At 44.6% G+C, this 264,640-nt stretch overlaps 5 protein-coding genes and 1 long non-coding RNA gene across 15 annotated transcripts in view; 4 read left to right on the top strand and 2 right to left on the bottom strand.

The window, feature by feature from the left end:
- The window catches only part of cerkl (CERK like autophagy regulator), a 37,279-nt gene extending 19,123 nt beyond the window's left edge, over positions 1-18,156 (top strand). The window contains exons 3-13 of one of the 4 annotated variants that reach the window (XM_023801696.2): positions 269-400; positions 3,238-3,301; positions 6,965-7,107; positions 9,912-9,986; positions 13,256-13,433; positions 13,646-13,714; positions 14,076-14,113; positions 14,222-14,330; positions 15,185-15,281; positions 16,449-16,648; positions 17,468-18,156. In XM_023801696.2, the coding sequence (XP_023657464.2) occupies positions 269-400; positions 3,238-3,301; positions 6,965-7,107; positions 9,912-9,986; positions 13,256-13,433; positions 13,646-13,714; positions 14,076-14,113; positions 14,222-14,330; positions 15,185-15,281; positions 16,449-16,648; positions 17,468-17,549 (1,187 nt within the window). In that variant the 3' untranslated portion in view covers positions 17,550-18,156. Of the gene's footprint in view, positions 1-268; positions 401-3,237; positions 3,302-6,964; positions 7,108-9,911; positions 9,987-13,255; positions 13,434-13,645; positions 13,715-14,054; positions 14,114-14,221; positions 14,331-15,184; positions 15,282-16,448; positions 16,649-17,467 lie in introns of all 4 variants that reach the window. The other 3 variants (XM_023801695.2, XM_023801697.2, XM_023801698.2) reach the window with 3 other exon arrangements.
- On the bottom strand, positions 17,632-39,190 carry itga4 (integrin alpha 4). Its single transcript, XM_023801693.2, has 28 exons — positions 38,783-39,190; positions 38,335-38,447; positions 37,519-37,613; positions 36,881-37,010; positions 36,315-36,382; positions 35,410-35,539; positions 34,721-34,806; positions 33,531-33,593; positions 33,293-33,430; positions 31,538-31,646; positions 31,133-31,227; positions 30,568-30,658; positions 29,858-29,903; positions 29,295-29,449; positions 27,759-27,913; positions 24,943-25,095; positions 24,652-24,728; positions 23,321-23,471; positions 22,904-22,996; positions 22,536-22,612; positions 21,788-21,877; positions 21,227-21,308; positions 20,913-21,020; positions 20,687-20,812; positions 20,467-20,592; positions 20,287-20,379; positions 19,891-20,010; positions 17,632-19,421 (listed from the first exon to the last, which is right to left on the bottom strand). The coding sequence occupies exons 1-28, from the start codon at positions 38,974-38,976 to the stop codon at positions 19,329-19,331; spliced, it is 3,057 nt and encodes a 1,018-aa protein (XP_023657461.1). The 5' UTR covers positions 38,977-39,190; the 3' UTR covers positions 17,632-19,328.
- Positions 38,673-40,330, top strand: LOC140578687 (uncharacterized). Its single transcript, XR_011982954.1, has 3 exons — positions 38,673-38,749; positions 39,802-39,913; positions 40,106-40,330. It is a non-coding gene; the product is annotated as an uncharacterized lncRNA (long non-coding RNA).
- A 50,999-nt stretch (positions 40,331-91,329) lies between these two features.
- On the bottom strand, positions 91,330-114,721 carry ube2e3 (ubiquitin-conjugating enzyme E2E 3 (UBC4/5 homolog, yeast)). Its single transcript, XM_023801762.2, has 5 exons — positions 114,522-114,721; positions 113,255-113,305; positions 94,785-94,917; positions 93,023-93,170; positions 91,330-92,011 (listed from the first exon to the last, which is right to left on the bottom strand). Exons 1-5 carry the CDS (start codon positions 114,719-114,721, stop codon positions 91,914-91,916), a joined length of 630 nt encoding a protein of 209 aa, XP_023657530.1. The 3' UTR covers positions 91,330-91,913.
- A 42,796-nt stretch (positions 114,722-157,517) lies between these two features.
- On the top strand, positions 157,518-186,291 carry cwc22 (CWC22 spliceosome associated protein homolog). Its single transcript, XM_023801737.1, has 21 exons — positions 157,518-157,621; positions 159,681-159,783; positions 168,285-168,448; positions 168,683-168,738; positions 168,887-169,039; positions 169,578-169,877; positions 171,152-171,280; positions 171,370-171,538; positions 171,641-171,694; positions 171,852-171,987; positions 172,075-172,281; positions 172,930-172,992; positions 173,372-173,476; positions 174,345-174,429; positions 177,045-177,105; positions 181,279-181,356; positions 181,652-181,804; positions 182,028-182,155; positions 182,273-182,374; positions 182,470-182,660; positions 184,571-186,291. The coding sequence occupies exons 1-21, from the start codon at positions 157,559-157,561 to the stop codon at positions 185,071-185,073; spliced, it is 3,003 nt and encodes a 1,000-aa protein (XP_023657505.1). The 5' UTR covers positions 157,518-157,558; the 3' UTR covers positions 185,074-186,291.
- A 2,945-nt stretch (positions 186,292-189,236) lies between these two features.
- znf385b (zinc finger protein 385B) lies at positions 189,237-261,633 on the top strand. 7 transcript variants are annotated; one of them, XM_023801743.2, is made up of 9 exons: positions 189,237-189,615; positions 210,071-210,373; positions 241,975-242,117; positions 246,593-246,703; positions 254,860-255,016; positions 257,155-257,415; positions 258,424-258,605; positions 258,750-258,837; positions 259,268-259,408. In XM_023801743.2, the coding sequence occupies exons 1-8, from the start codon at positions 189,408-189,410 to the stop codon at positions 258,804-258,806; spliced, it is 1,422 nt and encodes a 473-aa protein (XP_023657511.1). In that variant the 5' UTR covers positions 189,237-189,407; the 3' UTR covers positions 258,807-258,837; positions 259,268-259,408. The 7 variants fall into 7 exon arrangements, with proteins under 7 accessions (XP_023657511.1, XP_023657506.1, XP_023657508.1 ...); XM_023801738.2 differs by having other exon boundaries at positions 189,260-189,615; positions 258,736-258,837; positions 259,268-261,633; XM_023801740.2 differs by having other exon boundaries at positions 189,261-189,564; positions 258,736-258,837; positions 259,268-261,633.
- Positions 261,634-264,640: the final 3,007 nt, after the last annotated feature.

Genomic DNA, 264,640 nt, shown 5'->3' with positions numbered 1-264,640 from the left:
AGCGGTTCAGCTCCTGTGAATGGGGGTGCAGACTCCTGGCCCCTTGCACAGGGGAAATAGAGCCCTTCACTCTCACATCTGCAGCTATTTTACTGCTCATGAGACATTAACTTAATTACAAGCAGGATGAGGCGTCACGGCAGCGGCTCAGGGGACCGCTCTACTCCATGTCCCAGCCGGGGGGGGGGGGGGGGGGGGGGGCACAGCGGGGTCCTAAACGTGACATTAATATCACATTTTAAATCTTTGTTTTTATTTCGACTCCCAGGTTTCCAAGACAGGCCCAAGTCATTGATGGTGTTTGTGAATCCCACCAGCCATCGAAAAGAGGCCTACCAGACCTACCGAGACGAGGTGGCCCCCCTGTTCAAGCTAGCAGACATCAAGGCTGATGTCACAGGTACGTGGTGTGGGGTGTATTTTCCAGTGTTGGGCATTTTAGGTCCAGAAACTACAAATCCAGACCAAGATTTTGTTTCTACCAACCAATAAAGTATCACAGTCACAGAGTACTCAACTGGTTGATAGGAATGAAATCTTGGTTTGGATTTGCAGCTTCTGGACCTGAAATGCCCAGCAGTGGTATTTTCTGATCTATATGGTACCTTGTCCACCTCACTCCTTTTTCAACTGGTGCGTCACCAACGGTAACCCAGCACCAAGGAGCCCGGCCTTCCGGCAGTTCGGCCTGATGAAAATCTGCCTCGGGTCCCTACGGCTGACCACAGATAATGCATGCAATGATTTGCGGAAGCCTTGGTTTGGGGAGAAGGCAACCTGTGAAAGCCGGGAAGATTGAAATGCCCCCCCCCCCCCAAAGGGCGATATTATGGGTAGGAGGGTGTTGGGACGGAGCAGCAGGGGTGGTTCTTTTAGAGTTCTCCTCGCTGTGAAACCCAACCTGCGGGGAGGGGCAACACCCATCTGTCCCAACAGGGTGTGGAACCGCGCCCCCCCTCCCCAGCAGACAGACCCTAAGTCTGGGAAGGAGATCCCACAATCTGGGCGCTAATGAACTCCGCTACCTGATTCCAGAAGGCATCTGAACAGTAATCGAATCTGCCTTCTGATGATGTGCTCCAGGCCCCGCCGGATAAGTGGCTGAGGTGGATCCATTAAGAGGCACTTCGCCTAATAGAAATTAAAGATCTCATTTGGAGACCTGGCTTCAGCAAATGGCATTAGGACCACTGAGATGTTTTCCATTTGTTCTTCATTTAGCTCCTTTGAACTATGGGCTGATAGCAGCATAACATCACTGGATTATTATAACTAATCAATCACCTGAGATATAATTATAGCTCACAACAATTAACTACTTTAATTCATGGCTATTTGGCTGTTTCGGAAATTTTCCGCGGAGGAATTATGAGGATAATTTGGGCAAAATAAGCAGGTAAAGGTGCAGGTGCTTGTTATGCTAAGATTTTACTGCTGGTTGAGAATACAATTCCATAGGATATTGATGATCAGACACACTTTTATCAGTGCTATTAATAATGGGCTGAAGTCACCATCCCAAAACCTTAACTGAAAAATAATCACAGTCAACAGTACGAACATTATTTACAGTATCTTAACTGTTTCCACACCTGAAGCAACCACTTCAAAAGTGAAGTTAGTGTTTGGATTGTTATTTCAGGTACCTTTCTGGTCATTGTGAAGGTCATTATCTACTAAACACTCCCCCTCCTGGTCGCTGTATTGTAGTGCATGCCATGAGGTCATCGGTTGTCGTCATTAACTTCCTGGTTTAGGTTTGGCGGTGGATGCGGTGGCTTGGTCATCTGCTGCTGTGTTTCTGTTGAGTGTTTGTAGAGTCTCTCCCCTGTGTTTCTGTGGAGTGTTTGTAGAGTCTCTCCCCTGTGTTTCTGTAGAGTGTTTGTAGAGTCTCTCCCCTGTGTTTCTGTGGCTTTCCTCTGGCTTCCCCGCTTTCTCCTCACAGCCCAAAGCCATGCTCCTGAGGTGACTCTGAAATACTCCTGGCCTGTTAGTTGCACCCTGCCCTGCAACCTTTGCTTGCAGTGATGGGCTTTGCAATATCGCATCCATAGCTGCATGCATGATTATTGAAAATAGATGTGTTTTGATTAAATGTATGCTCATAGTGTGTAGAATACTGAACAGGCATGATAACAGGAGTAAAGAGACCTGTTCCAGGAAGGAAAGGAGAAATTAAGGAGAACGCCAATAAACTTTTAATTAATAGATGAAGCTGCCTTTATTATGTTGACTGTCCCAAAAATAAACAAGATTAGAGCACCTTGGTGCAACCCTATTGGCTGAAAAACGAATGTGCAATAAGGCAATTCAGTTAGATATGAAACCATTTAAAAACCAGCTGATCATTCGTTTGTTTTGCTATATATGACAGATTAACCCTAAGAATTCAAATAATTGAGAGAAAAGCATGAAGAAATTATTATTTCAGACTTAAAGCGCCGTGTCATAATTGGATTTTTTGGTGCAGTTCCTCTCAAAGTTTCAGCAATGCATCATCGCCATCGGCGATGGCTGTTAGAATGAATGATGCGGGGAATGGGAACGACAGACAGGCAGGCGCATAAAATCCTGCGGGCCACAGGAAATGCTGCACATACTTCCACCGCAGACGTCAGTCATGGCGAATCTTTGATGGGCGTAGACAGCTGAAAGCGCCCCCCAAACCCCCGCTCCGGCAGAGGTGCCTGAAAAAAATATGTGCCACAGTGTGCCCTGCCATCTGCGGTGTGCCAGCCCCCCCATCCCATGCCCCTCTCCTACCCCCACGCCCACTCTCCCCCATCCGTCCTCACTGGCATTTCCTCCACCACGAAAGGCTGCCGTCATGGAGATGCAGAGTGACAGATCCCAGGCCTCTGGAGGCTCTCCTGCTCCCCTTTTACACACCTCCCTCCACGTACTACCCTTCCCCCCCTTCTTCCTCCACCTCCCTTCCTTCAGTCACGTTGGGTCCCTTGTCTCAATGCGAGACCTTGTTGACATTGTTTTGCATAAGTAGAGTCCAGCTTGAGGCCCAGGCTGTGAGTCTCCCCCCCCCCCCCCATCCCCACTTAAAAATGCGAGCCACACATGGGAGCGTGAGCCCAGCATTATGGCTATGCGCGCCGGTGGGGCCATATGCCGTTATAGCTATTTGCTAAGCGCTAGTTAAAGGCGCTAAAGGCTCTTATTTCCAGCCTTTGCCTTATTGTGCTTTGACAGGCTTCTTTTTTCGCTTTCTCCCCGCCCCCCCAGTCACCAAGAGGAGAGGCCACGCCCTCGCCATCCTGCGGGAAGGCCAGCTGGATGCCTACGACGGGTACGTCCCAGGCGCGGCACGTGCGGGTACCGCCATGTCTCAGCATCAGGTCACTGCGTTGCCGGGCTTCCCTCTTTGCCCTTCGTTGACCAGAGGGGTAGCACTCTGCTTCTGGGGAGGAGGCGGGCCACGGCAATCCTGCCCCAGCACGGCCGCCTTCTCGTCCTAAGGTGGCATTTAGCGGTAATAAATAAAGCAGCGGCGTAGATTTGAGAGTGAGCGATAATGCTTTGATTAGGATACGATGCCCCGTGGCCCCGCCCGGCCCCCGCTGACGGGTGCCTAGCCGGCGTGCTCGCGGCAGGTGGTCCTTTAATTACCTATTTTGGAAGCGGTGATGAAGTGCCTGCATGCGGCAGGCTGCTGGCACGGGGCCGTCACGCCACCCTGCCGCATTAAAGTCACAGTCAGCTGCCCTTAAATATTTCCGGGCCCCGCATAGTGCCACGTCGTGCCGCGATGCAAAGACCGCGTCTAACTGCGAGCCCAACCCCCTCTGCCCCCCGGACACACACACCTACTGAAGGAGGGGTCGGGGTGTCAGTCCAGGGCCAGGGAACGCTGCTGTGGTCTTTGATTAAAAAGGTGAAGTGGTAGATTCAGGACAGGGCCGCATGAAGGGCACCGAGGCAGCCGGGGTGAACACGTGGGGATGGGTGCTGTGGGGGAGCCATTCAGGAAAAAATGTTCCGGAACTCAAATGGCAAGACGAGTGGAGCCGTGCCGCTGGACATACTCCAGCACTCGGATTGGCGGTGACATCATTCACCGGGTCACATGGTTCATGTTGACCATACCAGCCACGTTGGGGCGCTCAGGTAGCCGTCGCCTGACGCCTTCCACATCCACATCACAGTCAGCATGAGCTCAAACACAATCACCTGCTATGAGTGGAAAGTGGAATTTTCACATAAAAAGTGTCTGTGGGAGAATTCATGGAAAATGACCGGAACCTGAGAAAACACTATTTCCAGTTAAGAATAATCCTTTTTTTTCAAATCTAATAAATGAATAAGTGGCATTTTCCCTAACTTCAGAATAATTAATATTATTAAAAGCCTAAGATGCCAGTATGAAATATTTTAAAATATTTTCTGTAAGACTTTTTCTTATCTTTTATATTATAATTTTATTATAATTTTATGTAAAATCCAAATAATTTTAGAAATATGTGTGAGACATAATACATTATTTAGTGAAATGGAATTACTGTAATTATAGTGTCTAGCTTTTAATATTCTAATTTAAACATTAATGAAATATCTGTAAAATGTCCAATTTGGAAAAAAACATACAAGCCAACCAAATACCTAGATTTGTGTCATGTGATAATTTAAAAGAACAGCATTACGATCAAACCAGTACTAAAAACACAACATTGAAGTTACACCTTATTAGCCTGGCTTTAAGACCAAAGGCTCTGTATTTTGCAAAATTAAACAAGCAGAATTTTGTTTTAAAATTAATCCTCTGGTATCTCTTTTGCGTATTTGATTTTTTTTTTGACATGTTAAAAACGCATATGTGTATGCATATGTGTAAATCCTCTGTTGTCAGACCGCACTGAAACACAGTCCCTGGCAGTCCCTGTCCCAAGCAGAGTGACATGCCACACACACACACACCCGAAGCCTCTGTAGGCGGTGCTGGTGTTGCGAAGGGCATTAGCCACCCTGCATGAATCCAGGGATCTGTAACATGTTCATTTTACTGTAAAATAAACTCATGGATCTGCTGAGGTCATTTCATTGATTACAAATCAGCCAAATGCAGAAAATGCAGCAGAGATCGGTAAGTGCTATGCTGGAAAAGGAGAATCGCTGTCACAATGAGAACATCATTATTTTTTATGTAATCTGTTATAATATTACCTTTCAGTGCTCCCCTTAATCTGTCCCATAATTAAACATGCAACCTGTAAGACCAAATAAAAATTATTTTGCACCATATAAGAAAACCACTTAAAGTCCCTTATATACGCAGAGTTTTTCCTTTAAGTTTTCAACTTCACTTTATCAGAGGAGGAGCAGAGTGAGAACATTAGCAGAAATATCAAAGTCTTTTACAGAATCCTGGCTCACAGGTTTAGCCGACACCAACTTTGTGAATTTGAGGCCCAAAGTGCCAATGTCACGTTTTCATTAATAAATCGTAATTCTCAATAATTATCAATTGTCTCCTATAATGTCACTTTTCATGTAGACATCCACTTTCTCAATCGCGGGGTGTTTGACACGGTCCGCCTCGTAAGCAAGGGCCCCGTCGCTATGCTAGCAATTATCCCACTCGCACATTAATGTTAATTATTCGCACCTCGAATTAAGGGCTCTTATTTATTCATGATTTTTACAGCCTTTCCGCTTCCTGGTGATAGATGGGAAGTAGCGGGTGTTTTATGGCGCCAGCTCTGGTTAGTGGAACGTATTGCGTGTGTGTGAGGATGAAGGTTGGGCTCAGGGGGATGAGGGAGGCAGAGGGGGAGGGGTCACCATATCAGCTGATACCGGAACCCGGAGCAGAGCCCACTGCGGTTATGGCCTAATCCCCCTTGCCCACCCCATCCTACACCCATGCCACACTGAGCTGTGATTGGACCCGACCAGCTCGACATGTCGGACGCATGCGGTGAATTCAATCTCCGTCATGTTTAAATTTGCCGCAGGTTTGAAAGCGGAAACCCGACTGCCCCATATCACACCAAACATTACGATAAATGTGTCCATTCAGCTGCTGCTAATGGACCCAAATTACGCCACAATTAATACACGTGCATCTTGTCTATTGATGCCATAGACTAATTGGTCCGAAATATTAATGAAATGTAAGAAGTGGCCTCCGCAGAATTACATTAACTGTCATCTGAAATGCATTAACCACATATTTTCATCTCAACAAATTTCAAAATCCCATAACAAATAGAAGCTGGGGAAGCAAAACTAATCTAATGGTGAAATAGGTTAGTTATTGTTAAACACATTTTTAAAATGGAATAATCAGCTTTTCTGCACAGTGGTAATTTACCCTTAATAAGCTTAAACCAGATTAGTAGCAACCGGTTTTTCTGCAGAGATCTGGCATTATTTTTCCTATTAATGATGTAAGTCTTTTAATGAAACTTTTCACACAATAATTTCTTGTTCATAAATGGTGACTGGGGTTTATTATTTCGGCAAGAATTTTAACAGTTTTCTTTTTTTACTCGAGCGATCCCGGTTACCTGCTCGAAGGTACAACAGACGGGCCCCCGCTGGGATTTGACCTAGCAGACTTTGGGATTGTGAGACTGTGTCCTCAACTGCTGCTAACTCTGCCTTAAATTTTCTTTTCATCAGCATTTTTCTTAAACTGGTGTAAACATGCCACCCGAATGGTTGAAATGTTAATACAGCTTCTGATTATATTTATTTCAGTCTTTGTGTGTTATCCCTATTATCTGTGTGTGACCGGCAGGATTGTGACTGCAAGGTGCATGTGAAGCTGAGCTAACCTGAGTACTCATGTATGTGGTAGATAGCAACCTCCTGTGTGCCTCAGGGCCCTTTGGCCTGTCCGTGTGCCCGTGTGTGTGAACGTTAGCGTGAACTAGCCACCGGGTGCGTGTGGCATTGCGGGCGAGCTCCCAGCGGCAGCCCTGCCTTACGCGTGCCCCGGCCTTTCCCGCAGCGTGGTGTGTGTCGGGGGGGACGGCTCAGTCGCCGAGGTGGCCCACGCGCTGCTGCTCCGGGCCCAGATGGACGCTGGGAGGGACACAGACTCCATCTTCACGCCTGTCCGAGCAGCACTTCCTCTGGGCGTAATACCAGCAGGTGAGGAGGGATCGCTGCTGACTCACTCGCTCCTCTGCAGCTGTCCCTCAGCCTCCCTCCAGGCCGGCGGGGCACTTTAGGGCCCCTCACCCTGAGCACGAGCACGGCGGCGGGGGCGGCGGGCTCACTCGTCCGGGTGAGAGGGGAAATCGGAGCGTTGGCGCAAAAGATCCCGTATTATCGCGCCGCAGCATTACCAGCAGCCGGATCTCCTATCCGCGCGCGGGATGAGCACAAGCCACATTGCGGCGCATGACTTCATACCTACCGAAAGCGACCACGTGGTTCCCCCACAACACTGATGGAGTGTATTATTATCAAATTCACTTAATTGCAGCCAGGCAGGAGTCAATTGTCAGTTTGTAAAAGGAACTAATTACTGACAAGCCGACCTCAAAGAAAGACCCCATTCTACTTAATCTCTCCCATTCACGCAAATGCGGTTAACGTTACGTTCACGGCGTGAGCCAGGGAAGGCATCTTTGGTGTGGTTACGCGGCTCCACTCGCCAGGGCAGATAGCGGCCAGGCGCCCGTAAGCGCCGTGAGTTACCACCCTGGCGGCGAGCGGCAGAAGCGGGGCAAGGAGAAGGGGGTCAGGACACAGGAGCGACGCTGCTTTTTTGGGCCTCAGGCCTGACCTTCACTTGTCATTCCAGGGAACGAAAAATGGAGTGTGGCTGTTAGGGGCGGTGGACGCCTTCCAACTTCACACTCGCCGCAAATTGGCCGCTCCGAGGTCACCGTTTCTCTTCATTATCATGTGCTCCCCAGGGAGTGTTTGTAAACAGTTTCCTGTCACAAACAGGAAGGATAGGCGTGCACCCCGCCCGCTCCTCTAAGGGATAGATTTGGGATAGTGCGTTTGGGTCAGCCAATAGCTGGGTACACTGCACTGTTCAGGGAATTTTAGAGTTTTTTTTTGGGGGGGGTGGGGGGGGTGGACCATGGTGTTTCCTGCATTTTACCTGCATAGGCTTAAAGATTAAAATTTACACAAAATTCTAATTGGTGTCTGAAAAGCTGGCTATAATATATAGACACAATTAAAAAATTATCTGTTAGATGACATATTTCAAATGCTATGTATAATGTTTTTGTTTTCCTATTTCTTTCATATTTCTTCCATAGCTTGATCACAGATTTGTTATTTTAGTTATTTCTTAAAACAGTTTTTAATGCATACAAAATTAAACCAATTTAGAAATATAAAATTACATAAAAATAAATGTGATGAAAGCCACTTGGGATAAACTCGCCAGATGAATTTGGCAGCCCCGTGGAGGAAATTATAAAGGGCTTTTTCTGGGCGCAAACTGCTGTTAGGTATATAGAGCCACTAAATTCTTAATTAATTTGCCAGGTCTAACGCATTGCACAGGGACTGTTAATTTCTTTGATATTTCAGGCAAAGAACCAAAATGTTGGTGCAGCTTTCACGTAACTCAGATATGCTTGACTACCAAGTCATTGCCTCACATTTATCTGCCTAGATGTGGGAGACATTAACAGCCTCATGCATATTCATGCCGTCTGCTTAATTAAGTTAATTGTTCTGCAGAAGTGCTTGCACTTCCAAGGACGTTTTTCCCCCCTCTCATTTTCTGTTTTTTTTTTTTTTTTTTTTTTTTTTAAATCTGCCCCCCCCCCGCCCCCAACACACACACAAACACACACACACACAAATTTCTGTATGTTAGCTAATCGTCATCAGTCATGCTTTACAGGGGCTGGTCCCTGGTTTCGGCACTTCTGGCATGGTCGGGGTGGGGGGGGGGGGGGGATGCCAAACTGGGAGCAATGGCGGCAAACAATGGGTCCACACATCCTCAGACGCAAGCGTGGCGAAACCCTTCCTTAAGGATCTGTTGCATGCTGTAACACACACACACGCCTGTTAACACACACACACACACACAAATACACATGCACAAATTCACATGCACAAACATGCAAAAAAAAAAAGACTTTGTTTGATGCCATTCTTCACCCTTACTGGGCTAAAGGTGTAGTTCCATATTTTGGTATTAGGTTTAGGTTTTACCACAATGGTGGCCTTCTAAGTATATGCAATACATTGTGAGAAAACATAATTTAATGATTAATTAAACAAAATCGATAAAAGCCTGCTTATCGTAGTCGTGTTTATGACAACCTGAGTATATACGGGAAAAGGCCGCATTTGTATCCCATCGGGTAGAAAACTGTGCCCTTAAGATGGGTCGCCCGCCTCCCCGCCCCCTAGCACCCGAGCCAACCGCACCCCCTCCCTGGGGCGTCTGCCACTCGCTGACCCCTCGCCTTGGCCCACTGGCCCCCTTTTACTCATTTACAGACATTTACTTTTTTAGACGCTGTTAATCTGAGTAAACAAATGGAGGAGATAGCAGTGGGAGAGGGGAGGTTTCCTCGGCCGGCGTGAGCAGGCCGCTCTCCGCTGTTTGTCTCCATTAGTGCTCAGGACAAACACGCACACCTGTTCCCACCTCGCCCAGCCAGGCTCCTGCAAGCCCCGTAATTGGCGCCAGACGATATTAAGTTAAACGGATGCCTTTTGAAACAAAGCCTACCTCCATCCTGTGTTTACTCTCCCACTCTGCTTATTGCGTTTGCGCGTTTTTGCATTTTTTTGTGCATCTGAAGATTTTGGATTTTCCACGGTTTTCCGGCACGCGACCTGGCGTGAGGAAGCGGTGTTGTAGGCCTCGGACGAATGGAGATGCTGATATTCCGGTGCATTATGAGGGTTCGCGGCACACCCTGCGGGGCTCGCACCGTGTGATCGCTCTGCCGCTGTCTTCCCAGGCTCCACCGACATCGTTGCCTGCTCCGTCCACGGAATAAGCCATCCAGTCACTGCTGCGATGCACATCATCATGGGTAAATCCCCCATCTCTCCTTTGCCGATTCCCAGTATGGCTGACTCTCCCCTACTAGATCACCCACATTACATATAGGAGCCTAAAGGAACTAAATGTTTAATGAAGCAAAAAACACATAAACTGTATTAATATGTAAATTTAGTTCCATTTACATTTGAATCCACTGAGTTCAAGGGCAGTGACTGGCGCCGGTGATTCCCACACTGAGCATTCAGCTTGTGGTAGGTGCGGCCCAGTGCTAATTAGGACCCTGTTTGTATCATTGTAAAGTGCTTAGTGCTTAGGCCGTCTCACAACTGCTGGATGTGGTAACTAGTCCCTAGGAGCCAAAGGCGCTCCCTGGGGAGTATGGTTTAGAGGTCGAGAATGGATTTCATCCCTCATAAAGATATAGGCAGTTTTTGTGGCTTTGCTTGTTTCCTAGTGTATTCCCTTTCTCGACGGTAGGCTATATTTACAGTGTTGTATTTACAGTGTTACATTTGCAGTGTTATATTTACAGTTTATGCACAGTTATGCATATGGTCTGTGCCCTGGGTTTGGGTGCTCAGATGATGTGAATGGTAGGTGGTGACTGACCTGATTTACACATTGTTTTGACTTTATGGTGTCTCCTGGGTTTAGAGTGACAGACAGGCAAATGTGTCTGGTGCCAGGGGATAAACTGAAGTGATGAGACAGATATTGCTTTAAAACAAGGTGCCAGAATATCACTTGCACCATGCAAGTGTCCAATCGAAGTTTATTTTTTGAACATTCGCTTCTTGTTTTATTTTGGCTTCGCCTTCCTTGACATCACTGGATTCCAGTCATTAGCCTCATATTGACATTCTTGCTCAGGAGAGAGGTGCTCTTTATTAAATACTCTGTCTTAAGATTTTTTGCCATATGGTCTTATAATTTATAGCCTTTAAATAGGAATGAGTTTTATGGCTGGTGTTTGGCTAGACCAATCAACCAGACTAATGACGAGTGGCTATATGGTCTTGCTTTTGGAAATGGCTGTGTAGTTAGGATTGAAATCAGAGATTCTAGACATTATGAGGAGATCTATAGACCATTGGATTATGGGGAGATCTATGGATCGTTCGGCTATGAGAAATTCTGTGAGACCAGTCAGTTATGAGGAGATCTGTGACACCATTTGGTAATGAGATGATCCGTGAGGCTATTTGGTTATGAGGAGATCTGTGAGACCATTCGGCTATGAGGAGATCTGTGAGTCCTTTCCGCTGTGGGGAGATCTGTGAGACCATTTAGCTATGAGGAGATCTGTGAGATCATTCCACTATGAGGTGATCTGTGAGACCATTTAGCTATGAGGAGACCTGTGAGACCATTTTGCTTTGAAGAGATTTGTCAGATATTTCAGCTATGAGGTGATCTGTGAGACCATTCAGTTATGAGGATATCTGAGAGACCATTTGGTAATGAGGATATCTGTGAGTGTTACAGTGGAGCATGGCGCAGGTATAAAACGAGTGATGATCCATAGAGGGGTGTATTAACAAGGGGTGTATTAACAAGAACTGAATACAAAGAGATAACTCACAAAATAAAGGGACCAAAACTAAACGGGAGAAATAAGAACTAAAAAGAAACAAAAGAAACAAAACATACGAGGGAACGGAGCAAAAACTGAGAGCAGGACTAAGGAACAACCAAAGCTACAAACACAAAGTAGCATCAACACAGCACAAACATCTACACATGTCAAAGCACACACATCTAACAACGTGACTAACTGAAGAAAAGGATAAGGGCGGGCACTTAGATACATATAGACAACAAGACTAACAAGGGGCAGGTGTGAACGATAACCAAACCAACCAGTCAAGGCAGGCATGGGACAACACTGAGAGGTAACACTAGGAAAGACTAGGAACATAACTATAAGCAGAACAGAATTAAACCAGGCATGGGCAGGGTTATGCGAAAACAAGGACACAAAGCAAAGACAGACATAAACAATACCAAACACTAAGGATAAAATAAAACCCAATAAATTAAACAAAAGATGCGGCAGGCCTCAAACCCATGACTGGAGGGTGTCAGCTTCTAAGCCACACACTCAACCCATAGAGATATGCACTGGTTCAAGGAGCAGAGAAACACATTAGGGACTTAGGGCTACAAGACAGAGGAGGGAACAGGATGGCCAGTAATGTCTGGCCAAACGAGGACAAAACAAATGGGACAGGGCCAGCCAAGGACAGACCCTGACAGTGAGACTATTTGGTTTCAGTTATGAGGAGATCTGTGAGACCATTTGGTTATCAGGATATCTGTGAGACCATTCCGCTATGAGGAGGTCGGTGAGACCATTCATCTATGAGATCTGTGAGACTATTTGGCTATGAGGTGATCTGTGAGACCATTCAGTTATGAGGAGATCTGTGAGACCATTTGGTTATCAGGAGATCTGTGAGACAATTCAGTTATCAGGAGATCTGTGAGGCAATTGGGCTATGAAGTGATCTGTGAGACCTTTTGACTGTAAGATCTGTGAGACCATTCGGCTATAAGGAGATCTGTGTGACCAGATGGAAACCTGGCTGTGAGCTCAGTGTGGTGCTCTATAGATTCTTTCTTTCCTCACAAAGGCATGTCCTAGGAACTACAATGAAACTCTTAACATCCATCTAATGTTACAAACTCACTGTGTGTGAAACAGAACAGCCAGTTTTCTTACAGATATGAATAATGTATCCAAAACCAGTGTCCTTTATCTAAACTAGCTCTCACATTCCTCAAAAAAAAACAACACTTGTACACAAATCACCTAACAAAAAAGGGATTGCGCATCAATTCACGAGGGCCAATCTAGGAGTTGTTAATTAGTAATTGGAAAACTTAAGGCATGTGAAAAAGGCCAACTGGCGGGAGATTGAGGCCCCGATGAATAATTCATGAGTTGCAATAACCCAAATATGGGAGAGACAGAAGGAGGTTAGCAGTGCACTGGGATAACAGACCTGTCTCAGCACAATGAGTGCCAATAGTGCCACAATACTGTGTCACTTGCTGTGGACTGCTTCCCCGGTCTATTGAAAATAGTTCAGTAGATGTTTAATTAATGTCCAATAGCCCCAAACGGATCATATGGCGCGGTCCTCCCCTCTTCTTGGCGAGGCAGAGCCTTTGGCAGATCATTACATGCTAAATCAATTGTCTACGTGGTGTTGATTGCGACAGCGTTGTTTTCTGAAGGCCGTGGTCGCTGCCGTTCGCTCCGAGGGCGTACCTCACGTTGATGCTCCATGGCAGGTCATCGGCAAGCCGTGGACGTGAGCAGCTTCAGCTCGCAGGGACGGCTCATCCGCTTCGGCTTCTCCTGCATGTTCGGCTTTGGAGGACGGACGCTGGCCCTGGCCGAGAAGCACCGCTGGATGCCGCCCAGCCAGCGCCTGGAATTTGCTGTAATCAGAACACTGGCCAACCTTAAGTAAGCTTGGATGCATAAAACCCTCATAAGAACAGACAGAACAGCTCTGCTTTGTCTGATACCTCAGGCTTCAGGCCTGTGAAAGCTACTCTCAAGGCTGGGCTGAGTTTCCATTCAGATATCCACAGGGAAAGGCCTCACCTCCATTCGTCCTCTCTGATGTGCCCATCTCCCGTTCCCTCCATCATCTCATGCCTGGACTCCGTTTGCAGGCCCGAGGACTGCGAGTTGTCCTTCCTGTCTGTGAAGCAGGACCAAGAGACCACAAAGGAACCGAAGGGGTAGGTGACAAAGAGACGCCTTCCAGTTGGCACAATTCGGGGACTCGTCTCGGTCCAGGTTCAATGGTGATGGTCTGCACAGAAATACAAACATCTCTGCCTGTTTAATTGGCCATTGGAAAGACACCAAATGGAGTGAAATGAAACGGGTGGCTCAAGGGTGGCTCAATACAACTATACAAATTCAATTTCTTTTATATATTTGCAATATGTTTATATATTTCTTTTAGTGAGGTCTAGCATAAACACAAAAAAAATTCAAATGTCTTTTGTGTGAGACGAATGTAGGAATCCTGGAATGGAGTATGTGCCTCTCACAGAGTTTTGATCGCCATAACAGACAAAAGATTCTTCTTAGCAGACGTGACTCTTCAAGGAACATAGGCGAGCAAGATGTTGGTGAGCACAGCCAGCTTTATATAGATACTTATAAAAATACTTGTGGTCTAGTGTTTGCTGCTTGCTGATGGTCCGTGTTACTGAACCCCCCACCGGTCCTTGCCACAGAGGACGATGAACCATGGGTGACCATACAGGGCCTCTTACTCAACATCAGCATCATGGCCATTCCTTGTTTGTGCTCCATGGCCCCCCGAGGGCTGGCCCCCAACACCAGGTCAGTGGATTCTTAAACAGGAAGGCAGGATGTGGAGTCCAAAGCCTTCGGCACCAGGTCAATGGGTTTCAAGTACACTAGGTCAATGGGTGTCTGGTCAGATGGGTTGATGCTTAATCTCCAGCACCAGGTCAGTATGGCCTACACCCGTGACACCAGATTAGATCTCGTATGAGGCTGGCACTCTACCCTTGACACACTGACCTGGCTGTTCTGGGTGATCAGAATGAGGCCTCAGGAGTGGCCAGGGGCGAATCCAGGGGATGGAATCAGCGGCTGGACCAGATCACCAAGGTCGTGGCATGCGACTGGACTAATCAGCACATAATTACTCCAATTAAATTGAGCGGCAAGGCAGATTTAAGATTAGGGCATCTGCCCGTAGTTTCTCTGGGGTGACACCAGGAGCCGACCATTTCCTTTAAATGTGCAGAGTGGACGGGCCATTAGGACTTTGCCAGGGCATAAATCAGTCAGCAGAGCAGTTCAGGGAAAAAACAGCATTCAGGTGAAGAGCATTGAGGTCTTACAGCAGCCACTGAATAGCTTGGGCAGCAGTGTGACGTACTGCATGGTCTTAAAGAAACACTCCATTTGTGCAGCTGAACATTAGCTACCATAATGCTATTTTAGTTTCCTGCCCTAGTTTCATCTGCAATCTGGTCTAATTTCAGAGGTTCCTGTATAATGAATGTCCTTCCTGTCATTTCCAGAAGACAATCTTAATTATCAGTCAGCAAGGTTTACGTCTGTTTCGGAATTCTGGTGTCCTCGATGTTTGCGCCCTCGTAATGCTAATGACCCATTAAACACCACGGGAGTCTGATACTGTACCTGTCTACCACCTGTCTCAGGCTGGACAACGGCAGCATGTCCGTGATCGCAGTGCGAAATGCTTCCAGGTCAGAGTTCATCAAGCATCTTAAGAGATATGGCAACTTAAATAATCAGGTGAGCCCCCCCCCCCCCCCCCCCCCCCCCCCCCACCATTCAGGTGGAGCAGCTCCTGCCGGCCGGGGGCTATTTCCCAGCAAAGGAAATCCTGCCAGCACAAATGGAGTCAGCAACCTTCCCCGCTTAAACGGAATTAGCATACTGTCAAGTCAAATTAGTCACCGATTGTCAGATTTCAGTAAAACACTTTTCAGACTAATAGAGATTAGCCTGATTCAGGGGCAGTATGTCTCCTATGTCTCAGAATACATGTCAGCTCTGTTTGTTAACCTACATTGTACATGCACACACATATATGTGTGTGTTTATAATAATGTGTGCATATACATACTCTCTGTGAGTGGCATTCCCATTCACAAATGCTTTAAGTTTGGCTATAAAGTTCACTTAAATACTCTTTTCATCATTTTTAAATGCTCATTTCATCTGAGTATGTCATGTCAGTTAAAATAGTCTTGAAAACTTAAAATACATAAAAAAATCTTTAAATAAAACAATGGATCAAGGTAAACGTGGTAACCAGTGATGCTTGGTTTTTAATGACTCATCTGCGCTAGCAGTTAATTGTATTTGGGTGGGCAGTCTGTGTGAAAGGTTATTAAGACGAGTGGTTTGTTGTCAGGAGTTGGCAGAGCCCCTGTGGCGTGGGTCCACTCTCAGTCATTTTGTGAAGGGTAAACCCTTACTTAAGCTGGCTGCTTGTCAGCGCCCCCTTGTGGACCAAGAGTAACTAACAGATGAGCACCAGGTGTTGCTACAGTGAATTACGAAGGGAGAAAGACCTGTGTCCATCTTGGGTAATATGGATGGCTTCTGGAATGTAGACAGGAAGTGAAGAACACGTGAGATTACAAAAAAAAAATTGTCTGAAAACTGAATTGCAGATCCTTTCACTGTAAGGTCTCATTATTCAGGCACCTCATCGTCAATCATTAGCCTAATTAAACTTCACACCTCCGTCTTCAAAGCAGTTCTAATTTTATGATTTTTTTTTCATGATGATCAATTATATGGGGCTTATCAGCGTCTGTATGTGTCATCTCTGAGCCTGCGAGATGCCCTTCAGAGCTAAGCGGGCATCGTCGCACCAGCTGACTGACTGCCTTTTATGGATTTGACTTTGAGAATCTCTCCCCACCCCTCACCTCCCCCACCCCGCAACAGTTCGGCTTCCCCTTCGTGGAAACCCACACGGCCCGTGCTGTGAGGCTGCGTCCTCGCTCGCGGGGCGACTGGGCCGAGGATGTCTCAGAGAAAGCGGCTGATTTTGACTCTAAGAACATACCCATCATCTCCTCCGAAGTGTCCTACCCCTGGAACATCGATGGAGACCTGCTGGAGGTTCCTGGCGAGCTCCTCATCAGGTGCTATTTTCCCCTCCGAAGGGCCCACTCAAGGACCCTTCTGATAGGTCCGTTTGAACTGCCTGAGAAGCACCATGTGCTGCGATATGACAGGTTCTCATGATCTGCTGCTGTGTCCTTTGCTACATAAATGTTATATAGCGTTACATACAAGGAATTTCTGCATTGACGACCTCATTGCTGCAAACTTCTGTTTATTTAATTATTAATTATTATTAATATTATTAATATTAATATAAATTAATTTTAATTAATTAATTTTATTTAGCAGCTGCTTTTATCCAAAGAAACATACAAGTTTGGGAAAGCCGGGACAGTCAGATACTGGAGTGTGTGTGTGTGTGGGGGGGGGGGGGGGAGTTTAAAAACCTAAAAACAACAGTGAACTTGACCTTAGGACTTGAACCAGCAACCTTCCACTCACTAGCACAGCGTCCTAACCTATCGACCCACACACCACCTACTTAGTGCTTGTTTCTTCTTAAACACTTAGCTTACTCTTTTTTTTGGTACACAACATAGAGCAGGAGTAGGCAACCCTGATCCTGGAGTGCTGGTACCCAGCAGGTTTTCCATCCTACCAGGTCTCAGATGAATCACACCTGATCTCAGGCAGATAGTAATTCATCAGGTAGGATAGAAAACCTGCTGGATAGAATCACGATTGCCTGTGTTGAACTAGAGTTTTACCCATTTGCATAGCTTTTGCTAATTAACTTTTGCTAATGTGTTCGCGGACCCCTCTTCGCCCCGGACCCTCATACAGCGCAGTGGTCGCCACCGATCCGCTCAGCTGACGGGACCTGTGCCTTTCCACAGGGTGCATCCCCAGCTCATCCTGCTCTTCGGGGTGAACACGGAGGAGGTCGACGACGGCCCAGCTAAGTGCGGCTGCATCTAAACGTGACCCAGGTCCTCTTCAGGGTTTCACACCTAACATACTGTACTTTGAGGTAAAAAAAAATTCACAGGAAATGACACAATTCAGTGTAAATCACAAAACACTTTCTTTATATAGATGATTTTTTTCTGTATGGAATCCAAATTACAGTCTGTTTTGTACATTCCAGTGTAGAATATTTAAATTAAACCAAAGCAATTATGATAACAAGAAAATGCTAGTTGTTTTTTTTACATATAGGTCAGACTTTAAATATATATTTAATGCCTTTTTTAGGAAAAACATTTTGGAATGTATTTTTCCTTGTAAGCGTATTCTAAATTATTACTTTTATATGTATACCTTTTCACTCCCTGAGTGGCGTTATATGGATTTATTTTTTACTTTAATTTTGTTTTGTATTGTGTGTATTCTTAATTATCCCCAACTGTCGTAAAGAGGACAGACGTTGATGAGTTATTTCAATAAGCTTTTCTAATGTTAAAAGTGTCATTAGAACAAAGCTTTAAACATATCAGTTGTAGAAATGTATGACAGGGCAGCAGAGTGTCTTGCATTCATCCATCTGTTCTAATCAACTTTTGCAGTAAACATTAATTTTGTGATATCCTAAGTGGAGGTTTTCAGTTTGGGGCTCAGAAAATACCAAAAAAAAAAAAATCACAAAATTTCAGCTTCATAACAGTCCTAACAGAAACAGTCAGACCTTTGCGGGCTGCCGGCAGGACGAGGGTATCTGCAGAGTGGTGTGATACTGTTGAGTGTGACAAATTAAAGGAGCAACAGTGTAGGCGCTGCCCCCTGGTGGACTGGATGGCAGGCAGCCACACGTAAGGCTACAAAGTCACCTTGTTCAGCGGAAAAAAAAAAACAACATACAGTAGTGGCACACTTCGAATTTGAATGCACTGCTTCAAGCAAAAATATTGCAGTCTAATCTGTCACTGTTTCTGTGTACATGAAAAAAATGTAGGTATCCTGAGTCAAATTGTCAGTAAACACTTCATTGACTGTGCAAATTGTTTTCCTGGAAGTATATAAAAACACTTTTGCATCAATAAATGAATACAAGGGAGATGAATGACCTGACCCTTACAGCACCATATTAACTGGGTTTTAGGGCATTTGAAATACTACATGATAAGACAATAAGCTACAAGTCAGAACAAAATTATTGAACTGGTCCTTAAAAAGTATTGCACCTTTATATACATAACTCCATCTATTCATCACTCATAAGCACTTCTCCAGTACAGGGTCACGGTAGGCCTGCAGTCTGCATAACAGTATATATGTATACGGTATTTCACAAATATTTACATGTGAATATATAAAAACAGGAATGTACTCGCTTTCGCATTCAGGATCAGATGCATTGACGATGCATTTTTCTGTGACGAAAACAGCATGCCATCATTGGTCAGCGCGCCCCCCCTCACCAGCAAGCGTGTCATCATCTTGCAAGGTGATGTCTGACCACTCCGGGGGGGGGGGGTAGGCCGAATGGCAAGGTAAAGTGCACTCCACGCATCCTCCCAGTATAGAAAACTTGACTTTCGACGGGGTGCGGTCCATTCCACAAGACGGGGGGAGGAGGGTGGTAGATCTGTAGTCTGTGTCTTTGCACAGCAGGTGCAGTGCAGGGCAAAGTTTGCACGAGGCTTTCGATGGCCTTCGTCTGCTATCCAGACACATGCAGCTGTACCTGGTTACCCCTTGACTTTATTCTTTGACCACTTCCGTTTCCGTTTGCTGCCTTTGAGCCTGACATCTGCCCATTTAATAAACTTCTGAGCTCTTCTGTACAAAGTCCCAGCTCTCCCTTCGAAATGCCTCTTGCTTCTCTTTGTACTCTCTCCTGAAGAATCCAGCCTGTAAATGAGAGATTATCAGTCTACCGTCTCCATCTATCCATTCATTCTTTCACCATACCCGCTTGTCCGATGCAGGGTCACTGCGGTCTGAACCCTACCCTGCAAACTAAGGGTACATTTCACGAAATCATCCAGGATGAGATGCCAACCCATTGCAGAGTTAACTGTTTGCTTAATTAAAAAAAAATCATTACAAATACCCAAAATCAATCTTTTCATTTTAATCATGTACAGTTAAACTTAATCCCTTGAGAAGATTACTGACTGCATTCTTGCTCTGTTTGATCCACAAACTACTTTGTCAGTAGACCATGACAACTTCTTCAATAGTATTTTCAAGTGAGTTATTTCCAAATGGCAATCGTATATATTTCACCAGTATCCTCTTGTGTTGGTTTGACAAGAAAACCACTGGAGGTGACTTTAAGTAGAGCTGCTATTATATTAGGCAGGTTACGGTAACCCACCTTCCACATGACATATATGAGCACAGCCAAAATGAGGAGCCCAGCTGTCAGGCTTGAGGCAATGATGAAAATGGACAGGTCCTCACGTGGTCTCTGGCTGTAATGGGCTTCCAACACAACCTAGATAGAGAGAGATTGTGCTTAGAAGATGCCTCTCTGGATCTTTTCAAATGAAATGTGTTTGCAGTTACCGCTAATAGCAAGGCTGATTCTTTTTAGAGTCCCAGGTCCTCCTGGATACAGGCAGAAGCACCAGAGACCCACCCCCAACCTTTGGGCAATGGACAGGTGTGTAGGATGACCCCATGTTGCACTAAGCCAGGCCACCTGGACATAATCCCGCCCCCTTGTTTGCTGTGTAACGGGTCCCTGTTAAACCGGAGTATGCTGACTTGCCTTTGTGAAGGCAGTCTGAGTCAGGAACACTGCGTAGGGGCCCTCTGGCCAGGCAACGGCAGTGCTCTCCAGCTGCATTATTCCGTGTCTGCCCTGTTTATAAAAAGAGAAGACATTTAAGCCATGCTCCTTGGCCCAGTTATATGCTCAAGCAGCCTTAGAATGGGGCAGCCGCCTCACCGGGGACACCTGGAGCACATCGGGATTGAGCTCCACCTCCATCTGAATGGTCACGTCTTTCCCCACGTCGAGGTCTCCAAGCTCACACACAACTTGGAGACACAGGTAGTCGGGCTTCATGCAGTACTGTGGCAGGAGAGAAATGATGCTGTTCAGATCTCCCCAGTCCCAGGGAACCCAGCTAGGTAGCTTATCACGGCCGATCGCTCTCTGCTGGTACCATTTGTCGTTTCGTTATTTTCGAGAAGAAGAACACCAACTCCTCGAGCACATTCGGCTGGGGTACATCACAGCTGAGGGCACTTCCGTTATCTGCGTCTCCAATGTAACACCGTCCAACAGACGTCTAGGGTAGACAAGGTGACCCCATCATCATTATGAAAAGAATAAAAGTATTAGACTCACATATATGCCAAGTTTAGGGTGATGAATGTCAATGTTGATACCTGTAAATCCACGATATTGAGCAATCGGTAGGAATATGGTGCTAAATTTTTGGGAATATCGATCTGAACTCTGGCCCCTACAGCTTTGCTTGGACCAACGCTGATAACCTACAAACAGAGATGTGCACATCAAATCAGTGTTCCACTTTCGAAATGACAAAAACATGAGAATTCAGTACATCCATGACAAATGGCAATGCATTCACAATCAGACTGTTTTGCATCACTTTGATTAGACAAGCAGAGGGAAAGGACATCACACAATGGGCTACAACGTCACATACCCCTTAGAAAACAAGTTATAGAATTGTTACCTTGTATGTATAGTTGAACTTCTTGGTAGAACAGCCGGTTCTCTCTGGACCACCAAACACAAAACTTGGCTGGGAGACGATGCTACAAGCATTGGAAAAGGGAAAGTGAAACTGTTGACTAGTAACTACACCACCACTACACTGCATCACCCTTACATACACAATTTCTATTATTTTTTTACTGTTTTGCCATATCCAACAAATCATTTTTGGTTCTAACACTTCTTATGGGCTTAACTATGGCAAACCACAAGGAGTTGGTCTTTGTAGTTAAGACAATCAGAAGTTTGGTGAAGTTAGTGGTTATACTATATTTCCAGGTATTGGGCATCTCTGAAGGAACTGTGCGATATGGTCTTTCACCATAGTTTCATAGGGATGTCAACTGCCCAAGCGATTATGGTTTTTGCCATTTGGCCCAAGACAAGCCTGAAATTTTCTTATACATAAACATTTTGCAGCATTGACTGTAGAGTTTATAATATCAAAAAACCAAATTGTATGTTATGCAGAAGAACACCAACAAAGGGGAAGAACAGAAAAACTGAAGAGGAAACTTACCCGTGGATGTTCAGGTCAACACCATATCTGAGCGGTAACGTCACCGTGGCAGTGTTATCATATAGAAGGTCTTCATTTTCAACATTATCCCTGGCAATGACGAACATCGGGTCAAATAAAACAAGCAACTCTGAACATTGACTCGAGAACTTCAGCAGAATTGACTCAAAGTGTACTAAAAAGGACAGAGATGTACATCAGTATGACAGAATGAGCCAAGCTTTCCATTCATTCGCTGCTGTCCTTCACTGAAAATGACCTATAAAAAACATTCCCTACAAACCTCAAACAAATGGCCCATCATCAGATCTTTAAGAGAAATCATTTCCTCTATATTTCAGGGGAAAGGAAAGCTTTCAATCTACTTTGATTGCTATTTATCCATGCACTTAATTACAAACTTGAAAAAAAGGCATTTATCTTAAAAAAATATGTGTTTATGGTCCTGGAGCAGCGTCCTACCAGAGGACACCTGGAGATCTTGTCTCTAATTACTTGGCTTGCTGTTCTGTTTACTAGCTCCTCTAACTGCAAACAGAACACAGGGCACTTATCTCCCTGGTCCTCACTAACACGTCCCCATTTGCTTGCCGGTTTGTTTAAAAGGCAATTTAGGGGCCTGAGCGGTAGCAAAAGGCCTCCCATTAACGCCGTCGCCTGTAGATTCTCTGCCTTATTACTGGGACAGCCTCACACCTGACCGATTTGCCAGTAAAGGCTTTCATCTCTCACTGGGGAGCTTACTCACCGAGTCGCATTTACAGTGATGTTGAGGTCACCGGCATTGCTACTCTGGTTGACGTCCAGCAGAAAGCTGATGTTGAGCTAAAGGGAAAAAAGGTGTACAGCAGCTGTTGATTTTGTGCATTTTCCGCCATTTTCCGTGATGTGTCACTATTTCCTCCTTTCATCGCTAATATTAGACATTGCACCAACACAGAGCCATTGAGATATGCAAGCCCAGGGTAGCCTTTCCGGTGTGAAATTTCAGAGGCCGGAAACAATGTTGAGAAACACGTCAATTGAAAACAGGAAGACTAACAAGCGGCGCAATAGACGTGAGGCACAATGTTCTTCGGGGGGCCTCCTGGTCGCCATTGTTTAAGTGCCGCATACCTTAGCCAAAGAGTTCAAGAACGAGTTTCCCACGCTGCAGTCCACAGTGGCCTTGTCGTCCTCCACGCTTTCACAGCTTACATGTTTCTCCTCCTAAAGATCACATGGGCATAACTGTTACCGAAGCCAACCTACCCAGTGACAGGTTTTGGACTTCAGGGTGATTCTAGGATTTTTTATTGTGAGGACATAATAGGGCCCATAATTCATACAGAAGGGCCAACCTTATCATTATCGAAAGATATGTTATGAATCTGTGAGTGACAGGGGAGTGGGCACTCCCGGGCCAATCAGCTTTCGGCTGAGGCTAGTTCTCCATGTGGCCCCGCCCCCATTTCCAGACAGTTCCACTTATATCAAGGAGCTGGCCACACATGAACCACATGTGAATTCAGTTGGGATGGTGCTGGGCCTTACCGCTTCCAGAACTTTAATGAAGTAAAGGTTGCTGGGTAACCTTAGGTGAAGCATTGGCAGAAAGGCATCGTCTCCCAGGTTGGCCAGTGTCACATTTAGCATGATGGTCTTTCCGGTCCCCAGCGCGAAGTACGGCATATTTTGGTGGGAGCTGCACAAGAATAATGGCGTGAAGCTTTCATTCAGACAACCACCTGACCAAAAAGATGAGAAACTCTCCCCAAGCTATAAAGGTTGTCCATTGATGTCAAATTATTCTGGTTAAAACAGCTCTTAGGTCTGCAAAGACCTGTGTGGAAATAGCAGAGATTACCCCGGTGAGAACAAGTCACGTCTGTGGCTCTCTGGCACGACATTAATCACCCTGCACCTTCGGGAGGGCGGCTGGCAAAGAGATAAGCGGCAGAGCTGCACCGTCAGCCTTTCGGCTGCCTCCGTGCTCCCCGGCATGAGATAAGGCAGCGCAGAAATCAAGAAGCAACCGTGGACAAAGGAAACATTCCTGGCAACCGGAGGCCCAGAGAATGCTCTTGTTGGACCCCCACGTGCTGTAATTCCTTAGTTCCTGAGGAATAAAGCTTCCCTACATCTGTGTTCCTGACCCTGGGGCACCAGGTGCACATCTGGGCCCATAACCAGAGAACTACACTGCTGCTTTTCTCACGCTTGCAAAGCACACACACGCACACACACACATTTTTTCCTGGTGAGGAATTAGCTGAGCTGCTGAAAAAAAACATTAAAAACGGCATGTAAACTATAAATTAAGTATCAACACTATAAGTGGCCTTACCATAAGCTAGAATGCCAGAAAACCAGAATAACAAAAGTATTAAGGCCTAAAAAACAAAACTGCAATGCTACATATCATAGCATATTTACAGACCATGAGTTTGTCCAAGAGCAGGGGTTCAGAACCAGAGCAGGTGGTCTGCAGAAACCTATAATCATCCGGCAGAAATACTCAAGGCCCACCCCTCCATTCCTAAGCCATTCCACTGATATGATCATGCATTAGAGTTATGGGGGGTCCCAAACTCTGGTCTGTTTTAATGCGGGGGGTCCCTGGTTTTAAGATGGGTTGAAATTCTAATTTTAAGTATTAGCAGGCACAACAAACTTCACAACTGGTATATAACCCAAGTTAAGGTGGTTACGTCATTTTGAAATGAAGACGGGAATGCGTGGAAAAGGCCAAGCTCACAAAAGGTCCAGAGGCTTAACAGCTTTTGACTGTGTTACGATTCAAACAATGCTCAGGATGTCCCAAAGAAGACGACATCCCACCTATGCAGACAGAACCTGAGCGTGAACGGACAGCCGACACTCACTGAGGCAGCACCAGCTGGGCCGAAACGTGCAGGTTGGTCGAACAGTTGACCCAAGCGCAGTAACGGGCAAATTCAGTCTGTGGGCAGAAACAACACTGAACACCGGTACCCAACCTATTACGCATTATATTGTTCAATTTAACAATGAACCTTAACTATCAATGGTCAGTGAAATTCTTTACTTTCAATGTGTAAACATGCTTATAGCAGCAATAATATAAGTTGTAATGGAGATCCACCTTGTTGCTTACTATCAGAGCGGCAATATGAGAAGGTCCAACAGAAACGCACCTTGTTCCTGACTTGGTTGTGCTCCTTCCCCCGCTGCTGCAGTACCGGCTTCAGGTATGGAAGAGTCGTGACTCTTTCCCTAGGAACACTGTGCTTTCCCAGCTCGTACTTCAGCTCAAAATAGATCGGCGAGAAGATATCCCTGATGTCTCTCTACACAAAGAGGAATAAAGAAAAGGTGAGCGTGGAAGGGGATTTGCCCCACGTATAAACTGAGATCCACAAACATGTCCCCCACCCCGCCCCCCCAGCCATACTGGATGTCCGTTTTGGTACCAACGGCAGGCCCAGTTTGGAGGTGCTCTTACAATTAATGGCACCGCGGTTTTACAGACGGCTAAAAGGAGCCCGTTTCGCGGCGTCAGCTGGCTGCCGGGGCTGGGCCGACTCTCCCGGGCCTGACTTGGACAGCAGACCGCGGCGTGACCCGTGCTCCGGAACAATGTTACAGTGTCCCACTAAGAAAGCTGGACCCCAGCCACTACCCCAGCATCCTGGGGACCACGCGACCCCCCCTCACCCCCCGGTGGCTGCTGCCCATGCCTGGCCTCGGGTCGCGGTTTTAGCTGCTCAAAGTCAAAGCCAGGCAGCCTGCCCTTCACGTTGCTCGCGGAGGGAAAGGACGGTGGCGGAGTGACCCTGGGTCCAGCCCCACGACGGCTCGGAGCGGCGGATCACGTGATGGCCACAGATGGCGTAGATAAACAATCGAGTCTGATGAGCCGCAGAGATTCCCAAGGAGGGTGACTGGGAATAACTTTTTGCTTTTTATTTACATTTCACGCAACAACAAAAGAAAAACACAGCTGTAACAACATATACGGTACTATAAGCTTCCACTGAATATAAGAAGTGACCCAAGAACCAGCTTTAAGGTGAAGACTTTTATTTTCCATTAACTTTTAATTAATTTCAATATTATCTGCTCTTTTTAATTGATGTAGGACACTGCATTTCTATTCTATTCATTAATTTTACATGCTTATACTTGAATTTTAAATTGTTTTACTTTTAACTTCTGTTTATAAAGCACTGTGAGTATGTGGAAATCTACATATATAACCTTGCCTTTTCTGTCGTTACAAAGGCTGGTACACTACACTGCTTAATGTTCAGGGAGCCAGACCACATTGTACGCTGGGACGCTAAGAGCGGCGATCCTGTTCATCTCCTGACCTATTTAGTAACTTGATCTACTCTAAAAACATAAATACAGGAACTAGCTAAGACACCTAAGGGTTACACTCCCAGGACCCCTAAGTATTTCAGCTTGAGAGTATGCAGCAGTGCTTCCCAAATCGGTCCTCGGGGTCCCAGTTTTTGTTCCCTGCCAGCTCCCTACCAGACAGTCCACATTTTTGCTCCCTCTCAGCTCCCGAAGTCCGGATTGGGAAACTCTGGTATGCGGGCTACGTATGGATCTTCTTATACATGCTGTGAGCCCCAATGCAAGAGCTCCCCAGCTGCAACAAATCATAGGCGAAGCTCACCCAGTTCCACAGCCAAGGTTCTCACTCATGCTCAGCGAAATCCCACTACATTCAGCCTGCACTGCAATACCCTCACTTCCTTCAATCTTGAAAGTGCTACTGTATCTTGTGTGACTATTGTGACACTATTGTATTTGTATTTAGCCACTTTCTAGCATATCATATACATATGTTTTATGTGTACATTAAATGAAGCCATTACTCAATTTTGTGGTGACCATAATGGTGCTTAATGACATTAATTCCTTGACCAGGCTTGGAAAGAGGGAAAATAGATTTTTTTAAAAAACATAGAGAAACCTGTCACATGTTTCACATGTGATCTGAAGCGGTAGCAGTTCAAATGTTACATGACATGCTTATCTGCTTGAGTCTCCATTGGCTATAGAGAAAACCATGTAAAGAAATATATTAAAAGACCATACAGAAGACACACTATAGTACTCCATAAATCACCCTGTCTAGGAGACCACAGAGATGAACCAACCTGTCACACCTGGGCCTTGCTTGCATCACCCAGCAAGGGACACAGCAGGCTGCCACTCGCTCATGACACTCAGCATGGAAAGCATCTCCACTATGATGACAACCTGTCCTCATTGAGAAGTACTACATGGCATGTCCAGCAGGGGGCCCAGTGGTCGAGGACGAACCTAACACCCGCTAGCTAATGAGCGGCTTGCCACAGGTGTGTACAAGTAAGAGGTAAAAGCTAATGAAAGTGAGAAAGAAGGATAGAAGGGGATGTAAAAGTGGAAGTGAAGAAGAAAAAGTGAAAGAACGAAAAGGAAGTAGTTTCAAAGTAGTGTGGTTCCCCATTCAATTTTCTGCTGTCCCATCAAACGTTTGTCCCCTAATTCACTCCCCTTCTCTGCAAGCTCCCCCCCACATCTGCTGCACATTACATTCATTACTCTAATTACACATTAATTATTCAAGTTCTAAAAATACATGAAATGCACAGGCCCCTGGTAGGAATTGCCTTTGACATATAATCATACTTGTTTATAGCTGTCGTCTCCATCACCGACTATTAATAACCGTGATACGCAGACGCCATCCATTAATTACCCTCTACAATGGGAGAGACAGATCAGATGGCCCTGATTATTACGAGCGGCTGGGGACAGTCCAGGGAGGTTGCCACGGAACACCTGGAACAGTGACTCAGAAACACAAACCATCCATTACGATCTGGTCCAGATGATTCGCGCTTAGATGGGCGAGCTCCCACCCAGAATTTCGTGTAGACTGTTTGTCTCCCGGCTGACTTGTGAACAGGAGACAGACCAGCTCTCTGGGTAGCTCTGGAACTGGTATACTCACCCTCATGTAGGCCGTGTGGGTGACGCAGGACACATGGTTGGGCCGAGCAAAGACCTTCCCTGTGGTGGTGTTGGAGGTTCCATTTTCCAGGAAGTAGAAGCGGTTGGGAAATGCTTCCCTGTGTTCGACATCCGCAGTCAAGTTATACAGCATTCCTGCCCAGGGAGCAACAGACCACATGACAGATTTAAGCAGAGGTACATTAACATGGTCTGAGGCTCCGGGGCTATTTGAGCTGTTGATTGGCTGTCGATTAAAATTTTATTGAACAAGGAAGCCCCTGGTATTCAGCCCGGGTAAGCCTGTGCATTAAAACACCCCTGTCTTTCAGGTAACTTCCCACTGAATGCAGCCATGGTCTGCTGACAGGATAATGCTGACAGCATTCATGTGACAGTGAGCGTGTTTATATAATCAAACAGGATTACAGACACCCTCCGTGCTAAATGAACACTGCCAATGTTTCTGCGTAAGCTCTACATCTTCATCTGTCAGTCTGTATCATAAAAGCAATTAGATCCAAATAATTATTTGTCAATGCAACCCTGCACAGTAATAAAGATGGATGGATGGATGGATGGATAGATGGATGGATAATTTTTTTGCTAGCTGGAAGATCATGCAGGAAAAATTGACGGAACGAACACTGCAGATCATCAGTTATCCACCTCTCACAGGGTGATGCAATTGAAAGGCTCAAAAACTAAACAATAGCAATTTTTTCCACTGCCAGGGGGGTGCATATCTATATTTTAAATGTATCTGATGCATTCAGAATATAAATCCTGAATGACAGAACCGCAAAAAGCTTAAAATGAGCAAGAACATGCACATCAAACTTTTGCTACAGTAACAGCACACAAAAAAGCTAGTCAGTAAAAATTCCTTTTTAGATATTGCAGAAGTAACCCAGAGATGGCCATGCTGTTTAAAACGGCAGTTTTTCTACTTCTGAATTATACATTTTTTTCTCAGTTATGCTTTTTAACCTGAGAGTTTTGCTGCTGGCAGGTTATACTATACTGTAATAGGAAGCTTACGGCCTGGGTCCTACTTGCTTGTATGTCACACGAGTACCTGCTAAACTGAATTTGAGAAAACACTTCTTTACACAGCGTGTAGTTAGAGTATGGAATAGTCTTCCTTTTCATGTAGCGCAAGCTAAAACCCTGGGTTTCTTTAAATCAGAGCTAGATAAGATTCTAACAACTCTGAGCTATTAGTTAAGTTCTCCCCAAACGAGCTTGATGGGCCGAACGGCCTCCTCTCGTTTGTAAATTTCTTATGTTCTTATGTTCTTATGTTCTAAATAAAGTAAATATGGAAATAAAATGTAAATATAAATAAGTTCACACAGACATACTATGGGAAACAGTAACCACAATCGACCGCGCCCCAGGCCCTGTAACGAGTGTCTTTCTCAAGTGGGGATCTTGTGAAGAGATGGAGGGTTTCAAACCTGACATGTTCAAGCATTTAGCAGAAACGCAGCGGCCGGACGCCAGCAGCTACCGAGTGTGTGAGGGCGGGACCCACCTATGCTGCCGGGAATTTGTTTGCCCTGCACCCTGAAGCAGACTGTGATGTTGGAGCATACTGCTAGCTGGCCATGGTCGGGGCACAGCGGCACGCTGCGGTTGATGCTTGGGGAAAGCAACACCAAGGCCTCCACGATCACCACAGGTCGCGTCCTGCAGGGCAGGGTAGGTGTGGGGTTCGAGACAAGGGTGGAGTTCCGACCGTACAGTACAAGTGCACTGAAAAACTAGCTGTAGCAACCTAATACATCTCTAATTGTTTTTAAGCTGGGAGCCACAATTCATACAGAGGGGCCAGCTCCATCGTTAGCCAATGACACGTTTCGAATCGGTGAATGACGGGAGAGGGGGCACTCTGGAGGCCAATCAGCTTTCAGCTGGGACCAAAGGCCCTGCAGCCCCGCCCCTGTTGCTCATTCTGGCCAACATCTGAACCTGGTTGGGAATCCTGAGAGGACAGGTGCTACGAATAAATGAGCTGCGACGAACAGTGAATTAATGAGCGGGATAGTGGCGTAACCCGGGGTAACTCACACCTGCCGGCCCACTGCGAACGCTTACCTCAGCACCACAGCTGAGTCAGACAGGAAGGACCCCACGGCAACATCTGTAGTCAGGGGAAAGACGAGTATGTCACTCAGGGGTCTGCGCAGACCCCGAACCCTGGCCCCATTTACAGCTGCCTTTTTGTGAATATCAGGACTGGTGACTAATTGTCTCGCTGACATCGGTTTCTGCTCAACCCCCCAGCGAACCTAATTCCCACACGCTGCTCTTTCAAAAATTCCTGATGGTGCCGAAACCATCATTTTAATCTGCTGTGATATTAACATTAAAATCTAATTAGGGGGCTTTATTTTATCTTATTTGGCCACTTAGAGTATACATATCCCACAGCCAGAAAGCCATCATTACAGCGGCCTCTCCCTTGAAATCATTTTAAACTCCACTCAGCAACATTCTTGACACTTCAGGCAAAAGTGATTTCAATGGCTGTGTTTTCTTTGCAAATGCCTACTCAAACAGTTTAAGCAAAATCATTACAATTAAATAGTGACTGTGTTACTCATGTAGATTACACAGATCTATCATGCTAGAAAGCACTGCCACAATTTAATCTTGTAGATTGAAAAAAAAAAATCAACCTACCCGAATAAGACCCCCCCCCCCCCCAGTCCCTGCTCCATCAAGGATCAACTGCTCCCCACCCCACCACTACCACCATGAACCAATTAAAACTATCCGGACAGCCCCAGTGATGTTAAAAATACCTGGGTAGCCATTGTTGTCGATGTCAACGCCCCCGGAAACAGACTGGCCAAACATGCTAAAGTGTGCCCCCAGGACAGCTCCAGTAATTTTCTAGAAACGTGAGCAAAAACAGCAAAAAACATAAAGCAAAAGTCTTGCAACCAATAATACACCAAAGTTTTCACTTCTGCTTTCCAGCCTCCCAGTAACAAACAAGTACTGCTTGTGAAAAATGTGACTCGGGTCATTCTGCACTTATAACGCATCTCGGGACTCTGGATATGCGGAGGATATCTCGGGATATGCAGAATCGATTCTGTGACTGCAGATACTGTGGAGATAATCGACTCATTTCGCTGACACATTAAGAGCCCAGATAAAGGGGAACTGCAGACAGACAAAGGGATCAGTAGCTCATCGGGGTCACTGACGTATTTTCTTCCATCAGGATGTTTCGCCGGTGGTCAAGACAACTGGACAATTGTCAGAGGATGGAGAGGAAGATGGTTGTGACTTCAGATGCCCGCCCCCACCCCCCTCAGGAGGACCCAGCATGCCGAGCACAAATACCAGCCGTGAACGCACTTGGGAGTACGCCGCGGAGATCCCGCTCTTCCTGCCATTGTAGATATAAATAGCCCCGCGCAGCTCATCCTCCTGCGGCGCTCCGATGGCCACATCTGCAAAGTATTTACATTAAAAAAAATGTCCTCAGACTCCCCCGGCCCAGCGCTAAACGCCTGAGCTCTGGTCCGAACCGCTGACAGTCACACGAGGCTGCCCCGTAGGCGTGAACTGCAGAGCCACGTCGAAAGCCACCAAAGCGGCCCGTGTGACTGACGCAGATCTCGCCGCTGGCTAGAGACGATGGGGCTCTTAGTTCCATGATATTTCATGCAGCAAGAATGTGGGAACGTGATGAAGCCCAATTAAAATAAACAGCAGGAGAACTCCATCATAAGCGAATGAGTAGCTGCCCGACGCGTTTACCTGGGAAACCATCGTCATCGATGTCTCCCAAGTTGGTGATGGTTTCCCCAAAGCGAGAGGCATATGAGTCACTTCCTGTAAGCAGAAACTCTGCCTCCTTCATCTCGGCCTGGAAAAAATCCAAAGACAAAATTAAGGGAGACTTGGGACAGACTCCCCATATACGGCAGATATAAATGACGTGTTTCTATAACTGTACTTGTTTAGTCATCCGGGAGGTAATACTTCAGCTGCAGTCGTCATTTCACTAAGGACAGCAGACTATGCGAATGAACATGCTGTGATTCAGACAAACTCACTGTAACCAAACCCCCCAAGATGTCAGATCCATGATTACAGTATAGAATCCTTTTACATTATTCTGAATTGGACGTAATAAAACTGGTACATAAGCAGACTTTTTGACCAGAAGCCAAAAAACAGTAACAGAAAAAGTAAATGTTACCTAGCACCTTAAAAAATACATTCGAAAGTGATATATTTCACACATTGAACAGAACATGGTGCCCCAAAGGTGTGGTACACATTCGACCTGCAGGACATGCGACATTAATATCAACGTTGTATATTATGCATATGCAATTGGCACATTACAAGGACCACAATAGTCAGCTGGGTAGAGACGATCCATAAGTTGCGCTAAAACATTTTCACTCAGTCACAGGAAACAAAACTAAGCGAGTTTAAAAAAATTGTAATGATGGTTCCTTTTCATGCACTCTCCAAGCCAGTCGTAATCATTTTCGTCCTTGCTCACTCATAGACAGTGTGCCATGTTTATGAGAAATTTAACAAAATGAGTGAGGAGGAAAGTGAACAAGAACTGGTCATCAAAAGACATTAATCTTCCACTGTATGGTAATTTGAACATTTTGGATTCCATAGAGGTGATATTGAACCTAAGCAAATGACCTGTAAGTACCGCTTTGTGTCTCGTGGCCATTCGGGGCAACATCACCAACTTATTTGACAGACTCATTTGGTAGATGATAAGTTCAATTTGGCTATAGTTTATTTATTTATTTATTATTAGAAATATCAATATTTATCGCAAGGTTGCAAATATTGCCATCTGAAGTTTTTGCAATATCATGCATTCCAACTACATACCACTAAAATTTATCTTGAAAAACAAAAAACAAATAAGAAAAAAAGAACCAAAATTATGTCAGTTATTGAAGCTCTTATCAGACCATTCCAAACCTGCCACTGAGCACTGCAGCATGGAGATAACTAGCAATCAACAATAGTTTTTGCGGAGTAACGGCAATTCTCTGACTCAGGGGTTGAGGAGAAGGGTTTAGGGCAGGGGTGGGTAATCTTATCCAGAAAGTGCTGTTGGGTATGTGGGTTTTCACTGCAACTAATTAAATTAATAATTAGAGGACTGACTGGCTGAAGAGCCCTCACACCTGGACTTGAACAGCTGACCTAAAGGTTATCCCAAAAACCTGCATGCACAACAGCCCTTTGCGGATAAGATTGCCTATCCCTGGTTTAGAGGCATCGTTGCTTTACCAGCAAGCATCTAACTGGGGTTTTATAGCAATGGGCCTGCCTGAACCTACTCACGCCAACTACATTGCTGACTCAGTAGATGTGCTACAACAAGCCGTCCGGAAAATCAGTCAAATGTCGAAGGTCATGACCATAAGAGGAAACAGGCGTCCGGCCAGCTCACTTCCTGAAATCAGGAATTTTGCCATATAAGGTGCAATGCTGGAAAACCAGCGGTCGGGATAGATGTTTACTTACGGCGCCCTGGTTTATGTAGACGTACACCCTCCCTTCCTCCCTGATGGTGCTGAACATCGGTGCCCCCACCAGCAGGTCCGAGAGTCCGTCCGAATTCAGGTCAACGGCACACACGCTGGCGCCAAAATAGGAGCCCAGCTGGGAAACAGGGGACACGGTGTCCTCTCACGGTTAACGAGGAAAAGAGAAGGGCCATCACCCAGGGAGAAGAGGACTTTGCAGTAACCGTGGCCCTCACCTTATGGCCCGTCATCTCAAAGAGAATCTTCAGCAGGTTGGACTCCACCTGGAATATGTAAGCCTGAAACAGAGAGGTTCACGCGAGCATCATATTTTGGAGCAGGTCGGCCAGTACACCCAAAATACCAATGGCATTGCCAGTTGCACACTATAGATATTTTTGATTATGGTTTAATGTTTACTGTTTAATGTCTGCTGTCTCTTTACATTCTGTTTCACAGAATTGGAGCCAGACAACTATGCATTTTTGCTTTGAGGAATCATCCAAAACATAAACATCTGACCATTACTTCAAATAATGAATAGATGTTGAATTGATTTCAGATCAACTAATCTGTCAATGCCATTTCCTTAATGGTAAAAATTATTAAACTAAAGGTTACTGGCATCCCGTTTGGGATTTACCCCTGTTGTGTGTCCTGTTAACCCTGTGATGGGTGACTCTGTCCAGGGTAAGTGGTTTGAAGATGGATGGATGGATGGATGGATGGATGGATGGAAAACCAAATGCACAAATACTGAACAAACTCACACCTTTCCATTCACAGAAAAAGCACCAGGATAGAACTGGAGCACTTCCAGACTGTGGCACTGCACCACCAAGGACCAGATTGATGACTTATTGCAACTAATCTTTCAATTAGCATTTTTAATGAGGTGGAATTAAGTGGCAAAACAGCGGATCACACGGATCCTGAAATTAGAAGACAAGATGCCAAGATAAAGAGTCAAATATAAGGAGCCAAAAGACCTGAAAAGGAAATGCCTTTGGCAAGCATTCTCCTTCATAGGTGTTGCTAGGAAACATCTACTCTAAGCCTGGATTTATCTCATGACACAAGGATTCATTTTCTACATGACTTTACATTGAAACTCATCCATCCACCTTACATGGTGCCCAGTGATGTTTCAATACAAGAGCCACAAGCCATACTGCGAGACACATTTTTGTTATTGAGACACATCATCTGGAGAAGGTTTATCTCAAAAGACACTTTACTATTTCTTAAAGACATACTTGTGAGGCACAAATGCCATACTCACCTATTAAAGTTTGTACTCCTGTCTCTGATTACAGACAACACATAAAACCAGCTAACCCAGAAAACTCAGCATGGCCTCTGCCTTCCCTTCCCTTGGATGTCTAAGCAAGAATGATGGTAAGCTGGATGCGGAGTTAACGCTTACTTTACCGGTCTGCTCGTGCTGTGGAGCCCCGGCTGCGATCTCGATGGTACTGGGGTTAGTGAAGTGACCAGCACCCACAGAGTAACCTGTTGGGGGGGGGGGGGGCACGGGGGGGACGATATGAGTGCCTCATCTGAGTCAGGAAAAAAAAAAAGAGTCCTCACATGCTCGCATATCGGCCTGCGGTCTGCTTTGCACTTCCTGCTGAAAGTGCCAGAGTGCTACACTTGTGGCAGCGTAGCGTTCTCCAAATGCAGTTTTGAACTGCAAGAAGGGGGCAGCCATTGAATGGGATGAAAATGATCTGTGAGGGATCCCCTCACAAAAAGATTTTTAAAAAATACTAATAAAAAGCACAGCGTGCATGCAGGCCTTTAACTGCAGATAAAGGAGTGATGTGCAAGCGCATTCACCTGATGCGTGGCTTCCTGTATATACAGGCTGACAGCAGCATGCGGAACATCCCCCAACACAACAACACAAAATCAGCAAGGCTGAGCAGTGTTTCGGAACGGCCCTCTTTGCAATATGTGTTCAGTCAAGCTTTTTCTATATTCAACATTACACCCGCTATTTTTAACCCAGCCAGCAAAAATAAAAAGGCACACTAACACCAAGCTAAGTGTCTAGGATATTAAGTCAAAACAAAGGCAACTTCTTCTACAGCGGGGGATCACAATGTACTTTACCCAAGTAGCTTCCATGGAGAACGACGCCATCATCATCCAAGTACGCTGACATGATCTGGCTTGACATGTTATAGACTAAAACGGAGCCAGTCCAGTAAAATGATCCCGGTGCTCCCATTACGATTAAGTCCTGTTGGGAACAAAGAACATGTTAGCACTGCTCTTGCCAAGCAGTAAAAGAGGTAAGGAGCGCACACTGATACAGCGCGTCCCCACACCCACCACACGGCGACCCACCTCAGAGATGAGAACCCAAGTGCAACCCTGCGTCCCCACACCCACCACACGGCGAACCACCTCAGGCATGAGAACCCAAGTGCAGCCCTGCGTCCCCACACCCACCACACGGTGACCCACCTCAGGGATGAGAACCCAAGTACAGCCCTGCGTCCCCACACCCACCACACGGCGAACCACCTCAGGGATGAGAACCCAAGTGCAGTCCTGCGTCCCCACACCCACCACACGGCGAACCACCTCAGGGATGAGAACCCAAGTGCAGTCCTGCGTCCCCACACCCACCACACGGCGACCCACCTCAGGGATGAGAACCCAAGTGCAGCCCTGCGTCCCCACACCCACCACACTAGTTTGAATGGAATGGAACAGGTTTTTTCCAGGGGCTGGAGTGCCAATCCTGCCACCAACCCCCAAATTTTCCCTGTAAGTTGGAGGACCTGCTCGCAGGGCTGGATGTAGGTTAACGTCATACAAAGGATGAAGCAATTACAGGTTAAGGGCCTTGCTCAATGGCCAAGTGGAGTAGAATCACTCCTGTCTTTCATGGGATTTGAACCTGCAACCGATTGCCGGCACAGATCCCCAGCCTCAGTCATCATGCCGCCCCCATAAAAGGAAACCAAAGGAGTAAGAACAAGCATAAAAGAGGGCAACTGGTTAGATACCTCAGTCATAAAATTAGATATTCCAACTTGACAGGATCCGTAATTTTTGCCGAATTCCCGTTGGTGGTCTAAAAAAACAAAAAACAAAAAATTTCATAAATAAACACAGTGGGTGACAAATGTCACAAAACAGAAGAGAGGTCTTATTAACTCCATAGTGGGACCTTTGTCCTCGCTCACACCAACATTATCAGCATATCGCCGATTTTGGCCTTGCTGATTTAATCATTAAAGTTCTGACCTTCACCTGACTTTCGTGAAAACTTTTTTATCTACGGAGGTTCAAAAGATCCTTCCAAAACATGCACAACAATTAAGCATATACCGTAACTTTTTATAGAAATAAATAGCATAGTTTCATGTCATCCAAAGAATTTAGCGATTTGTCCCTAACAATAAAAGAATTAAAAGTGTTGAAGGCATTCATAATATGAGTATAAACTTTTCAGTATATGTAATAAGAACATACAATACATATTTGTGTTTATATATCATAGTCAAGTAACCAAGTTATGTGTGGAGTTATTAGCCTCTGAAAATACAATAAGAAATGTAATGCATCATACCGTTGTAGCAGGGAATTAACTGTAGATATTTCCCCAAATCAGCATCTAGTTTGTAGCAAACACCATGTGGCAGCTTGTTGTGATTCTCTTTTTTGGTGTAGAAGACATTTTTCCAACGATGTCCACATGCCTTTATATATATATATAAAAAAAAGAATGGGACAAAATCTGAATGAGGGAATGACACATTATTGTAATCTTATTGACATTCAGGTGCTTAGCTGATGACACCTGAGTTGTCACCCTTCTACAAGACAAGAAATATACAAAAATATCGCAGACATATCTCCTCCTAGCACTTTATCATTTACACAACTGCATATTTTACTGATATGATTCAGGGTTCGTATCTTGTGTGCAACTATTGGAGTCTCTACTTAGATCTGACCTCACTGCCTTTGATGGGTTATGAATACATTTCCTTAAGCACGACAAATCCATTACTTATATAGCTCAAATAGATCAGGTGACACATAGTACATGAGCTTAAGAAAAATTAAAAATCCTACAATACAAGATTGCAGAAGAAATCCAACCTTGCACTACAGGCAGTTTTCATAATAAATGGTATTTACAAAAATGCTAATCATGAAAAGCTCTTCTTGCTGACCGTGTGAGAATCACCCAGCTGAACATACCAAAATGTTTCCACTGCTCTGCTGTCTCGACAAACTCACGCCAAGCCACTGGTTGTCATTTTCTGGAGAGCAAGTCTTCCCACAGTTACTGACATCTGCAACATTGTCCAAAATCCGACCATGTCATGCACGGGACCAGCACACGCACAATAAAGAGAATAAGCCCCAGACCTGGCGAAGCCCTCATCTGCTTCAATAACCCCAGTGAAGTCGCCAGTGCTTGGTGGTTGGGAAGTGAGGGGGAAATCATTCACACATTCCTTCACAAATTTCCCAGCTGCCTCTTGCCACTAGCTGCTGTATATTGTACTTTATTTCATTGTTTAAATGTGGCACCAAAGACGGTCCAGGATGACATTACCCAAAACATACAATATGAAAGGTGGGAATGCCTTTGAACCATTTATATATCTTAGCTGCTTATACTGAACGTTAATGCTGCAAAACCGATGTATTTCCACCAATTAATACACACTTGTGCGGTTTCACAAGTCAGCAAGCTAATTCATGCATATTTCCAAAAATAATAATCTGAACGCAACTTTCAAATATAAATGCGACACAGTTCGGCAAAACACATAAGGTGAAGTCAAGACACGTGGGGCTTTTTCATCAGTTTCAATCTTTTTAAAAAGTCAGAATTGTTTTCGCTGACATATAGGCTAATTACGACTGCAAAGCTGATGAATCCATTATTCCATCATAAACCCGATCAGCTTATCTCAGTGGGAAATGAAGTCCCGCTGTACATGTGAGAGTACAGTCACACTTCCAAAATATAATATTCGATATGACAGAAAAGTCAGTGACACCAACCTAGGTATATCTGTTCACAGGTCTTGTCTGGGATTTTGCACTTGTAAATAGCACCAGGATTGCTGGTTTGCTGGTGAAACTTTGAGGCGCCAACAGGAGCTCCCGCTATCACCCTAGAACAAGCAAAATTAAAATGATGATCATCTGAGAAGGCACTATTGCATATGACACAAAAGAGTTCATTAATCGTCCCTCTCGTGGTTTTACATCCATGGCCAGGCAATTGAATACTAAATGTTACTGATGTAAATGTGCTTTTCTGAAGCTGTCTCTAAATAAGCGCTTTGTGCTCCGGCAGATGGCAAATTAGTATGCCCAACATTTCAAGGCAATCTAAAGACTAACCGATGTGGTTCAGTCCTCTGCCACAAACCAACGTTAAAAACAACTGCAGCGCTATTATGGAGACGTGTAGGTAAGTTTTGTACAAAGTAATTCTGATACTTACCACTTTCCATTGGCATTCTCGTGAAGCAGCACGGAATATCCAAAAAACGATCCGTTTGGACCAGAGATGGATAAGTAATTTTCTACATCCAGATTGTATGCGTCGCTGTAGTTCTGCACACACCATAGGTATATGAAGGTTGCATTCAGCACATTGATGCGTCGCAAAAGTTTCCCTGCCGTGTTTCGCTTCATTTCTATGAAATTGCAATAAAAAATAAGGAAGTCTTGAAAAACAATGAAGTAGATGAATGTGAGGTGTCCAACCACACCGGAAAGGATTGAAATCACAAACTTTCTCCGCTTTCCGTGTAACTTCTGGCAAGTTTAACTGCAGAGCGGCGTGACTCCTGTTGCGCCTGAGGTTGCGGCCAAGTCCTCAAATGACTAACTTGGGAGACCCATTAGGGGGAGCCTGTCTTCAGCGCGGTGCCACCCATGCGCGCTGATCATTCTTATTGAGAAATACGCCATTTATTCAGGGTTACCAACTTTGGTCAGCTGGCTGGAGTGACATTTTCAATTCAAGTAACCAGACAAAATACAAGTCGTTTTAGTTTTTTGATTGCAGTTACAGATTTTTTTATAAAATCCTCTATTGATTGAAATGACTACCAGTTTGTAGTTAACACCATGTAAATTCACAGTGCTCTACTAAACAAACATAACATAACTTGACTATGATATATAAACACAAATATGTATTCTCTGTTAGTTCTTCTGTATTATAATGATAGTAGCTTGAGGATAGTATGTTCTAAGGATATTATGCTCACTGCGCTTGGTTCATGAACACCATTAATCTTCACAAACAGCAACTTTGGGGTCATGAAGGGCGGCACACGTGTAATAAACAGAAAGTTACCGGCGTCGGATTACCTGCCGAGTGAGCTGCGACTTATTTAATGCTTGTTATGTTTGTGCTAATCATTTCCTTCAGTGTGTGGTATTTTCATAGAGTAAATAACAGGGGTCCAGCAGGAGAAATATGTGATTCTCACGCTCTGTTTTTCTTTTCAGAAAAAGCGAACATTTCCTGGACTGAGTACTACTAGTAGACATCTGATACCTGACATAAGAGGAAGGCAGTCCAGTCTTTGGCCAGATCATTGGCTCATTGAGGCTGCTTAAGGTAATAACAATAACCAAACAAATATATAGTAACAGTCATTCGTTTATGCTGCCATCAGATATGTATAGAATTCATGCTAAACAGAACCAAATGCCCTTTGTTGTTACCATTATAGTTTTCAAGTGCAGTGCTGATATTTGTAATTTCCACTCTGGGATTATTCATATGCTGCACATGTGTTTCCTTTTTAAGGTGCTGCTCCTCGGGTGTGTGGAGGGCATTCTGCGAGGCTAGAGTCATGGGCCAGATGTCACGTTGTGACTGTGAGACTCCGAAGCGTATATGTGCTGATACAGTATCCTGGACAATGTGAGGAAGTGACCAAAAATGGCTTGTTGAAGTACTGGGTTTCTTCTTCAGTGAGCATGAAAGAGAGGACAGTTCTAAGAACTGGTGCTATTGTCTGTAACCGGCAGTGGTGGCTTAATGGTTAGGGAAGTGTGTTTGTAATTGAAAGATTGCTGATTTGAATCCCCGACCAGCAAGGCATCACTGAGGTACCCTGAGCAAGGCACTGGGTGCTGAATTAGCTGCCCCCTGCTATGTCATGTATGGGTTAAGTGCAGACACATTTTGTTGTGGTGTGTCAACACTGATCACCTGATTCTAACAGAGTGGTACCCAGGGCTCACGCTGGGACCTGGGATGTGCTTGAGGTAGCCGGCAGGTAATATTGTTCTGCCGGAAGATTCTCAGATATAACCCGGGACCGCAGATAGTTCCTGTAAAACAAGCACAAAATGAAATCCTGGTTTTTCATCTCAGCTCTGCATGACCCCCCCCTGCATTTATTGCATAAGTGCATTCTTTCTTTCTTCACAAATGCGTGGGTGGAGGTGTCAGCATTAGGTACTGGTAAGCATTTACAGGACACATGCAGATACAGGTATTTGCAGGAAATATGTATATACTAGGAAATGGGCTGCAAAGGTCACATGATTCACCATGACGATTCAGACTGATGACTACAGATAGACATAGACTGACATGGTGAAACAGATAAGAATATATATATAATGGACTGCAAGAGACAAAACACACTTTGAGAGCACTACATGTAATTTTAGTTACAGCTACACTTCAGTGATGCTTAAAAATAATATGCGCATGACGTTGCAATTTATTATTCTATGTTCACGATTTCTGCCACTAAAAACCACACAAGTAAATGAGTGACACCTCTGACACCCTCGTTTCCGTGAATGCAGATGGCCAGACAAACCAGGCCTATTCAACAACTGCCTGCCCCTCCTCTTCCCTCCATCTGTGGCCTCAATATGCAGCCCCTACAGTGATGTTGGACATAATTAATGGTTAATGGAGAGAGTTAAAAAAAAGAAGAGAAACCCCTTTAAGTCCTGGAATAGGCTGCTGATTCATGGCTTTTTAATAGGATGACACTGGTTCCCATGAGTCTCCTCCCAAAGACCTTCCCTGTCATGATATCCCAAACACAGCACTTTCTCCGTGCCTTGACCTGCCCTGGAGTTCATGGTTTTCCTGTGATCTCCAGGTCTTCTGCATCCCGGTCGGCCCACTACCCAAATGAGCCACTTTCATTGACTTATCATGGGTATTATTACATCCATTTGTCATTTGGATATTCTAAGAACTGGGAATACGAGATCCAGCTCCATAAATGCCAGTTACACTAACGTACAGCTGATCTTGTTTTTTAACAAGAGTACTGTTTTTAAAACAAAAGAATAAAACTGAAAATTGCTAAAATAATGAAAAATAAGCTAGCGTTCAAGCATTGCATATACAATCCATAATTGTGGTTTCGAAATAACATTTCCCTTTTTGCCAGGAAGAGACTACCCTCTACGCCTCATTCAGAGAGTAAACATTAAGAGGATCTGGCATAAATGCAAAACAGAAGGAATATGTTCAAATCCTAGCCCTCTGCCAAAACCCACATAAAAAACGGCACAATCGGAATTTCTCACATGTAGGTTTAGGTCCAAGAGCCCGGAGCTTCAGTTAAAGTGGGATCTCAGAACGCCGACAGGCTCCATGTTTCATCCCACTTTATTCCCAGCATTTTTTAAAGGCATCGTAAAAATATACCCCCCCCCCCGGTGTCAGAGCGGAGAGGGTGCCCTCCACCAGGGGGGCAGAGAATGGTTGGAAATGTCATAAATTTGAAATCGGGGGTTCAGCAGAAGGCGGAGTGTAATCAGATAATCATGTTTCTGAGGATAATACGAGGCAATTAGATTAACCTCTTACCTCTGTGTGCCATCGGACGTGCCCCCCCCCCCCGCCCCCCGACCCGACCCGACCCGGTGGGCTGCCCCTCCCCCTCCTACTGCACTGCTGAAGTGTTCATCGCTTACATATTAGAGTGGGTAAATTACAGGCTGTTCTCCGTATAAAGCATCATTTACCCAAATAAGGGAGCCTCCTATAGTGATGCTAGATAAGTACCCCCCCACCGCCCCCCCCCCCGCTTTCGATGGCCACGTTCCCTCCTGCCTAGCCGCCAATGCCAAATGAAGCAGCTCCACTTCTCGAAGCTTCAAGAGCAGCAAAAGCGCTCCGGCGTTCATTTATCAAACGGCCATTGCCTTAAAGAAATGCGAAAAATTTGGAAAGGCAGCCGTGCCGAATTCTGGGCGTTTGATTCGAACCATACGCAGTGATGGCCAGAGGTTTATTTTAAGAAAGATGACCCCCCCCCCCACACACACACACACACACACGCACCCCTGCATCATGGTTAATGACTCCTGGGGAAAAAAAATGGGAAATAAAACATGGATGATTTTAAATATATAAAAGCTGGCCGAAGTATCTGGACTTGCTTTATATGGGCGGGCGTGCTCATGTGTGCCGGAGCCAGGTTCTCTCTCTCAGAGGACCCTGTTGTCAGTAGCTTCTGAATGCTAATTGCACCCAGGGCCTCATCCCAAGGCCAAACCCAGCTGTGGCTTGGCTGTGGTGACCCATCAGCTGCCCCATAGGGTGCCTGCTCTAAATCTTCCTGGGGTAGGAGGTGTCGTTCCAGCCCAACTGGCAGGGGCAAGCTTACCGCACTCCTGTTTTGGAACAGACATCCCCATATACTTTGATAACGAGTTAAATCCTATCTGGGGCCAAGATTGATTATTTTTTATTTTTTTTGGCGTAAAAAAGGATACAAAGAAGCAAATGTAATAAAACAGGTGAAGCACAAAGGATATAATTAGATCTATGCTATATTACCGGAGGTGAGAATCGTGTCGTTGGATGATCATCTTTTGACGAGAGGGGGGTAGCTACATCAAACGCCAAAAATTCTCGGCCTAAGCAGCCCGACACCAATGGACATGGAAGTAGACGGAAAACAAGTAGAGAAATGGTGGAATATAAAGCAAAGTCAAATGTAAGGAGGAGAGAGGTGCGGTGAAGGTGAAGATTTGCTCCAGGCTTGTTCTCCTGGATTTGGCGCGTGGCGGAAGCGTGCCCCCCCCCCCCGCGGCAGAGTCGCGCCGGCGTGCCCTGGCGCTGATGACATTACGTTGATCTCATTTCCACACCCGGCGGAAGCTTGGCACGGCTTCTGGCCACATCGCTGACATCTTCATCGCGGGGGCCACAGCGTAGGGCCACACAGACATCCTCCCCTTGTTTGAGAGCAGGAGTCTGCTTGCCCTTTTTCCAGAAGGTTTCCTGGCCCCCGTCAGGGCTTCTGGCGACACAACGGGGGTGGGGGTGTGCATTAGCCAGCGGAGCTCAGCTGCAGTAAAGTTTGGCACCGATGGGCCACCGTACACCTGCACCATCTTGTGCAATTTAATTGGCATTCAGCGCCTTGATAAATGGATTGGCTTGATGGGACAATATACTTGACATATGCAGGACTCTCCTGAGAAATAGGATTCATCTTTTGTACTTCACACGTCGACAAGCCGAAGATACCAATGCAGGCCCCTCCAACAGCTGTGTCCCCACTAGGGATGACCCTCCTCCCCCCATTCCCTCCCACCAATCAGATCGCTGCCAGATACGCAGCAATGCTCCATGACTCCACAGCCCAGGGAGGCAAGGAGATGAGATTCAGCACCATGTTCTCGTCATAAGCCCTCATAAATCCACAATATTGCTGAATAATACTACTCCAGATAGTGTACTGTTCTACATAACTTTATTTCTGTTTTTTGGACAAGCTTACAGAATGATTTTTGAAAAGCACAAGTATCGTACAAGTTGCTTCAGATGTGGGCTAATGTTTCATTCTGTTGTTCATTCTGTTAATTTTTTAATTAATAGTTTTATTAATCTGGCACTCTTTATATGAAGACAAACGAGCTGGATAAACACCAAGATGGACCTTGATGCCACCACTGCATTTTGAATAACAATAAGCACAGATCAGCATATTTGCATATTCAGCGAATGAGAATCCGGTCACATCTGTGAGCGTGAGGCATCGCGGCACTTTCAGAGCCACATCTCAGGGTCACTGTGATAATGACTGTCCCCGATGTATGATAAACCAGGCATTATAATAAATTATATAAAGTCGTGCGTGCCTGTGTGTGTGTGTGTTTGCGTTCCAATTCATTACAAACAACCTAAAGTGTGTAAATCTTTCACAAATGTGACCGGATAATGGGCCGGCATTTTCTCGTCACACCATCGTGTAAATTCAAGAGATTCCAGAGGTTTATAGTCATGGGAGACATTTGGTCAGTCTCAGCGTGAGGTCTTTGAACATCTTTGGGGTTGAAAGGTGATAGCAAGCTTTTGGCCTCTGGGGCATATACCGGAACAGCCGTGCAAATAGCTCAGGACCGGGGCAGCCTAGGAAGTGTCGACATGTGGGTACAGAGACAACACTCTGCGATGGCGCCCCAACCACGGTGTCCTGGTGAGGGGTGAATGAATGTGGGGCCCCAGATTTCTTACATTTGAGAAGCTCATGTGTAAAAAACAAACAATCCAGACAGGAAAGAGGGAGGGAGAGAGAGAGAAAGGGGGAAAAAAATCAGTGGGAGAAAAGTCAGAGAGAAACAGTGTGTGACAGGTTCTAATTACTGCGTCAAAACAACATATGGAAGCTTCACTGTCCATTTCATTCCTCAAGTCCATCAAATGGCATCCCTTCGGTTCAGCCCGCTTTCTGCGAGGCATTTGGGGGCCTGTGCTCGTTACAATGTGTGGTAGTGCTGTGCGGGTGGTTGATGGAATTTTTTACTCGAGTGTCACTTACATCTTGTTAATTCTTCAGCAGAATTTCCTCCCAAAGTAGTACATAGCAAGCAAGAACAACACGTGAATGTCCATATTTATTTGTTAAAATGGCTTGTATTTATATGAATGTATGCATCAGCTGACATCCAGGTATGTTGTACTCACATTATATACTATGCACTACACTGCACACTCGCACAAAATCAAACACTGTTTTGTATGTTGTTTATATTGCATTTATTGTGTTGTGTTGTGGATGTTATACATTAACATATTGTATTTGTATTTATGTGTAGCACCATAAGGGGCCCAAGGAAAATGGTATATCAATCCTTTATGTGTATGAGTAGTTTTCAGCACATGGGGGAGCATTATTTCATCCCACTGTGTACTTGTATATGGATGGTATGACAATAAAGTTCACTTGACTTGACTACAGCTTTAGGACTTTTAAGAATTTTTCTTTTTTTACATGGGACATAAATTGATTTATTTGCAGAATTCTCAATTATGTTAACTAAATAAGGCACAAACCCCATCTTCATGGCTTTAACCACCCGCAACACCCCTCATCCATCCCCACCCCACCCCACCACCCCCTCTGGCCGCAGAAGCATTGTCAGCTAATGAATCAGAAAAGGCACTGGCTAACAGATGTCCTTATTAACACGCACGGCATCTCCAGCCAGGCATATGAACGCATTCCATAGCGAGGGGCAGAGAAGAGGAAGCAATAACCACGACGGACAGAGGAAGTGGGAGAGAGCATAATGACGGCGAGGGCCGAGCCCAAGCCACACCCGGCTTCCGAAACCATCAAGCGGCGGCATCGGGGACAGCCAGAGTTCAGCGATTTGATGGGGGGGGGCCGGGGGTCAAGAGAGGATAAGAGTAAGATCATGAGGGATAACAGAGATGGCAAAGTCAAGTGTCCCAGTCACTACGTAAAGTCAGGGGGAGATTAATGCTTTTCAACAGAGGAAATAGGCAAGAATGCTGTTAAAAAATGTGGAAAAAACATTTGTACTAACCGGGATCTGTCAAAACCCATGTGGCAGCCTGGACGGGCGTCCCCTGGCGAACCTCAGCACCCAGTTTCACTTGGTCTTGGGCAGTGCTCTTCTCCATGGGTGGCACCAGGGGCCTCAGAAGATGGACACGTATGTCGCCTAATGGGTTGACTGGCACTGGTACTAATAGCAAAGACTTAAAACTGAAGTCATTAGAGCACTTTGGCACATGTTAGTGATACAAAGTCTATGGGGACGTGGGAAGCCTTTCAATGCGGGGGGGTTCACAACTTTTTTCATACCAAGGCTCCCTAAGAGACTGACCCTAACCCTAACCCTAACCCCCCCCCCCCACATGACACAGACCTGTTAGCAGTTTAGTGCATGTAATACGAGGCACTTTATACAAATCAAACAGACATTTTACCATGCTGACAAAAATATAGACTGCTCACAAGAAAAACTAATAAACCAATAACTGAACGTAGTGAGACACACAAGATGGGCCTCCATACCTCAGAAGACAGCAGAAGGCTTTCAGAATTGGCCCCCATGTCACTGTCTGGGTTTAAAGGCACTTGCTATGATACTATTTACAAATTTCAAAAATGTCCTGACCTGCTGTCCTCCCCTGAATTTCTTTGCGGAATAAAAGCTCCTCAACAAACTTTACATCTCCAGAATATCTGACATAGACAATTAGCTCTGCTGTGTCAGTTACACCCGTGCTTTCGTGTAACTGTAACGCAAACCAAGAGCTGTTTCTTACCTGTTACAGTAACTGGACTGTTACATCCGCAGCACTGGCAGAACTATAGGCACTGCAGCCATTGCAGCCACATTGGGATCCACGGAAACAAGGGGCCCCACGAGGGTCAATGGGCTCCTTTGTGAGGAGGATCAGGAAGCTATTTGTCTATTAGCTTAAATTACAGAAGCACGTTACATTACATTATAAGCCGCCAGAAACCAAACACTATAAATACCTTTTACCTGGCTGACAAATCTGTCTCGCTCATAGTGTCCAATGCTCATTTTTCCTTTTTACGACAAGGCTATAAAATTTCACATTGCATACCTTATGGATATTTCACGAAGACACATAACAGTAATAACATTTAACCGCTAAGGGTCAGAGGCTTTCTTGAGCGTCCCTTATATGTCTGATTTTAGCTTTATATAAAACATGTAAAAACATTAACATGCAAGGAGCCCCCCCACCACCCCAAAAAAAGAATCTCGCACTGGAAGCTTGGACCAGTTGTCTGACAGTAAGGGCAGCTTCCTCACCAAGTCATTCCGGAACATTCCTGTCTTTGGTCGCCAGTGATACCAGGTCTTCCCCCACTGTCTGTGCTATCTTAGCTAGGCCAATGCGATTCGACAACAAAAGAAAACCTCTCAAATGCCCTCTCGGAAACCATCGCTTGCTATCCGAAAGTGCTCTGTTGTATCGGAGTACCGCTTATTAATAGGCATATTTGACAAGCACTCTAACAAAACAACATGATGGTATTACTAAAATACAAGGTGTAGCTGACAATCGCGTTAATATTTATGGATAATTTTTTTTATAATAAAACCATGATTTCATATCTCTGCGGACCCCCGGGGGCCGTAGACCCCAGGTTGGGAATCACTGTTTTAAGGTAACGGGGCGTGAGTACATGTGACAGGATCCATACAGCGTCAATGGTGAACAACAAAGGGCCTGTTAGCAGGGATGGAATAAGCTAGGCTAACCTCCAGGGGTTAGGGGACTCCGATCTGCCCACTTGCTGTTACAGGGCTCATATAGGGCTGGTGTTAGGACCTCGGCCTGGGTCATGGGGAGGCAAAACCAAGCTGAGAGCACCCAGTAATTTAATCTGTTATCTCAGAGTAGGTGAGCTGAATTATTGCAGAAATTCAGTCAACCATCACTTCCCCCTGTCGCTTTTCTCACCCAGGATCTCAGACGGCAGCCGGTCCGATTCATGCACACATTTTGTTTTATGTTTAAATCCTGAAAAACAGCTGAGTTTATTGATCTGAGATTATTGTTTCTGTCACAGAAACTGTGTTATGAAATATTCCTCGTGCTCCATTTAAATGCCGGCGCAGAGGTCACGTCACTGAAAAAGATTCCCCCAATCAAACATCAGACTTGTTGTTAATACAAATCACTCTCCTTCACAGGGAATGCGCTGCTGGCCCCTATCTGAGACCAGTTCGGATCTGAGCGAAGCCACCTGCCTACGGATGCCTGGAGTTGAGTAAAGCCAGAGCATAGCTGGCCCGCTTCCACCAGGGTATAGCAGCGTAGAGGTTTTGGATGACTGGTGCATAAATACCTCGAATGGATGAACTGGTCAAATGCATTAAGGTCTTATGGTCTCATAAAGGTTACTCCAATTACACACCATTTACACGCATTAAAAGCACATAACTCTTTTTAATATGGCTAATTCTGCTCCGATTTGTAGAAAGGCTACTTTTTGACTGCTCGTTCACAGAAGAAGGCCTGCATTGTGTGACTACCAGGGGTGGGGTGGATTTTTAACCAAAATCTCTGTTATTTCCTTGCTGAAGATCTTCATTCTTAATAAGCATGCACTGCCTACATAATGTAAAAAATGCCTATATAATGTAAAAAAAAATCCCGTGTGTATAAGAATGTATGAATACATTCATAATACATTACAATGCATTCATAAGTATAACAATGTGCATCCATAATTCATTATAAACACATTTATAAAAAGGCATAACACAGTATTGGCATGTTTATTATGCATTATGAATTCTTTATGACGCGCTCATCAATTATCTACTATAGATACCTTCATAATGGAGTACAAAGCACCCTAAATTCTTATACCGACCACTATAATGCATTATGAAGGTATCTATAGTGTGTTATAGAGGAGAGCTTCATTGGAGCTTATGAAGAATTATAATCAACACTATAATGCCTTATGACTATCGATAGAAGATGCTATAATGCTTTATTAATTTTTATACTGACCATTATGAAGGTATCTAAAATGCATCACAGATGACAGCTTCAAGTAAAGTGTTACCAAAAATTATTGCTAAATCACACTGTTGTCCAACAAACTCTTGGTTGGGTCACTTTTTTTAAAGAGTTTTAGTATAATTTTCCATTTTCTAATATTTATCTGGCAGGCAGATTTTGTTAGATCATATTTTATCTGATGAACACCTAAAAATGTGCTGATGAAGAGAGTGCAATTTCCTGAATAACCCTCCATATCTTCCCATGAATACTTGCTCTTCCTGTGTGAGTATACGAAGAGCCCGGCTAAACAGAGCATCCATCCTTGTTGCCGCATGAGAAAAAAACTGCACGATATATCTTTATTTAACGTTTCTTCTGCAGCCGGTCCCCTCAGCTTAGATGACTCAGTGACATTCTGGGGATTTTAGAAATACAGCAGGACCAGAAGAAGCAAAGTCCCCGTCTCCCAAGGACAGGGCAGCAGGACTCTCCGGGGACGATACTTCTGTGCTGATAAAACATTAGCCTTACATTACATTTATCATATCTGGAAGGGGGGCTCGCCCTCGGCGGACTATCCGCTTGGAGTACGCCCAAAATATTTCCGCTGGAGTTTCACACCAGGCCCCTGTAACAAAAGCACTGTGTGGTTTCACCCTACTGTTGGCTTCCTGATTCGAGATTAAAATACAAGCTGCTGTTCCTACAGTTTCTGAGCCATAAATCCTGCAGACTTGAATAATGCCAGAACACATAGAAAGGAAACATAGATAAATACAGAGCAGTTTTTTATAAAACACTTGCCATTATAGCATATGAGGCACGACTAGAAAAAGACTCCTTTGTAGCTAGAAATGGCATAGAAATTAATATCACTGCACTGTTAAAAAGCACTGACAATATATTTCTGTTCAGAAAATGTATACATGCGGTGTGGAGGCTATGGGTTTGATTCCTGCCTGGGCTTGGTTTGGGTGGAGTCTGTACGTTCTATGCTGAGTCTGAGCGGGTTTCCTCTGAGTACCTCGGCATCCTGTCCCGGCTGTTCCCTGCCTTCTGAGCTGTGCTTCCTGCTAAAGGCTGCGAGCTCACCCTGACCCTAGTGTGGACGTTAATTTGTGCTGGTACTAAAGTGTATTTCTATTAGCAGAAAAGCGGTACAACTAACTGGGAACTAAAACCACCATCACTAACCACGATTCAAACCAGCTTAGCGGCCGACCCAGTAACCGCTAACCTGCTTTAGCCAACCTCAATAGAAAAAAAAAATCTACATTCTAGTGTTGGAGTCTTGACATATTTCAGTTTTCACATGCCAGAGCCTTCAGAAGAAGTAAGACAGTAGGATTTACACCACGGCTGCCCAACCCTGCTACAGGAGACGTCCCACCCGTAGAGATTAGGTACAGCCTTAATTTAACATACCTGGTACAGATAAGTACTGGAGCCATCTATGTTGAAGCTATAGTGGCAGTAGTACTGAGACTCTATTAAAGGGCCTGATTATTTGTATCAGGTGTGTTAAATTCAGGCTGCACCTAGCCCTGCAGAGGGGTAGATCTCCAGGAGCAGGGGGTAGGCAGCCCTGATTTACATTATCTACAGTGAAGAGCATAATTTTGAAGTCACACAGATGATCACACAAGACGCAATGCATTTGAGTGTCCTCCTCTGGAATGTTACGCCCGGCAAAGCAGACATTAATACTACAGACAGGAAGCACCTGAAGAACAGCTGTGAAGTACAATTCGCTAATGAACACAACAGCAAAGACCACACCCTCTCACACCTCCCGCTGATTAATTTCAGCCCAGTGCACAAGGAATCGACACCGCGATCTCGGCCCGACAAGTCTTCCATAATTTATTTCGGAGCGGCGCAGTTCAAAATCGCTAAAGCATTATTCATTCGAGTGTTCATTAATTATGCAAATTAGTTGCAATTAACTAATCTGTTCCTAAGACGCCATTTGCATGTTAATGAACTATATGTCGGAGACATTAGTTAATAGGCTAGATTTGTGCATTAAAAGCAGAATGTGTGGGTTCACAGCCGGAAAGTGATGATAAGTGAAAATATGTGCTTGGAAGTTATGCTGAAATTATTTGCAAAGTGGGCATTTCAAATGCAAACTGCCGTCACTACAACCAGCCTAAGTGTTACAGTATTTTCAGGCTAACCCTAACCCTCCCAGAATATTTTTTCACAATAGGACACCGTACTATTAACTTCTTTTTAATATTTATATACTAGACTCATTTATTCAAGGCAGCGCACACGCGGGGGTCACATGGGGGTCACAGGGTCCCTGTAGCCATTGGGGTTAAGGGTCTTGCTCAAGGGTTTAAAACTCAAAGTCGCTTTGCTAAACATGGGATTTGAACCAGTGACCTTTCTGATCACGAGGCCTCACAACACTGCACAATCCCCTGATATACTAGCCATGTAGCAAAGAATCTCACTTGGCTTTCATCTGAGAAATATAGCAACATCATTTATCAATACAATTTATAATTTCTTGCAATACCCGCCCGTATAATCATTCACAATTTCCTTGGGTTACACGCGGAAAAAAACCAAACAATGAATATAATATCCTTTAGGCAATTTTGGGTGCTGTTGCCCTTTAAGAAGAGAAAAGCTTCTGCAGATATGCGGCGTTATCGTTCAGTGTTTGCGACCGGAGATTGTAAAGGAAGGAGTTCATCCATCGCTCCATCCGTCATGCATAACCTCCTATTGCGGGCTGGGTCGCCGTGAGCCTGGAACCTGTCCCAGGAAGCAAGAGGACACAGTGCAGGGACGCTCCGGACAGCAGACCATTCCATCACAGCTAATTGAATGAATTACGTATTTTAATTACATCATCGTAGAACTAACAGGGCTTTCCTTGCGTAGACCATTCTTCTGTGACCACCGTAACAGGATACTGCCAGGGTGCAACACATAAATAAAAGAGAAATACAGAGACAAATCATCTCAACCGATAGGAGACCATTAAAGCGTTGCTTGCATCAATTATGAAACATGGCCTAAGGTGGCAGGAAAATCCTCCCCTTATACACACTGTATATGAAAAATGGTGAAAGATGACAAGCGAACCTTTAATCGCTGGAGTCCCGCAGCGCCGGCCACGCTGACGACAGCCGTGCCTTATCAGTAAACTCCATCTCGCCGGGGGACACGTGACAGGCCCCCTACCCCTGCTAATCTTATCCCACACAGGAAACAAAGGAGATAGCCGGCCAGTGTTTCGGGGGCTGGCTCGGCTCCAGCCCCCCCTGAAGGTGATGGGTGGCTGGTCTTCACTCTCCCTCCCCCAGTCTCCTCACCGGCCACCCCCTGTGTCTCCAGCGTGAGCCGACAGCTACGAAACAGAGACCAGCTGCGACAGGGTGGGGAGGGGGGGGCGGTTGGCCGTGTGAGGTTTCCAGGATGTGAGAGATTCCCGACAGGAAGCGGGGGGAAGCGCAGGACACAGCTGGGAGCTCTGCAGAATGGCGGACGGGCGCGACCACACAGGGGCGGCTAAAAGATGCCCCCCAGGACAGGAAGCCGTTTGATAGCGGTCTGGCACCACGGCTCAAGGACGAGGGCCCTGCTCTCAATGCCTCTCTCCTTTAATGGCCTCTGCATCTCGACCAGCTTGAAGAAAGTAGTTCTGTATCGACACCCCAAGCAGCAGAAGATCACGACTCTGATGGTCTGTGGACGGGCCGAGGTACAAGGTGGTCGGCAGCATTAATTGTTACAACTAAGACACGAGGTGCGTGGATCAGGGGGGGAGGAATGGGTGCCACGAAACGGAGTACCGTCCCCCCGACCTACAAACCGCTCCGACGCCCCAGTGTGGCGAGGAGGAAGGTGCCTAATTGTGCTCTCGGCTCCCCTCAAGATGCGGCCGCAATTAGCATGCCTCACGCCGAAGCAGTGCCAGCGATTTGGACGCCATCCAAATTGGGAGCCGTTAATGAAAAAGCAGAGCTGGTGAAGGGTAGCCTGACAGTGGGAGAAAAACCAAAAAAAACGCTTAACTTCTTTGGGGCAAATGCGTTTGCGGGAGCTGGCTCTGTTTAAACGTTCTCGATCAATTCCATGTGGAGCCAGAAGTCAGTAGATGAGCCGTGGGGATGGGGGGGTGGGTGGTGGTGGGTCTGGGGCTAAACTAAACAGATTTTAAGCCAGAAGGGCTTTTCTGTTAAAGTTTAATGAAAGCACACACATGAAGGGTACGGACGCAGACGCAGCGGCGAGAGACGCCGCTCGCGAAAAACAAATTAAAAACCTTTGTGTCAGATTAATTCCTGTTTGCTCCGTCGACTGCGTTTTTGCATACGCAATGAATAATTTGATTATGTTTGTGTAAATCAGTACGCCGCTCAGGATTTTCGGCGCAGCTGAATCACCCCGAATCGTCTCTGGTTGCGTTTTCTAAATACTCCGGCGTCATTATTATCCTTTAGCTCAGCGCAAACAAATCTATAACCAGCTTGTAACAGATAAATGCCATAAATGGAATTAGGCCCAAATAGCCAGTAATTCTTCATAATTTTGTCTTCCCATCCAGCAGTAAATAACACATTATGACATCATCTGCATTTTTGCTGCCTTTTGACAATGATCTCAACAGCTGAGAATTTTAATGATGAGAATTTAACAGAATCATTGTCTTCGATGAGGACGGACTTGCATACAGAAGCTGCTTAATTGTTATTGAAGGCAAAGTACCATGCATGTGTGTGGTGGGGGGCTGGGGGGTGCCTAAACACTTGTCCCTTTTATCCAAACTATTAAAAATGCCTCCCCTTTAAAGGTACTGACTGCCCCTTTAACAAATGTGTCAAAGTCTTTGAGCACTTGCTCCTCAAAAAGTCTGCAAAATTTTAAATGAATCTCATTCTAAGCTGATGGGTTAGAGGTTGGAAACTCTGGTTCGAACCTGGGGAGGGGGGAGTGGGTGGGGGGAAGAGCCCCCCCCCGAATCACACGCTATGAAGTCTCACTGACGGAGCGGCTTGCTAATGAAATGCTGTAAACATAACCAACGACCCCTCCAATTTCCACACCTCCCAATTAACACTCCCCAGTATGTAGCCCCGCATTGCCAGTAAACCAAGGAAGAAAAACAGGAGTCCTGATCCCACCCAACGGCAAATAATTGAGTAACTAAGAGAGTCTGATTGCTCTACAGTGAGATGTGCAGTAGGTGTGTGAAATAATGCCTCACTCGATCACCGAAAATGCCTGCGAAGATAATTAAATTGCCTTCCAATGGATGACTGTTCATTAAGACTTCACTCTTTCCTCCGTGAGAAGCTGCCCCTCATCAGAAACATGCGATGACATCTTGCTGTTGGGGGGAGGGGCAGAAGGCAATCATCTGCTATGAAGGCCACACACACCTGACAGTAGAGTCCGCAAATCGTGAGGGCCTGAACCCAACGCAAGTTGGCACCGGGTCAGAGCGTCACGGCTGACCGACCTGGAAATGTCCCCGCAAGGAGAACCATGAGCGGTGCCCTCTTTAACCTCTCCTAGGTCCTTATGATGACAGGGACACCGGCTGTTCACAGCAGAGCTTCTCGACAGGCCTGGCTGACTGAAGAGGAATGAGGACGTTTATAGGGCAAGGTGGCCAATGGGGGATTCAGCTCGTGGGATCCGTCAGCCAGTGTCACATGACTATGCAATCAAGTTTCTCTGTAGCATACAGCTGGAAATGTATCCCCAGCCACAATAAAACAAAAACTATAAAAATATTCTCCCCATAGCAGCCTTTAAAGACTGAATGGGGGATTTAATGCTCTCAATTTGTATGTCTTTACATATGCATGAAACTTCAGGAAAATACATTTTTGTTCACTGACAAAATTTTGTTCACCTGCATTCAGTCTTGAAAACACCAATTCCCACACTATATTTGGGGGACCCAGAGCATGTGACTAACTCATGTGAGGCCTGAGATTATACCTTAAAGGTGGTTTTCACCATCTGACCAGAACCATCAGTCGATTCACACCTTCATCTAAAAAAAAAAGAACCACAACAATGTTAAAACAATTTATAGGCAAGGTGTTTATATCACTTGATCCCAAAATAGTCGCTTTTAACTGTTAAAAAAATAAAGCACTGTCTGGTAGTGGACCGACTGCAGAAAAAAAAACACATTTGACTTTATTAAATAATCTAGCTTCAAAACTGAATACATGATTAGCTCATTTGCTGCACTGATAAATGTGGTTAAACAGAAGCTTATTTAGAGATATGATTAAATTATTTAAGGCAAATAAATTAATTTTAAAAACACACGCTAATTAAAAATCGCTGAATTAAATGCTGTCACAGTGGTAGTTTTTTTCCATTCTGGCATCACTGTAAATTCAGTCAGCTAAAGTACACATGTTAATACGTCACCTTGTTCTATTGTCACCATAAAAACATACACAACCATCTACAATGTCTCCCCCTCCCAAATCGACTGTAGATGCCAGTAGCTGGTACTGCAGAGCTATTAGTGTATTCAGCTATTTATCACTTATTCTATAGTGGCTTCTGACAGTTATTGTCTAAGGTCAGTTCGACCACCGACGACAGATGTTCGCTCACTGCAACATCACGTTCTGTTAATTTTCCCTCTTTTCTTACCACTTCCTCCATTAAATCTGAATCTGCCTGTCAACACCCTTCTCCACTATCCTGTTACAGTGTCAGACGGCGCAGAGACACGGCTGTGAACACAATACTCGAACCCTGTCAGAATTTTGAGCTGCCTGAGCACGCGGCACAGAGGGCTCGACAATTTCAAGCGGAGATGTTTAGCAGATGAGGAAGTGGTTGAAGGATGGAGGCCAAACATCTCAACGTAGGTTCAATCTCATGTTCATCTCCCTGGCAGCTTCCTGTTTTGCAATGACAGAGCTACACAACTTACAAAATACAGGCATTTTACAGCAAGGGAAACTCAAACTTTCGTAGAGTTTGTCCCAGTCTGACGCATGGCATTTTGGGTAATAATCAGGTGGAAAAGAACACAATCTGTTGAAAATCTGCACATTTGCAAGATGAACCTCAGATATTAGATATTATATCCTGGAATTGCATGATGAGAAGGGATGTGATCTTAGTTACACTATAGAAACACACTTCTCTCACGATTTAAACTGTGGCAGAGATCGTTGCTGGGGTTCTGTTTTAGTGACAACCTGTTGGAAGCACATCCAACCACAGTAAGAGGTTCCCACTCCAGTAAGATCCTCCATTTCTCAGCCACTGCAACAGCAATGGAACGACAACATGACAAATCCACCAGTTGCTCAGCAGAGGACCAGGAAGGAGCAAGGTAAAATTTAGGCAGGGGGCAGCTTTTAAGATCCCCTGCAACTTCCGAGGTATAAGATCCGTTTTTTCTTTGTGTGTTTCATATATGCTGTCACAATTTTTGAGATATGATTCTGCAATTTATTTGTGAGCATTTGGTCCCTTTGGAACTCTGGTAGTAGGAGGTCTGTTAGATTCTTTGAGGTCTGATGCTATGATATGTGAGTTTTCAAAGCAATATTCAGCCATTGTAGCTGTACTTATAATTGTGATCTAGTTGCTTCAAAGATAAAATTCTGTTTCCATCTTTTTGTTCACCCTCTCTATGGAAATCATCAGTATTTTTCTGTTTCTAAAGTAAACACCCACTGGGAGCATTGATGGTCATCATATATCAACCCTTAAAATTAAAAGATATAAACATTTTTGGATAAACAACTGATTTATTATAAGGAACTATAGTTGTATAAACAGAATTCCCAAGACACAAATGTAGCTATTGTTTTCAAAATTCCCCTTAAATTCTCTATTGAGCGGTGCAAACTGGATTCTCTGTTTTGCTTTCAGGTCATTGCCCCCTTTTCTCTATTTAAACAGAACAAGGAACCAGAACAGTAATGGGAGTGGCGATTTCTGGAAGTTTCTGAAGGGTCAACCTTCAGTCCTATTGTCTGTATCACCGTCTTAGAAATGCTTTGCATGGTCAGCATATAAACTGCCCGAAACCTTTAGCAATTATCCATCCATCCATCGTTCCACCACTTATCCAGTCCCGGATTGCGGAAAGCCTAGAGCCGATCCCAGGAAGCACATTGCACAAGAGGCCGGATTATCCCAATACGGGATGTCAGTGCATTGCTAGGCACACACACACATACACACTCACACACAGTAGAAATTAAGGGAACCCAGAGAAACCCACCTAAACACATTTAGGACCCTCAGCCAGGGGGGGGTGAGATGACAGTACTGCCCTTTGTATGGCTCAGTGGGATAATCCTCTGTATATGTAATCAGGGGAGTGTGGGTTCGAGCCTTGGACTCCGCAAAACAGCCATGTTAACATTGGCCCCTTCAGCACAGCCCTTAATATCACCCCCCCTCCCCAAATGCTTGAGGGGTGCTGAATAAATGGCCTGTGCTTGGACCCCAAGCTTTACTTGCTTGTGTGTATAAAAAAATGGGATATGCAAAAAAAAAGCATTTGTGCAAATTACATTTAAAGGATCATTTTATCTAGTCAAGTCACTTTATTGTCATTTTATACACATGAATCAAAACTGAAGATCAAACAGCTAAAACAAGAACAGCTGAGGAAAAACACTGAACAAGAAATACTGGGAGGGATAGATAAGAAAAAATTAAAAGAAATAGAAAACACGACAACTGACGCAGTGCAAGTAATACAAGCAAACAAGGGTGCAGAACAGTGCATATAGACAGTAGACCGAGCAAATAACCGAAACATTGTAGTGCAAATGTGCATTTTGTCAGCGTTTGTGAGGCAGGTCACACTCCTCTCAGTTGGTGGAGGAAGTACAGGCACTGCTTCTTGGTCTGGGAGGTTCCTGCAGTCTATGTCGATGGTCAGCAGAGAGTGTGCTATACTGGACTTCCTGCAGTCAATGTTGATGTTCAGCAGAGAGTGTGCTATACTGGACTTCCTGCAGTCAATCTTGATGTTCAGCAGAGAGTGTGCTATACTGGACTTCCTGAAGTCTATGTTGATGTTCAGCAGAGAATGTGCTATACTGGACTTCCTGCAGTCTATGTTGATGTTCAGCAGAGTGTGTGCTATATTGGACTTCCTGCAGTTGATGGCCATCTCCACATTTAAGGCCAGTTTGTTATAGCTGCTATTTATTTAGCCTTTGAGTTGACAGGCTCTTGGGCTTATTATATACTGCTGTTTCCCCACACTACCCCAGACAGTCCCAAGTTGATGTGGCCCTTGACTGAGTCATTCTCTAAAGGATACAAGCACTCTGAGTCCTTTGCTGCACCCTCCAGAGGCTAGACATTACAGCAGCCATTATCTAGCAATTATCTAAGCTGGAAAGAGTGTCGTAAAACAGACTAAATACCCGAAGGGAGAAAACAGAGTCAACTCTTCAAAAGTCAGGAGAATTATTATAACATCTCTATAGCATGCTAAAATGCATTTTCAACAACGTTTTCCACAAGCATGCACACAATCACACATACAAGCAATTATTTCGACTGATTCAGTAGGACAGCAGAAGGGCAATTGCTGTGATGGTTGGGGCCTGATTATGTGCCTTTGTTGTGACACTCGAGCCTCCTGAGGGGTCACCAGCGAAATCAAGACCGGCGTCCTGCTTATCCAGCAGTATGTTTACTCGGGCTCAACTTCATTGTAACAAACATTTATGTCTTTCCTGAAACAGCCTTTGAAAAATACTCGAAAAATACACAGGCAGTTGCTCATTTTTGACAGGGAATTTCAATCTGACAAGGTCACATATTCAACATTAATGAAGTACATCGTTCTTCAATAAATTCTAACTGTAGCAGGCTCATCCAAGCATAGTTTGCCAACACATGGTAAAAGTATAATCATTTAAAACTTCCCTAACAGAAGTTCTCGGAAATTCACACAAAAGGCTTCACAGCACATGGTCTGTATTTGTCTCTTGTACCCTTGAGATTACCAAAACATACGTATCAGCAGCAATAATAACAGTTAAACTATTGTTTGTGTGTGTTTGTAGGGGGGAGAGGGTGGAGACGAATGAGAGTCTGATCTCCACATTTTCAATGAAGGCTGAGCAAAGACGAATTAACTCTCCAGTTCTGTAACCCTTAGAAGGAGGGTCAAGCCAACCACAGCCCCAGTGGAAATAAGCCAGTTGGCTCCAAGGATTGCTTATGTGATGAAATGAAAGAGTATCATGAGGTTGTAGATGGATCTCACAGGATGGATCGGTGGTGTGAAGTTCTCTGTAAAAGGAATGTTGTTGACATTAGACATCATCACATGAAGAAAAAATTCCCAGTCAATGACAGAACCAAACTCATTGCTAAAGACACTTTCTGAGTCATAGCACAAACCAGCTACATCAATTAAATAATTAATGTATCAATATTGAAAAATGTCCTAAGATGTGTTGGCCCCCTATCCGGGGTTGTTCCCGATATTGTGCCCACTGCTTCTGGGACAGGCTCCTGATCTAAGTTACCCTGCATAGGACAGGCAGGTATATAAAATGGATGGATGGATGGATGGATAACATCAATAAGTTTCTTAGTAAGGTATCATGTTGATCAGTTCTGGTTGATCATACATGGGTTTAGATCCAAAATATCCAATAGTAGAAAATCACTTTTACAAACCCCTTGGGTTTCTCATTGGTAGATGGTTATCAAGACTCTTGTTATTTAGAATGCAATATTTCATAATCAGATATTTCAATGAATAATCATTGCCTCCCTAGTAAATATTTAATTAAAGTTTACGAGTGATGAAGAATGATTATAGTTATCATTCGCATATCTGTTTAGATATTTATTCATCAATTTACCCTCAGCAATAGTCAAGTAGCAGAGCATTAAAGACTAAATGAAATTTAATATTAGAGACGATAACAGCTGCTAACGAAAAAGGTCCCAATTTCCCACAGCAACATTCAAAAAAAGGAAAGACGTTATATCTGCTGGCTGTATCAAGGCACAAAATCTCAGTGCGGTGGTTGTGGCTGAAGGAGATGACCAAGGTAGCCAAAAATGGTCAGGAGCTGTTAATATGAAACGACCGTTTACTTCAAAGTGGGCAAGGTGATGCTGCCAGTTGACCTTATTTACTGCTCGAAAGGAACCACTGTCAGTCTTAGTCGAGCTGTGAACTTTGACATGTTCATGCTAATGCTAATCAGACACAAGAAGGCAATCAGAACGGAGACTGTGTTCATGGTCATGATGATTATGAAAAAATGCGGCTAAACTAGGCCTAAAGTTGTTTATTTCCAGGAACACAAAACACCAAAATGTTACTTAAATTGTTATTATGCTAATATATTTCTTAAAGATTTACTGTGCTTTTTCTGTTTTAAAAAATCTAAAAGGGTTCATCTTTACCACAAAGACCAGCGCAATACCAAAGTACATACCTTCCTGTACGAGAACTGGAGTCTCATTAATATTCTTCCAGCACCTTCTCCCTTGAACTCACCTTGACTCTGTGACACAGAAACAACAACTCCCGCCTCTACGTGTGGTATTATCTTTGATATTAATTATGCATGTCAAGAGATCTACTTTGGGGTCTTTATTAAGTTCATGCGTATGAACATGTGTATGAGAGTAACAGGAAGAGCTTTAACAGCCTTCAGAGGCCAGAGAAGAAACTGATTATCTAGACAAATGCCCCATCACCTTTGTGCATGATGCTAACATATTTTCTACAGCATCTATCCATCCTGCCCTCAATCTTCAGTCTGCTCTTAGGCCTAGACTCAGACTGTGCTTGTGGGAACGCTTTCAGCAGCTTCAGTTCCAACCACAGACGTTATCGTTTGAGGAAAGACTTTCAAGTGTGTCGATCTGCAGTTTTGCTGCTCATCGTGGAACCCATCAGTAAGATGAGGGGAGGGGCTAGTTTTCCCTGGTACAGAAAAAGGGTCATGCAATAAGCCCTTTGATTCACCACTCTATTAATGCCACAAAACGGCCTCCTGTTTTCTCTTCCAGACCTGACCACATACCTGGTCCACATGTCCTGCTTTGTAAACCCTCCCACTAAAGCTGAGTGTGTTCCGTTCTCTACACCCGTTTGCTAAACTCTTAAAACCCCAATAGAGTGCTGTCTCCACCCCTCCATCCCCCGTGTCACATTGATCTGTTTGCCACCCCCACCAAAGCATATTGGACACCAGCTAAACATCCAAAATGGGACAAAGGCAGTTCAGAATAAATTAGCTATGTGTTGCACTGTCTCCCTTTACCGCACGGTAACTATAGCAGATGTGAAACAAATTGATGTGGATCTGTGAGTCTGAGGGGGGATTCATGGAACTGGACACACTGGGGACTTTTATGAGGACCTATAGGTTTAGTCAACTGAAGTACCGGCTTTGCTGAAGAACTTATTGAGATGTGTAAATAAACCCTGGCAGGGGGGAGAGGAGTGATTAGAAAAGCCGAACTTAATGCAGTTTCTAAAACCTGGTGCTGTGTTACTCCAGGACCCTAGAGCAAAATATATCACCCAGATTTCTTTGCATACTGTACATCCGGCCAAGCGAACTGTAAGAGTTTTAAAGCAAAGAGTTGCTAGTATCCAGTGAATAAGTAAACAGTCGAGATAACAATCTCAAGCATGTCTGGCTAATCTTTTGCCAAGGCTTCTGTGCGAGTTCCACATCGTCTTGCAAACAACGAGAGGAAACCTTTTGTTCTAGAGTGTAGCGTGAGGAGAAACAATTATGCGGAAGCCCAGTACACCAGGGCAAGGCAGACATCTCCATCTGTTTGGTTTGATTTTTTATTTTTTTTTGGTTCGTATTAATTTCCTTTAAGGAGTGAAGAAAGATGAAATGCAGGCTGAGGACAAGGTTCACCGCATTGTTACGCAGGAGACACTGAAATCCCATGGGATGTGGACACTAACTACCGGTCCGTATGCCTACGTTTTACATCGCTGTTCTGTGGTGTCTCTGAGGTCAGTGCTCTGCACAAATCTCACGTCAGACTGGCAGATGTTAGAGGAACTGGCAAGGCTGGTGGCGTCGTGTCAATCCCAAGCGAACAGCAACATGAACTTCTCCAAACAGCTGTTCCATCCAAAGGCAAAAAATTGTGAGGATGTCAGAGGTAGATGCAGGGCTACTGGCAACCCCACAGCAGAAACAGGAGGCTTCCTGTTTAATTATAGCGGGAAGGGGGGGGGCATCCTGTCTGAGTAAACTGAAAGCTCCTTAAAGGCCTTAAGACGTTATAGAGACTACAGCTACAGTACTTGATGTGAGTGGAGAGGCTGGTCTTGTAATGAGTTAGAAATCATTATATTAGTTGAGGGTTAGAATTTGTCACCAAACGATTGATGGATTTTGTTTCTGGTAGGTCCAGGTTGATTTTTTTATTTTTTTTGAAAAGTTGAATAGTATATTCGTAATGCTTATCTGACTGTTTCAGTCAAATAGCTCACAATTCTGCTACAATGCAACACAAGGTCAGTACCTGTGCCAGGTATTCAGTTTTCCTGATTGGTTGGGAGATGAGAGGAAGCAAAAAAATGGACTGTTTGGGGTTCCCCAAGGACTGGGTTGGGAAACACTGCTCAAATGAGTGGCAGCTAGAAATACCACCGCATTTCGCAGTGTGCCTGATCTCCCCAGCTGTGCCTCTCTCAGGAAGAAAAGTCTCAGCATCTGGATTCACCCTTTAATCTGGAGCAGTGTTGCTCAATCTGGTCCTCAGGAACCCACAATGTTTTTGCTCCCTCCCAGCACCCAGTAGGGAGCAAAAATGTGGGCTGTCTGGCAGGGAGCTTGGAGGGAGCAAGAAAATACTGATACATGGATTGCAAAATACTATTCTGGAGGATGTTGGTGACCCTTGATCTTCTGCAGAAGAATACAGACCATGCTACCCAAGCACAGCAAAGGCAGGAGCCACTCAAAGCTCTCCGCATACCCGCCACTGGCACCTGCTTTGGTTACTGGCCCGTGTTCCTCAGGGAAGGAGATGCAGCATCAGTGTCCCCCACAAAAGTTTGCTGGGATACAATAAGGGGCGCCACACTTTGGAACGGCCTCTACTCTCAGTTACGAGGGTTATGGGGTTAACCAGATCAGGATGTGAACAGCAGACAGTACTGCACTACACAAAAAAATTCAGCACCTTTTCAGTACATTCAGAAAAGGGCCGAAATGTCAAGCATCTCAGGATATGTGAACAACTTTCTATAGACTATTAGCTTTATGTTCTCAGAAAATGCTACGCTTAAACATATGCAAAGAATTTAAATATGACAGCTCACATACAGTATAAGGTTCCTTGTTTGTCCAAAAAAAGACCATAGAAAGAGACAATGGGGCACAAACTTGTCAGGACTGTTAGATAGGAAACCACAGCAGGAAATTGTAGTGCTATTTTGAACACGTGATCACAGGAATATTTGCCTGGCACTGCCAAGCACAGGGGAAGAAACCTTAACTGTGAGAAACCCCAGTGAGAAGCAGCTTTTAGGTGACCCATGTTTGCCCTACCAAGATCCTATCAGACTAGCTACAAGCTGAAGTCGATGACACCAGTAGGGCAGAAGCAAATAAAATCAATCCAAAGCCATTTGTAAACAGCACACTCTCAGTCCCATAAATAACAGCACCGTTATTACAGGGCAAAAGTGCCCATGAACACAGCAAACATCCTACATCACTGGCCTTGGTTCTAGCACCAGCTTTTATCAATTAATCTTTAACATACTGTGACTCCTGTTTCCACTGCTTTGCACCTTTCCGTACCCTAAGAGAGGGAAGTTTGATGTCCGTTTACATCACACATTAAGTACATTTTCCTCCATTGACCCCAAAAAGCAAACACAAGAAAGATTCATATTGTTGTCAAATACTATACTTCAGTTAACCTAGCAATTCACATATAAAAGTGTTACAATGGGTGAAATATGACCTTTGCTCTCTAACACATGTGACTATTAATACCAGCAGCCATTTCAAAGAACACCCTGATAAATCATGTCATCAAAAATGGCTTAAAATTGTGGCTTGAGGGTCCAATGTCAATTTAGGTGTATAAAAAACTCAAAAAAAGATTAGATGCTCTTCATCGCAGATAGGGATTTTAAGCTATATTGGTACCACTTTCAGTTTAATTGAATTTTATTTGTATAGTGCATTTTCACAACATTGCATTGTCTCAAAGCACTTTACATTATCCCTGCCACTACCACGTAAAAATCACAAGTCAGTTTGAACTATTTTCATGTCCTGCACTGAATCCATTGGCACGGGTGATGTAAAGACGCAGGAGCACACAACTGTGGTGAAAATGGGTTGTGGTGTGTTTTATAAGAAGCAGGCATTCCCCTAAACGAGTCAATAAAAGTTAACAGATGGTATCCCCTCTGCTCCCCCGATCCTCGCTAACTCCAGCCCCGTCCGTGGGTTGGATCCTGCCATTTCCAGCATTCCCAGCCCATGTCGGAGAGGTAGCCTAACAACATGACCCTACCAAAGGATGCCGGGTCACGGTCACGCTCGCCGCACGCAGTGGGGGGTGGGGGGGGGGGACTCCGAGACCCAGATCCTCAATCACTTCCCGGTCTGACACACACACAAGGACATAAAAATCCTGACACAATGTCTCCCCCCGTAATCACGCCTGGTGCTTTTGCTGTAATACCTGTCGTGATGTTTCTGCTGCCACACCACAGAAAGGTCACCTTGAGAGTGACCCCCTGGTTCCACAAGGAACTAAAATGCTAATGATAAGAGCCTCGGTTAGCCTCTGCTCCTTAAGCACATCCTTCTGCTCTGGCGGTGCCTTCGTAAGTGTTTTTCTTGCACTGTCAGACTTTCAATCTCCCCATGCCTCTCCCCGGACACCCCTGCTGTGCTTGCGCCCTCATTGACAGTAAGAACAGAAACTGCCCGATAGAGGAACCACGTTGGTTTAGGTCATCATATAGATACAGCGCAGTGCAGAATAAAATTAACTCACTTAGTTGATGCTTTCATCCAAAGCAACTGACAGTCCAGGACTACAATTAATGTGTACACTGCAATACGGCTTCACATAAGAATTAAACTGACCCCATTAAAGTCACCAGTCAGTATCTTAGACAGCAGGCCTCCTATCAATCCCTCAGCAAAAGACTCCCAACATGCGCAAATCCTCCTGTATGTCGCAGTGCTAGTCGAAGCCCATGTGATACCCTAGGCAAGCTTCCCTGTCGGTGACCCCCCCCCCCCATCTGAGACAAAGTGAAGTCCGCTTGCTAAGTCGGTGCTCCCTTAGAAGATGGTGCCCATGCCGGCTGCCTATATCGCCTCATAGGTTGGCCAGCACTTGCATGACATCTCCTTCATTCACAAAAGGACCAATTATGATGTCTAACTGCACATTTTTAGTTTTGTGTTATAGGTATGTTTTAGTGCCGTTGCAAGCACCCTTGTTAAGGGTGGTTACCAGGTCCACAGCCTTGATGGGGAACTGTGGTCTAGCATAAGAGGCTCCACCCAAAGCTGCATAACAGAGGACAGCAGGAGCAGCTTCTCTATGCGCGAAGAAGGGACCGAGACGCTGCCGGGTCACCCCAGCACCGGCACCGGCACCAGCAGAGCTCTCTTCCTGAGCTGTGGCTTCACTTTGTTTTGTTGACAATCACATCTACGCATTGTTTATGGTGCACAGAGCCAGTTCCAGGCACAATTTTGCAATGAGTCCCCTGTTTCACAATGCGGAGAATTGAGCAAGGAAGTACAGGACGTCAGGATTAGGATGCTGTGCTGTGACTGTGATCAGAAGGTCACCGGTTCAAATCGCAGAATCAGCAGAGTGATATCACCGTTGAATCCTCGAGCGAGGCCCTTAACCCCCGAGTATACCAGAGACTGGCTGACCCTGCTTTCTCAAAAAATGGTCTTCACTTTGGATAAATAAAATCTGTGGGGTCTCTTAAGTCCAGATCTTTCCAGGAAAACAAACGGGTGCACTGACCGATCAAGGGCATGGTTTACAGCCTGTGCTTTGCGCTTATAGATTTTTTCAGTAGCTACTTCCCATGTCTGTCCTTTGACTGCTAGCTGAGGTGATGCTAACGCAAGGGGCCCCACTTGCGTGGTGCCAGCTAAGATGGGGAGAGGAGGGCAGGCCTGAAGGAGAGCCGCATAAACCCCCCCCCCCCCCCCGAAGGGCCGTGTGCAGCCTCTGCACCAACAGCTGGAGGCCGTCAACCCCCCAACCCCGGGGCCACACATGAACTCCCATCCTGGTCATCTGCTGGCCGAACAAAAGCCTGATGTTACTCATCAGAAAGGGGGGGGGGGGATGGAAGAGGGCAGTGAGACAGCCTGACCTAATAAAAACACCCCCTCCAGCTAATTTCTTTCTCTGATATCACGTCTAGAGTGCAATGAACATCCTCCGTCCCCAAACTGGTTAAATGGTGCCCCCCCAGCATCTTGTCAGGGATAGGAATACCTTATTCACAAGGGGAGTGGCCCCCCAGCCCCCCACCCCCAGACTCCAGATACATATGATCAAAAGGCAATAGCCGCAAGGCCTGGTTCCGGCCCATGTTTGGGGACAGCCCTCTTTGGGCGCCCCAGTGTTTCTGTGGGGGTCAGGGGACTGGCCCGTGGTGAAGGACAGCTGGATTCCCTTGAGGTGAACAGGCACATAAACATCACGCACAGATCTCCGGCCATTACTGCCCTGAAAAGGAGCTCTTAACTAGCTATGAAGAAGAGACTTACAGAGATTTAAGGGCACAAGACCAGAGGCCGCTGTTTATGCTGTAAATGATCTTAAAAGCAGTCATGGCGCATGCATTAATAGCATCTGGTCTGAGATTTTCGGCAGTATTTCATACTAATTTGACTTGCAATCTAATACTGGTAGAATACCATTGCCATTTAAAGCAAAGTGGAGTACTCTTTTTTAGCGTAACCGTGGTACTTCTCAAATGTTTCTGCATATTAGAATCCACCCAATGGCAAAATAAGGTCAGAAATGTCACAATGTTAAAAAAAAATCTGTACCAAAAAAAGAAAGTCAAGCAGTTACATTTTCGCAATTTTTGCGCCTTTTCTGGGCGACTCCTGGTTGCTATGTTTCACAACAACAACAAAAAATGGAAATTGAAAGATCAAGGCGTAACCAAGACACAGTTGCCCGAATGACCTACGTGACTTCCTGGAGTACATTCTTTACATCTTCATTTCATGTTACTGTCCTTTGAACTCATCACTGTTACTGTTATTTGTTATAAAATTTGCCAAGAGTGTGGGGTTTACGTTTCGCTAGAACGTTTATATTGTTATAGGAAACAAAACTTGGCAAGCTGTGCAATTGTAATGACCGCTCCTTTTAGGATTATCTAGTATACTACAAGTTTAACATTAGCTTAATGTTTACCGCTGCTACTATTGCATGAGTTCTGCATGCGCTCCTCAAGCCATTCCTAATCATTTTCATCCTTGCTGTTTAAATCCCTCATGAATAGACGTGTTTGTGGGGAAACTGGTTTATTTTTAACTTTTTTTTCTTCATAATATACAGAGTGGTGTATCTGAGGCTAGGGATCTGGACCAGGAACTGGAAAGCTGCTGGTTCAAATCCCATGAAAGCCCAGAGTCATTCTTCTCCATTGGGCCTGCAGTTGCTTCATCCTGGGTATGATGTTAATCTACATCCAGCCCTAAAAGCAGGTCCTCCAACTTACAGGGAAAAATTTGGAGGTTGGTGGCAGGATTGGAACTCCAGCCACCAGGAAAAAAAACCTCACACTGGTCCATTTGGACTAGTGTGGTGCTGAGGTATCACCCACCACCAGGGTGCACTCAGGTTCTCACCCCTGAGGTGGTTTGTCATGTGGTGGGAGCGGCAATGCGCTGAAATCAGTGCATGCTCCTTACCTCATTCTTTATAAATACTGCAATACTTATTGCAGAAATTGATATTTTCCAGTGTCATGCAGCCTAATTATGAAATACTAACTACTACGAGATATCTAACAACATCCAATGCAATATTTAACATAGGGAAGTAAAGTGATATGTGGCAGAGTGAAGTACGATGTGGAGCAGTGGTTAGAATACAGAGAATGCTGCAGCAGTATTAAAAAATTAGCAACTCGATCGCTGTGGATGCAGCGAGTGTACATCATGTCATATCACAGTCTCATACAAAACAAGTGAGACCAAAAAGGAGTCGACCAAGATGATTTTCTCGCACTGCCCCCTGGTGGACCTCCATATAGACGTAAACTTAGTGTGCAAGTACAGTGCTTGCGTAGCATACAACGTTGCATTCCGTACGTGTTACGTACGTGTTGCCTTGTGTGAAGTATATCACGACCCTAAGTGTCAGTTTTCAAACCATTCAATGCGTCACTCAAAGATTTCAATAGCTTTGAGTTTTGGACCAATGTCCAGCTGAAGGGTGAATTTTGGCAGAAGGTTTCCCTGTTGCTTTCTGTTACCTCACGCCATACTCCGGTGCCGATACTTTGCATAGTTCCTATGCTAAAGAGATATCTGAAGTTTTAGGCCAAAAACTGCAGTTTGAAAGAAGAAAGAAGACTTGTATTTCCTTTATCTTTCCCTTGACTGGTCGCAATGCCATCCCCCTATGATAATGAATTCCTGCGGGTCCATGATAAAGATAAGCCCAGCAGTAGCATAATCTACCAGTGAAGGAGTCCTCAGCTGGACTAGTTCTCGTAACCTTTACCCCCCTGGAGATCAGGCTCCTGTTCATGGCAGGGGGCAGGAAGACATTGACAAGAGGATACCTGGGAAAAAAACTGACAGTGTGGCATTTAACAAAGCTGGGGAACGGGGTCTGTGTGGAAGACGGTTTTGGAACCAAAAGTGTTAAACACAGAGCCAGTTATACAGTTACACAGCGGAGTTGCCGATTTTCAAACAGGTGTAAGATCTGACCTTAAACTTCAGCCGGTAGCATTAAAAAAACAAAATCTTCAGAAATGGTGAAACAACATTTAATTTTCCTGACCGTTGTTCCTGCTTAGTACCAGTGGGACAAAAATAAAACAATGCAAGTTTACCTACTCAGCAAGCACAATATCGCATAAAAGAATAACAACCAATATGTGATCCCCGTGAGACACTGAAATAAAGACAACATTAATCAAAGCTCAAACGCATAAGCTGTCTCCCCATCAATAGCTACCCAGCTTAGCCACCTGTCTGGGAGCTCTGGTGTAACGTGTCAGCGTTGTTCAGGCTGAAGATGCAGAGTATCCCACTTTATTAAACTGTTAACGTGCGGCTGGACACGAGGAAGATGAGTCAGCTAAAACGGGCCGGATTTCACACAGCCCCACAGATAAAAAGGGGCCTAATTCAAAACAGTTACTTGTGAGCCGGTACTGAAGTGCAATCCATCAGTGGCGAGTGGGTGGAAAGCAGCGGTGCTGGGTGGAGTGGGGTGGTGGTGGTGTGGGGGGGGGGGGGGGGGGGGTGCCTTTCTAGGGGTTGGGGAACCTTAGTGCTAATTGGTGCTGTTGAAAAGGCAGCTGGGGTATCACCACCATAACAAGGCACTAGGTCGTCATTAAGTGGTGAACCACGGCACACAGATTGCAAGTGCCACAGATACATCTGCCTCCTCTGGTTCCCACGTACCATAAACGCACTGAAGGAGACAGTCAGTATATTTATTCCACCCCTTATGCCCCTCCTGCTGTTTCACATTGTCCTGTATTTTGCACTTTAAGTACTGTGAACACTCTCCCCCTTGTCACTTGCTATTTGTAAGTTGCACTGTAGTCCTGTGGGAATGTCATTTCGTGCCACTGTACACCTGTATATGGATGCTACGACAATAAAGCCGTCTTGAATAGATTTGACTTGACTTGACAGGTGACTTCTCCTTGTGTGTACAGCTCTGGAAAAAGTCAAGAGACCACAGCACAATTTTTGTTTCACTCATTTCTCAATTTATGGGCGCTCATATATTTTTTCTTGCAAACTGCAGCCTCTTTCTTCCCTGTTTCTCGTCCATGGAGGGTTTCTTCCTTGCTTTATGGGACTTCAGTCCTGCTTCTAGGAGCTTGATATTAACTGTCCAACCAGTATACATCACACCTGCACTAAATGTTTCCCATTCCTTTTGAAGGTCACTTGATGTCATCCAATGATTCATGAGAAACTGTCAGATAAGTTGACGGTCATCTATGGCAGTAGAGAGTCGCTTCTGCTCTCTACCTGGCTGGTTTTCAGTCATTCCAAATGTCTTCTGTTTTACCGTGTTCTTTGTGTCTTACAAATTCTGAGCCTGGAAGCGACCTGCCTTGTCGCCTTCTGCCCACAGAAGCAGGACTAACCCGGAATTAAAAATGCAGATTTAAAAAAATAATAATAATATAGGGTGTTCTCTTAATATTTTCCAGAGCTGTATATACTGAGCATCAAAGGAAACTCATCAGATCTTTTGTAGAGCATATCAGGCTAAAACTGATAGAAAAAAACAGGTTGAAACAGATTGTTAGCAGACAACAAAGACAGAAAATACTGTTTGTAACAGTTTATAAATTGACAACCGAGACAAGAAAAAGTGGTAATACAGGCATTGCTACTGTCCTCAGTGTCTGATATGAGCTCCATGTATGAGTCTCATACTCTGTACCTATGACAGGGGTGTCCTGGGGAGTCCTGGCCCGTCTTCCTGTAGTGCCTGTACCAACATCTGTCTGTTAGTGGGACGTGGTACCCTGGAGGCCAAGTGTCCACCTAGAACATCCTATAGCTGTTCAGTAGGATTCAGGTCCGGTGACTGTGGTACCCAAGGCCCTGCTAACTGCGGTTCTGCTATATTTGTTCCTATGTTGCTCCTTCGCTTCAGCCTGTCAGTTTCTTGCTTTGTTTTTGACCCCTCGTGGTCCTTTTGGTTTCTTGTGTTCCTTTAATTTAAATAAAGTTCCATTTTTGTGTGCCACAACGTGGGTCATCCATCATTCACCACGCCCGTTCGTAACACGTAAGCCTTAATTTGAGCTGCATGGATGCTGTATCTAATCACACATCCTTGTATTGTTTCACACTAAACCATCAATAACAAACAAACAACGGCCCCCGACATCTAATTAGATGTAACTTGTATTCCTAATGATTCCCTTCTGATTAAAAGCAGATATTAATCTTTATAATTCAAAAATAATTATTGTTTTTTAATTTGTATATTGATCTTGTGAATACTCAGTTGCTAATTCGGAGTCAGTTGCTAATTCTGACAGATACAGATTACTGGCCTCATCTTAAAAGCCAGAATTCTTGAGCGGTTTTCAGTCAGGTTTCCTCAGCTCTGCTATCTCGTGGAAATAAACTACACCACAGGTGCAAATGAACAGAGAAAAGGGTATGAAAATGACATTCCAAACCGTTTGTGGATATGAATCATTAGATACCTCACACCTATTACATTAACATGTAAAGTTCTGAAAAACATGGCCTTCTTCGCACTTTCATGATTAGTTATAATATTCATCACCGTGAGGTGTTAGTTAAAATATTCTTACAGAACTCAGCTAAGTAACACCAGTTAAAAATAGCTACATCTGATGGACTACAGTCATTTGGAATCTTATGAAGGTAATTAAAATACATTTATTCGGCTATATGCTGAGATACAGTCATTTCATTGGATGTTTTATTATTGCTAGGCCTTGGTAGCAGTCTGCTGCTCGCAGTCAAAGAAACAGGCCCACAAAGTCAAGCTAACAGCACAAGTTACATCGTGTACAATATAAAGTAACAGTTCTTGTACCTGGCAGTGTTGGAACCAAGGCACTTCCAAGTAGGTGAATTTTCCGGATAGTTGCATGTTACTCTTGAAAAACACTGGATGATAACATAATTCTTGCAATTAATTTAGTATTTCTACACACACCAGATACACAAATTTTTATTGTACCGTTCTTTTAAGTGGGATATTTTACTGAACAAAAGACATTGCGCGGTAAACAATAGCGGAACACGTGGAAAGACCACTAAAGCATGCTGCTCCATAGGCATGCACAGCAACTGACATTTCTACTGTGCAACGCCTTTCTTTGTTACCTTTCATTTTTTTTAGTTGGTTTAGTGTAAGTTTTTAATAGAACAGTGTATTATAATAATTATTGCATTATTATGAATTTTTAATGTTTGTACTGACATTTACAATTGTGCCAGTTACTTGAGCGTGCAGGTCATTTGAAAGGTGAATACAAGAGCTTTCACTATACATTTTTCCACTGAATTTCACATGTAATATGAAAGTGAATAGGAAGCAAATTACTCAGTGCCGACAGGATTGGATGCAGCAGGGACAGAAGGGCCCCAGCCTTTTTTAATGACGGGGGAAATTGGGGACATTTTCCCAGACCCAGGCAGAAAGGAAGTTCTAAGCCACCAAATCCCAAGCCAAGGAGGTGTGGGAATGGCACTGGAGACTGACCCATGACCTAGTCACAATCTCCGAGAGGAAGTGTGAGCCTTGTTCTGAGACCTTTGAGAGATGCTCATTGTGGCTGGACCTCTCAAAGATTTGTTCTCCACGTGCAGGGCAGCTCCTGGCAGATAACCACACTGGTGCTACTCTCCTGAGTACAACTCGTGCTAAAAATGGCTTCAACAGCTCAGTTCCTTTCAATGTTACAAATAAAACTTATGTCAGGCCAGTAGTTAATTTTCCCCTCACCTGGTTATTTATGACAGTTCCATCCATCCATTTTCTGTACCCAGTTGCCCTATTTAGGGGCACAGGGGGTCTAAAGCCTATCCCAGAAGACATGGGTGCAAGGCAGGGAACAATCACAGTGCCAACCCATTACAGGGCAAACTCACACACCAATGGGCAATTTAGTAACTACAACTCACCATAGCATGTTTTTGGACTGGGGGGAGGAGGTTAACTAGAGTACCCAGAAGAAACCCCACACTGACAGGGAGAGACCATGCAAACGCTACACACAGAGCCAGGGTGGAGACCAGAACCCCAGCCCCAGGGGTGTGTATGTGGCAACAGAGCTAACCACTAGACCACTGTACGAACCAGCCAACAGCTCATGTTACCAAATTACAGTTAAGAGCTCAACCTATCTTCTACAGCAGAGTAGAATGAAGACACAATGACACCGTAGAATAACCTAGTACAGATAAGCTATTAACCACAGATGATAAGGAGAAGAAAACCGTTGAAGAGCACGCTGCTCCTCATCTTAGAGTGCATTTATCAGAAATGTATCCCCACACTAAAACATGACATTTTCAAGACACAGTAGAACTGTACAAGCTCCAACAGATAATCAAAGTTGCCTCCTACACGTTACATGGAAGAAAACTGCATATTTCAGTTCCTATCATACTGTGACTTCTGGGGTTCCTATTTAAGATTCGTTGAAAGAAAAGAGCAACATCTGTACTGCTCTCATTTTTGTTGAAGTGCACCCTGTGTTAAGCATCCAGAACCCCTTCTTTTGGGCTTTGCTGGGTTCACCGTTTTCACAATGAAACCTTCAAATGTTTAATTCAATTTAAATGTCAATATGTCTTAGGACATTGCCTTGGGGAACTCAAAAGCTGTCATACGGCTGTCGTGCTTGACTACACAGTAAAACACAGATATGACTTCCTCATTATCTCTGTATGAATAAACAATGAAATCCAGCCTGGATTCCACACTGACTTTTTGCCCTAGAACACAGATATATGCATTTAAGGCATATGCAGTGCAGAGAGGGCTTTGGGAAGTGGTTTCCCTTATGCCTCATCATACATTCTCACATGCAAGGATTTCCTTGTTTCTGCTGCTCAGAACAGATGTAACCCATTATACAAGCAAACATATCCAGCATTCCAAGTGTCCCCTCGTGTGCTTTCTTGCCTTTTCTCTCATCGTACCATAACGACTTGTAGAGAAGGGAGTTTATTTATGAAACAGTGACACATCTAATAATTTCCCGTGATGAACAGGAAAATATCGCCATTTGACATTCCTGTGCATTGAAAACATTAGGGTCCCTCAAATTCCAAAAGTCAGGTTTTTTTCTGAAGTGTCCACTGCTTTTTTTTTTACCTTTTAGTTTACATAATTTAGAAAGCATATTTCGTTTATCTGTCTGACTGAACCCACCCATCTGAAGAGGGAAAGGATTTAAAGGCTTAGGGTGTGTTGGCCTGAACAAAGCTGAAAAAAACTGCAGAATGACTAAACTATGAGAGAAAATATCCGGACTATTGTTCTCTCAGCACAGCACTTCGGTTCTGCTTGTTCAGACTGCCCTTGTGTGGGGGAGGGGTGCAGCATGCAGGATGCCTACGATGTCACCACCGTGGTGCAGCTGGCCCATGTGACTCCTGGGACTTCCTGCCGTGTTCAGCATTGGCCACAGGAGGCAGAGCTCGGAAGAGCGACACGAGCCCCCTAAGCCACAGAGAGAACCCCGGCAGAAAGGCCGGCAGCCCTATACCAAACCCACAAAACCACCCTTCAAAGAATCTGTTTCCATATCGCCATGCTTTTTAAATTGTATTTCCTGTATATCACCCAGTCTAGCTTATACTACATTTTATTTTAATGACCATGAAAAATCAAAATGGTTAACAGAGCAGTGTTAAAAGCATCTTTCTATATTTTAACAGAAATATTTTATGAAGCAGTTAATACAAACACATTAAATACATTAAGTCAATAAAATGGTTTCAAATTAATTTCAAAGATTTAAAAATTAGCTGTTGAATTAGCTTTGGATACAAGGCCTAGGTAAGTCCTGTTTTTGTGCAGCTGATGAAGAGCAGTGTTCGCTGAGGCTGTGTCACGGAGGTGAGTTTTCAGTTCTGTTCTAATCACTGAGGCTGAATTGCTGCAGCGTTTAGCAGCTCTCCATATCATCTGACAACCACTATTCTTCCTTGCCAATGTGCTTGGGTCACATATGCTGACATCATTTTTGGGACTGTTCCCCTTTGACACATTAAATGATTTCACAATTGTTGTGTTAGATGCAACTGTAATTCACATGACATCACTTTTTGGCCTTTTTGGTACTCCATTACACAGCACTATATACACACAGTATATACAGTGAGGGAAATAATTATTTGACCCCCTGCTGAATCCTTAAGTTGACCCATTAATAAAGAAATGAGAAGTCTGTAATTTCACCGGTAGGTTTATTTCAACAGCCAAAGATAGATTATTAACAAAGCAAGCAAAAATAAATCATTATGTAACAGTTACAAATCAATTTGTCATTTATCTAGGGAAATACGTATTTGATCCCTTAGAACACATGCTTTAGTACTTGGTGGAATAACCATTGTTTGCAAGCACAGCTGTCTGACGTTTCTTGTAGTTGTTCAGCAGATTTGCATGCAGGTCAGCAGAAATCTTCATCCACCCCTCTTTGCAGACCTCCACCAAATCGTTAAAGTTTTTAGGCTGTCACTTGGATTCACAAAGCTTGAGTTCCCTCCATAGTTCTTATGTGGGAGACCGACTAGGGTACTCCATGACCTTAATGTGCTTCTTCTTCAATCACTCCTTTGTTGCTTTGGCCATATACTTAGGGTCGTTGTCTTGCTGGAGGACCCATCCACAATGCATTGTCAGTGCCCTGGCTGAAGGAAGGAGGTTCTCATCCAAGATTTTACAGTAAATGGAGGTTTAGTTTTACTAAAATACTGTATATGCTCAGCTTTAAAAACAGTGCTAAGGCATATTTTTAAATGTTTCTTCATTAAGTTATATTTTCTAGGTCACGATATCTGGGCATCTGGTTCTCTAGCATCTCAAACCACTGGTGAAGGACTTACTGTACCCACTCTGTTTTGTATATACGGTATATATAGGTGTGGAAGATGCTATCCTATACCTGCTTCTCAGAGCCTAATCACACCTGGTTAAGTCAAGCAACATCGCAAAGACTACCTTGAGTCTTCAATGCATTTGACACCTCCCCCCAGCCTTTCCTGCTGGACAGAAGCTCAAAGTGATGCAGGTAGAAGATGCCGTGGTTGTCAAGACCGCACCAACAAGCCACAGACTGCATACACGATGTGGCAACGTCAGGGTCCCCCATGGGACAGTACTCTTACCATTCATATGTACGCTACACCACAGAATTCAAAAAGTACTCAGGATCATGCCATCTTCAGAAGCTCTCTGGTAACTCCATGATTGTGGCATGTAAGAGTGAAGGAAGAGAAGAGTAGCACAGAAGTCTAGTAGAGAGTTTTTTTGGGTGACATGAGAAGAATCGCCTGTGGCTGTTAGAAAAACAAGGTAGCTTATGGTGGACTTTAGACAGAACAGGAAGCCACTGACTGCTGTCATCATGCAAAGGGAGGGTGTGGAAATTGTACGGTGCTATAAGCAGCTTGGCATCTAAATCAGTGAGAAGCTATCCTACCACAATACAGAGGAGAGTCTGTAAGGAGGTGCAGAGCAGGCAGATTTTCTTGAAGAGACTTTGGTGTGTGCGGCAAACTTCTAAATATGTTTCATCATTCTGTGTCACATGGGGGGGGGGGGGGGTGTATAGCAGGGATGGGAACAAGTCAGTCCTTGGTGAATCCAAGTCAAGTCTCGAGTCATTTGCCCTCAAGTTCAAGTCGAGTCCAAGTCTTTCCATCATTTTTGTTGTCAAGCCACAAGCCACCAAATCTGTGACATGAGTCCATGTCGATTTGTGAGTCATGTAACTTAAGTCTCTGCCTGTGTCCATTTTTTACCTTTAGTTATTAAAACTTGCTGCAGCCAAAACCCGCCACGGTACGTTGTAAGATACATTCTTTATAGGCAGAGATAGGTTGAAAAGAGAGTGTACACTCACAGTTGTCCTCACACAGTTTCTACATTTGTGTATATGCAGGGAGTGATGCATCTTTTCAACAAACTATCTCAGGAGACCTTGTATTTCGCTAATTAAAGATGCAGGCAGCAGAGAATTATTATACACTGAAATGATAAAACTAACGTTATGGTATCCAGAGGGGGGCTATAGCCTCAGGTCTTCTCGAGTCATAGGGTCTAAGTTAGGTCCAAGTCTCAAGTCATTTGCCCCCGAGTCAAAGTTGAGTCCAAGTCTTTCTGTCTGTTTTTCAGAGTCAGAGTCATCAAATTTGTGACTTGAGTCCATGATGAGTCACGAGTCAGTGACTCGAATGCCCACCTCTGGGGTCTAGTTGGCTGAACCAAGTTCTGAGGAAAGCTAAGCTCTGTCTTAGGACACAGAGCACTAGTACAGTATAAGAACACCTTCATCCACAAGCTCATCTCCCCAAGATGGACAACTGAGAGCTTCACAAGCTTCTTTGCACCTACTTGCTATTTGTTTGCATGATGGTTCTAATCTTCCTGTCCCTAGACCTACCCTGCATAGAGAACATGAGGAGTCTTTTGGCGCTCTGCCTGTGATCAGAAGGTTGCAAGTTTGACTCCGGGTCTCAGCAGAGTAGCCATATCTCCCTTGAGCAAAGTTCTCAACCAGCTTCCCCCCCAAAAAAATAAACAACACTGGGACACCAGTGTATGTCTGTATGCCTTAAAGTGGAGCAAGATGCGACATGCAAAAACTATACTTGTGCAAATGGCAAATAAAGCTGAATTTCACGCAGAATCTCCATATTCAACAAGCTGTGTTTCATAGTTAACAAGGTCTTTGACAAGAGTGCTTTTCTTTTTATCATCTTAGCATACTACAGAAAATGACTAAATTAGGGCATATGGGGTAGGGAGGAGGCACATTTAAATTGCTAAAGATCAGAGTGTCTCTGTACCTTCAGTAGTCCCCCCACCCAAAAAAAAGAAAAAAAACACGGTGCCATGGTTTGCACCTCATGTTGTCTTGACTGTTTCTGTTCAGGGACTCTGGCACTTCTACAGAAAACGCTGGAAAGCGACGCTTGGCTTTCTTATCACTTTATTTTCACGGGGAGGTGTCGAGGTTCCCGCCGCTACTTTGACATGGCTTTGCCATTAGCTCCGAGTCGGCATCGGGAGAAATCCAGCTGGAGGTGGTAATTAATGTACTGGTGTAGTTATTTATACTGTAATGTGGGGAGACGTGTTATTCGTCATTTATTGCACCCGGTTTGCCATTATGACAGACAGGAGCAGCACGACGCATTTCCATAAAAGGATTCCAATGGAAGACTCAATGCTTTTGTTAATTACTGGAAGGAACGTGTTACGAATGTGATTAATACAGCTTTCTGCTTCCCCACTCCCAAGGGGTTAGCATTCAGTAGTGAGCTCAATATTGCATGCCTGTTTCTTAATTACTAGGCAAAGTTAATAGAATTATGCACCCGACTTAGATTGTCCTTTGTCCATCTGAGATAAGACAGTGAGAAAGCAGATCCAGGAGTGATTTCGCCAGCTGAAACATGGCCTCTGCTGATTGTCACTCCACATTATCAGCTGTTTCTTGACATATGTGGGAGTTTCAGGCCAATTTTCATGTCAAGGTGAATGATTGCATGGAGGACTAACGGTCCACCTGATACGGACAGGCATAGCTATGTGTTTGATATATTCCAGATGTTTGTTTATTTGGGCACAGTCATCAAAAGTGCAGTTCTAAAATATTTTCGAGTTGATACCTTGTGGCGGCTCTAGCACGATAGCTGCATGTGCATGCATGTCTATTTTAACCTAGTGCAGAAGTCTTGACAAGCAGACCTTTTACAGTATTGTGTTACTGTTGTTTTTTTGTTTTGCAAAGTCTCGTGTGTGGGTGTGTAGGGTGTGGTACCCCCCCCCCCCGAGGATGTATGTGACCCAACCACATGGCCACAGTTCACACATCACAAGGCTGACATATTTCAGAAAATGACTCAATTATGAAGATAAAACCCGAGTCGAACAATTACAGGAACCAGACTCGCAAGATTATTGACACAGAGCAGTTGTATAGTCTGAATCGATGCACAACAGCATTGGATATACAAAGTCCTCAAAGACGCACGCATGCCACCCCAGGTACTGCTTACTCTAAGTTTCAGCATCAGGCAATCACTCAGTACATTTACATGCACACTAAGAAAATCTAATTATTGTGTTAGTCTGACTGAAACCGGACTTTTAAAGTACATGTATACATGCTAGTCCGACTGCAATCGTACTTAATCAAATTTCTCAAAGTTGGACTAAGACACCCAGATAATGTGATTGGGGGCTGATTTACTCCTGCATGAAGCCGGTACACAGAAGAAGCTTGGAGCATAGCGGAGGACGTACAGCACTTACAAAATGTACAGCGCTGTAAAGCTGCCCAATTCACCGCTCAACTAAAGGGCGCTTTTCCACCGCACCAGGTACCGTACTTCTGGTACTTCAAGAAGGTACCAAAAGTATGGTACTTCAAGGTGTTGGTTTACCACTAGTGTTAAAGCTGGTGCCGGCGCCAAATAACATCACAAGATGAGGCGGGTATTTTGTACTGAATGAATTTGAGAAATGGCTGTAGTTGTTACGCCCAGCCCCGCCCTGCTTGTCTGTTCCCTGCGTTTCCCTTGGGTGTCGATGCAAATCAGCCGCGCCTGAAGCTTGTCAGTCTTACCTCTTGCTCCTGCCCTCCTGCTAACCAGCCACAGCTGCCTTGTGTTTGCTCCTCTGTTAGTCATGTACATTAGCATCTCTCAGGATGTTGAACGGACATTATAGCACAGGGGGTTTAAGTTTCACTAAAACATTTTTATTTTTTCATATGAAACAAAACTTAGTAAGCATTGCAATTTTAACAATTGTTTCTTTTCAAGATTATCTTGTCTATGTTTAAAGAAGCAGTTTAAAGTTTACTGCGGCTGCTTTTGCATGAACCCTGTACGTACTGTCTGATGGTTTTCATGCAGTTTTCATATGCTTTTATACAGGTATGGCTACAAACTCTCCACGTCACTACAATCGTATTTTGATCAATTTTTTGATTAATTTCCTAATCTCTGTGTATGACTACTAACACATTATTATATCTGTTATAGCTGTCAATAAAACACTTTAACCTTTACTCTTTGTTTATCCATGTGTACTTCTACATTTAGTGCTCTTGTCTATGCATATTGTATATGCTGTGTGCTGACCGGAGTGTGGCTAAATGACATTACAGAACTTGATTTTTATCTCAGGGTGTGTTCACACCTGCCCTTTTTAGTCCAGTTAGAACAAACTGTGGTCCTGTTTCTCTACATTTAGGTAGGTGTGAACACAGTAATCGCACTCGGAAAGGAAGTGGCCATGATCTGGTTCCAAACGAACCCTGGAGTTATTCGTTTGTGGTGGAAAAGTGATCCGAACTCCATCTGACCCAATTAGCATGTTGTACATCCTCAAGATTAGCTCCCTTTTTCTGCTCAGTTGTCTGAAGGCAGCACGTCTCTGAAGCAGTACGGCATTTTCAAGCCTTTGATCTGAATTCTCCATTCTGCAGGTGTGGCGTAGCCTGGTATATTGCCCAGATAATTACCAGTGCTATGAACAAATGCCATCTCAGCTGTTGCTCCATGTTAGCCTACACAGAAATATATAATCGTCCAGGCCACAGAAGCTTCTTCCTGCATTTACTTTCTTGCTGCTGCCACAGACACCTCTGACCAATAACCAGAGTGAATGATCTCACATGGTTTGTAGTGGTGGATTTAGTTTTGCGTGGATTTTCCTTAAAAAGAAAACACCCGAAGATCAACTGATCAACTGATCTGGACCAGAGTAAACAAATTATAGGTGTGAAAATGCCCTAAGTGGTAGACAACTTTTAAAAGTGATATCTAAAGGTTTCTACAGAGGGCAACTGAAATCTTAAAGCTCAAGAGCTGCACTACATTACCGGACATATAGTCTTCAACAAGGTCCTAGCTAACTTCTTGAAAAATGCTTGTGTGGAGAACAGTGCAGTCTTCATGAAACTATAATCTCAGAGTGCTACCTTTAGTCATTGCCAAAGCAAAGCGGGAATGAGTGGTCTTGTGATGAAATATACATTGACTATGAAAGTCATATGGAGAGAATCAGGGGTACATTAACCCCTTCGCAGCAGAAAGATTGGTCCTTAGCCTCATTCATTTCCCCACCTTGGGTTAAAGCATGCCATTTATCAGCCAAAAAGAGAGAGAAGCTGACAGAGCAAGGGCAGTCTTATCAACAAAATGTTTGATTTATATCAAAACAGGAGACCTTTATGTGGAAGAGCTGTTTCTTCCAGTACCCACAGTCATTTGCGTGTTCAGTTCTTATTTCACCACACTTCATACTGAACACTGTTCAATTGCAGTGACATCATATTGGTTACCCAGCTCCATGGATGCATAGCTTATGCATGAACTCTACACTGCACTTGTGCTATAAGAGTAGATAAGTGCCTTATAGGAGAGACAGAGGCCCAAAGCCCTTCCTCTTTAGATGCAGCCCAAGAGCTCAGTTCAGCTATTTCTCTGTCAAACGCTGGCCAGGGACACCAGCTCCAGTATGTGACAGCACAACAGGCTCAAACAGTTTTTTCTTCTGAATATCAACTGCTGCTTCTTAATAGACACAGAGCCTCCTTTTAATTGCCTTCTGACTCAATTTCCCCAGCGAGGTCAGGCCATTTTAATACCGTTTAAGAGACTTGGTCCTCTGTCCTTCTTTTAAAAAAAAAAAAAAACATTTTGCTCACTATTTATAACTCTTGGGTCAATGCAGTTACAGCAGACCCTTGACATTCATTATGTTCATTTATTACTACACCATGTCATATTAGGTTTTGCAGTGTAGTCCTATAATCCATGCCAACGATTCGCACGTCTTTCAGTGGTATGTCATTAATTATAAATTCGATATTTCACCTCAGACCACCTGATTCAACTAATTATGAGCCTGAAAAGTAGATTTATCAGGCTGTCTGACAGTAGAGTACAACAAATCAATGAAGTAGAGTTGGGGGCGGGGTCTTAAAGTTAGGGAGCCAATAAGACCCAGATATTTCAGAAAAGAACTTCGCAATATGACATGAACCAATACGAGTTGATGAAGGCAGCACCTCAGCAGTGTGCATTTTACGCTGCAGTATAATAGCATTTAGTTTTTTTTTCTTAGTAGGTGGGTTTTTTTGAGCAGTGACACAGGAATGACCCTCAAACCCAGTTGTTCCACCCTTTTGGCCAGGAGAGCAATCCTGGCTTCAGTCAAAGCGGGGGTTTGGGAGAGAGCAGGGCTGGCAGGTCAGAAGCGTCTGCTGCTTGTCAAAGTGCAGTCACAGGGCAGAGTTTGTTTTTTTCCACATATATACACAAACTGTCCTCTTTGGCACTTAAACGTGGATGATTCTGAGTTACTAAACTCAGAGGCTGTCGAAACAGTTTACTTTGTTCAAATGTCCAATGCAAATAAAGCGCTTAATGATCCGGCCGACAGAACAGTCACATCACTGGCAGGCCCCTGAGGTTGGCCCTTAACCCCGACTCCTCCAGGAGCGCTGAATGTTGGCCGACCCCCCCCCCCCCACCCCTTTACTGACTGCAGGTTTTCGTCACTGGTATGTCTACAAAATAAATAAATGGGCTGCAGTATTTGAGCCCCAGATGCATTTACAGAGCTATTTCCACACACTTGTCCCATTTCCAGGTGGATGGAGGGGGGGCACTTTCATCGGCAGCTTGTTGGATGGCAGCGGCAGGACAAGGTCAGTCCTGGCGTTGGTCAGAATCTGTGGAGACATGCACTGGACGAGAGATGAAAAAGGCCACTTGTATTATTGCTGCAGACTAATTTCTGAGTTTTATTCTTACTAAATGCCAATTCCTGTCATTAGAGAGGATTTGAATGAAAACATGACAGACTGGTGACTGGATCTGAGAACGTGATTTTAGGCCAATTTAAAAGGACCCTTGTTTGCTTATTTGGGTTGACTGGTGAAGCTGAGGATCATTTCAGTTCTGGGTTTGGGGGCCTTGATTTGTACCATGTACTTCATGCGTTTGCATCTTCTCCCCCATTTGCACGGGTTTCCATCCAGCAGTCCAATAACATGCAGTTATTGAGTTTCTAAATCGTCCCTAATGCATACGGATATCTGGCAACCCGTACAGGCTGTCCCTGTTTCTGGATGTTCTGGATGCCTCTGTGTACTGGATGATTGATCATGGAAGACAGATGGATGTTTTCTTATTTTATTTGAATCACAAAAAAATGTATGTGTAGTGTACACAATAATTTCCAGCACTCTCTGCTACAGAAGTCAGTTTCATGATGCTAGATAATGTTGCTTGCGGGTTGGGTAAGCGTCATGGTATTAACATGAGGGAAACCCCACAGGGTTCACTTAAAGGCCGCTTCCTAAAAGATTTAATTAGTTAAACCCATCTGTGCTCTAAGGACAGACAGAGCTGACTCACTAAATAAGGCTGTGGTCCTGATCAGGAAGAGATATGAGGCAGTCGTCTTTCTTTTCCCCAAGCCCAAACCATTGCAGCGTTTGCTTTGAAGTGACGGAGATGAAGTTAGCACAAGCGCTTAAGCAGTGAAGGCTTAGCGAGGAAGCGGAGACCAAGAGGCTGGCTGGGAGCCCAGCGCAGGGAGGCTGCTGCATGTTTTAAAGCAGGAACGTTTGGAGTTTTATCTTTCAAGTGATGCGTGGATAGCAGAAGCGATTTGCTGGGATGTGGGGGGGGGACCTTCCCCCACACTCACAGCTCATATATTCCTATCAATGTGGGGGCTCTCCATTCATTTCTAGGGCATAACCCTAATCCTATCTATGATAACCCTAGCCCCTACCCAGGCCTTAACCATAAGTAACCAAACAAAATACAAGGCTTTTGGCTATTTTGATAGCATTCACAGATTTTTATAAAATTGAGATTTATATTGTGGGGACCTCACAAATGTAACAAGATTTACCATATTATGGGGAGAGTTGGTCCCCACATTGTGGTAAATACAAACACACACACACACACTCCTTGCTTGCACTGGATGCATTGTTCACTGCAGGAGGGAAGCGGAAATGCTTCTCTGTGCCGCCGTGGTCTCCCGCGGGCAGGAACCAGACACCAGGCACCAGGCCCCGGCCTGGAGAGATGCATGGGGGGGGTATGCGAGATTTCCAATTGGCGTCTCACATGAACACACTGCATGTGTGTGTGCATGCCAAAACATAAGGGTATTGATCAAAACTGTGTGTGAGTGTAGGGGGGAGAGATGGCTATAACCCACCCCTGCCGCCTCAGGGGCAGAATAGCCTCAATTTTAGAGGCCCTTCCTGGATTCCCAGCCCTATCATAGACATAATAAAACACACTTTTCCACAATTTTTTAAATGTAATATTGCTTTTTAATTATCCTCTTTTCTAAGCTTCACTTCAAGCCCTCTGCATTCATTGCAGAAAATAAATTTGCTATAATTACACAGATGACTTGGCTGCTGTAGATCTACTACAGAATGACTGACCTCTTCTGTGTAGATGAATTTTCAGTGATTGGACAAGTGGAGACTGACTCCTGGGGTATGACCACTGTGACTTATAAAGAACGCTTTGTTTAAAAAAAAAAAAAAAAGCCTCTTAAACGTTAGCACTAAAGTCGCATTGATTGAATGGTCAAAGCAATATACGCATTTAAAATTCAAAGTATAATTAGGCCTAAGCATTAAAATGTCAGTTCTTGTCCTGGTCAGATTTCTTTTTAAATTCCAAAAAAGTCAGTATATAACAATCCACCCAACATGCGGTGATTGTTATCAAGGATTCAACAATTGATCCAAGAGACAACAGAAACCATATTTTGTGTTTTGGTGGCAGATACACTCTCTAGAAAATTCCATGCAGGGTGCCATGTGCTTGGTGACGCCAAGGTTTCATCAAAAGACCATTTATGGATGGACCTCCTGCATGATGTATTTATGCAGGCTGGTCCGAATCTCTTTCACACCATTGGACGACAGCGACCAATCCACACCAGGGGGAGGGGCTTCAGCAACGACCCGCCAGGTGTCTCCACAGTGCCGGCTGCCACCCACAGGCTCTCCACTCACCGGCACGGCCAATAAAGAGAGCGACAGTGTGAGGACTGGGCGGAGCCACTGGGACTCATGAATAAGCATGAGGACGTATCAGCCGTCACCTGCTTCTTGGCAGGAGAGGATTTGCTGCAGACAGCTGAGGTCCGGCACAGAATCAGAAAGAGCCAATAGACCAGCATTAATGGCATCGATAATCCTAGCAACAATAGGTGTCAGTGTCTGGCCGCACATGGGCCGCACGAACCCTTTGCCTTGGATAAACAGCCTTTCCTGCGCAGACAAACATCTCCCTCCCACGACTTCCTGGACACGCAATGAATGCCAGTGTTTTTAATTCCACAAGCAGATCCCTTTAATTACACCTACTCTCCCTTTAACAACCAAATTTAGATGCGAGAGCAAATCATTTGAAGCCATTACTTCAAACGGAGTGACTTTCTGATATGAGGGTACTGTGATTTAGCTCCTTCATTGTCATCTGGCTTTCTTTCTTTCATTCTTTCTTTGTCTCGCCTTTTCTCCTGATTCATGCGTTATTCTGTATAAATGATGCAATAATGTGTTACAACACACCCATGTAATGTGCCTTGGGGTAACTTTTGTGAAAAGCGCTACATAGATATATATTGAATTGAAAAATTGATAGTTTGATTTAAAGTGTTGGCATAATGAGGCTTAGAATAAACCAGCTCTTTAGAGGAAACACCAGCTCACGCTGCAGAGGTTTATAAACTGGGCACTGGACTGGACTGAATAAAGTAAAGGGACTATTTGGTTCATTCAAACCAGAACTGGGGCCTCAGTAAAACAAACCAGAAGATAATCCACCATGAGCTTTCAGAGGGGGACATCCTGAGGTCACAAAGGTTACCAGGAGGACCGGGGAATCGCCTACTTACAGCGATAGCTGAGGAAGGGAGGAATGTCTGACCCAGAGCCAGACACTCCCTGTCTCCTCACCTCCTAGGGCTGTGGAGTCGGCCCGCCTCCTTCCCTCGTTTAGGAGTGCAATTTGACGGTAAGATAATTAGGGGAGTCAGTCTGTCTGCTTGTTTGTTTGATGTGCAGATGAGCCCTCTTAAGCTTCTTTTTCTTTTTTAAACAAAAGACTCTTTGTTCAACGCTCCCCAAGTCCACCAGCAACTAATTCAAAACATATACTACCCCCCCCCAGCCTCAAATAAAAGCAATCGGAGTCACAGTGGGGCCGCTCTTCCCAACAAGCCCAACGTTACAGCGCCGAGAGTCATTGCTTGGTTAGCCGGCGCCGCTTGCCTATACAGATCACACACAGACACGTGAGCGGGCGCCTTCAAAGGACCCCGTTTAGTACAAACTTTTGTCCTCCCCTGAGCGATCACAGAGATTATCTGCAATAATCAGGCCCGGGCAGCCGGTCCAGCACGAGACCCGTGCCACGCTCGCAATAAGACCAAAACGCAGCCCCTGTGTTTCTAGGGAGGGGCACACACCCGGAGCCCAAATGTCATTAACGGGCTCGCGCTGCCAACGCCGGCCGCGACATAATTAGAGGCAATGCTGCAGTCGAGCAGAATCACCGCTGGCTGCAACCTCTGCCAAGAGCGGCGGAAATCCAGTCGGACGAGCGCAAATCCAATCCCCCCCCCCCCACACCCCCACCCCCACCACCTCAGCATGCGGCCCTTCTGTTGGGGAGGCTGCAGAGTGAATGGGGAGAGGGGCGGGCCTCGGGCCGGGCCGTCCAGATGGCGCAGGGACACGGCCGCGGGCGAGCCTGGTGGACAGGCTCTCCGGCACGGCGGCCGAAAAGCGCGCTAAAACGAGCGAGCGTGCGCTGAGGGAACGCGGGCGGCCCAGACAAGAGGCTCCCGACCGACTCACACTTAGGAGATGCCCGCCAAGTGCGGGAACGGGGAGCCTTTCTGATACGAGTGATCGTTTCACATTTGCATGTGCATCAACAAAACATGCGACCAGCGGTAGATCTCGGGGGACACAAGTCATGTCTGTCGAGCATCTCGCATTTCATAGGTGATTTAATGGAAACGGGGCACATAGACCAGCGTCGATCCTCCTCCAGACCTGAGGCCTAACAAAAAATGAGTCTCGTACTTGTTTAGAAAAGCCTGGCTCAGGGTGTAAACAGTCTACCCAAGATCCTCGTTTGCATGCTGACAGGGCAGATCTGCACAAAGCATTGCATCTCGCTTAAGGTAAGTGCTCCAAATTAGTCGCCAAGCCCTATAATGAAGTGCTGGCCCCCCAGGAGCAATGCACACCCCCCCCCCCCCAAACACACTATATTTATAAGTGACAGACTTAAGAACGATAATCCAAGCAGCTGCCGTGCAGAAGAATTTCACGTCAGTGCCCAACCGCTAACCTGCCATCACAATAAGATCCCAGAGGAAGAGCTTATTGGGTCATGAGCAGCCGTGCGGAGACAAAGCTGGACCCGTTTTTTTTTTTCTTTTTTTAAACTCAGTGCCTCCAACAAGAATACGACTGCAGCGCCATCTATTGTTCAAAAAAGCACACTGCTATCAGATATAAAAAATTAAAAATTGCTTTGAAGCTGTAATAGGACAGGAAACATAAAATGGCACAAAAGAACAAGAAACTACTTATAAATAAACTTTGTGTATTTTGAATACTATTTTATATCCAGTTCAATGAGAAAAAAAGAAGCAGAAAACAAGCATTGCCGTTAGAGGGTTAGAGCTGAATGCTGAATGGCACACGGCAGACGGAGAGGTTCTGTTACTGAGAATCAAAGGCAGCAGGCGCCATCGCAGGGCCTCCCCCCGCTATTCAGGCTTGTGCCGCTCAAGGGCCATTACCGCGCCTGCCGAGGACAATCCACGGCTCACTTCATCTGAATGAAGCCATTGAGGCCTCCACTTAGAGCGACGGCGGCACCGCGGGGAGCTGGGCGGCTCGGGCCTGCAGCATGACACTGAGGGACACTTAAACCTGCCCCAGGGTCTTCGCCAAGAGACGACCGCTTAATTACAAGCCGCCATTCCCAAATTAAAAATAAAAAAAAACAGCATCTCACACAATAAAAAAAACTCAATCAAACTTAAAAGGTCGGCGCGGCTATTATTTAAAAGATAAAAAGCTTTTGAACTCTCCATCGACGACTCCCACGCATGCACAACCTCTGAGCTCCGGGCATTTAGAGCAGAAGTATGTGAAAACAGAACAAATACGTTAGCGTGAGGGAGCATTTCAAGGATTGCGGGAAACGGACGCGTTTCGACAAGAGGAAGCCGGAAGATAATGCGGGGAAAACGTTGAGGCCAGGATTGCGACTGACGCAGGAAAATGGCTGGGAAAACAGGTCCGTCGTTTTGGGTGCGTAACTCTCAGCTGCCTTCCAACGAGATGGGAATGTGCACTGGAATGTAATTTTTCACTCTAACAGATCGTTCAGTAGTTCCCCTGTCAACATTAATCACAGGCTATATTATGCGCTCTCGGTAGGGGAACTCGCCACGCGAGGGCAGAGGCTCGATTCCAGGGGAGCAGCCTGCTCTTCGCTTGGCTCCCGCCCCATCGTACGGAGGAACCAGTGGCCATTACTCATAGGCTTCTGTGGGCTTTTCTGACACGTGGGTCTCCTCATGCCTGCCTACGCGCCCCACCGCCAGCTACAGAAGGGGTCTGACGCCAGCAATCCCAAATCCCAGGCTCTGCGTGGGACGCCCGCCCCATCCTGACCTCACCATGGCGCAGAAAATTCTACGCGCTAAGCACTCTCTGCACCCAAAAACTCACACGTCACACCCGAATGATCAGAGGCGGCTGACACCCCCAAAAAAACACTGCCGTCCGCAGGTTCTGAAAAGCGGCTGCAACCAACAATCGATCGTTTCGGACAATTACTGCCCACAGGAAATTAAATGATCACTTTCAATTCCAAATAAATCGGGGGGAGAATCCTCAATGACTGTTGAATTCTAGTCTTTCTGGCATCCAAGTCCATCAATTGTAAACTAGGTAAACAAAGCTGTCAAATGAAGGCCCCACAACTTGGGCCAGACACAGCAAAGGCGCTTTTTATTCCACTCATGGATCTGGACTGTGCTTAAACAGGAGGGTGTTACCTTTCACCGGCAGGCTGGAATAACTTTAGAGCCGTAATTTTAAAAAGTTAACCACGTTAACGATCTCCTAAAATACACAACACACTCTGTTACCGTGGCAATAAAACGACAGGACACCACCTCGCATCTGATTGGTTCCCCTTCCAACAAAGACGTCAAGCTGTTAGTGCCAGGCTGACATTCCTTCCCGAATGCGTAGCACTAGAGTGGCATCTATGGATAACATGGGAAACAGCAGCTTCTTCAAAGAGAAGGACATTTTTTTTAAAAGCAGCACAAATAAAAGAAATAAAAAGAGAGATTATGATCAGAGATGGGTGATTGCTTAGTACTGCTTTTTCAGTCTGGAAAACACACTAGATTGGGCTTCTACCTTAATTTGAGGCACATTAGTAAGGTCAGGATCAATTAACAACAAACAAAAAAAAAAATCAAGAATTCAATAGGGTCGTTATTTGCCATTTGCCCCTCTGTAAGTACATTATAACCAAGAGTCGCATTAGACCAACAGCAAGCAGTAATAAAAGGACAAAAGTAATCAATGACAGAAACCCCAGAGAGGATACTGCAGATGGCCCTTCAAGCTGGATGTCTGGTCTGAATCTAGATTGCAATTACTCTGGTGTACAGCCTGCTGTATCACGGAGTACTTTAAGTAAGGTACTACAGGAAAGTCAATTACCAGTGCGATTAAACACCTCAGCTAATCCAGCCGGTACGTAAATACAACACTTTGATAATCTCTCCCCCACGCCAACGACACTAAGTGACACAAGGTATACCCACATATGGCCGCAACGCTGACAAAAAAAAATACTCTGTTCTTATGCATGTAAAAAGTAATGAAATCCACTACTCAAGGGATACGTAGTCCAGCCAGCAATGTTAATAAAAAGATTCCATTACACCATGTGACAGAATCAAGCCCGGTGAGCATTTGTGATTATTAATGGTGCTAAAAGCTCCCTCGAGGAGCAAGGCCTGGAAATTCACATGGAGAGCCCCAGTAACAGAGAGCGAAGGCTCTCAGCCTCACAGTGGGCTACGCCTGAAAAGCAGGCCATCTCAGAGCTCGGCGGCATCCTTCACAGGGAGCTGCACGCTCTCCGCGTCGACGGCAGCTCCGTCCGGAACGCTGGCCTCACGAGCCACTCCAGAGTCTGGCAGCTGAAGGACACCTGTCCTATTGAAAGGCAGTCACTGCATGTGTCGGTGTGCGTGGAATGAGAGGATTAGAAAGGCTTCAAGATGCTTTTGGGGGAAAAAAAACCCTGGAAGTCTGAGTCTTGGAGGTTTTTATCTCAGAAATCCTCAGCAGAGCAAACTTGTATATAGATAAAATATATATGTGTGTGTCTGTATATATGTAAAAATGACTCGAGGCGATATAGTTCCACACACGGCTCAGCGGAGGCTGAATGTTTTAAGGCAGCACATGAGTATAGAAAGAGACAGAAAGTAAACTGCAGATGTCTGAATCTGAAACACAATATCTTCATGACCGTAAATAACCACTGACATTTAAAAACTGAAAGCGAAGCATTATTTGTCTAGGTCATTTAGCATAGACTTTGAGGCAATACAAGTATTTAGTAAGATGACTGACTCTGCAAGACACACCATAGCCTGACCGCTGGTCATTTAAACATACTATCCCTCTACAACAAATCATTAAAAGCTTAGCTGCTACAGTTTTTCAAAGGGGAAGAAGAGATGATATGCTATGATAATATGCTGATATGTTAATGCAACATTTGTTCCGGTCACGATGTTCCTCATTTCGGCGCTGGGTGCACGTCCTGCCACCAGGTGGCAGCATGAATTCTCCAAACAAAAGGTCCCATTTTATTCAAACTTCAATCTGTCTCAAGAATTCTAATGCAATGTAAGAAATCAGACAGAGGTGATCTCTGTCAATGCTGACATTCGACAATGAGCATGTGGACAGGTTTGGAGAAAATACACTGTTGGGTTGATTTTGGGGGCAGGGGCACCATCATTTCAGGCCATCTGAAAATTAAAGTTACTAAAATACCGCACATGACTCCCCCCCCCAAACCCCCCAGACCTGATTGTGGTGTCAGGACGCAACCTGTCGAGTCGACACAGCACACGTGTCACCTTGGGGAACAAGTTTATTGTGTTTGGTGATGTTACAGTGACGGTTCACCTTCGCTGAACTACAAAAGGTTCGATGAAATCTCTTCGTTACAAACTGACAAAGGTAAAACAGAGTTCACAACAGCATGTACCACATAACTGGAAATGGATCTGGGTTTCATATAAATGACATAATTCCTAATCATCTACAGCTAGTTTTTTTTTTTGTTGTTTTTTTTCCTTTTCTCCTTAACTTCATACAGATAATGGATTAGGCTAAAATGCACCATAATATTTGGTTGACTTTAGGAACAGTTTCCCTTATTACATCACAAAATACATTTTTATATCCCAAAAGAAGCAAGACTTGCAAGTAGGCATTTAAACATAACTAAATCTACAGCTACAAAATTCTACTCGAGTAGCATTTACCTGCGAGGCTCCCGTCTCAGTCTTCATGAGGTAAAAGCACAGAGCAGAACCAGTATAACATGTACACAGAAGTCCGTATTGTAAAGGCTATAAAGATTTGCTGCACGCGGTGAAGTCGCCTCCAGGCTCTTCACGCGAGGGGCCGGCTGTTGGCGGGGCCCCTGGGGGCCTATGTGGCGTATCGTTTGGTCCACTGCCGAGCTATCCTGTCATGCTCCGCTCTGTTGGTCAGGTACTGTGTGGCTATGCTACCCACCAGGGGGTCCGCTGGAGAGGGCGGGGGAGGGAGGGGGGGACAATAACGAACGTGAGTGTGTCAGAGGTCCTCAAACCATCAAATTCAAGATCTCTAATCCAGTGGGAGCTAATTCCCTGGGAGCTGGGAGGGAGCAGAACCGTGGACCGACTGGGGGTTCTTGTGGACTGGTCTGAGGAACCTGCTCTAGTCAACCCATCACTTTAATTCCATAATGACCCAAGGAATCCAGCTGTATTTGGTACTTAACTGTCGGCCGTTACTTCAAGACAGACATTAAAGATATGGATACTCGATAGGCAGACTCCGGGCCACATCTGGACCGAAATACGGCCAGGAATAAAAATATTCTCTGCAGCCTCATTCTGAACAGCCCCCCCACCCACCACCACCATTTGGTAAATTTTATGGGTGGCAGTGGCTGACAGAATTTGGCCATCCAGGGAAAAATAATTGGGAAGCCGTGCATTAATAGGATGCTGACGGAGCCATGAATGTTTTCATACATTTCTGATCTAAAACATTCAGCTGCACCACGAGCCCCCATATCTATGCTTCTTTTGGCCGTCTGTACGAGCCGTTCACTCAAGGTAACACTGGCTTCTTTCGGCAAAAGCAAAGCAGTCTCCGGCAGCCCGAGTCCAAAGAGAATCACGACTGCATCTACTTGTCCTGTGCACACATACATTTAAATCTGCATTCAAAAACATCCTGCTTTCCCCCCTGACCGAGTCGTGCCGACCTTAACGCCCGCATTGGGCTTCCCGAATTAATAGCGAGCATGAATACAGAAATGCTGCAAAGGTAAATACAAGAGGAGCGTAATCCAGAGGACATCTGAGAGCCAGCCATTAGGCAGACAAGCATTTCCTGTTATGTACTTGGGAAGGCCCATTAGCTTGGTTAAAGCACTGCTGCTCTTCCTCCATCTCTAATCACGTCCCCAATAAACTCTGCCAGTTATTGGCTGCTATCCGTTACCACTCAAGGTGATTGATAAGTGCAAGTCCCCACCCACTTACCAGGATTGCAGTCTGTCAGGAGGGAACAGATGGACAGCAGGACCTTGGAGATGGTGAGGGCGGGGCTCCAATTGTCCTTCAGGATGTCCAGGCAGATGACGCCCTGACTGTTGATGTTGCAGTGATAGATCCTGGTGCGGAACGTGACCTGCGGGCGAAATGTGTCACTGGGGATGGACTCACCAGCCTCAGAAAGCCAGCGGAAGGCTGTGTCCACTAACCACACTGCACCACAAACACGCCCCTACTCACGCACACCCGCACAAAGGGCACTATTCCTCACACGCTTACAAAATTTGTACCTGTCCAAATCGCTTGTTTATGTTCAAACATGTAAAGTATTTAAAAATTATTCCTTTAGCCCTGGAACAAAAACAGAGCTGGCAGTAAAAATGGGGACTTGGAGACATCGGAGTCGCTAATAACTCCCCAGTTTATCATTGCACAGAAGAGTCAATAACAGGCTGGGGGGGGGGGCGGCAAGACAACACGCCCCGCTATCTTCTCCCTAGGCCGACGCAGCCATTGTGCAGCCCCGAGGACACAATTAGCATAGCGAACAAAACACAGCTTTGCGCCACGGGGGACAACAACAGCGGGGTCAGAGGTCATCGAGGTCAGGGAGCAGATAGCGCACGGGAACAGACACCAACGCTGTGAGCACGCAGGCCTTTGTGTCCCTGAGGCCGGACAGCAAACAGCTCAGCTTTGATGGTCATGTGACGCGGCGGGCGTGGGGAGGCGCGTACAATGGTGTAATTATACTGAAAGCATGAGCATGCAGAGCCAGGGCTAGATGGGTGGGGTCAGTACCCATCTGGCTCAGCTCGGGCTCTGCCCCCCCACCCTGCTTTTAGGCCCAGGCGTAACGGGAGGGGGCGCCCCTCCCCAACCCCCACAGCTCCGGGCCTCCAGACCACAGAAGCGGTCGCCCTGCCAATCCACAACAGCGTGGCATATCATAAAATGCAGCCGGAAGATTCTGGGTGTCGGCTGTCCTCCTCACGCCACACCTGCCGTTAAATGAGCAGGAAACCCCAAATATCATCTTCTGACATTTAATAATAATAATAAAAAAAGCCAAACAAAAACAGAGGGCAGCTTTTTCTTCATCAACTGAATAAACATATACTTTAAAGATGACACCGGCGGCATGGTGACGGGGGGGGGGGGGGCAGCGGGGTGGGGGCGTGCGTCTGTCCAGATGGAACAGGCCGCTGAGATTCTAATTAAGCGGGAACAACGCACCCGGCACTTCCCCTTAATGTCAGAGCCGTAAACACACCCCGGCATCGTTAACGGTCCCGGCTGCACATTCCACTAATTGCTTTCCTCTGCCGCTCGATTGGTTAAGCTGTCCATGCTAGAGCGCCGCTTAGGGGTGAGCACCGGCATTGCAGCGTGTGGCATCCATCAGGGGTGCCAGTGAATCTTGTTGGATTAAAGGGCTCATCTTTGACATGACACCGTAGAATTGTTCAGTTTAATCTGTCAATTTCTGTCATGTTTTCCCTCGCCCCAGCCGCTAGCAGCACAACCAAGGGGTTAGCGATGATTTTGGACTTTTCCCCTGAACGCTGCTCACTCAGATCCCAAGAGGATGCCTTCTGTTGTACCCTTGAATAATGTACTTAACATGAATCACCCCAGTGAAAACACCCGGCTGGGAAAGCTGGCAAAAAAGCGACTCTGGATAAAAGGACCAGCTGGGAAGTATGCGGGGGTCGGACGAGCACAGGGAGATGGGGCGGGGGTGTCATACCTTTGGTGGTTTGAAGGGGTAGTCTGAAGAGAAGGTGATGTCCAGGAAGAAGACGCCACCCTCGTACACAGAGCCAGGGGGGCCCAGGATAGTGGACCTCCATTCGTAAATGTTGTCTCCTTTGGGCCCAGCGCTGCAGACACAGAAGCAGAAATCCCACACAAGCTCGTCACATGACCGCAGCCTACGGCATATGTATTGGGGCGGGTAGAGGCACTAGCTCCAGCTGAAAGCCGATTGGCGGCCGGAGTGCCCCCTCAGATAACTCATATCACTGGCTAATGATAAGATTGGCCCCTCTTATGCCCCCCCACCACAAACTATCCTAGAAATTGTCCCTGGCTGCAGCCCAGGGTGCCACTCCTCCACACTGCAGATGGCTGGGATCCCCATCCAGCAAACCTGCCCAGGGATCTCGCCAATTTCCCAGCAATAAAGCTATCATCAGCCGGCAAAGGGGAGTTTGGCCCAGCTGCTGCCTTGTCTGTACTTGGGGAAGGACAAACATCAACGGAGTCAAGATCTCGGAAAGACACGACCGGGGGAAGCTTTGGCTGGAGGAATGCCGAAACGGCGCGGAACGGGAAAGGCCTGGTGGATAAACGACTGAAATTGTAGCTCACCCCCAGGAAACACAACGTCTCAGACTACGCAAAGGTCATTTGGTCGTTCAGGACCCCCCCCCCACCCCCATCTTTCCCGAATGACTCCGATGTTGCCGAGGCGACCGCAGATTGCATTTTTCCGCCACCCGGTAGCCATAACAAACGGGGGGGGGGGGGGCTGGAGATCGCACAGGCTGCCGTGAGCTGGCGTCCGTCCGCCACGTCCGGATCATGGTAATCATCAGACACCGGAGGGGGCCCCCCTTCCAAAGCCAGCATCCACAGTAGATCTTCCTCCTGCAGACTCTAAGGCAGCCTTTTTAAATATGTGCATAAGAAAAACTCTGTCTTCCTTTCTAACGACAATTTGCTCATAGCTTCATTATGGGAAGGATAACAAAAATAAAAGGCCAAAAATGGGCGATAAAACTTGCAGAACTGCAGAATAATGGCTTTTGAAAGATCGCTCCTAGCCAACTGCAGAGTAGTGGTGGCTATTCTGCACATGGCAAAACTTTTATATGCCGTGAAATGCAATCGCTTCCCCAGCACAATACCCCCGCATCAGGGGCATCCTTTTCGTTGAAGCGCCGCCAGCAGCGCGACTATAAAGAGATTCACGAGTTTGTATATCCCGCCTTATCATGCCGTTCAGGTCTCGTTCAAAGACGGGTAGCTATATTCCGATAAACGCCTTCCGCACTAAATCATGTGTGGGAGACAAAGGAAAAAGTACTTCAAGCTCCAGGGAGATGACTTTGAGTCTTCCCTTCTACACGCATCGCGCCATAACGCCAGCAAGGACACTCAGGCCCAATCGCCTCTCGTCCCACAGAGCTTAATAAAGAACATAAGATGATGTATTTTAGAGGCATGGAATGCTACCTCGAGGTACACCAGAATTTTATAATATGTCCAAGGTTGAGACCTGGGGATTTCGGGGACCGGGCAGGACTGTCTTTAAATCACTGTTTTAAAAAGCTGAACTGATGGAAACTGTTAGAAATCTCTCGGCGCTGACTCTGGGGCTGGGCACCAGGGCAGGATGCAGAGCTCAGCATTTCTTTTGGAATAGGTATACGGAGCTTGCCGGGCATCTTGTCAAAAGGAAGGGAGCTCCCACCGGCCTCACTGATTGGGGGGGGGGGGTGTTTCTCAATTCAAACCCTCCCAGTTCTGCAGCTCCCACACATCCCCAGGCATACTCAGCCAATCGGTGACCCTCGGAGGCCACATGGAGCAACACTGCCTTCCTGAAAAGTGTCCCCACCAATAACGAAAACACCCCTTTCTTCCAACAAATGAGGCAACCAAGTCAAGGAAACAAAATGGCTTCCCATAAACACCATCAAAACGCTGCCCTCTTCCACATGCAATTACATCATTCCTTCTGATGAGCATACTGACTGGGTCTTTTTAAGATGCATATTTTTTGTTATCCCTGTAAAACGTTTCACTGAAATGGACGTAAGTAGAAACCAAATTCTGTCACATGGTGCTTCTTCCTGGCCTGGCACATAAATGTAACAGCAAAAGAGGTTATTTCATTTACTCTAGTATCACACACGAATTAATGAGCTTTCTTGCAGTGCAACATTCCTCATAGAGCAGCACGACATACTAACAAACAGCAGCTGAAATCCCAGAGCCCCGGGCCGGTAGGAGTGGGCTGAGCCATAGGATCACTGGTGTTTACAGTGAGTGTGCACATCGCGCACACGGCTGTGAGGTTTAAGTCACTGCTGTGCGTGTTGGGAATGTGCGTGCGTGTGTGCGTCAGCCAGAGAGGCCGACATCGCTGCTGTCAATACGTTGCCACAGCAGCTGACAGCCTCTGCCATACAGCCGCATCAAATTTCGCATACAAACACACCTCAATTCAGGAAAATTCTGCCTCACAGCTGCACAATTCTTCTGTTAAAATGGAGATAAACACACACCCGCAGTCCCTCGCGAGCTCTCAAGGCAAAGGACATAAAACATTCCCAGCGCTGCCTCACCAAGTACAAGTCGGACAAATTAAGCAGCTAAAAGCTAAGAATGATCATTTCCCAACCGACACAAACAGTACATAATAGCTATTTCTTATATACAGTGATCCTTTGAACAACAACAATGTCCGTTAATTACCCAGAAAAGTTTTTATATTCTCCTCCATCTCTCTTCTTGCTTTTCTTCCTCTGCTGGATGGCATCCAGACATTTGCGCTTAATCAAACAAAATAAAATTAGATCACAGTAGTGCAGCGGTCCACACTGGGAGCGTCTGCTTCTGGGAGCCATTTCTCCAGGAACAAAATTAAAAGGCTTGGGGGGCAACTGGGAACATACCAGAGGAAGGCTTAACTTTAATTCATTAATTCGCATATTTACTCATGCTAATCTCACCTTCCTTCGATGCTAATGCTAAGATGCTAAAGGGATCGCCCAACTTCAGCAGCATCGGCCACGGACTCAGGGCCTTTAGATTTCAGAGGCTGGACTCCATAGTTTGACATAGACCAGTGTTTTTGAACCCAGTACTTGGGGACCCCCAGACAGGCCACGTTTTTGCTCCCTCCCTGCACACCGAAACCAAACAATCGCTAACACCGAATACCAGGTACAAATGTGTTGGGAGCCAGGATGGAACAAAAATTTTGGAATGTCTGGTGGTCCATGGGAACTGGGGAAAGACCCTCAAGGAAAATTTTAAGGAAGCATCATTTACACGCTTGTCCCGTTATTAGAGTTTGCAGCAGAAACAGGAACATGTGCAGCTGAAATTCCTCTCTGGCTCCTGCACGTGTAGGGATGGGCTACCTGCCATGTAATTAGCCAACACCTGGCCAGCTGTCCTCAGCTTCCGCCAGAGCTTGGGGGGGGGGGGGGTGTTGTTAGCACTAAACTGTGCTCTGAAATTACACAGAAAAAAGCTTTAGGCTCCAGAACCCTGACCGGGCCAAGATTTGACTTGGTCTTCGACACCCAGAAACCATGTTTGGCGTCACTGGCCGACCTAAACGAACTGAACGGTTAGGTGGACTCATCAGGACCGGACGAACTCACTGCCGTACACAAAAGGAGACTTCCAAGGAAGGGGGCCGTTACAGCTGCACTTCAATAAAAACCATTACCATTCCCCAGAAAACAAGCCATGGGAGACTTTTAAAGGAATAGAGGACCAGAATATATAATAAAATAAATAACCTGGAATAAATCACACTGAAAAGTAAGAGGTACGCAGCATTTGTACTATATTCTTCAGTGGAATATGAAGGACATAAAACTTTTGAGTGCTGTGAAATTCCTAGTATTAAAGACGGTTCAGAATCATATTTTCATAAAGTGGACAGAATTTATTTTAAAACACCTACAGTCGCTATGCACCTTCTTACATATTCCACTTAAAAAATAAGCCATATGTCAAACTAAAACGTGAAAAATGGGGGGGGGGGGTTGACCTTGGACCTCCAGAGGTTTTTTCTCTTCCATCCTTGGGAGTTTTTGGTTCCTCTCTTCCTTCCTCTGTTTTGTATTACTCTCTCTTAACGATGTTGTAATGTATCACAACACATCCACGTAAAGTGCCTTGGGGCAACTCTGTTGTGAAAGGCGCTATATAAAACATTGAAATGAATCGAAGTTGGGTTGAATATAAAAATGTTGAATTCAATTGAAAATGTTAGTTTTATTATTTCACATAATAATGTAACCATGATGGGTTGGTGCCCCATCCTGGGTTGTTCCTTGCCTTGCGCCTGTAGATAAGCAGTTACAGAAAATATATGGATGGAAGGATGGATGGATGGATGAAACCTCAATCTGCAATGCAAGGTTGGACCTCACTGAAGTAACAGTGCAGGCTGGAGATCCTTCAATCTCCCTGCCCCTTAAGCTGTAAATTAAAGACAAGGTGGAAACCATCATTACGGCATGCCTTGATAAATTAGTAAAAGCACAGATGTTTAAAACCCCCCTTTAATTGGATTCAGTCTTACTCGGCCCAAAAGAATCTATTATTCGTTATCAATGAATGCATTATCTATTATACATGACATTAGCGCGCGCTCTGAATTTACCGAATAAATCTTTGATTCGGGGAAAAGGAGCGCTCCGGAGTCCCCAAAGGCGCGCTCCGGAGTCCCCAAAGGCGCGCTCCGGAGTCCCCAAAGGGACGCCCCCGGAGTCCCCAAAGGAGCGCTCCGCAGTCCCCAAAGGCACGCTCCAGAGTCCCCAAAGGCGCGCTCCGGAGTCCCCAAAGGCGCGCTCCGGAGTCCCCAAAGGCGCGCTCCGGAGTCCCCAACGGCGCGCTCCGGAGTCCCCAACGGCGCGCTCCGGAGTCCCCAACGGCGCGCTCCGGAGTCCCCAAAGGGACGCCCCCGGAGTCCCCAAAGGCGCGCTCCGGAGTCCCCAAAGGAGCGCTCCGGAGTCCCCAAAGGCGCGCTCCGGAGTCCCCAAAGGCGCGCTCCGGAGTCCCCAAAGGAGCGCTCCGGAGTCCCCAAAGGCGCGCGCCGATATGGCCACACTATGGATTTCCCGTCTTTTTTCATAAAACAGCTTCAAATCACCAATTCATGGTTAAGCATGGCCCCCGACAGCATAAACTACGGATCGACATATCAAAGTTTGCGTGCTCTGCTTTGTTAATGATAATTAGTTATCAGATAATATACCGGCAGACGCTGGGATATCCTACCGGTGCTTCGCGATCCGCGCTCCCCTTATTCCAGAGGAGAAGCCGGGCCGCTGCCCCCCCCCCCAGCCGCGTCTTTTACGAGCCCTTTCACATCCCCTTATAAATGTTATTACATCCCACCCGAGAAATAATGGCAGTACAACGACACATCGCATGAATTAACACTTAATTCCACCCCCAGTGCCAGCCCTCTTAACTGCTTGTGTTTTAAAAACCCATCAAGGTATTTTCCAGCTACAAACCAGTAAATCCTAAAAACTATGCAAATTTTACTCTGAATATTATTCCCGTCTTCAATGCATGCACGTAAGCTTTAATTATTCATGCGTTACTAATGTGTGGGCGTATAAGAGACACAGTCAAACACACTAAAATGGACGGGGAAATTCAAAACGGCTCAGTCACACATTTGTGCATTATGCAAATGTCCGAGTCTCTGGGTCTGTGTGCCCAGTTTGTTTTCCACAGATTAGATTCAACAGATTTGAATAAGGGGCATTACATTAAGACTTAAATAAACACCCCACACGGCATCCTTTGGAGCAGACCCAAAAACCCAGAACAGCGGACCTGATATTACCCTAAGGTGCTGCTGCAGATTCAATCTGTACCTTGGCTTAGCGCACCTCTATGTGCGGACAGAGGGGCATTTCTATACGTAGAGACGCCGCGATCAATGGGAATCATTCATGCAAAGCAAGCATTTCCAGCCCTGTTCAACAGAGGACTGAGAAACGGTTTAAGAACCTCCCGGCCCCATCTGCCAGGCCAGTTTTGTAGAGGGGCGCCTGCCTCTGTGAGTGTATTTAACCCATCCCCGTCACTTAACTCTCGGGTGCATGTCGCTCTCATACAGATCAACCGTTAAAGCAAGTGCATTGAAAGGCGAAATAAAAAGGGATAAGGATCCGGCCCACTAGTTACAGCGCTGAGCAGCTCAGAGGAGAAGACCGGCCACAGAAGTCCTCTACATAAATCACACTTGTAAATCAAAGGGATTTTGTTTATTTCAATATACATAACATTTCAGCGCAGCGATCCTCCTGCTGAAACCGGGGAGCGCGACTAAAGCCAAGTATAATAATAATGTTCTCTGTTTCCAAACAAATGGAAAATGACAGACTTCAAATGAGGCATTTCCTAAGAGGTGCCGCGGAATCCCTTTCGATGACTCGTGGTGGTTTGAAGCATCCACTGGTATGGAAGGAATTCCTCGCGGATTCCAGTTCAGCTCTTTATCATCACTCTCGGAGGAGTCATGGATCACTATTACTGTGAGATTATCAAAGGGAAGAAATCGCTCCTTTACATTGACTTTATAGACGCGAGTGTGGTTTATATATCATCACGCCCGGAAAGTGGAGAACACGCAAAAAACAGTAACGGGAACCTAAAACACCCCCCTACCTAACTGAGCCCACACGCAAACATACCACCCACACACACACACACACACACACACACAAATGCACATCAAAAAATACATATTATACCAAATCAAGCCATTTCATTAGCATTTGAAATCGAAACAGCAGTAGTGAGGCTCTGGGGGTGAAGGGCAGAAAGACTGAAGATATTCACTGACCGTAAACAATGCAGTATGAGCTCACCCCCGTAATGGGGGGGCGGACCAGACCACCACAGAGGAGCCGTGTCATCTGCTGGCCTGAACCACAGGGCAGCACCTCTGGTGCCACTGGCCTACCAGCCCCCGGGGAGGGGGGAAATAAAGCAAGAAAACATTTGATACAAAGGCACAGAGTAATACTCCCCTGCTCTCCCCCTTGCCCCAATAAAAGGGTTACGCCACTTCAGTCAGCTGGCAAGAAACCAGCCTATGAATCAGACCTCATGGGTATCAAAAGTCCACTCCACAGTGGGTCTGAATCAAAGGTCCGAAATCAGGGTTTGTGGTAGTGTGCTGCTTCCCCCTGGGCTGATTTATGCTGCAAAGCCCTTACAGTAAGACGCAGCGTGAAGCAAAAAATAAAAAAAATTAAAAAATCCTTTTCACTCTGCCCTCAATGGGTAAGGCCTCGGCACTCTGTATAAACCCCACCTGCGGTTTGTGGTATGTGCAGGCCAGGCCGAGGGGAAAGGGTGGCAGAGGAAGCGTTTGTGTGCCTGTGTGTGCGTCTGCGTCTGCGTCTGCGTCGAGACATCAGGCTTCACCACAACCACTCAGAATACTGCTTTGCACCACTAACGGAGTCATTATCTCAATATGACACCAGGAAAACCACACTGACCTTCATGTTTAATAAATATAGCTTTTTAAACGGTAAGAGCAGGCCTGGCACCCGGCCAGCGACCCCCTTGATGGGGTCAGGTGCAGCCATCCCGCTGGTCTGACCGCGGCACGCTAACATCACCGGCGTTCGCCGGCTCGTCAGCTGGTGACGTGCTCACGACGTCGGGTCAGGCTACGATCACGTCACCCCCCTCCCTAACCACATAGTCAGGCCAGTGCCCGATGCCGTGGAGGTCCAGCGACGTGCCATAACAGCTCCTCAAATTTTTCTAACATTAATAAATTAAATAAATTAAAACATTAAGAGAGTCAGGTTTGTGATGCAGCAGCCTCATATGCAAATAAACTAAACCAGGCCCACTCCTGCCACACCGCCACCCCCCCCCCACCCCACCCCCAAGAGATCTCACTCTGCCCTTTCACATTACACACGGAAAATCCCACCACGGCTTAACCCGGCGTGGCTACACCGCACGCAGCCTCACTGCAGTCTGCCTCATGCAGCTATCGCTGGGAAGACGGGTAAAAAAAATTTTTTTAAAAGGGGGGGCAAGGACTATAAATACCCTGCGGATGTTTGAACCAGGTGCCCCTGCTCATCAGCGGGGCCAAAAGGTCCCCTATATATTACCACACCGGTGTGTTGGGGGGAGTTATAGTGTGTATGTACCACAAAACCAGCTTTGACGTTCATATTGGGTGAATAGTTATGCTGCATTAAGGACATGCACACACGCAGACAGACACACAGGATGAAGCACATGTGCTTTCAGTAAGGTTATTCCCCTCAGTGAGGAATCAAGCCGCGCCCCCAGCCACCCACGCGGCTACTGCGTGAACCCCCGGCAGTTCCGGGGACATGTGTGACGCTGTAAAGCTCAGAGTACGCCTCGGCCCGGTGGAGAAGCGAGGATTCACGGCAAGCACTTCAGCTACAGCGCAATCCTGAAGGCGTCAAGGTAGGTAGGTGAATTTACATAATGAAAAGCAAAACAATCGCTGGTTAAATCAAATCGGGCCACGATTCGCTCCGCTTTGACTGCTGGCTGCCGTGACGCAAGGACCCTCGCAGTGGTTTTCGCTGTGAGGTTGCGGTTTTCGAAACTGAACGAGGTAAGCGGACCGGCGAGGCCTTACAGTCAGAACGGCTCAAAAGAAAAAAAAAATTTAAATCACACCATATAGTCAAAATTAAGCCCTTCCCAAGATATGATTTGCCAGTTATACCCTTCATAAGGTTGCCCACTGGTTCCTCAGCGTTCTGGCTTAATGTGACCCTTTCAGTTCCGGTGACCAACCACACCCCCACCAACACGCCAATGGCCACTACCCCCACTGGAGGACAGGCTCCAATACCACACTCACGGCTCTTCCGGGGGGCCTGACCAGATAGGGCCCAGCAAACATGACTCAGTCACCCACAGACCCTCTGGTAATGGCTCATAGGAAAACAAATAAGAACCTCACACATGCAGGGGGACAGGACACAAAACCAAGCCTTTAAAGGGCTCTAGGACTGCGTCGGGCACCTACAGCTGGTTCTTCCACAAGAAATAATGGAAGAAGCCAGATATTTTTTTTACTTTTTTTTTTACTTTAATATGAAACATAAATCACAACACGAAAGTCTTTTACAAGGCCCTGGAAGGGAAAAGGAATGGCTTTGTTACTTTCGAAGTAGCTAAATATGAGATGACACACTCCAGCATAACAAACTGGGTGCTGGAAAAGAGAGCGAGAGAGAAAGAGAGAGAGAGAGAGAGAGAGAGAGGGAGCGTGTTTCCATAGAGGGGCCCCAGGAGAGCCTGAGGAATCCGCAGATAACGTCGCAGGTGAGGAGTGAATCACTGTCTAATTATTGCCATCACGTTCGACGGGCTGCTTTGCCGAGACTTGTTGCTATGGGATCTGTCAAGACATTTATCCCGGGACTGTGATGTGGTAGACATCCGTAAAAGAGGCCTTTCACAGGCCCCGCCATCCGAATGGAAAAGAAGGTTTCCCCAAGCCAGCACTCGGCAGTCGGTGGCGGACGGGAAACAGACGGACCGGAGGGAGGGGCTCCAGCCACGGGAGGAGAACGCTGCACGTTTTTAAACGCTTTTACATGGACACATTCGGTCGATATTCAATTCTCACAGCAATGCGAGGTTTTCTCTCCCAGGCTAGGGGGGCCTAAAATTCTGATGACCGTGGACCAGTGTGCGTCCTTGCAAATTCACGAACCGTTAAAATTTGTCAAACGGCGGAGGGGGGGAGTCAGTCGGAGGTGCCACATTTCATTTCAAGTTTAACGTTTCCTTTTCAGATGCAATCAGGATCTATAAAAGGTCAGGGGGCATGTGGGAAATTAACCAACCCTAAAAAAAAAACCCTACAGTAAACCCTACAGTAACCATAAACCAGCAGCCAAAAGAAAGAACAGAGAATACGATAACCCCAGTCCACGCAATGGGGACCATCAACAGCTGAAATGAAAAGCAGGCCTTTCTCTTAGCTTTAGGAAAATTGAATTATGCCTTCAAGGAGGCCTGAATTTCAGGCGACGTTCGCTCTTTACATCCAACTGCTTGGGGCCACCTAAACAGTGCAATGCTACATGTTTCCACAGTGGACCAGCTGATTTTCTGGAGAGAGCCCTATACTCTGGAAGTACGGCCTGTTTGGAGGGTAACGCTCACCTTGGCCGATACCTGCATACAAAGGGTGCTTTCCCATTGCAGATTAACAACATTTAAAAAACGGTCAAATACAATTACACGAGAACCAGCGATGTGACACAGGGGTTCTTGTTCATTCATGATACAACAAAGTCAGAAAGGAAAGGGAGAAAAAAAAAAGGGTGTTAGGGGGAGACTGACATTTTGCGCACACCGATGTATAATTTGACGGACCGCCCATGTGACAGGAAGTGATGTCGAGATAAGAGGACAGGTCCCCGGGGGGACTTACTGGGAACCAGACGGTCTCCGTCCTGTGACAGCATCTTCGAGACCATTCCTGTCGTCACATCTGTATATGGATGGGGCATTTGACAGAAGTTTTTCCAATACTGCCAGCCACAGCAGGCCAGCGAACTGTGATAAGAAGTGTAGTCTCTGTAAAAAGCTAGCAGGGCTTTGCTCCTTTGTCTAATTAAAGGTTTTACCATGGTAAACTGGTACTAAACTGGGTACCCACATGCCAAAATCTCAAAGAAGGGGAGGGAACATCAGCGTCGAGTGGGAGCAGCACATAAGAGGTAGGAGATTTTATAAAGTGTTGTTTAAAAAGATGATATCCAAACCAATTCAGTGAAACCACAGAAGTACCTGCAGTCACTGCGGAAGTGCCAGAGCTTACAAGCGAACTGGTTCAAGTCCTGACATAAAGACTCAAAGGGGGATGAAAGGAAAGCAGTTCAAAAGAAAATGGCTCCATTGCACATCCAGGCCCAATTCATCGCAAAATGAGGAAACATTTACAGGCACACAGGCTGATTAGGCTGGGCCATTATCAGAGCAAAATGAGGAAACTGGAGCGTTTCGGTAATGAAATTTCATGACAAACAAGGGAGAACGAGACGGTACCCCTGCACCCCCAAAACCACAAGCGCAGCTCCATCACGCTGGATCAGCCAGCTGATCCACATGTGGCACATACCGACATTTACAGTCAGTCCTTCAGCTGCCGTTTGTGTCCAAACAGACTCACGGTGTCACATGGCGGGAACAGCAGGGACGCCGGAGGCTGCAGTAGGCCCAGTCGGTCAGGCGAAGGGTCAGCAGCCCTCACATCCCGCCGACACGCCCCATCTGAGACAGCAGCTCCCAAAACTTCTCGGGGGAAATGCAGGAGTCCCCGCCTTCCCGTGGCGCAGCGTAATACTCGCCACGAATCGGCACCAGCTGTTATCATCCAAGTGTCCTATGGATATTGGGGCCTGAATTTCAATGCTCCTCCGTGCTTGTGGCAGTTTCTTCACGGCGGCTTACATAGCTGCAGGATTTCCCATGCGAGTGCGTCAGCGTGCCGTCTCCCTTCGATCAGCTAGTGCTCAGCAAGATTCCCTGGCATTGGGCACAGGGCGTCGCTGAGCGTGTTAGAAGGTAAGGACGGGAGCTCCACCCACAAACTGGACAGGGACCGCCGGAGAAAGAAAAACAGAGTGCTTCCAAAAGAGCACTTCCCTCAGAAACAAAAACACCTAATCCTTAAAAATTAACTACAAATACACAATAAAAAGACAAAGACAAATGACAGATGACTGAGGCGTTAATTAGGCACTCAAAAGGCCCCCCCCCCCATGACACGGCGTGTAAAACAAAGCGACAGGCAGAGCCTGCTGGGGGTGCCGGGTCGGCTCAATCGAGGGCACACTGGCGACAATCTGCCCACGAGACCGAGGGGACGCTTAAAGGAACGGCGAGCCGGCCCAGTCAGCCCAGTCAGGTGCCGCTACAGCTACGAGAGCCACGACTCCTGTCTGACTGACGGATGGGGCCACACAAGCTGTCTGAATAAAGGCCCATCGAAACACAGCAAGAAACCACCGATGCACATCCTTGGAAGGCAGACACCACTGCATACTGGACACACACATCAGGTTCAGGTTAGGGATGCATTATACAACCTTAATTATACACCCTGCTGTTATTGTTATTACTATTATCATCATCATCATCATCATCATCATCATCATCATCATCATCATCATAATTATTATTAATCCAAAGGTACTGAAATACCTGCTGCAATTCAAGTGGGAATTCCTGATTCCTGCATGACTGAATACCACAAAAGAGAGACTGGAAAAAACATCCATATACCTACATACCTATATTTAACATCCAATAACCAGTAGCATTAACCAGCAGTTTTCCTACCCAGAATTTTCTTTTCTGTTTGGACGCCATACTGGGAGGGCAGCCTTCCTAGCGGCTGTAAGGCCCTGGGAAGCCGGCACCTGCCCAGCGCATGACAGAATAATAACCTGTTCAGATTTCCCCACCGGTCGTCGGCCCCAGAGCCGGGAGGCAGAGGCAAAGTCACAGGGGCCACTCGCGGTGTGCCCTGCCGCACACTGGGGAACGGGAACGTCCCTATTAAATAACACGCCTCCCCCCTGTCACACGCGCACACAGACACACACACGTACACAGATAAATGCCAGCCAAGGGCCCCGTCACACTCAGACTGGAGAAGGAGGCCCCTGGGACCCAAAGCTGCGGCCCGGTCCGGTCCGGTCCGACTGCAGAGCCTCGCAGGCATCTCACGCGGGTCCCATTACAGAAAGACTGGAAAATAAACAGTACTCATCTAGAAGGGGAGTCATATCTGACAGGGAGAGGGTGACACAGAGAGGGAGAGAACGGGGAGGGGGGGAGAGAGACAGAGAGAGAGAGAGAGACAGGAAGAAAAAGGGAGGGGGGAGAGAAAGAAGGAGAGAGAGATGGGAAGAGAGAGGGAGGGGTGAAGAGAGAAATAAGGAGAGAGAGAAAGAGAGAGAAAAAGAGAGACTGAACCACCTCTCCCTTTGGTGGGGGTGGGGGGGGGGGGGTCACTAAGAAAAGCCAAATAGTGGAGTGCTTGTGTTCTGTTCCCACACCCTTCAGAAATAAACGGAGAGCAGGGTGTCCCCACCCCCGCCGGCTGCAGGAGCCAGACGCGGGGGCCTGGCACGGATTTCCGGAGACTTCCTGGAAGGTCAAACTTTAATCTGCAACACGATCCTGCACACCTGGGACAGGCCGGCCTTAATTAACGAGCAAATTAATGAATCAGAGAGACGGCCAGGGCTGCGGGAAAACATGGCGTGTTAATCACCCCCCCAGCCACGTGCACCCCCCCCCCCAAACACTGTCGCGTGCGGGACCCCCTGACATCGACGGTGGGGTCGAGCCAGGGACGCTTCGATAAGTTAAAGAGCATCATACCGGCAGCATATCATCTGAACCTGACTGGCGATCGATGACTTCCTGGCAGTACCAGTCTGGGCCAGGGGCCCCCACAGAAGCCGCTCGGCGTGCCAGGGGCCCCCACAGAAGCCGCTCGGCGTGCCCGGGGGCCCCACAGAAGCCGCTCGGCGTGCCCGGGGGCCCCACAGAAGCCGCTCGGCGTGACAGGGCCCCCCACAGAAGCCGCTCGGTGTGCCAGGGGCCCCCACAGAAGCCGCTCGGCGTGCCCGGGGGCCCCACAGAAGCCACTCGGCGTGCCAGGGGCCCCCACAGAGGTCCAAAGAACAGACATGCCTAGATAGAGACACATCCGTGTGACAAACTGATGACAGCTAAAGGCTACAGGTGTGAAACACAGAGCCTCGTGGTAGAAGGTGTCACTGCCCTGAATAATGTATGTGTGTATATATACATACATACATACACACACACACACTCCTGTATACCCTCCCACCTCGACACATGGACATTGGGATCCCTCTGGCGCCAAAACACTAAACTGCTGATCACAGTCACAAAGACGCCTGACTCACCATTATACCAGGTCACAGAAATAACCTGACCAGGCAATGAAGCCACCGACTGCAGGTCTTCCGGGTCTCCCACAGGCCGGCTCTCTAGGCCAGTGTTTCCGAATCCAGTCCTCGGGGACCCACAGACAGTCCATGTTTTTGCTCCCTCCCAGGTGCTGTGGAATTCCTGGCAGGGAGCAAAAACGTGGACCGGCTGCAGGGCCCCAATGACAGGACTGGGAAACGGATCCGACTGGGGACCACACACACACACACACACACACACACACACACACACACACACACAGCGGCAGAACTGCTTTAACGGCCCGCAATAAGCCAGGCGTAAAACTGCAGCACTTCTGTATGTAGGCCAGTGATTTACTGCGAAAACAATCTGACAGGAAGACATAAAAGCTAATTCACTCACATTCTTATTTACGGCAGGAAATCGCCATTGTTACTATGCACAGCAAAAAAATATTATGCATAATAATATAATAATGCATACATATATAAATGGATTACTGCATGCTCTACTACAGACAAGATAACCCATTTGTCAATGTATTTCACTTAAATCCAGTAATTTGTGCTTTGTATTTAGTGCTTAATATATATATTTGATTTTTTTTCCCCTTTTTAAAAAAAATAAAATTAATTCACATCTGAAATCATTTCGGGGTAATTTGCCAAACGGCACAAACGACGGTATCAGGGTCCTCCGCGTGTGCCGAGAGGATGCTCTCACAATCCAGAAGATGCTCTGCTAATATCGGCTGTTAACGGTCACGTTTCTTGTGGGTGGGAAAACGTTCCACTCGGCCATCAGGAGGTTCCTCAAGACCTGGAAGAGCTGGCAGCTCCCAGGAAGTGAGCGAGCAGCCGGCTTATTAATAGATGCGCGGGTTATAGTGACGGTGTTCCGTTAGCTGCTTTTATTAAGGTGGTCCTAACAGCAGACATCTGCAGAAGAAATTAAAAAGCAGGCAATAAAAATAACCCAGGTGGAGTGAAATCAACACGGCAGGCATTCTGAGCTGGCGCGCAGGGACCCGGCTGCACCACCAGGCGCTGCATGTGTCCCGGATTAGATGGGGAGATTTTCCCAGTCCTGCGTGGGAATTCAGTACATGCTGCAGTTCCAGGGCTCTTCCCCTCACCGTCCTCTGGGCCTAAACGCTTTCAGACCACTCTGATGAGAGCGCTAATATCTGCTCGAAAACCTTGTATTATTTATCTATAAAGCCTGGGGTGATTCTAGAATTTTGTATTTTTTTTTTTTTTAAAGGTATAAGGCATAAGAGGAGCCCAAATGCATACAGAGGGGTCAACCTTTTTGAGTGACAGGGGAGAGGGCATTCTCGGGGCCAATCAGCTTTCAGCTGGGCTGTGTGCCCCACAGCACACAGGCCAAGCACCTCCCCCTCCGCCACAACTAAATAATCAAACACACATTCAACTCTACAAAACGTAACCCTCCTGTCAGAGCCTGGGGTTTAAATTTGTCCCTTGTGTGTGTGTGTGAGGGGGGGGGGGGTGCATGCAGGGTTCACCATGAGGCACATTGGCAAGGCAGGCATGGAGACGCCCGCGAGTCGAAACCCGAAAAGGTGCAAGAACGGGTGGCGCTGATGCCAGGCAAGCCCGCACCGCACAGAGCCACGCCAAACCATGCCGGGGACATCGTGCCGATCTGACCGGCCCCATCAACCTCTGAATGCCTCTGGGTAAATAATGGAGCGCTCCTTTAATTATGCAATCCTGGGGCGCGCGTGTATGCGCAAACACACACACACACACACACACACACATACATACATACATACACAAAGAGAACGCAGCTGTGAAATTACACAAACCACATGCCAGAAAAGGCACCCAGAGTGCCTAAACCGCCAGTTACCATGCTCATGTCAGACACTCTGTTCACTCGGCTCTGCGTTTCAGAGAACTCATTCTGCGACTCTGAGGACGCCAGCCTGCATTACAGGTCCCAGGAGGATTTCGGCCCCACCTCCAAAACCCGGATGTCGCACCGCGGAATGGGACCGGGTCCACGCGGCTCCTGTATACCCGTCATACTCGCTTCATCCTGCCCTTCCTCGTCTTTGGCTACCCCGTGAGGCGCTACTCAGACGACAAGGGGCCCGACTATTTCAGGCCTCGGACGGCAATGCCGTCGTCTGGAGCAACACGTGACGAGCGATGGTTTCCAGTGGCAACCACAGCTTAGCTAACCTCTAAACGGATAAGACCCAAAACACCAGGCAGAGCAACACCCGATGTTTGGTCAGCGGCTCCTCCCTAAATTGTAACCTGCGGCGGTAAACAGAGCCAAAGAAAATCTCGCTTCAGAAACCGTGACGACCAGGCGGTGGCATGTTTTACTCTGACAGGCAGCCTGGAGTCGTCAGCTGACACGTGAGATGCAGATTCTCGTTTCATTTTCCCTCCAAAAAAACAAAGGCGAAAAAAATCTGCTAGAGCATGTGTTCAAGCAGAATTAAGAAAATCAGACATTACAGCTCAGAGAAACGGTACAAAGGAACTAAAGGAACTGGGACACAATATGGGTTCGTTCAGGGCCTGAGGGGAAGGGGGCGGGCTGGGGGGGTGGGGCAGTCGCACAGAGCTGTAATCGCAGACACAGCGACCCCCCTGTTTGAAGATGTCAAGGGTTAATGAGCACGGAGTTACAGTCAAACGCCTGGAGAAAGGAGAGCGATTACACAGCGAGGAGCGTATCCGATGAGCGCCGTGGTCCGGCATGGGATGCCCGCACAGCCGCTGTCAGGCCGTCGACGAGTGCACGCCTCGCATTTGTGGATTTCACAGGTTTAAAAGGCACCGGCGGCCTGACTTGGCTGTCGAAACAGGAGCCCCCTTTGCCTAGGAGACGGGCCCGACCCGAGCCCGGTGGGCACAGCGGGTTTGTTTAACAGGAAATAATTAATGTGAACTGCAGGACAGAGCGACTAAGAATGCAGGCCTTGCAGGCCTGCCAGCCCGCCAGCCCCGGGTCAGGAAAACCAAACAGAAACCACATGTGCTGGGCCTCACTGATAAATCTCAACTTTAGAAAAAGGGCAAGAAAAAAAACATTTCAGGCTAGATGCACTGAAAGCCAAATGCTATAAGTGTATTCCTGCACAAACAAATTACAAAAGGTACAGACTACTGATTATTACAGGAAAATAAACTTAATTTTTTTTTTTTTAATTCAACAGAAGTAAGTTCATGGGCCTTGCTGCACTTGGCTTACAAATTACACAGTCAACTATGCCGAAAAAAAACATGAAACAAGCAAACGTATAAATCTTTCGCATCTGCATCACCAGCAACACGCTAATTAAGACACGTGGGCAGATATCTGGCCAGAGCACAGTTCTCCTAAATTAATCATGCGGTGAAAAGTAGCTTGGAAGGCCAGCTGAGGTCTGGTGAGACACTTTCAGCATTCTGACACACTGCAGCAAACCATCCACTATTTAAAGAAAAATCCTCCCCCCATTTATGTGCCAAGACCTGCCAAATCCCTCTAGCAAAAATCAAACTAATTAGCAATGACACTGACTTTCAGTTTATTAAAATATAGACACCTCACAAAATAAAGGATTACTACAAATGTCTCTGTTGCTATCATGCACGGATTTAAAATTTGAAGGTATTCTGTCACAATGGATACTCAAGCAATGAGAGCTTCACCTTGGCAATTAAATAGATATTAAATTAAAACACTAACAGCTCTCACAATCATCTTTTACAGAGCCAAACCGTTCAAGATTAAACAGTAATTATGCCTATTACAATAACTTTTAAAAATTTATTTAGGAAATACTCCAAAGTGACACATTTTGAGTAAGCAAGATCAGACGATCCCTGAAGCAGTCGGGAGTTAGGGGTCCGTCTCAGAGGCCCAATAGTGACATCACTCTGCTGACTCTGGGATTTGAACTGGCAACCGTCTGATCACAGATTCACCATCCCAACCTGCTGAGCCACACACCATCCCCAACAGGCTACTAATAGACCAGCAAAAGTAGTACCGGCAGTAAGTAAACACCAAAAAGAAAATAACTTCATAAAAAGCTGCACTTAAATCTACTGACATTTTTTTTTTTTAATACAATAAATATACATATACAGAACTGAGACTTAACACTTGGCTCAGAGGCAGCCAGCGCTGTAAAGCATCTGTTGCACCGTTCAGAAACAACTCACCGCCTAAAGCACAGCAAACACAAATTATCCAAACACCAACAATCAGCAGCACCCGGGATCTACGGAGCCTAATGCTGACGAGCGCTTCCCCAGACCGCTTCGCGCAAAACATAAACTGCGCTTTAGAAGTGCAAGAACGCCCTTCTGCAAGAGCAGGTGCATCAACCGCGGATAAAGATCTTGCAGTCAAATCAGGCTAGCGGCGAGTGTAAGCAGAGGAAAGGGGGGGGGGGGGGGGGGGGGAGGGGGGAGCGCTCTTCCATACCTGCAGTTGGGAGGAGGGTCCAGAGTAATTTCAGCGAGCTCCTTCTGAATTCTGCCAAGGGAAAGGGGAGGGAAAAAAAGCTGGAGTGAGAATTTCAAGCGGGGAGGAAATACACTGCCCTCTACCACCGCAGTGATAAATGCAGGGCTGCCTCTCCCCCCTCACTTCAGCTAACATGGCTGCTGCCTCTTTGTTCTCAGAGGCATAACCCGAATCCCAGAACAGGAAAACTTTGGAGCCCTCATTTCTCCCCTCCTCCTCGCTCGACCGAGCTGCCGTCCGGCACAGCACACAGCCGGTCCCCCTGAGCACCCGTCCTGGCCCTCTTCTCTGGGTTCCAGTCACTTCTACCAAAGGAGATTTTCTTTTAAAGCTTATATGCAAATGAGGCACGGGGGGGGGGGGGCGGGGGTAGCCCAGGCATATTTGACAAGAGCTTTAAACTGGAGCTCTAGAGGTCTTCCTAGAGCATCGTCAGAGTTGTACAGGCTTGTCTCTCACATTTACTTTTTCCATTGAAGATTTTTAGGGCGGATCTGCTGATTACGTATTTTAAACCTGACATGTTTCAGATGCTTTGTGTGCCAAACGGACTCTTTAAATCACAGGCCTTCCCTGTAATCCAGCCAATAATGTGCGCTCTTGTTGTCCCCACTTTCTTGTGACTCTTTCAGGTTTGCTAAACCTAAGACAGCCACTAAATGTTCCCAAACATTCAGGATCTTTGTTTTTTGTTACTGAACCCATTGTAGAGTTCAATATAAAAATGTGTAACTGATAAAAATCTGTTAGGTTCTAATAACAACTTAAGACACAGTTCAGTGTTTGAACCTGTAATTAAAAGGACTTACAGGAGTTCATTTCCTCAACAACCAGCCCAGATTATGCACTGTGTGGACATACTGACACTCACCAATCCTAAATTCATCCATACTCATGTAATCACATATTGCCATGTGTAAGGTAGTCTTAAATATATGCAACAGGAACATGAAAAAACAATTGCTTAATATGCAACGCAAAAGTATATAACAATAAAACACTATCAATTATTTTTGGAAACATACAAATGACACAATGGCCTTCAGTAGGAAACTAGTAGCAAATGTATATAAGGTTCCAGTTAAAGTGATACAAATATACACAGTAAAGAAAAAAATCATGTGCTGGTCTCAACATCTCACGTTTATGGCATGGTGTTTTCAGTTTATGCGTTCAGTTTGTTTCCATGAACCGAACAGCCAGCGCTCACGTGAGAAGCGTTTACCTTTTAGCACTTGTGGACAGTTTAGCAGTGGTTTTGCTGGAGAGCTTTGTGTTCTTTTTCTGTTGCTGAGTGGCGGAGGGCGGCTTTCGCTCTTCGTGCTCCTCGGGTTCGGGTGCCGGCGGGTCCCGCTGATCTGCGTCAGAACTGCCGCTGCTGGTGCTCGGACTTTCGTCGTCCGATCGTTGCCTGTCGCTGGACATGATCCTCCTTGAAGAACAAATGGCAGAACGTTTTGGGGGGTGTCACCGCATTGCACTTATATTAGAACAACTTCTTAAAGCTCCGCGCACGGACGATCGCCGAGAGACTTAACTACAATGTCGAGCAAACAGCTGTTTTGTTGCAACTATTTAAAACAGACAGCCTTGTTCGATGCCAAAACTTTCCGTCGAACTGGGGTCTTTAGACAGTCATTGATTAAACTTAATTATGCATTAATGCGAGCGGGAGTTGCGTGTGTGTTTGCTGGACTGAATGCGAATCGAAACTCCGAGGATCCACAGCAGGACAAAAGGAAACATCAGAGCCACCCGTCACCCGCTGAGGTAAAAGGTAAGGCACCAGGCACCTCCGATGTATCCGTATTATTGCCCAAACTGTTGTCATTCAGAAGGACGCGCGATGCACATGCTCGCCTCGGATTTTAATCCAACACTTGACCAGCAGTCCGCAAGCGTCAACAAGCTGCCCGGCGATCAATAAATAATTCAAGCACAATATTATCGTCAGGCTTAAAAAAAATCAACACTCGGTATACCTTCTGCAAATATTTGGCCGGAGACAGAAGCTCTGCGCGATTTTGCATCGCTGACATGAAGTGCTTTGCAGAAAAACAGCTAGCTAGCCTGCTAATTCTCTCCCCAATCATGCTGTTGTTAGCTGACCAGATATAGTATGAGTTTTTTTAAGCGCCAGCTAAGCTATGAAAAGCTCGGTGTTATCAGAATACGGCGTAGAGGAAATAAAAGAAATAAATAAATAACCACGAGGCTATTTACATGGCCAGCAGCGCACAGATATTGGTGAGATCCGAGAGCTGCAAGGAAAGCATAATTTGCACCTTCTCTCACAGTGAGGAGGAGGAGGAGGAGGGGGGTTGTATCTTAAAACCATTTATATTTCGCTCACTTTAAAGAAGAGGACGAGGCACCACCGACGGACGAGGGGACGTGCGCGCGACCGGAGCGGAGTTTTTTAAGGGAAAAAGCGCGAGCCGAGGTGCCGCTTTAAAGCCTTTTGTAGGTTTGTTATGGTGGGAGGCACTCCAGTATCAGCATGGTGTACGAACTGATGCGTGAAGTCAGTTTCCAGCTCCCCCCTTCTTTAGCGACAGCCGCTAAAAAAAAAACGGCGAGAACGAACGACGTTTTACCCCCCCGGCCCGGGTTCTCCCCGTTCCCCAAAGCTTCGCTTTTACCTTCAACGCGGTCCCGCGCGGATCCTGGGGCGGTCGGGAGTGTTTAAAAACCCGTCGGAAATGAAGCCTGGAGGACGACAGGCTCCGGCCGAGCTGTGAACATTGGAGAATCGGAAGGAGGAAAAAAAAAGAAAAAAAAGAGAGAGAGAAAGAGCCACAGTTACGAGCTGCCGCCGGCAGGTGGCGCTGAGTGGCGGACGAGTCTCGGGACATGGAGCCGCGAGGCGTGGGAGTGGCTTTTCCAGCTCCCTCCCTCCTTGGGGCAGTGCAATGGGCAAGGCGACGAGCTGCTGTCTTGCACTAGAAAGAGTTTGGCGAGAGACGTTCTGAGTGCTCAGGACCTTCGAATGGTGTGCTGATCGCTGGCTTTCAAAGCCAGAGGAGCGACAGAAGTATGCGGAGTGGAGGAAAAAATAACTTTTGCTGTAACAGCTGAAGAAAAGTGCATCGGATGACTTGCTTCTGGGCGCACACGGGGAAAGCAAACGATAAAATGTGATCGATCATTGAAATAACGGGAGCTTTAAAAGCGCATCAAATGCCAACTTGTTTCGCGTGTCACATTTTTTTTTTTGCTGGAGATATGGATTGGACACTGTTACAGTGCAAGAATCAAACTAACTTAAGGATGTGAAAAGAAGAAAAATGTTTCTCACCGTTTTTTAAGCTTATGTAAAAGGTTTTTAAACTCCGCTCTGGGGTTTACGGTGTTGGCGATTGGGCTCCTGAAAAAAAAATCGAGACACCTTTTCATGTTAAGGGTCGGATGTGTGCGGCAAATGTGGCATTAAATATAATTTTACGGACCAAATTAATGGGATCATATAATGTGAGATAGCCTCGGGCTTTCGGATATGCGAGACGTCAAATGCAATGTCAGGAGCCTCCTGTACTGGACGAAACATTCTACCATCAAGTACATTATTTAAAACTGTTGTTTGCAAAATCATTGCAAATAGGATAAACGAGTTAGGTCTCGATCTTAATAGTGATTCTAAGAGTTTTTAAATTATAGTTATCCTTGTAAGAATGAGCAATTAATGATTTTCATTTATTAAATTAGCCATTAAAAGAACCAGTGTCCGTTTTTTAAATGGTTCTTGGACTACCCGTATTTGTTCTGCTGATCTGTTATATTATGGTCCAGCTCCTTTATGAAATCATGCTGGAATGGACCTTTTCCCTTGCATACTTGAGCCGTCAGGCTAATTTTATTTTACCGTGTGTGTGTTTGTGTGCGTGTAAATTTGCTTTACAATCCTACAAATGTCAAGTGTCCTCTTAAAATGTCAAGTATTAAATATTCCTATAGGTCTCACACTATCAAGCAATAACCTCCTTCATTTCATTACGCATTCCTTCCCTGTAGCTTGGTAGCAAATGATAATAGCCACACTGCCCCTCCCCAAAGGCCATTAAGGGTATATTAAATGCTTTTATTTCATACAATAACAGTAATGTAGAAGTTAGGCTCTGGGCACACATTGTCTACTGTACTGTTATCCCCTGCTGGAGTTATTATTATTTTTTTTTTTTGGTGTGGGAATCTGACAGGCTGTCGTACGCTTACATTTATTTATGTAGTAAGTCGCCTATGTCGAAAGCAACATGCAAGTGAGGAAAGCTTAGGGAGAGCCAGTTTCCCGGGAGCAGATGGGGTTAGGGCCCTTGCTCAGGGTCACTTTGATGTGATTGCTCTGCTGGTCATGGGATTGAAACCTGTGATCATCCAGACATGGCTAGAGATTTTCAACCCGCTGTGCCACTCAGCGCACCTGGAAAAAGGCCTTAGCAGTTATGGTTTGTTGTCTCCTACTCTGGAAACTTGGGCATCATCCACTTCGGAGGGGTGGGGGCTCTTGCCTGAATCGGGAGGCCTGCAGTGCCCGAAGGGACCCCTGGTGCAGAGCGTTAATCACCAGACGCTTCCACAAGGCCTGAAGACCTTTACCTCCACCCCCATCTGAGTTTGAGACCCAGTCAACTGAGAATCCCTAATCCTCTTTTATAATGTAGGCAGAGCGCTGTGTTTTATGTACCGCAATTAAGAGAACGGGGCTGTGTCTCGCACTTAAAGTGCATGCTTAGCGAGGTTTGCTCCAACACGTCAGTGAGCAGAGTATCATTAACTCTGACAAGCGAAGCTGACCTTCAGCGCCAAGGCCTGGACTAAACAGGGCGTTTATAATTCCTGGCATGGCGTGGGGATATCGCCGCGGTTATTCAATAAGCTGCAGTGAGGAGGTCAGATTGGAGATACCGTAGCGCTGGAAAATCACCTCCTGAAGAACACCGTCCTTGAACGCGGAGATGGGCGCCTGAATACACTTTGCTCCAGTTCACAGCTTTCATCTGGCATCAGTGCTGAAATTGCTGCCCCCCCCCTCCCTCCCCGCCAGCGAGCTGCAGAGAGTCTTGTGCAGGGCAGGAGATCGAATGCAATTTGATGACTTGGGACGGGGGGAGGAGGGTATAGTGCGGACCGCTTACTCACCTCACGGAGGGAAGGTTGCGACGAGCTAAGGGCCCCTCTCACTTTGCCTAGGTGTGGCCCTCGCCGTACTCTACTGGAAGACACACGACACTTTCCCTTTCACTGGTGTCGGATTGGGCCTGCGGTGCCATGCAGTGAGCTCGCTTTCGCACTGGTCTATAAAAGCAGCAAATCTGTTACGCATTAACGGGGTGAATTCCTTTTATTGGCAGGTCGTGTCGGAAAGACGCAGATGCAGGGAATTTGAAAGAATATACAATCTTAATGTGTCTCTGCTACTTCTTAAAATAAATGCAGAAGCCTAGGGTGTGTTGATAGTGGAGATGGTGGGAATCATGGATTGTAAGTGGGTTACACTAAACCCAAATATACTGAGTAAAAAAAAAAAACACTGTACTCATTCCTTGGATTAGATTATAAATTTGTAGGAGGGCATCCTTTAAAGATGTGTTTAATCTACAGAGATTTCCCACTGTTTCGCTGAACACACATGCTGGAGTTGACAGTGTCCCTACCTTGAAATTGTTTGCCAGCTCAGTGAAGATAACGGGTGATGAGATTGGGAGCGTGACCACTGCTACCCTAACTTCCCCCATCCCAGTATTGCTATAATTTGCTCGACTGCCTTGTTGATTTTACCCCAACCTTTGTTTACCCATAGTGTCACAAGGAATGGGAATTTTTATAAAATCTTCTGCTCACTTCTCTGTGAAGGCCAATTTCAATGCTTTCATAGCGACATTACAGCAGTTCCTGTTAATTTGTTTACATACGGGACGCACAAACTTAACGTGACAACCAAAACTTAACATTTGCATACGTATACATCTGGGTGTTTGTTAAGGAAACCGGTCCAACAGCAGGCTTGTCCTGGGATTTTGAGCTGCAGGTCCAGTTCCTTCACTACAATCCCAACCTGCACGCTTGACTCGGTTTGTTTACAAGTGGATCTGGCCGTTTAAATGACACTGACTTCAGCCTCTTGAACCGTGTGTGCGAAGGGTCCTGGCAGATAAGCATAACGTCACGGACTCTGCCATGGAGCAGCAGCGGTCGCCTCTTGGCCAATCGGATTTGTTTGCTGGCTGCTCCAGTGCATGTCTGAGGCTGCACATTCCGGCTGGGCGGGGGGGGGGGTATCAGCTCGGGTGTGATGACACCAGATTGACAGGGAAATGTGCATTTCCCATCAGGTGTCATAAGAGTGATGTATATGATCTCCGTTCACCCCATGATGTGAGAGGGACTCTAAGGAGGTAGATGAAGTGCTTCAGCAGACAGGGAGCGACTAGAGGAGGCATTTTACCTTAGGTAAACTTCAGGGTTTCAAGAGGAGAAGCAAATCAACAGGTTATCTCATCCACGGTGGTTTTTACTGATTGTATGCCTCTTCACAGAGGCCGCGGGCTTGGCAGGGACAATATGCCTACCTAGTTATACTTTCATAGGGTGTCAGAAAATAAACAAACACCTGAACCTAAACACCATTTAGGCAGTCGCATTCATTCTGAATTGGAGCAATTATCTGTTAATGCGGCTGACATTTAGATTTAAACACAAGAATATTTCTCTGTAACTAAGAGGGCTTGCGAGGAACATCAGGAGGAATTTTGAGCCCCATTTAAACCTTGAGTTTGGAGTTTTAATGCAATTCCCCATATCGATAAAAGATAGCAAATTAAATTCAGTGGCTTTAACTTGTACCTCTAGTCATACATGGGGTTCACATCTGTCAGCCGTAAGGGTGATTGTGTTTAATTACACCAGCTGTTAAAATAGAGAGCACATTAATGTCTGATGAATTAAATGTGTGACTTAGGAGCAAAATGCAGTGCAGCTAAGTGCAGTTAAATGAAGTCGTTAGGAATCATTACCCTAGATGACACAACGATGCACCGTAGGAGGAATGACTGCTCTCTGTGTCAAGGCCGTCTCGTGGACACCGCCTGTAGGGTGATGACATCATCAGTTAAATATACCACACGTTAGTCATGGGCAAGTAGTCATCTGCGTGGCTGGTCATGTGACACGAGTGGTGGCACGTGGTCATGCGATGCGAGCATGTTAGATGGTTTTATTGATTTGTTTTTCTTTTTTCATGACGCCAAAGGGAAACTTTTCAGATTACTTACAATATCGACCACCATTTCAACACCACATGATGCCTGTCAGAAAGTCCCAGGCCTCATCGTGTAGCCAGACAAAAGAAACGCACAACAGACAAAGAGCTTCCTGTCCCATCTTAACAGACATGAGCGGGGATCGGGGGAGCGCCCGAGTCCTGCTGTTCATCCACGTCTGCCCAACATCATGGCGAAACAATTCGTGTATTGTTTTTGAAAAGCGTGAGCAGGAGCGAATACAAATGTTGAAATTGCTGGTGCCGTGGATGGTGATGTGATCAAATATTAATGAACTCGCTAATTAGCCCATTGGCGTATAGCAGCAGAAAGGGTCATTAATATTTCATGATACAGCTGGAGATAGAGCTCGTTCCCCCCGCAGAGCTTTACAGATGCTTTATAAACCCGCCCTCTGCCTTGTCAGATATCGAATGTGTTCATTATTGTACCTGTTAGCTGTATTGCTTGTCGTCTAGGCTTTAGCGTCCGAGATGTCAAACTACAGCTGGGCTTGAAATTCCATATAGTCTGTCTGTCTATCTTAAGTACTACAGTTCCTGCATCTTACATGGTTTTTGTGTCACATAATGGCTTCCCGGCTATAGAAATGCAATGCTGAGTTGTGAATCTCAGTGGTGGAAGAGAAGCCCATAATTGCAGGATCTGTTGCACCTTGCCGCTCTGGCCACACCTGCACCTGACGGGTCAGGAATTAGAGCTGCCTCAGGGTGCAGTGCATGCTGGGAGACGCCTGGCAAAAGCAGGCCATGCGCCTCCCCTCCAGCGTGCCCACACGCAATCTGGAGCAACGCTTACCTCACACACGGCTCTTGGGAATGTTTCAAGCTGCTGAGTAGCGTGATTATCACCGGTCCTCCTGGGTGGGGGGACCTTTCAGAAGGTGTCCCTGGAGCTCCAGCTGTGTCACACCCATCACAATTTATCTGCAGTTCCTGTTTGGTGATTTCATCTTAATTATTTGTGAAGTGATGCATTGTGTGTTGCTCATGGGCATGATAAATACAAATGCATTTTGAAGGCAGGCATTTTAATCAGTTAGCTGAAATTTACTGCTATTGTTTTACATTTAACAAAATATCAGGTTCCAGCAGCCACTGATAGAGACTTATGGACTGTTATGGATGCCTGTAATGTATTTTAATATGCAAAGTATAACTTTGGGATGCCTTTAATGAAACGTTGCATTGAATAAAATTGTCAGTCCAGAGCAAATATTTTCCTTTGAACTCTGTGAAGGTGGAATACAGTCAAACCCATAATTAATGTCTTGTTTCCCTGATGTTCTCTTAGGCAGTCCTTTGAATGGCTTGCCCTCCTGAATGGTGATTACTGATTACTTATTTCAATTAGCATTACTGGAGAATTGCCAAAAAAATGAATGAAAAGAAAAAGCCTTCTTTGACTGGCAGTATGCCTCTTAAAAATGAGCCTACTGTGTTTCTTGTGTGATGTGTGTGAAGTCTGTGGGCATTGCCTGCCCGCATCCGTTTTCACGTTTCCCTGTTTGTCTTGACTGTGGCCCCATAGGACAATATGCACTCCTAGTGTGTGGAATGGCCATTTGGATTGATCTGGTTCCTCTGTGACATCCTGTAGATGTGGACGAGTGCATCTTTGCGGCAGCTAGCCAGAGATGCGGCTCGAGGGAGCAGGGCATAAGAGGGACTGTAATTCATACAGATGGGCCAACCTTATCATTAGCCAATGATATGTATTGAATCATGAGAGGGGGAACTCTGGGTGCCAATCAGCATTCAGCACCTGTAACCCCACCCCTGTATACACCACTGTGAGGGAACAGATCGGTTGTACCTGTTGGAGGTCTCGGGTACCCATGGCTGGTGGAACGTGGAGTGTGGTGAGGTATTACTGCCCGATTCAGAAGAACAAGTGTGGATGTTCTGGACACTCTGGGTGGAGCTGAGATGCTCAGCACGTCATAGGATTACTCACTTGAGTGGCATCCGGTGGCCACAAAGCCACAGCGTCGGCAGTGGATGGTGAACAGGAAGGCCATCTTCCGGACCGCTGCGCTTCTCACCCATCACTGCTCCTGCCATTATCATTCCCTGAGCTACCAGTGAGATGAGACGAGCCCCAGATCGAAGACAGCAGCCCCTCCTGAGGCTCTTTCCTTCTGGCTCCTTCCCTCTCTTTGCCTAGAACATCAATGTAGAACATCTTGTTCCCGCTGACAGACTCGTGGCGTGGAGCGAACGGTGCTTTTTGTGGCCGCTTGTGTCCGTTTAACCATCACCCGGCGATCCGACGACGGAAGCGCTCTGTGAGACACGGCTGCCAGATAGCCAGACAGGCTGGATTGCATCAGGAACAGCGCCTAGAAGACAGTGTCGTCATAAATCCTGTGGCTGCTCTGCTCTGAGAGTGAGGTCGGAGAAACTCTTCTCGTATAGATGCTGATGTATGACTATGGTCCTCTGTAACGGAGGACGAGAGATGCCACAGCATGAGAGCATTGCAGCACAGCCCATCACCCGGCAAGCCAGTGGGGAGAAGGAGAAGCAGCCCTGGAGGCACCAGGAGAGGAAACGGGTGGTTTGAACCGAAGGAGAGCACATATATCACACTGATGTCAAATGCTTGTCACTGGGTTCAATGATAGATGGCAGGAACAGCAAGTATCCTGGATACAAGGTTGTCGTAACTATGAGAGAGTAGTGTCCTGAGATCTGTAGCTACAAGAATCTATGTGTCATTGTCACCATGTCGGGGTGGGGAGGGGGTCTTCGTGTAGGAGTCCATGTGGAGACCCTTTGTGTTTGTCCACTGTAATTGCTGCAGTCTGGCCTGCTGCTGCACAGCAAATATCTCCATTGCCGATGAGTATGGAAGCCTATGTGGGGAAAAAAAGACGATTCATAATTCCCGCTTTATTGCTGTTGACAACGCAACGCTTTTGTGTTCTAAAATAATTATTTTGCATGTAATTACCCTTGCAATCAGTCTGGAAGGCCCTGTGCTGTTTCACCATGATGTTTGTGTACAAGAGAGAGGGAGGGAGAGAAAAAAAAACAGCTGTTGAGAGGGAGGTGAAAGAGGGGCTTTGTTGTCTTTGGAGTGTCAAGGGATATTACTTCCAGTTTCTGATGCCGGAGCCTGCGGCACTGAAAGGGATTATGGGATATACAATAGGAGTGGATTGTATGTATCATCTCTGCTTCCTGTTTTGATCCATTTTTTTCGTCCCTCCTTTGTATTTTAGGTCTGTCCTGCACAACTTATCATATCTAACGCAACATGAATAACAGTCGTGTGTGCCGCCAAAGGATGTCATTCCGGAAAAGTCAGTTAAACACGGCAAACAGCTTGAGCGTGTCATCTTAAGGAAGTCGCCTCTCTATGTTACCCGCCTTTCACTCTTCTCTGTTGCATTCCAGATGCGCGCATTTAAAGGAGACAGACATGAAAAGAGCGATTTCCTTTAGCCTGTATTACAGAGCTCAGCCGCTGGCACCTGACACGTCTCGTTCAGCTGTCGTTGTCCACGAGAGGATAAGACGACTTGATGGTATAACGCACGTTTGATTGAACTTGCTGGGCATGATTTTTCCAAACATTTTCCTGCTGAATTAGCACTTCTGTCCCGTGAATTATTCTGAACACGTTTTGCTTACAGCTTCTAACACAGGCTGATCAGCAGTGGCTGATCTTTAATAGAACCTGAGCCCCCCCCCCCCCCCAGTTCTGTGTAGTCAGCACACTACATACCAATGGATGTTGCTCTCCCATTTCTTGTTCACCGACGTCTCTTTCGTCTTGTCGGCATTATGCAGCATGCTGAGTACTCTGCCAGTGCCGCACGGTTACCTGGGAGACCTCTAAAGCAGTAAATTTAACAACCCCACCAAAAAGGAACAAGCCCAATTGGTGTATCTGTTGAATCCACAGGGACCCCGGCGAAACCAACACTGCCGGATGCTCTCCGTCGGGTTTGCATCCAAACGGTCTTGTCAGCCTGGCTTTTTAACCTCGGAGATGTGTACCTGCCTGGTGCCCCCCCCCCCCCCCCCAGCTAACCTCCAGCAGCTGAAACCAAAGAGGGACCTCGAGGAGGCTGAGCTGCTTGCAGCTGTTTGAGGACATCCGATAGTGGGCCCAGAGTGCAAAGTGTCACGGGGTGCACTGTGTCTTTGTGTCCACTGTCACCAATGGGAGTGTGTAACCTGAGTAAACACTTGACTCTCTGTGGCATTTTAAAGTAGAACAACTGCACTTTCAGTTTGATTCATGGCGCAAAAAAAGTGAACTAATACCCACGTGTCTCTAAACCACTGCCACTCTTTATCTGCCTTTGGATCACTTCTGCTGAGGCAGAATTTCTTCTTTACATCCCGTTGCGCTCCCGTTAGCCTCCTGGAATTATTCAGTTAATCCGAGTTCACATGTTCCCACCCCCCAGGTTTGATCTGGTGGCCCAGTTTGATCTGGCTGACGGTGTGGTGGGTCTGAGGCGAGGGATCTGTACCAGCAACTGGAAGGTTGCTGGTGCAAATCTAGTGAATGCCCAAAATGATTCTACTTCATTGGGCTCTTCAGCAAGGCCCTTAACCTGCAATTGCTTCATTCTGGGTATGATGTTAATCTACATCCAGCCCTACAACCCTTCAATTTACAGGGAATGTAATGCTGATGGCAGGATTCACACTCCATCCACCGGAAAAAACCTCACACTGGTCCATTTGGACTAGTGTGGTGCTGAGGTATCACCCACCACAGGTTCTCAGGTTCTCAACCCTTAGGTTGGTGGGTGCGGCAAGGCACTGTAATCACTGCATGCTCCTTACCTCTTTCTCTTTGATCCCATACAGTTCTAGGGGACGGTGTGTGGCTTAGCAGGTTACATCCCTGTGTCTATAATTGGAAGGTCACTGGTTTGAATCGCATGCTCGGCAAAGTACCTACATCCCCGTTGGGCCCATGTGCAAAGTCCTTAACCCCACGGAAAAATGCTTCTGAGGTAGCAGATAAACCACTGACCCTGTGTTCAGAATCCAAGTTTCAGTCTCACCGGTACATATGTGTGGATGTTTTAGAAAGGACAGTGAGATGGGATTTGTGAAGACTAACACATTCCAGTGTTCTTGTTCTTGTACAAATGGCAAATAAAACTTAATCTCAACCTGTGCTCCCAACAGATGTCAGTGAAGGAGGAGGCTGAGACAAAATCAAATATGAGTATGAGTCAAATCAGTCACATCTGATGGACATTTATTTCTACATAATTTACACTTGCGCAAACGTAAATGCGCATTAGTACATACTAGGCCAGCATAAACGCGAAAGAAATTAAAGATCTGAAAAATGACTAGGCCTACTACTTCATATGGTGAATTATATGTTGTTGCTTTCCTCTGCCCCACATCTGTGCCAGATTTCATTTTTAGCTGCTTGTATTTCAAGTTTCGAAAGCTATCTAAGTTTATTCAGGGTTCCCATTTGTCAGCCTTAAGGATGTGTGTCACCTTAGGCCCTTATAAATAGTTGATCGAACCTCTCCCTGCAGCCTTGCTCAGGAATTACATAAGGAGACAGAGGTTATATTCGGTCCCCGAAGGCTCAGAGCATATACTCTACACAAGGTTACCATCTCGGCACAAAACTCTGATTAATATACGCGACAGGACTCATTAAAAAATCGATGGCTTGAAGTAGTCAAAATCTGTGCCGTAAGTACGAATCAATATTCATATTATGTGTTCAGCATGCACACAGATTTGTGCAAAAGTCAAATTACTACAGAAGGGTGCGATCCATTGCCGTATAACCACATCTGATACCTTATGTCATCTGGTCAATGCGTACAGTAATGCTGATGTTTATATAACGGCTATTCTCGCTGTGGTTAAAAACAGAGATTGTTGTTTATGTAGATGGTTTTTTTTTTCTTCAGGAAAGGTGAGCATTTTGCCAGCTCTGTTTTATTTATTTTTTTGTGGCGTGCGGAAAATGATTGAAGGAAATTCAACCTTACAATGGAATCTGTTCTGGTTGACAGGAATGTATGATGTTTATCAAGGCCTCACCTTGGGTGAGTAAGCAAACAGCATGTGTTCAGGGTGCCTGTAACTTACGAGCAGCGATCAGCCTTTCATTGAGCGTCACGTCTCTCCTTTGGGGATTAAGTAAGATGGCTCAAGTTACCGGCTCTTTGTTTGAACAAAAGTTGGCAGGCAACACCGGCACACAAACTCTTTCGAGTCAAGAGGTCCAAGGTTAATTTGATCATTATCCGAGAAGCTGAGATACAGATCTTAAATATGCTATATTTCTGTTTGACTTTGTCAGTGATGCTTGATGCTTTTGTGTTGAATGGAGAATCACGCTCAACTTATTTTGAAATGTGGCCTCTAAATCAAAATCCGGCACGGATCAGAATAGTTAGAAATCGCTGCATTTGAGACTTTTTTGTATTCAGATTGCACTTTAAATGAACTTTTATTCTGTCACTTTAAAACTCCGCATGGAAATATCTATGGTGTCATGGATATTGCCTTAAAATCACTGTGACGGAAATTCTTTTGCAGTGGGATTTTTTCTACAATACAATTTAAAACTGTGTTCAAGTAAATGTGACTAAAGGCGGCTTTTTCTGTGTTTGAATGTTCCTTGGGGTGGGGCTGTGGTTAACGTGGTTGCCTCTCACCTCTGGGACCAGGGTTTGAGTCTCTGCCGTCTGTGTGTGTGTGTGTGTGTGTGTGTGTGTGTGGAGTTTGCTTGTTCTCCCTGTGTCATCATGGGGTTTCCTCCAGGTACTCGAATTTCTCCCCACAGTCCAAAAGCATGCAGAGGTTTAATTGGAGTTACCAAATTGCCCATAAGTTTGCATGTGTGTCTGAGTGGGTTGGCTCCCCATCCTGGGATATTCCCTACCTTGTGCCTGTAGTTTCTGGGATAGACTCTGGACCCCTGTATAGGAGAAGTGGGAATGGTGAATGGATGAATGCCCCTTAACACATGACACAAAATAAATGCATTTTTAAATATGTATCCGTAAGATAATGTTATAATGGTATGGCTATTATTAAGTACACTTATAATTTGTGATGTAATATTATACCAGAATTGCCACAGTGGGTGGTGCTGTTCAGGGTTGAGTCAATCCGGAATACATTCATCAATTCCAATCCAATTCAGGAAATGGAACTGGAGTTGGAATTTAAATCCCCCAGAAATTCGAATTCAGTTCCAATTCTGTTCCCCATAGTTTTTTTTTTTTCCACGATCCCAACTCCAGTTCCATTTCTTGTTTTGGATTGGAATTGATGAATGCATTCTGGAATGGCCCCAACCCTGGTGCGGTTGCATTCTGCCTCTAAGGTTGGGGGTTTGAATCCTGCCTCCACGATTTCTGGAGTTAGTTTGTTGCCTCCGTTTCACACCAGTTGCCTTCTACAGTTCAAAAACGTACATTCGGCCTAACTGGCAATTGAGCATAGTGCGTGAATTTATGGCTTCCCTTCCAGGGTGCCCCCACCTTGTGCTGCCTGGGATAGGCTCCAACCCCCCCCCCCCTCCATTACCCCAACCAGTTTCAGAGGTTAGTCCATCAGCCCTAGGATTTGAACCCGTGACATTCCGAGCACAGACAACTAACTCCCTTAACTGCTGGGCTGCACAGCACCCATGTCCAGCTGGATGGCAGTGACTCAAAGGTAGACCTTCTGGATGCAGCCAATCAGCTGTTTCAAGACATGGCCCTTTATTCCTTGACATAGTTCACTTCACATTGCTCAGTCTTTTCCTTGATCTGAAATTCCACTGGCCATTGTAACTGTGGAAAATGAAATCCTTTATTGCTCGGACGTCTTTGTCTCCTTTTGGCCGTGACTTTTCCCTTTTTTCTTGCAGTGTTCTTCAAAAGGCCCCTCGTCCGGTTTCCCTGAGCAACATCTAAATTTATCCTTTATTGGCTGTTTGATATCAAATACCGCAGTCTGCTCCTATTTTAAACTTGTTAGCTGGGTGCTGTTTTTTTTAGGTGGCATGTTGACTTTTGGTAAGCTTTGGTTAGTCATAAATAACACATTTTTGTTTTTTTTTTAATAAAACGCTTTTGTTTTTTTCTTCATTCCCAGGGACCATTCTGTGATTGCTCTACAAACACCTTTGCTGTTAAACGTTCTGACTGCCCTTCATCCTCCAGCTTTCTTAGTTCTTATAGAGTTTGAAGGAGTTGCAGCAGAAATATCTTTGCATACATCCAACTTTCCATTGATAAATTGATTTTTTTCAGCTCTTCATGGAATTCCACAGCATTTCCTTCCATCCATCCATTCATCCATCCATTTTCTGTAACTGCTTATCCTGTTTAGGGTCACGGGGGTCCAGAGCCTATCCCAGAGGCTACGGGCGCAAGGCAGGGAACAACCCAGGATGGGGCGCCGTCCCATCGCAGTGCACACTCACACACCATTCACTCCCACACACACACCTACGGGCAATTTCGTAACTCCAATTAACCTCAGCATGTATTTGGACTGTGGAGGGAAACCGGAGAACTCAGAGGAAACGCTGGAATTCTACAGCATTTCACATGAGCATTTAATTTTGTAATGGTAACTTTAATTATATTGCCCGTACTACAGAAAATATTATCAAATGAATATAAGCATAAAACTGATACCAAAAATCCCCTCTTTTTCTGTGCACGTCAAACTTAGTGTATATAGCATAATGAAAGCAACATTTTACAACCTTGTTTCCAAAAAAGTTGAGTTACTATGAAAAATGTAAATAACAACAGAATGCAATGATTTATAAATCATATAAAGCCATATTTAATTGAAAATAGAAATATTTGTTTTATGACAAATATAAGTTCAATTAGGATTTGATGCCAGCAACGCGTTTCAGAAAAGCTGGGGCGGGGGCATGTTTACCACTGTGTTGCATCACCTCTTCTTTTAACAACAATATTTGGTAACTGAGGAGACCAGTGGCTGGAGTTCTGAAAGTGAAATGTTGTCCCATTCTTGCCTGATATAGGATTTCAATTGCTCAACAGTTCGTGGTTTCCTTTGTCGTATTTTTCGTTTCATGATGTGCCAAAGCTTTTCAATGGGTGGCAGGTCTGGACTGCAGGCAGGCAAGTCTAGCATCTGGACTCTTCTACTACGGAGCCGTGCTGCTGTAATTTGTGCAGAATGTGGTTTAGCATTGTCTGGCTGAAATATACAAGGCCTTCTCTGAAAAAGTTACTGTCCGGATGGCAGCATATGTTGCTCCAAAACCTGTATATATCATTCAGCATCATGGATGCTGGCTTTTGAACTGTCCTTTGATAATAAGCTGGATGGATCTTTTCCTCTGTAGCCCGGCATCCATGATTTCCAAAAAGATTTCGAAATTTTGATTCGTCAGACCACAGGACAATTTTCCATTTTGCCTCAGTCCATCTTAGCCTCCTGAGACCCAAGGAAAAAAGTTTCCTTCAATTTTAGGTTATTTGTCTTTGGAGGAAATAAGACATCTTACAATTTAGATTTTTTTCAAATTTATTTTTATTTTTAATTTCACAGCATGTCCTCTTTAGTGTACAACAGGAATAAATACGTTTCCCAACATCAGTGAAAAGATAGATGCAAAAATAAAATGTCCACTACAATGGACATAAATGAATGGGTGGGGTCTCAGGAGGTTAAATGAGCTACGGCCCAGACTAATCAGCAGCGTTTCTCGATCATGTGTAGATATGGTTTCATCCTGCATTTGTGGATGCGGCAGCCAACTGTATTCACAGACAATGGTTTTCGGAAGTTCTCCTGAGCCCATGTACTGATTTCCACTATACAATCACGTCTGTTTTAATGCAGTGCCACTTAAGGACCTGAAAATCATGATTATCCAATATTTGATTTTCAGCCTTGTCCCTTGTGTCCAGAGATTTCTCCGGATTCTCAGAGATTACTTCTGGATAACTTTGTACCATAGATCATGAAATTTCCAAATTCTTTGGCAAAAAATTTTGGAACATTGAGGAACATTATTCTTCGATGGTTGCTGTGACGTCCAGGTGTCGGTGAGCGGGGAAGCAGGCGAGAGAGCCGTGAATAGTATCAAACGGGGCTTATTTCGAGCGAACAGGACAAAGGGATGCACACGGCAAAACCACGTTAATGACAGACCTAGGGAAACAGACTTGAACGCGGACTAATACACACTAGGCAAGCAGAGAATAACAGGCAACAGGTGACTACAATCGGAATTAACACGAGGTAACGAGGGGGGGTGTGGCACACAGGAGGATCGGACGAGCAGGTCATGACAGTTGCACTATTTGCCCACAGTCTTTCACAGAATCTTCATTGCACAGAGTCTCTGCCTTTCTGGGGGGCTCTTTTAGTGACCTGTTGCCAATTAACCTAATTAGCCCCTATTTTTTTTAAACATGTTGCTGGCATGGAATTCAAGCTGAGCATATATTTGTCATAAAACAATAAAATTTTTCAATTTCAACATTTGTTCTATTTTCAATTAAATGTGAGTTTATATGATTTGTAAATTATTGCATTCTGTTTTTATTTACATTCTACACAGCGTCCCAACGTTTTTGGAAATGGGATTGTAAAATATGAAACATTGTTTTTCACTTTTGCATGTAAAATTTTGTACTTGACTGAGGTATGATTCTGTCAGAGCTTCTCTAGAGGAGATATACGTGTAACAACATGGCTTGGGGATCTAGGGGTGAGAAGCAATTTATTTCCATGTCTTTTCGTCTTGGGGAAAACTGAGGACAGAGCAGGGCTGGGCCAAATGGGACAGAAATGTAAACATAAAGCGCAAGATCTGATTTGATACAAACACAAGTAAACAAATTCAGCACTGATATGTTTTTGGGCTGTGTGTGGAAATTATGGGTCTTGGGATTGTTGTCAACGCTCTGATGTCAGGTTACTGAGGCCAAATAAATCAGAAAACTCCAGCGTTCACAAATAGCAGCGAAAGAGGTCTAGGCTGAACGAATACGAACAAAGAGAATGTGTGATTCTCGAGGTTGTCCTTTTGGTTCACCACCAAGGAAACAGTTATTTTCTACCCCCATTGGGTATTCTGAGAACTAACCAAGAGTTGTAGCTCGCAGAATCCGCCACAAGCTGGATGTGTTGATTCAAGGTTTTTTGAGTGAAACGCTGTAATATTGTGCTTTAGAGTAAACATTTGCTGCTGGCTTTGATGTGAAAAAGACACAATGCTGAGGAAAGACGACAAACTGATCACTGTTTTCAGCTTCCATTCCCCACACGGCTGACTGGGGCTTTGGATCCAAATGCACTGTGTTGAAAAATGCATTCAGTTTAAAATTGGCATCAGCGGCCGCAGTTTTCAGATTGCGGGCCAAGGTGAGCCATCCCCCCCTGGCAGATCCTTCACTCTGCCTGCCTGCCGCCCCCAGCTGAATGCGATGGATGTCCTCTGGTGTCACGCCGCTGACTGTAAACGGACCTGCAGGACAGTGTTGTGTGCACGCCAGGCTTGAGCCAAGCCCAAGATGAAAACAGCGCAGTCTGACATGCGGGGAAACCTGGGCAGCTGCATGGACGCATTTGGCGTTTTGAATAATACAATTTTCAGCCGCTGGTCGCTTGTGGAGGGCGTGTTTGTTTGATATTCAGAATCTTATCTTTAGTAAATTAATTGAGTAATTATCATCGAATGAGTGCAACTAATTAGTTAATAAATCACTCTTAATCCTATTTGTTGTGGGTAATTGGGAATATTGGGGTACTCCATTATATGCTGTGTTGTTGTCGCAGAATTTTGGTCCTTATAAAAAGACCAAATTGAAATGTTCTTTCTGTTTTCTGTCTTGTGACAGGAGTTATACACTCCTCTCTCTGCATTTTCATAATTAATTTGAAGTCATGGGGAAAAAAGGCGAGTAAGACCTAATTATCTAATTTCTTTAGATATATCCTAATTACCCACAAATATGAATGAAAACAGCCTGCAGGCTTGTTTTGGCTCTGCAGTACTGCAGTAAGTTTGAGAGGGACTATTTACCCGCTATTTGATCTGTCTGCTTCTGTCCTCTCTCTGGGGCACTGTAAAAATGATGTAAGATCGCCGCTCCGAATTCCATCCGTTGGATGAAAATGTATTGGGTTCTTTAGTAAATACAACATCTTCCCAACATTTCAACATCTTTTGTTCACGAGTGAAAAGACTTCGACGGGCCCGTATGACAGCACAGTATACATTATTAGATTGTGCTGAACGGATCCTGCAGCTTGTCTCGCCGTGAAACAGCCAGACATCCTACCTCTCCCAGAAGTTCCGGGAGTCTCCTGCAAACTGACAGCAGCTCCCTGACACCCGCGAATGATGGACAACTTCCCGGAAATTGTCGTTCCGCTATTCAGCAATAAGTTTTACCACCTCAAACCCAGCCAGCAGACATGGAGTGGGACTAATTTCCAGCCTGGAGTTTTATCCTCAAGATCAGCCTATTCTGTCTTCGTTCTGGGGAAGCTTTGATAAATGATGCCACACTTCAAGTCATTATTATCCCAATAAATATACCGATATTTCAAGAAGAAAATAAATAATAAATAGCATATTGAATGTTTCAAGCTATCTGACTTATTCAGTCCCGTTCGGTCTCTTGGTAACATCCATCGTTTGAGAAACTTCCAGTGATTAGCAATAGTGAGGGATTCGTTAAGGGACCTCTGCAACCACGCACTGCTTGACTCAGTTAACTCGTGATCACACTGATTGTGCCGCGTATTTGCGCTTTTCTCTATGCGGAGCAAATGTGGTTTGTTGTGCATTAGAAAAGTGGCTGGTTAACATTCTGAAGCGTTGTTGTAGAATTTTACAGTTCTAAAATGATTTTGCTCCCTACCGGCTCAATTTTAAATTAGTAAAATTATTTTGTTTCTAACCAGCACAAAAGCTAACCGGCCACTCTCCCGAGTCCCTGATTGGCCACTCAGGGTCAGCCAGCTAGCACTAGGCTTGGTAAGTATCTACTTGTTAATACCATCATCCCATCGAGACATTATTCCGTGCAATACCGCCTTTTGACAGTATTTTAAAAGGCACTGATATTCCAGAGTATCCTGGGAAAATTTGCCCCCAGGGGGGTATTTGATTGAAAATAATGTGGTACCCGCCCAAGCCTAGCCAGCCCCCAGCCCCCGCCCCCCCCCCCCCACACACACACACACACACACCCTGATTATCCCTCTGAAGTCAGCATGCCTAAGATGGGATGTCTGTACAAGTACCCCGTGAAATTCTGAGCGATGTTTTGCAGACAGTGAAATTCAACAGTAAAACAGACTGAAGAGGCATTGTTTATTATTCTGAATTAATTTCTTTATGCAGTTAAGACACTCGGTAAACATTGTGAGCTTTTCTCCGGGCACTAGTAGTAACTTTGCTAACACAGATTAGTCTTGTGCTAAATAGCTTGCTTCCAGTTCTTGCACTTCGTCGTCCAACTTTGACAGCGTGCACGTGATTAACCTTGATAATGTGACACATAATTAGCCTCAGCAATGTGGCTGATGCACTCATTAGTTGCCTGGGAATGCCTTTAATCTTGCAGCTCCATTCTTTTTTTTGGAAAGATGCTGCTTTTGTTGCTATTAAAGATCTGGTTCGGTCAGTATATTCTGGTTTTTAATGGTAATGGGGTCTAGCGCTTTTGTTTGGTGATGTCTTAATTGTTAATTTTAAGTAATAAAATGTTGAAGGATGAAGCCTCTCTTTCATTTACTTCCAATTACTCAAAAATGAGGGATATAAGCTATTAACTTGCAGGAGTGTTAGTTTCAGGGGGTGGAAGGGACCTAATTTCATTCAGCCTGAATGTTGGAACCAAACCAAGATCTAAAGGACTCAGGTGTTTTGTGAGGGAGAGCCAGCAGTGGGTCCCAGGCACTGTCTGAGCGTCAGCGTGGAGGCTAACTGGGCCTGGGTCCGATGTGGTGAGACTCTGGCCTGTCAAGAGGTGGATTAGCAGGCGAGCTTCACTGGCGTAGCTCTAGGGAGGAGACAGGAGGCTCCGCAGCCAAGACAGCCGGCCCTGCATTGTTCTCACTGGATCCAGAGCCCGTAAGGGGATTTCCCCTCATTGGCAAGTCAAGTGTCCCCACATTCCATCTGCTGCGGATGGGGCCACTAGGCACAGAGGAACCCCCCCCCCCCATACACACAAACACACACACAAAAATAGAAGCAGAGCAAGGAAACCAGCCGCGCGGCTTATTACACTCTATGACGGCATGGAAGATGTGCGATCAGCCCTGGCTGGGGGGGGGGGGGTTGAGGGCGGGTAGGCAGGCAGAGAGGTCAAGGGCAGATCCGCGCCCCGACAGCACATCGGGAGATGTAATCACGTGCAGCATGATTGAACGGCGGATTGCACACGGACCAGCTGTGGCTACCCATCCCCCCCCCCCCCCGCACAGCATCAGAATGGGGGTGGGGACTGTCAGGCCCAGCGGCAGGTCCATCTTTTAACTGAGGAGTTCATCCATAGGAATGAAGGAGGCAGATCACTGGGCTCCTTTAAATAGCCTTCTGAGGGTGAGAGACCCTGAGATGGATGGAAGAGTTCAGATCACATGATCTTACCCATAATACCAGGGCCACGCCCTTTTCTTTAGCACTGCGTGTTGTGTGTCATTTTCAGGGTCACATGGTTACCCATTACATAGCTAGTTGCTCTGTTTATTCTCCATTAAATTCTTCCGTTAAGCACTACTTTAAACACCCTTCATGGCTACATGAACACGCAGCTTTGTTATCCTTCATGATGATCGGGATTAAGATTCCAGAACGGCTGAACTGCAAGTCCCCGGTGCCACATGCAGATGCTGTGAGGCATATGGTCCCTCGTCCCCCCCCCCCAAAACACCTCCATTTGCATGTGTGGTGTGTCGCATGCTGGGTTCTGCTGAATCCCCCACACAGCTAAGGAGGCCACAGCATTCAATTCCCATTCCCCACCTGCATGCATGGCATGGGATACTGGTATAAAATGGGGGGGAAAACAGATCAATTATTTCTTTAAGTTTCCAAAACCCCTGCTGTATTACATCTGTGGTTCTCCAAAAAAATATCAGTAAACCCACAGCTCTCAATTACTCTTTGCCTTCTGGAATGTCATGTACGAAAGCATAGATTTCAAATTAATCCAGATTTCCTCAGGTTTAAAATAACTGGTGCCACCACTGAGCTAGAACAGGCCACTCTGAAATGGACCTGAATGGAAATGACTGTCGGTGGAAAAGATGAGGAACAGGTTCAGCTTACATAGAACGTGGAAGGGACAGTATTGTTGAATTATTGTGTATTTGTTGAAATGTCTGCTGGATTAGGGTTCCCTACTGCTGGGCAGCTTTTGGTGGGGGTGGCAAAACACGGAGAGAAAACCTTACTCATCTGCTGTGGACGCCTGAGCTCTCGGTTATCCGTCTGCTGTGGCCTGCGATTCGTATTCAGGAGCAGTGGATCCACTGGGGGGAGGTACGCTCATGAATCACTGATGAAATGTGCTAGGCGGGGGGTTGGCGGGGGGGGGACTCCTTGTTCATTTTTTATCTCTCTGCCCATTGCCTTTGGAGTGGACAGCTGTATGTGACGGTCTTTATACTCTAGCAAATTATTGCAGGTCTGCTCTTACCTGGCCTTGAGAGATGGACAGAAAGACAGGCAGACAGACAGACGGATACTTTATTAATCCCGAAAGAAAGTGCTGGTTTACAGGAGCACAATACACACAGTTAAATAGTAAAAGACATTTGAACAGTAATAGACAGTAACAATAAATAATAGACAACAGTACACAGTAACACAGAATGTCAGGGGAAGTATTGCATGGAATTCCGTAGTAACAGCACAGGAGTAACTAGTATTGCAGAGTGTGTTGTACAGTGAACAATTTAACGTTCTGTCAGCATTCCTAAGTGGGCCTGGTCCACTCAGTTGGTCATCGTCTCCTGCTATAGGGTGACTTATTGTGGAGTCGACGGTATGAACATGCACCTGTGAACGATTCCTGTGAAAGTGCTCCTTTGTCCCCGGCGGCAGCCGGGTGTCGGTCCGTCCGCCAGTCAGCCGAATCGCAGCCCCCACTTCGCAGAAAGGTCACCCCTTAATCCTACAAGGTGCTGTCATGCCCCGGCTGCTGGGAAGGAACAGAAGAGCGTAGGACGTTTTTTCTTGTTTTCACTGCACCGCAATCGGCCTTGAGATTCCTGCGGGAGAGAAGGGATTTCTAAATTTCTTTCTTGTTATGAGAGAAGCAAAGCTCAAGTTTTAAAGCTGCTGTAAGTGAGAAGCGTGATATTGTGTGGGCATTCTGTGCCACAGCGCTTCACGGGGAGCTGCCGGCTCTGCTTCATAGCGCATCACGCATGAACACGCTGCGTTCGCTCACAGGCAACCAACCTGTATACCATCGGAAAATTATTTTCGTGCAAATTGTTCAATTTACTGACCTATCTGTTTGTTTGAATATTAGTATTGTTCCAAATATGCTGTTTAAGATTTAGGCACAAGCTTACCTGTTTGAACTTGGAGAAATGTGATTGGATAAAAACGATTCAAACAAGAAGCAGGAAGTAATACGGTTTAGTGAGCTGATATGATTTAGAATCCCTGTTGCCTCCATCCATTGCTTAGTATTTGGAAGATTCTCCATCCACCTATAGGTGAACCCACAACTTACATGTATAGAATATGTACACTCTCACCAGGTCTCTGCAAAGTCTCTCTGAGTTACATTAATATAATAATTAATATACTAATATGCCGGAGTGTTCAGTACTGCAAAAATGTCTTAGGCTGTCAAAGACAATGTTTAAGGCTATTTAACTGGGGAGTAAGTGTGTATTTGCTCAGGGAAAAAAAACATTAGAATGCATGTAAATTAACAGAGACACAATGAAAAACAAACAAGAATTTCTTTTGTTCTTTAAAAAGATACTAACTTGCTGGATGGCTAGATGAACACTGCTTCAGTTTCCAAACCTCTCCTCAGGGGCACCTCAGCCATTCCATGATACATTTCACCACCAGCTCACTTAATTAATTAATTGAATTAGTTAAATAACTCAGTGACTTATGTATTAGCCAGTCAAGGTGGGGTAGTGGTTGGGTCAAAAAATATATCCATGTATTGAACAGTTGCTGCAAATACTGGGGTGATTATAGTAGATGTTTTGACATGACTAAGCTGACACACTTTGACAGGCATAATATCATAGTTTTATACCAACATGAAGATCATTTAAACATCATTTTCTTTGACTGCAAGTACAGTACTGTAGCTCAGTGGATTAGCAATGCCACAAAGGTTGTGGGTTTAAACCCCATGGCTGGCAGAGCAATCAAATCACTGTGGGTCCGTGAGCAAAGCTCTTAACCCCAGCTGTGGGGGTTGTACACTGCCGTTCCCTGCACACTAACCCTAAAACTCTCACCTATATATACATGTCTGTGTCTGTCATAGAGAGCAAGATGAGGCATGTAAAAACTGAAGAATTTCTATGTACCTGTACTCAGACATATTCCAATGGCAAATAAAGTATCTTTCTTTTAATTCCTGCGGTGAGATATAACCCATTGTTGATTGATGAGGTCATGCATGAGACTCTCAAATCAAATGCCACCCAAGTTTCAGGAGAACGATCCAATTATAGGCAAGGATGAATTAATTCTGCAACACTAACTCTAATGAAATTATGTTTGAAAGGGTATTTTAAAGTGACAATTACATGTAAATTACATGCGCGTCCTCTATGATGGAGGTATTTGTGGCGCCAGCCTGGCTGATTTGTACTGCGGTTTTGGCGTCAGCATCATATATATTCATCTGATTAAATATGAACACCCTCTCTGTTTCAGTTCGTCCCTGCTTATGTCAAGTAAAGAACCTTAATCGGTATGTATTATGAAATAACGAAAAATGTTAGCATGTATGAGGCAGCAGGCAGCATCATGCAGCATCATGCAGCATCATGCAGCATCCAGCATAAGCCAGATGCCTTAACGCACGGCAATGCCCCCCCCCCAGGGCTTGCCATGCATGTTTAATGTGAGCAGATCTGGTTTGCTTGTGATATTATGCTCCTGGGCCCCAGATGTTCTGCCGGAGGTCCTTAAACTCCAGGAATGCATGGCGTCTGTGCTGGGACTGGATGCTCCTCTTTGTGGTCCTGGCCTGGAGAAGCACACCCAAGCTGCCCTCAGCCCTAACCTCCACCTTGAGCTAAAAGACATACGGCCCGTGTGTATTTTGAAAGATGGGTGTCACATGCCACTGCTCACCCCAAATATTTGCCCCCACATCTATCAAAAAAGGTATAAATGCAAGGATGACCTTGTTAAAATTCCCTTATATCATCAAATATCATGGTGTGGAAACCAGAAACTGGCAACAATTTTTTATATATGTAAAGCTCTTAATACATCCTAGGGGATATTGATGAGAATTAACAGCTCGAACCAATAGCTCTGGGTGTTTTTCAAAACATCCACTTAAAGTTGTTCTTTCGTGATATCTCATCTTTAGAATGTGACTATTGGCAACACTTTCACGCTAGATATATCTTAAGAAGATCTACAACAGGATAAAAAAAAAAACCTCTTGACGAGAGTGTAATACAGAATGTAGGCGTTATCAGGAGAATTTACTCATCTTGAACAAATTCCTGCCTAAAGCCAAAAATGTACATCAATTTATTCAAGCACTTTTCTCCGGAGCTGAAACAACAGACTGAGGCATTAGAAAATCCGGCTTTTGCCTGAGGAACAATTATAAAGTGCCTGCAGGTGTTAAGAGTTACTGTAGCACCACCCTCCTCTAGATTCAGCGTAGCGAGTCTTCCACAAGTCAGGGTCCGGAGGCACATTATGCTTGTCTCGACTCTAAGCTGCTCCATTTGTAAGGTCAATCAAATTGTTATGGCCAATTCTTGAGTCTGGGCGACAGCTATTGTCAATTTTAAAGAGCTTTTGGCAAGGGGTGTAATATTTGTTTAGGTCTGCTGGGTGCAGCTGAATCGAATCTTTATTTTGTGCTGCATGTAAAAGCCATTATGCTGCAAACAGCTTAAAATGTGGCCCTCGTGTTTCAGTGATTTATAACCAGAGAGCCGCCTTTGACTACAGGTGCCATTTCCGCCCGTTCACGGAGCATACATCATCCTGGGTCGTTTCAATAATTCAGGAACAGTGTTTCCAAATCTGTTCAGTTATATGTCGGGGCACACCATTTTCAGGTAATAAAATAGCCATTTTTCCCCCAGAGGGCTGGGTTTTACCTTAGAGTGTTTTTCCACAAGGAACTGCCAGAAGTGAAGATGTACACAGTGGTTTGCTGAAGAAGCCCAACACTGAACTGACAGGCATCATCTTCTGATGCGCCTGGGCGTGGGATGGGGTGTGGGGGGGTAAGGGACTTGTACTGCATAAGGGAAGGATGTAGCTTTATCTGATTTATGGCAGGACAGAGTTAAAAGACAGAGCTGCATGAGTGATTTGGCAGCTGTTCAATTATGAATCCACACATTCATGTTGGGATCTGAGATCCATTTTAACTGGTCGGGTTTTGTTCTTTTCAGAACAGGAATACAAGAAGCAATATTCCCCACTGCATAATTAGAGACTGGGGCAATGGGGGGGGACTGTGTTTTAATAGGAAACGCAGATGGGCACGGAATGTCTGATTGCATAACTCCGGGCTCTATTATTCGGGTCTGGAACTACGCATTTCAGGAGATCCAGCTCGCAGTCATTCGGAGCAGAGTGTGTTGTACAGTGAACAATTTAACGTTCTGTCAGCATTCCTAAGTGGGCCTGGTCCACTCAGTTGGTCATCGTCTCCTGCTATAGGGTGACTTATTGTGGAGTCGACGGTATGACGGTAATGAAAGTCATTTCGATTGCTGTGTTGCTGACTTAAGAGGCATTGGGTGGGGGCAAGGCTTCGTGGGGGACGTGACGGCAGCGCCGGATTCCAAACGCCAGCCAATTGTTTGACATGACAGGGGTCAGCCAAGCCCATACGACTCCGGGTACGAGGTCCCCAGCACGTGTCAATGAGCAAGGGACCATTCTGAAATAGACTGCATGAAATATTTATTGATTAGAGGGTGTGAGAGTCTAAAAGCAGTAAAAATGCCAATTTTTTTTGCTGAACCTGGCCCCTGTTCCTAAGAAAAGTGGCTCAGAGTTGTGATGCTGGCAGGTCTGAAATGTGGCTCCTCAAGATTAGTTTACCAGCCCTAACCTTAGGTTAGTTTACCAGGCTTTATAAAGTAGCTTTACGATTTATTAAACTAAATTGACTTGCAAAGAATCCCTGCTCTATCCATTTTTGTGATTGAAGTACAGATAATATAACATCATTCAAAAAAACAGTGTAGGCAATCTGTGCCTTATTGATGAATCTGCAATTTGACATTAATAAGGAAAAGAAAAAAAAAACTAATAGCATTAACAAACAGCATAATGTTAATTAATGCACCTAAATGCCTGTTTATAATGGTAATCCACTGGCAAACACTGGATTAAATTGTTTTATGCCAAATACTTTTATGTGAAAGATCAGTTGTATAACTGAATTTATGTAACATCCCAACCACAAATAATATCAATAATGCAGTAATATCCCACGCAGCAGTTGTCAGCCTTGATAAATACTTAAAGGTGTAAATTTGCACAACGCTGGCCTGCGTATTACAGCAGCGCAGCCAAAGCATCCGCATCGTTGTGTATATTAAGGTGATCTACATATGTGTGACCAGTCTGTTCCACTGCACTGCGTGTGCATCTCAGCGACCCCAAAGTCAGGCTGCTAATCTGCGCGCATTTACACCTGCTGTCGACAAAGCGCCGCAGACGACGGCGGGGGGGGGCACTTATTAGCAGAGGTTTGTTCATACAGGCTCTTTAGTGTCCATCTGTAGACTGGGGGCTACTTCTATCTCCTTGACACGACACCCCCAACCTAATCCAGGGTTGCTAACTTCGGTCAGCTGACTGGAGAGAGATTTTCAGTTCGAGACCAAGTCTGCACACGCATTTACATGCATGCATGTATATATAAGAGTTTTATTCGTTTGTAAATAGTCTGTAGGGTTTGAGAACTACCACAATGCTTTTGATGCAGCTAGGTTTAGGTTTAGGTTTATCTTAAGGCCATCTTACCTGGTTTTACAGATGTCGGTTTGGGGGGGCAGAGATGACACTACAAATCGCTGACATGGGGGTGGCGAAAGTAAAAGTTGTGAACCAAGGCCCGGGGCGGGGGGGGGGGGTGAGGGTGACAGTAAAATTTATCTGATTTCTAAACAGTGTTATGTGAGTAAATGAGGGATAGCCAGTCTTATCCAGAAAGGGCCATTGTGTATATGGGTTTACACTGCAACTCCCTAATTAGATTACTAATTAATGGACTGATTTGCACACCGAGGTTTGAACAGCTGACCTAAAGGTTATCCCAAAAACCTGCATATACACCGGCCCTTTGCAGATAAGATGGCCCATCCCTAGAGTAAATAGACCTTTGTAGTTAATTTATTAAGTTGTATCCTCCTAATGTCTCATACGCCGTTGCCAGTGATTTACCAGTAGCTACTAGTAGCACGCACTGAACTGCTGTTCTAATGCCTGCAGGGTTCCCACCCCACCCCCCCTCGAATATAATAGTCTCTCCTTATCTGCAGGAATTCAACTTCCAGCCAATGGGATCAGTGCTACATGCGACAAGCGCTATTTGTGTGGTGACAAGCGGAACCGAAATTCACCTAATATAGGCTTATACTTGAGAGCAGGAGAGAAGCACAACACTGTAGTAATCAGCATAGAGCTTAGACCTACACCCAGTACAACATTTGGAGCACAAAATTAGGGCAAGGCTAGGACGACCCTCTTAAGTGTTGGGTGCTAATGACTTCAAGATGTGCAGCACAATCCTTCTAGCATTCTGCAAAAAATTAGTACAAGGCTCTCAGTGACACAGTTAAGTACTAAAGCACGGTCAACAAATCATCTGTTACTGTCCGCAGTATATATGTTACTTAGCCTGTAGGCCTCATTCCAGATTTTTGCAGGGATTAAATTCCTTCAGATAAAAATATTGGCTGAAATGGTCTGTTCCTATCCATGTGAACATATGGCTCCAGGCAATAACACATTTTAAGAACACCTATTTTTCTGTATTTGGTATATATTTGTACACACTTAATTCAGCTCAGGAAAACACCAGTGCTACAGGTGCATCTCTAGAGAGTTAGCGTTGGAAAACCAAGATGGACAAGCTGTATTCACCCATTCGCCACTATTGCTAAATGCATGTATTCAGCTAACGCAAAAGGTGCCTGAGGACCTATGTCCCTGCCTCTCCCACTACATGTAACTGCAGTGTAAAGATTGTGGCCAAGGTAGAATCTTGGTGTTGTTGGCCTGCAGTTTAACCCTGACGCTCTAGGGGGCACTCTCCGGAATTTGTCCAATTCATTTCCAGCCCTATTCCAGTGATCGGCATTCTGTCCCACAACCAGAAGGATGGATGTTTATCGCTTTCGCTGAGGCGGGAAGAAAACAGCTTGGAAACTGCATTACTGGAGGGGTTGGAACTATTGCATTTACCTTCATGTGGGAGCTCGTTAACCTCTGAGGATAAATAATCTGATAATTTTCTTCGTCCCTTTCAGTTAGCTCATCATTGGCCCATTTTCACTGCAATTAGGGAAAACGTGATGAAGTGCATTTAATCGTGCCGTTACACCCCGCGACATCCAGGGATATTAAAACTCCTTCCTCCTAGCTAACGTGGGCGTCATGCACACTTTGCTCCATGAGCTGGCAGTTCTGGAGCAGGCAGTCCTTGCCGCAGCAGTTTTCCGGGACGCTTCCTTTTATCTCACGCCCCCGGACCTTATTCTGAACTTTACCTTCCCCCTGACCCTGCTTAAGGTGGACGACTGTGCTGGCGCAGCAGAAGCGGCGCCTTCTCATGACTGCCAACGCGTTCCGGCTAAATCTTGCCCTCTCCGGCAGCCGGGGGCTGGGTCGTAATTAAACAGGCTGATTTGCATGGCCGCCTGCGGCCTGCCTGACTACCATATATTCGACAGACGACAGCTGCCTTTTATATTCAAGGTGGTCAACATTTTAGCTACACGGATGTAGGCATAATTAGGTCTCTTTTCATCCTGGCGTTAAACTGCTGGTGCAGAGACAGTCAGGGCAATTTTTTTTTTTGGATTACACGCATTCCTGCTTAGCATTAGCTGCTAATTTTGTTGTTCTAGAAGAGGGTATCATTGTAATTGATCTCTCTGTTTATTTTAATGAAATGTAAGGGCTGAATGGCACACTTAAAGATTAGTAACTCTTTCACAAAGGCTTTCCTTTTACATATATACAGTCTTACCCATGATTTACATTTCAGTGTTTAACTTTCCTTAACTTACTCAAATCCCACTGGTCTCTCTTGCTCCTGGGATAGGCTCAGTCAAAATCATTCAAGGGGAAAAACGGGGATTACGAGCCTGAGAGGTAGAAACAGCGTTCGGTCTGTTCTCATGTTCTCATGTTACAGTTCAGGGAAAATAATCCAATGCCTTATTGTCCAAAAGTATTAAAAGGACACAGAGCAGGGAGTCTAGGATAGAGAGTGCAAGAGCGGAACACAGAGCGCAAGTCTGCCTTGCCGTCAAACCATGCATTTGTGTGGGGCTCCCAAAGTTTGGGGGCCCCCTGTTGGCCACAAACAGTCACTACACTAGGGACCCCAGAAACAAAAAATCTGCCCCTGGTCGCTGCCATTGTTTTAACCCGCTCTCTGTGGCTGATATCTGTACAGAAGGAATACCCATCCATCTGTGCAAATTCTAGCTGTTTCTCCTGCAAGGAATATGATAACCTGCATTTAGAAATTCACACATGACAGATAAAGGGAGGGGACGCATGATGGTGCGATTCCACGGGTGCCATTATTCTTCCACATCTCCTGGGGGGTAATTATGTTCCCTGGCCAAATTGTCATATTTAACAGCTGCGCCACGGAGAGTAACGTCTGTGAGCACGGTGTCACCCCCTATTAGGGTGGAAGCCTGTCCTTCGCGGTAAGGCGCACGAAAGCCAGCACAGCAATCTCCCAGTGGCAGCCCAGATCAATGTGCAGAGGGGACCATCAACGACATAAATCAGTGTATTTGTTGGCAACTATGTGCAATGGTGTGTATTTATGGTGGATCGGATTGTCTTACGCGCCTCCGAAAATAAACTGAGGAATTTCGACCAGACCGGTGATCAATTCCATCTCATCCTGTTGCGGCTGATTGATTGATGCGAGGGGGGGGCTATTTTTTGCCCATAGCCTATCTGGTTGTTATTTCTGGTTGCGGGTTTTGGTTTTAGTTTATGCTTCATGTCGCACTTTCTTTGAAATGGCGCTACCGTGGAGCTACACGCAAAATGATTTTGGGATAAACAAAGGCACACATTTGGGAGTGAATCTCGCGGGAAAAACTGGCGCCACAGTTTGCAATGAGTTATTGTTTGTTTCATCATTTGAAAGCATCTTTCTGCCTGTTTCATTATAAGTGGATTAAGCGGGCCGTTCTGTTACGAGTCATTAACACTATCATTCAAAACTAATAAAACGATGTCCAGATTACCCTAATGCCTTCTAAATTGAATTTACTGTCATGAAATAAAGCACTGCCACATCTGTTCAGCGTTAGAAGCAAATACATGAAAGTTGTAAAATCTGTCATATTAATTACAGTGCTTCGCTGTTAGGATGATTTATGAACAGGGCTGCAAAAATAAGAAAGTGCCATTCGGTGAGCGGCTCTCGTGTTCATGCGTAATAAGGTCTTCATTGGGGCAGCTGGGACGACGTCATTGGGGATTTTCGTCATCTGCTTTGATGGATATTGGTTCAGGTACCGGCCTGCTCCTGATGTTGTGGTTTTGAGAAATGTATTATGTCCCAGTAACACTTAGTGAAACCAGTATCGCTGTCTGTGCAATCCCCGGCCTTGTGCCCTGTGCTCCAGCCTCACCCAACGGCTCAGCACTGGATAAGTGGCTATGGAAGATAGATGGATGAACAGGTGGATAATCCAGTAAAAATTATTGGTGGGTAAGACTGCAGTCTGCTTTGGCTAAGCCAAGTGACGGTAATCACAGTCTAAGCAAACTACATCAGATCACTTAGTGATTTATTCTGATATTTGTCATGCGTATCTGTGATCTGTCTGCAGAACTACACACTGCATTTTTTGTCAATAACCATTTTAGTCTAAAAACCAAGCAAAGACAGAGCAGTGAAGAACTACTACCTGTTTTTACAAATATCTTTTTTTGTGCAATAATTACCAGCAAATTTGTATATTTTCACCAGAGTGTTGTACTTATTTTCGTGCTCGCACACTTATTTATTACCATCTTCATACATTTAGTTATTCATTTTTATATAGATATAGTTGCATGTAGCCTTGTGTATTGTCGGTTCCCGTCTTTTCTATAGCTGTGTACTGTACAGTCGGTAGATACAAACAATTTCCTCTGGGATAATATAAATACTCTGATTCTGATTCTGAATTGGATCGAATTTACAACTGTAATGCAATTCCAATCCCAAGTCCCTCTTACAAGTTGATTTTGGTATCACTGCCAACTTCATTTTAGCTTAAGGTAAGCAAGAAAATATATAATTTTTAAAGGTGTCACACTATATTTTTAGCTAGTGTTTTGCAACATTGAGCTCTCAGCAAATGTTGCAGCTCATTAGCTGTAAGCTGACTGTCGGAAACGCAGTGCTGTTCCTAAACAACTCCAGTCTGATTTGGACTTGGCAGGCCCATGTTTCATCACTGTCGGGGTCGGGGGTGAGCTGAGCCCAATTGTGCTCCTGTGTTCCCTCAGGTTAGTCAAAGAAGTCGAGATAGAGAAGCCAGGAGTCCATTAAGTTCTTGCCTGACCTTTTGTTGGCTTGAGTGAGGGTGCAGGTCTCTAAGCTGAAGGTCGTGAGCTCAGCTCTCCATCTGCGGTGGAGGGGGGACAGTTGAGGTGGGGGCAGAGGCCCCCCAATAAATTACGCCCATGGGTGGGGGCAAAGCCGTGAGCATGGCCGTCCTGGTCACATGGTGCTCAGAGATCGGAGCGGTGTCAGTGACCCACTAGGCATGGCAAACTGTTCCTGGTCAGATGTGGCCTAATATGAGCAGACAGTAATTGTGGTGCTTGATGGGATTAAGCTAATTTGTTTAACTGACCGCAGCTTGAGAAAGGGCTGCACTGCCCGCACTTTCGCAGCACACTACAGAGAGCCCAGCAGGGGGCGCCAGCGGCCGAGCTACATGCCAGACCGACAGAAGAGCTTCCATTGCTTCAGGTGGACCTCTCCTGTTTATACACAATGCATGTGGCTCCTCGGATTTAGCCTCTATGCCTGTAATCGGAGGGTTGCTGGTTTGAGCCTCAGCCTCCACTGGATAGTCATGTTTCTGCTGGGCCCTTGAGCAAGACCCTTAATTAACCCCCAAAATGCTTTAGCGGTGCCAGATAAATGGCCTGCCCCAGTACGGACTTACATGGCGTACCTAAAAATTTTGGGCCCCCTGAATCTACATTCTATCAAGGACCCAACACAGACCCCAAGATTTGCTCATGGGTGCAATAATGTCATATGTGAGCAATAAACATTGTAATGTACCTGCACCAGTGCAAATGGCAAACAAAGCATCCTTTCATTCGACCTGCAACTGTAATCACTCTTAAGTCACTTAATATTTTATTTCTTCTCCTTCAGGCTCATTAGAACTCACCGGAGTGGCCTGTTCTGAAAGCAAACAGCAGCAATGGAGTTAATTGCCATGATGTGGCAGATAAGATTATTCCCACGGGGTTACATGGGGGGGGGGGGGCAGTGATACACTTTTGCTGTAAAACTTAACCGGATGACAACGCAAATGACACCGAGTCCCGTTTAATGAAAGCTTACCTCTGCCTGGCGGGCTGTAGTGCGATTACACAATTAGGAGAAAGTAGGGCAGGTGGTAGGTGGCGGGCTCCACGTGCACCACACAACGAGCATCTGGAGGAAGGGGGCTAGGCAGCGCCCGTCGCCGCGCGCCACGTCTTCCCATCCCGCCGTATACCTGTTTAATCTATTTATACTGCACCTCAGGAGTGGGCCTGAAATGCAAGCTGTTCATCGACAGTATCAATCCAATTGTCACTTTGCTTAACCCCCAATTGATTCCACAGGTCCGGAATAAATGCACCGTAACATAGATGACCTTCTCATCACTTTTATTTTAATTATCTTAGGTTTAGGCCTGTCCGCTTATCACCCATATCCATACAGATAACCATTTAGCAGGGCTATCGCTAAATATAGATCAGCTGCGTTGATAGTGATGTAACACGTCTGATCGGGGCTTGCAATCTTATAGAAATATAGGGATTGAATACGGCCGTACAGGGATTTCTCTTTAGCACCTCGTAATCTCGACGCGCAGTGACACTAAAAAGTAGCTATAATTAGCCGTTCTCGACAGCTCGCGGTGCCTTCCCTGCGATGTACAGCACGCCTCTGCCTATTGCGATGCTTGTGTGTGCGCGTATCTCCATGCGGGAGGGTGCGCGTGCATATCTTGACGACGTCGCTAACTGACACGAGGCACAAAGAATAACTGGCGCTAATTTGCTTGGGTAATTTGCGAACCGGTTTAAAAATAGCCGAACGACCTTTGTCCGCTGCAGCAGGTTCCATCTGCAATGGCGGCCTTGCTGTGCAGTGTTTCCCTCCCACTCACCGAAGGGCTACCGACGGCATCAAAGTGGCCATAGCGGGCAGGGTGGACATTAATCTCAGCCTCCGGATGGCCTGCAGAATATCGAGCCTCAGTACTGTTTACTTACAAAGCCTAACAAGGGTGGAAATTTCCATTCACAGCATGTTGAGATACAAATCAGAAACAGGATTATTGGCCCAGTATGTTCACACACGCAGGAAATTTGTCCCTGATTGTCAGTGGTTCTCATACATAATGCAGGTACAGACACAGTTACTGGTTATTGTTGTCTGTTTATTGTAAATGTCAACTAATGTCTAAATGTCATTTTTCTGTCTAAATGTGTATATTGTGGTACTGTAAACATGCAATGTCCTTCACTGGTGGCAAAAGATCTGAATGAAAGACCTGAATTCAGTGATTAAGAGGTGTGTCCCAATACTTTTGTCCAAATAGACTGTCTGTCTGTCTATCTATCTATCTATCTATCCATCCATCAATCCATCCATCCATCTAGTTAAGAGAAGACAATGGTCACATACACTCTGGTTGACATATACAACATTCATGTGTGGCTGCAGCATGTACAAAAAGTGCAAGAGCGCATTGCAAGGAATCTTAGGATAAGTATATTGACAATAAAATAAGTACAGTGAGTTATTCGCATCTATGAGGCATTGCATGGTAATGGGGGGTAACTGAGGCAATAGGATCAGGGTGTTCAAGACAGTGATAGGAAGAAAGCTTGTGGGAAGAAACTGTTCTTGTTCCCCTTTGTTCCTGAGTCAAGACAATGATTTTTGGAGGAAAAACATTTTTACTCAGTATGCAGTGTTTATGTATTGGTGAAGTGCAAGTGAATTTGTGTATAACTGCTGGCATTTTGTGATCTTTCTGCTGGAGTGGAATCACCTTCTTTCAGACAGCATTTGCTTAAAGAAGGGGCACTCAGCCATCACTTATTTATGCCGATTTCTCAAAGCCCAGATTCCCAGTCTCTGCTCGGTCTCTGTGACCAGAGCAGCCTGTGTGCTCAATTCGATACCGTTTCTGTACTTAGCAGGTAGCGTTCCACAGAGCTTGTGCCTTATTGATTCTGACTCCATTCACACCACCAGATTTTCACAGGAAAAGCAGGACAGGGGGAGGACGAGGGGGGAAGGGGGTCTCCCCGCAGAGGCCAAGAGGAGCACTTGTGTCTCAGGTGAAATTTCAGTGACCCATTACTTTTTGCTCATTATCCTGGGATCATCCTTAAATGCTAGGCTAATCAGTTAGCAACTACAGATTGTGTCTGGTCTCATGCTATTGTCTTCCTAGAATTTTAGCTGCCAACATGGCTACAGCTCACACAAAAGATATAACCATAATATAACTAATATTGATTGAACTAATAATACTAAGATATAACTAATATTAGTGGTCAGGAATGCAATGTACTTTTTCAGCTTGTTCTGATTCACCAAAGTCCGTCAAAATCTCCCCCAACACAAATCCCTGTGTATTTCCCCTTTTCAGAGGCTAGTAAAAAGCTTAGGTCAACTTTATTTATGCAGATAATCTTTTGAATCATTTGTATGAAAGAAACCTGCATGGATGACATTAGAATCCACCTCTCCCCGAGTTCCCTGTGTAATTACAGCTGCTATCTGTTGTTGAGATAAATCTGTGCTCTTTATCCACGGTGCATACAAATTGGACCCCATCAGTTGCTTCTTCATTCTCCCTTGAAAAGTCTTAATTTCCCCAAGACTGCACAGCGAGGAGATCCTCCCGTACGGCACCACAGCACATCCGCCCGACAGCCTCGATTTAAGGATGCAGATTTGATTGCACAACACATCTAATGGATGTCACCTGAATTATCACCTTCCTCTCATGGCGGAGCACCTGGGTTTTCGCTCGGAGGCCCGCGCGGTCTACGTGACGAAGATCACGGAATCTTGGCTTCTGGAATGGCAGAGAAAGGCACGTAATTAAGGGAGAGACTCGAGATCTAGACGTGCGTTTGTAATCACCTGCAAAGTAGGCTACCCGCCCGAGGGCGATTTGTCTAGTACCAGCCGCTCCCCGGAGCTTCCGGGCTGCTCTATAGAAATCCTGCAGGTTTGATACGCTGTATTATTGTAATTTATTCCCTCCATCGCTCTGCGGCCCAAACCTGTTTCCCGGCGAGGAAGGACACTCGGCAGGGTGCTGGATGTTTGATTATGCTTAAAAAGGGCTAATCTTTTTTTCAGCAGAGCTCTTTCAGTGATGCTGGAACCTCTCTCGTAGCAGAAAGGTGAAAGCCATCGCTCACACACATATGCACACACACACACGCACACGCACACGTGCAGGGGTGTGCGCCTCCACTTCCTGTCGCCTCCTCAGTGTGGCATCGCGGCCTGGAGGCGTGAGTCTGGCGAAGGGCTGTTGAGTAACGGCCACATGGCGTGTGGTAGGGGAGGAAATGAGCTCGGCAGCTGATGCCCAACGCCACTCTGGAATCAAGGCCGTTGCCGGCAAGGGTTACGAATGCAACGGTACAAAAAAATCCCATTTTCCCAGCCAGGCATAGCGCGGCTGTTTCCCGAGGTCCGTCACTGCTCTCCATGCCCAGTCAAATCGATTTCTCAGGAAGTTCCCATTCGATTTCTGTTGGTGTGACCTTTGCGGCTTCCCTCCCTCCCTCCCTCCCTCTGCTTGGCCCGAATGAAGGAGGAGCCCCATCCTTGGTGGAGGTGAAGCCCACATGCCGGGGTAACCCGAGCTCTGCGGGTCCGGGGACCAGCACTTTATTTGGCAAAGGCACCCTTAGCATATGATGGCATCCCCCCACCCCCGCTCACCTACAATATAAGTCAGAGCCACTTGAAGCAACATGAGCCTGCTGTCATCACCACCTGTAAAAATCTACCTTTATCCTTCAGGAAGTTCAGATTGTCCTCCCCGTCACTGAGTGCAAACAGGAAAGATGACAATAGCAAAGAGAATATAGAAAAGTGCCCACTGATTTAAAAAGTAAATTTAGGTATGTAATTGTTAAATAATAATTGAAACGCATTTTGGATGGTATGGTATGTCAGTAGGTTATGGGTCCACATCCATGTCCAGATGGTTGTAGGTTTGAATCCCATGGTTGGTAGAGTAATCATAGCACCATTGGGCTCTTGACCGAGGCCCTCAACTCCACCTGCTCCAGAGATGATGGGTGATCCTAACCCCAAGACTTCTTCACTTGTACATCACTTTGAACAAAAGTGTCAGGTATGTAAATAAATGCAGATGTTGCAGGAGACCACTATATGTTACTAGAATAATTATCTACTGTGCTAAATCAGTTGAGAAGTAAATAGTAAAATAAAAATCACACGCAAAGCACTTGTATCATATTGTTTGCCGTAATTATTTTCTTTTATGTTATCTTACCACATTTTGGATTTTCACAGATCAATAGGAAGTGTTGAAAGGTTTATAGGGTATTAATTAAATATTCACCAAATTACTGTAGGTCCACAGCATTGGGTGAAACATTATTGTTTTCTAGGCAAACATTTGACTGATTGTATATTTGTGTATTTAAATTGATACAAAATCTACTGAAAAATTCACCAACTAAAAAGGAAAGTCTTGTATACAGTCTTGTATTTGAATAATGGTAATTCCTCTAATCCTATGTATTAGATTTATGTACTGTATTGAATTCATTGTTATGTTCTTGTATATTGTAACAGCATAACTCAGTGATGAATATTGGAGCCAGATTTTTGCTAGCAGGTTGTACTTAATGGTGGTTTAAAATGTTTGCTTCAGTGCCACAAAAGATTAGAGTCTCAAGACTAATACTGCAGTTCTGAAACATAAAGATTCATTTAATTATCAGGTCATCATCCATCCACTTCCATACAGTTCAGAGCGACAGTGAGCCTGGAAGCTATCCCAGGAAGCACGGGGAACGAGCAGGGAATATCCTGGATAGGATGCCAGTCCATCATAGATGCACACACACCATCATCTGTTTTAAGACACTAATTCACCTACCAAAACGAATCCAGAGGAGGTAATTGTGAAATCCACACATGAAGCCACCAGGTCACCCATCGAACCATCAAACTGTATGTGACGTATTGAAATTTAGAAGTCAAATTAAAATGTCAGGGGAATATCATAGGATTGAGGAAATGCAACTCTACGTTGTTACCAGTAGGTGGCAGTACTGTACTTGGAATGCCATTCATTAACGATGTTGTCATACAGAAAAGGGCATATCAAAGGCATAACAACAGCACGGAAATGATCCCAATGCTTACAATTTTTGTTTAGTTACCATTCCAATATATATGACTGAATTTAAAATATTCGAATTAAAATTACACGCACCTTCAGAAATTCTTTCATAAACTTATGCCGTTCAGGGTCACGACTGGCTCTGGCGATCTGAGCATGTCCCAGGCATCATATAGGCAAGGGAATGCAGGAAGAAACACACCGGACACAGGAATGTCATGCGAACTCCATACAGAGAGGGAGAGAGAGAGAAGAAGGGAAGGAGTGTTAAGATATGAGATTTGAATTCGTAATTTTAATACATAATTTCCACCATCTACCCATTCTATACCCACTTGTCCCATGCAGGGTCGAGGTGATCCGGAGCCTGTCCCAGAAGCTACGGATACAAGTGCTACACAATCTCGCCTGATATTTCCCCCTTCGGAACACCGGTGTATTTGCTCTGACAGCTGCAGAGGAACCGTACCTTTTTCATTGGTTCTGCAGTTCAAATATATTTTCTGCAGTTTTGTTTTGGCAACTGTCAAACTCGTATTTACTCTGGGGTTGATTGACCAGAATAATAAGATGCGGGAGTTGTAACCGCCCAAAACAGCTGCAACAACTTCCTGATATTCGTTACGTGAATTTATTTGGCAGAGAGGTCGAAAGACAGATGGTATCAGCACGGGCATATAATCAGTAAATCAGAACACTGGTGCGTAGCAAGATGGGGGACCGGGAAACTGTTATACAGTTATAAATTTATAATATAATTACAGTCTAGTGTATCCGGATATTTTGAATGAATTACTAAACGTTATACTCACGTGTTTCCTTTTTCTTAATTTTTTTGCATCCTTCCTTCATTCTACAGACAGAATTTCTGTTTCGTGTTTATTAAAGTCCTTAAATGATTATGAGTAAGTTTAATTCTTTGAATTCTTTAATATCCCTTTGTGGATGCCTTTATAATCACTGAAATAGGTTTTGATGTAACGGGGCGGGAAAAAAAACATAGTCAGGTGTTTTAAAGATAGCAACAGTGAGTCAGATGTTTCTTTGTGATATGTATTGTCACCGCTATACTCCGATGATGCCACTTGAGGCAAAAGATTCCTTGTTTCGCACGACGTCGTGACTCTGAGCAGGCGTCCGCAGTTTTCCAGCTCCTCCACTATGTCCTTCAAATGGAGATGTGCTTTTTAGAGTTACACACGGCCTCCAGGGGATACGACGTATTCTATTAGATAATGAGAGCCGGAGAAATGAAAAAATAAATAAATCCTGCCGGTTGGCCGCATTAAATGCGTGTCATGGCCGGTTGTGCGACCCTCTAGTGAACTGCTAATGAGCCGCGAGAGTCTTCCTGCGTGTGGGCAGGAGGATCGAGGATCCTAGGAGATGGCGTGCTGGAGGACCGAGCCAGCCAAGGAGTAAGGAAGGGAAATTCTCTGCCTAAAGAAGCGGGGTTTCGTCTTCCGTCTTACTGAGTTCTAATCACCAATTCTCTGTGTTGTGGTGGTCCCAGAATAGAAAGGACATTTAATAGATCTACATGGGAGGGGCGAATAATCTACAATAAATATATGGCTATATAATGTTTTCCATTTAAGACTTAATGAGACGTGTAATTTAAAGGGTTCCTTGGTAGGCCCAAATAAACAGGGTTATATCCTGTGGTGTGGTGCCACGCTTCTGCCGGTATGTTTGAAAATTGTTATGGAGTCTAGTACCGTAAAAAAAAAAAAAAAACCATGCCGCATTTTGTTGCTAAAAAAGCCAGCTGGTGAGGGGAATGTCCTTGAAATGACCCAAATTCAGAGCAGCTGCAGGAAATTATTTAATATGTGATTTGAAAACTAGTTTAATTTTAAATAGCAAAAATCGGGAAAAGCCACACAGGCAATTTATATTTATATGTGACTCAAATATGTCTCCTCTGTCGTGCATATATCCCCTTCATTCTTTTTTTAGCTATTTAGAGAGCTCTGTAACCAGTTTGAAGCTGATGGGCCCTTATTCATAGATGCTATGTGAACTGAAAGTGGGCCAGAGAGAGAGAGAGAGAGCCGACGGCCAGAGGGCTGATTGAATTGAAGTTCGCTCTTTGCATAGGTCCGCATCAATTCTCTGTTACGCTCGTGTCATCGGGCAGATTAGGGTGTCAAACTCTCCTACGTAAGGGTAGGGAAGAGCTTCTTTGAAAAAAAAAAAGAACAAGATCAATCCCAGAATAACTCATTTATGGACCTAAAGAATAGAAAGTGTTGAAGGATAGACTAACAGGATGACGGATGAGTAGCGATGATTTAAGGTGATCCAGACGTTATTTGTAGCCAAGTGTCATTTCATCGATCGGTACTTTGCCAAAATGTTTTTTAACCACATAATGCTATAGTATTCTACGTTGATACAGTAATATGCAAACTAGTGAATTTTACATTGATTTTAAAATATGTGAATGAATACATTTCTTAGGGGGCAGGGGTTAGCACTGTTGCCTCATACCTCTGAGACCAAAGTTTGAGTCTCTGCCAGGGTTGCATGTGTGTGGAGTTTGCATGCTCTCCCCATGCCAACGTGGGGTTTTCTCTGGGTGCTCCAGTCTCCCCCCCCAGTCCAAAAACTTGCTGAGGCCAGTTAGAATTACCAAATTGCACACATGTGAGTGTACCATGCAATGGGTTGGCACCCCATCCTGGGTTGTTCCCTGCCTCGCACCCATGGCCTCTGAATAGGCTGTGCAACCAGTTTCAGGAAATGGATTGATACATTCCTTAGTGCTACTAGAATGTCTGGATAGGCTGGATGTATCGTGGTACCAGAATCAAGCAGAATGCTTTATCAAAAATTTGTTCCAAAACAGAAAAGAATGGTCAGAAGTAGACTTCTTGTAGATACCTGTAATAGTTATTTTTATATCCAGCACATGAGTAGGCCTACATATCACTGGTGCTTTACTGTTGTCTTGCAGATTCTCCCAGGCTTTGCTGCTCAGATGCAACTCTAATGATGTCATCAGTTCCTTTTTGGCAGAGCTCCCCAACAGAAGTGGTTCTGTTCATCATTACTGGCAATCATTGTAGGCCCTGCACCAAGATTTTTATAACATTTCCCAGATTTAGCAGCATTGTTATTCAGCCCAATAGTTACTGAGCATAAATGTCTTTGGAGGTAATCATATGACCTGACAGAAAACTGCTTGCTTCCATGAGAGCTGTTAATAGCCATTTAACAGGAAAAGCACAAAATAGTTTTTAAGACAGGCAGGATTGGTTCCCGGCAGGCTGATGGGTATGTGTGCTGCCAGAAATTATTGTGCGTCCCAGCCCCCCATAGCTCAGCACAGGTTATCATGGAAAGCCCCCCCACTTCTTCGTTGGCAAAATTCATCATGGGAGACACCTCCACCCCCCTTTACTCAGCAACATTTACTGTGCTACTGTGGGATTATGGGCGATCTCAAAATCTAGAGCCTAATTTTGATCCCAGTCCAGCCCTGAAAACAGGTATTTAAGTCAGAAAGGCTATTGAACAAGTATTAAGACTTATGTTTACAAATTTTATGAGCCTAAGATTACAGCTTACGAATACAACTGAAAAGTGACTCCATCTTGAATACTTTCCGATATTATCAGAATAATGATCAGACCATGTATATGAATCGATATTCCACTGCAGGAATTACCATACTGTATGTGGATTTAAATGAACAAGATAGCAAGTCAGTCTCGCCGCCATGGAGTGCATTGACCCTCTTTCCCCTACAAGAAACCACCTCCCCAGTTGCCGAGTTGACAATTTATATCAACAACACCCCCCCACCTGCCACCCCTGCTGGATGTGGATTCCCTGTGTAATGTTGAGTGTACGAGAAACTCTTAAAAAATGCATTGCAGAAATGATTTTTTGTTTTTATTGGTATAAGGACAGCAAATTGCCATTTAAGTTGCAAACATATCTGCCTGATATGTATATGGGCTAGGGTTCCCCAGTTCGGCTCCTGGTGGGCCAGAATCCAACAGAGTTTGCAGATTTCCTTGTTCAAACACATCTTATTCAGCTAATTACCAGGTTTAGTAGGTATGTTTCAAAAGGGAAATCTGCAAATTGTGTTGGATTCTGGCCATCCAGGACCCGAACTGGGGAACCCTGATGTAGGTTAATATGACTTTATCATTTTAATTATTTCTAAAATATGTGAACAATTCTGCAATGTCATGACACTTCAACGTCAACAACTAGGCCTACACATGGAAATATTTCTGATATTGCAGAAATAAAATAATACAGTTTATAAATTAAGAATAATGTACTCATAATGCAAGCTATGAATAAGTTGATACAGACACAAACTTTAATAAAAACATCATTTTCTACATGACGCGCTACCTTGACATTCAAATACTGACATGTTGACACCTAGCGGTCATATTTGGATTTCCATTTCAAAGCTTTTCCTTGCCCTGTGATTGATGTGTTATATTTATGGAACGCTCTGTTAATGGCGTCATACTGCAGCACCAGACACAGACGCAAATACTTTACTTTTATTGTTTATTATACTTTTATTTATGACGTAGCATCCATAAACCAAAGCTTTTATAAACACAATAAACAGTATTAGAATTATTTCTCGCTAATTTTTTTTATCTTTGAGTTACTCAGACAAAATTTCTACAGCAATTTTCTACCACTGTAGAAGTCTAAATCTCTCCTAATTTATGCATTTTTGTATTGTGTAATACTGTATGTCTGATTGTGTCTACGTTGTTCCATGTGAATGCCCGTTTTGCGAAGGCAAAATATATTTTATGCTCTGTCTTATTACTGCGTTCTCTTCATAAGTTTGAACTGATTCCAAAACAGGCGTTTCGTATATTAGAGGTCCTACGGCGATCCGTAGATTTTGTTAGGGAACAGGAAACATGGCGGCCGAATCGAACGAGGCTGGAATCGACACGGGGTTGAATCTCACTTCCAAAGAGGAGGTATTTTTTTACCCCGAATTTTGAAAAGATATATTTGTTTCAGATAATCATTTTAGCACGTCATTTGTAACATCGTTTACGTGTTACAAATATGTTTGCGCGTATCGATGACCAACGTCCTTACTGGTACAAAGAGTTCGCTTTACTATTCTTAGCATCTTTCACATGGCCTTCGTGTTGCCGCGTAAATATGTATTAATTGCAACAAATTATTATCTGAGTATTACTTGAATATTTACAGATTTAAAAAATATATTTGAAATCCTCCGCTATCGGCGATTCAACAAACTTAATTACACTAAATATCAAGTATTTTAGTACGTGGAACGTCGCCGAGTTTTTTTTATAACATCCCCGTGTTTTTGAGTTTTTACATTTCTTTCTGGAGATATAACGTAGAGGGGTTTCTCGTATAATTTCCTTAAATGTAAAGAGCAAACGAATGATACAATATCTACATGTCCGTTTAGTTTAATGTGTGTATTAAGGTTTTCTCCTGTTTACGGGTCGTCAGCCGCGTATCGCGCACAAATGACGGAATTAAGGCCTTTTCAACAAGTGTCACATCTTGGCATCAGAATAACAGGACACTGGGTGCATTAGTTATAACATTTATTAACTCGGCAACTTTAACAGGTTCAATATTTGGTTCATCCCTTCTTTATTTAAAATTTCGGGTAAGGATGTGTTGGGTAATTAGGTTAATGTGTCTATCATTCACTGTTCTAAAGGTTTACAAACCGAAAGGACTGTCGCGGAGTGATGACGCCGTAAGATTTCTTGCAAAGGATTTGCGCTTAAGAATAGTTTTTAATTTTAAATGTTTGTGTATTTTGCCAGCTTTTTGATTAGTGAGGATGCATTTGTGAATAATAATGCATCGCAAAAAGAAACTAATTAAATATTCGCGTTAAAATGACTTTATCCTTTGCTTTAGAAACAGGAAGGGGGTAGTGTGTCTTTGAGTGTGGGTTTGAGGCAGATATTGGTTACAGATCAACTCTCAGCACCAAAAAAAAAAACATTGTCAATTTCCAGTGGCTTTGAAGCTTGGAAGTGCTCAGTGTACAGCCTGGGTAGCATTAAATCTGGGATCAAGAGTCCTTTAGAGCCTGTTCCCCAGAGATATCTAATTTCTGCAAAGGACAGCATACCACTGACTTCCACACTGAGCCTCATCCATCTCCACTTGGTAGAAATGTGATCTAGTGGGCCTCATGCTTCTAACACACGCAGGAAATGTGTGTTCGCTTTGGGTCAGATTAGCTGATGCGATGAATCCTGGTTTGATTCATATATGACCTAAGGTAAAAGTGAAAGAAGCGCTGTTTTCTAAAACCATGGTAACCATAGTCATTGTGTAATGATCATACATCCATTCATCTTCCAGCTACTTATTCTAGCAAGGCTCTCTGATTAATGCTGCAGTTTTTTAAAATTATTATTCTCTTGGTGTCTTTTTTCTTGATGTTATTGTATCGCTGCAGAGCAGTTTCTTTTAAATGTAACTATTTCATGATTAATGTTTTTAGGATAAATCATCCAGCATGAAGATACTTTAAGTGAACGAAGCGATCTGCCACTTGGTGTGCCATGGCTCATTGGCTAGGGCTGGTGTCCCCAGTTATTTTTCCTTGATGACCAAATTCCATCAGTAACAAAGCCAAGGTCCACTGGAGGGACGGTGGGGTTCTCTGATAAAATTTGCTGATTGGGGGGGTCCCCTGATGATCACGTGTTCAATTATACTTCACTCTACATGTGAGCAAGTCTACCGCTTGGTGGCCACTGGACATGGGGAGCGTTTAAGGGCTCTCACCTCTACCATAGAAGGGTGTGGGATCAGATCCCTCGAGGGACCCTGTTGTCATACCCTGTCTTAGGAACCCAAATTGCTATCCAGACATACAGAGGCATATATGTGTACAAAATGAAAACAAAATCCTGTCTGGATTCTGGTGCAGACTGGGGGAAGTATATTTCCTGAACGATAAATGTGCGTGGTGAGCTGGCAGTGGGGTGTTTAATTCTCCCCTGTGTCCCTCCCCCCGCCCCACAGTCGCCTGGTTCTGACGCCAGCGCCCGGAACCTGCCCCGGAGGAGTCGTAGCAGAAGCAGCTCTGAGGAGAGACAGGGCGATGGTGGCGTGGGCAAGCAGAGCGGTGAGTTGGCCCCTGCAGCTGGTTCCCCAGACTAGGCTCTCGTTCCCTGACGATGAATTCCGAGTCCCATGCAGACGGTGGGCGTCCTGCTCCCTTTACTCTGCTTTGTGCCATGGTCCCACTCCATTCTTTCCCATCCCTGCCGTGCTGCCTGAATCATAATGAAGTCTCAAATCACTTAAGGGAATTGCCTTACTGCAGCTTATATATATACGTATATTTTAAGGTGCATATATATATATTTTTTTCTTTATCTCAGTTCCTTATTCGATCTCCTGAGGACCCTTATACTTGACCTCTTTGAAACACACTGCAGCCAGATATGAATTTAGACTTTAAGATTCTAATGAAGAGCGCTATTATTTATTTTACTTGTTTTCCATTTTTGAATACGGCCCAAGTTTAATTTGTTAAATTGTCTGACATTCAGTTTGGCTGCCTTAGTTCCGACCAAGAAATCTGATTGGACAAGAGGCGCACTATGAGTGTGGTTATCAGAGTACAACCACATTCGGACATTTCACATCCGCTGTATCACTCCGCTTTACAGGTGTATCTAAAAACCGTTACATACGCCTCATTTCCACCAACATGAAGCCGGTGCTGGGCTGCTTCTTGCTCGGTGCATTTTGAGAACCTGCTCGCATTTCCAATGGGTTCAGAAATGGACATAGGCAGATGACGTAGGCAGAGTGAGAGTAAGGTAAAGGTTCATATGCATTCCGTTTTGTTGGATTTATTTTGATCTGCTTTTGGATTTTAAGTTTTTATAAGCTGCCGAACCGGGAAAAAAAAAAGTTCTCAGAGTATGACTCGTTGCACTCTGTCTCTACTGCCTATATCCACTTTTATCTCCTTAAAGGCTCCACGTCTGTTTGTGTGAGTTGATTCTTTACTCTCGGTCATCGTGTTACCGCTGTGCTTTCGTGCAAGGTTTGCGCAATAAAAGTATCTGCTAATAACTGAACGTTGCTTTCTGCCTCATGGTCTATTTGCCACTCAGGCGGCAATATTTTATTAGACCTGTGGCATGATCGTAATTTACAATGCAAAGTTTATTGCGCTAATAAGCTGCCTAGTTGTTTCACTGCTGGCACCGGTAATATTAGACAAAGCTACACCAGTTATAGATAGACTGAATTTTCCAGGTATGTGGATGTCACAGGAACTATTTTTTTTTTTTTTTGCAGAGACCCATAAATGTTTAAATAAAATCTTATTACTGTTACCTTATAAATGGTATTCAAAGCAATAACATACTCAGTCATGTGGTTGTACTCCAGTATATCCTCCTGAGACCCAAGGAAAAGTGTCCTTCAATTTTAGGTTATTTGTCTTTGGAGGAAATGGTCCTTTTCCTCTGTAGCCCGGAGGACATGGCATCCATGATTTCCAAAAGGATTTTGAAATTTTGATTCGTCAGACCACAGGACAATTTTCCATTTTGCCTCAGTCCATCTTAACCTCCTGAGACCCAAGGAAAAAAAGTTTCCTTCAATTTTAGGTTATTTGTCTTTGGAGGAAATAAGACATCTTACAATTTAGATTTTTTCAAATTTATTTTTATTTTTAATTTCACAGCATGTCCTCTTTAGTGTACAACAGGAATAAATATGTTTCCTTACATCAGTGAAAATGTCCACTTCAATGGACATAAATGAATGGGTGGGGTCTCAGGAGGTTACCACAGCAGTGATTACCTTCGGTGTGATTTCCCTTTACACAGTTTGTTGTCAATAGTTACCAACACATGGCCATACTGGTAAACTCAATAGCCTCTTCACAATCACTGAAAGGTTACTGGGGTGGGGATTGGGAATAGGAAGTTAGGGTGGGGGGGGTCTTTTAGATCTGGGATGCTGGGTCATTGGGTCCAGAGAGACGGAAGCTGCACTGTTTAGGTCCCTCTAGCTCCGTCCCATTTAATATTTTGGCAAACCTCTTCACAAGCTTTGGCTTGATATGACAAATATAAATTAGAATTTATATAAATTTTGTTTGATACAGAGTTTTATTTTAATTGGTTCTTTGAAGAACCATTTATCTACAAAGATTGCAGTGGTTCTCCGGTCTAGCAAGCTTTCTCTGCATATTAAACCGGCCTCTTCAGTGACTTTAGTCAAGATTGAGTGACATACTCGCTCACATCAGCTGATCATCTGGTGGTGGTGGAGGTGCGGTTCTGAAGTTGCATGCTGTCAACTGGATGTGATTGAGGATGCAGCATTTCTGGGTCCCACCAATAGGGGGCAGCTGCTTAAATAAGAGGGGAGTCACTGGGAGTGAGAACACATCACACAATTAAACTTATTCAGATATCCCACTCCGCAGGGGTGGGCAACCCATGGGCAGCCAGTTGATCCTGGACCCCCTAGAGGTTTTGTTTTTAGCTCCCCTCCGGTAGTCCAACCTAAGGGGGCTGTATGCTCCCCACAGCTGTCTCCTGGCTTTCTCTGTTTTTGCACAGTTTACTGTTTCTGTTTTATATATATATATATATATATATATATATATATATATATATATATATATCTCCATCCATCCATCTCCTACTGCTTTTCCGGGTTGTGTCGCTAGAGCAGCAGTCTCAGCAGGGAAACCCAGACTTCCCTCCCCCCGGCCATTTCGTCCAGCTCCTCCGGTGGAATCCCGAGGCGTTCCCAGGCCTGCTGAGAAACATGGTCCTCCAGCGTGTCCTGGGTCTTCCCCAGGGCCTCCTCCCAGTAGGACATGCCCGGAACACCTCACCAGGGAGGCATCCAGGAGGCATCCCTCCTGAATGACCGAGCTCCTCACCCTATCTCTAAGGGAGAGCCCAGCCACCCTGCGGAGGAAACCCATTTCGGGCACTTGTGTTCGCGACTTCACTTTTTGGTCACTACCCACAGCTTATGACCATAGGTGAGGATAGGAACCTATGTTGACTGGTAAATCGAAAGCTTTGCCTTTTGTCTCAGCTCCTTCCTTACCATGACAGACCGATGCAGCACCAGCATCACTGTGGCGCCACACCAATCCGCCTGTTGATCTCCCGTTCCATCCTTCTTCACTTGTGAACAAGACCCAGAGATACTTAAACTCCTCCACTTGGGGAAGGACTCCCTCCCTGACCCGGAGAGAACACTCCACCCTTTTCCGCCTGAGGACCATGGTCTTGGAGATGCTGATTTTCATCCCAGCCACTTCACACTTGACTGCGAACTGCTCCAGTGAGAGCTAAAGGTCACGGTCCAATGAAGCCAACAGAACCACATCATCTGCAAAAAGCAGAGACCAAATCCGAACAGCCCTTATAAGGAAGCCCGGCACCCCATTCTCTCGGAGCATTCCCCGAGGGACAAGGTCGAATGCCTTCTCCAAGTCCACAAAGCACATGTAGACTGGTTGGGCAAACTCCCACACACCCTCTAGGACCCTGCCGAGAGTATAGAGCTGGTCCACTGTTCCATGGCCAGGGCAAAAACCATGCTGCTCCTCCTGAATCCGAGGTTCAACAATCCGGCGGACCCTCCTCTCCAGGACCCCTGATTCGACCTTACCAGGGAGGCTGAGAAGTGTGATCCCCCTATATTTGGATCACACCCTCTAGTCCCCCTTCTTGATGAGGGGGACCACCACCCCAGTCTGCCATTCCAGAGGCACTGCCCCCAATGCCCACGCGATGCTGCAGATGTGTGTCAACCAGGACAGCCCCGCAGCATCCAGAGGCTTGAGGAACTCCGGGTGGATCTCATCCACCCCCCGGGCCCGGTCACTGAGGAGTTTTTTAATCATCTCAGCGAGTTCCGCCCCAGAGACAGGGGAGTCCACCCCAAGTCCCCAGACTCTGCTTCCTCATTGGAAGGCATGTTGGTGGGATTGAGGAGGTCTTCGAAGTATTCGTTCCACCGACCCACAACGTCCCGAGCTGAGGTCAGCAGTGCACCATCCCCACCATAAACAGGTGTTGATGCTGCATCACTTTCCCGCCCTGAGCTGCCGGATGGTGGACCAGAATCTCCTCAAAGCTGTCCGGAAGTCGTTCTCCATGGCCTCGCCAAACTCCTCCCACGCCCAAGTTTTTGCCTCAGCAACCACCGAAGCTGCGTTCTGCTTGGCCCGCCAGTACTCATCAGCTGCCTCTGGAGTCCCACAGGCCAAAAAGGCCCGATAGGACTCCTCTTTCAGACCCTCACTATACACTAGGGCCTGCCAGGCTTCCTCCCCCACCAGCGGAGCCAACCCACCATCAGGTGGTGATTGGTTGACAGCTCCACCCCTCTCCTAACCCGAGTGTCCAATACATGCAGCCGCAAGTCCGATGACACGACCACAAAGTCAATCATTGAACTGCAGCCTCGGGTGTCCTGATGCCAAATGCACATATGGACACCCTTATGTTTGAACATGGTGTTCATTATGGGCAATCCGTGACGAGCACAGAAGTCCAATAACAAAACACCACTCGGGTTCAGATCGGGGGGGTCATTCCACCCAATCATGCCCCTCCAGGTCTCACTCTCATTGTCCACGTGAGCATTGAAGTCCCCCAGCAGAACAAGAAAGTCCCCAGTAGGAGCGCTCTCCAACACCCCTTCCATGGACTCCAAAAAGGGTGGGTATTCTGAACTGCTATTTGGCACATAAGCGCAAACAGTCAGGACCCATCCCCCCACCCGAAGGCGAAGGGAGGCTACCCTCTCGTCCACCACGGTAAACCCCAACGCACAGGTGCCCAGCCAGGGGGCAATAGGTGCCCAGCCAGGGGGGCGGTGACCCATGTCTGGGCGAGGGAAAACGTGAATCCATGTTGTTTCTCATCATATGGGGTCTAATGAGCCGCACTTCGTCTGGTTCCTCACCCAGGACCTGTTTGCCTTGGGTGATTCTACTAGGGGCATAAAGCCCCGGGCAATTTAGCTCCTGGGATTATTGGAACAGACAAACCCCTCCACCACGATATAAAAAAAATATATATATAAATAATATAAAAAATATATATGAATATATATGAATATTGAACAAAATAAAGCACTCCGGGGCAACTGGAGCTCTGTTTAAAAATAAATTGAATCGTGAGTGAAGCAAGGGGCCAATTTATGCCTTTTGTGTCGACAGTCACACTAAGAATGGATTTGGCAAAGGTGCACGTAACTGCTGTTTTTGTGCTGTGTTGACTTTTACCTGCTGGTGTCATGTGAGGTATTTAGTGCATTTCAGCACTATAGGTATGACTACTGCAGGTCTTCTGGAGGACAACGGGGGGGTTCACAGATTAGCTATAAAGGCAGTTGATAGCTGCCATCACTAAAAACATCAAATAAAAATGTGTGTAGGGAGCTTGAGAGACCTCCTTGTCCTTTGCCTGGGTTGTCTTTAGGTCCTCGTGGGTGCAGTTTTTGATTCAGTAGGTCAAGATGCTACCTGTAATCATAAGGTCACCGGTTCAAATCCCGTGGTCATCTAAGTGATTTTTGCTGTTGTGCCCTTGAATAAGACTCTTAACCCCAAATTACTCCAGGTACCGACTGGCCCTGCATTCTCAAAATCTATGTTAAATTGTACTACACCTGAAACTCTCAGATCCAGGTCATGCTGTATGACAGTGTCCTGTCCCACACCTTTTGTCTCTATGCTTCCGTTCCGCCTGGGACCTTGCGCACCTGTGCTTCCATTCCGTCAAGCACCTTGTGCCCCTGTGCTTCACGGGATGATGTTCACTAACTCTCCTTGTCTGGATGTCTCAGTCTTGTATCAAAGGGACACACTGTGGAGCTTTATAGTCCCATCACACTCAGGTGATTCAACCTCCAAAACCGCAGCGTAAGCTCGGTCAGATCCTTCGCTAGAGAGAGAACCTTTTCTTTCCTCTTGCTTGACTAACGTAACATAACCACTGCCCTTCGCTGCTTCCTTGTGGGTCAGCCGGTAAACTTATTGCTGTGGGGGAACTCGCTGTCCCGTAGCTCGCTTGGAGATGTTGCTGTGCTCCCTCGCCCTTCCCGCCACTGCTACTCACACGGATCTGCTTTTAAAAGCCAGGAGTTTTTTTTTTTATTATTCCTGTTTTCCCTTTTCTTCTTCTGTGCTGGTTGTGTCATCGAGGCACAGGACTGGAATAATGTGACCTAAATAAAATGAACTGGGCGGAAGTAAACCTCGGCCTTTCATATTTATTACATAACACTGTGTTATTCTGACAGGGAGATGCAGCAGCTTTGGTGACTTATAAAGAGGGTGTATAAAATTTAACAAAATGAAAAGCTTTCTTTATTCCACCTGAGGTGGAGATCATGTTTTTATGTGTAAGAATAATTTACTACTACTTGGTGTAACTTGGTGCATTTGAGGTTTCTCACATTTTTTATGAACTATTCTGGGTACCATCCATCCATTTTCTATACCTGCTTGTCTGTAGAGGGTCGTGGGGGTTTGGATCCTCCCCTGGAAGCTAAGGTAGGGAATAACCCTGGATGGGCCGCCAACCCATCGTATGCCATGCACCTAGGGTTGCACAGGGGCGAATAACTTCCAGAAACTTTCCATTTCATGGGAAGTTAAGCTGGGGAATTTTGGAAACTTTCCATGGGAATATATGGAAATTAACAAAAATTTACTACCCTGCACACATACATTTGCACCTATGGACAGTTTGGTAACTTCACTTAACCTTAGCATGTTTTTGGATGATGGGGGGGAAACCGGAGTACTCAGAGGAAACCCCACCATTACTAGAAACCCTGGTCTCCAGAGGCGTGAGGTAACCGTACCAGCCACTGCACCACTTCACTGGATGTAAAACTATAAATAATTGATTGTTTTTATAGCTCATATGCAACATTCCCAGAAAAACTCATGATCCATATAATCTATCATGTCTTAGGGTAATCTGGTTATGCAATAGACCATTGCAGTTTAGTCCATTAAGTTTCATAAAATCATTCTTATTTAGTCCGATACTTTATTACCATCAGAAAACTGTTCGAAGAGAATTTTAAAAGTTTTGTTTGCCATAATGTCTGTATGTAATTTGCTTGTGTTATATGCATGTGTGTCATCATGTTTGCCTGATATATCGCACAAAATTCCATTCCTCTTATTCAAGCTTTGAAGAACCAGGGCAACGTTAAACAAAGCTTAGGAATACATTCACAGTATGATCACTCATCTTAGAACAGCTGCTGCAGTTTGGCGTCCATTTAGTGCTTAAAGTGTTTTCTCACAGCCGTCGCTTTAGGAGTCGTGCCCATTCTTGGCGTGGTGGGAAAAATTGCACCGGCCCCACTGAAGCCCTAACTGCCGTTCTCTTTCAGCGGGATTCCTGAATTAGCTGCGTAGGGGTGCCTCTGCAAAAACGTGTGCTTATTCTTTTCTGCTCCGGAGTAACGTTTTTAGTCGTGAATGTCTGAGCCAAGGCGTAATGGCGTGAAACCAGCCTTCCTGGCCCCGTGTAATTTTGCGTGGGAAGTTGGGCATAAACGCTTCAGATATTTCGTGCTTAATGTCCCTGCAAAGATTTCTTAAATTGCCTGTTTATTGGAACTGGCAGGGACTGTATTTATGCCACATTGTCTGTTTTCCATGCAAGGCTGGTATCGCAAGTTGCTACTGGCGGTAGGTGGCCGGTGCTGCTGCAGCACAAGGATGGAGGTTACGGGCCAAATCATGGTGACCAAGACACTTTCTTACACTTCGTGGTCCTTCAGGCAATGTGTGCCCTTGTAGTATTTTACATTCTCCCTCTAGGTCGAACAGATAATCAGTTTCCCTCATGTCTATTGACTAGAAAATCCTTCAGGGCGCGACTGAAGAATGTGAAGGATGTTAGCAGGGGGTTGCTTTCTTGTGCCTTTACTTCTGCCGGTGACATTTATGTGGCGGTGCCCTTGCTGAGCGCAGGCCTCTCGGTAGAGGAAAGCTGGGACGGGAAATGCTATTGCTGCTTATATTGGCGGGTGCTTTCTTTGTGGAACAAGGCCAACGAAACCATGAGCACCAGCTCTTCTTGGGGGGGTGTCTTTCAAACTGAGCTCCCACGGGGCGCTGTGAGCAGACTCCTGACCCCGACGGAAGCCCTAAGCTTTGTGAGTGGCACTGAGTCGGGCCCAGCCTCCAGATGGTGACCCTCCGTAGACCGCAGTAGGCTCTCATTATTATTTCAGAGAGCCTCTGCTACTGAAGATGGAGCCAACGGGGCATTGTTGAGCATTGACCAAACCTGCCGTCACTCTGAATGTCAGCCAGGGGGGTGGGGGTGGTGGTGCTTTTTTCGTCGGAGTTACCCTAACGTCTTTCTGTTCCCAGGCCTGTATTGTGATGTAGGCTGGGCATTTGTGTCGGGGCATCTATTGTGCGGCTTCCTTCAATGGGGCGGTCTGTGGAGAATTTGGCAGAGTGGATCAGTTCAACTACGCCAATGAACACGATTCATTTCTGAGTGCGGTCAATGGCGGCTCCCGGCGGAGGACGTTAGTCGGCTGAAAGACACCCTGAACCGTTAACTGATGTGTTCTGCTGCTCAGGAGAAGAATCTGATGGGCAGAAGAGCCTGGGTGAAGCACGGCCGGACCATGAGGCCGGCGCGGGGAGCAGCGGGGGCTCGTCCGGGGACTCTGACGACAGCAGCAGTGAGGACAGTGACGCAGGTGGTCCTCGCAGGATGAAGAGCAGAGTGGCCCACATCCGGGTGAGTCGACTCACCACGCTTTGATTGGTGACTTTCTTCCGATGGAGGTCGTGTTGGCTTTTGGGTCCATTTGAAAGATCTCCTGTTGGGTTTAGATATTGCTCAGTTGAGGTACATCTCTTTGTGGTTGGGATGAATGACTCCGTCAGTCAACATGTCAGTGCTATTAGCCTTCTTATTGACTGTGTTCACATAGCACCCTGGACCATGCTGACTTGTTTGTGTCCGTTTCAGCGGAGCACCGATGATGGCAGTAAGAATAAACACAGGAGTTCGTCCCGAGAGGACAGGTGAGCTTGAGTGCCTCCCCACACACATGCGAGGATGTCCAAGATGCTGATTGTGTTGTTTTTAATGATGCCAAATTCCTAGAAACCTGTAACGTGTCCGTAACACCCGTGCCATCCTGGTGATCTCGACTGTGCTGCGTCTCTTTAGGGATGATTCACGACGGTCTCGCTCTAGATCACGCTCAAGGTCACGCTCGAGATCCCGATCCCGAACTCGCCGCAGCCAGGAAAGGGAACGATCCGAGGATCGGGAACGACGGTACCATAGGGGGCGCTATGCACTTGGGAGAAACAGTGACAGGTGAGATGAGCACAATATGAAGGAGACAAGCTTCTTTATCTGCTCGCTAATCCTGGTTACTTATGTAACTGATGTAAGCTGCATGTTGGGATTTCAGATATTTAAAAAGTTATTTTAACCCCCCACCCTGCACTGCTGAATGACTTCAGACAGTTCTCAACTGACATAATCAATCCATTCCAGTACTAAACACATTAAATGAAAATTTACTTACAGTTGCCTTTTTGTGTTAATGCTTGTTAGCTATGTGTATTTTGAATATTTACGCAAGTCATTTTTATGCAGGTTTCTGCCTGTAGTAAGTTAGTATTGTGTTGGTCTGTAGAGTTTATTCTACAATTATTTCTGGAACATGGTTGGACTTTGGTCAGTATCAGTTTTCCTGTTTCAGTAAATAGTGAATCTTTTGAAGTTGAAAGTAGGACTTAACCTTTTCCAGTCTTGCTGACCACCTTATGACTGTCATCTAATGAAATTTGGGAATGGATGAGGATGGTGTGTTTTGTTTGACGTCTCCAACGTTCCTCACCCCGTGCAGAGAGCGGTATCCCAGCAGAGACCGTGACCGCGACCGCGACCGGTATCGAGAGCGCGACCGGGAGCGCCGTTCCAGCAGGGAGCGGGACCGACGGGAACGCTCCAGCCGTGATCGGGACACGGAGCCGCGGAGGAGGGGCAGGTCACTGTCACCGGGCCAAGGTGATGACCGACCCGCAGAGGAACCCGCGGTGAAGAAGAAAAAGGAAGAGCTGGATCCCATTCTGACCCGGACGGGTGGGGCATACATTCCCCCCGCCCGTCTCCGCATGATGCAGGCCCAGATCACGGATAAGGCCAGGTGGGGGTGCCCTTTGCTACTGAAACACAGGGGTAGATCGGTAGCCCATCTGTTCAACCCCTGCTTAGAAAGACTTTAAATCATCCCCTGTGACTCTGACTAAAAGAAATGGTCTGAAGATGGATAGATGGGTGATTACTTATGCAGTGCTTAACAAAAATAGCTAGGAGACATAAAGATGTAGCGCAATTACATGAAAATTGACGTCGCCCTTGAGTCAAGGTGTGTAACCTGAATCGCTCCAATAATACATCTCGCTGAGCGAATTGCTGAAATTTACTTTGAGCTGGACGGAGGCAGTGGTGAACACTAAAGCAATCCCAGTGGTAATGAGGGTCGTAGTAATAAATATGATCGCAAATGGCCTCTCTGAAGCACAGGCACTATATCAGTGCGGTAGATTTAACCTGCGCTTACTTGGAAAAATGTCAAATTCAATGTAGGATTTTTATTTATTTTCTGGTGTCTAACCCAGAGTAAGATCTGTATTTGTAATATAAGCAGTGGGGGAAGCGGACAATCAGCAAAACATGAGCAGGCTGAACTCTGCAGGGAATATTGTGACTGATTAATTGCCAGTCACTCCTGTTGTTATAAGCAGAACATGGGTGATTGGCTTCTAGAATCTTCTGCTTTTGCCGTTGGCACACCAGCCCGCAGGGTCTGCAACACCGTTTGCTGTCAGCTTCTCCCCCAATCGCCACCGCAGGCCCCCCCAGGGGCAGCACGTCGCGCGCCGTAATTGATGGCGGTAATTAGGTGGCGAATGCTCCTCGGAGATCCCGCGGAAGGGCAGCCAAGGGGATGAGATGGAGGGGTCTCCCAGCCACACTCCCAGGGGCAGCGGGGAGCCCGAGCCGCGCGCACGCCTGCTGCGCCATCAGCAGAATTTAATCCCGCCGTCAGATGGGTGGGGGCTGGCGCCTTTGTCCTTTCAGTGGGTTGGCTGTAAATCATGCCCTTTAAAAACGCTCCTACACCAAGCACCTATTAAAATATAGTGTGGACGTGAAGGAGGAAATTGAAGATTGTTGTTTTATTAACTGAGCATGCTAAAGTTTTTATGACAGTGGGTTTCAGAGGCGACGTTGACCTCATTACGGGTGGCTGTATTGATTTCTGAGGGAAGAAAATGCACTTTTCCCCTCTGAAAAATATCACCGTCACTCTTTCTGCATTGTAATTAATTGGCCAGGCTGGTAATTAAAAGTCACATCAGGGGAATGCAACCTCCCCCAAGACTTGGCATAATATTCCTGTCGTTTTATCTCTAGCCTCGCATACCAAAGAATGAGCTGGGAGGCGCTGAAGAAGTCCATCAACGGTCTCATCAACAAAGTCAACGTGTCCAACATCGGCAACATCATTCACGAGCTGCTGCAGGAGAACATTGTGAGGGGCAGGTAGGTGATCACAGACATGGGCCTCCGTCTCTCTGGCCATCGTGGTCCTCTTGCAGTCTGCAGTGACGCTGACCCCTTGTGTCCTGCAGGGGACTCCTGGCCCGGTCCATCTTGCAGGCTCAGGGTGCCTCTCCCATCTTCACACATGTGTATGCTGCTCTGGCGGCCATTATCAACTCCAAGTTCCCTCAGATCGGCGAGCTCATCCTGAAAAGGCTAATCCTTAACTTCCGAAAGGGCTATAGGAGAAACGACAAGGTACGTCTATGCAACGCCCCCCCCCCCACAACCCCCGATTTACCATCACTACCCTCTGGCAGGTTCAGTTTGTAATGCTTGCTTGTCTCCTCCTCTTCACAGCAACAATGTCTGACGGCATCCAAGTTTGTAGGTCATCTCATCAACCAGAATGTGGTAAGCCTTTTTCTGTGCACGCTTAACTCAGTGTCCTGTTGGTACATGTATGTGTTATGAAACACGTGTGTCCCACGGGGACTGGCTAAAAGTCGCCAAATCATCCTAGGACCGCATTCATGGGGAGTGCTAATGGGAAGGTGAACTCTTTGTATAGGCCCACGAGGTTCTCTGTCTGGAGATGCTGACTCTGCTCCTGGAACGGCCCACGGACGACAGCGTGGAGGTGGCCATCAGCTTCCTGAAGGAGTGTGGCCTCAAGCTGACTGAGGTCTCCCCCAGGGGCATCAATGGTCCGTACTGAGTGCTGGTTTGCCACACCCTACAGCTCCCCCCACCCCCACCGGCCTAACACTGACTTCCCCTCTCCCTGCCTGCAGCAATTTTCGAACGCCTGCGTAACGTCCTGCACGAGTCAGAGATCGACAAGCGCGTCCAGTACATGATCGAGGTGATGTTCGCCATCCGCAAGGACGGCTTCAAGGACCACCCCATCATCTCGGATGGGCTCGACCTGGTGGAGGAGGAGGACCAGTTCACACACATGCTGCCCTTGGAGGATGAGTACAACCAGGAGGACGTACTGAGTAAGAATCTGGGCCTCACTGGCCCTGTGGCCGGTGGTGTTCTTAATGTGATGAGTCTGAACATAGCAGCATCATATATTTCACTGTTGAACAAGCTGGTTTGTTTGTAATTCATATCTTAAGTGTTATCAATTTTCAGTTAATATCCATCCATCCTTCTTCTAACTGCACATCCTGAGAGGGATTACATAGGTGGGGGGGGGGGGGTGGGGGGCTCGGGACTGGGGCTCACCCTGGATGAATGCCAGGCTGTCGAAGTACTTAATATTGCTGCATGTGATAATCGCCGCTGAGATAAATTACGGGACTGTAACCAGGGAAAAAATTGTGTAACATAAAGAAAAACAAATTTACCGGGTGAATATATTAATGATGACATCCAGCCTGTGGTGTTTGCTTGTTCAGGGGAAAAAGCTTCCTGACTCCAGAGATAAATGGTTGTAATTGAAAATCTATATGGGAAACCCTCCAGAGTGAAAGCAAAGCCATTATTACATTAAGCTCTCTATGAATACTACCATCCTAATACATGCTGAATACTTCTTTTATGGGCAATTGCCTCTGATTATGTCTCATTATGTCACATTTAATTGCTGTGAAATATGTAATTGCTGTCGAACGTTGAGCGACAGTGCCCCCATTTTGCAGATGTTTTCAAGATGGATCCCGACTTCCTTGCCAATGAGGAGAAGTACAAAGTGATTAAAAAGGGTAAGTTGGTGGATGCATGTTGCTGTTTATGCTCGTTTTTATCTGATACTTTGTTGTCTTTAATGTTGATATTATTAACGATTGTGCTCGGGTCTCTCATGAGGGACAGTGTGTTGGCATGTTTGCCTGCCGCTGTTGGCTTAATGCGCTGAAATAACTTTACAAGTAGCTGCTAAAAATCAGTTTAAAAAAAAATGCCAGTATCTATGCAGAATATTCTCTTTAATCGCATGGCGCTGGTTCAGACCCAGAACCAGATCGATCTGCTGAGTGTTTCTCTGTGAGCTGTTTGCCCTCCACAGCACGACGGGTTGGCGCTGGTCCTCTTTTTGGGCCGCCAGTCTGGCCTAACTCGAGACACCATCCGTTCCTTCCATAGAGATTCTCGACGAGGGGAGCGGCGAGTCCGGGGACGATGCAGAAGGCAGTGATGACGACGAGGAAGACGAGGAGGGGGAGGAAGAGGAGGAGGAAGGCGAGGATGGTATGGGTTGTGCTGTGTAAAATGCAGTATTGAACACTCCCCCACACAACTGTATTTCAACCGTATGGACAGTGCCTGGTGCCCTTTGGGTTCGGTTTGGGGGCAGTTTGTGGTTTTCATACCACTCATGAGGTGCACTGTTGTCTCTTTGTTTTCTTTACATCTATCTTGAGATGTTTTAACACGCAACCCCCAGGGCTTGCAAAGTCAGTCATTACTGATACCCGATTTCGTGCCTCATTTGGTACAAATTAGCTCATGTATATCCGTCTGTTAGTTTGTGTATACCTACCGCCGCAAGCAACATAGCTGAATAATTTGACAGTTGTGCTGAAGTCAGAAAATAGACACGGCTTCTCTGTGCATCCTGGGAGCCGCCTCTTAGGAGAGAGAGCACCTTGGGACACAGTCGGTGTTCCTCATACACACGTCCAGCAGAGATTATAAATTTGAATCCTGGTCCTCGGTGCCACGGGCTTGTACAGGAATTGCTTGGACCACAAATTTGGACATTTTTTACCTGCTGCTGCTCGAAATGTCCCGGTTTCAGCGAGCGTGGCTGTCAGGTGCTCTCCTGTCCCCGCATGTTCCGCTCTCGCGTCGGAAGCCTTCCTGGTTTCCGAGAGGTCACGAGGTTTCCGCACTCTTCCGGCTGCTGCGCGGTGAAGGTCTTTTCATCATGTGTGGCTGCCTTTCGTCTCTGGCTCTACCAGGTTGTCCAGGGAGTGGTTTCTGCTCTCCCCTTGCGGGCAGGTCGGCGGTATAAAAATAAAACACCAAGGAAGAAGAAAGAAGGAGAAATGTGCTGAGTCTAAGCAGCAGCATGGTTCTGCCTCAGCGTCACATATCGTCTTCTTGCTCTTCTCAGGCAAAGAGAAAGTCACCATCTTCGACAAGACTGAAGTCAACCTGGTGGCCTTTCGACGCACCATCTATCTTGCCATCCAGTCAAGGTCGGTATTTGTAGGCTTCGTGTTTTTGTTTTTGGCTTCGGGGAGATGAGAATGTATTTTTAAACAGTGACTCCAGCATTGGAGCATCTTGAATTTAAGACAAGTTGAGGTGAGCCTCCTGGAAGGCTTGGATAAAAGGGGCCGATAAAACCCGCCAAAGGCTCTTAGGGGCCCGGGTGGCCGAACTTGGGCACCTTCTGGAAGACGGTCAATCAAATCCGCTGATTAACTGGTTTCCGGTCTCAAAACCCCAGTCATTTTTCATATGAGTCAAATCAAGGGGAAAATCACACATTACTTGGGGAGACTTAGGTGTGTTTGTAGCATTTTAGCGTGAGAGGCTAGGACTCTAGAGTCGTTTCTGTAGATGGACACGACACGCTGGAGGCGTGATGTGCAGTGGAAGCACGTCCCTCACAGGTGATCGCGCGGGATGTTAGGAGAGCGGTCCTCTGTGTTGTGGTTGTGTGTCTGGCTACAGATGTTAGGAGGAAGGAGATGAGATGAAGGTATGTGTGGGTGTGTCATACCATTTGCAGGGAGAGGTCACCCTGTCCCCCATACCGTGTCCTGATAAGCGGCATGAATGCATGTGGTTGGGGTCATGTACCTCGTGATAGAGGCTGACGGGAGTGTGCGAACACAGCCACTGGGCACCCAGAAGGTCACGCTGTGCTTTTCCTGTAACTCTGGTGAGGAGATCACCTTGGCTCCATCTACTTTTTCCCACAATAAGGTTCCTGGAGAGTAGGGTGGGGGGGTGGGGTTTGAACCCCATTAGCTCTGTTTCTGTGGCATCTAGAGCCCCGAGGCCCAGGTGGGTGGCTCTTCGGAGAGCCGCAGTCCTGCTTGTATTTTCTTGGTTCCAAGCAGGACTTTGCTACTCAGACTGACCTTGAGTAAATGCACTAATTCTGTAAGCCTGCACGTTATGCCGTGATAGGGTATGGTTCTTTACCATCCTGAATATTGATGCCAGTTTAAATAACAGTGGTAATATATCTACAGGAGTCCATAAATATGCCAAAATGTGCCATTTCTAGAGTAGGTTTCGTGTAACGCTGACAGCAGAGAGCCGGACGACAATTCTCCTACCGGCTGCCGGATTTGTTGTTAAAATGTAAAGCAGCGAGGGCCCAGAATGACACCGCACAGCGTAACTGCCGTTAATTGAATGCATAAGAAGGCCTGAGGGAAGTTCCTGGAATGGTGTCGCAAACACACACACACACACACACTGGCATTCCTCTGCTGAGAGCTGCCGCCGGGGGAATATGTGGAGAAGCAGCTGGTGCAGGAGCAGATAGGAGTGGAAGCCTGACAAGTGACCCAGCAGGAGGCGATAGCGCTGCGCCGCCCCCGACGGACTCGCAAGGCCGCCTCCCTGTTTATGGAGGGCACGCCCCCACCCCCACCCCCCCAGCCTAATGAAATTAATTGAACTTTTTTGTCACTGGGTGCTTCCTGCTGAATCAGGCAAGCGTTGGCTCATACCCTTGGAAAGTCAGAGAGCCGGTGGGCTTTGGGTGCCGATACTCATCCCTGTGACCACATGGTTGTAGTATTAAGGACGTGAAGGAGTCGGCTAAAGGTCATCAGTTTGATTTCCAAAAGTAGTCATGCAAGAGCAGGTTATATACCCTTATTTGCAAAACTGAAATAATTGCTTTAGCTACTAGACATAATTATTAATAGCGTGATCCAAGGCAGAATGATTGAGAGTAATTAATTTGTTCTTGAATCTGTTAGGAATCCTGTGCTTGTTAAATGTTTAAGGTGCTTCGAGAAAGGAGAAGGTTGTGTTTTGTTTTTGGTTGGTCCCTGTGCCAGCATGCTGCCATTCTGGTGGATGCTTTAGAGTCTAGCTGCATATGTATTGGGTTTCTCTGCACTGGGCCACATGAAATATGACTGGGGTTTTGAGACAAGAAACCAATTAGTCAGCAGATTTGAGGATATCATCGGATCTAATACAGTGCAATTCAGGAGATAAGGGTAGCCTTCCGCTGTCTTTATTTTTATACATAGTGATTATTATATGACAATTCTGCTGGGATTTGGTGGGTATTAAGCTTTCCTGTGGTTAAAGATGACTTTCTAAATGAAACACTGCTTTGTCTGAAGCTGTTGAAGCACTGGTGAGGTTATTTGCTTGTGTTTTCCTCTCAATACTGCAGTGCTCTGATAAGAGAGCACATGCTGTGTTCAGGCGTCTCTGCATCTAGGATTTGTGCGCATGCTTTTTTGTTGTGTATTTGTGTAAAGCACGACTTGAGGGGCGTGATCTTCACTGTGTTAATTTTTATCCAAAGATTTTCCCCTTGGAAAAACAAGCTGATCTTTAAAACAGTTTTTGTGATATACAGCTTTTAATGCATGAGTGATAGGTGCTGGGTTATTTATACAGTTTTCAAAGGTATATTACACAATTATCTGAAATATTTCAAATTTACTTAGTTCTTAATTTGGAAGTACTCGGTTGGTTTTAAGCTGGTGTGAATCTGTGTAATGACCTCTGAGATTTAAACTCATCTTAATTTCTGATTGCTTGTGTCCTGACTTGCAGTAAGCATTCGGCTGTCTTAAATAATTGTGTCCCTTTCTTTTGTCAACAGTTTGGACTTTGAAGAGTGTGCTCACAAGCTGATAAAGATGGACTTCCCTGAAAGTCAAACGGTGGGTTTGCTTCTAGGAAAGCCGTTGCGTGTTTTATAAATAGCCTTTACTTAATTGCGGCTTAGAGCAGCCTATTCAGACCGACGTCTCTAAATGTCTCACTTTGTTCTGTCATAAGCGTGTGTGTCTGGAGCAGGCCTTTGCTCGTGTGTGTGTGAATGACATCCTTGGCAGTGCAGCCAGCTTGTCGTAGCGAATGTACCAGCTGATGTTTCTTAGGAACACGAGAGGCTGACGTGAAGGACTTCGGCAGCCATTCTCCTTGCTGTGGTCTGCCCTACATTGGCTTCAGGTCACATTGTGCGGATCACTCTGATTAGCCATTAGTAATTTACGCTAAAATGTTTTTCCTGTGGTCTACCTTACCCGGCATATTTGGTCTTTTCTTCGTGGGTGTATGAGCTAGGACTGTACGATGTGCCATGGAAATACGGACATTGCATGTTATGCATGTGTACTGGTCATATCGCAAGGACCACAATGATTGACCATCAATAAATTATGATAAAATGTTTTTACTCGGTCAAGGGCAACAAAACCGATCATGTTTTGCATTTTTAGCAGTTATGTAAGATTAGGTAGTATGTGTTCTGTGTTCTTTTTAAAGATGCTTTATGAATGTTGTGATATTTATTGCAAAAAATCCAAACATGTCAATGAGATTTTTTTCAGTATCCTTCAGCCCTAGTCTGAGTTCATGGTTAACCTGTCGGCCCGCCTTTCGCGTCATGTGACTGTACCGCACCGCGGGTACACAGAGTTAGGCCTCCTGCCAGGATGAAGTGGTAGTTTCCGGTAACCGGGGCTGTCCGTAACCTAGCACTAGTGCTGGCTGTCGTCGGAGGCTCACCAAATGTGATTGAACACAAGCCCTCTAGCACAAGGTCCCATGCAGGGAGTATAATGTATCTTCCTTAATAGCTACCCCTCTATTCACCTGGCCCGTTCCTCTGCGCAATAAGGTGACAAAACCAGGGTGAGGTTTTAAAAGGTTTTAGATGTCTTTCCACATTCAGCCCTGTTCATGCATACACTGGATCTTATTTCACCTTAACCGTAAGCGCAGTTAATCCCACCCGGTGCTTCATCTTTCACCCGTCTGCTTTTGCGGAAGCCACCTCGGCTTGTTGGTCTTTGGTTGTCTTTGCGGTGTCATTTCTGCCATTGACTGCGCTCCCCTGCGGGGGGCACTGTCGAATGACTGCCTGTGCCCCTCCACCCCCCCCCCCGGAGAAAAAAAATACAGAAAAAAATTATATAGAGATGTTGTGCGACCACAGATAATGTGCCTTTTGCTCCCTGTAGTGTCCTGAAGCATGACAACTTTTACTGTAACTGCCCCCAACCCCGATGGGATCCTGGTAATGCCACTGCTCCCCACCCCATGAAAATGTTGGACCCGACTGTGTACTTCATGGTGCAGTTCGTCCTGTTTGCGATGGCCGCACTGTAACGCCAATCGATATTCCAGCCTTCTGCATAGGCCTCTGTCCTGGGCTTTCCCCAAATGGCCGATTGCATTAATATTTCAGAACACTCCAATAGGAGCCAGAAACACTCAGCTTTTTAGCCCCCGGGCTCCTAATGCGCAAGAATGGGGGAGATTCGGCCTCAGCCAGTGGGAGTTCGAGGTGAATTATTGCACAGGCTAATGCTACAAATGCTAAAAGTGTCCCGGGCCGAGCTGCGGGTGAGGGCCTGTCCTCGCTTGGTAGCAGGGGTGCGAGAGGCTATTGCTCTTGTCAGCCACAGCGGTGTGTGAATGATTTCACCCCACAGCTTTGAATCCCCACTCAGGGCACATCTGTTGCTCCTTACTACCTGTCAGTTCCCATCAATCTGATGAACATGCAGTGCAGTTTTCCATGCAGTTCGCCACGCAGATCGCTGAAAGTGCTTTTTTTTTTTAAGTGTTTTTTTTTTATAAAAGTTCAGTAATATTGTGATCTTGTTTTTGAAAAGCAGATGAAGAAAAGCTGGGTTTTAGGGTAAGATGCTATACTGTATTGTATGAGAGGAGGCCATCAGATCAGCTCTGTTAGATCAGTATTGTGTGATGGTCATCGCTTACAGATACTTTACGTGTTATGACTGTTTTACTGAGACAGTCCTCTGGCCTGCCTGTTTTGAGAAGAACCTCACGTCTCCCTGTGAAAGAGGAGACTCCAGAGTTCTTGGTCTCCACCCTGGGTCTGGATCACATTTGTAGGACCGGCCTGTAAAATGCCACTTCAGTCAGCACTTGCTGTCTTGCTGTCCCCCTGCTAGTGCCGCCATCCATTCCTAGCGCCCGTGTTGCATTTAGCGCCTGACTCACACCCCGGCCGCACGTCTGGCTCTCAGCGCCTCTCCAAACTCACAGAGGTGATTGTGCCGAACTTGAAGTAAAGTGAGTTTACGAAGGAGTAATTGGCCGCCTCCCCTCTGCTCAGCTGCGCCGGAGGGTAATGGGATCGCATTATGCTTTGCGATCCGTTTTACAGGGCAGATGGTATGCCCTCTGTGAAACCCGCTCGGGCCGTAAGTTTGACATTACGCGACTCATATAGTCCGGTGGGATAGGCGCTGCTTTTTCTTCGGTGGCGGTATAGCAAACGTCGCTATCAGGACGGAGCTTCCATCCACATCCCTCAGATAGGCGTGTGATTGCATCCTACTGTGGGGCCCAGGATGTGAGTTCTACCCGTATGGGTTCGCTGAACTCCCCGACAGCGTGACCTGGCGGAAATCCGAACGGAGCGCTCATGCTGGAAGGGGAATCACAGCACCGGAAAGGCCGCCGTTAAACGGGTTTAAGGCCCAGTGCTCCGTTGTTCCAGCTGCAGTTGGGGAGCACAGATGGTGCAGTCGGCAGACCGGCCGTGTGTGTCACGAGGGCGGAGTGGGTTGCTCAGAAATTCACCGCGCTCATGAGGAGCTCCTCAGTTATTTCAGCCACTGATGAGGACTTGCGCGTGTGTAACTGATGTTCTGGTGAAACAATAGAATAGAATAGAATAGTTACTTTATTGTCATTCAGAGATACACGGGTTAGTGCACAACAGAACGAAATTGCGTTGCATTATTTTGCTCAACATCAGCCTGGCAGAGTGTAATAAATATATATAAAAAGATGTATATATAAATATATAAATAGGAGCAGAGTACAAGTACCACAATTTAGCAGCAAAAAACACTGTACATCACCACAAGACATAGTGCAATACACCCCCCCCCCCCCCCCAGTTCCCCTGATCGTTTGTCAGTATTGGGGGTCTATTTGCAGGGCTTTAAATTTCATTTCAAGAAACTGGGTAGCTGAACCGATGAGGGACAAAGTCTTCCTAGGGGGTTGGTGACCTAAATTATATACGTACCTCCAGTCCCGTTTTCCCGCACTGTAAACCAGGGGGGGGGGTATGTGTCACTGGAGCACTCCTGGCATGTACACGCCTGACTATTGCCTCATTAAAGGTGGGGGGGGGGGGGGGAGGAAGCGCCGTTAATGTGTTTAGTGTGTTTTAATTAAAACGTCCTTTTCTCTGCAATCACTACGGGCAGTATTTGCCTCTAAGATAGTGGCCCTGTCTCACAGTCCCTTCCAGCGGGAGTCTGGGGAGCTCTGTTATCCCCACAGATGCTCCCTGAAGCTGGTTCACGAGTTTAAACGTTCCCATATCTACAGGAAGTGGCTCACCTCCTCCCAAGTGTGATCAAACTCCCGGGAGAGAAGGTGCCGCTGGTTTGTGGGGGCCCACGGCAGTGCTGGGCCTGCTTATTGCAGGGGGGCTGATCACGGCCATTTGGCCTTGGCTTGACACAGGAACATGCTGCAAAGGCTTTGTGAGCCTCACTCCTGTACCCTGCTGCTACTTATACAGCAGCATTTACAACCACTCAGTCTTCCAAGCTTTAACCTGAATTTATACCTTATAATTATGAAGATATACCTTGATTGTCACAAATGCATCAACTTCACTTGCTCCTTTTCAGACTAATGCATGGTATGTAACTGGGAGCGATTTTATTGAGAATAATGAAAATTTAAAATAATGTGCTAATGCTTAAGGGAGAAAGGCCTGACACAGCAGTCTTGCTCTTTAGCATCTGACTGGAAAATATTGCAGACTCTGGCTATACGTAGCTTCTCTGTGTTTAATGGAAGTGGACTCACGGTCCTTATTTATCTTGCAGAAAGAGCTATGCAACATGATCCTGGACTGCTGTGCCCAGCAAAGGACCTATGAGAAGTTCTTCGGGCTCCTGGCCGGGGTAAGTCTGGCTGAGTACCCCTGTATAGAGAGCACAAAGGCAGTGTTTCCTAATCCGCTCCTCAGGGACCCACAGACTCTCCATTTTTTTGCTCCTTGTCAGTTCCCAGTAGAGCTGTTAAGGAGCAGAAATGTGGACTGTCTGGCAGGGAGCTTGGAGGGAGCAAAAACGTGGACTGGCTGTGGGTCCCCGAGGACCGGATTGGGAAACTGCACTAAGGAACAGGGAAAGATAAATAACTACGATCGAAGGCCATGCTTCCTCTAATTCTGAATCCCTCCAACACAATATTCAGCGTTTCTGCTTGCTGAAGAAGGAGTATATGGAGAGCTTTGAAGCCATATTCCAGGAGCAGTATGAGACCATTCATCGCCTTGAAACCAATAAGCTTCGAAACGTGGCTCGGATGTTTGCACATCTTCTATACACAGACTCCGTCCCTTGGAGCGTAAGTGCCGCTAACCACGTTTAGTCAAATCTTCTTACCAGCTATTATCTTGTCAGTATAAAATGCACCATCTAATAGTTTAATAACATTATTCCTGTCCTGACAAGTTCTGAGTGTTATGGGAGTTAAAAAATATTGAAATGTAATGGAGCTTTTCTAACATGAGTCCTGAAATAGAGGCGCAGAAGTTATTGATCAACATGTTTACATGTCTGCTTTGAAGGTGCTCGAGTGCATAAAAATCAGTGAAGACACCACGACTTCCTCCAGCCGAATCTTTGTCAAGATTTTGTTCCAGGAGCTCTGTGCCTACATGGGTCTTCCCAGGCTCAACGAACGCCTCAAAGATATGTAAGTTTGCCAAGATTAAACACTAAAATATGGCCAGTGTTTTTGTCTTGTGTTTACCACTTATGGCAAGGTTAGAAGTTCATCTGAGTGCATTTTGGTTTCGCTCATGTTTTGCAGGACGTTGCAACCATTCTTCGAAGGCCTGTTCCCTCGAGACAATCCCAGGAACACAAGATTTGCCATCAATTTCTTCACCTCCATCGGCCTGGGTGGTCTTACGTAAGTGTTACACAACCGTTTTTGCTTCATCTACTGTTGGTGACTCATTGCTTCCTGGAGAAACCTCAAAACGACCTCCTTACGGCCTCATGCAGGGACGAGCTTCGCGAGCACCTGAAGAATGCTCCCAAAATGATCATGACCCAGGCTCAGGAGGTGGAGTCGTCTGACTCTGACTCGTCCTCTTCCTCCTCGGACTCCTCGTCTTCAGGCAGCAGCAGCGACAGCAGTGACGACTCCAGCGACTCCTCGTCAGAGTCCTCATCCGACAGCAGCAGCAGCTCAGGTGCCTTTGCTTAATGGCAAGAGTAAAACCCTTTTGCCCCTGTTGGTGTGGGGGCACAATCATTATTTATCAGTTCCTTCCCAGCCAAACTCCCATTTTCCCAATATACCAAAGCATACAGAAGGATGCACATTTTCACTGTAAGGGATTTCTAAGTTGCATGACCCTGTTTTGCACTACACACTCCCAATATTCTCTGGAATTTCATGCTACCTGTTTGTTTTCGCAGATTTTTTTGGACAGTGTTGGGGTTTTTCTGCTGACTGTTGTATTAGAAATGCCTAGCTCAGACCTTATCTGTTGACCTGTTTCAACCATCTAAACAATTATTTCAGCCTTCCTTTGGTGAGCAAGGCTATCCTCAATGTGGACGTATGTTCCGCTTCTCTGGTTTCTGTGCTCAGACTCGCACCTTGCACATGACCTTGTTGTTTTGGACTTCCTTCCTCAAACACAGTTTTTCTCCATAGCATTTACCACACGTGCTTTGAGATTCTTGCTCGTTTAGATTCTCACACCGAGAGCTCGCCAGGCCATGGTTGTACCTCACAGGTAGTGTGCTGCCTTTTTTTGCAAAAATTGTGTTCTCTGCTCAAACCCATTATTTCCCCCAAAGGAATATCCTCGCTGTCATGTAAATTCCAGATTATGCTCTTGCGGTTGTCTGTGGCCAAATGTTGCATCATTTTCCAGGGTTAACTTGCCCGCACAAAGCCATAATTGCATAAGCGATACTTTTAGGCTTTGGTTTCTGATGATGTACAACTGACCACATTTAGAAATGAAGAGATTAAAAACCTGACCTTTACGCCAGTGCCTGACCCCCACCTCAGCGTCCCCCCCCCAGTTCTGGGGTAGCTGGTTTTCCCTGCCTGGCAGAGAGAAGCTTCTGCATGTTTGATGGGAGAGCAAGAGATGGACGACTTGATTGTCTCAGCCTGTGTGCTTGTCAGAGTAGTGTTGCATTTCTTTAAAAAGATTTTTTTAAATTTAATACAAAACAGATTAGATTCAACTTTGTTGTACAAATACTCAGACAACAAAATGTAGTTTGATGATTTGTGCCTCACACTTCTCTCATTTTGGGGGGTGGCTCAGCTTAGGATGTTGTACCTGTGACCAGAAGGTTGCTGATTCAGATCCCAGGGTTGGCAGAGTGATTTCAGCATTGGGCCACTGAGCAAGGCCCTTAACTCCCAAAGTATGTGATTAAAAGAAACCCTCCAGGGTTGTAGGTTTGAATTCTTCCCCCCGATGTGTAGAGCTGGCATGTTTCTCTTTTTACTTTGGTTTCCTCCCTTCATCCAGAATCATGCAGGGAGGTGAATTAGTGCCCATAGTGCATGAGGGTGTGTGGGTGTGCGCCTTCCGATGGGCCGGGCTCCCGTCCAGGTTCTTCCTCTTCCTTGTACCCTGTGCTTCCTGGAATAAGCAGCCGGTTTCCTGTCATACTTAAATGTTTGGAAGATGGATGAATGGATGGATGGATGATTTATGGTATATTACTGTCTCCATATCATGCTGGTTCAACAAGAACAACAGGAGATACTTTTGAAATGCTCAGCCTGACAGGGCAGTGGAGTCTTCGCTATAATTTGTCCAGTAGCATTGAACTCAAAATGCCTTGAAGGTTTTGAGTCAGCAGTGAGTCGAACATGCATGGACATCATGTGGCTCTTCTTTTGATAATAAATGAAAGTTATTGAACGTGTTCACGGTTGGGGAGGTTGGTTCATTACTGCAATATTCAGTTGCAACCTGCCAACACCCTGCATCCCACACCGGGTCCGAGCCGCAATAAGATGTGCAGCGTCAGTCATTTTTTTCCGATTCCTGATAAACCTGCTTTTCACGCTGTGATAGGTGTGCAGGGATTCTGGGCCTGATATTCAGTGTTGATTTTTGTCCAGATTCGGATGCGAGGCGCAAGAAGAAGGTCCAGAAGAAGAAGGACAAGCACCACAGGCACCCTCCGCTGGAGGAGAGGCCCATCGAGCGGCACCAGAACCACCCTCGAGACGGCGGCAGCGAGGATCAGCACCGTGGCTCTCGCCACCATGGGCGTGACCGGGAAGAGGTCCCACCACTGCACCAGCGGGAGCGGAGTGACGTCTCTCGCCGGCCTGACCTGGGCCACGAGGACAAGCAGCGGGAGCGGGACGCCGCGAGAGACGCCTCGCGGGCTGACCGGCGCGCGGACACACGCCGGAGCCGAGAGAAGGAGCCAGAGAGTCGATCCGGCAGGCAGCGGTCAAAGTCTCGAGACAGGAGCCGGAAGGAGACCGACTCCAGGGACTCGTACAGGAATGGACTGGAGAGGTCGGGCAAGGAAAACCGGCATTCTGACAGACAGCGCGAGTCCAGGAGAAATGATGACCACAGCAGGGACTCCTCTCCCAGGAGGCGAAGATAGTTTAAATTAAATTCCCAGGCGAGGAAAACGAGTAATCACTGTCTGGCATTTTGTAAACAGTCTCTATATGGCCAACTGCTGGGCTTGTGCATCCTGGTGTTATTTGATACAAAAGGCCTTTTCTTTTTTAAAACAAAAAAATTAAAACTACTGTTTTTATCACCTCAAGCCAAGTTTTTGTAAAGTCTCACAAAATTCGGTTAAAAAGGAAACGTTTATTTTGTGTGTAAAAGGGTAATTTGGGTTTTGTGACAGCTTGTACTAGGAGGGTCCTGACTGGCATACCTTTAAGGTGACACACATCTTGCTATGAATTCTGGGAAAGGAAAAAGGTTGGGGTTTTTTTTTGTTTTTTTCTTAATACCTATGATGATTCCAATTCTGTGAAATTACTCTTCCTCAGCTTTCCCAGAATGTGTGTAGTTCTGTTTGGAAACACTGAAACGCTGCTACATTACAGTATGGCTTCCGCTGTTTGTTTGCCAATTCGGAAATTATATTTAACAACGGTGGGGAACTGACACTCTGATCATGCAGTTGGAGACCTTACGCAAAAGCCTTGAGGATAAAGTGATTTGTGCTCAGAAAAACAAGAATGGGTCCAGTGTTGAAAATGATGTTTTAAAGTTCTTCATTAGCCCCAGCTTTGCCCAGTTTCTATTCAGTGTTTTTCAGAATTACAGATGGTGAAGCTTGTGGATTTTAGCCAGGTGATGGGACTGATATTGGAAGTAAATTACTTAGCTTGATGTCTCTGAAAAAGCAGTATTATTGATTTTTAATGCTTCCCAGCTGTACATGGTTACTTTCGTGCAAGTATTTGAGGAACTTGGATTTATGTAACTAAATTTATCACAGAAAACGGGGTTTAAATATAAAAGCTGTTAAACAGGCTGTTCAGCCAGTTGGGTAATAATTTGTTGGTGTTAAATGAACCAGAGGCATACAGTTTCAGAGTACTGTACTAGACAGATTACCCTTCAATCACCTGATTCTCATTGTTTTTTTTTCTTCTTTTTCATCCCACAGCTGGTTAAATTGTGATGTCTTGCTGTAAAATATCATATTGCTTTTTTTGCTATAGCGTCTGTCTCAAGACATCGTGAGCGATCGTAGTTTTATATTAACCTGGGTTCATTCAGTGAATTTCTTTGTTACATGTTCACTATTATGAGTTTCATTCTTTCAAGCATCAAATAAAGATAATGTATCTTTCAATTGAGTTTCTTTTCATTGCCGACTTAACAGTTGCTTCTTAAGCCAGTAATTTTGACCCATTTCATTTTACAGTCTCCTGTCCTACATGGCATACAATTCAGACTTTAACCCCGTGTGAAATAAAAGTGAATGAGTTTTACTTTTGATCGTGTCAGACATTCTGGGACAATGGATCACCGTCTCTATAATTAAGAATGAATTAAGCAAAGTCCACCTGTCGGATAAATGTCTGGCGAGCTCCCAGCCAAACCATACCGCTTTATTCGTAGCTAATACAAAAGTCTCATTGCTTTGATATGCTTTGTATTTTTTCCAGTGGAAGTACTTGGTGTGGTATGCCATGAATTGTGGTTTGACAGGCCTACTTTCAGTTGCCCTGGCTAAAGATACAAGCCTTGTAAATGAGTTTAAAAATAAAGCAGTGAGATTACTTACAACCTCTCCCCAGAGCTGTAATCCTTAGTGGAAGTTGCGTTCCGAAGCTGCCCCTTCCATATCCAGCACTGCATGAATTATAGACTTTGTATTGCTCTGCCAGCCTGTCCCCATTCAGACACCGTGGTGAGGATTGCGCAGATGTTACAGCGGCTCAGTCTGGATGTGTAATTTTCTGTTAGCACCAGCTAGTCTTGTGAGACCCTGTTATCTGCTTGGCTCTTGTCTGCTGCCAGTTCTGTGTCTTTAATGGGGCGTCGGCCTTCGGAGGACAGCGGTAGGGGCTTTTATGAAGATGAAGACGCTCGGCCTCCAAATCCCAGGATGCCGTTAGTGCATCAGATATCGATCAGATATTCCACCTGGTTAGTGGTTTTAATTTGGGGCTGATGTATAAAAACCAGCATGTTTCTGTTCCCAAGAGTCACATGAGTAAGCAGGCAAATCTGAGTCACAGAGCAGTCTGTTCTGTTTATGTATCTCACTCCACAGGCCATGCTCTGTGAGGAGATGAGTACTTCACAGAAAGACGATGTGAGGATTTAGTGGAAATCATAGCTGATTCTAAGCGAGGGTGACTGTTAACATGAGCTGGCAGCAGAGAATCAAGGTTTGGGTCTTTTGGCCCAAAGAAATCTCTCTACACTGCAGTACGCGTTTTGAGTGATTTGTCTGAATGTTGTGTCTTGCCCACATCTCTCGGTTCCCAGTGGAAATTTCCCAACAAGCCACAAAAATGAATGTAGTCTCTTTCAAGCTTGTATTCTTGAAATATTTCAGTTGCACCTTCTGCTCTTATAACCGGTACTTTCTAATGCTGAATAGCATATAATATATATTTTTGTTACTATTATTATTAATGTTTTTGTGTTAGCACTTTACCTTCAAGTACACACCAATAAAATACAGTTTGTTGCTGGTGTCGGTATTAATGCTAATGATATTTCAAAATCAATACAGTATGTTCTAGCTAAAAGACATGGGTGTGTGAGGTAAGTGCTACAGGAAACCAGACGAAAGGCATAAGGAGCTTGAATTACAGTTGATTGTTTAAGGGAAATCGCCACCCTTCAGATAATGAGGTGAAGACCTATTATTTTAGTGTTTCAGAAACAGAATTTGAAAAATAGCACGAGGCTATCCTTTTCACGGAAGGGAGTGGCAGAGGGGAATCTCGGTTCAGGAATGCTGTACTTTGTCACAGAAAGATCACTTAGTTCTTATTTGTCGTATGGACATTGTCTCCCACATTTGCCCGGACCAAATAAACTTGGCTGGTTTCCTGCTGCGTGCGAGGAGGAAGAAATTGACTCCTGTACTTGTTGCGATATCCTGTTTTCTGTGAAACGTTGAACCAGCTACGTGGATCATGCTGAGTGCATCAAGGACAGAGTGTAAAGGGATAGCTGTCTCAGATAGCTGCTTACCCCCCATGGATCTATAGCTCAGGAGCAGATAAAGTGTAGAATGATATTTATTGCTGACTGTAGAGGACACGTGCTGGGTGCTGGGGGCAACAGACATAACAATAGGGCTCCGTGACCCATAGGCTAATTATGCTTAAGTTACCGGGCAAAGCACCCCGCCACTGTCCAAATTTAGGGACACTTTCTGCTGGGGTGTTCCCTGCATTCCCAGCTAAAACATGACCCAGATAATGACACTATCTGTCTCAAATATCATTAGCGACATTTTAATTGCACCCTGTACTGCCAGAATCATATTAGCGGTTTTATGTCATATGTATCTATCTCTCCTGAGAAGAAGTGTCATTTTTTACAAATTAACGTACATTTTTTTTGTCAACTATACAACGATTTCCTTTGTTTACCTTGTTAAGGCGACAAACTTAGACTGAGTAATTCTAGTACTTTTATATTCTTTAAGTCGGCTTAAATGTAAAACACGAGGAAACGAATGAGTATAATCGGAATATAGTGTGTTACCACATGGAATTTACTAAAGGGTGGAGTGTGGGTGGCGTTTCACAGCCCTGTATTTAAGCTCTAAAATGGGCTTTAACTGGATGTCCATTACTGCAACATACAATTAGGGGTCCAGACATACTGTAAAAACAGTCGACAGTAAAAATATACATATAGACCAGTTCCGATAATATTCATAAAGTACAGGGGAAAACAATTTACCTTTACAAAATTAAATACTTATTGATAAAATACTGGTCATAGATAATAAATATAGCTCTCATAGAATGTATTTCAATACATCATTTGTAAGTAAGACCTTTTCAAAAATGACACAAATAAATGCCAAACTAACATAAATCCCTCCTCGTGTTCCATAGATGACCATCTGCTATAAATATCGCATGTCCTTTGGACCTTAATCTGTGCTTCTCCATCCCATGTTTCTGTGTCACCTTGCATGCTTGATATTGCGACATAGACACATGCAACTTAGAGGAAAGCAAGCGGGAAGAGCAAGAACGCTTCAAATCTATGAATAACTACAACGGAGATTAGTAAAGCAACCGCTTCTTCACGCCAATGGAGATAATCCAATCCGAAGTGGCACTGGAGACTGATGCACAATCGGTCCAAATCAAACATCAATTACTCTACGGGAAACCTGCGACTGGGGGCGAAGCGCCAACGCTGCGCGTATAAGGAAACTAGGACGCGCATTTGCGCTCAGGTACCATCGCCCTTTAAGGGCCCGGGATGAGCATGCGTGGACGAGTGTGGGGCTTAACCAGGACCCAGCACATCATTGTCAAACATTGCAATAAGGTCTGGCTGCACGCAGTCCGACTTGCAACCGGCGAGAGGGGAGCGCGCACAACTTCTTTAGCAATAAACGACAGCACAATCGCGGAAGGTAAGGAAGGCATCCTGAATGGCGCCTGTGACATTATAACAAATAACGACGGTAAGTCCGTGTTTCGCAACTTGCACGGCTCTGCCAGGGGACTTTTAGGACTGAAATGTGGGAGAGCGGCGCCAAAAACAAACGCCGCACATCATCAGATCTGCTCTGTGCGGTGGCTATAAAGCCGATTCCCAGGCTAAATCCATAGTGGACATACCCCATACTTATTGTCTGTAAATTACAAAGGACCATATTTATTAAGGCCACCGTTAGTTTAAAAATATACTTGTCAACTATCAGCAATCTACATTAGAGATTACTTTAGCGATATAGACGCAGGGTACAGTATAATTTGGGATGCTGTATGTATTTCGAGGTATAACCGTTATCAATTCATAAATTTAAAAAGTATGATTTTCAGAGTAACATTAAGTCAAAGCGATTTCTTTAAACGCACTTGTTACTTGAAATGATTTACACAAATGTACTCATCTTGAATTAAGAATGTAATTTCTAACAGTTTAATGTTATATTCATATAATTTCCTTTTATGTAATGAAGCAAATATATCGGTCGTTATATATATATATATTACAATGATACACCTGGGATTTTCTTTCTTATTGAAAAGAAGATGTATAAATTGTGTCCTATTTGGACTCTAGCAAGCTGAAGTGGGAAGCCAGACGCACAGTTTGTAATCCTCTTCCATCCTGTATCAGTCGTTCTACTCTATATATAGATGAATAGAGATAAAGTGACCTGCCGCGAAAAAGACATCTTTATATCGCAGATGCACGACATGTTCGTATTGTAGGTTCGCATTGTTATTTCAGCAATGATCACCATGTACTTTAAGAGGTACTTCGACATTTTCCTTTGATTCTTTAAATAAGACCTTGAAAACGCACAACAGTTCGCCTAAGATCGCACCGTGAATATGTTGACCCATTTAATAGAGCACGGTGAAGTAGTGTTTTGCTCTCCATATCTCATAATAAGAGCGATGTGAAAGAAAAGATAATCTGATATAGACATATTGTAGTACAGATGGCAAATGTCACTTGCTATTTCAGTGATCTGTCTCAAAACGTTTGTTTCAGATGATATGTAGCCTCGCATGACCTTGCACAGTACAAACAATGTAATTCCAACATGTATTGCTGATTTTTACATTTCTGGAATAATATTGTATATGTGGTTTTCAGCAAAGAATGGGAAATACAGTGGTAATAAAATGACATTACCAATTTCGGCGTGTGTGGGGGTCATTTTGCTTCAGAATGCAAGTTAGTTTATAATTTCTGATCCCTAGCAGCATAAATCGATACATTTCTGTGCTTAAGAAAGAATGCCGAAAAACCTGTAAGTTACTGTGCTTTGTCTTTGCGGTGTCAAAGCCTAAATATCTGTCTGCCCTAATTGTTCAGGTCACTCAGATGACGGTGACATACCTTAGTCCCTGCCGCAGGTGGCAATAGATTGTACCTTTTAAGTAACTTTTGTCCACACTGTTGGAAAGTATGCCTGTGTTTAATGATCTTAACTGGACACCTAAAATTGACTGTTAATTGTGTCAGTCCAGAACTCCTTACCTCCTTACCGTTCTACCAGACTATGCCTGTGTTCTTTATAAAGGATCTGTTACCTTTTTATGTAGTGCTTTGCAAAAGACCTCTTCAGTAGTGCATGGACTATACATTTTTCAAAACTTGACAGCACAGACTGAATGTTTCATTGGGTTAAGTGGGTTACAGTAAATATTACGAAAGGGAATATATATTATGTACATACATATTCATACTCATGAATGCCATATTTCTCGGTATGGACAATCAATTACAGGTGTATGTTTTTGGATGCATCTTTATACACTTGACTTACTGGCTTGATGCAGTTTTCCCAAATTCTTCTTGGCAGATTTATTCAGTATGTCAAGTTTCCTGGGACTAGCTTATGAATTTCCAAGTATTTCCAGATTATCAATGGGATTCAAGCCAGGAATTTGCTTCTGTCACTCCAAGGCATTCACATTATTATTCTTCTGTCATTATAGCTTTGCCCTTCTACTTTGGAATGGACTTTTCCCTGAAAGCATGTGGACTTTTGACTTTCTGGAAAGGTGACTTACTATCCCAGCTTTAAGGCTTCGGCAGAGTGAACATTTTCCCTGGAATCTGCCTCTGCTTTTTTCTTCTCTTTCATTCATTTCCAGCATGCTTCGCGGTCAGTGTGAAGGACAAGCACTCTCGTCTTGTAGCACGATGCTGCTGCTACTGTATTTCTCCGGACTGCGTTGGTCCTAAATCTAATATTTCAAATTCAGACTTCTAGCATCCAATTTTGTACCACCTGACCACTGCGCATTTTGCCAGATCGCTCAGATGTTTTGTTGCAAAATCCACGTGGGTGCTGAAATGGCTCATTTTTACTGATTGCTTCCAACTTCTTGCTGCTGTGATGCTGTAGTGATGTGGTTATTTTCCAGTTTTACCTTCGGTGTTGAACTCTGGAGTTCTTTCTCTGGTGTTGCACAGCCAATTCTTACCAGTGTCTTTCTTGCCTTTTAATCAGTTTGGTTGGGTAGCTTGATCTCAGCAGCAGCTGTTGGCACTGGTAGGATTCATGTTCCATTTTTAGTGAATAAATTGTGCCCAATGGGATATGGTAGACTTTGTACAACCTTTTTCTGATCTGTGCTTTTTTATTGACTTTATCCTTGGTTATTCTGTAGACTTTTCTCTACGGTCTTCTTAGTCAGTACCAGACCAAGAAACCTCACAAGGGACACAGGTTTGTGTGTGTCTATGTGTTCTGAAATTATAGAAATGTTTTTATTGCAAACAGGCTGGCCACTCAAATATTATTATTATTGTATTCCCTGGACATAGAATACATATGGTTTAGGGATTGGTCCGCCGCCTCTGCCATCACTTGACAGGTCTTTTTCAAACTTTGCAGACACATTGTGACCCAAAGTGTATGAATATAAGGGCAGCGTGTTGCTCAGTGGGCTAAGCCTGTGTGCCTGTAATCAGAAGGTTACCGGTTCCAACCCAGCCACAGCACGTCTGTGGGTCCTTGAGCAAGGCCCTTAACCCCCAGCTCCCTGGGCACCGCTGCAGGTGGCTGCCCTTTGCGGACGACTTACTCTACAAAAAAGAGCAAGTTGAGGGAGGCATAAAGACAATTCCCCGACAGGGATCAATAAAGTATCCATTTTTATTAATATCTGGAACTGATCATATTTTGAGACAAATCACACCAAAACTGCATAAGCCACACAGTGATAGCAAATAGAAGTACGACCTCATACACTTTATTTTGTTAGCCTGATAACTCAAAAACTATTTTATGGATTTTATTACTTCACAAGGACATTTATATGGATGAAGATCAGTACCGTATTTTATTTTGAGACAAATCTCATTAAAATTGAAGCCGCAGCACTAGGTGGCAGCAGAAGCAGGAAAGGATGGCTACAGAACACAGTAACACTAAAAGTGTTTGATGAATCTTTTTCAAACTTCCCTGGAACATTGTATAGGCAATGCTCTGGGACCTCTTTCATTTTGAGACAAATCACACCAAAACTGAAGTAATGCCGCGTAGTGATGGCAAAGGGAGGAGCCCCTCCTGGGGAGAGTGTGTAGGGGGCCTAGGGATTGCAGTGGTTGGGGGGGGGTGTGGGGGGAGTAGGGATTAGATGGGGGGGTGGTGATGGGGCCAAAAGGGGAATACATTATTGTCATTCTCACAGCATCTAGTTTTGTCAAAGGGACTGAATCATTATGCTAATTTATGGAATAAGTTTTAATGCAGCGACTTGATCATTCTATTTGTTGTAAAAAAAAAAAAAACCTTACAGTTCGTTTTTAATGTTACGGACTTTTCTCTTGTTAAAACTGAAAATGGCCTGTCTTTCAGGGGGATTCCAGAATCCACCCAATGACAGTCCACAACAAATCCATTCCTATTTGTTTTATGGCCTTCAGTGGCACTGCATGTGCAGAACAAATATAATTCCGTGTTACTAAACGACACTGTTTTTTCCCACAGTGCATTTTATGACAGCCTCCTCGAGTGACTTTCAGGGTGTTTTTTTGTTGTTGTTGCCATTGAGGCTGCGCTGGGCTGCTGTGCCTGCTGACAGACGGAGGCTTCAGCAATGTGTGGCAAACTGTATTGCAGAGCGCCTGGCTCCCAGCCAGGGTTCCTGAAGACTTTAAATAAGGCGCACTATGGTGTCATGGTGGCTGATTTATTAGGCGTACTATGAACAAAGATCCCTTTTATGAGTCTATGTGAAAGCGTCTTCATGTTAGATTGAGAAGTAAACATGACGGGGTCTGCTGTTCTCTGACAGTTTTTTGGTGACAGGTAGGTCTAGAGCATTGTGTTCCTTTTTTTTTTAAACATATTTATTCCTGAATTTCTCAGTGGTCTTGATGCACAAATATATTTCTGTGCACTGATACTGCTGAGATTTTTGCAAATCTAATGCACTTCACTTTCGCCTGTAAACAGCATTTGCATGGTGAGTTAATTGTATTGTCCTCTGTGACACTCTCAGCAGAGCTACGAATCGAAAAAGAAAGGTTTAATTTGTGAAAGAATGGAGATCAAAGGGGGGACAGCTGTTGGTACCAGTCAGCTGGCAGATGGGCAGGATAGGGAGTCTACACACACGAGCCTCTGCACTGCTTTTGGTACATACTGTGCCACACTGCCATCCACATTTTGCCAACAGGCTGATCGTGCTGCTGTGTCTCAGTGCTTGTCGCTCCTTTCGTTACTCTGCCTGTGGGCTTCCATGGGGCAGGAAAACTCTGCTGCCCGAGGAATCCGAGGTGGGGGGGGGGGTACACGGGCGCTGGCTGGACCAGAGCTATCCTAACACTGCCACAACCTCGCTCCAAGCAAGTCGCCTCTCTGACGTTGCCGCGACATTGCACAACAGCTATAGAAATAAAAAAGAAAGTTTGTTTTACTGTGCGACCATTATACAGTTGTGGTATAAGGGGGGGAAAGTGTGGCTTGTTCTTGCTGCTGGTGTGACATTTCAGTTTTGTGGAATAATAAATATAGATTGCACATCTGAAAATGTAAAACATAACAGGCCGGAAAGAACGGGCTGGGAAACACAATACAACGGGCATAAAATAAATATTTTATGATGTGGTTTTTTTCAGTGGGGGAGGCAGGTCTGCTCAGGTCCCTGCATGATCCCCAACACTGTGTGTGCACCATGTCATGTGGCTGAATGGGGGGTTCTGAAGTCCAGAATTACTTTTGATTCTGGCCCATGGGCTGCTTCATAACTGAACTGAAACATGTTTTCTTGATGATTTTACCTTTTGCCATATGGGTGCAATTTTTTTCTCCTTAAAGGGAACCACATTCATAATTCGATGCCAGAATTCTTACTCAGATCTGGCGTCCTGCTTCATAATTATATTCATGTTTGGATCTGTGTGGAAAAAAACAGATGTGTCTGTTCCAGTCTCATGTAAGTAGTCATATAACCTGTTTATTTCAGACATTGCCCAAATCACAACCTAGTCTTCTCATATTTAATATGTTTTCTCTAAACTTGTAGTGTTTCATTTTCTGTGCCATAATAATAAATAATATTAATTTACATCATCATAAGTAATTAAGACATTTTTTGCCTGGAACCAACATTCTGTCACTAAGTTGAAAAAAACATGTCACATATCCCTTTGTGTCATACAGTTAATGCTGAAATTATTAATTCAATTGTCTAGCCATGTTGTTGTCTTTCATGGGCAATTTTCTAGATAATCTTCATAGTAATGGGGGGTAACACCACATGTGTGGTGTTCTAGAGCCTTATGATGTGCTTTCCCAACCCTCGCCAGTATTGCAGGGAGTTGATCTTTGGTTTTCTTCATGGAGGAGTATTTAATAGATTTCTTCGTCTTAAAATCAGTGAGCAAATTGTTTTAAAAAACCGAAGCAAGACTTTTGCTCTTTAAGGGGTCATTGGTTCCCTGAAGCTTTACTTCTACACTTAAATTAACCTTTAAATGAAACGCCAACCATTAGCGGAGAGACACACCATATGCACTGTGTGGTCTCCCCGACGATGACGCCGGCTTGTTTTCATCAGGGGTTGGAAGGACCACATTAAGAACAAGGACCTCCCAGTGCTGCAATGCACTTGTCGGTTGTGCTACTACACCACAGCATTTTTTTATGTACTCCCATATAATAATAATAATTATAATAATAATAGTTATAATAATAATAAAACAACACTCTTCTAATACACTGAAAGTGTGCTTCTCTAATAGGGAATCCAGGGCACATTTCAGATTGGGTACCCACTTAAATGGTCAGTCATGTTGATGGATTAGTAATAAAGAAAATTCTCAGGCAGCAGACCGTTATATTTTATGCAATTCATGCAATGGCCAGAGAAAAATTTAAATGGGTCTTTAATATTAAAATAAGCTTTGTGACAATCCCCTTTTCCCATTGTTATAAATTGTCGCTCAACTTCATTGCTCATTGCAGTTCTAGGTGCAAGTTATTCTGGAATATTTCGCAGTATCCAGGCATAAACATAGTTCTGTCCTCCACTAGAGCTGTCTGCTTAGGTGAGCTAATTAGACTCATTCTGTCAGCGATGATTTATGGACCTCGAGTTGTTGCTTGAAAGTGATCTATGAGTTGATGTGGGGAAAAGATCGTGTTCACTGCACCTGTATTGTAATTTTTTGCAGGGAGCTGGTTTATTTTCACTTGATCTGATGAGGAAATAAAATCAACAGGGCCAATACTCTCATATCAGCATAATTTATGTGCAGGTGTGTATAAGCTAGTTTTGTACTCTGAGTAATTGCTATCAGTTGCCGGCTGTTTCTGAAATCCTAGTGAAGCCTTGAACGCGCTTGTCGGGTTGCTAACAGGCTCACCAGTAGAGGTTGGGACTGAGAAGAACCCTGGTCACCACCATCAATTAGAATTACAGTAGCTTGTACATACTGTTTGCATTTTACCAAATGTCATAGCTTTCGAATGCTAGCTCACAATGAGCATGTCCATTTTCGTCTAAATGCATGTACTGTATTGCCTGTGCAATTTGCATTTTGGTTCTTGAATGTTCTCGGGAGGTGCCATCCAGGGCAAGGTGGGAAATGGGACAGAAATTAATCGCCCCCATGTCTACCCTGTCTCTGCGGAGTTAACAGATGATAGCCATAGCTATGAAACTAGGATATCGGGAAGGTCAGCTGGTTCCAATAATTAGCCCAAGGACAAGGCGGGAAGGTGGAGAGGATTATGGGTAATGCATCATCCACTGGTTACTGTTCCTGACGGGACTGGGCCTATTCCTCGGGGAGGGAAACAGCAAAGGGAAGCCTGCACCCATGCTGGGAGACGTTCAGCCTGAAATCCATGTGCTCTTTGAATATTTCATCTCTTCTCCATTTGGCCATCACTCTCCCCTGTGACTTTCACAGCCCAGCGCAGATTGGAGTGGAGCGGACAGCAGGGCCTGACTCTCGTTGCCCTGTGAGTTTTCTCAGACCTCTGTTCTGTGTAGTTCATTCCAGGTCGTTCCCAGCAGCAGGCCCTGTGATTCATCCTTCAGGGCAGCATTAGACACTCTTTGTGCATTTGTTATTTATTTATTTATTGCCGCTTTAATCGAAATGCAAATGCTCGCCCTCCGGGTGACGTGGGATGAGTGCCAGCTGAAACGGTAGCCTGGGCCGTTTCCACATGCCCCGGATTCAGTTTCACATTCCCGCCTGATTGACGTGGGTCGTGCTGTTTGAACGTGACCATCCGATACTCACTGCAATGTCAGCGTGCCAAGGTCGCGGCAAAGTAAAGACGCATGTGTGAGTCTGAGCAACATGGGAGGGGGGGGGGGGGGGTTATTTTCAAGAGATGCTCTATCAATTTTCCTGCTGCAACAAAAAAGCCTTTATGTAACATAAATTAACGCCGTCTCATTTCTTGAAAGAAGACCTGGACATGCGGAACGGCAATACCCCAAGATTCCTGTGGTTCATTAGAGCAAGGCCAAGTTAAGTGACTGTCACACAACTGCACCAGCTTAAGCTGATTCATGGCAGACGCTGGCAGGAGATACAGTGTAGTGTGGACAAGCTGCCTCAGTAATAGAAGAAATAAATGCAGATTACTGCCACTATTTCAGCTGGTGTTGCGTTGTGATGCCCAACTTTGAGAGCTAAGCAGCTGCTCCTTCTGGCCTAGAAAGAAGCCTTGCTTTAGACCTCACTTGGGCCTGCAATGTTCTGCTCGGCTGAGAAAACCAGTCCCAGGAGAAGTGGCAGCTGGTTGGAGAAGGCGGAGCGGTGTATGGGGCATATCCAAAAGCTGTTCCTTCAGTTGGAATATATAAAAATTACAGTATAAGTCTTCAAATTGTTGATCAGATAAGAGGGGGAACAATGGCTAAGGAGACTGGGTTCAGGCAGACTTTTAAGATCATGTTGCATCAGTCTTGAGATCATATTTCATCAGTGGCAGGAGAGTTATGGCATTCCCAAACTTGTCTTTTTAAGATTCTTTTGAATAAATGAAATCAACTCTTTTTTTTTTCTCATAGCAGACAGAAGCTCAGCTAATGGTGAATAATTTCTCAGACTGGAATAAATGTCGATACTGGTAGCTTCCCACGTGACACCGTCTTAAAGGGAACATGAGGGTTATAGCATCTGAAGTGATGACTTCCGTTTATAAGTTCCTTTGGTTACCTGATGTGCTCCCCCCTGCTGCAAGAGTAATTAAACACTTTTCGGCTGGGACCTTTTCCCTCAGCATTTAAGTGGAAAATGCAAGACAGTGTCAGCCCCATAAGGGGCCTATCGCACTGCTGGAGATACTCAAAGCAGCACATGATTTCTGAATGGTTTTCTGCTTGATGAGGGAGTACGTTTGCCAGAAATTTCAGATATAGAGATGATGCAGCATTCCGATGCACCTTTAGACTCACTGATTGTTCTTAAGCAGTTTTAGAAACGTATTTAACTCATCCATGTTCTCTGCAGACATGTGACACAGAAACATCATCTGATCCTTGGGTACTTGTTCAGGGCAGCATGATTACTCTTATAGAGCCTCATACAGACGGAGTAATTCCTCTAGTTTTAGGGCAGCCAAGCAAGTACCCATTCTCAAAAGTCAGTCCTGAGAGGCAGCCCGAGATTCAGCTCTGCGTCAAAGTCCTCCTGTGGGTGGAATTACACAGAAACGTGCAAATTAGCGGCTTGCCCTGCCAACATCAAACACAAATGAAACTGTTTGTTTTAAGACTGAACCCTGGAACGAGAAGATTTGTAACCACATAGTGAAACGAATCATTTAGCTGGAAACGCACCGGCATGTTTAAGGACTGTTTAGTGAAATGATTCACAGTGATCTGTTTTAATTCTTTGTTTAAATGAAAACAAACAGAGATTTTCAGCAGCGTTAGAAATCTGGAAGTTGTTTTGAATTTTCTATAAATAACTGAAATGGAAAATGCCGGATACCCTGTTTTACGGTTCAGATTACAGTTCACATTATCTAAGATTGTTAGTAATTTGCTAGCTAAGAACTTTAACTGGTTTGCTGACAGTTAAGCTGTTACTAGTTAGTATTAGTCCTGTACAGTTATGCTTTTAATTAATAAGCATATGTAGTTATCTAATGTTGAATGTTAATGAACTACTTAACCATATTGTTTAGCTGGGTTGTCACACTTGGGTGGTCATGTGTCTAGTTCCGCTCTAATTAATTACCCACAGTAATGTGTTGGTATTTGGGGGGGGGGGTTATGTTTCTTGAGCAACTGCGAATGGCGGAAAAATTTTAAAAACTGTGAAATGGCAGCGAAACAGTGGAACATTTTTTTTAAAACTGTGAAATGGCTTGATGAAAATATGAAATGCTAGACTTGGATGTAAGAATCCTATTTAGGTTTCCCACGGAAATGGGATTTATGACCCATGAATTGATGATGATGATTTCTTTACAGAACACAAGACAAATGACAGAGATTCACTGACATACAGCACACTGCACAGCGTAATGATTATTGACATGCAGGGAGATCATCACGACCTCCAGCGCCAGTAAATTTTACCCTGCCCTTGGATTCACTATTCGCCAATATTTATTTATTCTTAACTAGCTAATGTTGAAATCAGAAAGATGTGTGTATGCACAGCTCAACCTAACATCCCTCATATTACATTTTATTGATGTTGTGCGTATGTTTTGTTTGTATCACGTACTTAAAATTCCATTTTAAGAGAACTTGTAGTCTTGTTTGGTGTGCATTTGGTAATTACTAATACTGTTTCCCCCTTGTATCATGGGATAAGGATTTACAATAAAATTCCCACTCTGCTTATTATTTACCATTATTTCACAATATTGGATTTTAATGGACCTGCAATAGTTTTTGCAACGTGGTGTTTTGCGATTCCCTGTCCCCAGGATATTACCCTTGGAACATGCCCCACACCCTGTGCATATTCTGATACCAGTATCTGTAAAATAGGATTGCCCGCAGTTAAAGCTGTTACATTCAGCCATGAAATCTTGCACCTTGCAAACCATGCACTATTGCCATTTTTATCTGGGCATAACAGAACGGAGCCATCAGGAAAATGTCATTAGAAGGCTGCCGGATGAGGTGAAACTGAGTTAAGTGTCTGCTAATCTCTTAAATGTAATTTTAGTTTAAAAATGCAGGCCAGGAAATAACAGCTGCCAGGCACTGTTGGGGTGATGGATACATGGTTTCTAGGGTTGTAGGGACATTATTCTGCTTTCTGTACTTATGCTCATGTGACTGCGATGTGGGGAAGAAAACACCCCACTGGACCTGAGCACCACACAGGAAACCGGTCAAATCGTACAGCTGCAGTACCACATGTTGCCAGAGAGCTACGAGGGCCCCCTAAGAAGTGAGTAGCTTTCATTGTGGGTCTGAACACATGGTATGAATGAATAACTTCTGGCTAAAAGAACACTGTACTTAAATATTTTTGGTCTGCTTTTTTGTTTGTTTATGGGCAGTTGCTCTCCAACAACATATTGCTTGACCACCACAGGGAATACATTTCAGTTTCCTTTTTCCACATTACTCAATTTGTTTTTTTTCTGTAAACTCTACTGCACTTCACATTGTCATAAAATGTGTTAAGTACAAGTTAATGGAATTCCTTGGCGTTTTACAAGTAGATGTTCCTGTAATGCCACCATTTCGTTTAGAACCTGGACAATAAGTGTGGTCCTATTTTCTCCAACAGTCATTACCATTTGGAGAAATTGCACAGAGGATTTTAAAAATAAGTTCCCTTGTTTGATTATTTATGAATCTTCCCTCAAAGAAAAGGGAATTGTTGTCAGTGAAACTGGTTCACCAATCTTGCACAATTCTCATTTCTTGGATGGGCATTCAGGTCTGAAAAATAATTTCATACTGAAGTCGCTGCATTTTCCCATGGGACCCAACCTGACGTCTTTCCTCAGGCCTAATAAGAGAATTCTTGCTGAGTTTCTTTATGTTAGCTGCAGTTTGGATGACAGTGCTTTTCATTGCAACGTGCAGTGTTAGTAAGGTATACGAGAATGCCTGTATCTACACTGGATTACAATGCACAAATCCAGACCACGATTTTGTTTCTACCATCCAGATGAGCATAAAGAATCACAGTCACAGAGTACTCAACTGGTTGGTAGAAACAAAATCTTGGTCTGGATTTGTAGCTTCTGCACCTGAAATACTCAACACAGGAAATAGTTATTATAGTTTCTGTATAATCTTACATCTGCCGTTATGTAAACATTGTCAGATATGTTGTTCTGCAGCTTGGTTTCACGCTGCAGGCTTGATGCACATTTGGAACATGGTGCTTAAAGATTATCCGTTCAGTGAGGATGCGAGTCATTTAGATTTACAATAATCAGATTGCATGGAGGTAGACGTTGCAGCACAAAGCACTGCAGAAGTGGGTTAATGTCCCGGCTTTGTCAGCGCCAGCCGTGAAGTGATTGGTCCACGACGGATTACTAACGGGAGGATAATTATGAGGTTGCATCCCAGTCCTGAATGCCTAACAGCTGCACAGGGGATTCTTTGATGCACTGTCATGATATTGAAAATGATTTTCAGCGGGAATACTTTATTCTAATCTTTTGCCAGATAAAGATAATAAATCACTGTAGACTTTGTAATCTGTCCAGTCCTTTTGTGCACAAATATCTGTTTGCCTCATGTGTCAGTGAGCGACTGACCTGCAGTTATTTGAAATTATTACTCATATCATGAAAAAACCAACCCGGGGAGGATCATACATGGTATTTTTTCATGTTCTATATGCTGGCCTGATCAAAGGATGTGTATCCATTAGTCACTCCTACAAACTAAACCAGGTAGTTGGTAATTGATTTAGTAACGTTTTTCCTAGATTTCCACCATTCATCCTGTTTCCCACTGAATGTGTAATGTCTCAGGTATACCGTACATGGTTCCGGAAGGCAGCGCCCAGACTTAAAGCTTTTGTTTGGACAGCTAAATTAATCCCCATCACCTTTTCTTAGACTCCTGATTTCATTTGTACCCAACTCCAAGCTGAAGAGGTTGGCTAGTGTCCTCTTTTGGGTACTTTTTAAGGATATGTGATGAATATCTTTAGAAAAATGGGCACTTGGGCTCATTTTTCTTGTGGTAGGAACTAAATTAAGCGATTCTCCCTCACTGACTAGTCTTCTGCTTTCCATAGGCCATAAGCTAGAGCAGCTTATGTGTCTCCTTAACCCTGACAAGAAATGAAAGATTTGTAACATTAGGGCATTATAACTTGAATCATAAGCTCTCCCTCTCTCTAATTCCTATATATAGCTCAATGTTTGGGCAGTGTACTCCCAAGGCTAGCTGTCTCCTCCCACTAATCATGCATTCATTCATTATTGTTTCCTTTATCTGTAATGATATAATGCCTTGCTCAGGTCTGCCCAGAGCAGGTGGTTGTGTAGCTGGTATGCTGACCTCTGCCTTTGTTCACCAGATGGCTGTGTTTCAAAGTCATCTCCTTTGTCCCAAAGAAGGGATGTTAAGTCCTGGAGCAAACTGTCACTCATGAGTTCCCTCCTGCAAAGGCCTGCAGCCTCTGATATAATCCTTTCTTCCCCATTCATCTCTAGCAGCATCCATTAGCCTGTCGATCTACCTGCTCAGAATCTGATTCAGCAACTTCCTCCTTGCGTCCTGCTCAAATCCAGTTTGACACTTTTTATATTGCCGTGATGTTTACTTGTTTGTATGCCGTGACTTTCACAAAGGCTCATCCCCTAATATATGATTACACAGAGTGCCAAACATAGTATGAGCTCAAGGGCACATGTACAGTGGGAGGGTGACGTAGAGTGGAATTGCCTCGTAAGCAAAAGAAAAGAAGAGGTGGGAAGAGGTGGGATGCCTTTCTGTCATTCTCAGTGAAAGCAGCGAACAGCCTTCTTGGAAATACACCCCCCATGCCTTTGAGCTCGTTTTGTGTCTTGTTCATTCTTGAACTGGAAAGCTAATATGTGGACTATTGTTTGTTTCACATGGCTGTGGAAATCTGGCCGACCTCAACGGGTGGATGAGATGTTCTCGGTCGCGGGTGAAAATGCTTCGGCAAGTCTGGATTAGCCTGCTGGTTGATGTCTCTTTGGGCCTTTCGTAGGCTTTGGCTTCCTGATGAAATGTTTCTCAAGAATTGATTATTATATATATATTCGGTGTTTTTAAGGAGAGTTTAAGAAAAATGTTGGTTTTGTTCTAGACTACCTTGGGCACACAAAACTGTAACTTGGTGATTATAATGCCGACTAAGAGAGGGTTGATGTTTTGGTTAGATTTATGGTGCGTCTCAAAAGCTGTCTTTCACTTTGTTGAGCAGCTGTCATGGGGGCTTAAGTAGGTTGGGCAGTTCTAAAGCTTTGAGGGTAAATTAATGTGTAGACATTTGTTTCTTTTCACTTGACTTACTGTACATAACCCTTCCTTAACCTCCCCTCTCCTGAGTCTGCTTCTGTTCTCCTGCTGCTTTGGTTGCAGTGAACCTTATTTTAGACCGTCCTCGGGGAGGAAGGTTTTGTCAGTGTTTCCCCCCCCCCCCCAAGTTCTTCGCTCTAGCGTGTTCTCACTTTGATATTACTTTTAAATGGGTCTGAACATTAAAACAAGCACAAGCGTCTTGCACTCTGGTTGGTCAATGTAAATAAAGCATTTGTATGTTTCAGAAGACTGAGAAAGCTCCTTGCGTCCTGATGATGTCAGTGTATATAGGACCATGCTTTCTGAAGTGTTCTCTGTGGGTGTCAGGGTGTTTCTGCTATTTGTCCGGTTGTCACTTAAGAGTACAGCAAGCTGTTCAGCTTCCTGCGCAGGCCTCGTAATATCAACCAAAAATCTTGTTTTGGTTTCCATGTACGAGCCAAGCTAAGCATAGGAACTTTTGACAGAATTGCCTGTTGTTCCCTAGACTGACCCTGTCAACAATTAAAAAGGAATAAAAAGATTTTCCAGGGCTGTTTTTTTTCCAGAATTATGGAAAGGACCCAAAAATGGGAAATACCAGCATCTAGACGGTAAAAATAAACAGAAAAAGTATATGATGATGGCAACATTTTCAACATTAATGACACATGAAATTACACACATTGACCACTTTATTACATACAGCTATCTAGTACTGGGAAAGACTTACTGTGCCAGAACTGCTTGGAAGGTAGATGAGTTGGGCATTCAGAGAAACCTTTAGGTTTGCTGGGTTGCTGTTTCTGCACTCTGACCGTTAGCTTTAACGAGTTTGATGAGTTTAATGAGTCCAATCTGCCAATCTCCTTTGACCTATCTCATTAAAGTGTTTTTGCCCACGGAATTACCATTGACTGGATGTTTTTTTTTGTTAATTGTACCATTCTCACTAAACTAGACAGTGTAGTACATGAAAAATCCCTGGAAGGTGGATGTTTCTCAGTGCTAAATCCACTATGTACGGCACCAACTACCACGCCACGTCTCAAAGTACTTCGATCCGGCATGCTAGTCATCCGAATGCCTAGTAGAACAGTAAGTGACCCTCTTGATCCTGGTCTGCCTGCTGTATGTATTCAGTTGCAGCCAGACGATTCACTGTTTGGAGAAGCAGACTGTTTGCTTTTAGCCGGCCAGTGTACCTAATAAACTGGCCACTGTGTTTATATTCAAATCTATTATTTGCACTCCTGGAAGTCCCCAAATGTGGATGTTTGCTTTATTTCCACATGCCCTGTTTGTTTTTGCAAGGCCTGGGCCTACATTGCAGGCAGTGTTCTTCACTAAGACCCTCTACGGGTGTGTCTGATTTCCCATTGAAGGGTCCATCTGGCACCAGCCGTGAGTCATTGCAGGTCGGCACCGCTCTGTGGTCAGACTCTCCACGGTGAGACGTTCTGTCATGCCCCCCTGGCCAGGACTCTCTGCTGTCCAGTTGGAAAACACAGTCGTGATTCACTTATGGCATCATTAGTCACACCTCGTGTACCCCTTTGGAATGCCTTACTCCTGCTCGTAGTTTAAACCTCGATAGAGGAAAAAAAAAAACAGGCCCATTCATTATCTTGTTTTTTGGTGCCCAGTGGGAACATGTAAGTGCTGGTGAAAGTGAGACGATTAATTTAATTCCGCTGATGATAACGAAGTTATATATATCAGCAGTAAAAGCTTAAGCGGTTGTTTAGTTCTGAGCTCACAAAAAAAAATTGAGTTAAATGTGCCTGTAAGCTGGCATTTTAGAGCATCTTTTTTTATCACTGAATAGTAATTGCTTTCCAAAATAAATAAATAACTTGCAGCAAAAAACAAAAGAAAACGTATAACTTCAGGCCAGGCTATTAAGAACAATAGGGGTCTGTTATAATTAGTTTTTTTTTTCCATTATGATTTCCAACAAACTTGATGTATCATAGGTGATTAAAAGCTTAAAGAATCAAATGCACTCAAGATCTGTGTTTCCTCAAGCTTTGTGCATTTTTGTCTTGCCGTTACCGGGCAATCGGAGTAAAACACGAGATCGATGCTGCCGCAAAGGGTTAAGTGAAAAATATTGCAGAATAATTCTTGGCTCGATGCACCGCGGAAACATCACAGGCTATTAATAGGTACAAAACATCGGCATACCTTTGGCAAGCCGACTTGCCACCTTACACAGACACAGACATCTGGCAGCGGCTCACAGAATGACATTCGCAGGGCTCACTTGACACAGACGTGCGTCGAAGGCAGAGAGCATTATACGCAGAGGGTATTAATAAACATCCTTCTGTCTTGGCTGTGCTGACAATCCCTGTGCTGCGAAAGCCGAAAATAAATTCACTGCTAAATTCCCCTTCCTGGGGTAGATTTAAGCGTGGATTTGGCGTTGGGGCCTTATAGGTGTGGTCTGTAGAATCTGCTGCTAGAGTCATTTACGTAAGGACCCCGCATGAGGCACATCTTGTTTAAATTCCTTGTCCACCCCCCCCGTGACTTTCCCATCTGGTCAATTGTAGCAGGGTAGTAAGTAATCTCTCCTCTTTTCAAATATCGGCGGCTCATCTCTCCCCCCATGGTCGGGCCGTGTGTGTCGTCTAGCATTTGGTCTGTATTGTAATCTGCTGTCGGATGGTTAAGCGGGAGATGGTTCAGCACTCTGCGGTCTGCGTCTACCTGTCAGTCTCCCTAGACCATGGGGGTTTGGCACGTCCATGTTTGTCTCCCTGACACTCTCAGGTCCCACGGCCCGATCTCTTAGTGTGCTTAAATAAAGCATAACCATATACCATATATGTTTTTCCTTGTCCTCCTACGCATGAAACTTAGATAAATAGAAAGTGCTGCAGCCACTATCACTGGGCTGTAAGTCACAGCTTTAACCCTGTGTGAGCTGGCTCATACTGTCAGAGGGCATGAATTTACTGCTAATATCCAGGGAGACATAAAAGGGACTATAATTCATACAGAGGGGCATTACAATATTAGCCAATGAAATGTTTTGAATTGGTGAGTGACAGGGGAGGGGGCACTCTGGGGCCCAATGAGCTTTTTCCGTCCCCGTAAACGCCCCTGCTAATATCATTACTGGCAATGTCGGGTACTCTTAACACCCTTAGGATCAATGCAAAGGATGTGTTGCTCAAATTTATGAGTGGTTATAGATAGCCTGTGCCCCATCTGCTGTGACGTGAAGGCTGCAAGTGAAGCTTGCTTTTTGCACGTCAGCAACTCCTTGGGGCTGTACTCTACCTAAGTGAGAGCTCTATCCGAGGTAGGAACTTGCGAATTGGTCTGATTTGCAGCAGTGCGAATGGGACGCCGTTCCCCTAGTTCCATCTCAGCAGCACGCAGAAGCTGTGCGTGCGAATCGCACCACGAACGGGGAGTCTGTCACGACCTCGAAGTGTGATACGTCTCTCGCACTGTTGGGGCTAAAACCATGAATGCGAAAATTCTCTCGTCACGTCATGCTGCTAATTGATATAATCAAAGCCTGACTGTTATTGTCAACCGATACACAATGCATCAATGTACAGGAGTGATCTCTGACCTGCTCGGAGCATTTGTGGTCAAATCAGTAATGAGAGGAAGAAGGAAGAATTCTTAATTTTAATGGTCATTATGCAGAACGAGGGGAAGAATTCTTAATGTCAGTGGCCATTATTCGGTATGAATAGTGAAATGATAACAAGAGCAAGGTAAAGGCTTATGGGTAACTCAAGCTAATTGCAGGAAAATTACACTATATTCTCAGCAATCAGTTCTAACCACCTGGATAGTCACATGATGGTTAACACCTAAAGCAACAAAAATATATATATTTGGACCATACAAATGTCTTAAATTAACAATCGCTATGTATAATGTCCAGGAGCTCCCTTGGTTTGTCGTTATTTTTTTTCTGAATTACCTTGCATTTTTCTTGCTCTGCAGGACCTCGTAAGAGGTGTTATAAATTGTGCTGGACTTTTCGCTTTGAGCAGTTACCCTGTTAACGAGTGTAGAAGCTCAGTTTCAGGTTCGCAGTTGGCAAAGAAAGCTTGAGAAAAACCGGAGCCTAATAGTTTTTGTAGGATTTAAATATGCTGGAAAGTGCATATGCTGGAAAGCGTGTTTTGTAATACATTTACTGTTTCATAAAAATGAATTCTACTCTTTTTTTTTTCTCTCTGCATTATTTCAACAGTTAACAGCATGGGAGGCAGAAATAATTGTGGAATGTAAAAAAATACAATCTGTGCTTTGAGTTTTTTTTTGGCTTCATGAGGCAACAGTGAACTCCGTACAACGTTGCAGGTGTGTCTTTCAAATGTTAGCATTGTAATCTCATGCTGTCTCTCCATTCATATCATCGCAAGGCCCGAAGTTCTCACAGTAGGCAGAATGTGTGTCAAGTTGTATCTGGCCCGTTTAATTAACGCTCGCTCCCTATTATTCAGCATGCCGAGCTCCTGGGAAGGTGACTGCCCACAGAACGGCAAGAATTGGCCCAAAAGTGGCCGATTCGTATTATGAGTTGGGTATTGCCGCGACCTAGTTGCTGACAGACGGGATTGTAGAGACAAGTCTTTTTTTAATCCCTGGAAAACAAAAAAATATATATGTTTTGAGGCGATTTCCCCAAGAGATATGGGTTGTAGTTGTCAGATGTGGCAGCATTTTTGTCTCTTAATAGAATTGTGGAGGGAGATGACAGACAGGCATGCCGACCCTATGTGGAGCCTCTTGGGAGCCGGTGGAGTCGTGCTGATGAGGCCCAGTGGAGTGTGAGAGGGCCTCTCAGCAGTGCCGGGGCTCCGCGGGCCCTGCCTGATGAGAGCATACGCGGGACTCACACTGGGACCTGTCTTGGCTACCAGTGCGTTCCATTATTACGCGAGAAAAGGGGAACATAGCATATCTCGGAAGCGCCTGAGGATCATTCTTCATATGGCGCGCTCCACATTGTGATGTTTTTTTGTAAAGGGGGCAGTCTAGGAATAGATTTTTAGGAGCAAAATATTTTGAGAAATGGGCAGGAGTCATTATTTTATCATGTTTTATTGTGGAAAAAAATTACACAGAACCTTTGGGGGCATTTTGTAAAGTTTCGTGAGTCTGTCAGCCGGGTTCACAGTGTGTGACTGTATTATTGATTACCGAGTTTGTCTTTGAGTGATTACAGTGCAGATGGGAACATGAGCCCACGAAACTTGCCTGCTTGACCTCTGCATATAGTGTAATATTTAGCAATTTTCTTTACGTGGTTATGGAGTGGGAGATAGGAGAGTCTCCAAGGTGCTGAGTGCACAACGCATCTCACCTCTTCGTGTTTGAAAGGCAGAGCTCCACCAAGCTTTTTACTTTTGAGGCCATGGATAATGAAACAAGCTACATAGGACTTTGTTTACTTTGAATTGTTTAAGGTTTAGGGGTTTTCACAACAGTGACAGGTGGAGGACTGGGATGTTTATGGATTATTACACAACATTTATTTATGGATTCCTTCAGTTTTTTAGTGGACCCATTTGGCAATATCTTTGGGTTTTCATGCGTTTTTATAGTTACATACTCCACATCTAGTTCACAATAAGCAGTTGTAGGGAAATTATAGGGTGTAAGGCACATGCACACACATGCACGCACAGTCGCACACTGACGGTGTTTCAGCAGTTCATCTGATCAGCCTGTTTTTGGACCTGTGGGTGGAATCTGAAATACTAAGAAGAAACCTACACAAACATCTCAAGACGTGTGAGATGATCAAGCTATAGCTGGAGTCAAACCGGCGCCGCCGGCGATGTGGGATGACAGCACGGCAGAAATGCCCTTAATGTAACTGTATCATTCACTGCATACACGTACGGACGTTTCCTTGTATTCGACGAGCACCAAATTTTTCACTGAAGCCCGTAGCTTGTCATGGCTAGCCAAATTCACACAACAGGCGAGACCAATCAGAATACAGGAGGAAATAAAAGCCTCAGTACAGACTGTGCCACAAAGTGGATTGTGTAATACCCATGGGTACACAGCATGTGAATTTAGCTTGTCAGGAGAGCAACAGATGGGCACAGGAGGTCTACGGGCAGCCCTTTCGCTCGCCTCAGTGAGTTTCCCTTGGAAATGCTCACGCTGCAGGTAGAGATTGACAGATTGCGAGCTTCCTGGAGCTCCGCTGAGGCGCCACGCTCTGACACCTGCTCACTCTCCCAAGGACCGACCACGCTCCCCCGTTCAGATCCCGCGGAAACGCTTCTGCTCTTATCGGGGGAAGGAAGGGGTTGAGGGAGAGCTTTATGCGGCAATATCAGAATGCTCTTCCGAGCCCCGCGTGCAGACAGACGAGAAATCCGCTTAGCGAGTGCCGGCATTAAGAGCGAGTGCTGGGGAAGGCTTTACCTGCGACAAAACTGCAGGCTGGACACACATTTAAGTCGGTCCGGACTTCTCATCTCACCTTCTGGTTTTCCTTTTAAGGCATGAAGAGACCCCTGAGCCCCACCCGCCTGCTGGAGAATGGCCGGCTATGCCTGCCGTTTGGCACGTGCCTGGATCTGGAGGAGGCCGGCGACGGCGCCGCCGAGCTGCGGCTGACTCAGGAGAAGAAGAAGCTGCTCTTCTCCCTGTGCGAGGTCTGCAACATCCAGCTGAACTCGGCCGCCCAGGCCCAGGTCCACTACAACGGGAAATCCCACCTGAAGAGGGTCAAGCAGCTCAACAACGGCGAGCTGCCCCCAGCGGGCAGCCCCGCCAACCCCATCACCTCCTCCAGCAGCTCAGGTAGGTAGCATGATGGCGGGAGGAGCTTGACAGCTCCTCAGAGGTCACTCTTTTCAACTCCATTCCCATTTCAGCTCCATTTTTCTTTGGCAAACTTCACTCAGAAGTTTAATTTAATCCTCCCTTATAGTGTTATTCATTGTGATGTGACAGCTATTGTATTCTGACTCCTGCACTAGCACCCTGTGCTCTCCTAAATGTTCCTCCTATAAATGAACAATCTCATAACTCGGAACGCTGCGTGATTCTGCATTTTTCAGTAATGATGGTCATTTTTCACTTCCTACTGTATAAAGTCTATGCTATAAACTAGCATTTATGCAATAAAAGGTGAAGATACAGCATGGCGTGGAGCTTACTGAGTGAGCGGCTCCGCATTAAATCAGACTCCATCGGTGGTCTGTATGTTCTCGTGGACGTTTAGCGATTTGTGCTGGAACTCCTGTATTGAGCGGATGATCTGTTGAGCAGACAGAAATCAGCACTCTAGGCCATGGGACTGTGGCCATGGAGGAAGAAGTCAAAGTGGATTGAATGGACACTCGTTGCAGTCGTTGTCTCATGCACCATCCTATAGGCCGAATGTTTTCTTGTGATCTCTGATGCTCTCACCGTGGCATGTGAGAGAATGGTAATTTCTTCGTCAATAGGATGACAGTGGCAGATCTGTAGTGCAAAGGAGAATTGTTGTGTCATGCCTTTGTTCTTTTGTTTACAGATTCTCCCTGGTTTCCAATAAATGCCGGAAATATCGTAAGAAGAAAATGCATTTTAGTACAGTACACCTCACCTATCTAATATCATAGCCTAGCCTAGCATACCTGTGAAATCATTGTAACCCGGGAAGCATCTATGTTGTTTTGTGGCACATGGATGTGTCTTTGAAAATGATGTCAATGCTCAGCTGAAATGCAGCATAGCTTTGCCTCCTTTGGATAGAGCATCACTGTGACCTAAGGCCTAGAGGTCAATGGGGCCTTTGGGGGTGACGGTGAAGTTGTGAAGCCATTCGGGGTGGGGGGCGGCGGGCGGTTCTGCTTCATTGTTAGGGGATAAGCAGATCCAAGTGTTTTTTTTTTATTCGGTATTGTGTTTGACAGCCATGTCAATGAACAGCTTTAGCCCATCTGCAGAATGGGAGCTGTGTAAACTTCAATGCAAACATAAACAGTAGGTTTTCTTTATAAATAAATGCAATAGCACAGAGCTGATTTATGATGTCCAGACTTTGTCGGGTGCTTTTGTGAAGCAGAACTCTGCGTTTATTTCGGTGCCCGTGTGTGTGAGTGGAGTGCCTGGTGTGTTTACTCTCTGCCCATTATTCGGAGCAGTCTGGACAGGAGGTATCTGTTTACTGCTAACAGAGACTGTGTGTGGAGGTAAGTGAGAAACCTCAGAACATCTGAGTTCTCCCAACATCTCCTTGACCATGAGTGGGATCAAATTCCTGCCCCACCCCCCGACATCGCGGCCTCCTGCTTGGTATTTCCTTTCAGCCGCTAATCTTTCATTCTCCTGAAGGCTTGGTCGTGTTGTGATTACTTAATGCAAATGTGTCACTCGTTAGTGTTCGGCTTCCTAAATGTTAATTGCGTGCTGGTGCTTGCTGTGGTGTGATCCTGGGGGTGCGCGAATGGTTTGGCTGCTCCTGTGGGAGCGCATCAGGCACTAGGTGGCAGTCTTGGCTTTGCTGACGTGAAGCTGCTCTGTGCGCCGTCAGTTTTCTTATCGCCGTGAGCAACTGGCTAAGCTAATTGCGGGTGACCATGATGAACCGCCGTAGCCATGACGAATGCTAACGACAGCTACTGATATTTGCGAAGCACTGTGAAGTGAAAGAGGCAATGGGGTAACCCTCATATTAATTATTCTGCTGTTTCTGAAGGGTTTGCTTCAAGAATCTCATCCCGCCTCTGGTCTATTGCTGTCCGGCAAGTCATTCTAGGAATTGAACAGAATTATACGATGAGACAATTGGCTAGTAAATGTGCTACAATCCCAGCCTTAACGTGTTTATTTGCATTACATTGCAAATTAGCCTTAATTAATTGCCAGGGGTTTAAATGACATTTGACATTTGATTTTAAATGGCTTTTTATTGTAATTGTTCCTCAGTTTGTCTGTTTCCTGCCCCATGTGCTTGCATCATATGTTGTCCCGAGTGCATCATGCGTGATTGATCGCCCGTGCGTTCCTTTCCTCTGTGACTGACTCCAGCACACCCAGGTGCTGATCCGTAACGCCCTCTCAGCCGGGCCTGTTTATTTTATATAGAACAACTTGTGTATTACGACAGGAATTATTCAAATGAAAAGATCCAATTTTCCAGACGGGCGCTATGGCACTGCGGCCATTTAGGATGCCAGTACGGCCCATCAGCAAGAGCACAGGAAGGACTGACGTGGCACAATGGGCCGTCGGAGTACTCTTCGACGCACAGGGGGCGATACGTGCCCCTCCCCCCACCCCTTTCTCTTGCCGCGCTCCCGGACGGGGCTTGGAGCTCATCTCGGGAATCGGTAATGAAAGTGACACCCTGCTATGCTCCAAAGCCCAAAGGCTGTGTGGCTCGCTGCCGACCGCCTGGAAGTCTTCGGCGTAGGCAGGTGCGCGGTGGTCCTGCCGGGGCCTCGCTGTGGGGGCTCTATGATTTTTTGTACTGAGACCGTCGGGGGCAGCGTGTCTGTGGTACTTGGTATTTATCTAGAAAGCGGGGCTGCGATTTCTAAACAAGTACATCAGCGCTGGTTCCGTTTGTTCAGCGGTGAAGTGCTGCTTCTGTTTTCCGATTCATGTTCGTACCGTTACGAAGGTTGTCGCAGAGGCCTTCTGCACTCCAACACACTGTAGACAAGCAGCTCATGCCTGATGCTCACCATGGATGGGGGGACAGATTGACAGAATTTGCTCCCGTGATGCTCCGTGGCTTGGCAGAGGGCTTGGGGCCCTCATTAAGCGGCTACGGCACAGTGGGGGCTGTTCTTTGCTTTCTATTTGGCGTTCGGCCTTGGCTGCTCTCACTGGCCCCGGAGCTGTGGACTGTGTGCTCTATGGCAGCGTTACCCGGCTCCGCCCCTCCGCCCCCCCACAACCGGGAAGTTCATCTGCCTGTTGCCCTGCCATAGCCTAAAGAGAGCGATAGTGAGAGCCCGGGAAAAATCAAGGTCTGAAAACCGCTATTTCAGGATGGAGTATACCTGGCCAGGATGGCGCTTTTCACAATCTCCATCTTCATGCGGACGGGAAGCCTTCCAGACACCCGAAAAGCGAGCACGGCATTCAATTTACGGCTCGGGAGCGAAGGCCTTTGCGTCTTATTTTTTCATTACGTTTGGTGATGGGAAGGAAGTAATGGGAATTGAGTGCGGCACAGCAGCCTGTCCAAAGGCATTTCTTTATATGACATAAATATGCTGCCTTTTGGTTTCCTTTATTGTCATTCATGTTGTCAGCAGTAAAGGCTTCAAACTCCCTGAGTTACCATGAAAAATGCAATGCTGACAGCCTATGACTGGCCTCTGATGGCGGGAAACCGCAAGACGGTGCTTGTGGGTTGGAGAGCGTTTAATGAGATTAAACGCTTTATCAAACGAAGGTCTAACCTTAATTCGTGTCATAGCTGTAGGCCTGAAAAACAAGAAACAAACACTTTACAGGCATGTAATATTCTGGGGTAAAGAAACTTATCTCTTGAGCATTGATTTCAAGTGCAGTTGTGCATATAGGAACCAGTAAGCCAGATCAAATTGAATTCTTCGGGTCATGCTCAGTATTACAGCTTTTTACACTTGAGATAGCTTGTCATGTGTGAAGAATATTAAAGGGGCAATATGTAAACTTCACTGTTGTTCTTTGAGCAGGCCTATAATGAAGAAAGTGTCTCATGACTCTTGAGAAGTAAAGATAGAATGGACAAGTGTTGGCTGTACCTTTTGAGATGGTGACTCGATGTAACCTGGATATCCTCCTCTGACATTAGCTGCACGGCGGGAAACCGTGGAGGATAAATATTCAGTTTCACTGCGTAAGGGCATTGTCTGGCACTTGGTGGCGGTATAAATTGCCCTGGGAAATAACGTTTGTCAAATAACTGGCACAGATCCCCGGGTGCCCATTTACCGAGAAGCGTGACTTTGCGCTGTCACTTCTCACTTCATTTGTCACCCCTAATGGCTGGCCTTGTCCGTCCGCTGCCCCGTGTCTTCAGCGTCTTCCCGGGAATGTCGGTGCACCCCAGAGCAAGAAGTTATCAGACCTCAGAAATACTGCGTGCCATTTCACTTGATTATCGGCGGTTCTTACTGCTAAAAGCTAGGAGAGGCGATGTTACCCATGTACTACGCCTGGGGCAGTCTGTGGCTTAACCGCTTCTGTGCCTGTGATTGGAAGGTTGCTGGTTCAAATCCCTTAGTCGGCGAGTGATTTTACCGTTGGGCCCTTGAGTGAGACTCTTAACCCCCTGTTGCTCCAGGGACTGACAGGCCCTGCTCTCAAAAATTTTGGGTAAAACCATTTGCTAAATAAATTAAAATGTGTCACCTCCAGTCACACGACAGTACATGTGTGTGAATCTCTCTCAAACCCAAACAGTGGAAACCTACAGAGGCTCCCCTGAAAGGGGCCCTTCGTGGTTCGCACCCACGGCTTGCGCGTGACGGGATCTGTCATCGCGGAATGGCGAGAACATGCCCCGCGTGCGCGGGCGAGCGAGCGAGCTCTCCCTCCCCGTACGGCGGCCATCCTCCAGACGTGTGGCTCATTTGTCACGTCGGGAGAGCCGAGTCGAACTGGCTGCCTTTTTTTTCTTTCTTTCTTTTTTTCCCTCTTTTTTTCCCCTCCCCTTTCACATGCGCTCCCGTGGCTGCCTGCCTCTTCTCAGAGTGCCGCCGGTTCAGTGTGAGCTGCAGTGAACAGGGGCTTCCCGCCCAGATGCGAGCAGCGACTGCTGGAGTTGCTGCGATCTTAGAGAGAGTCATCACAAGGAGGATTCCGCTCGGGCAACGACGAGCGCTGCCTCTGCCCTTCGTACGGCACGCATTCTCGGGCACTCTCTCTCCCCCCCTCTCTCTCCCGCTCCTCAAAGGACACTAAATCTGACTGGCGTCGCCTGAGTAGAAGCTGGATAGTAAAATGTGGACCAGCTTTCTCAGCAGAGGTGAGAAAAACCGTATTTAACTCATTTCCACTGTGCAGTTTTTCGATCCTCCTGTGTACGGTCCCGGTATACGGGACGGTAGAGTAATGACACGCTTGATGCACCTGAGGCTCCTGAAATGAATGTCTCTTCTCCTCAGTCAAAGGATTACCTACAACCGACTTTGATTCTCAGTGTCCGTCTAGCGAAAGCATTTACTACCTGTGCCTGTTCCACTAAAAAGATTATTCAGTTTCAGATGTCTTCCCAGCTGTATGTCTTCCCAGTGTCTCGTGGCATGTTCAATTTTATTATAGTTTTATTTGGAGAAAAAATGTTTCATTGAATTTAAATTGAAATATTTGCAAACAAGTACAAGTTAAGGTAAAGGTCTCCCTAGCTTAATAAAAGTGTGATGCATGATTTGTGTTGGTGATACCTTTTGATACCTCTTTTGCTGCAAGACAAAGCTTTTCTTGCAGCAAGCATGTATATTCTACACTAAGGCTTGTACTCCGGGCAAGCTAACCTGATTTCATTTTCAGCATTATGTCCAGATTGTGGTGTGGTAAACAGACCACAATCCCAGTCGGTGCAGCCTTTAGGAAGATCTTGGACCTTTGGGGGGGTATGTTCACTCACTGAGCAGGAAGTCACACTGGAGGTTTTAGGAGGGTAAACCCCATATGCCCCCCAGTGCTGTGGCGCAATGTTTGGCCGCAGCTAATGTGCACTAGCGGACCAGTGAGTTGGACCCGAGGGGTGCTGTTCGGTCCAGGAAGTGGAGTTAGGGAGGGAGGTATTTTTAGAGGTGGCCGATTTTAGTGAGGGGTGCGGACTTTTGTTTTCCCTTCCCGGCACTGAATTGGGAAGCATCGCCAAGCAGAGAAAATGTGCTGCTATTTGTTTTTCCGTGACTGCTTTCCGAAAAACCCGAAGTAAAAAAGAACACTGTTTTTAATTGATGCATTGGTTTCCTCCAGGTGTGGCTGGTCATGGGTTCATATCCTACACAGCTTGGCGTTTATAGAATTGAGGGTCCGGATGTTCTGAACTTGGCGTCTTGGGATCCTTGCTTGCTTTGGCTCCATACATGAACAGCATGTCAGAGAAGCTACAGGATAAAAAATATAGCATTCCTGGTCATTGCTACTTCTCTGGCCTTATTTTTCTCCACAGAGCTTCTGTTCACAGTCTGTATTTTATTATTTTGTGGCAGTTTTAATTTCAGTCGTCACTCTGTGAATTTCTGCCAAGAACGAAATCTTTCAGGTCACTTTTACTCATATTGATGATGTATTGGGGCTTCAAGGTGCCCCTTTGAGATTAATCTTCCAATCGCAGCCTAGAGAGATGGCACTCTGTTACTGCATTGATTCTTCAAAACAAATGAGAAATACTTTTAATTTACTGTCCTTACATAATACTCTGTAAGGGCATTTTCATGGTGTTTTTTCATCTGTGTCTGTACATAGCAGTTAGACTTTTCAGGTCATCTAGACTCGCCTTGAGATAAGAACTATCCTTGCGAGCACTTTGCTTTCACCTGGGGCTCGTGTTAATTTTCCTTTTAGAGGTGCCCTTTTCTCTGTTGCTTTCACCAGTGGATGTTCTTGGGGGGCTTTTAGACTGCCGGGAATGCAGGAAATGTGGTCTGCGAACATCAACTCTTAGCATCATGTGAAATAGCTTCATAAATGACTGTACATGATGTTCCCCCCCCCCCTTTTCTTCATGCACGTTGCATAGCCGGATTTCCATTCGCTGTCACAGCTGGCTTGCTGGCTTCATTTTCAGGTTCATGGAAAGCCCATTCACACTGTGACCTTTCACAGCCAACAATGGACTGCGTTACTCAACAGAATCTAAATGGGTGTATTATGTTATTCAGATGGGATGATGGCGGTCCTTTCAAGGAATTCAATTATAGGTTGAATTGATCCAAATTTAATTTGTACACAGCGATGTGGTAGAATAAGTAGAAATCCCACACAAACAGATGGAGTGCAGATCTACACAAATAACGCTGTACTGCTGGAGTACAATGAGGTCACCAGACTCTGGTGTATAACTCTTATTATACAAGTAATATCATACATTGTGTTATTTATGCCTATCAGATAAAACAGTACAAAAGTAATGTTCAATTTACATAATATTTTTTGGTTTGTTTTTATGGTAACTGTTGATTAATAAATAAGTTTTCCAAAATGAATTCAGTAATATACTGTCAGTTCTCAACCATAATGATATACAGTGATCCCCTACCTATCCCGGAAGTTACGATCCAGACCCATCAGCGATAGGTGAAAATCCGCGATGTAGAAAGACAATATAAATAAACATTTTTTTATATAATTTAAGCCTTAAAATACCTCTCCCACACGCTTTAAACACAACTTATTAAAACACACTTTGTAAACACATATGATCTGTCGGGCTAAGGATATGAGTAACATAATTCACAAAACGTTTGTTCACAACAATCGGACCACAAGCAAGGTTTGCAATACACAGAGAACTGTGATGTGTCGGCGAAAAATCCACGATAAAACGGGGGCGCGATAGCTGAACCGTGGTATAGTGGGGGATCACTGTATATATAAAACTTATTTAACCTCTATTATCTTCTCAGCTTGAATAAAAGCCAGCATGTGGAGTCCTGAGATTGTGATACCTAGATATGCTGGCTGCATGTGTATTTGTTCGTTAAAAAATAATTAAAAAAATACGAACATCACAGATGGAACTTTTCAGAGATGAATCCACTGGTTGTAGAGAAGCAATAGGCTCAAAAAAAGCACAAAATTAATAGGAGTATGATGTGTCAGAGTTACTGGGGCTTGTGTTCTGCTTCTGATCTCCTTCTTCAAAAGACAGAAAAGTCAATTGCACCCTGTATTTGAAGCCAAGAACAATTCAAGTAATGTTTGCTGTTTACTTCTTTAAAGGGAATGTTCAGTTAACTTTATTCTTGTTAAAAAGCATTAGTCTGCGATCCTCGATCTGATTATGGGCTTTAGCACTTCCAGAGATGAACTGACGCTCTTTCAGAGCTGAGAACTGATTGTGAAGGCTTATAGCTCAGTTGAAGTTATAGGTGTGATCTAACATTCCTATTACTCATCCTCAGGAGCAGTGATTCTGCATATCAGTTCATGCAAATTATGACTGCCGTTCCTTCATGTCAAATGTATAAAAAGCCCTTATGCTATAACACATCAGCTGTAAAACCTTTGATTTTTAATTAGTGCACCATCAACCTATCACTGTCTTAAGACTGTTTTGTTTATTGCAATTTCTATATCTGTGTAAGAATTAATTACGCTGTTTGGGAGTTTGCAGTCTCTGGCTGCTGTCTTCTCTAGAAGATAGATGTAGGTCCAGTTTTGGTATCACAGTATATCATTACTCCGTCTGTGCAGCCAACATTGTTATTTACTGTTATGAGTGTGTGAACTCTGTGACATCAATTTTCTCTGAAAGGCATGGCACAATGTGGCAGATGATAGATATAATAAAAGATGATCATCAATGACTTCTGTTAACTAACATTTTTTTCAATTTTTTCCCCAGTGGAGAATAATATGGGTATAGTATCTAAAGAATATGACCTCTTTGTAAGAGGCAGGAATTTTTGATTGGCTGCTTGAATGTTGACGGGTTTGTTTGGGTGACTGTGGATTTCATTCACTTTTCATGAAGAGGGATTTAAGATGTGTTTAAAATATTTATTAGTGCTCACTGATTTTTGTATTCCTACTCCTAAGGTTCAGACATCATCTATACTCTTTACACTGCAGATCATTTTTTGTATAATTGTAGAAAACTGATTATGGAAGTTTAAAATCCTCATGGTTCAAGTGTTAAAAATATATTCAATGATGCATGAATGGAGACACTTAAAGTGGTTTGAAAACCTTGGATGTTATCACAGAACATATAAGGAAATATCACATTGATAACCTGAAGCACGGTCTGTATTGATACTGTTTCGTATTATGCGATACTTCTAATGAATCATTACATGAATAATCAAGCCCAGTAAAGGTTTTTGATTTTACTCTTAGCCATGGGAGTGGTCTTCAATGCTCTCTGTCTGGCGAAATATGCTTTCTGAGAGAAGCAGTTCTTTTGTTGTATGCGAACATAATTTGCCTATTATGTGCTTTCGCTGATTTGCAATGTGACTGTTTGCACGGACGCGGGGCCGAGCTGTTACTCCCAGCCTGCAGCTTGCATGACGTTCCATCTGCCTCAGCTGAGTGCGCAGCACGAGCCAAGCAGAGACAACCCCAATCAGGAGCGAGATTCTCTCAGAAAATATTATAACATGGATTGAATTACTTTCCCATTATTTCTAACAGAGACTGGAATGATTGGTTCCCCACTTGAGAAGACGACCATTAAAAGTCACTCACCCTGCAAATAAGGTTTAAGGGAGAAAAAATATCCCCCTAAAATAAGGAATATGCATGTTTTTGTCATATGCATGCAAATCACGAAATAGACCTTAAGTTGGCATTGTGTAAATTCATTCCGTCACCATTTATTGTGATTATTAATAGTTATATTAATTTGACCAGTACTGCATTGTGATACCTATTCATGGTAGGATTTAATTGAATGTGCTGTTTTAGATTGCCAGTCTTAAGCTCTTTGCGATCGGATTTGTTGATTATGGATTGTAGAAGACGTGTTACCATTTTGGCTCTCATCCATCATTCAGCTTTGTATTTAATGCTCTTATGCAAGAAAAGTTGCAGCTCATTTAGCACCATTGGACGAAGGTAGTCCAGATATGTTTACGTCACAGGCAGCAGGGAATGTATAGGACCCTAAGCCAAAGAGGATAGGAAGTCCATCCCTCCAACGCTATCGTGAAGCTGTCATAACTCATTTTTATCTGCCCCGCGGATGTCACATCAAGTTATTGTGCAAACCAAGCATATTTAGTGTAGTTAGAGCAAGTGTAATCATGTGGGTTTTGTCAACAAAAACATTGAGTCAGGGAACTATTATCATAGTGTTCACCCAGCCTAGCTATTTGTTGTAAGGTATGGAGACCAGCATGTAAATTATCTGCTTCTAATATAAATCGATTTAGCATGGTTCTTATTTGGTCCATTTGTAGCATGTTCCAGTCAAATATGAATGGGAGTATTTTGGGAAATTCGAAAATGGTGCTCTAGTTTGTAGATTTTAGAAGAACAATGGATTGTCATGGTGAGTCAGATCTTTGTTTATAGACATGAAAGGCAATTCAGGTAATTTGTCCTTTGTGTCTTCTGTGTGATTGCTATAGAAACCTATGCATATTGGCTTTCCTTGACTGTTGTTATCTGGAATCTGTTTTCTCGAACTATGTAATGCATCATGATCTCATGGCAGCTTATCCCTTCTGGGCATTGAAGTGTTTGGCTTCGCTGTCATTGCTGAACATAAAGTCAAGCTGATGTTTATCCTCTGAGGGTGAGACCACATGGAACAAATGAGAGTTTAAGAACAAGAGAAAAGGGGCGATCGGGACCAGGACTTCGCCTTTCAGTCTGACTGTATTCTATCAAAATATAAACCAGAGGTGGAAACTTCAGGTCCAGAAAGTACAAATACAGACCGTGATTTAGTTTCAACCAACCAGTTGAGCATAAAGAGTCACAGTTACGGAGTACTCCACTGGTTAGTTGAAACAAAATCCTGGTCTGGATTTGTACTTTCTGGACCTGAAATTTCCACCTCTGATATAAACCATCCCTGAGTGTCATAGGCAGTTGCACTGTTTTTCTTCAGTTGGCAATCTCTCAACCTGGCTAATTTTACCCCAAACACTGTATAAAATTTACATTTGTAAACCTTGGGGTGGCACGTAACTCAGTGGTTAGGATGCTGTGGTTGTGATCAGGAGATCGCCGGTTGAGATCCCTTTGTCAGCAGAGAGGTCTCACCTTTGGTCCCTAGTTCAAGGTCCTTAACTCCAAATTGCTCCAGGGACTGACTGACCCGGCTTTCTCCAAACAAACAAACAAACAAACAAACAAATAATTAGAAATTATGCATTGGTTTGGATAAATAAATTAGCTAAATAAATATACACCTCTGATGCCCCATAATGTTTGATAACGATCTTGGGTCTGTTAACACTTTTAGCAGTTGAGAAGGAGCAGACTATGGTTCATAAAGACCAGCGACCCTGTATGAGATAAGTGGAAGATAAATGGATGGATGGTCGTTTGGTTCTTGAAGAACCGTGAGGCTCGTTGTTCCACTGCATCTGCTCCGGTGTGGTTGTTTGGTCTGAGGGGAGGGGGAGCCAAACTTTAGATTTGGTTTCTGTGCTGCTCTGTGGGACGGGGCTCCTGAGTGTCATTTTGGCACCGGGGTAAATTACGGTGCCGAAGCAGATCAAACGGGGCCCCTTGGTGCTGCCTGTCGCCCGGCACAGTCTGTCTCGTACTTCTCTCTGAGGCTTCAAAGGTAATTGCATCCAAGGTGTCCCGAGCTTTTCTTGGATTTTGTTGGCAACATCCTTTTTACGCTGACATTTCAAGAAAAAATGTCACATGTTTTATTTAGGTGGAGTAGAGCACATGACATGGTGAAACAAATATTTTTAATTATGAGATAGCAAATTTGTGATGCGTGATAACACTTATTTATTTATTTTTTTAATTCTGGGTGTGCAGCATTTGCCCAGGAACTTGTCATTTAGTAATAAATTATATGATATTTTTATCGGCTCTTCTAGGGAATTTGGGTTCATTTAATGTGCTATACTGCTAAAACTCACAGCATAAAATTTGCAAACATATTACACTTAACAGCCTTGGAAAACGAGGAACCCCTCATGTGCTGGTAAGCAAAGTAATGTGCTCCCGGTCTTGTATCTATAGCTTGGTTATTGCTCCCTGAAGGGGGCTGTTTACTGATTGAATTGCAAACCCATCCAATGCTGACATTTTGCTGGGGGCGCAATAAGGGTTAGATGGAAAATGATTTGAGGGAAATGAAAATGATTACAGTGGTGTTGTGGAGAAATGGCGATCACACGGGGGAACGCTAACAGTTTTTCCTGTGAGATCAGAAGTCCTGCCGTGTCCCACAGCTCAGCCGTCGAGGCAGGGTCTTCATGGGGTCTCCGCCTGATAGGGATCGGGTCCGCAGACGGAGCGGGGGAGCCCCGGAGCCAGCGCTGATAGGAGCCCGCGACTGCTCTCTTCGGGCAGACTGATAACACATTATGCATTAAGCCCCTGATTATAGACGGTGAAGCTGTTCCATTAGCTCTTAAGTGTTCTTACTTTTTCAGCTGTAATGAGCTACTCTGACAACCATAGTGTAAAGCTTTCTTCAAATATTTTACCATTTCCCAAAATTTGCAGGCAATTGTCCGTGGTACACTTCCACCTGATTAATGGATTTATTTACACACTACAGCTCAATTTAATCTATTTCTATGTTGCATTATTTGCAAGTCACCCCAAGGCACTTGGCGTGGGTGTGTGGTAATACATTACTGCATCATATATACAGAATAATACATAAATCTATCTTGGGAATAGAGAAATAGAGTAAGATAAGTCTTTTAGATGCCGAAGGTGAAAACTTGTGTTACATATAGCATTTTCACCCTACAAGCTAGCATGAAGCACTGGTCAGTAGTTAAATTAACCTCACACATTGCACATTATTTTAACGTATAATATCCTGTCACACACCGTGTGGCTGCTTTTATATATTGAACATGAATGTGAATGGTTGACTTTAATCTTGTCTACTGTAACCCGCCCACCCTGTCCCGATCACTAGCATCATCGTTCTGTTGGGCCAGCGTGTGGAAGGTTTAAATAAAGCTTACAACACCCAGTTACTCCAGGGACCGTCTGACTCCGCTTCCCCAAAAAAATGTATGACGCTTTGGATAAAAGTGTCTGTTAAATAAGCGGAATGTAAAATGTAGTCATAGTTCAGTTATGTATACGGTGTTTTTGAGCGTCAAATTATTCTGAGGTCGGAGAACAGCCGTAACCCTGCGTTCCAAATCGCCACTTCTTGCAAGTGAGGAGATGGGATGACCCTGACTCAACTCGACCCACCCACCAAATCCTTTCCCCCTTCTTCGCGGCCGCATGACAGCCGAAACTATAAAACGTATTGTGTTACAGGGCGGCGTGTAAAGGGAGCCATCACAGTACTGCGGCAGGATTAAGCAGTTGTGGCTCCCTTTACGCCATCGGCCATCCCAGTCAGCAGGAAGCAAAAGTTCAAATGCTGATGAAAAATACCAACCCTTCCCCTGGTAATCCGACCAGATGACTACAGTACTTACAATTACTTATGGCTCCCAGCTTCTGACCATTGATGGGTGCTTGTTGTAAGACCATTGCGCTGAAGTCTGAAGACTGAGAGACAGGAGGAACTGCAAGGGATGGAAAGCGGGAGAATTTAGATTGACTGTGATTGAGATTGGACAGATAGTTCCACTCCTGGGTGTGTTTGATCTCTAATGTGTGGAAGAAACCTGTCAGAGACGACTGTGAGCAATTCCTGGGCTTTAATCTCCCACTGAGGTATGGAGAGTCCTTGCTGTGAAATGTGAATGTATTTAATATCCCACATTAGGTTCTGTTTTGTACAAGCGAATGGATTCATTATCACCTGGCAGTCGCTTAATGCACGTTGGCAGAGGACACGAGAAGCTTTGATGTTCCTCACTGTAATTGGCTCAAACTGCAGTGGGAAAATAGTGTTTTTTTATTACAAATTCAAATTTTAAGTTTCATTCTGGAAAAAAATACAGAAGACCAAAAGGATAGAAGTATCCTTAAGAACTAGGAAAAGTTTAGTTTAACTGAACTTTAAGTTAAAAACGCAGTAGAATGGGTGCTGAACCAGTGATTAAATCTTGTATCAGGCCTTGTCTATTTTATTTTCGCTAAGCAATTTACAGATATTTTGTCAGTTTTTTTTTTTTAAATGAGACTAACTGCATAACTTTTTTATGACTTTAGGCTCTTGCTCAGATAGGGGTGCTTCAGGGCATTCATTTTTCCTTTTTAAACAGCTTAACTGCATACAGAAACCATTCCATCAGTTCAGAACCGTATTTTCCAGCTTTTGCATGCCGACCTTATTTAAATGTATAAACACATTGATTTACTGTGCCGTTTTAGAATGAACTTGTGAAATCTCTGTATATAAATACAGCCATGTAGCATAGCAGATGGCAGTTTGCCCAGCTGGCAGAAAGCAGTTGATACTATCACCGCTGTAGTGTTTGAGCTGCATTTTTGTGCAGTGCTCAGTCACACTAAAAAACACATTTTCTTTTTTTTCCTGCATGCCAGCTTGCAGTAAATGCTAAACTTGGTAACTTATTAAAAAAAGCAATATGGTAATGAAAGGATTTCATTTTCATACTCTAATAATAACAGCTATGGTGTTTCTGTATAATGGTGGAAGAGGTTGATCTCCCAGCTGTACATTAAACGCCAGGGTACACCTAACCTTTCTCGCAGTACACAAACACCTCACTCACCAATCCTTTAGAATAATCATTGTACTAATTATTAGTGCATGAGATCCTACTAAATGACCGTATCACTGTCCCAAACTTCAGGAGAAGTCTAAGGCTGTTTGTTTTCTTTCTTTTTAAGCACTGCTTAAAGCTTCAAATGAGCATAGTAACATAGTAATATTCTGAATTGTGGAAAATAATATTCACACAAGAAATCAAAGCACTGCATTACTGTTTCTCTGTAAATTGTTCTTTTTTTAGCATGAATTTTAATTGCATGTCAGTTTCAAGAAAGAAATGCAAAATACAGATTGAAAGTATAAAGGTTTTCACTTTTATTATGAAAATTGTTAATGCTCGTTGTAACATTTTATTGCCCACGTTACTGCTATGTTTATGTTAATGACTATGTTGTACTTGACAAAAGTATCTCTAATGAAAAAAAATGCAAACTAAAATAATGAAAATGTGCGCCTTTTCCTTCATAAAAACCATACACTCTTGTTATGTTGGAAAATTGTTTATGGTTTGCTTAATGCACATGTTTATGATGCTTCAAAAGTACAGGTATACCCTTCTCAGTAGACTGTCTAAATGAAAAGCTGCAGGTTGCATCACCACTATTACTACTGAGGTACTCTTCCTGTCTAAATGCACAGCTGCAGGCTGCATCACCACTATTACTACTGAGGTCCTCTTCCTGTCTTAATGCACAGCTGCAGGCTGCATCACCACTATTACTACTGAGGTCCTCTTCCTGTCTTAATGCACAGCTGCATGCTGCATCACCACTATTACTACTGAGGTCCTCTTCCTGTCTAAATGCACAGCTGCATGCTGCATCACCACTATTACTACTGAGGTCCTCTTCCTGTCTTAATGCACAGCTGCATGCTGCATCACCACTATTACTACTGAGGTCCTCTTCCTGTCTTAATGCACAGCTGCATGCTGCATCACCACTATTACTACTGAGGTCCTCTTCCTGTCTAAATGCAGAGCTGCAGGCTGCATCGCCACTATTACTACTGAGGTATTCTACCTGTATAAAGGTAGAGCTGCAGGCTTTATCACCATTATTAATTCTGAGATACTCCACCTGTATAAAAGCAGAACTGCAGACTATTACCACTATTACTATTGAGGTACTCAACCTAGATAATGGCAGAGCTGTAGGCTGCATCACCACTATTACTACTGTGGTATTCAACCTATATAATAGCAGAGCTGCAGGTTATATCACAGGTATTACTTCTGTGGCTCTCCACCTGTGTAAAGGCAGGTTTGCCGATTACCACTACTACTCCCAAGGTGCTCTGCCAATGCATTTTTCAGGCATTGCTCCTTGTAATGTTATACCACTGTCTGTTTACGCTTCCCACATTATAAGCGTAATACAATGGCTGTCTGGCAGGCTGAATCTTGCTGTGTACATTAATAAATGTGGAACTCCTTTTCTCATATTAATGCCATTAAATATGATGCTACGTTTAATTGTGATTATGTGTTACATGGAGTTCTAAACTGTACTTTTGCTTTGGATAGTCAAACTCTCTGTGCCTTGTAAGGACATTAAGCCATGTATTGATGTTTAAATGGATGCCTCCAGCTTAATCCTGCAGATACATATTGCTCGTGCTGCATATTTTAAACCTATTGATCCCTCTGATGGGTAACTGCATCTGAAAGATGAAATTGATATGGCAGTGTGGGCCAAACAGGGGCCCGTTTAATCTCAGTGGCATCCGCAACACCTGGCACGTGGACAGCTAACGCTTCACGGTAAGCCGGAGAGGGGACAACTGCACGGCGGCCTGGTGGCACCGTAATCCGCAGCGACTCTTTAAGAACGAGGGATAAATAAAGCTGTTCGCGACTGGCCAACGAGGGACGAAGGATTTGTCTGAGTCTTCTGATGTTCACACACAGTTCATTAATCAAGTACAGCTAAGCAAAGGCTAATGTGCCACAGAGGAGCAACTTTGGCGCTGTCAGATAGGAAATAGTGAACTGTTACACAGTGAATAAAATCGGTTGCGTGAGCATATATAAAATGTTGCCCGTTTTACTATCAGCAGTAGACTCATCGGAAAAAAGGTAAGCCGATATATGTGGCTCTGCAAAGAAATGCAGAGGAGAAGAATCTTTTTAAGGGTGCTTTATTGTAAGTGGAAAGAATTTTGGCTATGTGCAATATATTTATAGCTATTCCTTAGCTTTGCATCTTGTCGTAAATAGGGAAAGGTTATAGCGATATTAGTTAGGCAATAGTCGCTGTCTGTTAGTGGGATTCCTTCCCGTGACTGGGCTCCAGTTCGGTAAGTGGAGAAGGAACAAATCCCCCTCCCCACCTGGCTGAAACATGGTACACAGACTGGCCTCCAGGGGGCATAAATCATGTCAACAGGTCAGATGTCTGTGGGGGGGCGTACAGCCCATATAATCGTTTCAGTTATTTGGGCATGGACTGATGCACATCCCATTGGAAATGGTGATAGGTTCCACTGTGGTGAAGCTTACTGTGAACTGGATTTCTTTGTATAGTTTTTTAGGGACTTGGACTGGGCATCATGCTTTGTGTTGAAAGAAATGTCACCACCGAGGTCTCCCTGGCAGAATATGGTGAAATCTGACACCAAACACTTTGACAACTGAAAAATAGCTGTGCTTGGATGTTAGATATTAACAGGACAGCCATTGCAAAAAATAATACTGTCACTTCGGTGCAGCAGGAATAGCAGGCCAGGATGTGGTATACAAAGCTTCTGCTCTGACAGTATATTTTATTGGTGTTCGTTTGTGTTCCTCAGCAGAGTTATGTAACAGCCATCCAATTTAAATGGCTTCTCTACTCAACATAGGGTTAAATCTCCCTGTACATGCCCTTGAAGATTGATCTGCCTTTTATCTCCCATATTCAGTCGCATCCATTGACATTCATTCTGTTTCCAGGACCAACATTTGGTTTCTACTGTTATAGTTATAGCATGCTTATTAGCAAGGCGTTCTTTGGATACCTGTACCTACAACAATGTACTTGTCTAAATCCATGTAGTATTCAATACTTTGGAGGCATAGTATTTGCTGGTCACATGCAAAGAATAAACATCAAGTAACATGACCTTTGAGTGCTCGTTTAACTTCTATTTCAATGTCCTGAGGGATATTCAACACCCCTAGGAGGTCTGTTGAGTAAGAAAAGGCATAGAACAGCATCTATGGGCATCCTACCCACTTTTGGTTATTTTTTGCATTCATGTAAGCACTGCAGTGCTGGATTGTTTGATTAACAAAGTGCTGAGGCTCTACAGTAGTGTGACATGGACCGCCTTCCTCAGACCTCCTGGGTTGAGGGTTTGAATCCACATTGTGTGTGTTGGGTTAGCATGTTCTGTCCATGTCACACAACGCTTTCTCTTGCAGTCCAAAGTCATTTACTTAGGCTTATTGAATAGCAAGTCCAGTTAGCAAGTCAGAATAGCAAGTCAATCCAGCAGATTTCCAAGCTAAGTCCAATTCTGTTGTTTTTGAGATCAGACCACCAATGACCTAAAGTCAGGCTTCCTCATCATGTGTTACAGTATTGGGAAGCAAAACTCACTCAGTCTTCATTTAGTCCATTAAAGAATGTTTATTAAATTTCCAAGATTTACAGCCATTTCCTAGGCAATGAATCACGTGAACTGAGTGAGTTTTGGAAATTTGCTCTTCAGTTGGTGTCTCTCAGTTGTCTCAACCATCCAGTTGAGTATAAAGAGTCACAGTGACAGAGTACTCAAGTACTCAACTGGATAGTTGAAACAAAATCTTAGTTTGAATTTGTACTCTCTGGACCTGAAATCTCCCTCCATGCCCTGCAATGGACTGGCATGCTGTCCTGGGTCTGCCCCTGACTTTTGAAGTATGCTGCCTGGGATGGGGCTCCAGCTCTCCCACCCCCAGCCAGGGCAAACGGTTGGAAGTTGAATTAAACTTTTTTTTTTTTTTTTTTTTTTAAAGAAAATCTAATACAGTGGTATGATGTTACAGATGTTCTCTCATTGCAAAGAATATATGTAAAGGAAAATTTGTCATCACTGTTCCTGTATGTTGTACTTTGGCCTGTCATGCTGACCTGGATTAAGTTGGATTTTCAGATCGTCGATCCTTGGGCCAGCAGCCCTGTCATCGCTGACAGATCGTGGGAGGTCAGAGATTTGTACTTCCTGATCCTGAGTCCAGGTGTGACACTGGTGGAAAGCGATCCGCTTGGATTCTTAATTTGGACTCCTTTCGGTTCGGTTTCTGCATTATCCATCAGAAAGCAGACGGAGTGGGCTATTTTTAGAGTCAATTTGGAGTAATTTACCTTTTCTGGGGGGTTTCTCCACGACCCCCTCTCTTCCCTTCAGACATGACAAAGCTCTGCCTTTATACAGGTGGAATATCTCTGCTTCAACATGACGCTGTTAGAGGGTATCATCAGGGAAGTCAGCAGGGAGTTATTCAGTCCTGGTCTCTGGACCTTACACAGTCCTGACACGGTTTTGTGTGCACAAAGCCATTGTTGTAGAATTTTATTTGATCGAATATGTTGTGATGTGGTATGTCAGTCAATGATTTCTTAAAATGTTGCAGTAATCATTCACTCTATGTCATGAAACACAAAATAATCTGTGTACTATATCATGTGTTTATGGGCAATATTTTTTAGCAGAACGGTTGTCTTAAGACATTTTTGGTTGTATTTGTTGATATATCACAATATGAGAAATATTCCTTGACAATATTTCACTTGACCAGATTATTTTGTAGTTGTTGGTTGTCAAGTGATATCATATGAATTTATCCTGGGTTGAATTTTGAGTAATAGAAAAAACAAATCAAATGTTACTGTATTGCATGCTGTTCAAATAACAACACAATAACCATGTTAAATTCACGTGGTTGTCATTGACTGAGCCCCATTGGTCACAAGATAGATCTGTTTTGATACTGGAGTCTTTGACTGGCCTTATGCTGACCTCAGCAGTGCCAGCAAGATCTCCTCAGTGTAAGCTTTGCTAGGTGAAATAGTTGTGAGTTTAATTTGGTGTAGTTGATCTTCTGCTGTGCTTATTCTGAGGTAAGCACATGAAATCAAGGGATGTAATGAGGAATCAGAACTCTGCTCTGTTTTGGTGATGTCAACAGAACAAGAAATTCAGGGAACATTCATCTGCTTTTTTTTAGAAAAAAAAAAAAATTATACTTCAGCGACGAATCACCACCAGCACTGTGCTAAATTTAAACATTAATTACATGCCTCCGCTCCAGTCACTGCATATTTTCATCATTAAAGTTTAATAGCATATTCCTCAACACACTTATTTAAGCTAGTTATGGGTTTTATTGAGGGAGAATTTGCATAATCAGGTTTTATAATGTCTCTGTTTATTTTATCTAACATTAAAGCATACAGTGTTCTTACACTTTTACTACATAACTTGTCTTTGAGAGAATCTCTTTGTTTTCTTTTGTTCTTAGCTCATAACTAAAATCATCTTCACACTACTTTGCATGTAATCACACCATGTAGTCCATACGGTAAGGAATGTAAACACTCATATTAGTACTTCACATAAAATGTAGATCAATTAGTCTACTTATGAGTAAAGTTGGTGTGTACTGTGGTGCTGTCTTTTGCTGGTTTCTGTGGTGCACTTTGTTCTGCAGTGGTGTATGACCCACCTTAGCACAGAACACTTGTGTGATGTTGACTTTTTGTTTGATGTGCTAATTATCTGGAAATAAATCTGCTTGACAAATGTGATAAGGCACAAAATTATTATGGTTTGGTTGAATGTTGTTTGTTACAGTAGTGATTACGATGACAGATGTAACTTTCACTTTGTTTGACTTTGAGTTTAATGTGAAAGCTGGAATTGCTGTCAACAGTTTAGTAAGATTTTTTTAGGGAAAAAATACAGCAATGGCAACAGCATGGTAACACAGTATGTGCCTATTTTGAGGACAACACCGTCCCCGCAACATTACATGAGGCATTTTCAAGGTTTGTGTCGGCTATCACAGAAGCATTTACGAACATTTGTGATACAACCTTTAAAAAGCTTCCTAGACCAGATCATCTCTGAATATTTTGCGATACCTGCAGGGTGCACAATGCCGAAAATAAAATCCTATTAAGTTTAATAAGCCAGTGTATTGGAGGGAAGTCGCAAATTCTGTAAACAAAAAATCAAAACAGGAACACAACGTCTGTCTTCACAGAATCATTAATGGCATGTTACTCCAGGCTAGTGGCATAATGTCAGCAAATATTTGTCCATCTTAGACAACCCAGAGCTCAGAGTTTAGAGGGCATAATTCTGTATAAGGGGGCATTATTTTCGGTAGAAAGTGAAGTCCTGCTGTTAGTTTGTTGATGTTGTGGGGGTCATGCAAAGGAACTTCTTGCTGTTTTTTGTTTCCTTGGAAACTACAGAGCCAAAACAAGACCAGCTACTGGTAAAATCGGTTTACGAGACTGATTTGCACAGAACGCATAACTCATTCTCAGAATAAGAACGCTTACAGAGGGAAATATAAGAAGCGTAACACAAAGCCACCTCATTGTCTGAAAAACTAGCACAACCATAACACATTAAATTCAATAACCAAGGCTACAAATGGATTTTTATATATTTAAGTTACTCTATACAGAAGGATTTCGAAGTGTTGTTTGTATGCTGGTTCTCCATTTTTTTGTGATTTCTGCATATAATGAGCAATTATGTTTAATTGATTCATTTTGTGTAATTTACCAGCATCACGTTCAACTGGCACCAGAACTTTTTGTAGCATTAAACAGCATTTGCTTCTAATACTATTAGCTTTCTTCCTGCTGTGAACCATAGATCAAGTGATCGAAGATTTTTATCTTGTTGTTTTTCTTCTTTTGAAGAGCAGATGCTCCAGCACATTTTACAAGTGAATACATTCAATGATTTCACAGATTATTTTCATTTTCCATTTTTTCTTTCATATTCCTCTTTTTTCCCCAGTTAATGACTATCAAAGCCAGAAGCCCTGTTAATATATGAGTCCCTAATGGTTTTGTTGTATTTTCAACACAAGTTTTGGTTGCCTTAAACATTTCCTCTGTCCTATAGAAATGTGCCAATTGTTTTTATGACGCTTCGCTCTCTGGCATTGGTGCAAGTTCTTCATGGTTAAAGATCAACTTAGTAACATGCTGTTATTGACAACGGACAACCCAGCTGTGCTCCAAAAATACTCCATAAATAACTACCCTATAAAAGGTACAATCCTAAAAATGTTATTTGATGCCTCTGTATATACATACCTTGATTAAATATTTCAAGGTGATGAACACCTATGAACAATGACCAAGAAGGGTGTTTCATGTCAATACTGGTGACTGAAAACTTTTTCCTCAGAGCTGAGGTTGTTTGAAGGACATGAATTTTGATTTTTATCAGCTTTGACTGTGTCCAGAGAGACAATTTCACACAGAAGTCGGAGAGAGGCACATTGAATCTGTGGTTAAAGTCATAGTCGCTGCTTAGGCAAGCGCAGATTGCAGGCGTGATGAAAGAGATTATATTGTGTCTTTCTCAGCTGAATTTTGCCACCTTGCGGGGCCGCCATCCCGCAGTGTTTACTCCGCGTTCCAGTTCAGCTCCACTTAAAATCAGTCGCATGCCGCCGCGTTTTTGCTCGCCTTGCTGGCCTGATTGGTGGTGGCCGTCTGCCCTCATTGTCCTTGCAGCTGAGAACTCAGGTGTTCCTGCAGCTAGGGGCTGATTGCCTCACTATGGCTTCCCTCCCGGAAGGGCCGTACCCACCCATTGTGGAGAAACCATTCACTCCCAATCTGTCTATCTCATACACACACACACAAAACACCCCTCATTCAATTAAGGTTGGGATGTACAGTCTTGACGGCTGCAGAATATGGCATTAGGTAGACTTAAGGGTGCTTTATTACTGGGTAAACACGGGCGTGCTGACCTAGATGCACACTCTGCTTTTAGCTTCCCGCTCCCATCCATGCTGCGTACAGGTGGACTGACTCACACCAGTAGCCAAATAGTTTAGTCTCTGAGTCACTTGTTTACCCAGTAGGAGAGGTAAAGGCCCTCCCCCGTCAGCTCCCTCCCACAGAAGGTTTTCGTGCTGCCCCTTTCGTAGGATGTGGATCCCTCTTTTGCAATCATCATAGTATTTTTTTTTTACCCAGAATTCTCCTGTTTTAATTGTATTGCCATCAGTTTATTTCCAAGCTTGTCAAGTGCTTTCTAACAGAATTTAAACGTGTAATTTGTTAGAGAAACATGTGAGGTTAAAAGTTATGCTGTTAAAAGTACGTTTTATTCAGACATGAATAGGCTCAAAGCCGCGTATGCAGGGTGACGTGGGGTAGCCACATTGGGACAGGCATTATGTATAAAGCTGAACACAATTTAATTGAATTTGGAATATGAATCAAATCCTTGCATTCCCATTTTTAGAGATGCTGCATGAGGTCTCCTGTGTTTATGGTCAGAAATAACAAATTGTTCTCAGACTGCTGGATTTTCTGTGCTATGCATTCAAAGACACAAAATAAACTGCCAACAATTTAACAAAAATGCTGGTTTCTGATCAAATAATCATGTGTCGGACAGATGTTCCCTGGCAGGGTTTGATGATGTCGCTCTGCTGGATTCTCCTCTCCTCATCATATCCTCAGCATGGGAGATGTAGTAGGCAGTGTGGGCAGTGATGACCTAAGAGGAAGGGCTTTCTCTCTCCAGTTCAAGGCTTTTTTCTGAATACTTATGTGCGTAAAATTAAAACCTTGTGAGAGACAAAATGACTTGACCACGTATGATGATGGATGTGTCATGTTGCCTTTGCTGGAACTGAATCCATGTTTTGTTGCCCACTTACGCTAATTAAATGTTCCCATGTTGTCAAGGGACTTTTAGGTCGAAGTGCACATTCCTATTTAAATACTATTATCCTTCAAGGTAGCATGTCTGCGCTCAAATGAAATTTAGTTGTTTATTAGATTTTTCGATGAACAGTGGTGGTTGGTAACCATATAACTGACCACTCATGCCTAACTGGTTTACAGAATGCAGCATGTACACATTTGTCCAATGAAATGACTAACTAAATTTATGGACTCTACCTCGTGATATTTATTTTGACATTTTATATAGCTGAAGTATATCAGGTTCTATATGACGTAATAATACTAACTTTAACACTACAATCAGTTAAGGATTTATGGTGGTATTCAATTTTTTTTACTCACTGAACAGCATGTAGCTGAAGGTTCACCTGGTACTTGCAGATTTTACTGAGAAAATATTGAACCTTATTTAATTTAATTGTTTTTCTTTGGGGGTGCACGTACTCTTTATTGATGACATCATGATTTCACCCTTGGTATCACATGATAATCACAAAACATTTTAAGCCAAAAAATCTGTTCTACAAAATGTTTTGTATCTTGAGACTGCCTTTACAGTTGGTTGCATTGTTCAGACATTTTTCTAAAATAATAATAATAATAACAAATGATGTAAGTGAAATTGTCAGTGGAAACCTTTGCACAGAATGCATCCCTCAGACTCCAGATGACTCACAAGTCCCAGTACATTTATTGTTGTATCCCCTTAGCAGGCTGTGCAGACACGCACCCTGTGCAGACACGCACCCTGTGCAGACGCGCAACTTGTGCAGACACGCACCCTGTGCAGACGCGCAACTTGTGCAGACACGCACCCTGTGCAGACACACAACCTGTGCAGACACGCACCCTGTGTAGAATTTTCATGCAGAGGTCTGATACCTGACAGGGCCTCTCACTTAACTTCATGCCTGATTTGGGCATTAAATAAGGTCTCAAATGCACAGTGGGCTCAAAGGAAAGTGAATGATGAAATGAATGTCGCATGGATGATAAACTGGTACCCCAGGGGCACCGGGTGCGGTTAATCCGAAGCATCTGCAGCCTTTTTGCCATCGGAAATTGTCCCCCTGTCTGTCAACAGAGAAATTTCTTGGAATTAAATCAGTTCCCCTCCAGTTTAATTTTACAAATACCTCTTAAGGCATGGACTTATACTGCTCTATTTTCAACCGTGTGCTTCTACTTAGCTAGTTACCCTTGGAGCCAGAGAAAATATGATGTCATGGTCATGATTTTCTTCTTCTGCTGCGGTTTTAGAAGCACAGTATGATAGAAACGCCGGACACGACGCTGGCACCGTACCGTGTTTCGGCAAAGTTCCGCAGATAAAATCCTAAACGAGTCACCTTTCAGCTTTTCGACTTTTTGCATTCCAGTTCTCTGTTTTCACTGCTCAACGTGGCTCTTTTGAGCTTTGTCCTGGGGGCCGTATATTTGGTGGGAGGTTCATATCTTTTCCCACACTATGTAGCAGGTTCCAGCGCCCCGCATTCATGGCTTCCAGCCTTGTGCTACCATAGATGAGTCTGTCGCACACCTGAGCCCCAGCACAGGAACAGCCTGCTTTCGTGACATTAAAGCCAGGAGCGCTGGTGACCAGCAGCTATCCCGCCTTCTTTGCTTCACTGAGCATGAACACTCACCTCACATGCTGTCACCGAGGAGGGGGGTTGCGCTGACTAATTGGTCCTATTTGACACGCAGATCTTCTTTATCTCACTGTATTGTTGTGTTGGGAGGGAAATGTTACAGCGTCACTCTGCTCACGCCAGCCAATCACGTGGTCAGGTCAGGAGACCTAGCTGTGATGTGGCTGACCCCCCCTCAGCTTGTGTCCGCAGCCTGTGACTCCGCCCAAAATTATATTAAATCACACAGCTTTATTCCACTTCATTTCCTAAATACCCAAAGGAAATTGTATCACGTGACTCTTTCACCGGTAGTTGTACATTTTGCATTTTCTAATGCTGAGTTTCTCACACATTCATGGTGCAATGAATATGTAACGATGAAAGTACTTATTGGAAACTTTATGTTGTGATCCACACCCTATGAAATGCAATCTGACTTTCTAAAAGAACATAAAAAGATTTTTTTGGATGGAATCCTACCGCACTCATAAAAAGAAAAAGCATTTAAAATGACTACATTTCGGGGGCAAACGGGGTCTTTTCCTCAGCCAATAAATCATAACATCTCATGTGTATCATCAAACCTGTAAGCAGGATTAAAGTAAGACCAGACTGACTACTAATAACTGCTTCCCAAATTGCATTTCCAAAGGGCATTGTACATTGGCTATTAGTGTAGAATGAATATGTCAACCCTGCTTCAGCCTCAGTCATTGTTGTCTCACACTGAATCTGATTCTTGTCACAATTGAAATCCCCTCTCAGCAGAACCCCAAAGGGACACCTCACCTTCTTTGTGCACTGTTCCTTTAATATCACTGTCACCCATTGTCAGCATACTCCAAGGTATGAATCATTAATATTATGCTAAATCTAACTGTAATTGTTGATTATTGGACTTGTCTCTTCACAGAACTCTCAGCATCAGCACAGTAGCACAGGGTCTATAATCTAATAAGGAAAATTTTAGTGACTAATAATGAGTGATTCAGAAAAGTTATCAGCAAAGAGCGATAAGTCTGGTTTCCTATAAGCGCAAAGAACACTTTTAATTTCTTGGCGACCTTTTCGCAGATTCTCATCGGATGAAGTCTGCAGAATGTTTCGGACTATTAGGTGGAACGGTCTTATAAAGACTTGATTGGGTATGCTGAAGCAGAGGTCCCGCTAACCTTTGATAAAAGAAAAAAAAATATCCCGCCGTGCTCTTTTTGATTCGCAGTCGTCTAGCCCATTCTGAGTGGAGAGGTCGTAATGGTCGTGAGGAAACGTAAGTCGAAAGTCAACCTCGCCACGGGAGCCTGAAGACCTTCGCCGTGCATAGAAAATGTCACAGCCCCCTGTAATAGCTTGGCGGTGGAGGGGGTTAATATATGAAACTGAGAGAAATACCACTGCAGCTGGATTTAGTGCTGGTGAGGCACTGGGTTGGTTGGCTGTTAGAAATTCCAGGATAAAGACAGCTGTTGTGCTCAAAAATTTAAACACAGTAGACACCCAGCTGTACTGGGGGGAAAGTGAAGTGTGAAATTAGACATTCACATCCCTCTGGCAACCGAGGGGATAAAAAAACATTTAGAAATATATATGCACAGCAAAGACATCTGCTGCTCTTTTTTTTAATGTGCTCAGTCTCTTTGAAAAGCCTATCGCAAAAACTGGGAGAGTCCCAGAGGCGGGGCTGGGCTGCACACTCCAGTGAGATGATAGACGCTGTGCAGTGGAGAGGCTGTGGTTGGCACTGCATGGATGGGGGAGGCGTGGGGACAGGTAAAGTTGGCCCAGTTTTCATGCTGATTTTCCTGTAGTTTTGGGCTGCCTGGAGGCTGCAGGGGCTTGTGGAGCTGCAAGCTGTTTCAGTTGCAAAGGGAGTCTCTGATAAGGGTCACGGCAGAGTTATGAAAGTGCTTGAGTGTGGTCAGTGTGAGCGGGCTGAACTTCACACAGGATGCTGATCAAACAGGACTCCACCCTGTGCAGAAGCGAGAGCGACGTGCATCGGACACAGCACAGCCCCGGCTGTTCGATGTTTGGTTTTTCACTGTATGGTTCTCTTGAACCATACAGTGCCTATAATATCTTTACATTTTTTTTTTCTGTAAAAGACAGCAGACTGTTTCTGTGATAGGCTCTGTAGACATATTCTGAAATGGCGTATCTCATTAAGGGATTTATTTCCAAAAGATGTGAAACAGAGGCTTATAAAACATGAAGCAGGATCTGCAATTCACATTGCTTGCAGCTACATTATTGTGTATTTTTACCTGGAGGACTAATGCCAGATTTTCTCATGAAAACTTTTAGTGTTACTCACTGATTTCACAAACCGTGTCCAAGGAGAGGAAGTACCATAATTAACTTTCGGTTGTTCTCTACCTCCTGACGTAATGTCCTTTCATCTGATTCATAATCCATAATCAAGTCTTCACACTTGTAAGTGCGAGTACCTACAAGAAAGGGTAGAAACTTTAAGCAGAGGACAGACTCTACTGCTTGCTAATGAGGTATTTCTCTTCACAGTAGCCCGTGGGTGGTCACTATAGAGAGGACAGAAGCCCTTAATGAATACGTGTAATGTACCTCTATGACCCGCTGCTGGAGAGATGGCAGGCAGAACCATGTGGAACAGGAATAGGAGCAAGGAATAGGGGCTTCATTTCAGTACAGGAGTGAAGATGTGTTTCATAAAACAGTGTAAAGGAACAAGAAGCGGAGACAGCAGTTTCGGTGTCACCGAAGGGGACATGAAATAAGCCAAGAAGACTGGGTCTTACAAAGGGCTCTGGCCGAGTTTGGACTCCACTGTCAGGATCTGGGCGTGTGTTTTCGGAACATGGTCATATATGAATTTGATATTTGATAGTATCCAAACCAGAAGTTTCTAGACATTTTGCCCTGCTTTCAAGTATCTTTGCTCTCTATGCTTAAACAGTTTTCACAATGTAAATGTTTGCTGCAAGGCACTCTTTGTCTTCCTTGCTCTCTCTCTATGCCACACTCTTTCGATGTATAAAATTCCTTTCCTTTTGCCGTAATATTTCTGCACTATCGAGCTGTACTCAGCATTGTTACCCAGGTAACAAGCATTGCTCTTAATTGGTTTTTCTCCCTGAATTGATGAGGTATTTTAGGAGACGTGGGTTGAGAAGCAAAAGGTCAACATCTACATCTACATCTCTATCGTTGACTTGTTCTGTGGAATAAAAAAGACCGCTGTGACAATTATTCCCCATTGTTGAACTTGACCTCTTTGGCAATGTGAATCACTACAACCCCCAATTCGCATAAGCCTTTGTGTTTTCTTAGAAGGGGGTTGAAAAATTAATCTAGGCAATTTAATTTGAAGTTCCCCTCACACACATACACACACACACACACATATGTGGACTGATCATTCATTAAAGAAATCACTTGAAGGTACACAAGGACTAAAACAAGTGTACACACACAAATAACCCTCCTTACATGCAAACGTGCCCACACAGGGACCACAGGAGTGTTATGCTCTTTCATCTTAGTTTGATGAACAATCACAGGCCATTGTGGAGCCAGGGCCCATGCTGTCATCAGAGTTAATGGCTGGCCTTGACCACCATTAAGAAAACCAAGATACAATCCTGATCACAGAGGCAGCAGCGGGGAAGACGAGTTCACAGTGCCCCCTAATAGTCTTCAACCATTGTTCCCCACACTCTCCACAATTACTTGAAGTACAACACAAAAGAGATGAAAAACTGGAATGAGGTCAGAAAAAGCCACATTCCCTCCTTTGATTTAGCAGCCTTGAGCGAAGCTGGCAGAACTCAGTCTTCTCATTTCAAAAAGCTGTCTTGTTTGTGGTAATCATTTACGCACGCATAGTCATTTATGCACATACATAGTGTATTCAATATATACACAATCGTACATAGTACCTATTAGATATTATTACATGTATGTACGATACCAATAAGTAAAAAGAAGCATATTAGTAGGGGAGACTAATTTTTCGTACAAATTCTGCCTATTTCTCTTTTCATTGTTCTTGTTTAGTGCAGCTCCATGCCTTTGAATAACTTTATGTTGTATTTTATGTACTGGGCATACAGTATATATGTGTGTGAAAGGAGGGACACGCACCCTCCTTTAAATACTGTTAAAGTTATAATGACAATGGCCTTGTGTAAGTGGTAATAAGATTACTTTTCATTACAAATTTTTTTTTCTTCATTTCATTCTTTCAAATGTCAGTACTTCCTCCGCGATTACTTGCTATCACTTTAAATGAAATGTACTTCGATGCACAATTTACGAGTTAGTCATTCCCTAATTAAATATAAACAGCTAAACACTGATCATCTCGTAATTGGTTCTGGTTTATGTTTTTAAAAACCTTAATGTCACAGACGGGGCCATGTAACTAACTGAACATTAGGTATTTGCATGTAACTAACTGAACATTAGGTACTTGCATGTAACTAACTGAACATTAGGTACTTGCATGTAACTAACTGAACATTAGATACTTGCATGCAACTAACTGAACATTAGATACTTGCATGCAACTAACTGAACATTAGGTACTTGCATGCAACTAACTGAACATTGGGTACTTGCATGCAACTAACTGAACATTAGGTACTTGCATGTAACTAACTGAACATTAGGTACTTGCATGTAACTAACTGAACATTAGGTACTTGCATGTAACTAACTGAACATTAGGTACTTGCATGTAACTAACTGAACATTAGGTGCTTGCCTGCGTTTTTCTGGAAGGGTGGTTCACTGCTGAGACACTGGCTTGTCTGCGTCAACTTGCAGATTTATTCCTGCTTGTATGTAAACAATGTTCTGTATTCCCAGGCTTTTTGTAGAAATCTGTATGTGATGTCTCCAAATCCTTAATTCAAATTTTTAATTTTAATTTATGTGAAATTAATCACTGTAACTCCTGCCCCCTCAGCAGAAATCCTGTAATTTCCCTTGCTTTTGTATTATGGATCATTTATTGCTTTCTTTGCCTGATTTTCCTTCTGTGCTGTGGTGCATTTTTCAGCTTTGCCAGAGTCAGGATAAGAGCAGCGAAGCTGTGATGTTGAACCGCCGAGGCTGTGACAGTGACGATCACTAGGGACGTCGATAGGATCTTAAGACATCAGGAGCTTAAGCCCAAAGACCTAATCTGTCCGAGGGTCATCATGTTGAATTCTCTCTCTATGATCGCAGCACTGTGAAGGTTTTGGGAAACGCAGCCCTGGTGTAGAACCTTTGTGGTGTGTGGAATTCTCAAACTGAGAGCAGGGTTGTTAAAACAAAAAAAAATAGACAAAAAAAAAAATCACTCAAGGCTCTTTCAGATTCATTCAGGACTTCAGCACCCAATGCCCCAGGCTTGTGATGCATTTGGTGATCACTGCCCAATCAGTGCAAGACTTGAGATACTGACTTTCACCGTGGCAGAGAGGAGAATCTCAAATCTCCTGGGCACAATATTCAGCAGGAGTGTTGCAATGCTCTGTGCGTGTGCTATATGCATCTGGCATTTTTTTGGATCCTGAGCCTTCAAGGAATTAAACAGGTGGCCCGTTCCTCCAGAAAGCGTTAAATCATTTGGATTGCTGCCGCTCCACATGCATGCATTTACAAAAAAAAAAAAGGGTAAAAGGGGTCTTGCGTGTCATCTGTATTTCCTGGTTGAACATCTGGTCGTTGTTTTCCTCCAGCTGGTTGGCAGCTCTTGTGGTTGAGATCGTGCGGTCTGGCATGCATCACTGCATGCGTCTTGATTAACTAGTGCATAGTTCCTTAGTGCCTGCTATCAATCCATCCATCCACTATAACCACTTATCCTGATCAGGGATGCAGGGGTGGGGTCTGGAGCCTATACACAGCAGCAAAGGCCGGCCTACACCCTGAAACAAGAATGTCAGCCCATTTCAGGGCACAAGCAAACACTCTCACATCTGTGTTTGGTGAAAGTGCAAAAGTTAGGCTCAGTGTGCAACTGCTGCTGACACCCAGAAGGGCTCCTGGATGCTGACGGAGATGTTTGGGCGGGTCGATGTGTCTGAGTGTCACAAACGTAACGTAGGTGTTGTGAGTTCGGCAGTAGGTCGGGCTGCAGTAGCCTCCTGGGCCTGCAGCTGAATCCTCACAGCCAGGAGATACCGCCTGGGTCACAACACCCTACCGGGCAAAGTGATCTGCATGCCATGTTCACATCCCCATACCGACGAGCTCCTCTGCCAGAAACCTGCCCGCACTGGGCTGTGCCCCTCATCCTAAGCGGGCCACTGTAGAGCTCTGAGAAGAAAGTGCCGGAGATCTTCCTCTCTGCGTCAAATGCGCCTGTGTCACCTCTCCCTTCTGCTCTCTCTCCTCTCGCTGTCTTTGCAGGAAGTTCATGCCATAGCAACACCCTTCCTGCTCTGGTGCGGACACCTCCTCTGATGATGCAGTCCACGCTCGATATGAAACCGTTCATGTCCTTCTCAGTGGATACCAGTTCTCCAGCTGGGCTCTTCCCCAATTTCAACACGGTAAGCTTGGCGTAAGTCATAGTGTAAGTAGCGCTAGTGCTCGCCTTCACGGCGCCTCCCACCTCACGTGCCATCAGCGTTCGGCGGTCCGAGTGTGACTTTCAAAGGCCAGATTGTTGCGACATTTCAACAGTAGCGGTGTGCAATTGTGTCGTCATCAGCAAACAGGAAACGGAGAACAATACCTCCCTTACTTCAGAAAGACTACAAAGATCTGGTGCTGCAGGCAGAGTTCAGCTCCTAGCTATTAATTTGCAATTATCAGTGAGTCAATTTAAAAAGTCTGTGCATGTGTGACAGAGATGCTGCTTGCATACTGAGCGAAGTGAAGGCCCTTGGGCATCGATCCGCTGCCCGCACCCATCCTGAAAGCAATGTCCACTTTGACCAGAGAGGAGTAAAAATTGATTTTTGCCTTTCTTTCCCCAAAATGCAGGTTTCATGATGTCGGCAGGTAGTGGAGAGATCTGATGAACTTAAACATTCAGAGAAATTGAGGGGCTGGTCTTCTTTAACTGTGTGTTGGCTGTACTGCTAGCCTCTCTGCAGCCCTCCTAAGGCCTGATGTGACAGTGGAAGTAGAAGTCTCGCTTCAGGACATGGCAGCCTGTCAAAATCAGTCTCTCTCAAATAAGTGTGTTTAGCTCAGCTTCTGTTGTCTCAAGGAACAAAGGAACTGCAGTACTGCTATTGCTGGAAATTAACTGCTGCTCAAAGCTGTAATCACAGTATTGAAAGAGAACTCAATTATATGTAATCTCAGTATAATGATGCCACCAGCTGAAGTATTTCCTACAAATGAGAAAGGTTATCGTTCTTTTAATTTGGTTGCAGTAAGTAATGTATGTAATTTGCTGACATTCCTGCGGACCTTATTTTGAGATTTTATCTTCTTTTATAAGAACTAATGATTGGCTGTTTTTGATTAAGAAAGTTAGCTATTCATATGCTGACCATGCCACCCTTCATGATGATTGTGTTTCTTCTCCATGGTAACAAGAGCAGCTGTGGATCGAGGCCAGAAAATATCTGACATCATTAATGTGAATTCATCCCAGGCTTCACAAACCTGACCGATCGCTAACATACCATTATCGCTAAATATCTTTTACTTGTTTCATAGTTTTAAAGAATCCTTTGATCAAAGAAACTTTTGATTTAAAGTAATAAACAGGGCTTTATATGACTTATAGCTGTTGTTTTTCAGTGCTAAAAATATCAAAATCAGCAGTTAGTGTCATCAGCTCTTGCTGTCCAAAGTGGTTCACATCTTATACTAAACGTAACTTAAAGAAAGCGGCACCCTGATCACTGCCTTGTATTTTTCATGCTAAGGGGAAAAACTTATTTTTAACAGTTCTGTTATTTTTAGTGTATTAGCACATAATCCGTTCTGTGGGCTTTCATTAGCACTGTGGGGATAGATGGAGTGTTGAATCCATCGTTACACTCGGATATGTAAACAGACAATGCATTAAACGGTGGACCCTCTCCTCATATGAAATTCAAGCCAGCTGGTTAAAATATCACTGCTAATCCTTTTAAAGGCAATGAATTGGGTTGCGTTAAAAGCTTTTAAAGATTTATTAGATTATTGAAAGACATCTATCCGGCTTTGATCTTCTGAGACGCAGTTAAAAATATGGAATGGATAAAATTTTCAGGCTGATTCATTGAGTGGGCCGTGGCATAGTTAAAAATCATTGGCACGGTATGGTGTCATTCAGTTGTCTGCGGTTACTCTGCTCTGTACAGTATTGGACACACACACAATGGTGCCCACAGCCCATTAAAATTCCTGCAGACACTAGGAATTGGTTGCGCTTGTTTGAGAACAAATCAAAGTTATCGAAACAGAGGTACTAATTCAGATTCAAAGATAACAGTGTTCTTCGTTGCAAAATCAATGGAACGACATCCTCGTCTGCATGCATTAGAGCTGGAACGGCATTCTTCGTGAGCATGGCCAGGAGAACATGTGTAGGGCATGTGGCTAAGGGATACACCATTAGGATTTACGGTGCTGTTATCCTGGATTATGTTCTCAAAACAGAAACCTGGTTTTGCTTGCTTCTAATGGATCCTACTTTTTTGGGCTTTTAGATTGGATCCATCTGTCTTCCCAGTTTATCTTTCTTATCTATTTAAGTTTATTAAATTAATAGTAACAACCTGGACACATCTTTGTTTCTGTATGGCATAGTTTTGTCGGTTCTTTTCAAACCTTGACCAAATCGAGACAAATTCCAGTGACCTTGTGCCTTTGTACCTGTACAAATAGCAAATTAAGTTTCATTTCAACTAACTTGAGATGCGTGAGCCATTGCTGTGGATCGCCAGCAGACCTTGGATACAGCCTCGCTTTTCAGAACGCCCTCCTTTCGGGACGCTGCCATCGACCCAGTGCTCCGCTCACTTTCCCTGCAGTTTTCTTTTTCCTGCAATTGACCTGTTTGTTTTTTTTTTTTAAGTTTATTTTAACATGCTCATGTTCTTCTGCTGGTGTTTCGATAGAACTGCAGTCCTAGTTGGCACACTGAGTGGCCAGGAAGGTAATATTTAAACAGGACTTGATTTCCAATCACTTTTTACATTACACTGAGTAGATCTGTAAGGAGAGAGGGATGACATACGGGATCGGGATTGGTTGCTCGGTAATAAGGTGCCTGAAGTCTGTCCTTGTTGTGCCGCTGCTTGTTGCTGAAATGTAATTAACCACGCCTGAGTGATAGCTAAAAGCTAACCTTTAAATGGAATTTCTCCAGCATTCAGGTGATGAATAGCATGGACAGGGGGAAAAAACAGCAGTAAAATACATTTTTTAACGCAGTCTATAGATGTATAGTGTTCAGAAAGGTCAGGAAAAAAGCAAACAGCCAATTAAATGTACGCTAAAGAGCTCCCAGCAGCTGGCGCCTTTCAGAGCGTCATGTGCTCTCTTTACCTTTCATGTGAGGGTATTTTTATATAAAAGGATATCGCTGTCCCTGAAATTATATAACGGGACGCTTTAATTAAAGATTACCAAACGGCTCCTTGCAGAACACCGTGTGTTGTCATGTGGGCAGGCCTGCAGAGGCTCTGCTCTTTGTTTTCATAAATGAGACATGATCTCAAGTGCCTGCCCCTCGGAGCCCACTGCGATTATTGGACACCCTTGGGTATCTGCGTGCTGAAATCGTGTACTGCATTAGTGCACACGAAAGGCCATCTGTCAGGTTTAGTTAGTCTTCAGGGCTGTCATACTACTCAAAGGAGCCTTTTTGGGGCAGACGGGGCGAGTTCGGGAAATGCACCCACTCGGCAGAGCATCATCGGTCATCCCGAGATTAAAAGTAGCCGTATTACTTAAGGGGAGGCAGAGTGGTGCCCTCTGACTTTTCTGTAACTCACCTTGCCTGTGAGTAATAACATATAAATTCTTAATGGACTTGCTTCTTGATTCTCACCGTGAGTGAAGTGACACCCCGGCGCTCCGCCGTTACCAGACGCTCATCGCACGTTCGGTAGTAATCAGGAGTCAGGGTCTCCGAAGATCAGCTGACAGGCCGGCAGGTGTGTGCGCGTGAGGGAGAGAGAGAGAGAGCGAGAAGGAGCAAGAGAGAGAGAGAGAGAGAGGGAGAGGAAGCAAAACAGAAGGAGTAATAGAATCCTTGCATTCACTGTTTAGCAGTGCTGCTGGGTACTTACCGCGGTATACTCACACCACTGTCCTGAGGCCGATCACTGCTTATCTTCCATACACCTCTTGAACCCATATGGAGATCCTACACATGTTCCAGGTACTCGGCTATGATTTTCCAGCCGTCATTCGAACTCCTTTCTTGCTCCTCTGTCTTTCTGCATCTTTTACATTCAACTTGCTTGCTACTTATTTGTCATTGATTTCTGTCAGTCTCTGAGTCGCTACGTAATCAGACGGTGGTCAGCTGAGTTGCAGTTGCCTGTGGTTATGTTCATTTTCCTCTGCTTTCTCACCCGTAATTGCTGAGACGCACTGCTGCCAAAGTCATATGCGAGACCCCAGGTGCCTAGAAGAAAGCATGAGGTTTGTTTCAGAATGTGACAGATCTACCTACTTGGCGCTGGATTCATTGCGACCGAATTGGCTCTTCATCTAGCACACCTCCTTATCCTTCACCTTGACACTGCATCCTGAGGGTATGTTTGGAAATAGCTACCGGCATCTTAAAGGGCGTGAAAAACAAAGAGCTCACAGCATCTCTACTGTATGCTAAAGCAGGAGGAACCCATTCATTATATCCGCACCTGTCTTTGTTTTCATCCATCTGTAGTGTTTATTCTGTCTACCATGATTTTGTCCCAAACACAATTATGGTTCCTTTTCTGAAACCCCCAAACTCAACCAGTATTTATCAGTTTTTCTCCGGGACTCCAGGATCTCCTCTAACATGAGCACAGGGATGGGCTGGGCTACCATTAACCGCCGCTTCTCCTCTGTGCTTGTCCTCCAGATGGACCCTGTGCAGAAAGCCGTGATCAACCACACATTCGGGGTCTCCATCCCTCCAAAGAAAAAGCAAGTTATTTCCTGCAGCATCTGCCAGCTGCGCTTTAATTCAGATGTGAGTATTGGGTGTCTTCCTCTGCAAAACATCTGCCTGTCTGGAGGAATGTGTCGCTGCACGTCAGTGCAAAGTGTACATGTCTCTCTGTATATGTAGTATTAGGGTGACATGGAAAGTGATAAGGCCACGTCCACAGACATTCAGCCCTGCCGCTTGGTGTTATTGGCTTTTGCGATATGTGATGGACAGACAGAAATTAGACATGCCTCCTTAGTCTCTTGACAATCTTAAGCACATGTTATAATCAAGGTAAGTACCGCTAGCTCCTTTTAAGCTTATGGAATGAAATTTCCTTTTTTTTTTTCTTAGTGGTTCCTTTGTAGTTATTTTCAAACACTTAATTTGACCACCAAATATGGTAATTTGTATTATCTGGATTTTATGTGGCTGGCATTTTAATTGTGTAGTTGATTAATTTCAAGTTTCCCTGCTTAATTAATATTAATGTCCCAACCATTCTTATACAGCTCTCATAGATTAATCTTTAAACTGAAAACGCTGTGGAAGCCACAAGGAGAATGTTCACTCGACATCATCTGCCAGAAGACCCATAGGAGAGCTCCGTCTTTTATTGTTTTTGGGAGATTGGGAATGTGGCACAACTTTCTAATGCACAATGGGCTGAGCCATACTTTTTTTATTGGCTTTTTTGTATGAGTGAAAGCAAATTCGCGCAACTCTGTCATCTCCTAGAAGCTGGTTTAAAAGTCGAAAAGTTTTAGAGGTTGAAATCAAGGGCCAGAGAGACGAAAATTATGGGGCGTACGTCTGCCTGTCACTGTTCTGTCTTTGTCTGGAAGTAGGTGCCTAAGCGGGTACGTCTCAATGCATAAATCCATGAAAGGCGTGTGGAGGGCATGTAGGACAGTGAGGATGGCGTCCCTGGGCACAGAACCAGCCTTGAATTTGTTATTCAGCCTTGAAAGAGACCCTCCTTATTTTTACTAGGTCTCACCTATCAAGATGTATAGGTTTTATTCCCTTATTACTGATCGCGTCTCTGCTTTCTCAAATGCCCAAAGTTGGATTCCGTGGCAGATCTTGCCTGGCAGTTTGACGCAGGTGTATTTCTTAAATACAACTGTAGTCCGCACAAGCTGGCAGCCAGGAAATTAGCTGTCATGGAGTAAAGAGTGAGCGCCGGCACAGGTTTAATGCGGCGTCCTCTGCACAGGCGGGCCTTGCAGGGACGGTGTGCTTGATTCGTCCCTCTCTCTCTCGCTGCATTGATGAAACTATTACATTTAAAACCGATGTCAGTCTGCTGCAGGAACTGGCCGGTTGTGGCTGGAGCTGTCCTATCGAACTAAGTTTTCCAGTGTATGAGGGTGGAGGTGGCAGGTATAGCACGTGTTAGGGCACTGTGTTTCCACTAGGAAGGTTATGGGTTCAAATCCCGTGGTCAGCAACATGCTCTTACCATTGCACCCTCAACTCCAATTGCTCCAGGCACTACTTTCCCAGTTTTCACTTTGAATAAAAGCATATACTAATCAAATAAATGTACTTGTTCATTCATCCAGTCATCCTTCCAACTGCAGCAGGCTCAACGCTGTGTGCAGCTGATTGCTTGAAATACACTCTGAAATTTATATAATCTTTGCTGTTATATCAGGGATCTTAGTAATCTTAAACACAACACCTCAGTAAAACAAGCGTCCGGCATTTTTAATTCATTGTCATATTTGCAAAATGGGTTTTTCTTTCTTTTCATTTCCTTTGGAAAATTTATCACACGCTGATGATATATTGCTTGTGGAAATGCACTACACAAAAAACGTCATTGATTTAAAAGCGTAATTTATATAAATGCTGAACGCTGAATAGTTTAAGTACATTTTATATTCTTCCATTTAGAAATGGTAAGAGATATATATCAGCAGGTCAAGAAGCAAAAGAGAGAGATCTCATTTTCTAGTCTAATGTGCAGTGCTTTTAGACTGCATGATTCTCTTGGAGCAAGGATGTCTATGTTTTCTCCATAATAATCCAGTCTGTTGTTTAACTAAGTCAATGATTTTCACTCTTGTTCTGCTCTGTGACTGACCTGTCTGAGACCCTTTTCATCCATAACCCCTATTGCCTGCCCTTGGCCTTGGTGCCTTGTGTTTAAATGGAGATGAAATGCTGGAATGAGTCATTGTGCTTGACTGAAGGAGACTCCATTCATGCTTTCTCAGGAAGGGTGAATGTTTTTTTTTTGCAGACTCCGAAGTCTGATTTGGAATATACCGCCAGTAACCGACATCCAGTTTCCTATATAATTCCTAGGACTTTCTCACCTAATCCACTAAACTCCACAGACCATTGATTCAGAAAGTAAATAAACATATTAAGCACAGTCTGTTTCCAGTGAGAAAAGCCTCGAAATATGCTGCTTTAGATCTCATACCTGCTGAGCTGTGTTCTCTTTGAGTGGCATTGTACACCTTCTCAGTGACAGCAGCCTTTGTTGTTGGCATTGTCAAACTGCTGGCATCTTTCCTTTGTGTCTGAGAATAACAAAGCAATTTAATCCCGTTCGTCTTTGTAGAAGGAATTTCCAGTTGGTCATGGGGGGATAAGCAGGTGTCTAGAACCCCTGTCTATTCTTTTCAGTATTTCATTCAGATTTGCTTTGTTTCAAAGCGAAGAACAAATGCCATCAGCACTTTTGTTCTAGTACAGGTGTTCCTGTAAGGAAGGACATGTAACAAATATACTCCGAAGCCCTGTTGTTATCGCAAAACGATACTACCAGAGGTTTCATTACTGATTTGTGTCCCGCCCCTCCATTCCCTGTTTGACTACAGTCCATTTTTAATGTAATTACTCTAAAACAAACAGGCGTTTTTAGTCTAGTACTGCTTGTTCTTTAGGCATATGATAGTGGCTTTGTTTGCATAGTGAGATCCTCCATGGAGTGCTGCAGGAGACATTTACTTTGGTGGGGTGTGCCCGCTCTCACCGGAAGTGCTTCTCGTGTCACATGCAAGGCTGATCTGCCTCCCCCGGGTATCTACCAGGGGGCTTTAAACAATGGTAGATATTGTGCATAGGAACAGCAGCATTTGAGGTTTACACACTGGTACAATACTGTCACTCTAGCGTGTGCTCTATCGGCTCAGTTCACATTTCTGCATTTCAGCCCACATAATAACAATATAACTTTAGCCTCTCCTTTGCTTTTATTCTCAATGTCTCCCTTATTTATTTGAAAATTAAAGAATAAAGTGGTTGAAAATGTAACACAATTAAATGCATGTGTCACTGGAACCTATTTATTTATGCGCCACCTAGTGGTGGAGGTCAAACGGCAGTAGCGCACAGGCTAAAGGAGTACCAGTTCCATGTTCTGATGGGGTTTGCACTACAGAGTCTTTGTTGAAATATTTGTTGACCTTCACAGGACAGCCTACTGTGTGTAAATTTAGATTCTGATTTTACAGTACACTTGTTAAAATGGTTGGATTGGCACTAAGTTACAACAAACATCACTGTCTAATTAGCAGTGACTCATTTCGAGGTTGTGTGCCTTAATTCCTTGCAGAATTTTATAGCTTACACCCAAGAAGTGTTTTACATATTCACCATGTAACACACATGCCCATATTTCTAGCAGATTGAAACTTTTTAAGTGTAATAATTATACTGTCAGTCAAACAGGCATGTACCAGACATGAGCCCAAAGTCATTTATCATTTTGACATAGTGTTACTATTTATTATTACGATCTTCACTCTAACAGGAAAATACACGGCATAGTGCGGGTTTCAAAATTGTGCCAGTCCTCAGGACTGGTTGTTGTAGCCTAGCACATATTATCAGTATGACTGTAAATAAGGAACCTGATGTGGATCATTCTTGTAGGTATGCAGTAGTCTAGGTTAAATGAATCTTTATTTGCACTTAATAACATACAGGTAACCTTGGTGAGATTCTGACTGATCTGACCTGGTTCATATATGGGACACACCAAGTGTGGCTCTCAAAAAATAGTATGTTTGGAATTAAATAAAAAGGCCTCAGAGAAGAAGGCAACATGCTCTTGTTTTAACTGTGGCACATAACTTTAAATATCCTTTTCCTTCAGGGATGTTTTGGCTGAAACATAAATTATTTGTCTAGCTTGTGCGGCGTTCGTGTTTGTGTGTGCATGGTCGGTTCCCAGAATGCACGCAAAGCATGTTTGCATGTGCAGAGCTGCAGTGTTATTGCCCGGGGGTGTGTTACTTGCCTGACAGGGGTGAACAGATGACACCAAAGTGTCATCTCCAACCCAGCACTTTGGTGTTATGGCTACATTTAGCCGTCCCGGGGACCTGCCAAGGATATGGTGACACTCAACCACACCAGAGCCCACTGCCCCGCCAGTCACGTTAAGTCCAGGGAATTATTGAGATCATGGGGGCTCTGATAAAGTGACATTTTATATCGGTCATTTTCCTCTGACACGCTTTATGCCTTTTTGGAGGCACGATCCACTTTGGGCGGAGGAGCAAACAAGGAAGTGAAATATATAGGTCAAAAACTCACCAGCAGCATTCAGCCGGCTCGCACTTTGATATCAGATGGTCTTCCGGTAGTTGATCTCTCTGAAATAAGAGGTTGCGGAAGGCATGGCTACTGTCCAAAAGCTACAAGCCCTAAATTATGTTTGTGAAATTAAGACTAGATGGCAGATACGGGGGCCCACATTCGATCTGCTTCCTTCATTAAAGTTTCATTATCCTCTTGCCTGCAAGATGTAGTTAACACACAGGATCCTCCATGGCTTCGCCGAGGGGTTAATACAGTGTCCCTAAAAGAATATTTCAGGACTTCAGTCGCTTACAGTGAAGGATATTGTCTAGTGATATTGTCTAGCATTTTACTGTGCGGCATTTGCGATACGATCATTGTTAAGTCATTACGAGATTGAAAAGTAACAAGATATGTGTGTGTGTGTGTGTGTGTGAGGGGGGGGGGGGTGGATGAACAGTGATGTCATTGTTCAGTGTTAACGTTTCCAATTAATTATAATGAGGTATGATTAATTCAGAAGTGGGAGTTTCATTGCAGGGTGCAATGTTCAGTTTCTAGCAGAACTTATCTGTGGAAGATAAAGGTCTGAGACTGAAGCCCGCACCTGAACTACAGAATGATGTTGAGGTCTGATTTTCAGGGTCCTTCCATGTCTGGATGAAGATGTCAGAAAATATCAGCACTGTGAGGTAACATTATGTAGGAGGCCAGCATTTTCCCGATTTTTAAATACAATTTGGCTTCTTCCCAACACCGTGGCTTGAAAAGCTAACATGAATCTGGCATTCATGGTGTATTTGCATGGTTGAAGCCACTGCCGAAAGAGGAATGAAAAACAGCATTTTAATAAAAGCTGGAAAGGTCAGCAGAAAGCAGAAAAGGTGACCAGATGATCCATCAGTGTTTATACCCATATTAGTGTGTACATCCCCATTCATGGATTATGAAATATGATTTTTTTTGTAGATAGTATATGCATGTTTTGCTCCTGGTAGCTTTGGTAAAAAAAAAAAAAATGGCTCGGCCATCAATTCCTTATATTCTCTCTGCTGTAAGTCCATCATTGGTAGAAACAGACTTGCAGAAATAATGTTGACACTAACATCCATCCAAATATGTAGATAAATAATTTGGATCTACAGGCTTCTAGCCTCAGTCCTGTAAAACTAAACCAATTAAAACTTGATTTTGAATATTATTCTCTGGAGCAATAATAAGGAATGCGGCAACAGTAGAATGCAGGAAGTTGAATCTTCGTCATAGAAAAAATTTGGATGATTTGAAAATTATCCAAAAGTTCCAGAATCATGGCTCAGGGGAAAAACAACATCTAACATCTAACTGTGTGCAACATTTTGATTGAAATGAGTTTGAAAGGCAGCTTTCTTTCAGTGGTGAAACTATACGACTCGAACACTGAAAAGAAAAGCAACCTGAAAGAAAGGCTTATAGCTTTGGCAGTTGGCGTGAGTGCATAGAACATTTGTGTTGTATAATTGCTGATTCATCCATGTGATCAAAAAAAAACGTTTACGCATCTCATCGCCAGTCTGCCAAAGTCATACGCCACTCTGGAAAAGATGCACACAGCCAGTGATTTTAATGCTGAAATTCCTGCACTGGTGTTCATGTAGTCTTGAATATAGGACTGTGGTTTCTGTAATAGAATTAACTAAGAATGATATGTTCAAGTAAGCCCATGTGTAATAGCTGCAGATATTTTTTCCTTTTGATGGCTATTGTAACAACAGCAAATAATGTAAGCAATACTGTGGGACAACAAAAGCTATGCTGAAATTGTATTCAAGTCTTTCGGTTTGCAAATACTGACAGTCAAAGGTAACATTTTTATGTAATATGCCAAGCCGTAAGAAATAGAGCCTGAAATGTTCTGACTGGCGAAATAATAATTTCTGTAATTTATCAAATGTAATACATCACCTTCCATGGCTTGATGCAATGAGCACTTGGAAATGAGATGTTTTAAAAAAAAATTCTGGCACTCTCACATGGTTTGATGTTTGTTGTCAATCCTGTCCTGCTGTCTGTGAGGCGATAGCTGTTTTGCACACTGCAGGTTACGCAAAAACCATGCAGTAATAGGCACAGATCTTCCCATGTTGCCGGCATGCAAGCGTTACAGTGAGCTTGGGAGAGAAGATGTCGTAGAAATGCCGGTCACATGGAATCCTCTTTACTGGTGCACGGTCACAGACTTGAAAATGAACTCCGAGCCATAAGACTAGGTACTCAGACACTTAAGAACTTCTCACAATCATCCATGACAAAATATAATGAGCTACTTAAAACAGAAATAGTCAGCTTTGGATATGAGTGCGGTCCTGCACAGCCATACAGCCGTCTGCGACTAATAAAAACAGGCAAAACTCACAGCTGGTTTTTGATTTTATTCAACTCTAGCCTCCTCGTCCGAATGAGTGTGCCCAGTTTGGTTGTGGTCACACGAGTGACAGTGAATGATGGTGACAAGTGTTGGCTTGGTAGTGGCAGAGAAACCGCAGTCCTGGCTTTGTATTCTCTGTGATGTGCACTGTGGCTGTGTACTGCTGGTGTGTTCACATCCACTTCACTCCAGCAAGCGGGCAGTGGACAGTCTCTCTGCGGTGTCCCCGTGTCCTTGTCCTCTGCTTCTGATAAACAGTAATGCATAACATAAAATTTTTGTTTGAAGACCTATATGCACTGTTCTTTCCTTACACCTTATCATTACATTACTTGCATGCTTGAGTTATGTTTTGTTTTTATTTAAAAAGATATATTAACTGTGGAAGTTAATATGTTTCTTTCAATAGAGGCACCTATGTAGACAGTTTATAAAAGGCAATTGGCTGTCTGATGACTAACATTAGTCTTTATACACTGTCCTTTAACAGATTACACACCAACAGATAAACACACCCTTAACAACTACACCATATTACTTATTTACTTAATTTTACTTCTAGTTCCAATGCTTTTTTTATATGTAAGTCTTTATATTGCTGCTCTATAAGATGCCATATTTCCCAGAATAACTCCTAAACACTGAATTGTGGTATGCAATAGTTGTGATTTGATTTATTATGCACACAAGAGACTTCAATTTAATAAACCAGTAGGACTTCTTACATGCTGAAATTAATTTGGGCAATGAGAAATATTTTTGAATTCATTATAGCATTAGCAATTTCTATTCCCTTGGACACCTAACCATGATTACTTTCAAGCAGTATTCCGTATTCTCATTTCATTTTCTGTTACAGTGATATCATAACAAACGTTCTGTATTTACTATAAAAATTGCTTCTGGGGTTCTTCTTTTGTGCTCATAAATGCTCTAGTTATTTTTTTCACATGCAATTGTATTAAAATTTAAATATCATAACAATATGGACACCCGTTTCACATGTTAATTTTCCCAAAATTCTAATAGTTTTCCCAGTAGCTGACAGAACATTCCAGAACTTTAGAGCAGACAACCGAATCACACTCGTCAATCATGTGTAAATATTTGAAGTTCACCCTCCCAGTCCCTTTGAAAATGGTGCCTACTATTAAAAGCTGTGTCTTTTCCTTGAGTGTCTGGGCCACGAGGAGATACCATGCTAGAAATGAGCCTGATCGCATGGTTCATTTGTTCTCCTTTGTAGAGCCAGGCCGAGGCACACTACAAAGGCAGCAAACATGCCAAGAAGCTCAAAGCACAGGAGTCTACGAAAAATAAGCAGAAAAATGCTCCTTCCAGGGACAAGGCAAAGACAATCACCATCACAGCGGCAGGCACTGCCAACAACCCTGACCAACCAGGTTAATGGCTCCTTTTGTTCTCGTCCGCCGTGTCTCCTGTGAGTGATGTGCATGCTCTGAGTTGCTTTTTTATTTATTTGTTGTTAGCGTCATTGATCTTTGTCACTGGCTTGCGTGCGTGTGTATGTGTGTGCACATGCATGCGCTGCTGCGTGCACACACACACTCTGTTTTCCTTTGTTACTCCCCTGCTCCTGAATAATGCCTTGGTCCCGCTAGGGGGGATTACTTATTCAAAGGCTCCTGTGAGACGAGAGCATCAAGCTCATTTGGATTTAATGCTCAGGGGCGTTTGAAACCACATCACCATCCTCTTATAGCTCATTCTCGTGAGAAGAGGTAAGTGTGCATTGTTCAAGCCCCCTTTCACGGCGCGGCCCTCCTTTCCTTGAGCGTAGGTGAGGGGTTTGGCCTGACATATCTGTAATCAGATCACTCTTGGTGGAATTAAATCCCTTTTGTGTCACCGGCCTGGGTGGTCATTTCAGATTTCAGTCCTACTTGATGTGTGTTAAGGGTTTCTGAAACCCATGACTGGGAGGCATGATGGTGTAAGCAGAGAGAGGTACGAGTCGAGCGATAGGGAAGGTCATAGCGACAGTGCTATTCATCTTGGTCACATCTGTATCAGAGCCACATTACCTCAAAAAGAATAATTTTCTCTTAAGGTCAGACAGCATAGGATTGTCTCTGCTGTGTGGACTGTTTCCGCTCTCAGCAACATCATTATTATATTCTTAATTTTTCCTTACATTATATTTTCTCTATGTGTTTGTGTTTCTATGTTACTGAACTAATAATGTTCTTCCCTTATGCATTTCATTTGTGTGTATAATTTTGAGGTCTGGTGCTTCACTTAAATAACGCAAAAATATCTTGACCTTCCCCTGAACCCATGCAGAAGGTCAAGAAATGGTGAAAATGGCACATAAACCCCGTATATACATGCTCTTTAAAGCTGAACCCTCTGACATAGGCAGCACGGGGTCTAGATCCCCCACAGAGTGGTTAACTGATTTCACAACCCTTATCATGCACAAGAAAGTTCCTCGGATGACAGTTCAGCACAACCAAGGGCCTCATTAATATTTGATATCCCCTCGTAGATCACAGAGGATTAATGTCATGGTGGTGCACACCATGCCGCCCGGTGCCCGCTGTGCTCTTCCTGGGTTTATGTAAGCTCTGTTCAGGCCCAAATGGACACTTCTAGCACAACATCTGTAATTGTTAGCAAAAAAAAAATATTTAAAATCCTAGTAGGAGAGGATGAAGTTGAATTTAATTTGTGGTGAGAAACTTGAAAAAGTGAAACTGCTGAAAGTTAAACTTCTCTGCTTTATATAATGGTGCTTTTAAACAGCACTCTCCATTATCCACAAATCCAGCAAGCTCTGTGAATTTACACTGACTGTCCTTCCCAAAACTAGTAACCATGGTATAAGCTCGGATTAATGGATTTGTTTTCGACAGAGTAAGACTGGCCAATGAAAATCGGTTCTTTATTCTTTTTGTCCCCAATTTGGTGAACGTTATTGTAGGAAGACGCATGCAAGCGTTAAGAGTCTGAAGCATAAAATTGAAAATATGCGGCTCTCCGGGCAGCGTCATCACCTGCAGCGTAAACACAGTCGCTCACGGGAGGCGATCCAGCTCTCCTGTAGTCTCTGTGTCAGGCAGCTGTCTGGTGGGACTGGAAATGACTAATTCAGAAGTCAAATGCGGATGAAACAAAAAAAAGGAAAAGGAAGAACTGTCTACTGATGCTTATCAGTGCTTAGCGTGCGTTACGCTGGAGAAGCCGGTTTTGGCTGGCTATCCACATAGAGTGTGTCATGAACTGCAGATGACATTGCTGAAATCAGCAGTGTTCCCTCTCAGAGGGATGTTGCGATGGTTTGCACGGCGTGCAGATGCCGAGTCACAAGGTGACAGGGTCAGAGCGGGGAAAAGGGGACAGTAAAGCCCATCGTGCAGGGGAAGCACCTCCAGGGACAGACGGGGTGTGGGAGGAGGTTACGCAAATGACATTTAATGAAAAAACGCGTCAGAAGATTTTTGTGTGTATGAGTGTTGCCCTTAATCTATGAAGATACAATTGCTGTACTAACTGTCAACTTGTATCCCCCCTCCCCCAGAAAATAACGAGGCGACCCCCACTGTGCCTAAAGCCGCCACTCTTCCTAAACCCTTTGCCCCCACTGCTGGTGCGGCCCCAGTGCTCAGCCTCTGCAAGCCTGCGCCGGAGCCCCTGGCTGCCCTCCCCCCCGCCGAGACGCCGGCGCAGACCCCCGCACCCACCGATGAGTCTGAGGAGGAAAAGGCCAAGAAGCTTCTCTACTGTTCGCTATGCAAAGTGGCCGTCAACTCGCTCTCCCAGCTAGAGGCTCACAACTCAGGTGCTTATGTCATTCCCCGCGGGGCTTCCCTGTGATGCCTGCAGGGGGCCACTGAAATCTCTCAACACCGTTTTTACTCAGACTTTTGGATAAAATATCAAATGTAGGGGGTGCACTTTATAGTGTAACATTTTTACAAATGTAATATATATAAATATAATATCGTTGTCTATTGAAAACCATGTATGTCCACTACTTAACGATTGTGACTTTTATTGTGACTATAGATGGAACAACCCCATTCTCCTCTGTCCACTGATAGTGTTTGACATCTACAGTAACTGACCAATGAAGAGATGTTTTATGAAGTAATCTAACTAGTATTTATGTTGGTAGTAGGTAACATTTGTTTTCATGATGGTCCTTTGTACAGATTACTCATTTTAACAGCATAATGCTGTTAGCTAGGTAGCTGGTTAAATAACATCTTTGTTAATTGTTAATATAAAACAAGATTAGTTTTTATCGTTAGCACTGACGTATTTGGCTTGCTGACAATGATCTATGTAAGTTTATTTAACACATTTAACCCTTCACTGACAGCTGCGTAAACATTGGTTTCTATCTGTGGTGTAAGGGTGTCTCATTGCATTGTTTTAGGTTAAGTCTGCACAGTAGCTGATATATCAAGTTGTGAGTGTGTGTGTGTATATGTCCCCCATTGCACTGGAATCCCACGGTGTAGCCAAGGCTCGTGCCGTGTGCCGTCTGGGATAGGGTCCAGGACCCTGGCCAGGATGAGTGGCTTGGAAATGGATAGATACTTATGAATTAATAAAATAAGGGTAGTTAAAACAATAGTACTAAATTATTTACTCTGTATTATTTGCATATAGTATTAATGGCCAAAGCAACCTCAATTTGAAGTACTTAAAAAAGTGTTTTTTATATGTGTGCTTTTAACTGGGGAATGCTTTAATGTGTTTCAATGGCCCAGAGTTCCATTGCGACAGTGGCTGCACTAATTAAATTTAGTCATCTGCGGATACTTTGTTTTTGCCCCGGAAGGTTCGAAGCACAAGACCATGCTTGAAGCCAGAAACGGAGCCGGCCCCATTAAGGCTTATCCCAGACCTGGTTCCAAGCTGAAGGTCCAGGCTGCTGTGACGAAGGGGTCGGGGCTTCAAAACAAAACGTTCCACTGCGAGATCTGCGACGTGCACGTCAACTCGGAGATTCAGCTTAAGCAGGTGACGCTCGCTACGCTAACGCCATAGCACATTCTACCCCACAGCACTTGCTTGTTATGTCAGTAGATTATAACATTATTATGGATCCTAAATGCTTCCTGGAATGAGTGATGGTCTGCTGTCTTTGCAGCACATTTCTAGCAGAAGACACAAAGACAGGGTGGCTGGGAAACCCATAAAGCCCAAGTACAGCCCCTATAACAAGCAGCAACGTAGCACCAACGCATTGGCAGTAAGGATTAATTTGCTTCATTTCCATGTCTCTCTGTGCCAATATACCTTGGATTAATGCTTGAACCATCTAATATTTATTTCCTTAGTGGCTTTTTTATATGTGAGGTTGGAGGCTTAAATTAAGTCTTCCTATGAATTTTAACATCATCTGGCCCGACTATTGGATGATTAATCTTTATATAACAGTTTGACTAAATCTAGCTGAACCTATTTCTCGTGACAGTAACCCAGTGGTTTTACATTTCTAGTGAAGAGTGTGTCACATTAAAGAAATACTATTCTTTTGAAAGTTCAAATGGGTTGATATCTTTGTAAGGCTCTCAGACAAAAATAATGGCTCAGTGGCAACTTTCGAATGTAAACAGTTCCTTTTTTCTGTTCACGGTTCTTTTGAATATTTACTCATAAGCCTGCCCTTCTCCCCTCAGGCCAAACTCGCATTCCAAAAAGACCTGGTGAAACCACTGTCGCCAGCTTTCATTTCGGCCCCGTTCTCCGCCACGACGGTGCCCTCCATCTCCCTGCACCCGCGACCCAACACCTCCCTCTTCCAGACGGCTGCTCTTCCAGCCTCCTTCCTCCGAGCCGCCCCTGGACCAATACGACCAGCGGCGGGTTCCATCCTATTTGCTCCTTATTAATCCCTTCATCCACACTAGAATGGAGGCAGAACCTCCACAGGCTGAGCGACCATTCCAGAAGGGCCTCTTCAGTGCCGTACGTCATGCAATGGAGGTCCCAGCTGCACCCACAGCAACGTGGATTCTTCTATGACTTGACAGGACTGGGAGTGCTTCAGACGACAGTGTGTTGATTTAGCTTATGTTCCCTCAACGGTGTTCTCCAACCGACTGAACCAAATTGGATCGACTGAGGGCTTGTACATGTGATACAATAGGAATGAAGAACATCAAACTGCTTCCTGAATGACTTGAAGTTCCACCGTCTTCCGATTCAATGGCAAGTGACAACTTCACCTACCCATGTAATGTGGTTTGCCACCATCTCATAGGACAGCGTGCAAAATTCAATCACATCATGATGTTGTCAGGGATTGTATAATGCTGTTTGGGCCTAAGTGCTGTTGTGTATTGTTGTAGTTAATGAGCTATATTTCGGTTTATTTATTGCCTACTGATTCTATGTTTTTCTCTGCACAAACACCTCAGAAGAGAACAACTCCCAGATAGCCATAATAAATCATGTCTCAGTAAGAGTATTTTCAGCATATGCTTTTGAAGGAGGCTACAGTTCATATTCTCAGTGGGTTGGACTGATGACTGCAGTTAAAGTTTTTTTTTTTTTAAGAATAAAGGTCAAATATGGCAATTATCCATTATCTTACCTGCCTGTTTTTTGGTAGGGAATTCATTGGCCTTTCATTACTTTGCAATAGAGTAACAATAGCACGTTACCTTGCAGCCCCTCAACGCAATAATGTACAGATCATTAGATATTTATATTCACTTTAGTGTGTTTAATGTTTACTGTGCAAGTTAAAAGAATTGTATTGTATGGGGGCAGAGATAAAGTGCTTAGATACAGTGATTTGTATTTTTAGAACCTTAAAAACATCCATACTAAGAATTACAACGAGTCATTCATTAAAATGTAGGATAAGTGTTTAGTGTTTAATATGTATGTACAACACAAAAAGACATCTACCTGTAAATGTACCTTTTCAATAAAACCGTAGATTTAAATTGTTTGTTCTCATATTATAAATTGATTTTTGTATTATAGAATTCCAAATATATAAGTACAATTCCCACTTTGAAAAGAGTTTATATGAAGCTGATCTCAGTTCAGAAATTAACAGAGCTATATAAAGGTCTACAGCTGTATTTAGTAGCAAAGCATGCTAATGTAAGAAGAGTAAATTGATATTTTTTTTCTGTATGATATGTACAGTATTTATTTTTGGAAAATTTTCTATTTTGCAAAGAGTACCAATACTGTCTTCATTAAACTAGTTTAGAGATAAGTAATTTGGAAGGATTGTTTTCTAATAAATGGTTTCATTTACAGTATGTCCTTTTTTAAAACCCAATGTTACAATAATTCATTTGTATTGGAAGCATGTACCACTTCAGTCAAACTTTAAAAAAAAAATCTGTATTTCAAGAGCTTAAACAATGTTCAATTAACATTTAGCCAACAGCACTCTTTGCAGAGGAAAAAAATGCAAAGGACACTACTCAACAAAAATGATGTTTACATGCATCAACAAAAGTGATTCATTCACAGTACCTCAGTATCTTAATTCCTGTTTTACAGAATTTCTCTGGACATGTTGATATCTTAGGGACAGACATGAAATCTCTTCCTCAGCTACTAAGGAGAGCAAGTGCTTGTGTCAAATGCTGTAATAAAAACCACCTAATGACACCTTTGGTAGCATGATCAAAGTCAGTATCTTTTGTTGAATTAAACTACCAAAAAAAAAACGAAAATGCCATATCATTGTGGTCCATGGTTCATGGTTGTTTTTCCACAACTAGCTATTCTTCATCATCCAAAATCTGTATTAACTACATCATTATTATAAGTAAAATTAAGTTTCTCTATGTGATCCTAAATTTCATTTAATAGAAAAATACACAGCTATTGAAGAAGGTTCAGATTTTATGTACCAGTAAATTGTTTTTGATGTTATTCACCTCACCTATCTATGTGTTTGATTTAGTGACATTTCTTTCCCTTCATAAAGGGCAAACGATCTTTACTGTTTATGATTTTGTCATGTGGCTTATAGCTTAAGCATTTTCTCATTAAATGTTTTAACATCAACGTCTTCTGTTGTCAGAGTATGGACAGATTCAAAGTTAGACACGTAATATTAAATAAAAAGAAATATCTCCCCCCCCCCATGTTGTTCTTGGCAATAAAATAAGCACTTAATTATGCATTTGTGGTATATCTACATAAACATGTTGTATGAAGCAGCAGAAACAGGAGAGGATTGACATATTTATAAAGCCTGTTCTACACACACTGGAAGAATCATTTATGTGGAAACTATGTCACTGGCAAAGTATTACAGGTTCTGTCAGGTATCTGCCTGGGGAAATGATACAGTGCATATGTGTGAAGTTTGCATGTTCTCCCTGTGTTGTCATGGGGTTTCCTCTGGGTGCTCTCCCCCCCACAGTCCAAAAACATGTTGAAGCTGATCGAAGTTTCCAAATTACCCATAGGTGTGCTTGTGTGAGTGAATAGTGTGTGAGTGTGCCCTGTGATGGGTTGGTGCCCCATCCTGGGTTGTTCCCTGCCTTTCACCCATAGCCTCCAGGATAGGCTCTGCACCCCCTGCAACCCTGAATAGGACACGTGGCTTCAGAAAATGGCTGGATGGATGGCTGGTCCTGCCTGAAATCCCTTAACAGCTGAAAGAACGGCTGGTGCTCCTGTTATCGCGCGTGCTATTTCAGTGCAGCCATCACAGTAGTCAAGCAGGCGAAGAAACAGAATACAGCAACACGTGTCGCCCATCCCATAGAGGCAGCTACAACCAGTGTGGGTTGCCTTTGCACTCAATCCCATGTATTTATATCAGAAGAGGTGCACTTGATTAATAACTTAATTTGTTTAGCACTCGGCTGTCTGTCTTGTACATAGGCCTATATGATAGAGGGAAGTGAATGTATGTTTAAAAGGGAGTAATCAGTGGATGTTGTTGATTACTAACTGCTTTTTCCATTTATTGGTGCCGTCGCATGAGAGCAAAAATTACCGCATAAGAAACTGGCGTGTTGTTCCTTCATTTTGAGAAAAATGCTGGAAATTGTAAAAGGAACAGGATACCAATTAAAATAAACATACACAAAATCATAAGAACTGGGCATTCCTCATGATAAACTTCATGGGCTTGCTTTGTTTAATCCAACAGCCCAGCATCCACATTCGCTTCTAAAACAATTTGCAAGCCAAAAGAAAACAAGACGCCATGCCGATGTAGGCATCACAGGCTAAATATGTCTTATGGCTAAACATTATTGTGAATGAAAAATGGCAGTATTTACATAACATGAATATTTAATATGATACTGTATATTGCAAACTGCACTTCAGATGAATGTTGGTGCCGTCTCACGTGTTCATTTCGTATAGGAACTGCGTGCCTCAGCCAGAGAGAATACATTTGTTTAGTTTCTTTTAGTTTGTTCAGCTGCCAGAACATATACACTCATGAAGTATGAGTCGGTGACTCAGTTCTAGACCTTAAATAGGGGCTGCCTGTGACATTTGGATCCTGGTGAGCTTTTGTGCTCAGCTCCTCACTGAGGCCAGGCTGGATCCCGAATTATATATAGTTCCTGCAGCATTATACTTCTGAAATATTATCTCAGTGCCAGAAATACGAGCATAAGAGAGCTGTAAATCCAAATTATAGACAGCATTAACTGATCTGCCCTATTAATGCCTATGTGAACATTGCTAATGGTTGTTCTGAGGTCACTCAGAGTTTTTAATATTATTATTGAATAGAGCATTCTAAGAAAAATTGTGGTTTTAATTTCCTGTTATACCATAACACTGTTAAGGGAATACTGTCCCATGCTGTCCATAATTTTGCAAGTTAAAAATCTAATAGGAGTACTACCTCACAATTTTGTTGCTCTGTCTCAGTCAAATCTATCCAGCAACAGTTAATCTTATTGGCCAGCACATACAGACAGTATGTATCACTTTTAAAAATCATCTTTCACTAAGCCGGTGATACTCCTGTCAACTCAACCCCTGCCTCTTCCATTATTGGAGCAGACTGAACAACTTGCTCACTTATTTATTGTTTTTCTTACATTCTTCTCAGGTTCTCATGCTATTATTCCTGGTGTTTGGAACCGGCATTTGGTTGTCTGACAGTTTCTGCTGCAAGGATGTATTTGTAAACAAACTGTAGCTACTTAACAAGATAATGAGATGTCAAACCTCAAAAGAAAAGCTCTTGTCAGACTTTGTGAAGATTTTCAGATTAGATTGCCAAAATTATGTTTATATTGAAAATGAGTGTCATGAGACATCTGCATTTTTTCTCCTGGTGGTCTACTTAATAAAAATGTATGTATATGTATACACTCTAAGATTGTAAGTTTGAAAGTGAGATGTAATCAGCATCTCATTTTCTCCGGATTGTCTCCAGTTATATCATATTTAAATTTCTTGGTGCATCTTGGTTCTATATTGGCCAGTTATTTGTTTCTTTTGCTATGACTATCTCTGCAGCATTGCTGTGCCCTCAGAAAGGTTCAACACGTTTGACTCACTGAGTTCTTGGAGAGATGTCTGGACGTTGATCACAACCAAATCATTTGATTTTAACTTGCCAGCTCCAATAAATGTCAGCGCAAGGCCAAGCAATACATGTCTTTTGCAGGTTCCAGTTGTTTTTCACCGAAGTTATTAATCATCAGCAATCCTTAGTGTTCACTTTGCTTATGAGTATTTTAAAATATGCAATACATGAATCTAGGGTTGAGCTCCTATAGTTAATGAATAGCTTATGCCTCCACTCTTGCTGTCCTATCACAGGCAAATTCGACCACAGCAGTTATTAATAACGTGAGTTACTGGCCGGACATAAGCCCTACAGCAGCCCTGCTTGTCTTCACACCTCCCGTCTGCTGCTGTCCATTTGCACTATTATAATGGGTGACGGAAAGGCATCCTGCCCAGGGTGAATGCCAGCCTTGTGCCATCTTCTTGAAGACGCATGGGATAGACATAGTGTGAAGGTAATCAATCAATTTCACAGTTAATCCAGAAGGTGTATTAAAAATCAGGTTATAGCCTCTTTGCTT

This window comes from Paramormyrops kingsleyae, chromosome 16 (genome assembly GCF_048594095.1).
Source record: "Paramormyrops kingsleyae isolate MSU_618 chromosome 16, PKINGS_0.4, whole genome shotgun sequence".
In the NCBI taxonomy this organism is placed as follows: Eukaryota; Metazoa; Chordata; class Actinopteri; order Osteoglossiformes; family Mormyridae; genus Paramormyrops; species Paramormyrops kingsleyae.
This window is presented reverse-complemented; position numbering and strand designations above follow the sequence as displayed.

Excerpts from the sequence above, each read along its gene's own strand:
- cwc22 (XM_023801737.1), top strand. The coding sequence starts at position 157,559 with ATGGCGGCCGAATCGAACGAGGCTGGAATCGACACGGGGTTGAATCTC. Across the intron at positions 172,993-173,371 it reads GTACAAAGTGATTAAAAAGG|AGATTCTCGACGAGGGGAGC; the intron begins GTAAGTTGGTGG and ends TTCCTTCCATAG. Across the intron at positions 182,156-182,272 it reads AACGAACGCCTCAAAGATAT|GACGTTGCAACCATTCTTCG; the intron begins GTAAGTTTGCCA and ends CATGTTTTGCAG.
- itga4 (XM_023801693.2), bottom strand. The coding sequence starts at position 38,976 with ATGAAGCGAAACACGGCAGGGAAACTTTTGCGACGCATCAATGTGCTG. Across the intron at positions 30,659-31,132 it reads TCTCCGCGGCGTACTCCCAA|AAAATTACTGGAGCTGTCCT; the intron begins GTGCGTTCACGG and ends TCACGTTTCTAG. Across the intron at positions 22,997-23,320 it reads TCATTAAAGTTCTGGAAGCG|GAGGAGAAACATGTAAGCTG; the intron begins GTAAGGCCCAGC and ends TGTGATCTTTAG.
- ube2e3 (XM_023801762.2), bottom strand. The coding sequence starts at position 114,721 with ATGTCCAGCGACAGGCAACGATCGGACGACGAAAGTCCGAGCACCAGC. Across the intron at positions 93,171-94,784 it reads ACCCCTTCAAACCACCAAAG|GTCACGTTCCGCACCAGGAT; the intron begins GTATGACACCCC and ends TTTCGCCCGCAG. Across the intron at positions 92,012-93,022 it reads CCTGACAGACTGCAATCCTG|CGGACCCCCTGGTGGGTAGC; the intron begins GTAAGTGGGTGG and ends CGCCCTCTCCAG.
- znf385b (XM_023801738.2), top strand. The coding sequence starts at position 189,408 with ATGAGCATGCGTGGACGAGTGTGGGGCTTAACCAGGACCCAGCACATC. Across the intron at positions 210,374-241,974 it reads CACCTCCTCCAGCAGCTCAG|GAAGTTCATGCCATAGCAAC; the intron begins GTAGGTAGCATG and ends CTGTCTTTGCAG. Across the intron at positions 255,017-257,154 it reads CAACAACCCTGACCAACCAG|AAAATAACGAGGCGACCCCC; the intron begins GTTAATGGCTCC and ends CCCCTCCCCCAG.